At 47.8% G+C, this 286,970-nt stretch overlaps 6 protein-coding genes, 1 long non-coding RNA gene, 1 other non-coding gene and 1 pseudogene across 17 annotated transcripts; 5 read left to right on the forward strand and 4 right to left on the reverse strand.

Moving 5' to 3' along the window:
* Nucleotides 1-8,341: 8,341 nt before the first annotated feature.
* LOC144176092 (U5 spliceosomal RNA) lies at nt 8,342-8,461 on the reverse strand (annotated as a pseudogene).
* Nucleotides 8,462-11,126: 2,665 nt separating this feature from the next.
* LOC144175097 (MFS-type transporter SLC18B1-like) lies at nt 11,127-34,047 on the forward strand. 3 transcript variants are annotated; one of them, XM_077704163.1, is made up of 15 exons: nt 11,127-11,239; nt 12,174-12,462; nt 17,046-17,161; nt 18,437-18,532; nt 19,106-19,179; nt 20,921-21,068; nt 21,937-22,005; nt 23,154-23,241; nt 24,366-24,511; nt 26,970-27,068; nt 27,786-27,877; nt 29,590-29,685; nt 30,256-30,330; nt 31,545-31,638; nt 33,826-34,047. In XM_077704163.1, exons 2-15 carry the CDS (start codon nt 12,204-12,206, stop codon nt 33,904-33,906), a joined length of 1,533 nt encoding a protein of 510 aa, XP_077560289.1. In that variant the 5' UTR covers nt 11,127-11,239; nt 12,174-12,203; the 3' UTR covers nt 33,907-34,047. The 3 variants fall into 3 exon arrangements, with proteins under 3 accessions (XP_077560289.1, XP_077560290.1, XP_077560288.1); XM_077704162.1 differs by lacking the exon at nt 11,127-11,239 and adding an exon at nt 11,382-11,445; XM_077704164.1 differs by lacking the exons at nt 11,127-11,239; nt 26,970-27,068 and adding an exon at nt 11,371-11,445.
* Nucleotides 34,048-39,389: 5,342 nt separating this feature from the next.
* On the reverse strand, nt 39,390-39,506 carry Trnal-caa (transfer RNA leucine (anticodon CAA)). The gene is made up of 2 exons: nt 39,469-39,506; nt 39,390-39,435 (listed from the first exon to the last, which is right to left on the reverse strand). It is a non-coding gene; the product is annotated as a tRNA-Leu (tRNA).
* A 31,774-nt stretch (nt 39,507-71,280) lies between these two features.
* LOC144175098 (MFS-type transporter SLC18B1-like) lies at nt 71,281-132,493 on the forward strand. 2 transcript variants are annotated; one of them, XM_077704165.1, is made up of 14 exons: nt 71,281-71,635; nt 92,979-93,094; nt 100,264-100,359; nt 101,107-101,180; nt 104,300-104,447; nt 105,442-105,510; nt 106,828-106,915; nt 109,618-109,763; nt 114,160-114,258; nt 117,676-117,767; nt 120,264-120,359; nt 125,624-125,698; nt 128,237-128,330; nt 132,263-132,493. In XM_077704165.1, exons 1-14 carry the CDS (start codon nt 71,401-71,403, stop codon nt 132,341-132,343), a joined length of 1,509 nt encoding a protein of 502 aa, XP_077560291.1. In that variant the 5' UTR covers nt 71,281-71,400; the 3' UTR covers nt 132,344-132,493. The 2 variants fall into 2 exon arrangements, with proteins under 2 accessions (XP_077560291.1, XP_077560292.1); XM_077704166.1 differs by having other exon boundaries at nt 71,461-71,635; nt 92,979-93,129.
* Nucleotides 132,494-133,374: 881 nt separating this feature from the next.
* LOC144173431 (glutamate receptor 2-like) lies at nt 133,375-148,325 on the reverse strand. Its single transcript, XM_077701860.1, has 7 exons — nt 148,231-148,325; nt 145,900-145,990; nt 143,332-143,493; nt 140,751-140,889; nt 139,069-139,286; nt 135,953-136,239; nt 133,375-134,521 (listed from the first exon to the last, which is right to left on the reverse strand). The coding sequence occupies exons 1-7, from the start codon at nt 148,263-148,265 to the stop codon at nt 134,164-134,166; spliced, it is 1,290 nt and encodes a 429-aa protein (XP_077557986.1). The 5' UTR covers nt 148,266-148,325; the 3' UTR covers nt 133,375-134,163.
* An 8,140-nt stretch (nt 148,326-156,465) lies between these two features.
* On the forward strand, nt 156,466-181,273 carry LOC144175100 (bone morphogenetic protein 7-like). The gene is made up of 6 exons (XM_077704171.1): nt 156,466-156,870; nt 157,989-158,181; nt 158,781-158,932; nt 171,286-171,507; nt 174,070-174,146; nt 174,972-181,273. The coding sequence occupies exons 1-6, from the start codon at nt 156,486-156,488 to the stop codon at nt 175,224-175,226; spliced, it is 1,284 nt and encodes a 427-aa protein (XP_077560297.1). The 5' UTR covers nt 156,466-156,485; the 3' UTR covers nt 175,227-181,273.
* Nucleotides 181,274-181,670: 397 nt separating this feature from the next.
* On the forward strand, nt 181,671-238,444 carry LOC144175099 (pumilio homolog 1-like). 4 transcript variants are annotated; one of them, XM_077704169.1, is made up of 12 exons: nt 181,671-181,858; nt 182,259-182,366; nt 200,583-200,657; nt 205,831-206,583; nt 207,291-207,579; nt 213,506-213,751; nt 214,600-214,740; nt 220,663-220,950; nt 223,350-223,637; nt 225,055-225,184; nt 230,030-230,890; nt 230,988-238,444. In XM_077704169.1, the coding sequence occupies exons 2-12, from the start codon at nt 182,268-182,270 to the stop codon at nt 231,253-231,255; spliced, it is 3,438 nt and encodes a 1,145-aa protein (XP_077560295.1). In that variant the 5' UTR covers nt 181,671-181,858; nt 182,259-182,267; the 3' UTR covers nt 231,256-238,444. The 4 variants fall into 4 exon arrangements, with proteins under 4 accessions (XP_077560295.1, XP_077560293.1, XP_077560296.1 ...); XM_077704167.1 differs by having other exon boundaries at nt 181,676-181,858; nt 182,156-182,366; XM_077704170.1 differs by lacking the exon at nt 220,663-220,950 and having other exon boundaries at nt 181,688-181,858; nt 182,156-182,366.
* A 21,733-nt stretch (nt 238,445-260,177) lies between these two features.
* LOC144175433 (uncharacterized) lies at nt 260,178-261,326 on the forward strand. Its single transcript, XR_013323641.1, has 2 exons — nt 260,178-260,226; nt 261,117-261,326. It is a non-coding gene; the product is annotated as an uncharacterized LOC144175433 (long non-coding RNA).
* A 409-nt stretch (nt 261,327-261,735) lies between these two features.
* LOC144175101 (zinc finger MYM-type protein 1-like) lies at nt 261,736-268,574 on the reverse strand. 4 transcript variants are annotated; one of them, XM_077704176.1, is made up of 5 exons: nt 267,732-268,574; nt 265,182-265,273; nt 265,014-265,076; nt 264,820-264,930; nt 261,736-264,660 (listed from the first exon to the last, which is right to left on the reverse strand). In XM_077704176.1, exons 2-5 carry the CDS (start codon nt 265,261-265,263, stop codon nt 262,397-262,399), a joined length of 2,520 nt encoding a protein of 839 aa, XP_077560302.1. In that variant the 5' UTR covers nt 265,264-265,273; nt 267,732-268,574; the 3' UTR covers nt 261,736-262,396. The 4 variants fall into 4 exon arrangements, with proteins under 4 accessions (XP_077560302.1, XP_077560300.1, XP_077560301.1 ...); XM_077704174.1 differs by having other exon boundaries at nt 265,014-265,273; XM_077704175.1 differs by lacking the exon at nt 267,732-268,574 and having other exon boundaries at nt 265,182-265,426.
* Nucleotides 268,575-286,970: the final 18,396 nt, after the last annotated feature.

Genomic DNA, 286,970 nt, shown 5'->3' on the forward strand with positions numbered 1-286,970 from the left:
AGACGTGGATTGATATCTTTGGGAGGGGCCTCCGTCCTGCATTGGACACAACCAGGCTGCTGCTGCTGATGCTGCTGCTGATGATGATGAAGGCCCACAGGATCACTTTGACTTGGAAGGATCCTAGAAGAAGTGCATTAGTCTCTTAGGGGACTCACGAACAGACAGTGCATTACGAGGCCCTTCAGTCACGCGACTCAGCACCCTCCCCGGCTGCTGGAGATCATACGAAAGACTAATGCAAATACATCCTTCAAGTGCTGTATATGTGATGACCACGTCCTGTTCTTGTCGTGGATAACTTCTAGGACTTTGTAGCTTTCAACATAGGTTATTAAACGCTGTGGCTGCAAGAGGACACTTAGAGAGATCACGCCTGGTGAAGACAATCGCAGCCGTCTTATCAGCGGATATCTCAAGGCCTGCGCTGCCGGAAAGGTTTCAATGGATTTAGTGGCCTTTCGAAGCCTTGAGTGTTACTACCGGAGCACCACAAGCAGCTATCTTCTAGATAAAGAGGAATTTCAAGAGATGGCGGCAAACACTCGACAATTCCAATTGGGCAGACCCTACAGGACACCGCGACTAACACTCTGAAGAGTTGTGTAACCATCATGATGTTGATATATATATATATATATATATATATATATATATATATATATATATATATATATATATATATATATATATATATATATATATATATATATATATATATATATATATATATATATATATATATATATATATATATATATATACATATATATATATATATATATATATATATATATATATATATATATATATATATATATATATATATATATATATATATGGTTATCTGTCGAATAGAGAGTCGTACAGTTGAGTTGCGCATATAGTTGGTCTCCAACGATTGTGGTTTTCGAGGCTATCGGAATGGTTTCGTGCCCCAATGAACCAAATGCTTCTTTATACCAACGTCGCAATGCTGATGTGACATAAAGCGTTGCTACGTTTGAAATGAGGGCCAGATTATTGTCCACGTTGCTCCAGCCTTTCCGCAAACCAGCCAAATCCGGGAGCTATATATGGCTGTTTTTTCTTCAAGTCACAGCTTAGGAGCAAAAGTATGATTTTCTCTATCAGTCTACCAACATTACTCAATAGAGTAATCAACCGATAAGAGTTTATTTCTGTGAGTACCCTGCTAGGTTTCAAGACGAGTTGGTTGACTGTAGGGTTTAACGCGCCGACGCAACGCAGGCGATGAGGCGCGCCGTAGTGGATGGCTCCGGATTAATTTTGACCACCTGCGGATCTTTAACGTGCGCCGAAATCTCGAACACACGGGCGTTTTTGCTTTGCGCCTCCGTCAGAAAAGCGGCTGCTGCGACCGGGAATCGAAACCGCTACCTCATGCTCAGAAGCACAACGCCTTAGCCACTGAGCCACCGCAGCGGGTTTCAAGACGAGTACTACGTGAACAAATTTCCAGCTTGGGTCTAAACGAGCGGGCAATATAAAGCGAATAATACGGTAAGTAGGATTGCCTTTGCCTTTTCGCCAAGGTGGGATAATGCTGCAAAGGTAACGCTGTCGGAACCCAGAGCTGAATCTCTCTTAACAGACACAAACGCAGCTAGCAGTTCGGTCATGGTGAATGGGACGTCTCTGGATTCCATGACATCGCGAGGAGTCAGTGAAACGCGAAACAAGCCTTGAAACGGGAATGGACGCAGAGGGGATTACTTCGCAAAATTTCTGCGCAGCATCTTCAACACAATAATGCGCCGATTGAGGGCTATTAACTAAAAGGGAAGCAGACATTCCGGCTTTGCACGAAGTGTGCGTACCAAGCCCCATATTCTGGAAAGAGGCGTTCCCCGACTCAATTTTGAGCAGCTTTTCTGCCGCTTCCATGTAGCCAATTATAAAACTGTTGCAGAATCCGCTTAGGTACACGGAAGCTGGGTGTTTTCTGGCGACAGCTTTTCTGGGCCCGTCTTTGAGCCTGCGATCAAACGCACGGAGTTTATCATACTCGGCATGCAGGAACTTCGAACATGCTTTAACTCACTTCTGAAGTGTTTGTATGATGTCAGAGAATATTGAGGCTCAATAATGGCGGCAGCATAAGCCCGCCAATAAATAGAACTGGCAGTTCGCTTTCGGTGACTACCGGAGATACCATCGAGATCAATGTATGTTGATACATGATCACTCCCGATGTGTGATTTGATGTCTACTCTGAAGACTTCTGATAATGACTTACCGTCCAAAAGTGTGCATCATTCGTTGGTTTTGTACTTTGTGCCTCCCTAAAAATTTCAAGCGCTTCTCAGCTGCGAATAGCCTGGCGTCTTCTCCACAGAACGAGAAACACCGGGGAAGAGCGTCGTTTAAAGTGAGCGGAATCTAATACATATTCAGCAGCCTAAGTGTCGGCCTGTGGCATAAAAAAGACACAGTGTAATGTCGTCTTTCGAAGCGGCGCGTCGGCCGAGCCTCTTGTGTGCGCTCTCTTACCACTGCTCACGCTGTGACGACAGCTTTCCAGGCAGATACCATCGCTATCTATTGTCCTTTCGTAGTTTAGCGCTCCGTTCGTGCGTACATGCAGATGGAGGCCGTAAAGAAATGATAAGCAAAGAATAAGTGGTTGAATAGCGACGAAGGCCGCATAGATTTATGTGATGATATGGGTTACAATATACTTCCCTGTCTCCTCTATAACGCTCGCGAAGAAAGCTCCTAGAAAACGCTGCGAGCAAACGCTGAGAGAATGTATAAAATTATGGCGTTTGACATCTGTCGAAACTTTCTAGATCCTTTGGGAAGACGCATTGGGCTGGCCATTGCTTTGCCTCACGTCGGCGGCTGTCGCGTTTATCGTTGTGTTGATTTACGTGAAGTCGTGAGTTGCCCTAAAGCTGGGATCTCGAAACACCCTGTCCCCAGAGCGCAAGCAGCCCACCTGACGTTGGCAAGTGTCCCGCGCAGTCAGGATTAACGCAAAAAAAAAAAAACAGTTTACAATCCACCAGAATAAAGTTTATTCTTCTTCTGCCTTACGGAAGCCAACTTGGGAACGTGCACTCTATACACACCAATCACCCTCACTCGTGGTAACCGTAAAGGTGCCGTATTATCGCCTACCCTTGCCTCTCTTATCAGATCATTGTCCGAGTTCCCCAACCTTCAGTCGCTTCTCTACGCCGACGGCATTACACTGCGGTGCACTCATGGGTCTCCGGAGGAGGTGGAGCTAATTTTGCAATCTGGTCATGACCTCATTTTTTTATTCTTTGCCAGCCCCTGCCCCGAACCTTCAATACACCGGACGCCCCAACGCCGACATGGACCTCCCCTTCACCATGACCGAACTCCACGCCATTCTTGCCCGCCTCACCCGCAACACCACCCCGGGCAGAGACCACATCACCTATAGAACTATCCGCAACCTCCCGGGCGACACCCTTGAAGACCTCCTCACCTATTACAACAGCAACTGGGAAGCCGACACGTACCCCTCACAGTGGCGCCACTCAGACATCACCGTTATCCCCAAGCCCAACAAACCTGTCTCCGCCACCACCCTCCGACCCATCGCCCTCACCTCCTGCATCGGCAAGATCTATGAACACCTAGTTCACCAGCGCCTCTCCACCTACCTCGAAGACCGTAACCTGTACCCCCTTACCATGTTCGGTTTCCGACAAAATCTCTCCACCCAGGACGTCCTTATACAAATAAAAGAACAGCTCCTCGACCACCTCAGCCGTGACACACCCAAAGCACTCCTCACCCTCGATGCCAAAGGGGCCTTCGACAACGTTACGCACCAAGCCATCTTCGATAACCTCAATCACACCGGTTGTGGCCACCGCGCCTACAAATTCGTCTCCACGTTCCTGCGGGACCGCACTGCCACCCTCCGGCTCGGCGCTCTCCAATCCCCTACCTTCCACACCCATGCCAAAGGCACACCGCAAGGCTCCGTTATTTCCCCCTTACTCTTTAACATCGCCCTCCTCCACCTCCCCAGTCTCCTAAATGCCATCCCCGGTATCTACCATGCGCTTTATGCCGATGACCTCACTATATGGACTACCAGTGGCTCCAGCGGCGCGCAACAAGACGCCCTCCAGCAAGCCATCGACACCACTGTCGCCTACCTCCACCCCAGAGGCCTAACGGTCGAACCAAGCAAGTCTGCCCTCCTCGTTCTCCGAGCCCGCACCCGCGGCCGCCCCCCACAGCCCACCCCGGACCCACAGGTGACCATCCACGGCTCTCCCATTCCCCAAGTCACCTCCCTTCGGGTACTCGGAGTTCCTTTTCAGTACGACGGCTCCGGCGCAATTCTTCTCCCACAGCTCCACAAAACAATCACCCAACTTACGCACCTCATTCGGCGCATCCGCGGCTCCACCTACGGCCTCAAAGAATCCGACACCTGCAAACTCGTTCAAGCCCTCCTCATCAGTCGCCTTACATACAGCTGCCCTTTCGTCAACCTCAAGACACAGGAAGCTAGCAAGCTGGACGCTCTGATCCGCAAGACCTACAAAGCAGCCTTAGGCCTCCCTACCTACACTTCCAACACACGCCTCCTCCAGATTGGCCTCCACAACACCCTCACAGAAATCTTGGAAGCCCAACGCACTTCCCACCTGCACCGACTCTCCCTCACATTGGCTGGTCGACGGGTACTTCAGGTCATCGGACGCACGGCCCCTGTCACCCCACACGCGCCCCAACGTATTCACCTCTCCATTCGTCAACGCATCCACGTCCCTCCCGTTCCCAAGCATATGCACCCCATTAAACAACCAAGGCCGCCGCAACGCCCGCGTCCGATTCCTCGAAAAACGCTACTGCTCGGATCCCAACACACGCTATACCGACATAGCGCAGTCCTCAACCCGCCACAGCACCACCATCGCAGTCCTTACCAATGAGGGCCGCCTCCTCACCGCGGCCTCCTACCGCCACATCCCCACGCTCACCGCCGAGTCCCTCGCCATTGCCCACGGTGCCATGACCCACTGCCACCAACCCTATCTGACCGTAATAACCGACTCGCAGCAAGCGTGTCGCCTCTACCAAACCGGCCTCGCCCCGCTAGCAGCCATTCACCTCCTTCAACGCCTCCCTGAAGACATTGACCTCTCCATTGTCTGGACCCCCGGCCACTCCGGCCTGGCAGGGAATGGGGCGGCCCGCGCCGCAGCCCGCGCACTCATTACCCGGGCACTTACCTCGCCTCGCCTCGACCAAATAACTCCCCCACCCCCAGACCCAGCAGCCCTGACCCCTCTCGACCCCACGTACAACTCCATCCTCTCCCACCACACAAACTCCCGACGGCGATACCCCCCCCCCCCACCCTTCCCTCACCGCCCAACAGGCCTACATCCTCCGCCGACTACAGACCGAAACATACTTTAACCACATCATTCTATTCCACATTTCCCCTTCTCTCTTTCCACCCGACTGCCCCCATTGCCACATCCCTCTCAACACCTACCACCTCGTCTTCTCCTTCCCCCAACACCCACATCTCCACCCCTTTCCTTCCCTTGAGCAGTGGGAGTCCGAGCTGACCAGCTCCGCACCGGAGCGCCAGGTCGCCCTGGTGCGGCGCGCACTGGAGGCAGCCCGGACAAGAGGCCTCCTGGACTTAGGAGGCTAACCACGCCCTTATACCCCTTCCGTTTAAGCTCAATAAACGTTTTGCCATCCATCCATCCATCCATCCATCCATGCCAGCGCAGGCCTGCAAGCAGCTCCAGAGAAATCTGAGCTGCCCCTGCTTTCCGCCTCTAAATATCAACGATCAGTCAACACAGTCGACCCCGTCCCCTGTGCTTCATCCTGCCGGGTTCTCAGAGTGGTCTTGGAGGAAAAACTTCAGGACCATTCCTTCACCCGCGTCATAAAGTTCACGGTCACCACCTGCCATCGAGTTACTCACTCGGTCCAATGGGTGGTCAAGCGGCATAGGGGCCTCGGTGAACGCGGAGCTGGTCAACTGGTAACAGCCTTCGCCCTGAACAAAATCTTGCACTGCCTCCCATATTGCACATCATCACCACCACCACCACCACCACCACCACCACCACCACCACCACCACCACCACCATCATCATCATCATAATCATCATCATCATCATCACCACTTCACCAGCATATCTACGCCCACTGCAGGGCAAAGGCCTCTCCAATTAATCTCCAATTACCCCGGTCCTGTGCTAACTGCGACCAATTTATCCCCGCAAACTTCTTGATCTCATCTGCCAATCTAACTTTCTGCCGCCCCCTGCAGCGCTTGCCTTCTCTAGGGATCCACTCGGTTACCCTCAATGACCAACGGTTATCTTGCCTTCGCATTACATGCCCTGCCCACGTCCATTTCTTCTTCTTAATTTAACTAATATGTCCTCAACACGCGTTTGTTCCCTGACCCACTCTGCTCTCTTGTCCCTTAATGTTACACCTATCATCTTCCGCTCCATTGCCGGCTGAGTCGTTCTCAATTTAAGTTGAACCCTCTTAGTGAGCCTCCAAGTTTCTGCCCCGTAGGTGAGTACCGTTAAGATGCAGCTGTCATACACTTTCTTCTTCACGGACAATGGTAGGCTGCCATTCATGCCTGCCGTATGCACTCCACCCCATTCTTATCCTTCTATATATCTCTGCCTCATGGTTGGGATCCGGGGTCACAACTTGACCTAAGTAGATATATTCGCTTACCACTTCCACGGCCTCGCCACCTATCTCAAACCGCTGTGCTGTTCCGAGGATATTGATCATTACTTTGGTTTTATGCATATTAATTTTCAGGCCCACGGTTCTACTCTGCTCGTCCAGTGCGGAAAGCTTGCTTTGCAATTCGTCGCCCGAGTTACTTAGCAAGGCAACGTCATCAGCAAATCTGAGGTTACTGAGATATTCTCCATTAACACTTACTCCCACCTGTTCCCAATCCAACGTTCTGAATACTTGTAAAACATGCTGTGAATAACATTGGAGAGATTGTGTCTTATTGTCTGACGCCCTTCCTTATAGGTATTTTACTGCTCTCCTTATGGAGGGTGATGGTAGCTGTGGACCCATTGTAGATATCCTCTAGTATTCTTACATAATGCTCATCTACCCCCTGGTTTCGTAATGCCTGAATGACTGCTGAGGTTTCGACCGAATCAAATGCTTTCTCATAATCTATGAAGGCTTCAGTATACTCAGCGCGCTTCTCTATCACCTGATTGATCGTGTGAATATGGTCCATTGTTGAATAGCCTTTACGGAACCCTGCTTGTTCGTTAAGTTGACTGAAATCGAAGGTGGCAGAAATTCTGTTAGCGATTACCTTGGTAAGTACCTTGTAGACGACTGACAGTAAGCTGATCGGCCTGTAATTTTTCAAGTACTTCATGTCACCTTTCTTACGGATTAGGATGATGTTCGCGTTCTTCCAAGATTCTGGTACATTCGCGGTCATTAGGCATTGCGTATACAGGTTTGCCAGTTTTTAAATGCAGAGCATTTCAGTAACTCACGATGTCACCCGCGTTGACGTCCGTAGTCCGCACCGTCGTTGTCCCTACTATATAAAAAAAATACTATCCGGCGCCCGGTTTCGATCCCTCGACCCTGCGGGCGGAACGCAATGTACATGGTGCTCTACCCACTGCGCCACAAAGCCGACACAGAATGGGACGCTACGAACGCGCCTTATATCGTTGACTCATTCAAATTACTGCTGACGAGCGCTCTCTCGTCAGCAGTTGCCACAAGTGCAACATTAACGTAACGCAAACTACTTAACGTCGTGCGCCCCCGGAAATGCTCTGTATTTGATCGTGCCTCTCGCGAGGGGGATGTTTCACTGCGTCTTCTCTCGGTCGCGGGACCCGTGGCGCCATCTGGCGGAGGCGCGGCACAACTCGTAGCACGTTGAAAAGATGCGGCGCCAGCCAGCTGTGTGTGTGCGTGCCGCACTTGTACAAATGGCGAGTGCATTGGCTGTCCACAGAGCAAAGCATTCGTGCAAGTAAGCCGTTGCAGTCAGTCAGTCAGTTAGTTAGTTAACAACTCCGCAAGCATTTGCGTTTCTTGCTTTGTAAACAAAGCGAAACACGGAAGAATGACGAAATTTACTTTTTTCATGTGCCTAGAGTTAAAATTTTCAGTAACGTATGTGAGGTTGGGTATCCGTACGCGTTGAAGTCCCAATGGAAGTTGCCGTGTGGAACGGACATGAGAGCCCCCTAAGAGGGTACACAACTGTCGCAACCCCGACGATGAGGGTAGAGTAGTGCCATTTCTGATTTTGGATTTCGAGATTAGGCCTCGCCCAAACGGGCAAGGCCTCCCAAAAATTGGCCTATAGGCTCATTGTCCCTCCCCACGGTAATCTTTAGTAAAAGGCGAAAGATTAATGCGTGGATGTGAGGAGAGACCTGAGCGATGCCTGCAAAAACCGTGCTTCACAGGGCGCCCTTCGACGGCATGTACTCAGAAGCGTCGCTGGTGGTGCAAAGTACAGACAAAATTATGAAAATTATAACCAGTAAGCGCGTAGATCGTGTAAATAGTATGACTAAGAATACGTTTGGGCATAATGTTTTAAATAGACTATTGGTATAGCCGCAAAACACAAGTACTTGTATGAATATTTGGTGCACGATGCAGTTATGCTTCGGACATAGGCACACGGTGTTTCGTAGATTTCCTGCGAGCCGGCATACAGACGTGACTGCAGAAAAATTTCAAGTACAATTTCTCCGCCATCCTTCAAGAGGTCTGCTGTTATCTGATCCTCACCAGGTGCTTTGCCACCTTTCATTTCTTTCAAAGCCTTCCTTACTTCTTCTGTCGTTACTGGTGGGGTGTCTATCTCCACTGAACTGTTTTTTCGTTCGGCATTATCCTGGATGTCCCGGCTACTGTACAGATCTCTATAGAACTCCTCGGCTACAATGACTATTTTATTCCTATTTGTGATGGCATTGCCTTCCTTGTCTTTAAGTGCATACACCTGATTTTTCCCCACGCCAAGACGCCTTTTCACTGCTTTCAGGCTGCCACCGTTCTTTTTCAGCATATTCGATCATCTCCATATTATACTTCCGTATGTCAGCTGCCTTACACTTATTGATTAACTTCGAATGCTCCGCTAGTTCCATTCTGTCAGCTGGGGTGGAGATTGTCATGGTTTGCCGTTTCCTAGTTAGATCTTTCACCTCCGGGGAAAGTTTACCAGTATCCTGTCTAGCCATCGTGTCACCGACTTCTACTGCACACTCCGTGATAATGTGTGTAATCCCCGTGTTACAATGGGATCTAAACGCCGAAGAATTGCAAGCTCGGTGGAGGATAAAGCAACGGAAGTATCCACAAATAAATGTGGGCGAAGATGTTGGGTGAGAACATCATACCTTAGCTTAAAACTCTGCTAAATACACTCCCCCACGATACCTAGGCATGTACAGAGGCATGTTCAGGTGCGAAAAATTCCAACATTACGTATTGCACTTCCATCGAAACCTGGGAGAAAACTTTGACCAGCTCGTTACCGCAATATTTGCGCGAGCCGATTGAGAGGGAAAGGGAAGGAGCTGCTGCATCTCTAGCTATGGCCCTAGACTTCAAGGTCCACCTTTGAGCTCTCTAACAAATTTACCCCCTTTTCCAAAACCCCCCTATTTCTTCTGCGTCAAAGATCTTCTCTCTATCTCTCTCTTCGCAGAAAAGCAATAACGTACATTCCGGTACCGACATTAGAGAATAAAAACTCTGAAACACCGACACTGCCACCTTCTCACTCAAACTGACACACATCATGCCGCCCCAACCTTTCGAGCTCATAAGCACAGAGGGATTCAGTCTCTCCTGGGCCGCGGCGGTGCAACACCCTTGCTGCCTAGTCTTTCTTATATCTTCGCGTACCTTCATTGCTCATGAAACACAGATCGTAAATGCAGCAATCACGTCCCAAAACCCTCCCTGGGATTTAAAGTAACGCTATCCCGTCGTGCTTCTTAAGAGCCGAACGTAGATGTCATCTGCAGCTTTTTAGTATGAAACTCTATGCCGCAGGCTGCGGCCAGATCGCTGTTATGTGTCATGCAAGAAGCTGAATTTGCGCATGCGTCAAGGCAGTGAGGTACGGCACGCTACGTCGGATGCAAAGCGTTGAAGTATAAGGCCGGGTTCAGGCTGTTGCCGCAACTGTTGTAATAACTTTAAAGAATGACGTCATTTCACGTCTCAGCCAACCGAACTGCGTGCCATGCCGTTTTTTTGCGTCCATGATCACGATATGGGTTTTGCGTCGGTATTTTGAACATAGCCTTAAGAGCTCGTTTTTTTTTTTTTTTTGCCGATATGACGGGATGAACATGGCGTCGCCGGCCTGGACCCGGCTGCCCCACGATTTCGAAGATATTTTTTTCTTTTTAAGTATGCGAGTAAATCGGGTGAAAACAACAACAACAAAAAAACAAAATCAGGACATGACGAGAATCTTACACTTCAATCTCAGGACATTTTTTTACGCCGCTTGCTTCCGCTTTCGGCCGTATCGGAAGGATCCTTTTGTCATAACACCAAGGGACCACTGCTTAATTCCGGATGGTTTTTTTCAAATGGCGATGAAAAGCGAAAACTTCCGAGTGTCGAAGTTTGAGTACACGATAACTATCCACAGGTGGTCTAAAGTATACTCCGTATTCCCGTCTACTACGACGCGCCTCGTATCCCAGGTGAAGTTTCGGCGCATAAACACCAAAAATCTGAAATTCGAAATGAAACTCGAAAAGTATTCGCCTTCCTTTCGTTTCCGGGTTCGGCTGTGCCACATGAGAAGCAGCGTAAATGACGCCGGCCATTCTTCTTTCAAGTGATGGCGCGAACGAGTCCCTATATTTCATTGCGAAGCCACGCGATTGCAACCCTTTTGTTCGCCTTGTAATGCTAGCCCGGAAAAGCGCCGAAACCTTGACCGACGACAGCGCTTGTGCGCGCGAGGCAATCACATGGTTAACTCTGACAAAGCGGTTTTATCCGCACCCGGCGATCTGATACGGCAGGGACCCAGCGTTTCCTAGCCGTCACCCCTTGACCCGCAGTGCGTCTCGACGGAATGTGTGCAGAAGACAACGCGGCGGGGTTGGTAAGGACATACTGAAGCCCTGCTGCGTTCCACTGGGCGAAGAGCACGCAGAACAGCAAGCCTTTCAAAACGGTGAATCGTTTTGCCGACTGGTATCCTCGCGGGGGTTAAACGAGTGACCGTATGGTTCTAAATATTTCTTCTACCTTAACGCGATAAATATGAGATTTTGATGTTGCTTGTGTGGTTGAAAACACGACCGTTTATCTCTGTTTAGCACTGGCCGTGACGCTGGAGTTGCGTCATCAGGAGGCTGGCCGCCTCGAAAACTGCGATTGGTAAGGATGCCACACTCGCAACGCAGTTGTCACAACTATACCTGGGCTTTTTACGGAACTAAACGCCATTATTCAACCACAGCCTCCTTCATTACCGACTATGTACAGGAGGCTATGATGCAGTCATGTTCAGCCCGTCTCAGGGTGGCAGTTAAAGATAGCACAGTATATTCAAGGGGAGCTTATTTTGTTGTCTATTCCTGTTAACTGCTTCTTTTTTTTGTTTGTGTGTGTGTGTGTGGGGAGGGGGGGGGGGAAATATAGATGGTTTGTCACTTGAACATCGGTTAATCCCAGGAGCCACGAATGTGTAATGAGGGTCTGCCTTTTTGTTCGTGGGCTATGATGTCTATAGGGGTGAGGAGTGAAAAAGAGAGCGAAAGAGAGATACCCTGGAGCTAAAATTTCTTCTTACGTTGTCGCACTTCAGGTGTTTAAACCGGTCAAAGGTTGTTGACTGATGCCGATTCGTCTTGTTTACGGTATAGAACCCCAACTTTACACATTATGGAGCCACGCTAGCTTAAAAAGTTTGCATCGGGCTTTCAATACAAAACAGAACGTGAGGAAGGAAGTAACACTCAAGATGTAGGGCGACAGAAGAGTACGGCATCTTCTTTTTATTTGTCACTCCGTTAGCGTACAGTGAGGATAGCCGCCGCACCAGGCGTTGGCGCTCGTGTTCCTTTGGGGCCATTTTTTCGGTTCCCTTTCCCGCCCCAACTCAGGCTGCCCAGATGCGCGCGCAGTGATCTTGGATGTGCGGCCTCGGCACCGATCCCCCAGCGTCAATCATGGGATCCAGTGAATTTAGGAATGGAGGCGTTGCTGAACAGCGGCTACAGCAGCCTCCGGCGCCCCAGCCAAGAGTGTCGGGGCACGGGAACGGCGTTTGCCACGTCTCTGCGAAGCATCCCACACTGACGGCGGGTCTGGAGCGCTCCACGGGTTACAGCCGCGGCACGGAATGCGGTGGCCCGGACGGCGCCGCCGCATGTGGGACACGACCTGCTAAAGGTGATGAGTGCTGACAATTTCGTTCGTTGGGTCGGGGGAAGTAGAACGTGCAATTTCTCGGTAAATAGTCGCAGCCTGTAGGTGCTCCGAATGAATTCGGAAGTCCCCGCAACACACCCACACAGTCCATGCATAGTGTTCAAGCCCATTTTTGTTAAATTGCTTTTACGACTACCCTGTTACACCGCTGAAGTGCATATTTTCATTGGTCATTGTGCGGCATCAGGTAGGAAAGGGGTGGTTACGCAGTGCTTTGTACGTGCTGGAGCTGTCTTGATTGCATTCTTTCTAGCCGCCCTGAGTATAAAGCAAAACCGCTCATCAGCTTTCTGTTAGGAATATTTTTTTCCGATATATCGTAGCCTTCCAAGTATTATGGTGTCTAGGAGAACACAGGGACAGGTTTACCAGGAAAGAAGGGTAAAAAAATATACTTCCCTGTAAGAGTTCTTACTGTTCGTGCTCGAGGAGTGACTGAATGGGTGGCATCAGCATTTATCTTTTTTTTGTTTCAGTTTCGCTGTACTGCATCACATAACCGATAGTCGAGCCATAAATGCCGTGCGTCGGCGTCTTACCAACAGACGAGAGCAGGGCTGCTGTGATGGCCACGGCAAGTTAACATACTGTGCCACTAAACTGTGTCCCTAAAAGCGGTAAAAAATATCGATGCAAACAAAGATTGCGTAATATTCTTCAGTTCAACGCACGCCTTTCGCTCGCATTTTGGACAATTAGCGTTACTAATTTAAACACAATGAATGAATGAATGAATGAATGAATGAAATGAAATGAAAAATTTAAACACAAGAATGTATTTATTGTTCTCTAGAAAAGGAAGATCCACCAACAGGCGTAAATTGTCTCGCCTAGGGGGCGGACACCGATTTTTCGAGCTTACAGCACACGTTTATGGCAACACTGCAGGTTTTCCTCAATTTCAGAGGCGAATGTATTGAACGAGTTAGTTCACACAAATTCCTTGGCATTGTGTTCAATGAAAATTTAAATTTGTCTCCTCATATTGACAAACTTCGAACGGAGATGTCACGGTGCATTGATATTATTTATAAGATGAAATATTTACTACCAGCTTGGTTAAAAAAACAACTGTACTACAGTCTAATCCATTCTCGCCTTAACTACTGCCTTCTAGTGTGGCGTTCAACAGGAAAAACAAACATAGAAAACCTATACCGGCTCCAAAAAAAGTTTCACGCAAAATTGAAAACACACCCTACATCAGTCACAGTTCTCCATTATTAAAGAAACATCAGGCATTGACAATTACGAACATTCTAATTAAAAAAAAAACTCTCTAACTATTTATCACCAGATAAGGACTGAACCTAATGACTTCTACAGAAAATACACGTCACGAAGACATGAATACGAGTCTATAGGCAGGTAATATACGCAAAACCAAAACATCGCAAAAACTACCAGATTCTCAACTTTTTAAACAGTCACCCCGCAGTTATAACCATGGCACAAGATACTATCTGAACAAGGATTTAAACCTAAATTAGACATGTACTTTTTAGAATTACAATAAAAAACGTGTATTTTAACTTTTTGTTTCTTTCAGAAAACTTGGAGGTAATTTTTTTCGCTCTGTGAAATCTTGTACTGTAATTATTTTTTCTTTATGAAAACTGAGAACTGTTTTTCTTCTTTCTTACTGTGAAATCTTGAATTCTCCTTATTGTTTTCTGAAATCTAAGAGCTAGTGTTTTTTTTTCTAGTGAAATTTTTATTGTAATTATTGTGTCTTTCTGAAAACTGAAAGCTCATTTTCTATGCGTTAAGTGTGTGCATTCTTCTGTTATTTTTTATTGTCACAAAGGACGTGCCATTTCCCGCAGAGTCGTGCCAAAACGGAAGGGTGGGAGGGGGACGTCACTTTGGCAGGCTTTTTTTTTTTTTTTTGTAGCCTTTTTGACCGTCCCCCTAGAACACTGTGTAGCCATTCCAGCACATGTTGTCGCAATAAACTTTCAACTTACTCGATCGCGTTGTAGTATTAATGTTAATTTCAACTAAAACCTTTTTCGGTTTCGTTAGCGTTAATTCCTTCTTTGTTTTATGATACGTGTCTAGTGTTAATTTTCCTTGCACACCATATAGTTACCTGGTTATTTCTGTGAGCTAAACGTGAAAGTCCGAGGCGCATACGTGATCGATCGCTTCTGTCAGACATGGCGATATCCCGAAAATTTTCGAAAGTCGAGAATTGGCCCCCTAAGTCCTGTTAATTTTACGTACCAATTTCTTCATGGCACGTTTTGCATTTGACAACACCAAAGAAATTTCCTATAGATTTGCCGCCGCGTCCCAGTCGAAAATGACAAGAAAAATTCCTGTAGTTTGTCGTATTTTTGCGTGTCGTACTGTCTGTCGTATCCTTTTGTCGTGATTCTGGCAGCTGGCTATGTCACGACAGCATGATGGCTGTCGTACCGACAGGTAGTTCTGTTGTGACTACAAGAATGTTTGTCGCTGAGAAAATTGACTTTGCCTTGACAACGTAAATGTGTCGTAACAGACGGCTTTGTCGTAACAACAGGGCCTCTGTTAGATTTTGTCGTACGACAGGAATTCTTGTTAGGTTTCTGCGGTATTCTTCTTGTCATTTTAGACTAGGGTAAGGTTATAAATGATCAAAATTTCACTATATGTGGTCGGTTTTAAACCTTTGCAACTGGTAAACGCGATCCCGTTTCTTAAGGCAGCGCACGACCACCTGATAAGACGCATGTTCGTGTAGCTGTCAAGGAACTTGTATTCAAAGCAGCTAAGGGAGGTGTCACAGTGCTGGTGCCCTACTCTCAATTTTGTAAATTTTTCCAGGATTTGCCTAGTTGTTTCACGTAATGATCGGCGACGTATGCACATAACGGTCTGCCGCAATTACCTGCAGTCAGCTGACAAAGCTTTAAAGATAAATCTAACAGCTGCTTTAGCTGACAAAGGTCACCTCGTAGCTATCCCGTATTGCGCACGAAAAATATCACTTGACACATAGTTTGAAAAAAAAGGGCACATAACGCTAACGAAGTAAACGTACTTAAGTTAGTTTGCGTTAATACCACAAGGAAATTCAGTAACATTGATCTAAAGGTGAAGGACAGGTGTGTTTTGAACTGAAGAACACCACGATCATTTTGATCCTTACCTATTCATCTATTTTCATTGCTTTTAGCAACGCAATTAAGCTTGGTTTATGTAGCCTCGCAAAAAAAATTGTAATCACTTTCCGCCATCACCGTCACCACGCTGTCGCCTGCTGTTGTGGCACACGCTATTTACCGTATTTGCACGATTCTAACATGCCCCAGATTGTAGCGCGCACGTAAATTTGCCCGAAAAAATTCCAAAAAGAGTATTTTAACGATTCAACCACGCAGATGTCCACCCACCTGACAGAAGACATTATATTTCACACACGCAACTGTGGCAGCAAAAAAATGCCCTTTGCTTCATACTGGAGCGGGGTATACATTGAAAGTGTTGGCAATTTCAAGGGCCTTGACATTCATAATTTTTCCGCCTGGGAGTCAATTTTTTCAAAACATCTTCAAAGTGAGCTGGTCAGAGCCGATGAAGCCTTGCTTGAAAATATGGCCCTGCTTTCTTAACGTTAATCCCGCACTTGTGTCTCCGGCACGCCCAGTGTGCAGGATGCCGCTTATCCCCCGCCGTCGGCAAGTAAAATTAGCTTGCCCTTGATGGACGCAGAACAGTGGAACAACGAGCCCAAATATGCGCAACAGCTGGGTAAGGTATGCTAATTGTGAAATGGGTGCACCAAAATTTACTCACGTTACGTTGACGGATTGTTTTGATTTGAATTGAATTGTGAGGAGTTCGCGCTCATGGCAATGTTGATATATTCGGGTGGAAGTTCAAAAGGGCAATGTATCAGCGCGCCGAAGCGGCGGACCGGGATGTCAACGTGCGCGCCCGTTTTGAATCGAGGTTGCGCTTACTGCGAACACCCAGTTAGTTTTTTTTTCTGTCGTCACTGCAGGAATTTATAAGCAGATTAAGTGTAAGAAATTACGGAACCAACTCGTGTCACATTCAAAATACTAGCAGTGCTGCACTTTTTTGAGTCGCTGGGAACGCGCCGATTGTAACGCGCACCCAAATTTGAAGACTGCCTTTTGCACAAATTTAAAAAAAAATCCCAGGCCATCTCCACTAACGTTAAACGTGGAGGGGCGAAGCATGCAGTGTACAAATGTATTCTTGGCGCCTTGGTGTATTTTTCCCACGGAGATGAAACCGTTGGGAGGAGGGGGGGGAGGTAGAGTTATACAGCTTTGCTGTAAGTCTCGTGTCTTTGAAGCACGAAGCATTCTAGCGCGAGGCGTTGAAAGCGGGTGTCCCGGTGTTTTAGTACCGTGACTACATGACACTTCGACGACATGAGACACCGACAGCCGGAGCCAGGACTAAGGGGCTTCGCCACTAAAAGGTGCGCGTTAGAATCGTGCAACTACGGTATCGTGCAAATACGAGTTAAATCAAAAGGTGGTTTGTTTAACCCGGTGTTCCTCTATTTTTTATTTCCCCACTAGTTTCTGGCAGGGTAGTCGTCTGCACTCGCCAACAAGTTGTTCTCGTGCTGCTGTCGTTGGCCAATTTCCTTCTTGGCGCCAGCGTCTCGCTACAGGCGCCCTTCTTCCCGCACGAGGTAAGGTCGTTCGCACCACTTTTCTCGTGCAGCCTGGAGCAAAACTGAAACGCTAAACTAGTATAAAATAGTGTGCGTGGACTTAATAAACACATTTAAAAACTACGGCACTTGTAAAGTTTATGTATGTATGTGTGTGTGTGTGTGTGTGTGTGTGTGTGTGTGTGTATATATATATATATATATATATATATATATATATATATATATATATATATATATATATATATATATAATGTTTCCTTCTCATGTTATTAATAAAAAAATAAGAATAATGTAACGTCACTAACGGTAAGAAATAGTCTAACCATTCCCCTATGCCTTCTTTGGTGTTGTAGAATGCCGGCATTTCTTTCTATATGTATGTATATATATATATATATATATATATATATATATTCTTCCGGAAGCACATGTATTTTTTACATGTGTAAAAGATATCCGCCGCGGTTGGCCCAGTGGCTACGGCGTTGTGCTGCTGAGCCAAAGGGGGCGGGTTCGATTCCCGGCCGCGGCGGCCACTTTTCTGATGGAGGCGAAAAGCAAGAACGCCCGTGTGTTCGAGATTTCGGCTCAGGTTAAAGATTGCCAGGCGATCAAAATTAACCCGGAGCCCTTAACTACAACGCGCCTCGTCGCCTGTGCAGCGTCGGCGCGTTAAACCTCATAATCAATCAGGCATGTTTGAAAGAGAGAAAGTGGAGAAAAAATGGAGGAAGTTCACAATAATGCGTAATACTTGAAGGTAGCTGCGAGCAGGTGGAACCACAAGGCCCCGGCGCCTCATGTCGCCTTCCTTCACGGTGAGTTCGACGCCCTCAGTGGGCGGACTGTTGACAACAATGTAGACTCCAAAGTGCTGCACGCAGCTTCTGGGATGAACTACAGGCTACCGGAGGGGATCTTTCTGCTTTACGCTCAAATATGCCGACCTCAAGCATCTCCTTTAATATTGTTGTTTGTTTTTGCACCACATCGCTCAGACATCACTATATCTTCCCACGAGTACTCGAGTAGACCTTTACTCCATGGACAAATCTCTACTGCGATCAAAAGGGGCCGAGCACGGGTACTCGGGTCAACTCAGGTCCCTTTTGTTAAGCTACCGCGTCTTCTTCAAAGACCCTGCATCCCCCTCCCTCACTCCCATTACCTGAACTAGCATTTGACCATCCTTATCAGTAAAGGCGTGGCTACTACTGCTCTACCAGGCTACTAAAGACAAACGAAGAGATCCCCTTAACATGGTCGCGCCGGTGCAATAAACTTTTGCAGGCGGAGATTAAGGACGTAACGGCAACGCAATGTGGCCTCGTCTTCAGTGTGTTCGAGTTCACCATCTTCATCATGGCTCCAATATTCGGCAAGATTGTAAGTACTGCGTGCACCACCTGGCCAGGCTCTGCCAGAGCGTGCTTCTTTTGGCTCGTAAAGGCACCCAGTATTTATACTCTAGTCATATCAGAATTACGAGAGTCTCTCGGTCACTCGCGAGTGTTTTTGGTGGGAGGCCTTGCACGCCTTTATGGATGCCCATGACTCATGTGCATGCAGTGTTAGAAGTCCCTGTGCAAAGTTCCGAGGCCACATATAATTAAAGAAAAAAATTTCTCGTGAGCAACCACAAGATTCTTGCTACTTATAACGAATGACGCTATCGTCAACTTTCCCGTGTAAAACATTGTTTATTTTCCATATTTGAGCTTCTGCTAAGAACTATTTGTGGCCTGAAGACTTTCTTGCATACCTGAGGAGTGTACATAACAAACATTTCCTTTTGGGCAGATAGGGTGTGGAGGAGGGGGACGGTAGGAGAGCGGATGACGTTTTTTTTTTTTTTTTGTTACAAAACATGTAGCTCCCGTCCTTTGGTAACAGCGTAAGCCGCCCTGCGGAATGCGACTAAAAAGCGACTAGGCGGAATGTAACCTGCGTTCCTTCCAGGTGCCCATCGTGAAGCCGAAATTCATGCTTCTCTCCGGCCTGTTCTACGTGGGAGGTGCATCTGTTATTTTCGGGTGAGCTGTGTGAAAGCTGTTTAAGCGGGGGCTGAGAGAAAACCACCCTCTGCTTTCGTGACAATCATTGCTTTGGATTGGATCCGGGCTATACGGGCGGGTACAAAACCCGCAGATAACGCTGCTAATTCTCTTACCAATGGAGATTTGGGGCCTACTGCACCCCCTGCATTTGCTCGCGTATCTGTGTAAGCAATATTTGTGTGCCTTTCGGTCAGAGTAAGGCCCGTGCGCTTTCAGTTGTCGACACCTGCGTAAGGCTCGGCTTGCAGAGATGTGGGGTTCCGCCGCAAGGAGGATGGGCGAGATCGTTCGAGACACTTTTATTCTCATGGTTTTAACAGTCAATCAATCAATCAATCAATCAAGCAATCAATCTTTATTTCAACATCTGTGCTGGGGACCGTGAACAAAAATCCACCAAACGGGCTTGACCGGCCCTGTCAAGCGGAACTAACACCTTAAACAGCAGAGCTGTTTAAGGTTTTAGTTCCGCTGTCAAGAGTTACCAGAAAAAAATACCAAGAAAAAATACCGAGTGCACCCGAGCGTGCGCCTCGTGAGGAGCGCCTGCCGTCGTCCAGCTCTACCTTCGAGTACACTCTGCCCAGCGTTCGTGGAGTCATCTCGCATGCTCTTCTACTCGCGAGTTCACGTGCGTTCGCGCGCGAAGTAGGGAGCACAGACGCCGAGTTCGCGAAGCCGGTTGCCGCCGGTTCAAGCGCGTGCTAGCGCGGTCACTCTGGGAGAGACGTGAAAGCCTGCGGACCGTGGAAAACCATCAGGGCTTGCCATCCGTGGAGAAGCTACAGCGGCAAGTTTGGAAATCCGTGTGAGGTACAACAGCCGGGTCTCCGACAAAGGGAGATGGGCCACCAGCTCTGCTGTTTCTCCAGCGTTGCGCCACCAGTGCAAGCTGCGCCAATTTTAAAGACGACAGTCTTTCTTGGGCTCCTTAAACCCAGAAATTTTGGTCTGTCTGTATGTCTGTATGTCTGTCCGTCTGTCTGTCTGTGACTCGATGCAGCCACCCGGCCAAAGCAAAACAATGCCTGCGCATTAGTCTTGTATAGTTACAGCTAAATCTACCCATCTATGTCCGGTGTAAGGTTCATACTTGTCAACATTGTTGAAGAAGAACAAGACATTACGCAAATATGAGACAGCAAATCAATACAGAAGTGATATTTGCAGTGTTCCTTTATAAAAAAATAAAACAGGCTTGCTTTTGCAAATTTAAATAATTCATCAACTGCAGAAAAAGAATTCACTCCGCCGTCGCCTGCTGTCGCCCGCGCCACTATAGCTTCTTGCGCCATTTTAAGAAATCAACCGGTAACAGTTACGCAAGGTTCCACTAGATAGTTTCTAAGTTCTGCTTGCAACGCACGTGGAGTAGGGAAACGCGGTTCTATAAACGTTGAAGTAGGGCGCCTCGATTAACGCGCGTCTTCGCCGTACGGCAGCGTTCGCATGGAGACACCCGGTTTGGAGCAGTGGAACGCGGGAAATTTAAAATGATTTAAGCAAACCTTTGGCGCCTTTACCTTGGGAGGAGCGCGACGCATGAGGAACAACATGACAGGTGAGCGGGAAAGCGAAGGGAGGCATTTACTTCGCAAAAGCCGATAAAGATTATCGTCTTTTGACATTTGCCACGAAAGGAGCAGATACGCGGCCAATTTTTTTTATTTGTTTACTCAAAGGAAATGTTATCACTTTCTCTCCACGTCGCCGCCAGGTTCTTAAAGAAATCTCCGCCTGGTTCCGTGTTCCTTGGCTTGGCCATCGCCACGAGAGCCGTCGAGGGACTCGGCACTGCCTCCTTCATGACGGCGGTCTTCGCAATTGTCGCCGCCGAGTTCCCAAGGTCACTGGGCACCACATACGTAAGTGCAGATAACTAGGGTACGGATGCCTACACGGGTAACTTCGAGCGACCTTGGGTACGGGGAGTGGCGACAGCGCGGACCCCGAAACCTTTTTAGGTTGAGGTAGAAACGTATAACAGCGGAGGTCGGCACGTTCAAGTGGTAACTGATGGAATATCTGTTCGTTTAGTGACCAGGAGCTCCGGGACCTTGCTGAAAATCGGGGGAAATAAACATAGTCGACTCTGTCAGCCTCGCTGACCAAGTCAGCGAGGCTGATAGGGGCGCGAGCAGTAAGTAAATGGCCTTGGCGCGCTTAGTCTACAGGAGTTTCTTGAGAGCTTGATGCAGAGAACATAATGTCATTCGCCCACGTTTTTTTTTTTTCTTTGCGGGGGGGAGGGGAGTTGCGGGAAGGGAGGAGGCAGCGTGCCCCGTTGACCGTCGCCTGCCAAGTTTATACAGCCCGAGAGCAAAGATCAGGTTTCGGAGCGGGGGGGCACACGGTCGTCAGTTGGATGGAAACATATAGGCGCAATGCCGATCCCCAGCAAAGAACCTCCGTGCAGCCCTTCCTCGAGCTGTATAGTTACAAGGCTTTATCATCTGCCCTACATATTCGAAAAAGTCTGGAACTGTGTGTGTATATAGTTTGTCTTTGAAGGAACGTAAGGAGAAGGGATGCCTTGTGAACCACCTAGTTCACCCTGCAGCATTTCTGAAGGAATTCTGAATACTTCGTCCAGTGCTGCACGTAATTCTTTCAATGCCAACGTGAGCTCTTTTAGGCATGCACATTGTCTCGCTCTTCTTGGAGCCCATGTGTGTAACATATTTTAAGACGTACTCATGGCTCATGGCCGGGTTTTTATTGTTTCCGTTTCAGTCAGTCCAGCAAACAGCGTTCGGTGCCGGTCTTGTTGCTGGGCCCACAGTGGGCGGTTTCCTTTATCAGGTCGGTAACAAAATATTCGGCATATAGCGTTTTTAACATTACGAATACGTTAACGTTACTATGTGCGGTGCTACCTTCAAACATTTTGTGTATTAAATAAAAAGTGGCGTTAACCGCAGCATACCCAAGGAGTTTTTCTGCTTCGCCTGAGATGGAGGGCCTAATTTGTGGTCACAAGGACTATTTGGATGGCGACGAAATATAAAAAAGGGGAAAAGTGGAAGGTTATTTCAAAGTGCACCCAAAGCGTCGCTGTTATTGGTGTTATGGAAAATGGTTTAACGTAGTGACGACAAGGCTGGTTACCAGACAAGACGGGCAATGAAGTCATTTCGAAATCAGAAGACATATATAATAAACGTACACACAAGCAGAAATATTGCATACATCTGCCGGGTACAAAAAGCTTATCTAGAAATGCACATTTCTATAGGTGTACATTTCAGAGGGCTCACTCAGAGTTCCGTTTCGTTTTATACAGAAAGCGCTTCACGTGCCGTGACATTCCTGCTTTTCCCCGCAATATTTGTTTGTTTGATTTCCACTTGGGTGCACAACTTAAGTCTTTGCAATGAAACGGCAAATGTGAATTTGTTCTCTCTTATTGACACTACCCTGTTCTGGTATGGGGTCATTCACACATCGTAAACTTTATTACAAGTCACTTGAATACTTCGTAGATGATACCTATACAACACATTCACAAAGGGTTTCGAATGATCTTCGTCTGTAACGAGGAAGTACAGCTATTCTATACATATGTGGAGTAGCCTCCAATGGCCTACTTCCAAGAAAGTCAAGGTTTCTTGTAAAAACGGGTCTCATTTGAGCTGAACTTTATTGTTGGGAGAAAAGGCGGTGTATACAGTGCAAATGTTCTTTTGTCGGATTGTGGCGCGTAATGAAATGTTTTCGCAACAGCTGTGGCATACGCAATCAAGGTTCCTTGATGCTCAGTCCTGGATAAGGCACGAACCACGAGGTCAAGAAATACTGTACGACAATAAAATTTCCACCAAGGTGTAAATGACACCCTGAACAAAATCCAGCAAACGTTGAACACAACACATTTAGCGAGACCAGCGAAAGAGTCTTTCGGGGAAACGCTGTGTTCCAAAGCTGCAGCCGCTGAATATTTCTCCACGCAGGCCGGAGGATTCATCGTCCCCTTTGCCGCAGTTGGGTCTCTTCTCCTTGTTTGCGGCATCTTCGTCTACCTCATGCTGCCAGCCATAGGTGAGAAGTGCTGCGCTGTTGGTAACTCTTGCACTTTACCCCCCATTTCGACTGACGATAAGAAAACATTGGAATTGAAAGGAAAACTTTGTCAAGATGAGGGAGATGAGAGAAACAAAACGTTTGAAAACCGCGCGAGCTCAGTCTCGTCACTCCTATCTCAAAAATTTAAAAATCGATTAGTCAATCCGCGCCCTTGGGATGCTCGTTGTCTGCTTAAATTAGCGACAAAAGCTCCTCGCGTACGGTGGCTCAGAAACTTAACCAAGCGTTAAACCAACATCCTCACAGCTGAAGCCTGTGGTCTCTTTCGTGCAATTATTTATTGCCTGCCATTTCTTGTATAATTGTGTGGGGACCTAAGAGTATACCAAATGTACAGCCATGGACAAATGAAACGCGAACCCGAAAATACGAACCAGGACACGCAAAAAGCGCGATTTCTCTCCATTAAAGTCAAGATGACTTGGTTACAAAAAACACAGCTTGGAAATGTGGCTTTCCAAATATGCCAACTGCGCGCCATTACTGGACCTCAACGAACAGTATTTTTCAGTTTTGCCCATTTCGGTTCGTAATTTTGTGTTCGCATATTTTATTTGTCCACGGCTGTACTAAAACTAAGGTTCAGTTCAATATCCTAACGTTCGGATAAGGGCTCTGAAGGCCAACACGAAACTCACTCGGGTAAGGCACCGGATTTTTTTTGTTATTCAACGTCAAGAAGCGTCATCCGCGTTTGTGCTGTGTGGGCTTGAGTAATGTACACCTAAATAAAGCTTGAAGAATTGCACTGAAAATGTTACTTAAAATGTGAAACAGAAATAACATATCTCCATATTTAATTAGAATACTAAACTAAGATTAGGATTTTTTTAACGAATAGCTGATCCCCAACCGAAGCTCGTTTTTTCGGTCCTCGTTTTAGAGCGTACTTGCTTTCGAATTCTTGAATGCAAGTGCACCCACTCTAATAGCTGTTGTTCCAGAATAGCATACGCAATGAAGCGGCAAAACCTTCCGAATTTCGAAGACTTGCGTAAATGCCTATATCGCACAGTAGTAGCACTAGTCGACGAAATGCGCGATCGTCTTGGAAACTCCTCGCGCCCGTTGCGCTGCAGAGGACGACAACGAGGTCGCCCCGAAAAGCGGCGACATGTTGAAGTTCTGGTGCAACGCGGGCATCCTGTTGGACGCCTACTGCGTCTTCTCCACCTTCCTCATCATCGGCTTCAACGCCGCGTGCCTCGAACCTCACCTCAGACAGGTTTGTGGCGTCCTCCCTCCTGGGTCCCGGCGCGTTAGGGCAATGCTAATAAGTAAAAGCTCGCTAATTCGAACTTCATATATTCGAATTTATGGATAATTCAAACTGTAAGAGTTGGTCCGGCCAAGTCTCCATATAGAAGTCTCCGCCACTGATCATTCGAACTACGCGCCTCAACGACGGCGCCTTGGCGGCTAAAAAAATGCACCACGTGCCTACACACGAGGATGCCTTGAACGGAGAATAAAGCCAACCTAAATCCTGCATGGCGGACGATATGGAAGGCGCATTGTTAGCGAACTCGGTCGATTGATGACGCGAGTACAGTGGTGTTTGGCCATCGTATCAGAGGTCAGAAGCGCAGAGCATGTCGCTGCCAATGACAAGGACGAAGCGTAGGGCTGCCGTCCAGAAGACACTGCCGGATCTAATGCCGCCCGTGTTTTCTTCAGTTCTCAAGAATGCGAAGGTGAGGCTTTGCGCTCCACTCATTTGTCAGAGCAAAAAGAGCTTATTGTCACCTTTAGGGACAAAAGGCAGACCGCAATACGGGCTTTTTCAAGCCTCAAAGTGTTGACATGCCCAGTACTGCTTCCCAGTTCCAGTGTATTGTTGGTATTATTAATTTGAACTGAGATGGCGTCCCCTAGTTCGAATTAACGAGGTTTTACTGTGTCAAAATATTGTCACATAGGATAAAGCGAATCGAGGTTCTCGTAGAAATGGACGTTTATTGGAGCGAACTTGCGCTCCGCTATAAATTTAACGAGAACACAAACTGCGTGCTATAAGTAGCCAACGAAGTGACATGCGCAGACGAGCGTCGGCAAATCGAATGCCGTGGCGTTTACCCTGCGAGAATTTCTCTTCGCGGTATTCTTTCCGGGACCACCAAATTAGATTGAAAACACCAGCAATCAAAGACCATTGTAGCCTAGCGGCCGCAGAGCGAAACTCTCCCTATCAGGTAATATAGCGTGTGCGGCATACAAAAAAATTGGCCCCGTATCTGCTCCTTTTGTTGCAAATGCCGTCAAACGACAATCTTTTGCAAAGTAAATGCCTCCTTTCGCTTTCCCGCTCACCTCTCATGTTGTTCCTCTTTCGTCGCGCTCCTCCCAAGGTAAAGTCGCCAAAGGTTTGCTTAAATCATTTTAAATTTCCCGCGTTCCACTGCTCCAAACCGGGTGTCTCGATGCGAACGCTGCCATACGGCGAAGACGCGCGTTAATCGAGGCGCCCTACTTCAACGTTTATAGAACCGCGTTTCCCTACTCCACGTGCGTTGAGAGCAGAACGTGGAACCTTGCGTAACTGTTGTCTCTTGATTTCTTAAAATGGCGCCAGAAGCTATAGTGGCGCGGACGACAGCAGGCGACGGCGGAGTGAATTCTTTTTCTGCAGTTGAAGTCTTTAATTTCGCAAATTCAAGCATGTTTGCTTTTTTTATAAAGGAAAACTGCAAATATCACTTCTGTATTGATTTGTTGTCTCATATTTGCGTAATGTCTTGTTCTTCTTCAACAATGTTGACAAGTATGAACATTACACCGGACATAGACGGGTAGATTTAGCTGTGACTATATAAGACTATTGCGCAGGCATTGTTTTGCTTTGGCCGGGTGGCTGAATCGAGTCACAGACAGACAGACATACAGACAGACCAAAATTTCTGGGTTTAAGTAGCCCAAGAAAGACTATCGTCTTTAATAAAGGAAAGGAAACACGCGCTTCGCTTCTAACAGAGGCAAGACAGCCAGGCGCGGCGAGATGCTGGCAATAAAACGTAAGTAAAAAAAACAGAAGCCATGGTTCGCGGCGATATACATTAGTTCCGACTCGTCACTGTATTACAGAACGCAGGAGTCTTTAATTGAATGTACCAGAGGAAGTTGGGGATTCTTAATACTATTATAAAATTCTGGAATAATTTTTTGAATAGCCCATTTGTAAGGCAAGGTATATAATCTCAATGAAGAAATTCATAGGAGAGTTGGAAAAAAATCAGCCGTGTACCGCAAACTTGTATCAAACCCACGACCTTCAGATGTAATGTGTTTAGCTGTATTACACTTGTACAGGTTACTTCACAGTTAAAATCTTGATATTCTTAAAAAAATAGTACTGCACATTAAAGGGACAAATTAACTTATCAGTCAAAGTTGCCATAATTGCAGCAGCTCTTGCGTAAACAATTTAATACGGAAGAAGCGTCAAGACACGTATCGCTGCCCTATAGATATTTTTTTGCATGGCAGTTTGTGCCATCAGAAATGGTATACGGGGAACGAATGAGCTTTTTTGGAAGCCTCTAATACGTGTGCCTCGTGGAGGTGCTCCTACAGTCGTGTCTTGCAGGCCTGTGCTATACTGTTGCGAGGAGATCGCGGTGTTCTCCCCGTGCTGTGCGCTGCGCCTTTCCTCCTTATTAACAGACGCGGTGCCCGCATCCTCGCAGTTCAACCTGGAGCCGTACATGGTTGGCCTGGTGTTCGTCTTGAACGGCACTGTGTACGCCGCCACTGCTTGGATATGGGGAAGGGTTGTGGACGTCACGGTGCGTCTTCCGTCGCCACTCAATCCCAGTCGGCGTCTTTGAGTGCTGGTGCCATCTTTCGAGATGAAACGCGTTGTCTTGGTTACAGTTAGGGTAGATATCACCATACGCTCGCGAATATCACCTCCTGTTCCTATGTTCCTATCTCAGTCGCTGTCACGGTTGCCCAGGATTACTTGTTTGGAGTGGGGACGCTCATGAACTCGCACATAAAAATATTAAAAAGACAAAGAAGACAAAACCAAACGATGGTGCGCAACCATCGTTTGCGCACCATCGTTTGGTTTTGTCTTTTCCCCTGTCCTTGTCCCTCGTCAAAATATGCAGCGCACGCTAATATTGAATTCTAGACTATACCAACTAGCCCTTAAACAAGCCTTTGTTAACTTTCTTTCTTATTGTTGTGCCAGATATTCTATAACACTGCTCATAATGGCCGCCTACTAACTCGCGAAGTGTGTCTTCTACTGAGTCATTGCTGCCCCCAGTATCAAACTTCGTGGGTGTCGGTGCTGACGTCGACGCGACCTTTAAGTGTAACGTACGTGCTACAGCTATGTACGTACCCGGTAACCGTGGCGTCACAACTATGGGCGAAAGCTGTGCAAGCAGTGTGTTTTGTTGTCAAATTTTCTATTTGAAGCAGCTATTTTCTGCTGTATCACCAACGATATGCCATGCTTGTAGCATCTCCTGTCGGCACGTTTGCACTTTTAGGGCCGAGCGAAGGAACTTTGCATCCTGGCGGGCCTACTGATGTGCGTGTGTTTGCTACTAGTCGGACCAGCACCTTTTCTTCCATTGTCCACGTACGTATCCACTACACAAGACATACTTACTTGAGGTCGCATCAAGAACTTCAAGCGTGCACAAGTCTGTACGTGGTATGTGCGGTGTGCTTTGGCCCTGGGATTAAATCGTCATATACTTTAGGCAGCGCAAATTACAGTGGGAAATTACTGGGAATGCTCGGCAGGAAACAAAGCTGATCGCAGGCTAGCATGCTCTAAAAACTGACCGGAGTGTCTCGGAGTAACCTAAGTCACCTTTGAAAGACAGTGTGCTAACAAATACTCAGGAGAACTAGTCTTCTACGTTACGGAGTTGCAAGGATTCTTTGTGTACACTTTGAATTTAAGAGGATAGGAGTGGGGACGCGCGTGCACTTATTCCCTTTGTGGACACTATATTTAAGCTCGTCTCCTTCAGAAAACGAAGAAGGGTTTTTGTTGCCGTCTGCAAAGTCGATGGTACAGGGATTGATGTCCTAAGATGGTCTCTACTGTGAATGGGTGATTGTCCAATGTGTTGAGTTCGGCGGCCGACTCTCCTTTTCGCCTGCCCACTTTCATCCCATGAACACTCCTTCCCCAGTGCCGAGTAGCAAACCGGGCTTAACGCCTGCATAAAGCTCTCGGCCTTTGCGCTCATTTTTCTCCTCCTTCTCCTCGTTGATTTGAAGAAAGTTCTCCGACGTGCGGGAAAGAGGCGAGTCGAGTTTGCTCATGAGGACTCGATCGCTATGACAATTAAGCAGCACCGCCCCCACCCCCCCCCCCCCCCACCCCCCCTCACCCTCCGCACACTGTATACCTCCAACTTAAGCGCAACAGTTCATGGTGATACCCCACGTTTAAAGCACTCATCATGGTAACACTAGTACCACTTCTTTTAATGGGGAGGCTGGATATGTAACTATAAAAACACTTCCATTCACTCACTAGTCTTTCCGATAGGGGAAACTTAGGGATTGTGTCATTCGGGCTAAAAATTGGCAGACCATAGTGCCCTCTATGCAAACCACTCGGTGCTACATACAGTACTGTGCTAAAAGGGTTTTTCTTTCTCCCCATCTTGTGCATATGTCTCCGAGTTTAGTATTTAGGAAATCTTTTTAAATGATGGATGACACGTTACCCGGTACTTTACAGGCCCTCTCTGTAATAAAAATGTGGTTTTCTATAAGTCCGTGATACCACAAATTTTCCAATGGACTATTAAAAAACGTGGGGCTGCCCAACAAGGAGCTGAGAATTTGAACGTGAGGATTGATTGATTGATTGATTGATTGATTGATTGATTGATTGATTGATTGATTGATTGATTGATTGATTGATTGATTGATTGATTGATTGATTGATTGATTGATTGATTGATTGATTGATTGATTGATTGATTGATTGATTGACATTTACTTTAATTATTGACCGTTTTACTGAACCTTCACCAATGTTTCTGTGGCTAGGTGCAGTTCTGTGGGTGCTTTTTTTTCTGCGTACATTAACTGACTGGCCCATACATCCCAAACGGCGCAGTTCCAGCACTTGCAGCTTAGGCTGTAAAATAAGTATCCCAGGTTTATTAGTTGGGCTCAAACCAACAAATTTTATCTGAACAAGATAATTACCAAAAAATAAACCCTGTTCTTTAGTGGGTCCCCTAGATAACAGCGCATGCGCCGTGACCAACCACAGATAGGAGTGCACGCGTGATAAGATGTCCACTCACCGTAATGTTCCAGAGCCGTCTGGACTGTGATGCTTGCCCTGGGAATATTCGGATTCGCCTCTGGTGGAACAAATGTCTGCTCGTTCGCTGGATCATTCCGCGACACCCTGTGAGTATATTTGCTGTGGGCATGCTTCGTTATACCGGGCTGAGAACTGACACGAGGGCGTAGTGATTGCTCCGTATCTTTATGCCTACCGTGAGTGACAATCTCCTCTGCGTGGTAGATTCGTATGGAATGCTTGAAATTAGTCCCGCATTAAGTACTATGCTTTTTCTGAATGTGTGGAGAAGGTGTCATGAGTGGGACTTGCCCGAAAAACGCGCTAGGGTCATCTTTTGCACACACAATGCAGATATACAAGAATGTGCAATAATGTGCATTCCTCTGATCTGTTCGTTGAGGTACGGCAACGCAAAGCTGTTTTACCCAGATGAGCTCTTGTTTTCGGGTTATACTTTCTTTGCCACAGGTTAGCACAAAACATTTAATGGTGCACACCCCCCCCCCCCCCGCCCTTTTTTCGTCGTTCTTCAGTTGAGAGAGAGAGAGAGAGAGAGAAATAACAGGCATTTTTTTCTTGTGTGCGTGCTACAAAATACGAAGAAACTTGTTTCTAGCAATTTTCGTTCATAACATCGAATCCTCAATATTTGCCTGATGGTTTTTCTCTTTCAGTAAACGTGGATTTCCAGATGATTTGTCTACATATGGCCTCGTTTCTTCCGTGTTCACGGCATCTCATTCAATGGGGTAAGTTTGGCGAACGTGTGGTTTTCTATTTTTCAATCATTACGCAATTTTTATCTCCAGAAAATAAGTTCCAAAACCTCTTAGTGCACGCTTTATTGTTAGCACGGGGCCTACCGGAAACAGTAACGTGCATTATAGACAGGTCAAGCGGTGACAGTTCCCGGTAGCAACCTTACTCAGAAATGCCCGTGGCGTCTTGTACAAACCTAAATTTGCGCCTTTTCACTCCACTAAATTACCGGGTGCATGGTGGCGGCCGTGCCTTTCAAAACATTTTGTCTGCTCGTGGATCCAGAATGCACTCAAGTTCCTTTCTGCTGCCATGCAAAATTGGTATGATTCCAAGAATAACCGCACTCACGCATGTACGCGCGCGAGAGGGGGTAGAGGGGGAAGGAGAGGGGACTTCTTATTAGGGGCTTTGTTATTAAGAAGAGAGGCTTTTTTTTATTAACACCCACCTTGGGCATTTACCTAAGATCTTTGTAAATACTCGTTCATGGTGTGCTAGTTTGGGCGAGTTCGTAATCCTAGCAAACGTTCGCCGCTCAAAAAAGATGAAAAAACAGAAAGGCGCACTATTCAATAAGCATCGTTCAGAGAAGATGCGGATAGCTTTTCAGAAACGCTTGAAAAAATTGCTCAGAACTGTGGGGAGCTGCGTCGTGAAGTAAGACGTCGCAAAATAAAAAAATAAAATATTGTTTTCCCCATCAGCATTAAGAAGCAGTCGGTTACGGATGGGTAGAGAGCTGGGTTCCGACCCATGTTGCACTTCCCACAAAGTTTTTTTATTACTCCGTTCAGTGATGTTGGTACCCTAGGGACAAAAGAATGTCATTGTAGATATTTATTCTGCGTTGAAAATGTTGCTAAACAAACGATACTTTGCAACTTCGTTTAACAATAGCATGGCCCATAATGATTTGAACCCCAGGGGCTGAATTGTTTAATACGACGGTCGTCATTTTGAAGCGATGTGGTGTTGGCATACAAATGCATGTATTCTTGGGTTGGCGCGTCACTTGGAGCGGGAGGCAACGGTGGAAATGACGCAGGTGCCGCAGCCGGAACAACGCGCAAAGCGACGCCCCAACCCAGAATACACATGCATTCGCATACCAACACCACATCACCTCAAAACAACGGGCCGTGGTTTCGTAGAATGGAGCCCAAGAATAGCAAGGTGACAATGGTATACCCGCGATCTGCAGAGCTTTCGTGGGACCAACGTTGGGTGGCTACCTGCTTGACACAGTCGGCTACCGCATGGCCACCATGGTTCTCCTGGGCAACGAGCTGCTCCTCGTAAGTTTCCTCAATCTGCATTGTACGCAATTTAGCTCTGTTCGTAAGGCGCGCATCCCTAAAATGAGTCCAACTAAGCTCGCATTTACTGAGCTGTCGCGGTTAACTATTGCTCTCTAAGTTGATAACGGTATGCGTGCGCGTCGTGCGTACCCTCGTACAATTTACCATCCCTTCCTCAATAAAGTTCAGAGAAGAGCAAAAGCTAAAAATGCGTCCAACCTTCCCTGAAAGCGCGTCCAATCGATCGCCAAACCTTCAAAGACCGATATCGCAAATGAAGAACGAACCCATGTAACGATTTTTCGCTTGATAAGTAAGCGCATCTACGAACGATCTAAACGTATACCGATGCGTAGTTGATGAGATAAAGACTACTATTGTACTTCATCATGATCGACGCGTGTATTGTCTTATCTAGAACCGTTTCTTTTCCGCGATTTTTCATGTAACCGTTTTGATACAACGGAAGCCAGGCTTCACGCACACGCCATGCGTCCAGAGATCTTATCACAGTCCGTACACCTGGCCCTATGCGCTCTACGCCTGCCAGGATGGCTGAGGATACCTTATCGAGGGGTTTTGTCAGGTCCAAGGCTATAATGGCCGCTGAGTGACGTGAGGGAGGGTCCTTCAGAAAATCCCAGTATAGCCTCAGGTGGACATCTTTTGTCGCAAGCCCTGCCCGGAAGTCATACATGTTGGGCGACAATTCTTTTTCTTCTATTAGCCTATTTATGCGTGCCATAATTATTCGTTCCATTATTTTTCCTATACATGACGTTAGCGATATCCGCCTGAGGAAGAGTGCCCTCTGTCCAATGCTTGTTAAAGAACTTGGTATCGAACCATCGTCGAGGTTTGTGAGCATATTATTCGTGACTCAGTCTTGCCCTGGCAGTTGTAGGGATGACGGCTGCACATAGTGTTCGCGCTACGATCGCGAGATTTGCCTTTAAAGGGTGCTCCATCGCTAGCACACCTATGCTGTGGTGAAGCTTGCAAAACAGAGTTACCGGTGATAGAAGTTATCACACCGTTCACCATGTCATAAGCGTTTTCGTTAGGCGTTCTAAAGCCTCTACTCCAACCAGCCGACGAGTGGGCAGGCTACTGCGCATGCGCACCATGCTCAGCTGGAAGCGCCGGAAGCGATGCGTGTTGAGAAAGCCAAATGGCTGCCTGCAGTGCCGATTACGCTTGGCTGCCCCCTTTTAAAATGAATGTCTATTACATTGCTGACGCGACTAAAATATATAAAAAAGGGAAAAATGACAGTAAACGTGGTTTTGTGTTTTATTAAGTGATAGACACCGACTATCATTTTCTGTGTTGGAGGTAATTGCGTGTTTACACGTACCGAAGGCGCACCTAGTAGGGCACATACTTTTCCGTCACGTTTAGTTAAAAACCACCCCTGCCACCCACCCACCGCTCGCCCGAGTGTGACACCGGCAGTTAAGCGGACCGCCGAAAATGTAAAACGAAAACTGTACGTATACTAATTTACGATAATCTATGCAGGGGGAAGCTTTGGCGTTGTAAAACAGCGCCAAAGCTGAACTGCATTATGATTGCGTGTTCGTATGGGAAAGTTTTGTAATGGTACGGCTCTCATGAGCCGGAATCTGCACCAGAACGACGACACGAAAAAAGTGACACCAGAAGTGCGCCGTAGAGCGCCAAGATTTGCTTGCCGCATGGAAAGCTTTAATACGAACCGTTCAGGTGGCAGCATGGGGCGATTGTGAGGTTGCGGGAATCGCTAATGCGCGACACTGCTGTGAAGGCCACTCTAAAATTAGAGGTAAAGAAGTAGTGGCATGTTGCATTAGGCGCCGGTAACGCCACCTGCATGGCAGGCGCTCGTATTTTTTATCATTGTGCGCAGCATGCGCATTCGGTTCAAGCTCCACGTCAAATGCCTGTTTCCGGGATATTGGGGCGTGATGAACTTGATGTCGCGGTCCTCGGCCGCCACTGGCTGGCACTCGTCCTTCGTCGTACTATAAAATTACCGTACACGGCAAAGTTCACCGCGGCTACGTTATTTATCGTACGGGCTGTACACGACGTTCGGTTTACCGGCAAGTCCTCGGAGTTGTTTAAAACTTGTGTGAACAGCATCTGCACGTTAAACAGTGTGTTTGAAAACGCAACTTCTCTCTCATTGCGCATTGCGTGCAGGTTGCATGGCTGTGCTTCTACGTGTTGGCCCGTCGCCAAACTGCGCCTGACCGTGAACCTCTTCTCAAGGAAGTCATGTGACCTCAGCTCTACTTAGCGTATTTTTCTCTTTTTAGACAAGCCTGAGTGTTGTAATTTAATGTAAGGATGTTACTTTGTGTTTTTAAACGCCTGTGCGTGTCCCGTTGTTTTATCGTGCATTAAAGAAATGTTACCACCGTGTTCCGCGTGCCTTTCGTTTCTTACAGTGCACGGCAAGCGTGCATGGGGTTCATTTTACGACCTACCTGGATAGACATAGGTTGTTCTCGGCGATTAGCGCTGAATGGCTGATGTAAAAGAAGAGAGAACAAGGGCCAAGACGTCCCGGTGAGACGGTGGTGGTTCAATTCACAAGATGGGGGCACCGATAATGATGATCTCATCGGTGAAGCCATGATGATTATCCATGAAGTTTCAACAACTTCCCCGGCCACAAGAAGCCGTGGTCAGTCCGCGTTCAGTAACTGTACATAAAGTCCGTTCTGTCGATCCGGTGAGGCAGTCGGAAGGGAAACTGCTGCATGCGTCGTCTTATGAACCCACGCCGAGAATGTCGACGCAGCCAGTTCGAAATTCGTAGGTCATCGTCACCGCTTTGCACTCTGATGTTAATTCTTCAGATGTATGTACTGGGTCTTGAGAAGTTGCTTCAAGCCTTCCGCTCCTTCCTAAAGCTCTGTCATTTGACTGTCTTTGTCAGTGCCTTCTTGTTCTTTGAAAGGTGCCTGCCTGTGTGCGTGTGTGCCTGTGTGCGCTAGAGTGCGTACAGCTGCAATCTCCCTAGCACATCTTGCAAAAACGTCTAGATACCACTCTTGTTTTCTGGCGTCGCTTGGCTGTCCGTTACAAATATTTCTCTTAATCGGTATACGGAAATTGCGCCAGTGTCGTGGGACTTTATGAGCAGCATATTGTCCTCTGTCATTCGGGGAAACTTTTGAAATGAACCCGAAAGTAACGAATGTTCAGATTGAAGGTCAGGTGTCATCCGGCTTGGGATAAGAAATCTGACGGAGGCGAGGTTTCTGCATGGTGAGATGTCATGTTCCTCAAGGGTCTTCCAATCGCGTGGGAACAATTCGGTCGGGGGGAAAAATTTGCTGAAGTTTGTCGAGGAATGCAATTTTTGTTGATCTGGCTGTTCGATGGGGTCGGATATGCTGTCTTTAAACCGATAGTATATTCGGCACATGACGTGAGCAATTCCGTCTGCGCAATCAAGGTTCGTTGCAAATTCCTCGTCTAAGTGCTTGATGTCAATAAGCGATTCAATTTTCCCGTTCCATGAGTCGTCGAGCGATTACCCGCGTTTTTGCTCTTTTTGTCTCTAGTTCATTAAGACCGACCATAGAGAGGAATACTCTGTTCTTGCTGCGGAGGTAGAGCATCTTCTATTGCGTGATCAGCTGCGAAATTCTCTCACCGTTTAGGGAATCGCTGTCTGGACCCACCGAGGGAAATCGTCGAAGGGGAGGTACGACATGGAGAGGCGGGCGGATATGGCTCCTCTGTCGCGCTGTACGCGCTCCAGGAGAAAAATGATGCGACATGTCTTTAATGATAATGCTAGTGCATGTAAAGGTCTACATCTCGGGAGAATTTCAGAAAAATCGAAGATGTGTTTTTTATATATATATATATATTAGCGGCTGAACTTTGTATATTTTAGTTTATTCCGCGAACTTGCTTGCCCGTTCCATCCTAACCGTATTTTATACAATTATAATATCCCGTGTGTTTATTTAGATATATAAGGAGCACACGTGAGTAAAATTTAAAGGTTGTAACACAAGAACTTTTTTGCAATGCTTAGGCTCAATGTTGGGCAAAAATTGGGCTCTGCGCCTAATTTGACATTTTATTGCGAAAAATATATATTTTGTCAGCATCAAAAACCTCTTTAGAAAAATTTACACGTAAATTGAGCAAGAAATTTCTGCATTGCCTCTCATCAATATTTTCGTAGATAGGCGTCGCTAAAGTTGGCAGAGGCGCACGGGCAGCTAGCAGCTGGGGTCCACTTTGTCGCGTTCCAAAATTTGTAGTTATTCAAAATTTCCCCCGTGCAAAATATTGGTGAATCTGGATATTATATTAATCTGGCAAAACTGTAAAAAGGTTTCAAGTAAACTGAGGAGGTCCAAAAGCCACCCTTTCTTCCATCTTATCTGAAATTACCCATCAAGATCACTGTGTGCGTGTAGAGGGGGGGGGGGGGGGGGGGAGGGTGCGTGTGCGTGTGCGTGTTTGCAGGAATTCATGCTTGCAAAATCTTAAAGGAGTACTGACACGAAATTTCAAAGCTGAGATAACCATGTAAAACGCTTCCTTTTTATCAGGAGATATCTCCCAGCAAGTTTCAACAGCAACCGTTCAGCGAAACATATTTAAAATACATTTTAATCTTCGCCCGCACGAGAAAGCCCAGAGCGGGCCGACGTGACATCATCTGCTACGTGCCCCAAACTGCCGACGTCGGGGCTCCCGTGACGAAGCCGACGCGCTGGCTATGGTTGGCGCGCGCTGCTCGGGCGTGTGTACACGTCATGGTTTTGGGACTGACGTCATGCTGCCCGGGCCTGTGGGGACGGCGAAAACCTCGGCCGGTCTGGGCGCGCGCGTGCGCTCGCTCGCGCGCGCTTCCAGAGAGGCAGCGATACGGCAAGAATGGTGACGTCATGTTATACATGCTGTCATGGCGGCCGTTCGGCGTTTTTCAGTCGAAACCGAAACTGGCACGAATAAACGACGCCGTAAATGAATGTTTACGCTGCGCTCGACCGTCTAATCTGTCATTCTATGATTAGTGGGCTGGTAGGCACGCATAGCAGCGAAAAAAACGTAACATAAAAATTTCGTGTCAGTACTCCTTTAAGGCAAAAATGAAGGAAGCTCACACTAAGCGGTAAGACTTAAAGGAAGCGTTGCTATATGCAACCTTCACGGCCCTCACGGCGGTTCAAGTCCACGATTGCAGCCGATTTGCTTGTCCGCTACTGCCGCAACGACCTTGACTCCATCATTGTTGCTTTTTTGCGTGAGCTTCCTCCATTTTGTTGGAAAGTGATAATCATTAGACATCACCTTAGAAGGGCGTACGCTATGACCTGTCTTTCTCGTTCCGAGCCAGTGTTACCACGATAATGGCGAACGCTAAAGTTTTTTTTTTTTTTTTTTTTTTTTTTTTAAGGGGGGGGGGGGGGCGCAAACTAGGCCAATCTCCTAAGTGAATATGCTTGGCTTGACAAACGTGCACAGGGGACCCTGGGCGGTCGTCGCGAGGCACGCGCAGACGAGCGCTCGGCATTTTTTTGGTTTTGTTAAGTACTGCCGGGCAGTCGCCTCGAGGTCCGCGCTCACATGCGCGTGCTCGGCAATTTCCTGATTTTTTAGGCGCGCGCGCGACTGCGGACACGAAAAATTAAGATTTGCTAAAGAGCTTCACCCTTTAAAAAATCGGTGTTGCTTCTCATTTAATGATGAATTTGGGAAATTCTAGGTTTCCATTCATGAATAACTGTTATGCGATAGCATTATTATATTATACAATATACAAAACATTCAGCACGCAACAAAAAATGTCCCGTATACGATGAGAGTAAACAGTACTTTAAAGTTAGTTCCACACAGTGCGAGGAGAAACTGGCAGAATCCAAAATGGCCGAACGACAACCTCTATCGTCTTCTTCACATTCTCTTGTTAACTGGATTATTTTTTTTTGGGGGGGGGGGGGGGGGAGAGATTGGAAGCGAATGTGTGCCCGGCTACTCCATTTCACCAATAAAGGTTCATAGATCCGGTTATACAAAACAACTGTTCACGACATTCTAGCCCTTTTCGGACTTTGGGTTCTCTGGAAGCTAACCTGCCTGAGATTGACCTGAGATTGAACTGCCAAATTTTAACAGCGGCATTACTAAGACAAACTTCAGTTTTGAAATGCTAATATTAAACATTGAAATCAGGGCAGCAAGGCTTGGGAGTGGGCTAGTTGGTGTTTTAACATCTTGACGTGCAGAGGTGCGCTGCCTGACATGAAAACGTAGAACCTCGTCTGTTTTTGTGTAATTCACCCAGTTCTACGTTTTCGTGTCAGGCAGCGCACCTCTGCACTTAAAAAAAATCAGGGCAGTATTAACTCTATCCTGCTGTTACATCTCCTCATTGAATCTGAATTTTGTAATTGTCAGAGGATTCACACTGACCATTTTCGTTCTTATTTATGATGGTTTTTAACTATTATGATTTTAGCACATTTTGGCAACAAGGCTGTGGAATTGATTGCGATGGCTTTACTATTCTCGTCCGCTGTAATGAAAACTTTTGGAATTGAGCGAAAATTGTAGACGTTCGTTTTACAGAGACCTGCGTTACCGACGAGGCTGTGGGGCGTTTGAGTACGTAACGACAATGATTTCAGGGAGAACTTACATACCCGTCTCGAACCCTATTCGGCCGTAAGTCTACTAACATTACACACCGGCGATTTCTAAGACTAGTGGGATGCGAGCACAGCGCTTCCGCAAACCTTGCTGTTTCACTGCATTGCTATGTGCTGGCGTCATTGTCACTGCGTCACTGGTCCAGATATGAATGTGGCGCCATTAGGGGCGGTTACATCACATCCGGTTATCACATCACTGAAATCATCACCCCCGGGTGTTACGTCAGTTGATGATATGTCGATGATATTTGCATCACCCCCCGCGCTCATAGGGGATGTTTTTTGAGCTAGTAACCCTGTATCATACGCGTGGCCGCGGCCTTGATATGACCTTGTCATCTGGGCCATTGGGTGCACTGGATTTCATTTCGGGGGAGACCGGGCGCCGAAAAAGGGAGAGATGGACATCATGAGACGGGACGAAAAAGGAAAACAAAAACAGGTGAACGAAAAAAAGCCCAAGCAAGGAATCAATTCAACTCGCGACACTCCGGCCCACCGCGAAAGTAGCGGCATGTGCTGTTGTGTGACTGCTTGAATTTAACTGGATGTATACGATAGACTCCAGGAATTTTTTGCGAGAGGATCCAAATACACCTTCGCTCATGATCACGATGACTAAGCTTCACCGCTTTGAGTCGAAGAGCTGGTGTGAGTCCACCCGCCCGGTGGAAGGCGTCAATTCCGGGTTAACTCGAATCTTGCTGGCCATCCGTGCCCTCTACCCCCGGCGTAGCTGGACTGAGATGATGATGTTGCTTAGTGGCTTCCCCTTTGTAGCGGGGTGGCGTTGCACACCGGCCTTAGTCGCAACGCCACTGTACAATCACCTCGCCAAAAAAATACAAACAAAATAAATAAAAAATAATGTCAAAATAAAGAGGTCGTAGCCAGCAGCTCCAGCTACGGGTCATAGGTAAGGCTGGGGCTCACAAAAAAAAAAAAAAAAAAAAAAAAAACAGCGTCAGTTGTGGGATTTGAACCAGGCACTATCGGTCCGGCTTGCAAGAAGATACCATTTGCCAATAGGAACGGTGTCGGCAGTTTCCTGCAGGAAGCGGGGGAGAAAAAAAAATCTGTCAGAAGTGGGATTCGAACCCACGCCCACATTCGTGGACCAGAAACCTCGAGACCTCCAGCGGAGGCAAGGACGAGCCTTGAGTCTGGCGCCTTAGACCACTCGGCCATCCTGACAGGACAATGCGCACTCGCTTTGCAGTCGAACAAAAGGATGCATTATCTTTATCTGCTCGGTGCGGCGGTTTCCTTTCAAAATTTTGATGGATTCACTACACGACCGTTTGCTCTAAGCGGTATTTAATATAGTATCACCGTACACAGGCATCCAATGCATAGCCGTACGTAATATAAACAAAACTTTCGAGAGAGCCTTATGTGTGTCTCTATGGTTTTGTTACGAGCCAGACGTGATATCCCGCCAAACTCGAAATGGCGTACAACACTCTATCCTTTACGTTTCACTCGCGACGGTATTTCATGGGTGTACTTAAACGGAAAGGTAAAACGCTGACAGGGAACGTGTGGTGTTTCCCAGCGCACACAGATATACATAAATAGAAAGAGAGAAAGACAATGCAACAAGTACGGCACAGCTGTCGGCACAGGTGCGGCTCGAAGGCCGCTCGTGCGGGGGTTTACTCAGGATTCAGTTTTTTTTTTTAACGCAGGTGTTGCCAGCAGCGTTATTGAAGTGCCTAGGAGGGAATTGGAAGGGTGGGGAAAAGGGTGGGGGGAGCTCGTTATAAACAATAACTGCAAGTTAGAAAACAAACACTCGGAAAATCTGCAGGCAAAGACAATATTTTGTCTCAGTGCGCCTCTTTGAGCCACCACATCGGCAGTTTTTCCTGCGTTCCTTGTTGTTGTTTTTGTTTGTTTGTGATAGCACTGGGTACCAAAACTGTTACGTACGTACTACTTTGATCTCAAATATTTAATAAATGTGCGTTCCGACTTCAAAATTCGTTTCCCAGCCTGCAAACCATCGTTATTAACTGAAATGTACCAAGGCCAGCAGCGTTTTACAGGGATAGCTTTCAAATCCATTATATGGTTCCGTTTCTCTCTTCAGTCATCGCATACATACTACAAGCATAGTTAAGCACGTACCTTGTACTTTCAAGCAGACTAGGTGAACGACCCTACTTTATCCGAAGCACAGATGAGTGTTTTGCGTTGACTGCACACGTGAATAGCACTTTGGGCCATTCGGGGCGTTTTGAAGGGCCGAAAACACCCTGCTTTGAACTGAATAATAATAATCATCGTTTGTCTTTATTTCTAATGATGATGATGATGACCTGAAGAAAATGACGCATACCCAATTGAGGGGATCGGCAAAGAAGCATTTTGCTTGATCAAGTACCGAATCGAATTAGACTAGAATAATACAGTACTACGTAAGGAGAGATCAAGTCTTAATGCATAAAGAAAGCGTGAAGGAAAAAAAACTGGCCGCGTATCTGCTCCTTTCGTTGCAAATGTCGACTAAATACGATAGTCTTTGTAGACATTTGCCAAGGAAATGCCCCCTTTGCTTTCCCGCTCACCTCTCATGCTGTTCTTGTTCCGTCACGCTCATCCCAAGGTAAACACACACTAAAGGTTTGCTCAAGACGATTTGAATTTACCGCGTGCCACTGCTACAGGCCGGATTCCTCAATGCCAGCGCTACAGTACGGCGGAGACGCGCGTGAATCGAGGCGGCCGGCTTCAAGGTTTATAGAACCGCGTTGCCGTGCTCAAAGTGCGTTCCAAGCAGAAGAACCTAGCTAGTGGAACCTTTCGTTGCTGTTGGCGCGTGATTTCTCATATGACGCCAGGAGATAGCGCGGGCAACAGCAGGAGGCGGTTTTCTGCTATAGATGTAGAATATCATTTGCTATTGAAGAACCATGCATCCATGATTTTTTAAATAAATGAACACGGCAACTATCCCTTGCGTATTAATTTTCGGTCTTATATTTGGGTAATCTCTTGTTCATGTTCAACAAAGTTGAGAAGTATGAACATATAAACCTGGCTTAGACGTTCACATTTGGCTGTGAGTAATAAGACTATTGCGCAGTATGCATTTTACTTTGGCCAGGTGGCTGAATCGAGTCACAGACAGACAGACGGACAGACAGACAGACATACAGGCAGACCAAGATTTCTGGGTTTAAGTAGCCCAAGAAAGACTATCGTCTTTAAAATAGAAAAATAACGAAAGCTGACCGAAATAGGTGCAGCGCAACACCAGTTTCATCTCCGGTGTTGTTGTTGTGAACTGGCAAAAAGAGGGGGCAAGGCCTGAGGCGCGAGTAGAAGTAGGTATAGTACGGAGCTTTCAGTAAGCCATGAAGTAGGAAGGGGTTCCCTAGTCCGGCGATTGATGCCCTGGGTGCCAGAAGTTGCTGGACGTCCAGGCGGTCGCTCGTAATCAAGTTCTCCCACAGCTCAGGGATGGAGAGGGGGGAAGGAAAGTGCGGGAAGTCTGGGTTAGGTGCGCGCTCTAATAAAGTGTGGGCTAGTGTGAAATGGGTGTACAGCATGGGGAGATAGATCCGAATTCTTGCACCTAGAAGGAGTTGAAGTTTTTGAAGGGAAATCCGTCGCGTAGTAGACCAGGTAGCACTAAATCGCTCGTGCTACTCTGTACCTAAATGTGCCATTTGAATTGAAGTGTGTTATCTTAGTGCGCCAAGGTAAATGGTGGGCGGTGTCAAATTCAATGGATAAGAAAGTTCGGCATTCTGTAAATTTAGGGTGTTGTCAGACGAATTATAATGGAGATGTTCAGGGGCGAGTTGTTTGAAATAGGGGCACTTTTGGACACTTTGGAAACATTTTTGGGGTGTCTTTGGTGCATAGGATGTATTCGAGAATATTTTAAGAGATATTTCTTGCGTTATATTGAGCGAGGACATGTGTGTGACGTAATCGTTTGGGGTGTGCTGTGTGAGGCGAAGTTCCTTCTGCTGATTTCAACGGATACGGACTAGTGGAAGCGGATGGGGGTCATCGTCCAAATTGGTGTACTTCGATGGGCATGTGGGCTGGGGCGAGGGGAGTTGAGGCGAGAACGGGCCCCCTGTGCAGCCGCACTGCCAACCTGTTTGCTCGGCGCGCCATAGTTTCACGTCAACACAAGTCCACTCTGCGCGGACCTTTGTGCCAGACCGATGAGGAGCGATTGTCCAGCTTACGATCTGACGATCGGGTGAATGTGAAGAACATGACTTTTAGAGTAGTCCTTCAGGACACCAATCTTCGGAGTGATGTTAGGAGGGTAGTCATACATGATGAAGTCGAGGGCGTGCGTGATGGCGATGAGTTCAGCTTCCTGGTTTATAGTATTTGAAGGTGAAGCGTGATCATGAAGCTTGGATCAGCATGAAAGAATCAAGCAGTTCCGATGTGGAAGATGTGAGGCTAGCGTCCGTGTAGATGTCGATTTCCACAAGCGGCTTTGCCACCGACAAGTCGTGGGTTCGTTTTTTTTCCTCATGGGTTTCGCAACACGAGGAATGAGATGAGTCGTAGTTTCTGTAATGATGTATCGATGCCACGGTGAAATGGGGATCCTAAACCAGGGAGAGGAGGTTGCCGTCGGCTATCCAGAGCGGGGATCAGCGCTTCTTGGTTAGTGTTGGGGGTGTTTAATATTGTGCTGATCCAATTGTTCTTGAATGATGTTATCGACCTATCAAAGAGGAAAAGCGCCCCACTGACTAGATGGCTGACTGACTGATTGATCAACGCGTGCAGCCGGAACTGCTGCAACTAAAAACTTCTAACATGGAGAAGGGGCTCACAAAAGATGGCGTTTTGGGAATTCATCTTCTAAGAGAGTGAAACGGGGAAATTGGGCTTTCATAAAATCTTGATTATCTCGGTTGCCCGCTTAGTTGTCGAGTTGTCTGTTGGTGATATAGGTGGCCCGTACAAATGCCTAAAATGTCCAGGTCCGCGAAGAATTGTAAACAGAGCACGGGAGCGGTGGCCGAATTACATCGCGGTGAAATGCCAACGGGAAGCAACAAGCGGCGTTCCCATCATAAAGATTCATACTAATAAACACTAGAGGGAAATCTGGCGCCAGTGTCTAGGGGAGCCGCGCTTCGGCGAGCGTTCCGTCATGTACCGGGAAGGCACGTTCCACTTGTCCTTGGCATGGCCCATGAACAAGCTGAAAAATTGGCTCTGGCTGCAAAAAAGTAGCAATATTACTGTAGAAGGTTCATCAAATTAGTTTTTGTTCTAAAATTGAACCTCCAAAAAGATTAATTTGTCAGTGATTATGTAGAAGCATCATGCACGATGAACAAGCAAAAAATGTTACCCGTTTTTTGTTGATTTTGGCTTCGAGACACAAAAGAAGCCATATGGCTAGCTAAGCCAAGTAGGCGAGGAACGTCGCTAGCGGCAATGGCGCCGCCCACGGCGGCCTGCGACTGCAGCGATAGATTTCCCTCTAGTATATATTAGTATGAAACTCTATGGTTCCCATGGATGCGTGCGCACTGCACCCGCCACCTTATCTGATACATTTAATCGCCGCTCCGCTTGCGCTCTGTGGCTTGCGTGTCTTACTGGGACACGGCCGGGCTGGAGGAGCGGCGGGCGCGCACTTTCATACGGCCTGCGCTTCGGGTATAGTTCCCACCTTTGACCGCCGCTAGTTCGTGTCGCTGCGGACCAACCCTCGCCGGTTGACCTACAGCACGCGCGGGGTAGGTAGAGCGGCGGCGCGCGCGCACTTGCCACAGCTCTAGCCCTGCCGTGGCTACACGCGATACCTGTCCGTGAAAATTTACATGTGCGTCATTAAAATAGGCGACTCCTCCCCCTTCTTAATTTTCGGTCTAATTGGGTCAAACAGCCTAACATTATCACTAGGAAGCGCCTAATCAAAAAATTGAAAGAAACATTTTAACTCGGGGCACATGAAGAAAAATATGCGAGGCCTTCATATCTTATCAGCGACTGTATTATATGAAAATGGTGAGACAGGCAAATAAACACGGCACTTTCCGTGACTCAAATATCATTTCTTATTTTTTATTTTTCCTTTCGGATGATGTCTTGGTTTGCACAGGCACAGGGCACGACCAGTGACGCGAATGATTTCCCGTCGAGGGAGATAGGGTTATCGCTTAGCTAAACGTGATTCTGCTATTCACGCTCCGGTCGGGCTGAGCGGCCCGCCGGCAGCGAAGCGCACTGTCAAAAACACACAGCTGCTCGGCCAGAGGCGATGCGTCGACTAACAGAAAGGCGGGTTGGAAGGGCAGAGGGTTGGTTCGAAGCGCCCCCACTGTAAAGAATCTGCTGTATTGGTTCCTTCTTGGGTGCGCAGGCCGTATGAAAGTGCGCGCTCGCCGCTGCTCCAGTCCGGCCGTGACTGGGAGTGGCATTTTTCAAAAGGCAACGCTTGGCTGCACAATGGCGCTGATGACATTGCAGCTCGCAGCCTTCCATGGCGACCGTAACCGGCGCTTATTTTTTGGGTTCGACGAAGTTGCACGCTTGACAGCGTTTCTTATTGCGCGCCATAAACCACAGCCATCGATGTCCTTCCTGCTCGCGGGTCACATAATACTTTATAAGAATAGATAAGATTTATTTAACCCATCAATGTGTTACGATGCCCTGCGGCAGCGATAGTTTCACGTGCTGATTGCGTACAACGTGCAGTTACAGCACGTCAGAGAAAATACCAAACAAGAACACTGGAGAAAGGTTTAGAGGGAATAGAGTTTCAAAAAGCGAAAAAAAGACAACAAACAAAAACAAAGGTGTAACAAAACGAAACATTGCTGAGCACTTGAGCTCAGCCGTCCTCAAATGAAAGTGTGGCCTGTAGTGTGGCCAGCATTTCATTCAAAATTTTCACGGGCATGCGCGTTTACTGTTTAGTATTCATCCGAGCACTCCTAAGCTCAGTATAGTTACAGCCCTTACTTCAGCGCAAACGAGAAAATCCCGAACAATAGAACAATACCTTAAGCGGGAGTCTTTTTAAAAGTGATACATTTCCTAGCTATACCTAACATTGGAATGTGCTGGGTATATTGGGCAACAATATTTTGTTGTCGGTTTATTTGTATATTAAATTTAAAAGGCAGACACTGGGATTCCTGCCCAAGCGCCTCCGCGGAGAGCAGCGCCTTCTGTCGGCGTGTGGCGGCGCGACGCTCCGTAACTGAAGGGAGCGAAAAATGAAAAATCAATAGCTCCTCACCCAAACCAGTGAGCTAATTGCTATCCCGGTTGTATGCAGAACAGCTTTCACTCTCCATTACTGTATATTTTCAATCATGTAACTCGAACGATGCGTGTTACCTGGGCATATAACTTTTTGTCAATGGCGTCTATGGGCAGTCTCTGAAAAATGGACCACTTGGCTCTCCTAAATCGAGCACTGTGTCGCTGCAAGATCAGATATCCAATTGCTCTCCCGGATTTGAGTACTACAGTATGTTAACTTCAAGACGCCATAAAATTCCACGTGATTGGTTCACAGAGAAATGTTACTGGGCACTTTTTGTCTGGAGTCTGATGCCAGGTTAGAGAGTGGGAACGTGTGGTGCCCTCTCTCGTAGTGGCCGGCATCCTCTACAGCCCCCATAGCCTCGGTGCAGGGCGTTTCGGTACAGTGCGTTTCGGTACGGTCGTTCCGGCGCACAGACCTTTCGGGACACGGGCGTTTCGGGACACGGGTGTTTCGGTACAAAGGCGAATTCCGGCATGCGCTGTAGGCTGCGCGCGTTGTTTACGTGGTGGTTGCGAGCACGCAATTCGTACCTAATTATTACAGATGTTCTTGTTCGCAGTTCTGCGTTATTTTAGGCCAGCAGTTGTTATGCGGCCTTGCCAAAAAAAAAAACTTCTGTTTACTTGTTGTAGCTGGGATATTTGTAGCATTTATAAAACCTAATTGTTCATTATTCTTTTTGTAGCGACTTATTAAGTATTTTATATAACAAATCAGTGACAGTATCGCCGTATTTCCTCGGTCGTGTTTTGACGACTTATTATCGCTTTTTTTTTCAAAAATCAGTGAGAGTAACTATTTTATTTTCACACTTTGCGGATCTCCTACGACAAAGGCTGCGGAAATGAGGGCCACTGCGCGGGAAAAGGAACCTGTGCCTTTTTAGACCGCTAAATGATGTAGGGCAATTTCTCGGCATTCCGCATTTGTATGCGTTGGTTTTTTTTTTGATAACGCAAGTGCTTAATAAGGCGTTTTTAGAAATGCATTACGGAAGGCACCTATTATATTCGTCATACCTGTCACCCTCTCCATCTATGCTCTTTCCCACTTGCCCACCCCCACACAAAGTAGCAGGTCAGAGACTATACGATCAGGCCGACCTCTCTGTGTTTTCTTTCCATGCAATAAATTACTCTCTCTCTCTCTCTTTTTATCGCCGCACGCTTCCGCCCCGGCTTCGTTGTTAGCAGGGGCTGCGGCGGGTTTGCAGTGTTTGTTTTATCAGAAGTTGGAAATGCTTTGTAATGTTTTCTGCAGCATACGTACAGATAATTAACTTATCGAGGACTACTCATTTGGAATTTTTCTAAGGAACAATGCAAATATCTGTTATGTATTGGTGTTTTATTTCAAATATGCTTAATGTTTTGTTTCGGCTCAACAATAATCACAAGTATTGACATTGCCCGCGGACTTAATTGTTTAGAACTCTCCTCTGCATTAACTTTGGCCGGGCGGCTGAATCGAAGAACAGAAAGACAGGCTGACAAACAGACCAAGAGAGAGACCAAACTTTCCGCGTTTAATGAGCCCCTCAACCGTCACGAAAAAAATAAAAAGGAAAGAAACCAAAGTGCCTTTTAAATAAATCACGTGTGCATTCGCCTTTCCTGATATTCTCTATCACCCCGTCGTCGTTGCATTCGGTGTATTGAACGACTCTGGTTCTACTCAAAAATAAACAGCTATCGCACTTACAGTGGCGTTGCTAAGGGGATTGACCAGGGAGGGGGGGGGGGGGGGGGTTGTTGCTGGAGAACCAGCCTCCTATGTCGGGGGTGCCATTTGTGCTTTTCCACTGTGCAAAGTGGGCGCCGAAAGCTTATAGACAACTGTTGCAGCTCTCGCCACACCAGCCGATTAAAAGTTCCTTCCTATTATAATGGGAGCAGGCGAGGAGACGTCTGCATCCAACAATGTCGGAAGTATTATACCCAGCTTGAAGCCGTGGAGGCCAACGGGGCGAAAAAGGAGCGATTCCTGGAAAGGGGCGCCATCGGTATGACTAAGGCAGGTATGACGGCGAGGCGCGAAGGGTGCAGGGAGCAAGCCTGTTCCTTGAGATGGGCGACACTGGGGCGAATGAGACTGGTCATTGTGTCCTCGGGGGCTTCTTCGGTGGCTCTTTGTTGTGCAGTAAAGAGATTATGTCAGCTCATAGTGCATGTATAGCTATAGCACTGCCATTCACCCGGCCACAGAATCGACTTCGTCGGGACGGCCATCGTCGAGAACGAAAACTTGGTCGCACAACGTCACAATACCTTAATCGCTACCTTGGGACTCTCACTTTTGTGTATACGCATGGCCTGCGCTAGACAGAGAGGGGCTTTGTGAGATACCTAACGCGTTGAAAGGCTATCGGACGCGGCAGCAGGCTGACCCCAGTCACCCCTGAGAAAGAAAGCTGGTTGTGAAACGTCGGCTTCTCCATTTATTGTACCATTGTTTGCAGTGTAATTATAGCTTTTCATTTGTAGCCTCCCAACCAGACAGGTCGCAGCCAAAAGTTTACCTTCACTGCATGTTGTGTGGGTCCTACAGAGGAACCAATTGGTATAGGGCCGGTCCAATTTCCCATTGATTCCGCTGAATGACGATCATTTGCGACCCCACAAGCACGTGTGCATACGAACTTTTAGAGATATTCGAAGGCACGTCATCCCGCGGCTCACAAAACTTGCACAACATAGGCAGTTTTTTTTTCTTTTTTCGTACCACCGGTGTTGGGAGTCTAAGCTACTTTCTAGTAGTCGACCAAGTGATAGTAAACAAAAACAAAACAAAAGTGATTATGAGCGAGCTCTTTAATAACAAAGTTTTACTCGCAAATAATTGCAAATCGGCACGAACAAACTGGGTGCGAGAGTACAAGCTTTCGCGTTTCAAAGGCCTTGGAGATTTTTAAAGGTCGATAGTCGTGCTCTTTTGTCTCAAACGGCATTTCAATCAAATGGTTTTGAAAAACGTTGTGTGTCAGCTCAAAGGTGGCATTTTAGTCAAATGGGGATCCGGACATTTCAGTGTAGGACATTTCGGCGCAGACATTTCGGTGGACGGACATTTCGGTGCACGGACATTTCGGGGGTCTTGGTCTTTTCGGTACACGGCGTTTCGGTACGGTCTTTTCGGTACACGGACATTTCGGTGCACGGACATTTCGGGGGTCCTGGTCTTTTCGGTACAGGGCGTTTCGGTACGGTCTTTTCGGTACACGGACGTTTCGGTACAGGACATTTCGGTACAGGGAGGTTCGGTACAGGTCGTTTCGGTACGAAAACGAATTCGAGCGAGCGTTTGAGGCAGCAAAAACCGCGCCCGTTGTTAACATGGGAGTTGCAAGCACGCAAATCGAACGTGTTTATTACAACTGTTGTTGCTCGTAATTTTACGTTATTTTAGGCCAGTAAAAAGATAAAAGAAAGGACACCAAACAGGCGCTGAAAGTTTATTGACGAAACCACCATGTATATATAATACATCCGTGGAACGGAAACAAAAGCCCACATATATGACATACTTTCATGATGTCATACCTTTCACTTTTTTTTGGAAGCTCGCAGATACTGCAGATGCTCGTTTTTGGCGAGGACTTGTTTAAAGCGCTAGACACATGAACGACCGGCGCATGCGATTCGCATGCGACTGATCGTTACGACTGATTGTTAGGACGGGTTTTGGCGGATCAGTCGCATGCGAATCGCATGCGCCGGTCGTACATAGCGCCTGTCTTGCGTTTTTCTTCCTGTCCTTGTCGTCTGAGCTGTGGAATCATGACGACGACAATTGAGTGCTGTTGCGGCCGTTTTCTCGATTTCCCTGGGAAGGCCGATATGAGTGCTCTTGTATTAAAACACCAAGGTTCAGGGCCTTTTATTCTTACAATTTTCGCATGCAGGAAAGTCTGGCACATCCGGCACCCCAGACGGACAGAAGGGTTTGCGTGTTGAGTCCACACAGAAAAGCTACACTTTTAAAATGTTTTGAGCGGGTTTCCAAGTTATCCGATGTAAAAGGGTTGAGATTTGGGCGAGTTGGTAATAATGCATCTAAAAAAAAAAAACTGCGCGGAAATTAACGGGGTTCTCTGCTGTCTTCGTGTGTTCTTGTCCCCGTTAATTAGCGCGCAGTTTTTTTTTTTTTTTGAGATTATCCGATGTGCCTGGAGTGGTAATATTACTGCGTAAGAATGTATGTCCGCAGCAACATTAAGTGTCGAATTGGTCACGCTGGAACATGTAAGTGTTATAGTAGATTAAATGTAGGTTGATAGCTCCCAATTTTGTGAGGAATAATCGAAAAGAAAAATCACGAGACATTCCAGGTGAATGTGGATTACCAGCGAAGCTTGTCTTGGTACGTGACACGCAGGTGGCGCCAAATTTACCGGAAAGGTGTAAACAAATTTAATTTCTGTTGAAAGTTGACGATGGGCATCGTCAAGGAAGACATATACATTTATCCACGCACTTTTGTTTTGACTCTAGCGAACAAGCAGACGGTGCATCATATTAACTAGTCTGCTGATGGTGCGGATCGAGTGTTGAGACGCATAAGCTTGAGGTCAAGAACGGCGAGTGACATTGGTGGTGACCGCGTACTGACAATGCCTACACCGGGACATTTTTTTTTCGAACGCCCCACGGTAAAGAACGCCTCACTCTTCAGATACGTAACTTTTTGTTTGCATACATGCAAAATACAAAAAAAACCCTATGTATTCAAATGAGCTTCGCCTAAAAAATGTATTTGTCATGAGGCGACTCGCTGTCGTTGTTTCGGAAGCCGGTTCCGAAAAGAGAGGGTGTGGGTAAAGCGGGGCTTAGGCGTTGCGCTGCTAAGCACAAGGACGCGGGTTCGATTCCCTGCTGCGGCGGCCGCTTTTCTGGTGGAGGGGAAAAGCAAGAACGACCGTGTGTCCGGGATTTCGGCGCACTTTAAAGATCCCCAGGTGTTCAAAATTAATCCGGAGGAATCCACTGTGGTGCGCCTCATAAAACGTGAAGCGGGGATTTCCCCCTTTTGACCTAACGCTATTGCTCGTGACCCCCGCACTTCTTTATGTGTATCCAACATGAATGTTTACCAATTCACTCCAATTCGCGGATTGTATTCGGCCTTGCAACTGGAGCACACATGTTCGGGGTGATTTAAATTCAGAATTTTTCTACAATACGTTTCGGAGTTCATATACAGTGAGCACTCATGTTAGCGCAGTGTCCTTGTTAATCTTATATCGCCTCAAAGGCGTTCTGCTGTGGTAAATGGCGCGTTGGCAACGGGAATTCTTATTTCTAGAAAAACAAGAAAAACGGAAAAGAAAACAGTATATGTGAATACTTTTAAAACGAATAATTCTCGCGAATACCACGGGCTTGGAGGGCGACCGACAACATAAATTAATGAAGCCACCTAAGGTTAGGAGTCTTCATGCGATCGACATCGTTTGCAGGAAATGCAGTAAAATTTAATATTCATCAGACGCGATATCCGTGCAGTGAATTGCAGTTTTTGTCCTGCCATGAGGTGAGATCCTCCTTTATGTGTAGGTTTATATATATATATATATATATATATATATATATATATATATATATATATATATATATATATATATATATATATATATATATATATATATATATGTAGAATATTACTCATATGGAAGCTAAGCCCTTAGTTGAAGCACTAGTTACAAATCTTTATCTCTAGTGGTGTGTCCGTTAGTTCGCATCGTGCGGAAAGGTAATAATGAGCAGTGACAGAGGAATAAACTAATTATTGATACGTCACGATGTCATAAAATGAATCAATTCCAGAACTTCATTGAAGTAGCTAAGGTGACGCACCGGGAACATCGCTCGCAGGTACTGTTTTGAACGCGTTTTGAAATTTCATGCTTTCTGCTCACGTAATTAGATGCGTCCCTGCAATTTGAATTTTCTCAAAAGCCATTCAAGAATACCAAATTTCGGAAGAAAGAAACGGCGGCTGCTGCCGTAGCATTTTTTACTCGAAAAGATCGTTCCGCAGTTGTAGCTGTCCGAAATAAATAATTATTATCCAATGCTTTTTTTTTTCCGGTGGTATGAAATGTGCGATAAACAGGAAAATAGCGTCGTAGATAGACATAAGCCGTATATCTAGTAGTTGTCGTGAATTACTTCGCAGCGGACAACCTTTCCAAGCTCCACCAAAATCCTAACGCAGAGGGCATCCGCTTTCAGAGTAGAGGGCAGCGCAATGAGCGGGACGAAGCGAAGACGAGACAAGCACAAAGCGCTTGTGTGTGTCTCGTCTTCGCTTCGTCCCAACTTTTGCACCAACCGGCTCAAGCTTCAACTATTCTGAGGCATCCGCTTGCCATCCTACAATAGTCGCGGGGGAACTCTATTGAAGTGACTCCCCGCTCACAGACCAACAATTAACTTGAGGAGAAGGAGTTGACCGTGCCGTCGCACTTGACAGTCAAACCGGTCGAACACCGCGACCGCCCCGAGAAGAATGAGGGAAAACAGCCGTGTAGGTACAGTGCCTAGAAGTGTAGGCAAAATTCCGTTCGACGACGGCACGTGGTGGCAGCTTTGAGAACTAGGGGCGCTTGGGCACGGCCTCCGCGATCGGCGTCCGGCGGCGCGCCGATCGCGGAGGCCGTGGCTTGGGCAGGAATCCTGGACTCGTAGGCAAGCAGAAAATACCATGCCACCTGTAAGGATAGCGATTGTTGCGCTATTGCTTGCTTTATTGCTTGCAACGAGGCACGTTTTCAAGCGCACGGATTCCTCGAACTGAAATGCGCTAGATGCGGTCGCCGCTGGCGGTTGCTGCCAGCACTGTAACCAGCGCCATTGTGGAGCCAAGAGTCTCCTTTTGAAAAATGCCACCCCCAGTAAGACACGCAAGCAGATCGACGGTTAAAGCATAAAGTTTCTTAGTCAGTATACTAGAGAGGAAACTGCACCTGAGAATCCATGTCGTCATGGGGAGGGGAGGGGGGGGGGGGGTATGGTAAGACCCCTGCTTTTGGCTTGGGCTTGGCATGACAATTGGATTTTTCATTCAGCGGTTTTTTGTATTTGCTTTCTTCACTATGCATTAGCACGCCTACGAGCGACGAGATCTCCGAAATCCTTCCTGTTCTGTGGTAGCCCTGAGCCGTAACAACTTCGTGTTCGGTGAAAGAGCAGGCAGAGCTTGATCGTACCTAACGTTGGTCATGCCGGAGTCGAAGAAGCGCATGACTGACAGGGTGATATGCCGCCGCGAATGTTGTAGCTGACGAAAAAAAAAAAGAAGAAGCCATGCGTATTCCGACAAAGTCAAGATACGACAAATACAGTGAAACCCGACTATAACGTACCCGGATAGAGCGAATTATGCTATATATCGAACAAAAATAAATCAGTTACGGAAATACACGCGACACACATTCCTTAGAACGAACTTCAAATCTGATATATCGACCTTGACGTGCCTAGAATGGCCGCCAAAATGCATGGTCTCGGAGCGGCGATTGAGATGTTTATTGGCCGCGACCACTGAGCAAAGGCCGGGACTGAGACATTTCGCCTCGTATGGAGTGATATGACACCCGACACTTTCCGAAACTGTTTCCGAAACGCGGAAATCACGACAGAACCGCCCAATCAGTGAGTCCGGAACAAGACGGCAGCTCGCCAACCTTCCCAATGCTGTGCCCAAAGGAGTGTCCTTCGAAGATTTCCTGAGTGTCGACGACGACTTTGCCGTCACTGCAAGGCCCTCGGACGCGGGCACCATCAGCAGCACCGTCATAATGCTGATATGAAGAGCACCGAGGAGGCACACGATGTCGCGAGTGAAAGCCGTCCGACGCTTAATGAAGTGCTTTCGGCAGTCGATGTCCTCCGCCAATATTTCTTCGATATTGAAGGACACGGACACGAACTGGTGCAAACAATGTCTCGTGTAAAGAATGCTGTGTTAGTTGACGCTGCCAAAACGAAAGGTAAAACAAAAATCACCGCTTTTTTTTGGAAGTAAAGTAGCTTTATAATTTGCAATAAATCGATTGTTTTGTGTATGGTAATGAGATACTTTCTTTTGTTCGTTTCTGCATGCGGGGATGGCAAGGGGATTCCCGCGTATTGCGAACTCGTAACAATGAACTTGTTATAGGCGGGTTCGGCTATATCGAAATATTGGGTATATCGAACGAATCCTGGCGCATGCATATTCCAGTTTGCTATAACCGGGTTTGACTGTACGGGCGCCTGCACCTTTCTTATCTAGTCTTCATCCACGACTGTTCAAGTATGAAGCAACTCCTTCAGCAACAAGTTTTGTTAAACTGTAGTTGATTTGATGATTGATTGCGAGGGTTTAACGCGCCGATGCAACGCTGGCGATGAGACGCGCCGTAGTGGAGGGCTCCGGATTAAATTTGACAACGTAGGGATCTTTAACGTGCGCCGAAATCTCGTACACACGAGCGTTTTTTATTTTACCCTCCATCTGAAAAGCGGCCGCCGCGGCCGGGAATCGAACCCGCGACCTCATGCTCAGCCGCACAACGCCTTAGCCACTGATCCACCACGGCGGGTTGTTAAACTGTAGCTGACGGTCGGTGCACCGGTTGCCTACGAAGGCGATATTTTTGTAGGCACGCTTAAAACATTTCCAATCTCTTGAAGCCATTTAGTATTTAAAATAATGGTAAAATAATAGAATAAGAGTCTCTAATGAGTTTTCCCCCAAATTTTAACATGGTTGTTAACCACCAGCTTGGTCTGCAAAATATTAAGCACAACCGTTGCGCAAAAATAGGCCTTACGTCCTTTTTTTCTTAGCTTTAAGACAGCCTGTTGTAATTTTCCAATTATATAATGACACACCGTTCTTTACATTTTTGTGGTACTGCGTTCGAATATACGCCCACTAAAACGTTTCTAAGCCAATGATGAAACTAAGGCGAGCGCATGGTATAATGGAGGCCATGGCGACACAGACGTCCTTGATTTGAGCCGCGTAGGCGCTAGCGCCGGATTCCTCTCTAGTGTATATTGTAAGAAACTATATGCATTAAAGATATCAGATAAGGCGCCGGGTGCAGTGCGTACGCATCCTGGGAACGCCGCTTGTTGCTTCCAGTTGCCGCTTGTTGCTTCCAATTGCTTCCAGTTGCCACAGCTCCCGTGCTCCGTTTACTTCTGCGTGGACCTGTACGTTCATGGCTTCGCCCTAATCAACCCCTATGGTGGGGAATCTGTATTTCCGAGTTAACTGGGCGTTTTTAAAAATTCCTCAATACATTTGCGGCATTTTGATATATCCAATTGGTTTTTGTGAAAATGTTACACAAAAACATTCCCAGAAATAACTTGAAGGATTTAGCCCTAAATTGGCGAAAGAGTTCTCTTGAAATTACAATAACAGAGCCAAAAGTCGTCCCAGGTGATATAAACGCCCAGCCAAACTGCTGGTTCTATAGGCTTGAAATTTTGGAGTACTTCTATCACGCTACAGAAGCTCAATATGTCCGGATTTTTTCAAACCTATGCCCCTGAAAGAGTGAAAAGGAGTAAAATATTCTTTCTGGAAGTCCTTATTTTATCGCAAGCCTTTTTATGATATCTACCAAATGTCTAAAAGCTGTTTCACAAAGTTTCACCCTAACCAACACCCAATAGGGCGAATCAGGAGTTGGGGTAAATTACATGCTTTTACAGGTTCCTAAATATGTGTTCAACCAATTCATATAATATATTGCTTTTTGCTTACAAATGTTACCCATGCAAAATATCCGAAAATCTATTTCAGCCTGTTTTCCCTACAGACCTGTAAAATCGCGACCGAGAGTTTTGCAAGAAAAATAAAACACCCATAAGAAATCTCAACATTGGTACGGCAGGATATACGCTCACAGCCCAAAGTGCTGGACCTATAGTTTTCGAAAGCACATTCCCATTATGACTTAAGAGCTCAATAAGGGTCCATTTGCATTACTCCGTTAAAGTTAGAAAAACTGCTAATTAAATTTACTGTACATTAAGTGTAATTTGCATTCGCGTCCGCAAGAAAGTTGGTTTCGCTGCAAAGCGTACTCTTTCAATTTGCGTTTGCGAACTCCGTACAATTCAGCCATCGCTCACCAGCCATAGAGGGGAAGGGGGGGGGCGGAGTACCGGTTTGCTGCTTTGCTGTAAAAGGCTCTAATGCTCCCCTCAACGAGAGAAAAGAGACCGAGACAAAGAGGGACGTTTTATTGCGTCCCTCTTTGTCCAAGGCCGTAAGGATGCTCCATGGCATCCTTAGGCCAGATGCCATGGAGCTGGCTGGCCATCCTGGTTCCCTCCACAAGTCATGGCTGGAACGAGAACTCGGAGCTTGTCAGCTGCACCAGCCCCTGCCCTTAGGTAGGGTTGATTGATTGACTATGGGGTTTATCGCGCCGAAGCTACACATGCGATGAGGTGGGCAGTTGTGAAGGGCTCCGGATTCATTTTGACCACCTGGGAAGCTTCAACGTGCACCCAGATCTCGAGCACACGCGTGCGTTTTCGCCTCCATCAGAAAAGCGGCCGCCGCGGCCTTAGGCAGTGTTGGGATTAGGCCTCGGGGTAAGATCAGGACCGGGTTCGTTGGCACTACCAAACCAGGGGGTGTAGGGTGCCAGTTACCGGACACAATTAAGTGCAGGTGGGATGTATTGCGTGGGATACACAGCGTGTAGTAGGGTGTTATGGGGATAAGAATTATAAATTATTTATTATGTCGCAGGCCCGCTCATATATCAAATCGGTTTTAATTAATATACATATGTAACACCAATGTCTACAAACTACTTTCACGACTGAATCCAAACGATTAATACGTCATATGCCGTTCCTGGATTTGGGTTAAACTGCGGGATAATTGCAGTGTACTCAATATACGTTATACCCCTGCTACACTAGCGTCCGAATGTCGTTTGAACCAAATGTCATTTGACTCAAATGCCAAGTTGTGCTGCTACACTTTGTTTTGAAATGTCATTCGGCTCAAATGACATTCGCGCCAAATGAGCACACAGAGAGACATTTGGGATTTCAAATGCCATTGCTAGCACTCTCGCACGCAGCGTCTTCGATCGGAAATAAAAAGCACAATACTTCCGTACGTAAAACGAACAAAATATTTTTGTTTGTGGAACTTTGTTCATTGTTCATTTACTGAAAATATGAAATGAACATATTTAATTTTTACGCTCTCAAAACCAGTGGGTCAGTTGCAAAAAAAAAAAAACAACAACTACGCAAACAGCCACAACATTAGAGTCAAAACTGGTGTGTCTTCTAATTTGATATCATTTTACTGCCATAGACTGCTCCTAAATTTGATTGTTGTATTATTGTACGAAAACGGAACGGGGTGACAACAGCGCCCCTGCAGCACGGCGAGCAATTGTGAAAGCTCCTTAATGCCATCGAAATCGGTGTGTAGCACGGCGGATTCTGAATGGCATTCGAAGCACCCGATTTGAGTCAAATGTCATTTTGTTCAAATGACATTTGGACCCTAGTGTAGCCGGGGTATTATACCTGTTGCAATACTGGCACAGCCCGGTACAGCCGGGTACTAGCGCTACTAGGATAATGGCGCAGTATTGCGCAAGACTGGGAGCTTGGTGCGCCGGGCGAGGCAGGAATGGTGCCTATGCGTTGGTTATAAAGGACGGTCATGTTGTCCGTCACAATTAAAGGTATAAAATTGTTCACCATGTACTATACGTCACTGAACGCTACGGAGTTCGCAGATGTTTGAACTAAACAAAAGAGGAAATAGCATTCGCACATCCTCATGGAAGTGGCCCACTCTCTTCCCTGGGAAGACGAAAGCACAGAAACAGACTGTCGCAGTTTTAGGCTTCTCATGGGAGACTCTATGAGTCTTTTTTGTAGCGTACTGAACTGGCGACTCAAGAGAAATAAGGGCTCAAGGCATTGAATTTCGCGGCACAAGCGGCACATCTGGTGGCCCCACCACGGAGGGTCGTCAGATGTGCCAGGTGTGGGATTTAGGGAGGCGACACCGCAACGGAAAGGGGCAAGGAAACTTCACGTGAGCGAGTTTGACAGAAACTTCTTTCCTGGCAAAACCTGGGGACGCGTTACACCCATGATCAGTAGCATTGTAGGCCAACAGGTATTGACGACTCGTATAATCAAGAGGAAGAAGGGTCTCCATAGAAGGCAATAAGGCTAACGTCATTCCAGCCATGCCCTTACTAAAAGATAATCTCCCCTTTCCGGGAATCCAAACAAGGCGTACATCCTGCACATGCGTGTGGACGCGGAAATATGAAGTTTCTAGCACAGGAAGGCGTTCCAGAGAAAGAGCAGCGGCAGTCCTTTAAGAGTCCTTAAAGGAATTGCCAGAGACGGCGCTGTCAGGGTGCGAAACGCTGAAGAGGAGAGCTAAAATACTGCAGTGAATGTGAAAATGTAATCCAGTGAGCGCAACGAAAAAAAAAAAAAAAAAGCAGTGGCTTAGCTCGGCTATGCCAGGAAATACATAGCGTGAGCTAAGGTTCAGCTGGTTATTTTTAGCTTTCCTGGTTGTATGGTGGCTAGAAGAGCCCCCATATGGTTGTCTAAGATTAGCTGATTTTCGTGCTTACTGCTGCTAAAACGATTTTTAATCCAATCCAATCCAATGCAACGCAATGCAATTCAGTCCAATCCAATCCAGTCGCGGCGTCGGTGGCTCCGGCGCGCCAGCTGTGCGCCGTGAAACGGCACTGTCCTCGCGCATGCGCAGCACGGCTATCCAGGAGCCACGCGAAACTGCTCAACCTTGGCCATGTAGCTCACGCTACAAAAGATCACCTCAAATCGGGCGTCTAGATAGCCACTTCTACTATCTATTCTTTCGCGAATCGTCGGTTGCAACACCACGCGGGATGGATATTCGGAATGGTCAGCTACGAGAATGCTATTAATATCTTTGGCGGAAGAACCTGAGCATTTTTCGGGAAAGTTTCGTCGAACGTTATCTCTACAGCTGGGGGTGGAACACTCAAAACAGGAACCTTAATTTTTAAAACAATCCATGTCGTCGTCATCGTATTCGTCAACGCCGAAGATTGGCCAGGAAGCAATGGTAAAACGACGGAGGAAAGAAAAGGTTAGGTAACGCCCCTGACTATTTCCGTGCATAAATGTGGCGGAAGTCGAGAGATTTTTACCGGCCAGGGAAATATGACAAAAATTTGCCGCGTATCTACTTGCTCCGCTGCAAATGACGTCGAAAGGCGATAGCATTTCGGCCGCCCCTGCCCCGTAACTCCCTTTCCTTTCTTCCTTCATCCTACCGCTCACCCTCTTTTCTCCCCCTCTCAATATTCTTGCCACGGCCCATCTCCTCTCCTGCCTTCGCTACCCTTAACTCAATCCTACATTTCCCGTCCCTTTCTCTTCCGTCTCCTCCAACCCTCTGCCTCCACAACCCCTACTCTTCCCTACTATCCTCCAATACCCTCCTGGTACTCTACTCCCGTCCTCTCTCCCTCCTCGCAATTGACTCCTTTCGGTCCCCTCTCCTCTCTACACCCCCAATTTACCCTTTCCCTCAATGTCTATCTTCCACCTTTCCTCCCCTCATGCATTTCTACTCCTCTTCCCTTCTCCTCATTCTACTACCCATCTTCTCTCCCTCCTCGCAATTGACTCCTTTTGGTTCCCTCTCCTCTCCCCTTCACTCCCCCATTCTCCCCTTCACCTCATATTCTCTCTCCCACCTTTCCTCCCCTCATGTATTTCTACTCTCTCCTCTTCCCTTCACCTCCTTCTTCACTCCAATTCCTCTTCCCCTCCTATTTTCTCCATAATCAACTCCCTAGGGAGCCTGCCCTTTCCACTCTCTACGTCCTCCCGCGTCTCATCCCCCTCCTCTCCTCTCCTTACATCCTCGCCCTCTTTCAATTCCCTTAACCACATCCAGCGCTACATAGGTCATCCAGGTTAAAACATGCGATGTCCAAAATGAGGCCATTGTGCAAAGTGTGAGCGTGAACAGCGGTTTCTTCAGGAAAATGTTTTAAGGGCGCTCATTTATTGTAACACCTTGTATGCATGCGCGAGAAACGTTTTATTCATCAGACAGATGCATTATAAAATCGGTAGCAGACAAGCAGGCACGTAACTACATCAACAGAATGCAAAGTGTGTCATTCTCACGGCTTTCCATGTAAAGTCGGCTCCGCTAAAACACTGTTTGAACCTCATCGGAGACCCCTATTATTTACGATGCTGCCGCTGCGTAAAAGACACCGGTTAAAAGCGCTGCGAGCAGGGCTCTTCCAATGAACGAACCTAGCATCAAGGCATCACAACTGCCTGCAACATGAGTCGCTTGCTAAGGTGTGATGGGTCACGCTTTCAGTCCAGTTTCGTTCGAAGCGGCCATTGGTGCTGCCACGATCGACCGGAATTTCTTTCCCCGACAACGCGACGGACACGCAGGTCGCTTCGCAGGTTCACTCCGACGATTCCGGACTCCGGAGGGGGCCGAACGGCCGCTCTGTGGCGGTTCTTGCGCGCTGAACGGAGGGCGGTAAGTGGAAGCGCCGCTCTGGCTCGGGGTTTTCGAAGTCGTGCCTCCGCTCCTCGTACCCATCATCTGTGACCAGCTGTTGGATTGTCCCAGGCGCCGTCGAGTTCGGCGGTGTTGTCTGAGTCGATTGCTCCGGTTCGGTCAATCGGGTCGTCGGTGATGCTTCGGAGATCTCCAGCGGGTACACATCGAGGAAGACCATGAGTAGGAGCACCGCGAAGAGCGCTGCGACCACCATTATCGTGACGATGGCTAAGGGCACGGGATGGAGAAGGTCGGCGCAGCAGCCCGGCGATTCCACGGCCTCCTCTGGGGGTGGAGACTGGGCCGGGGGCACAAGGGGCAGTACAATGGTCGCCGGTTGGGCGTGGATGTTGCCGACGGCGTTGCGGTCGTAATAGGGCGCATTCGCAGCCTTCCACGCTGGAGACGAGCCGGGGGTGGGCAGTTGCCAAGCCACATGAGGTTGCTGTGGCCCGACCGGTGCTGGAGGGAGGCCGGCATTGCCGACAAAAAGACGATAGTTGTTCGGGTCGTCTGGCAACGACGTGACCGGTTGTGGCCTTGTCCAGGCGGCCGCTGCTTGGGTGATCGGCGGCCGTTCGATGCTCGCTGTCGGGACGGTCGGTCCCGGTGTCGAGGCGCCGGAAGACACCATCTGCTGACCGCCTCCTGGTGGCCTGAGTTGGCCCGTCGTCGACGGCAGTATCGGCCGCAAGCTCGCAGCTCCTTGAGCCGTAGGCGAAGCGAGGGCGGGTTGCGTTTGTTGCTTGCTTGCCGGGGACGGCTTTGCAACGGTGGCTGGCGCTGGCGCGACCGCCGCATCCGCAGGTTTCTCCCCTTTGTCGGCGAACCGGATGGACATGCGGCGTTTCGCAGGTTTCCCTTGATGGCCCTTGCCAGACTTGAGGATGCCGCCTGCAATTTGCGCTTCCGGTGGGGTGGACGATTCATTTTCCGTGGCGGCGGTGCCGGTTTCTGTGTCATTCTCTTTGGCTGCCATCCTCTTCTCTTCTACTGCTTTGTCTTCTTTGAACGCTGCCTAAAAGGGTGGCACCCCGAAATGGCACGAGGGAGGATGACACGCTTCTAAAGGGACAAACAGAAATAAAGGAAACGTGTAAACGTAAACTGCAAGTAAACAATTTAACAATGAACAGAAGTAACTTTCACGTAAAATGTTTTTCTATACTGCAAAAGCTAGTGAAAAGTAAGGCATATTCGGAATCATTGGGTATGTGATAATATGGTGAATGCTGACTTCCCATGGGATAAACGAATATAAAGTGCATTCATAGTTAGAACTACGCTCACAAAGGTAGCAGACGAGGTTAATAAGTGTAATGACCAAAATGTTATTTTACGCTTCTTGATCCAGACATTGAATGTGTTTTTGTCTGTTTCTTTTCTTCTTTCTTTGACGGAAACGGAAGCTTTCTGGTACAACGGATGAAGTAATCTCCCTGAAAAAGCCAGGTGCGTGCAGCGACCCACTGACCCTACGAACAGCAAGACAGCGCGAGTTCGCTTGTTGTGCTCTTGTTTTGCTTCAGACGCATAAACCGTTTCAAGATTTACCAACAAATCGCATTTAAAACTACTAGAACACTCTCACAATATAGTCACAAAACAGTAAACTGGAGAACGTCAGAACTGGGAAGCAATTTTGTTGGCCTGTCATATATTGACCCTGACTTTCGAAATATTTTATTTTTACGTCTGTGTTGATCTCTATTTTTCGTTTTCGCTGCCCTTCGCTTTGAATTGTTTTTGTTTTGTTTTTGTTTTTTGGTTTTTCATTTCCTGCCTGTACTTTTAGTTTTCGGGCAATAGCATTACACGAATTAAGCGACGCAGAAAAAGGTACGCCCATCCCTGACACCTCGCGCGCCTAAAAAAAAAAAAGAAATTAGCAGTGGCTTAGCTCGGCTATGCCAGAATATACGCAGCGTGAGCTAGGGTTCAGCTAGTTATTCTTAGCTTTCCTGGTTGTCTAGGATTAGCTTGATTATCATGCTTGCTGCTGCTTCAATGACACACACGGTATACGCATTATAAGTGTCAAGCGGCTCCGGCGCAGCGTCACCAATCGCCCCAGAGCTAAGCTGGTTCCACAGGCGCACGCCGGTGTTGCTGCGACGCACGAGCCATCGGTTCCACAACCGGCCACCCCTCGCATGATCATCAAGTGGACCAGGCCGCCACGTGCGGAACGGAGGTCGGCGAAGACGCTGGGCGCGTGGGGTGTGTGAGAGACGCCGGGAAGCGAGGAATGTTCTGTGTGCCGTGTGACGCCACTGCTCCTCGCGCATGCGCAGCACGGCTCTCCAGGAGCCCCGCGAAACTGCTCAACCTCGGCCAGTGTAGCTCACGCTACAAAAGGATGTCGAGCGCGTTCAGTTTCCTCAAGGATGGAAAACATGCAGCAGTGTTTAACCGCAATTAAACGCGACGATAAGTTGCGTCGGGTGCTTAACGCGTCATAAACGGTAGCAAGTTACGCTAACGGGTACCCCTAAAAGTGCGTTTCAGAGTTGTGCAAGTACATTCTGAGGCGCTCGACCTCAGACCCCGAGGAGGCCCCCAATGACCGAGGACAGCCACACCGACGCCAACGCTGCCCAGAACCAAACAACCCCTTTAACCTTTTTCTTAAGATATCGGCCCAATTCATAGGCGTCCAAGGCATCATAGGTGCACTAGATGTGCATTTGCATCCTCCTTGTAATGACGATGATGGTGACATAAATAATTTATATTCAACCATGTTTTGTTCTCTCAAAACAATGTGCCCGCCCGCGTGTGCAAAGAAGCATTACCCCTCATGTCTCAATTCCCACACTACAGATAATGCATGTCCACCTTAGTTTTAACTTTTCACCTTTCGCACAGGTACGCAAATTGAGGTAATGCGCTCGAAACTCCTCACTCAAGATTGTCTCTTTCACCCACAGAACCAATTCTTCCAATTCTTTTTCCGTGTTCTCCCCTCCAAAAAATATAAAAAAGAATAAACTGGGGAACAACACCCGCTCCAGCAACGCTGTCGCAGGTTTTCAGGCAATTAAAAATAAATGAACAGCTAATAACCCGAACATACGTTTTGCTGAAACAGCCAATTAACGGAATGCAAAAATAAATAGCCACACATACTGGTTCGCTTTCAGCAAGTTCATAGCAGTTCGTGCAGTTCGTATACCCACATGGTTACGCACGTCCACGCGCGTACATAACGCGCACATGAACATGCGCCATACCAAAATAGCGTAGAGCATGCCACCAGAACACGAGAGGGGTCACTGGACATGCTCTCTTGACAGCCCCGTCTACTCCCAAACAGAGCACATATCAATGTTTCACACCTAATCTTTTGAACAACCCCGCCCTCGCACCTTCTCTCTCCTTTCCTAGCCAGATTATGGCGGCAATTACAAATCCTCTCCAGATAGGTTTTCTACCACACCTTCCCCACATTATATATACGTACCCATACATCCCGGCTTGGGGCGCACGAGACACGGCGCCAGGAGCCAAGTGGAAACACCTATTTTTACCCCTCCCTCCCACTGTCTGGCTGGAGGTGACCGCGGAGCTCATCACCCGAGCTACAGCCCCTGACCGGTACAAGGCCCGGGATAACCTGGTCCGCCTGCCCACCTAAGGGACACTCAACATGACTGGTCCTCTGCAGTTTCCCTCTCTCACTCTCCCCTCTCTCTCTCTCTCTCTCTCTCTCTCTCTCTCTCTCTCTCTCTCTCTCTCTCTCTCTCTCTCTCTCTCTCTCTCTCTCTCTCTCTCTCTCTCTCTCCTTTCCCTCCTTCAGGGAACGTATTCATCAAGGTATTTTGGGCAAATTCGTACTCGCTGTGCATGGTGACGTATATATGGGGCGACCCGGATGATACTGGTCGCTGAAAAATTGTTCCAGCATCTTGTCGGGCATTATTCCCGGAGACCTCTTGCCGCGATGCTGTCATTACCTGTTTCTGGTTGACCATTGGGCTGAAGAAAGAAAAAAAAATGTCTGAATATCTAATCGTCTACATATCTAAAAATCTTTATCCAATCTGTGCAGTCCCTTGACGCAGCAATACGTTTGTACAAGGAGGCTTAAAACGGGCCACTTAAAATCGGCTCAATACTCGAACCAATACGCCTTCCGTAGTTGTGGATACAAGTCCCGCCGTTAAAACTAACAAAAGTAGACGAAGGGAAGGATAAACGTGTAAAAATTCTGTGAAGTTGTCCGTAGGTCAGGAAGTCGAGACTTGGGAGCGACCCAACGGCAGCGTTAGCCCCAAAAATGGTTTTCACTGTCACTTGCTCGTAGCTTTCTTTTTGCAACAGTCAAGGAGGCGGGGGGGCTTTGCTTGCCATTTTCAGACGGAATCAATGACCCATATGTGCTCCTTTGTTGTCTCCAAAAAGTTTCGAAATCGCAGCTCGCACTGAGCCGAGTGTTTTCTTTGTGAGTCGTGATTACGGCTTTCTATTATCTCTCATCTGTTAGCAGGGTCGTTTGTCGCCTCGGCGGAATATTTCTTGAAGAAAGGCAAATAGCAAAGTCGCTTGGTCGACGACAGCAGCTGCACACGCGGTTGAACCGTGCTGACTTAAGGACAACAAGTCCACAGGAGACTCGTCTGATTTTATCCGGTGTCGACGAGGGCGATGCGATACCAATTGTTTTGAAAGGCTCGGAACACTAATCTGCTCAGTCAACCCTTTAACCAGCTACGCTCTGAGATAGCTGCTTGTTTGTTTGGTCGGGGCAAGGCAGGCTGGTCGGTAAACAGTTCTTGGAAGACTGCGCGCGAGTGTGGTTGGTGTCCTTGTTCTGCAATAGCGAACGGACTCGCAACCTGAATCGCTGGCCGGCAGTCACGCGGACAGGATTAATTGTTACTAACAGAACGTGGTTGCTTAACAAATGCGGCTCTGGGATTGAATTGAAATTGCTAACACAAACCTCAGTTCACCGACATGCCGTTTAAATGAATGAGTGCAGTTTGCGACCGTAAACACGGGAGTTTAACAATTCAGGAAATATAAGAGTTTGTAAAGATTCCTCCTACTGCTGTTCGAGCAGAGAACAGTCGTTGACCTTGACCTCGCATCTAAGCCATCTTGTAGTGAGACCCTACGGTGGCTGAGGGAGCGGTGTTTCAAATAAAAAATGGTGGGGAACGAAAAATGGAAGAGGCTTGATCGTGCTGCCATATGATAACAAGCACGGAAGGTGCTGTGTTCGACATAAACTCATTTGCCTAAACTTAATTTTCTGGTGATAATCCTTCTGAAGAAATCCGGAAGTTGTAGGATAGCTTCGTGGCCAATCCCTTAAAGAAGACGCGTGTCCTCTCACAGCTGATACGGCTATTGAGGTCGCGCAATTTCTCAACAAGGACTGGTACTGCGGTCAAAGCTCACGTCTGGTATAAATTAACCACCTCTTTCTATTTCGGCTCATCCCCTATGCAACCACTTGTTATTTCCTATATAGAAGAAACCTTTCATAGCTATCCGTGGTACGCCCTTGGGGGACACGTGCATTGTTATAGCAAATGCTGATAGTTCCACTTATGAGGTTGCGATCGCTGATCATTGTCGTCGCCGTAGAGAGAGGTGATAAGGGCCTATTTATAGATTCAAATGTTCAAAGGAGTTTATTGGAAAGCGAGCAATAATAAAGTATGACGGAAGAAAATTAAAAAAAAAACGATTGATAAAACAGTTAGATGACCTTACGGCTTGAGGACACAATCCAATCCGCTCCATGATTCAATCCGGAAGCAGCCAGAAAACCCCGCATAATCACATTTGTCAGTACCGAGCCAGAATGAGCTCAAAAAATTATCACATAAAGAAACCATTACAGAAACAACTCAGGATGTAACTGAGGAGTAACCGCAAAGCTATGCGAATGCCACATTCGAATTAAAATAACAAAGAACAATATACGCCCACCCGCCTATGCTGTCACTAAATTTCGCATGAAAACCGCAGTAAGAAAATAAATACGCCACAAATGCGTTCAGGCTTTTTTTTGTGTGTGTGTGCCGAAACAGCACTGTACCAAATCATCCAGTTCAAGAAGCTTTGTATCAAAGAGACTGATGGAAAGCAGTTGCACGCAAGGCAATTACGCGCCCCTTCGGAGAATGATTTGTAGGTGAAATAGACGTCAAAACGTTCCTTCCACAGTAACAGCTGGCCAGACGTGACCGTCTCCAGGTTCTTGCTTTTTCTTTGTTACGCATGCAGAACACTAACTCGTTATCTGGTTTCGCTTAGTACTTCGGGTATCTGCTGCTTCTTTTGTTATTTTCCAGCTGCGATGAGATGCATGCACGTAGTAACGGGCTTGTACAAACCGCCGCGCCTGACACTGGCGGGAGACACAGAGAGAGAGAGAGAGCGAGAGAGAGAGAAACGTTTTATTCCTGGCCAGGCTTGGTAGGAACGGTAGAGCTGTGGGCCCGAAGTCCTGTCGAGCAGAGCGTACTGGGACTGGGCGTCCGAGCGCGCGGGTGAAGGCAGCCAGGCGTCGTGGGGGTTGAAACACACTCCCTCCCCACTAGAGCCATCCTAGCTCACCCGCATCTCACGTCCCTCGTTCCCACCCCCGCTTCCCCACACTGCGAGGACTAGGAAGATACTCCCCGCTCCAGCTGGCACTGTCATGCCCTACATCCCCTTCCCGTACCCAACCCCCTGACCCTGCCGGCCTCACCCCTGTTCCACGTACCCCCCCGGGCATGTTCTGCTACAGAGGAAATTCTAGGAAACTTCTTCCTGGCCCTTGGTTACCGATAGCTGGGTTCGGATTTCCTGTTCGCATTGCTTATTACAAGCAGAAAACTTGCTAAAGAAGAAACACAAAAGAAGAAACAGTGCGGTGCGTAGCAGAGCGTCTGATAGTAAATGGAAGCATCCCTCAACGTGAATAATTCGGAGGAAGCAGATCTGTGCGCGCATTTCATTAGCGAAAAGCGGGACGATGATGAAGAAGAAGAAGCACGCAGGGCGCACGCTAGACGTCAACTGAAATTCTACTTCGCAACGTGAAATATATAAGATAAAATGAAACAACACCTTTTTTCGCGTCACACCTACTCACCAACCAACACACACCAAGCTATGTATCGCGCATGCGCCCTCATAAAAAGCATAACTCATTTTCTGTGCAGTAATCGAATGCGGGCTCGCACAATTGTCTACTTCCCTGTAGGTATGATAGGACTCGTGAATTCCTGGTGTGGTCGCGTCCACATCCTAACTCATGTGTGTCATCAAACATGGGACGCATCCAGGACACCGCTGACAATGGTCGACCATGTGGCCCGACGAGTCATTTCAGTCAGTTAATAACCAACTAGCTCAACTTTCTACCTTGATATGTGCAATGCCCATACAAGCAGGTTACATAGTTACATACATAGTGGCTCGTTACATTACATACATAGCAGGTTACATACATAGTGGCTCGTTTCTTTTCTTAATTTTTTTTTGCATTGTCTTGCTCCCGCAGGGAAAATTTTCCGTCCTGCCACGAAGTGCATCTATACTGCAGGGGACCCCGAAGGGAACATGCATTGTTTACTTTTGAAGGAAAGCCACAAGGATAGAGATTTCTGACGATTCTGCCAAAGCGCCAGTCAGTCCATTTGGGCACTCCCCGCTCCCACCTATCAGAAAGTGCGGTAGGGGGTGTCCAAATATGCGACAAGTAAAGATGCCTTTGATTCACTCTTCGGGGAGGCACAAAGAATAATAAGGATAAAAATAATAGTCTACATCCACCTTTAAGCTATATTGTTCCCTAATTCTGGGAGGTTTTGTGCAGCGACGCTATATACACGTGGGCTATGAGATGCGCCGTAGTGGAGGGCTCCGGATTAATTCTGACCACTTGCGGATTTTCAACGTCCACCGAAATCTCGAGACACGGGCGTTTTCGCTTTTCGCCTCCATCGGAAAAGAAGCCACTGTGGCCGGGATCGCACCCTCGTCCTTGGGTGCAGCAGCACAACGCCCTATATAGCCACTGAGCCACCGCGGCGGAGGCACCGAACTTGTTCATTGTTAGTACCGTCGGGTTAAGAGTGCCCTATCGTACTCTCGCTCACAGTGTTTGATTATATATCGCTGATTGATGTTCCTGACCAAATCAGAGTCATTTGGAGCACTGTATGAAAAAAAAAATGCTACGTGTGCCATTGTGCCGACCCAGACACTAACGAAAACAGTTTCGGCCAGAGTGACGTCTTGGCGTCTAATTTTATGGCACTGAGCAGATAATTTTGGCTTGAACCATGATGTTACCATGATTGCAGCTATTCTTCGAGCGGACCTCTCATGGCACTTGACGACGTCGGCTGATCCGACACATCAGTGGCCGTTGGCCCTGTGTGGTCCTTGCTTCCACCATGAACGACCTTTCTAATCCAATGAGACAGCCCAAAGGAGAGTTCCGTTTTTGTATGGACGCGGTGCTGGAAAATACAGCAGTTCCTCGTCCATTGTGCGCATGTGCCACGGCCGCATACCGGGGGCTTGCAAGAGAATGGCCCCGTGTAGGAGACATGCCACTGGTCGGTTGTAAATAATCCATGTACGCAGATCGGAGTAGATAGTATTTCATCTTCGTTTTAAACCTCGTGCTCTGAATTTCCTGCGTCAAAACCGTAGAGCACTCAAGTATTAAGAGTTACTTGGCCACAGTAACGAGTAGAACCAAGGTACTACTCGCTGGTTGAGAGCTAATGCATCTGATTTTTTTTAACAGCCGAGCTGTTTAAAGGAGCCATGAAGAGAAAATACAACTTCGTTTAATTTGAAAGAACTAGGATTCAGTATCTCACTCAGCTCCGTTACAGCCACAAAATATGTTTTTTTAACGAAAAAAAAGCAAGAAGTATTTAAAAACTTTCAAATTTTGCGCCACAGTGACGTGTTATGAGCAAGAATGACGTCATACGGGCCAACAATAAAACATAATTTTCAGTGCGTTAACTGCACGTTAGCATTCAAGTGATGCGGTAAAATGGAACTAGAGGCCCCATTACAGACGTCCAGTCATGTGTCGTCGCGACAGGTCAGTTAGGTGGCCGCCAATCGCACAAACAAGGTTCTGTGACGTCATAGAAAAGTTGCGGGAAATTGGCTAGGGGGTCGCGACTGCTTCACACGTTTTCTTTCATATCTCCGTTATTTTTTCGAAGATTGCGATGATATTGGTATCATTGTAATCGGGACTAAGCAGTCTTTCTAATAAACCCAACTTGTATTTTGTCTTCATGGCTCCTTTAAGCTTGCGCTTGGACCGATGGCGTTCGCGAAAAATACCGCGAAGAAATACCGAGCGCATATGAGCATGCGCCTCGTGAGGAGTGCCGGGTGTTGTCCAGACTTGCGCGTGGGCTTGAGCCACGTGAGAAGCTCGCAAAAAATACCAAGAAAAAAGACCGATTGCGCTCGTGAGCGTGCGCCTCGTGAGCAGCGCCCGGCGTCGGCCAGCTCGACCTTCGAGAACACTCTGTCCACCGTTCGCGGCGTGAGCGTGCTGTTCTCCTCTCCAGTTCACGTGCGTTCGCGCCTGAAGTGACGCCGAGACGCCGAGCTCGCATAGACGCCGAGTTCGCGAAGCCCGTTGCCGCGGGTTCTAGTGCGTGCTAACGCGGTTCACTTTGGGATAGATGTGAAAGCCCGCGGACAAAACGATCCAGGCGTTCCAGTCATGGAGAACTTTAAGCGGCAAGTTCGGAAGTCTATGTGAGGTGCAGGTGCAGCAGCCGGGTCACCGACGAAGGGAGAGGGGCCACCAGCTTTGCTGTTTCTCCAGCCTTGCACCACTACTGCAAGGTGCTCCAATTATTTTGCTTGTGTTGTCCGCGCTGCCGTCACGATATTCTACGTCATGAGATGAGATGCCAGATATTGCGAAAGTAATTTTCTTTAAAACATCGTCAACAAAAATAAAATTTTATCAGTACAGCGGATTGATATACCGGTGAACTGTAAGGAATAAAATTCAGAAAGACGTTTATAACTTCTTGGGTGTACCTGTAGGTGACCGCCTTATGTGTTTATTTTTATGAGTTTATAAACATGGCGAAAAAAGAGCGATAAGAACTGTTTACATACATTTCAGACCATTCCGTTTTCTTTTGTGCGCTCCAACGTAATTTCAGAGCTTTCTTTTTTTTTTTTCAAGGAAGCGAGAAAACAGAGATTTGGTTGAGCAACTCCTTTCCTTCACTCACTTCTTTTGTGAACCTCCTGCGTCCGGTAAGGTAATAAGGTAAATAAATGGGCTGAAAAAGGACTGTAGTCCTCTGTAGCAAACAATACGCCAATCAATTGTGTATTAGCGTGCCGAGAAGCACCCAGATGGCCTTTATGCAGCAACGTAGACATTCAAAGAAATAAGACGCATAAAATATATGCGTGAAGGTGCCATGAAAGAAAAGTAAAAGGTTTGCACATTCTAAAGACTGCATCAGCCAATAACAATGATTCCAATTTTCACTGTACGTATAGACTATATGTACAACTGTACGCATTATTCTAAACGCACTTTACATGGACAAATAACCTTGGTTATTTTATTGTTTTATAGTTCTTATTTCTTTTCGCCAGTGGTGCACATTTGCACTGTTGTAATTATTAAATGGCTTAACGTTATGCATTTTTCGCTGATTTTGGTTCGCGGTTGGTTTTTTTCGCGATTTTTCTATTTGTCTTTACGTAGTTCTTCTCGTGCTTCTTAATTATTGTCTCAATTTTGTGGGAGCGGTGCATAGCATGTACATTTCTAACTTGGTTGGTTCATTTTGATTTTCGTTAATTATTTCATATTTTCTAGCTCTTTCTAGATTTATAAAAATTTTCTTCAACCAATTATCTTCATTTACGATGTTATAACGACTAAATGCCTTAGCTACGCCAATTGCGTGCAAATGATGGGAGTTACACTGTTGGGGCTGTGGAGGCACCTCGGCCTAGAATGTTTACGATTAAAATAAGCGACCGCGGTTGGCACTGGGGCGGCAGCTTTGCGAGCAGCCGCCCTGCTCGGCCGGATGCCAAGCGATGGCGCTGGTAGCGCTGGCGACCCAGCGCGCGATTCCCAGTGCTCCGTTCACTTCGCTCTATCGCAGATGACGCGGCTGTGCCTGCGGCGTTTCCAAAGGTCTTTCGGCGTTCGGCCGCTGCTCTCAAACTGTAGTAATCATGGTGTCGAGCAAAGCAAAAAATGGAACGATTTCGGGGGACCTGAAACGTGTGCCGGTAACGATACAATATAAGGCGTCAGGGCCGCCCGACTATGACGCTTCCCTCGAGATCGTGAGAAGAGTGGCTACTTCGGCGTGTGACGGACTTCGCGAAGATTTGCCTCATCGGACGGGCAGAGGCGCCGGAGAGGCTGGATGCGAGGAGCGCTCACCGGAACAGGCAACCACCAAAGGTGATGCGAATGGTAGCAATTGTCGACGCCTCTGTATTGTGAACCGGGGTTCAGTGTGGTTGAACCTACGCTGGCCTACACGAATGCTTTGCAAGAGTGGAGCTGTCGGTTTTTGAGGTGGTTTTTCATTTGATGTAAGCGTATGTATTGCGCGCCGTGCTGTATGCACGAATTTCTATCGTGCGGCAAATCATCAGTGCTCATGTCTTAGAGCACACAAAGATTTGAGACTGGAAAGTCCCCGTTTAAGCAGATAAAACTTTGAATGGGTGTGGGTGGCCCACGGAATATCTAGCAAGCAAAACGTGATGCTCGTGCCAACAAATGTACGCGTAATTACTTACGGCTCGCGTTACTCGAAGGATGCCTTAGTACAAATGCCGAAATAACCAAACTCTCTGGTCGTGAACCACAAAAAAGCGGAGCAGGCTAAAAATTGTACAACGATACCGAGAATTATCTTATAATGTGGAAGCATCCTTACCCCGCTGTGCGCTTTTACAAATAATTCCTGGCCACGGCGGCCGCTTTTCTGATGGAGGCGAAAAGCAAAAACGCCCAGTGCGTACGAGATTTCGGCGCACATTTAAAAATCCCCAGGTGGTCAAAATTAACCCGGAGCCCTCCACTACGGCGCGCCCCATCGCCTGTGTTGCGTCGGCGCGTTAAACCTTACAATCAATCAATCAATCAATCAAGCTTTCACAAACATCGTTTCGCTGGTGGTATTTTGTGTGTTAACTTGTATTATTTTCGTTTTGAAGTTAATCGTATGAGCGCGGTATCTTCGTGGTCTCGCTTTATTATTGTGAGTTTTTTCATAGCCACATTTGGCAAATAGTTGCCCAATTTGGCGAATTGCCGTAGTTTTTAGCCTGCGTTGGGCAAATGGAGCAACGTTTTGTTTGATCTGGTTATACTTTTTTTTTGTTTTCTTGGCTTATTTTGCACGAATGACGTGTATGTTTTCACTATTATACGATCAAATTTCCTAACTTCGGCAACTGAGCATTTTTGTGCAGATAAAAGGCGCTAGACGGTTGGTGCATTGACAATTTCTTTTCTATTTGATTCCTGTTTTGTTTTGTTCTTATCACACGAGGATTAAATTATTTCGTGTAATTTCGTTGGTCCACTCTAGTTGTTTTTAATGGTTGTATTTTTTGTTGCCTTTCTTCAACAAATAATTTACTTTTTAACTATAATAACGCACATATGTCTTAAATTGGCCAGTTATGTATTTTCGGCAAACACAAGGCAGTGCAGGGGTCGGTGCTTTCAAGGTGAAAGCTTCAAAGGCCCCGTTTTGTGAAAGACCACCATTGTTCGGACAAGAAAATGACCGCCAGTGTAAAGAAAAAGAAACAATCAACCCATACCTGATCATATGACATTTGAACAACGGTATCCACAGTGGCAGCATTTAGCTGCCCGGTGCGCTACCATCCACTGGGCCATCTCCGAACATTTTATTATTACATGGGAGCAACTAAGTGGCTCTCGAATGATCCCTGCAAGAGGGAAGTGAACTATCGTCGCATATAAAACGCCACAAACAAAAAAGGCAACATACCGTATTTTCGAGCGTATAACCCGCCTTTGCATATAACCCGCATTCCCACTTTCCGTCGACGAATAAAAAGTATATGTATAACCCCACGTATTGCCCGCATATTTTATACATAAAAGGGTTGACCAAAGCTTCTACTTAAGCAACATTATACATCTGTTTATGCGAAGGGCTTACCTAGCGGATTACGTAACTAGATGACTTGCCACATACATTTTTTCAGGTTGCCATATTGTTGAGCCGTGTGTGCAAAATAAGCACTGTCAATAGGATAACAGTGGCTTAGTCGCTATTACTGCTGTAGGGGCATCACGGCCCAACGCGTATTGCGGAGAAGCTGCACCAAAGAAAATACCTCGCGTGTAATCCGCACCTCTACTTCACCCCTGAAATTTTCACGTTTTGGGTGCGGCTTATACGCGTGAAAATACGGCCCTACAAAAAAGCCCAAGCTACAGCAATAGTCACATCACCTTAAAATTGAAACACTGAAAACAGTACAAAGCACCACTTGTGTGTCCATGGATACTGCGCATTGGGCAAACTCCTCTTGAAACAGGCTTTTCGTTGAGCGCGCAGGCTCAGCATGTTGTTCCTCATGCTAGCTCGCCATATACGCCTCGAGCTTCGCTATCGCTGCGCCGCCTGCCACCGCTTCTCCGCGGCGCGTACGGGATGACCGCTGCGCAGCTGGTAGTGGCTCATGGAGTGTTTTGGTTCTCTTTCGCTTCTTTTTGCCTTTCCGCGCCCTAAACAACTTGTTACGGCCACGTCTCTAAGAAAATAGTACGTTCAGGGCACTTCAAAAACAGCTGCGTCCTGATAGAGTGCTCGAACGTCAACAAGAGCTATGCGGGGACTCGGTACTGCGCGCTTCTTGGCCGCTCTTACGGGCGTCGGCGACGGCAGCAGCATACACCCACTATCACCTACGAATACGTCAGGCGCAAGTGAATTCTATTGTCGCCTCATTTGGACCTGATACTAGAGGTTGGTTTCGTTTTGCAGCGCGGTCAACGAATGCGGCTTTGTTTCGAATATATACGTCGTAGAAAATATGATTCGGGGATGTTATTACCTAATACCTGACAATAACTTGTGCCTGTTACAGAAATAGAGGCCACGCGAACATGCTAAGTATACTCCAAGTCTGTGTGTCTTTAAATACGTGCCCACTCCCGCCTGATAGCATGGACCAAGGAGAGTTAATGAAACCACAGAAAAATGAGTGGTCTGCCAAGTCCGGAAGCAATATAATAGCTCGTACGGGAATGAAAAAAAAATGCGAAATGCAATAATATTTTACAAGACAGAGGGGGCGGGGGGGGGGGGGGCAGAGGGGGCACTTAACTATTGTTGTGTACAAATGCGGAGCGAAATCACGGAATGACCCCTTTAGTTATCACACACACAAGCTGCGCGTTCACTTCTACTTTGTTTTTCGAGTTCAACGAACAGCTGATCACTCGGTGGACATATTTTTTGAAGTATACAGTAAGTTCACAAGCGTTGAAAGGCGTCGTTGGAAGGGTGTGATATCTGATAAGGCCCTCTGATTTCACTTTTGTGCTAGATTCTGCAGTCTCCCTGTATCATATGACGATGTTTCGAGGAAGCGTTTAGCCGCGGACGCGGATATAAGCGGAGGATATATGTAGCAGATTATGAATATTTGCGAGGGCTCATCTCGCGACAAGGCGATCCAGCAGGGAATTCTTTGTGGAGGGTTGACTCCCGCATATAATTTTGCATTATCCATCGTACCTATTGTGTAGAATGTCCGTGAAATTTACGTCACATTGGCTTGTTCAGGGTAGGGATCAATATCTGAGATATGAAGCGCAACTGGCGTGCTGTCAGGTATGAGTGTTCCGCTTAGTCCGCTAGATTATGTAAGCACAGGAAACAGATTTACATCGTAGGGTATAGCCGTACCGCAGTGTTGCGGAATGGGCATCCCCATTCCATTCCAATTCCATTCCGAGGAATTCGAACTTGGTGTGATTCCATTCTTTCAATTCCTTGGAATGACAGAAGTGAGCCCATTCCCACTCCTGGAATGGACGGGAAGTTCAATTCCATTCCTTTAATTCCTCAACGTATAAACTGCCTCAGGTGCTCTATCAAGTTACCGAGAAACGTAACATGCATCTGACGTTATCATACGGGTTGAAAACTGCAAAATTATACAAACTGGGTCAGTTGTCACCGAAGTTGTGAGGTGGTAGCAGATTGGTTACATGTCTCGTGCAGAACAACAACCCCGCCCGCCGCGGTGAATCAGTGGCTATATAGCCACTGAGCAACGCCTTATAGTTATAAGGCGTTGCGCTGCTAAGCACAATGTCGCGGGTTCGATTCCTGGCCGCGGCGGTCGCTTTTCTGATGGAAGGGAAAAGCGAAAACGCCCGTGTGTACGAGATTTTGGCGCGCGTTAAAGATCCCCACGTGGTCAAAATTAATCTGCAGCCCTCCACTCCGGCGCGCCTCATAACCTGCGGTGTGTCGGTGGGTTAAACCCTACAATCAATCAACCAGAACAACCCAATGCTAAAAAATTACCCTCCCGTCCTAACGAAAGTAGAGTGCGCTCAACTTAACCGATCGTCAAACCTTCAAACACCCAAACCGACAGCGACGAACGAACCCATGCGACGATTTTTCGCGCACTAACTAAACGCAACTACGAACTATCTCAATGCACACCGTTACGTGGTTTACGAGATGAAGGTATACTATTGTACTCCTTCTTCATGATCGGCCCGTGTGTTGCCTTTAGAACCGTTCATCTTTTCCGATTTTCAAGTAAGCGTTTTGAGACAATGGAAGCCCAGTTTCAGAGGCTGACAGACAGACAGACAGACAGACAGACAGACAGACAGACAGACAGACAGACAGACAGACAGACAGACAGACAGACAGACAGACAGACAGACAGACAGACAGACAGACAGAGAGAGAGAGAGAGAGAGAGAGAGTTAATTTGCGGTCCCCGTTTTCACGCAGGCGCCGTGTGTTATTTCCTTATCAGAGCTTTTCGGTCGAGCAACCGGTCTAAGTGGACATGTATTAGTTTGCTGACAGAATGCGATCGATCCCACTAAAAAGCTTTCGCTTTAAAAAGGAGCAGTGTCACAATGTCCATTTTGCATAATAAGTAGGGGGATCCCATTACTTATTATAGTATTTGCATGTGAGTATGTTTTAATAGTTTGATCTTGCGCGACTAGAGATGGAGCAGCTATTACTTTGACGTTTACTTTTTCCGTTTTGTTGCAGTCTGTGGCGTGCTATCTTTCTAGCTGCTTTGCGTACCGTCATACCAGCGTAATTAGTATGCTGTGGATAACTCACAGGTATGTCGCGCGGAGCTTGCTCACATGTGCCCGCATTCGAAATGCTTACTAGAACGACTTCTGAATTTACAGCATTTTGCACTTATGCTACGTACCAACGTGAGAGATTGGAAGGCAGCGGTACGGAACACCGTCAACAGTTTTCGCATTCCCCGTAGGAAAGTTGCTACCACTTCCACGTTGACCTCCATTGCGCTTGTTTATTGCCCTGGTATTACCTCAGCCCAATCCGTTCAATACAGGACATTGTTTATGACCACCTCATTTACAGTGACAGAACCATATCTTGACGGGAGCCCTGTCAAAATAACGAAGTATGGTGAGGCATTTTGTTTCCATGAACGCTAACCAATACGCACGAAGACTTGATCAAAATTGTGAAATGAGACCTTCCTACCTGAATAGTGCTCCAACTTTCAAGCCGATGACTAAGGCTTCAATAAAAAGGTACATTTGGGCTCAGGAGCAAAGGCCATGTGCACACAAGCACAGCAACCAAACCACGAACAAGTTTTGCACAACTGGAGGAGATGTCCTCACATTCAGATCGAAGCAAAGCACGGTGTCGCACTGCTGAGAGCTGTCAAAACATAAGCAAACAAGAACGCTCTGGAGCAGGAACTGCTAGAAAAAAACGCCCTTTTGCAGCTGTGTCTTCCGCGTTTTCGTATATAATAGCTAATGTAATCGTATATCCCAGCTGTCCACTACTGTAGCAGAGCGTGGAGGTAGAAAGCTCAGTGACACATCCGAAGCTCGCTTCTTACGCCTATGGCGGGGGCCGGGCACGCAGGGCCCTCACCCACAATTTTATTTTTGCTGCCTTGGCTTTGATTTGCTGGAGCCCTGGGGCCTCACCGCAACACACGCATAGACGGTCGACAGGTTGGCGCCGTATTCCCGCGAGATGCCTACCAGGCCGGCTTACAAGCTACAAGGCTATATTTTGCGTATCGTGTACGTAGGGTGGGAGGAGAACGCCAAGCAGACTTGTTGTTTCATGTTTCATGCGCGAATGCTTTATATTGGTACAAGATTTCGCAGCATCAGCTCGCGGCCAGAAACACCGAGGCTTCGGATGCGCGCTGTTCTTATCCCCCCTCCCCCTTCATGATGCTATTCCCTGCCTGGAGCCTGGCCCCGGCAGGCGCCTGCCGCTGAGAGAGACGCCGGTCTGCCATCGGCTCCACAGACAGTTGTAAGAGAAAGCTATGCCTCTAAAAGCCTGCCGAAGCTCGAAGAGCCGACCTAACGGCTCCAGCGGCCAGGAGCGCTTGCGGCGGTCGAGTTCACTTTCACACGCGCTGTGGCACGCTGCGCTGATTCACTTAATCGAGATGGCGGGTATACGTTCTCCTTTTCGTAGCTGGTGCTCGCTTTCAGATTTACAGACGTAGTCGTCGCCACAGTAGCCGGAAGGCGCCAGCAATGGCGACGCCGGCGTCTAAAAATCACCATTCCACTCCCATTCCATTCCGGGCAAAAGGCGCTTAATTCCATTCCTATTCCATTCCTTCAAGCGTTGTCCTCATTCCATTCCAGTTCCATTCCGGCATCTCGAAAAGGTGGAATGAATCCGGAATCATTCCAATTCCGGAGTGGTAAGTCCGCAACACTGAGCCGTAGCATGAGCATCTGAATGAACGCTGCTTACGGAGGTACTGTTAGCAAATTTGAGGGTAGTGGAATTACAGTCAGCCCTATGCATATGCCGGTTTCGCGACGCCGGCCTGTGACACACACCTGACGCTTATGCGGACCGAATGTACCCCACTAATATCGCGTCCGAAGCATTTACACTGTCGTAAATACACCCCATTTGCGAACAAAGTGACTGCTTCACATAAATACGTCTTTCCAACGCATACAAACGGAAAATATCAGTCGCGAACGTGCCGCAAAAGCAACGGCGACAGTGGTGAGCGGGCCGGAGACTGCCGCGACTGCTTTTGAAACGGGCCGCTAGGGGGATTTCAGTGGTGCCCCTACTAAGGCGTATACTGTAAAGGGCAATTAAAAGGATGAAATCACAGGAAAAACTGCTGTCACTTGATACCGTGAGAAATCAAATGGTAGCAGGGTTAAAGTCCAAATATTTTCTTCGTGTATATACACTGCAACACATAACAGAATAACACAGAATCCCAGCAATCAATGAAGCAGCGATCTATTGTTTCAGGGTGCTTGCATATTCTGCAGTTGTTGTCACGAGGTACGGAGACGCCTTTTTTTTTTCCTGCTTAAACCGGCAATCACTGAAGAATGCAGTTCAGAGAAAAAAAGGACGTTTTGTGGCCGGGGACACACACGCATGCGTTTGAAGGCCCAAAAACCAAAGGAGGCTTTCCTTGAACACTGAGCAATCGATTGGGATACTTGAAGCAAACGTCTATTATACCTCTGATCAGACATTAAAACGAGTCCTCAATATAAACCGCGCGTGCAGGAATAATCGGGAATAATACAGCGTCCACGGCTTTCTTTTGGGATCCACTTAAACGACATTCCTGAAATTAACGAGAAACTGTAAGAAACGGCAGGTGACTTAATAAGCGACGCAGCACTCCTGCGCAAAGGAGCGGGTGAGTAATGTCCTGTAAGCACAGGAAACGGGAGCCCAGTTTAGATATGAACAAATGGATATAAGCAAAAAAAAGAAAAAACGGTGATTTGTGTAGGCGAAGGCATAGAAACACTCTAAACTGTCAAGTGGCCTTCTGTAGTTTCTAGTAGCTAAAATAAGACTTCTAATTAGCTCGGCGATCGTGTTGTGACTTGCTCGCCAAGCGCGCACGCACGTCGTACGGCAATTTTTATGACAGCTCAGGTTCGTCGGTAGGTTTTTTGTGTCCGTATAACCGAAAAAAAAAGGCTGTGCTCTTTTTCTCACGCATTTCTATACAGTAGAAGTCATAGAAGACCCGCCGCGGTGGCTAAGGAGGCTAAGGCCTTGTGCTGCTGAGCTCGAGGACGCGTGTTCGATTCCCGGCCCCGGCGGCCGCTTTTCTGATGGAGGCGAAAAGCAAAAACGCCCGTGTGTACGAGATTTCGGCGCATGCGGTAAAGATCCCCGGGTGTTCAAAATTAATCGGGAGCCCTCCACTACGGCGCGCCTCATATCCTGAGTTGCGTCGGCGCGTTAAACCCTACAGTCAATCAAGAAGTCATAGAAAAAAAAGCAAGATAAATCGGTATTGAAAGTGAGCTTCTAGAAACGATTGGAAACAAATTATTTGGATGGGTGGGGATTATGTCAAGCTGCTTTTTTTTTTGTTTTTTAATAGCACTTTTATGAGAGAGAGAGAGAGAGAGAGAGAGAGAGAGAGAGAGAGAGAGAGAGAGAGAGAGAGAGAGAGAGAGAGAGAGAGAGAGAGAGAGAAAAGACTTTATTCAAAGCGTCCGGCATGGGAGGGAGCAAATCCGGCCACGCAGGGCGCGGTGCTCCCCCGTCTTACACTACGTCTACAGTCCTATAGGCGTGTGTCGGGCCTAGATCCCGAGGCTACCGTGCCCCGGTCCCGCTCGGACTACTCGGGCTCCCTCTAGGGGTTCCCTTTCGCCTCTGCAGGGCCAGAGCTGCCTCGAGCTGCTGGACGGCCCATCTCTGGTCCTTCGGCTCCGCAGAGCCCACACACTGTCTCACACGCGGCGGGTACGCACCGTCCTCAACACTGTCACAGCCCCACATGATGTGGGCCAAGGTAGCCGTCGCCCGCGCACACATGCTGCACACCTCACTCTCGAAGAGTTCCGGGCACACGTGGCGCGCGAGCGCCGGGGTCAACACCGTCTCTGTTTGTAGTTGGCGCAGCCTCACCGCCTCCCACCTGGTTAAGTCCCGGTGTGGGGGCGGGAAGCCGCGTCGCTGTTCGCGGTGCCACTTGAGGATTCCGCCGTAGTCCATCAGGGGATCCTCTTCTGCCGTTACTGTCGCCGCCTCTTCGGAAGCGAGGGCCGCCGCGTCCCGGCACGTGGCGAGACCACGGGCCGCGGCGTCCGCCTCCTCGTTGCGGTTCGGTGCGTCTGGTGTCAGGTCTCGGCCCGCGTGGGCCGGGAACCACTTGAGCGTGACCGGCGTCGTCCCCCGGTCCTCTCTCAGGATCCTCGCTGCAGCCTCGCACACCGCTCCTCTGGCGAAGTTGCGGATTGCAGTCTTGCTGTCGCTCAGGATCGTGTGCACACCCGGGGCGCTCAGGGCCAGGGCGATTGCCACCTCCTCCGCCTGGCTCGCTCCCCGGACGCACACGCTGCACGCGGTCTTCAGCTTCCCCGTGGCGGCTGTCACCGCCACCGCCGCGAAGGTGTTCGGACGGCTCCTGCTCCTGGCGGCGTCCACGTACACCACCCCGTCCTCGTCGCGATACTTGCGTAGCAGCGCCTTTGCCCGCGCCGCTCGCCTCTCCGCGTTGTTGGTGGGGTCCACGTTCTTGGGTAGCGGATACACCATCAGGCGTCTGGTCGTCTCGTCCCGCAGCGGCGTTGACTCGGGGTCCGGCGCTTCTGGGGCGCCCATGCCCACTCGGTCCAGGATGCGGCGCCCGACCGCGGAGCGGCCCAGGCGCGCCAGGTGGGCTGTTCTCTGGGCCTCGCTGATCTCCGAGAGTGTGTTGTGCACCCCCAGAGACAGCAAGGCCGACGTCCTGGTCCCGTTCAGCAGGCCCAGGGCTCCCGAGTACGCCTTGCGGATGGCCGCGTCGATCCACTGCCGCTCCGCTTCCGTCCAGCGGTGGAACGCTCCCGCGTACGCTGCGTGACTGACCACGAAGGTCTGCAGCATACGCAGGAGGCTCGCCTCTCGCATTCCCCTCGAACGGGACGCCACGCGCTTTATCAGGCGCGTCGCAATCTCCATATTCGTCGTTATGTGTCGGGCAGCCGTGCCGTTGGTGCGGTGGGCGTCCACGTACATCCCCAGGATCCGCAGACCCTGGACGTGCGGGACGGGTGCCCCGTCCCCGGCTCGAACTACGATGTTGCGTTCCGCCTCCTCGGCGGCCCGCTTCCTCCAGCGCCCCGGCGGGGGCAGTATCAGTAGCTGGGACTTCTGCTGCGACGAACACCGGAGGCCCGTGCCCTCGAGCGCGGCCTCGACGGCGTCCACCGCTGCCTGCAGTCCGGTCTCGATTTCGTTGTCGCTGCCGCCCGTCGCCCAAATGGTGACGTCGTCCGCGTACAGGCAGTACTTGATCTTCGGTCCCAGCGCTTCGAGGCGGTTCGCCACCTCGATCATGACCAGGTTGAAGAGGAGCGGATTTATGATCGAGCCTTGCGGGGTGCCCACGCTGCCCAGTTCTCTCTCCTCCAGTCGGTCTCCGCCCACCTCCAGCCTGGCCGTGCGATGGGTCAGGAAGGAGCGAATGTAGTCATAGGTTCGCTGTCCCATGTTCAGCTTCGTCACCTGGGCCAGGATCGCCGAGTGCTTCACCTTGTCGAAGGCACTCTGCAGGTCCAGGCCCAGGACGGCTCGGTTGTCCTTCTTCGGTACCCCTCCGGGGGGCTCCAGAACTTCTCTTTGCAGCAGCAACATCGCGTCTTGGGTCCCCAGGCGCGACCGGAAGCCCAGCATGGCGTCCCTGTAGTGGTTGCCATCTTCCAAGTAACGCTGCCACCGGGTGTTGAGGACGTGTTCCAGCACCTTGCCCACGCAAGACGTGAGCGAGATGGGACGCAGGCCCTCTATCCCCGGCGGCTTCTTTGGTTTCGGGAGCAGGATCGTCTTGGCCGTCTTCCACTGCGGAGGGAGCCGGCCACTGTTCCAGCACTTGTTGTAATACCTCGTTAGCGATGAGACGGCCGCGTCGCTGATGGGGCGCAGCGCCTTATTCGCGACTTTATCGGGTCCAGCGGCAGACCGGCAGTTCAGTGCCTGCGTCGCCTGCCTCACCTCCCACTCTTCGATGTCGCGATCGAGGGTCGGGTTGGGAGCGCCCACGTACTCCATGTACACGCTGTCACGAGCATCGTGTAATCGGCTTGTGCATGCGTCATCATCACCAGTCTGCAGCTCTGGTCCACTGCAAAGCGAAGGTTTCTCCCACTGACCTCTAACCACTCCTGCCCTGCGTTGCGTGGTCGAGTCCGCAGTTTACCCCCGAATTTATTTATTTTACCCCTCCGTCGGATTAATCGCCTTCCCCTTCTTCTATCCCCATCTCTTGGTATCCCCCTGTTACCCTAATTGTCCACCCGTTTCCGGGTCGTCTCACTACATGCGTGGATGCGTGGTGCTTCGTAAATTAAGCGATCGACCCGAAAAGATGTCCAAACAGAAGAGAAACATCTAATTTTATTTTTCACATTTTCGGCAGGTAAAGCACAGTAAACTCTGATGGAGTCGAAAAGCAAAAACGCCCGTGTGTACGAGATTTCGGCGCACGTTAAAGATCCCCAGGTGGTCAAAATTAATCCGGAGCCCTCCACTACGGCGCGCCTCATCGCCTGCGTTGCGTCGGCGCGTTAAACCCTACAATCAATCAAAGCACAGTAAACGAACCAAACAAACGAAAACTACAGGCGACTGGACGAGAAACCGTCAAAAAGGCCCTCCGTGGTGGCTCAGTAGGCGTTGGGCTGCCACGTGAGCCCAAGGACGCGGTTTCGCTTCCCGGCCGCGGTTGCTGCTTTTCAGATGGAGGCGAAAAGCGAAAACGGCCGTATGTTCGAGATTTCGGCGGTCGTTAAAGGTCCCCAGGTGGTCAAGTAAACCGGGTGGCCCCACACCACGGCTTACCTTATAGCCCAGGTGCTGCCTCGGCGGGTAAAACCCCCAAAGGGGTGGAGGGAGAGGGCGTAAATTGCATTCGCCTACACGAATCCCAGTTTTCTTGGTTTATATCCATACAATCCCCGCCTGACTTGGCATAAGTCAGACGGAGATGAAGATCATGTTAAGTTCACTCGTTTAAAACATATATGAAACTACAAATGAGAAGCGCGTGGGCTGTCCTTGCGTTGCCATGTCTACAGTGCCTTCGAAAAGCCACTATTCCGCAAAGCGCACAACGGCGCTTTCTTAGCAATGTATCGAGATGCTCACGGACCAAGTACATATCTCTTAGTGTGATATTGGGGCGAAGGCGCCCTCATCGCCAGTCTTGAAATTGTATAGCGAGGGCACACACACAAAACGTGCTCAACGTCTTTGCGAACTGAGAGCTTCGGGCGCGGTGGAGAGGAGGACGCTTGTCTGATTTTACGCAGGAAGTGATTTGTGCAGCCCAATTTTAAACGGATACGACGTGTTACGCCTCCATCTCGACTGCAAAGGCCTCCCGGCATCCGGAACTTGCGGTTGGTGTCAATGGCATCCCGCGGTTGATAAGTCCCGCCTGGGTTGTTTCAGATCGACTGGCATACGCCACGTGCGATATGTGAGTAGCGATGAAATACCTAGCTGTACGTTGGCGTTGAAGGCGCTGTCAGCGCGCCGACCAAACCATGAACGCGATTTCCCACAGGCCACAAACTGCGGGCTGCGAACTTTTCGAATGTATATATGCATGCTTGCACAACTACTACTAATTCATCCTACTCATTCCCTACTTCATTCTAATGGGGCAAAGGCGCCTAAAGCTTAGTGCAGCAAATTTTTAAACTTAAAGGGACCCTGCAACACTTGCCATCGACTACTAGTAATGTGTTTTGGGATAAAGTCTATTGTCCCAGAAATCTCCTCCCGCAAGAATTATGAAAACCCGTTCACAATTAACGAAACTACGCGCGATGAGAAATCGCGCATAATCGTTCCCTCTCAACTCGACCGCGGGAGAGTGAGAGAGAGAGAGAGAGAGAGAGAGAGAGAGAGAGAGAGAGAGAGAGAGAGAGAGAGAGAGAGAGAGAGAGAGAGAGAGAGAGTTGCTTTATTAGAAGAGAAACGAAAGTTGACTCAGCCGATAACTGCCTCTCGGGTTGAGGGCACCTCAATCAAGACTGAGTCGGATAGAAAGGAAAGAGGGCGGACAGAAAAAGGTAGAAAGGGAGAATAAGACAACGGTTCACAAGCCGCGCAGCATGGACAGTACTGACGGCATCATAGCCGGTCCGAGAGTCCCGTGTCTTTTAAAAAGTCCAGCAGGGCTCGGAACGCTTTTTCGCGATTTGATTTATAACAATCCGGGAACAACAGGTTTGATGAGGTGCATGAAGGCAGTCCCAGTCTCGCATACGACTCTCAGCGCTGATCGAGCCTGCGAATGTTGTGGACACTCGCACAGTGCATGCGCGAGTGTCTCTATTGCAGGACAGTGTGGGCAGGCGGGTGAACTGGAGATGCCAAGCCTGTGACTTCTTTCCGCGCTGCGGTGACAGCCGATTCGCAGACGAAGAAGGAGAGCACGGTCAGCTCGGGTCAGTCCCCTCGAAGGAAGCGCGTGCGGTGGCTTGCCAGATGCAACTCGGGGGTCAGGATGCATGGCTTGGAGGTCCCTTCGGATAAGGTACCGCGCGACGTCCGGGGGCCTAATTGCCTCACTCATCGAAGTGGATGGATGATGCGCTTCTTTTGCCAGACGATCAGCCTCCTCATTTCCCTTGATGCCTACGTGAGCAGGTAGCCATTGCAGATGAATGCTAAGGCCTCTGGTGTTGAGGCTGTGCAGTTTGCTGGCAAGACTTTGCACAGCGAGACAGCTGAGGTGGGCCCGGTCGAGCCTCAGGAGAGCAGCCTTCGAATCTGAGAGGATGGCTACTTTCCGGTTGGTGAGGTTCTGCTCGCACTCCTTAATGATGTCCGCAGCCAAGTGAAGGCCTGCGATTTCTGCCGTTGTGGAGCTGCTGGCCACTGGCAGGCGGCATTGCCTGGCTGAAGCGAAGGCAGGCGCGATGGATGCTGCAGCCGCCACCCCCTTGTCTGGAAACACGGACCCATCGGTGAATATCAGCACGTGCCCCTCAAGGTTCTCCAGGCAGGCCGCTGCTTCATGCCTTAATTCACAGAGTGGAGTTATCCTTTTTGAGGTCACGTGCGGTAGAGTTGCACTTATGGTGATCTTACTCGTCACGTGGGGTGGAGGAGGTATGATGTGATCCGTCGGGGGCTGGCCGATCACCGTTTCGAAGGTACGGAAAATCATACCCATTCGAGAATGAGGTCGTTCTCGTAGCCGTGCGAGGAGGGCGCCTCCGTCTGGTGCCCTATGGAGCCACTCGACGTGATTGAGAGCTCGCTGTAGGGCGCGAAGAGCGAGGGGCCAGGCACCGGCTTCAGCAAGAGTTCCCGCGCATTGCTACGATCGGGGCAAACCTAGAGCGGTCCGAAGTGCATTTCTGTGCTCGATCTCGAGTTTCCTCCGCCGCGTTGGCTTGACGGTGACTAGGGGCACAGCGTAGAGGACTGCGGAGCACACCATAGCATCGTAAATTCGTAGTGCCCAAGTGTGTGAGCACCCACGCCCCTTAGCCAAGAGTTGACGGGTGGCTTTCAGGGCACGACTGGACTGGCCGAGCAGCTGTTTGATTGCCGGGCCCCAGGTCAGGCGATGGTCAATAGTAAGTCCGAGATATCTGACCTGGGTCTTCCACCGGAGCTGTGAGCCGTGTACTTCCAATGGGGGAATTCGATACCGTGCTCTGGGGTTGGGGTGGAATATCATAGCTTCTGACTTGGTAGTAGAAAGCCGTAGTCCGATTGCCATGATATACTCCGAAATCGCATCCAGCGCTCTTTGCAGAGATTTCCTGATTTGGCTGCTCTGACGCTTCGGTCCCCGGGTCCACAGTGCAACATCGTCAGCATAAACGGAAATGCATACGCTGTGTTCTAGGTCTGTTGGAATGCTGTCAGGTAGGCCCGACAGCGCGAGGTTGAACAGCAGCGGACTAAGCACTGCACCTTGGGGCACTCCGGCACTGACACCTCTTGGACTGCTGAGGACGTTGCCCACACGAACTTTGAGCTGGCGACCAGACAAGAAAGCCCGTATGTAGTTCCGCAATCTTCCAATGACATGCAAGCACGACATCGAAGAAAAATTGATCGAGCACGTTCTCCTGGAAATTTTCCCTACCTCCAAGAAAGGTGACACGAGCCAACCGTTTACCATAGAACCGTTTACCATAGAATGGACCAACCGTTTACCATAGAAGAGCTCAAGGCGGCCCTACAGGGACTAAAACCGAAGTCATCGCCGGGCCCAGACGGCATCACTAATAAGATGCTGCGCAACCTCGCAGACGAAGAGTGTGAGCTCTTACTCGACTACTTCAACAAGTGCTGGCATGACGCAACACTGCCCAAGCAATGGAAGAAGGCGATAGTACGGCTCATACCTAAGCCCGGGAAGGCACTTTGTGTGGAGAACCTTAGACCGATCTCCCTGACATCCTGCCTCGGAAAGCTCCTCGAACACATGGTTCTCAATAGAATCAACAACCACATGGAAGACAACCAGCTCTACCCAAACTCTATGGTAGGCTTCAGGGCCGGTTTGTCAACCCAAGACGTCATGCTGCAACTACAACACCAGATCGTCAACAACGAAGACAAGGCGGCCACTGACGCCCGCGTGATAGTCACACTTGATTTAACTAAAGCCTTCGACAGACTCAAACATGATGCAATTCTCCGCAGTCTCCAGAAATTACAGATAGGGGAGAAGACCTACAACTATATCAGGGAATTTCTGAACGACAGAACGGCACAGCTTAAGGTGGGACCCCATGATTCGCCTGAAATCTTAACAGGGAGCATTGGAACTCCGCAAGGATCAGTCATTTCTCCATTCCTATTTAACGCCAGCATGATCGACCTCGCCAACAAATTGCAAATCATAGATGAAGTACATCACAGCATTTACGCTGACGATGTCACTTTGTGGACAGCGGGGGGCAGCGATGGAGACATAGAAGATCGCCTTCAATTAGCAGTGGACGCTGTGGAGCAACACGCCAAAACAATCGGCCTTTCCTGTTCTCCGGAAAAGTCCGAACAACTGTCGTACAAGCCCACGCGACGAGGTCGAAAGCCCAAGGATACCCCACAAAATCACAGCATAACGCTGCGAGTAGGTGATACCCCAATCCCCGAAGTGGCCGAGATACGTATCCTCGGCCTCCATCTCCAGGCCAACGGACACAACGGCAAGACAGTGCAAACACTAGAGAAAGCCACCCATCAGATCACGAGACTGATTGCGCGGATAGCCAACAAGAATAGAGGCATGAAGGAGAAAACTCTGCTAAAGCTCGTGTATGCGTTCGTAATTAGCCGAATTACGTACGTAGCCCCTTTCTTACCCCTCAAACAGGCAGAGCGCAATAAAATCAACAGTATCATCAAGAGGGTGCATAAGCAGGCTCTGGGAATCCCGATATGTGCCTCTAATGAGAAATTTGAGGCACTGGGTGTACACAACACCCTCGAAGAGCTCATCGAGGCGCATCGTATTGCACACCTCGAGCGTCTGACCAAGACGGCCACCGGCAGGCAAATCCTCGACCGCCTACGCATCCCGTACGAGAGATCTTTCGGAGAAAAACACACTGTTCCAGCCGAACTACGCAAAGGCATCTACATTCCTCTCCTCCCCAAGAACATGCATCCAGTCTACAACGAAAAGCGAAGAGATATGCGAGCCCTAGCGCTAGGGAGACAGCTTCAAGGGGAACCTCAAGTCGTCTACACGGACACTGCCTCTTACGAACAGCGAAGGGCTATGGTCTCAGTTGTCACCGACCAGGAAGGAAAGGTTCTCACCGCCTGCTCCATCCGAACACGACACCCCGAAGAAGGTGAAGAACTAGCCATAGCGTTAGCCCTAGCCACAACCCGAGCGAGGAAAATTGTCAGCGACTCTCAACCTGCAATCCGCAACTTCACAAAGGGGAGAATCTCCAGTGCGGCACTGCGAGTCCTTGCCCAGCAGGACAAGAACGTAGACACCCGAACCACTTTAATATGGACGCCCGCACACGCGGGCCTGGAGGGCAACGAACGGGCCAACGAGGCTGCTCGAGCATTCACCTACCGAGAGCCCCTGCAATCCGCCCTACACCCTGCCGACAACACCAAGGATCGCCTGTGCACCTACCGGGACGTGCTCGACCAATACAGAGGCGAAAGACGGAAGTACCCTGCAGCCAACCCCTCGCTGACCAAAAAACAAGAAGTTGCATGGAGGCGTCTTCAGACCAATACATATCCCAGCCCAGGCCTCTACAGGCACTTCCACCAAGAAATTCGTGACGGTAAATGTAAGCACTGCCCTCAGCTTGCAAGTTTGGCACACATGCTTTGGGAATGCCCTGCTATACAAAGAAAAGACTTCAGCAATACAGAGGGAACATTTATTATTCACACCAAGGAGCAGTGGGAGACCGTGCTGCTTAGCGAGGACCCTGTCATCCAGCGTTGGGCCGTCCAGAGGGCCGAAGACGCCGCTAGGAGCCAAGGCATCCTGGCCGTCGTCTGAAGCACACCGGCCATAACTAGGCCTTTCCTCTGGACACAATAAAGTTACTTCCTCCTCCTCCTCCAATGACATGAATGCGGTCCAGCGCAGCCTCAATGGTTGAGTGTGGCAGGTGGTCAAAGGCAGACTCAATATCCACCAAAACCAGAAATGCCACTTCGTCCATATGTTGGGCCTCTTCCAGTGCGGATACATCAGCGATGCTGTCGGCAGTGCAGTGGAGTTGACGAAATCCGGTCTGCTGTTCGGCAACAGCTCCAAGGGCTCGGACGATCCACTCTAGGCGAGATAGAATGATCATCTCAAAGAGCTTACCCGCAGCCGGAGTTAAGGACACAGATTTATATGAGCTGGCTGCGGTTGGTGGTTTTTCACGCTTCAGGAGTGGGACAACAAGGGCAAGGAGCCAGAAAATTGGCAGTACCCCCGAGTGCCAGACGATATTGAAGGCGCTTAGAAGGCGTTCTTGCTCCGGGCTGTCCAAGTTCCGCATCATTTGGTAGGTGATGCCATCAGCGCCAGGAGTGCTACGACGCTTAGTCCTCTTCAGGGCATTCCTAAGTTCGTGCATTGAAAGATCTTCGTGGCAGAGCGCTGAAATCTGGGAACCATACGGTCCTAACGGTAGCTTTTCTCTCAGCGCTTGGGGTAGAGGCTGCTGCGAGGATGCTGGGGGTGGTGGAGCGAACCTATCTGCAAGCAGTTCCACGAGTTCCTCTGTAGTAATACCCTCTCGAATGGCAACGGCATGCACTGTCTGTCGTGGAGTCGGCGGCTGTAGTAGTCCATGCAGCAATCTCCAGGCCTCTCTAGGTTGTCGTTGGGTTTCTAACGACTGGCAGATGGACTCCCAACTAGATCGTCGGCGTTGCTTGGAGTGACGACGGCAGGCAGCATCCAGTCTGTTGTACAATGTCCAGTGGGCAGCAGAGTTTGTGCGCATGGCTTGTCGCTGCGCACGTCGACGGGCTGCCCGCAAACGCGACGAAATCTGCGCGCTCTCTCCCGGAGAGGGGGGCGGCTCGCGGCGTGCTCTTCGGCGGCCTTCGATATATCACATGCCGGGTAGTTTTCTCCTTTTCTCCGCAACGCGGAGGGGCCTATTTCCGGTCTGGTGCCACAAAAAAGCAGGCATGGGTGCCTGCTCGCAAGTGCGCGCTCGGTCTGGTAGGGCGTTTTTGAAGCAATAAACGTTTGTAGTCGAGTGGTCCCGTTGAAAGGGAAGTATTGAGCTCATCACTCAAGCTCCGCGCGCACACAAAACACACAAAAAAAACGGCAAAACTGTTCCTACAGGTTCAGGCATAGAGGAGGTTCGTACACAGCGATGACGACGACGGAAATGGGAGAACCTAGCCGCGAAGTTGACCAGTGACACCTGATCGGGCAGCCATGGCCTATGTGACGTCCCTTAGGCCATGCCAGGGGTTGCATAATGAGGACAACTGAAGAGAGAGCGGTTGGTTTTTCCGCGTCTTGCACGTGTAATATTTGGCTCAGGTATACCTGGCAGTGTAATCTAAACGCCGCGCAGGTTTACTTGCACTGCTCAAAGAGTGTTGCAGGGTCCCTTTAAGTTAAACCCTCTTAGTGAGCCTCCAAGTTTCTGCCCCGTAGGTGAGTACCGGTAAGATGCAGTTGTCATACACTTTCTTCTTCAGGTACAATGGTCGGCTACCATTCATTATCTGAGAATGCCTGCCGAATGCACTCCACCCCTTAGAAGGATAAGAATGGGGTGGAGTGCTAGAACGTAATATGTACTAAAAGAAAAGTGTGTAAGGGATAAAACCACTTCAAAATAAACTAACATAATTTAAAGATTTGGCGAGCGCTCCCTGTCCGCTTCAGCAATTGTCAGCAGAAGCAGAAGCTGTTTTTAGAAGGGAATAATTTGTGTCACACTTAAGTAAGTACCCGCCGGCTCTCGACGGTGGCCACTTGGGTGGGTACGGTGGGTGGGCCTGATCGGGTCGGCTGGTCGGTCGAAGCTAGGAAAGGCATACCTGGTGCCGGGGTTTCGTTGATCACCGATGATGAGCCCCAGGGCGAGGTGCGCGGGCATTGCACCGCTCTCGCGTTGACCCCGGCCACTACCCCAAACTGGGGCAGATAGGGCATGCAAATTGCTTAAATCCGGTTCAACGCAAGAGAGGGCGCCACCGCCTCAGCAAGCGCGCGATTGCTCCTCCCACCGGCGCTTCTCCGGCACCCAATCAGCGCGCGTCGTGTGGCAAGAGGGAGTCTTGCAATTTTTTAATACACCTGACACTGCATGCTTCGCCCCTCCCGGGTTTCACGTGAGGGGAGATGACCCGGCTTTTTAGATTTTGGTAGGTGCTAGAAAGAGTAAAATTTCAAGTTGGCGCCAGGAATGCAGGTGATAGACACGTATGCTCGACGTGTCTTTGGTGTTTCCCGGAGAAAAAGTTAGGCCGTGGAGAAATTCACTGCGTGCAACCTCGAGAGGGCTATTCTCACCACGGGCCTTAGTTCCTTTTCACTGCATTGAAGGAAAGATTTGGCTGATGTTTAACACTCGTAACCCGAGTTATCACAAGGGAAAGCAAAGACATGCTTGCGGTGTTCCGTGAAACTTAGTAGAGCTGTTGATTGGGATAGTTGGTTATTCATAGTGGTTAAATGTAGCGCAGCAAAACACACGGGGACGAAAAGTGAGGTTTTCTGCGCTACATTTCACCACTATGACTTCCGTGAAAGTTCCCTTTGCTTGAGCTTTCGCAGCCTGCCGCCTCTAGAGCAAAAAAAAAAAAAAAAAAACAGTTAAAAGAACCGGTTATGTAATGACATCTAAAGTTGCGGCACCGTTCTGTATCAGACGACAATGAATTATGTGTGTGTGTGAGCCCTCACTATCAATCTACACCGAGAAATGTGCCTTTTTTAGATAGGTTTTTCTAATGTGCGCCCTTGCCAGATGCCTGTAAATTTTGTGTTTATACCTCAGGCATAAACACAGTTACTTCCAAAATTGCAGAAGTATACGTGAGTCTGGTGTATACTCCCGCCATTCTGGAAATAAGTCAGTGGCGGTTAACGCCCGTCCCTTCTCGTCCCCGTCCTTGCCTTCTGGGGCTAAACCTACAATTTTAGTCACGAACCGACCCGGCCAACACGTTTTATTAAAGAATAATAATCAGATGGGTTGACAATATTTTCTGGATTTTTCTCAAGCATTCAAACACGGTTCTCCCAACTGACTTTTACCCAAACTAAAACGTCTTAACATTCGCCCTAACATTCTTTCGTGAATAGCAGATTTTCTTTCTTGCAGAACTTAGTTTACATCCGGTAATGACTAGATCGACGTCCTCCTTAATACAAGTGCAGTGTCAGGTTCATCGGCTCCACGTGCTAGGCCTTTTGATTTTTCAATTTTATACTAATGATTTAACTAACGGCTAAACACCGGGGGGGGGGGGGGGGGGGGCTGACAAGAGCAAGCTCCGGCGTTGAACCAGATCGCAAAATAGTCGGGCTGGAAAGCCCAGGAGGCTTGCCAATAACTCAACTTCGCTATTTTTCCTTTTTTACTGAACCGCCGTCTTATTTAAGCAATGCAAGCTAGCATTGTTGCAAAGTTACACGCATCACATCTCACCCACTTTTGTTCGCACAATGCTATAAGGGGGCACAACCGCCTCGACGCATTGCCACTGAAGTAAACCTGACATAATTCAAGATGTGTTAAAAATGGAAGCACCTAACCGTGCACTATTAGAAATATTCTCCTTGTAATTTTGTTTTGTATTTTTCCTTTGTGTTTGCTGTGTTTATATTGTAACAGTCAATATATCTGTTCTGATATATCATTTCTGCGCCCCCCCACCTCTACCATTCCCCTCCCACTGAAGGTCATGTAAATTACTTGAACAAATAAATAGGAAGACTGAATAATGCCTTTACTTCAGCCTAAAATTTGTGTTTTCAGCGACGCCCGCTAAACGGCAGGCCGCTTTAATTCTCCCTCCGTCATGCTCTCCCACTAGATGCTGCGCCTGCGGTGTCACGCACTCGTCGGCTGGTCATCATGGGGCTGTTGTCGTTCGGCAACTTCTGCCTCGGATCCAGCATATCCCTGCAGGCACCGTTTTTCACGCACGAGGTGAGGAGCTGGCCTCGCCCACTGCGCATGCGCAGGTGATTCACATTGCACTCTCTCAGAGCACAGTTCAAGAAGTTATGGAATACGCTTGGTGCAAACAACACTAAGCCAAATCGACGAAAATAGTGTTGTTGAGTCATTTTATAGAGAGGGGGATAAAGATGAGGTTTAGCGTATGGTGGAAGTCGATGCTAGTATTTGCACTGCCATTGTCTCGACGTTAAAGATCCCCATGTGTTCAAAATTAATCCGGAGCCCTCCACTACGGCGTGCCTCATCGCCCGTGTAGCGTTGGCGCGTTAATCAATCAATCAATCAATCAATCAATCAATCAATCAATCAATCAATCAATCAATCAATCAATCAATCAATCAATCAATCAATCAATCAATCAATCAATCAATCAATCAATCAATCAATCAATCAATAAAATCAATCAATAAAATCAATAAAATCATTGCCTGGGGCGTAAATGCTGCAAATATATTTCGGTCCTCAATTGCCAGTGGTTTTTGAAGAGATGCTGGCATCTACCGGCCACCGCAGAATTACGCTTCAGGGGCACATTCTTCCAGCAGAGAATTTTCATCAACGGCGACGTTGCAGCGTCCGTGGCCGCCCCTCTAACATGCTCTTGCGTAGCCGCCACCCCGTGGCTCCGGCACATTCTGCGACACTGACCCTACTGGCCCAGAGGATATATGCGGCGAGTCAGCAATTACAGCCGGCCGGGCCCGGCGTTCATGCCACCCTTTAAAAGCGGAGCTGCTGCTGTTATGTAAATGTAAGCCGTAAGTTCGGTGTCGCACAAAGAAATACCAAGAAAATGCGGGAGCGCTCGTGAGCGCGCGCCTCGCGGCGACCGCCGTGTCCCCGGCTCGCGCTGTGGCTTTAGCAAAAAAAAAAAAAAAAATTCCAACACTGTCGTCAAACGCTACCGCGCATGTAATGCTTGGCATGAGGAACATGACGATATCGATGCACATGACGATGACTATACTACTAGCACAGTGCAAAGGAACGACGGAACGTGTAGATAAACAATTTCAAACTTTTACAAATGCGTGGTGATCTTTTCTTCAGTGCTCACGTAGAAAGAAATCCTCCGCTATGGTTCAAGCTTTGCGCGAGTTAATGCAAGCTTCGCAAGTTGAGCTGGTGGAAGTCTACAATGCTGAGGATGACTTTGGATCCGCCACTCGCCGCAAAGAAGACGACGACCTCTTCGATGCATATGACGACGATGCAAATAAACAATGATACTGAAACTTACGTGCCCGGTAATGCTCACCTACAATAGCTCCGCCATTGAAGTCTTGCGCGTGAGTGCAAGCTTCCCGGAATTTTTTTTTTATCTCAACGGTATGACGACGCAAGTTTGGTTAAAGATTCATGAAGTCAACTTTGCTGGCTGGACGTTTGCAAAGAAACGACGACAGAGCATTCTTGGCACGTCAACACGTCACCAACTTGTCGCGAGAAAAGAGCTTGTCTCTCATGCCCGAACTGCGACCTACTCTTACGTGTTTTACACTCAGGACGTGCTAACTCTTTGTCACAAAGTTTACCGCACGACTGTGAAAAATAACTACTCAACGCACGAACGGGAGAGAAGCACACCGGAATAGCGCTTGTCCTGTGCGCTTATTCCGTTACCGACAAGCCCACATTTACGCTCTGACTTGACCGCTCGATACAAAAGACATGGCAAGTGAAAGATATGTTTGAAGAAAAAATTAGCAGTGGCTTAGCTCGGCTGTGCCAGGATATACGTAGCTTGAGCTAAGGTTCAGCTGGTTATTCTTAGATTTCCTGACTATAAGATTAGCTGATTATCATGCTTACTGCTGCTAAAACGATTTCCAATTCAATCCAATCCAATTCAATCCAGTCGCAGCGGCGGCGGCTCCAGCGAGCCAGCTGTGCGCCGTGAAACGTCACGGCTCCTCGCGCATGCGCAGCACGGCTCTCCAGGAGCCACGCGAAACTGCTCAACCTCGGCCAGTGTAGCTCACGCTACAGCAGCGGATGACGCCTCCACCTTGGTCGTCTTTAAGAGTTGCACAAGTGGGAACGTCGTCAGTGCTGAATGTAGCCGTTCCGAAGAGGCCAAAAGTAGTCGGATTCATAGCACTTTGACCGCCTTTCGATTACAGCAGCGACCTATGGGAAGACCAGCTACGGCGTCCACTCACCATCCCCATCGGAGGCCTTGACCACACTGATCCGTCGAGAGGGGGAGCAATGTAGCCGGCCGCTGGAAAAACATCCGTCGCCTCCTGCCTTCCGTCAGGCGATGGAAAACCGGGGTTTGCGGTCTGCTTGCTCCTTGGGTGAAACCAGCGCGAACTTAAACAAGGACGAAGGAAGTGCAACACAAGGACAGCCGCTGGTCCTTGCTCTGTTGCACTTCTTTCGTCTTTGTTTTTTCGCGCTGGTTTCATCCAAGAATGTCTTTCCAACTAAACTAGTCCAGCTTACAACCCTCCTGTTAGCGCCTTAAATCAGACCCATAACGCCCAGGTACTGTTTGTATCAGCTGCTACGCGCCTGTTTTCGCCTCCCTAGTACGGGAACAACACTTACAGACGATCTCCCGGCCAATCTGCATCGGTCACATCGCGCGCTGCTGCCGACAATGCTGGTCCTGATCTTCTTTCACTCAGTCAAATTACCTCTCCTTAGTGGTTATTTCTCTTCGATTTTCCGCTGTACGAAACTCCAACCTTTCACGTAATTACTCACTGATACGCCACCAATCACCCGCTCCCCTTCGCCACAACGTCGCGAATCCCCGTCATTCCAAGTTCACTCCCCACCATAGAAAACTAGCCAGCGCAGCACTTTCAGGTAAGGCAGCATGGATGAGTCTGACCGCACGCAAATCAACGGCCTACCGGTCACACGTGCTCAGTCTAGAAGGCTATGATTTCCTTGTTAAGACGGTAGTAGGCAAGAGTGCGTACGCATCTGTTGTGAGTGAAAATTTCGTAAGGACGTCAAGAACGTCGTCATTCAGCTGCCCCTCGGCTGGAACGTATCTCGATGATGGAAACACCCTTGCTGCCCTTGGCCTTGGCCTGCGGGCGCTGCTATCGGCCATCCCCGCATTTCCGTTCGGTTCAGTGTGCTGCCCTGGTGCCCCCGTGACCCGATTTCGGCCCGTGACTTTTTATCTGAACATTCGGCCCTAATTGAGTGCCACGGGTTTCATCCGCCTCGAACTTCCGCTCGTGGTGTGTGAATAGAGTAACGGCGCTTCCTTTCGCCTTCGCTCCCCGCACTAGTTGCGTTTGAGTGTTGCCCCAATCTGCAACCTGTGTGTCATTGTCAACCCGCTTCCCGGTTCCGGAAAGAATACGTTCTCGCTTCTATAACGGACATCCTGCTTGCATTCGACGCGTCCTCCCTTACTCCGTTGTACCCGTTATCAGCCAGCATAATTGTTTCCCGATTTTTAACATCAGCGCATCGCCACACAATCTGCCTCGTGGAAAATATCTTGCAACTATTTCGTTTCTACAGCACCGGCAATGCTTAAGTTTGTCCGCGGGTACGCAGTGACCATGACAGCATGTACCCCATGCTTCCGGATCACAAGTCGACGCATTTTAGTATTTCATCGCCCATGGCCTCCCGCAAAGCCATCAAGCGAGCAATTGCCGTTCATATATAAGCGCGTCTACATGCAAACTCTTGGAAATGAGTTTGCATCACTCGGTGGACGAGCTCATTGAGGCACATCTCGCCAATCAGAAGCTAAGGCTGAGCCAGACAAAAGCGGGTAGACGCATCTTGCAGAAAATCGGCTGGAGGGCGACGACATCTGAGTTCAGAGACCAGCTGCCAAATGAATGGCTGGAAGCCATCAAAGCCAAGCCGACCACAAAGAACATGAATTAATCGCACCACGGTTGCAGGCGGGAGGAAAGAGCTGGTGCCCTCAGCAGGCTGCTAGCAAAAGAGGAAGGAGTAATCTACACGGACGCCTCCATGAATGAAGGTACGAACCGGTCAACAGAAACGGTGACAACCACACAAGAGCTGCTGTCATGTGCACCCGTTGACGTTAAGAACGTTGAACAGAAGAGGCAGAGGAATTAGCGATTGCGTTGGCCCTTATATTCTGCAGGGCGAAGCCAAAGGGGTCATGGATTCGCAGCAAACCTACAGAAGCTTCCAGTCTTGCTGGGTGTCCCGGATGGCCCTCCGAGTGCTCAAAGAGAAAAAAAAAACGTTCGAAAAAAACTGCAGAACTTGTGTGGGTACCGGACAATTCAGGGGTGGAGGGTAACTAGTTTGCCCACCAGGAGGCCCGAGCACTGACTTACCGGGCCACGTCCGCGGTAGAGGCGAAACACCAACCATTTCTTACCTACAGGGACATAACTAGTTATTACAGGCATGACAGGCGGAACCTCAAAGCACCACACGCAGAACTCATGGAGGAACAGCAAACTATATACAGGCAAATCCAGACAACACTTTCCGCACCCCCCTCCCCCACCCCCCCTCACCTACCGCATGTTCCCAAACCGATTTGAAGTTTGCCCATTCTGTAAACTGTAAAAAACGGCACTCTCCAGCACATGATAGGAGAGTGTAGGCTTAGCCCAAAGCACCCGCCCTCCTTACCTGAGCCTCGCCCCACCAACCCCACCCTACCCTTTAACGAGAGATGGAGGATCTTGCTCACCATCCCCGCCCTGGAGGATCAGCTATCACCAGGGGCCAGGCGGCGAGAGCAGCATATGGATTCCCATGAAGACGGAACCACCTCCGTCCACTGTGGAGTTCTCAGTGAAGGTCCAGAAAATAAAGTTTATTCTATCTATCTCTCCGGCGTCTTGATAGCGCATCGCAGTTTTTCGATATATGGCGAAGTTTTTGGTTCGATTCATGATGCTGTGCGCGAACCGAAGTCACGTTTTGTTGGTGTGGTGCGTAATGAAAATAAACCGGTAAAATTAAGAGCAATGTTGTGCCTTAAAATTTTGCGCAGCAATTCACGAATCCGCTGGTATTGTTTTTTGATAGTGGCAAAGGCCCTATGTAGAATCTTTACTATCCTGGACCAAAGCGTGCAGGCATTACAAGGCATTCTTTCAGTGTCTAGACAGAGTGGAAGAGAAGACTAATAAGGGCCGTATTCTGAGTCCCTCCTCCACTCCATTTGCTCCCTCCACTCGGCTGAGGGGAGGATTCCGCAGTGCGTATGCATGGGGAAATCGATTTCAAGGATCTCCTCCACTGCTGGCTTGAGTGGAGGAAGTGTTCAGAATACCAGGGTAAGTTTCTGAGGGAGGGCCTTTAAGCTCAGAATCAGCTAGGTGACTGAGAGAATTGTTATAATGCCAAGCAGTCGATTGACGTTTATGCATTCAATTAAAGGCAGACCATTTTACCGCCCATCAGAGTTAAACACACGCTTCTGGCAGCATAAAAGTGTGCGCCACGCGTTGGGCGCACTTTTCGGCTGCACGAAGCAGTTTTCATCAATATTCTTTTCCAGAAACAGGCATTGCTGTGGCTCTATAAGGCCCGTACCGAGGAGATCTCAATCTCTGCGGCTTCCCTTCTTCTTATGCTCTTTTACCACCACCACTCCTTTCCATCCAGGCTCAAATATTAAAGTTGATAGGAGGCTATTTGGTTGCTTTGCGTAACGCCATAACGGCGTAACCGGCGGTCTGAAAACATTGTTGTAAAAGTCCTGCAGCACTGATATCAACAAGAAAAACATGTCTATTAATGTGTAGCATCTCATGGGACCTGTAAGGGGATTATCTTGACCTTGTAAAAAAAAATACCATGACTAAAAGAAGATCAGGCTTATTACGTTAATCTCACGCCGTGTACGTTTCCTTCGTCGTTACGTTAAGTAATGAGGGAGGGAGGGAAAATTTTTATTGGGGCTGTGATTCTTAATGATGAGTCACGATGATCGGGCCCTGTACCCGGTCCCCGAGACATTTCTGGCAGGTTGGAGGCAGTTTGAACAGGGTGGCCTCCCAGTGGGCCGTGGATCCACTGTTCGAGGTTATGCTCTTCATACTGAGTAAACCTCCCGAGTGATCGCAGGGGCGGACATTGCGGCACTTTGCAAATGTCAGGGTTTGTTTGTTTGTTTGCTTGTTTGTTTACTTGTTTGTTTTGTTTGTTTGTTTGTTTGTTTGCTTGCTTGCTTGCTTGCTTGTTTATTTATTTATTTATTTATTTATTTATTTATTTATTTATTTATTTATTTATTTATTTATTTATTTATTTGTTTGTTTGTTTGTTTGTTTGTTTGTTTGTTTGTTTGTTTGTTTGTTTGTTTGTTTGTTTGTTTGTTTGTTTGTTTGTTTGTTTGTTTGTTTGTTTGTTTGTTTGTTTGTTTGTTTGTTTGTTTGTTTGTTTGTTTGTTTGTTTGTTTGTTTGTTTGTTTGTTTGTTTGTTTGTTTGTTTGAGCAGAGTACAAGTACACCACCCAAAATAGTATAATGTTCAATCTTCTGCCGAGGTAAACGGGGCAAAAGGCGTTTGAGCCCATTTGATTGAGCCCGATTGATCGAGCCCGATCGGGCCTCCTGAGGAGGCCCCGTCCCTGATGTAGCACAACGGCAGCAGCACTAGCGAAGCACATTCAACAACCAGTGAATCAAGTTATAAACATAAAACAAACCAAACGGCAACATAGGCAAACTGTATCAACAGAATTGCTGGTTATATAAAACAATGGCAAAGCACAAAAAAGCAGTATAATGATAACATATATACTATGCAAAAGGTAGAGACCGTGACAAGAGTAGAAAAAGTTCGCAAAATGAAGTTTTACCCGAACAATACCAAGACAAAAGGTTTTTTTTTTTTGCACTCAAGGCGGGTACGCAGCATAATTTTAACGGTGTACATAATTTAAAACAATACTCAAGAAAACCTTCTCATGACGGCAGAGAATACATGACTTCACAGAATACCTGTGTGAAGTTGCGGTTCCCCGAAGTGGGTTCGGTCAATTTGTCTTAGTAACACCATTTCCCTTCTTGTGTGAGAGAGGGGGGAGGGGTGATGGTGATCTCCTGCTAAGCCGATGCTCGAGCAGGATCTCTCTTCTGGAGGATGGGGGAGTTCAAAACACGTTTTAATTGTCCCGCCGTGCGTTCCACGCCGCGGCGCGATCTGTGCAGGCACAAATCAAAGGTGTATCGGCCACAGAAAGCGGCTTTGTCTTCAGCGTGTTCGAGCTCACAATCTTTCTCGTCGCTCCAATCTTCGCCAAATTGGTGAGTTGTGGACTAGTGCGAAACCGAGTCGCAATTGACCTCCTGCTTATTTAGGAACCTCTTTAATATTTCAGCTAATATCTAGCTATGTTAGGAATGCTTGAATAATAACATCCTAAATAAGACTTAGTAATGTTTAAATTTTCTGGAACTTCAAATAGCTCTTCGCGTTACCTCCAGGCTTCTGAGTTTATCCCCCTCAGATGCAGAGACATTTCAAAATAGCTATTCTGCTGACGTCATGTCTATAAAAATGCCCCACACGGTGGTTCCTTCCGCAGCAAAAGAGAACATCGCGTGGCAGAACAAAAATTACGCTTGCAACATTTCGATGTGTTTTTTCTGTATCTTTATGGGAAAAATTCAGCTCAGGCTGGCTGGCTGGCTGGCTGGCTGGCTGGCTGGGCTGGGCTGGGCTGGGCTAAACGCAGCCCAGGCCAGCCCAGTGACTCACAGCCAGCGTGGGCTGGCTGTGGGTCATTGGCCCCTTAGCAATTGGTATGTAGCCAGTGACCTACAAACTACGAGTGAGAGGGGTGGAGGAGAAGGAAGAGAGGTAGGGGAAAAAGACAGGGGAAATTGTAGAGAGGGGATTAGGAAGTGGAGTAGAGGGGGAGGAAGAGGGAAGGTTATGAATGGGCAGTTGAGGCGAAAGGGCGTTATATCTGGCTCTTTTTACCACATCGTAATCTAGACACACGTGAGCCACAGTTAAAATTTAATTTAGTGGAAATGTGTATCCTTCAGGTGGCCATTGTGAAGCCGAGGTTTCTGCTGCTCTCTGGCCTGTTTTACGTTGGGATGGCGTCCATACTTTTTGGGTAAGCAACTTTATCATTACTCTCAAAAAGTGTGCAATAACCTCGCAATTTGTTGCATAAGTGGGGTTTTCGGCGCAAGTTAATTCCGGTGCATGGGCGTTTGACACCGTCGCCTCTTTAGGGTTACAGCAGAAAAATGTTTGCGTATTTTAAAATCCCCAATAATTACCAGTCAACCTTTTTTTTTCACACTCTACTATCTATAACGGTAAAGTACTCATGCATTTATTGCGTTTATTCTATCGATGCTCTATGATCAGTAACGTGGGCACCTTTAACATGCTCTTCCACGTTCCGCTGCTCAAAACCGGATTAGCTATCGCTTGAGGGCTCCAAGATTTTTCCAGAACCTTAGTGCTGAATCTAGAACGTTCGACGAAAGTTTTCAAGTTTTAACGACCGATCCCAACTTCATCTCAGCTGAACATGGTGAGTGCTGACCTGGTAGTTATCTGTGTTCGCGCCCTTGCAGCGGGATATTTTTTGCTGAAACGCTTAATGCCTTCTCTGCCTTTGTAAAAGGATGACAAGCGCCAAGTTGGGCTATATATAGTTTGTTCGCCTTTATGATGTAGAAATATCGCAAGGTAAGCAAGGACAAAAGAGTGAGGACCGACGGCACTGTGCTGAATTCGCTACTAAAATTTTATTGGAAGGACACGCAAGAACAACTAACACGTGATCACATATCACAGCGAAAGTAGACTGTCAACTACAAGTGAAAAACAAATTCACAATCTGTTTCACATGTGAGACTCCGTACACGACACGAGAGAGATAGAGAGAGAGAGAGAGAGAGAGAGAGAGAGAGAGAGAGAGAGAGATAGAGAGAGAGAGAGAGAGAGAGAGAGAGAGAGAGAGAGAGAGAGAGAGAGAGAGAGAGAGAGAGAGAGAGAGAGTGGGGGGGGGAACAAAACTTTATTTAAAAAGCCGGGTTAGCGAGGGGGGGTGGCGGAGGACCAGAGGTCAGACGCGACCACCAGAGCTCGGGAGATCACCATCACTTGGCTGGACTCCTCGGAGCTGCCCAGGGCCTGCTCCCAGTGGGATGAGAGTGGGGAGTATGGGTCAGCAAGATACTCGCAAAGAGAGGGATATATAGTATCCAGCTGACCGCACTTGGGGCAGTGGGGTGTGTGGAATTGATGTGGATGCGTACGTATTAGTTGAGTACAATGAGGGAACAAGAGGGAAGCTAAATTTAAGGAAAGGAAAGACAGTGAGATCATCCTGACAAAGTTCCCTGGCCAGCTACTCTGCGTTGGGGGGGGGGGGGGGATTAAACGCTGTTCCACCTAGTGTGAAATCTGCTGAAGCAGCGGAGCCATGGTTCCCGTCTGTCAGCTCGAAGGTCAACGGGTGCGCGCCCTAGAATGGCAGCGTCGTCACCACGCAAATTCTATGGCTCGCGCAAAGGTATGGGCAGCTAAACGTCAGCGGTGGAATTATGGAGGGGAACCCGGCCCTGCAAAACCGCTGCGCCCTCTATCTGTGGATCTGCAAACCTGCTCCAATATTTGCGTGACGCACGACCTCCAGCAGACGGACGAAAAGGCTCGACCTACAACGGCGCCGCTGTTAAAAGCGTTGAGATTTCAGAGGACTATGGTGGAGAACGACACCAATGTCAGATGGGCCCACATTTTCACTCGACTGCTCAGTAGCGATTTCCGACAGAGACCGTTAGTGAATTTCAATACTTACAGAATGAGCTCAAGTTATTACGCTTTGCTACCGGACAAGAGACCAAATTCCTCACCCATTCACCGCACAGATGCATCACTCACACACTTGCCCTTCTTTCTTCTAGTATGAGAAGTTTCACTTATGGCCCAGACGTGCTGTTCAATTGGGTTGACAATTATTGTGGTATCATCAAAGACAGCGAAGCTGCCATACTGCGCTACCAGCACTAAAATATTCAAAGTTATATGAATGCGTAAACGTAGGTGAAAAAAAACATGCACGGAACGTTCTTCGACAACCATAAAAAGTGGTGGCGTCAAAGTGCTTTGCACTGAGGTGTCCGTGCACGCAAGTATCCATGCAGTGAAATGACCGCTAACCAGAATATCCGCACCGAAACGTCCGGATCCGCAGTGTGTGAGTGTGTGGATGCTTTTCTAGATTTTCATATATAGAGTATACGAAATGCTTTAATCCTCAAGACAAAAGAGAAAAGTCGTGGTGCGCGCTTAATTTGGCCCGAAGGCCATCTGAAGGCTAACTTTGTTCCATGAGGGTACCAAGATAACCTACAGGTGCATGGCTAGCGGCTGTACTCAAGGTGTAGACAAGCAGTGAAGATCGATGTCGGCAAACATATTAAGCCATAGTAAAAATTGTCTAGCATGATTAATCGATACACAATATGGCCCATTGTTCTGTCGGGCAAGGCAAAATACAGTTCAAGGTAGTGCCCTTGTAGAGCAGCTGTAATCAGGCAATAATGTGCCCCAAGGAAAGTGTACAAAAGTAAATGAACAGTGCCATCAGAATAAACCAGATATAAAAGCGTACACCGCAGATAAAAAAAACAACTGCGAACAATTAAACAGGGCGGAAACACAACAAGACACAATAGCTCTGTTTGTGTCTTCTTGCGTCCCCGTCCTGTTTAGTTGTACGCTGTTATATTTTATGATGCACCATATCTAACTAGCCCGACTTTCAACCCTTATACACTTGTATCCTCCATTGCCCCTCAAAACCGAGTGCAATGACTCATTTGATACGTGCTCAGGTATCACGTTTTCCCGAAAGTCACGTCACGATGTGCGGCCCACAGAAACTTGTCTTCCTCAAGATAATTTTGGAAAATGCGTTTTCAGGAACCTCCGTCTCTATTTTTTCAAGTGTCCTGAAAAAGTGTCTGAGTTTCCACTGCATATCCCAGTTTTCCCTCATTTTATAACTACATATACCGAGACTTCGCAGTGCTTTCTGCGAGCCACAGGCAAAAAAAACAAACAAAAAAAAACAAAGGAATGCTGCTCAAGGCTAAGCAACATATCCATGCTAACCAATCATATTGTCCGTGCCAAGTTGTACCGTTGCTGCCTCCATCCTGTGAAGGCAATGCTTTCCTCCCTATTCCGGGCCCCCGTCCGCATCCCCAGGTCCCTGAAGATGTCCCCACCCGGTTCAGTCTTCCTGGGCCTCGCCATCGCCGTCAGGGTCTTCGAGGGGCTCGGCACGGCCGCCTTTCAGACAGCAGTGTTTTCCATCGTGGCCGCGGAGTTCCCCAAATCTCTGGCCAGCTCATATGTAAGCACCAATTGATAAGCAAGCGCTGCATGCAGAACGCACGATTGTTAATTCCAACCCTCACGAGGCTTCACATCTGCGGCATTCCGACGGGCATAGCTGCAGACGTCTTCGTCTCAGTATCATCTCTTAACGACGATAGTTTTTTGGGGGGCTACTTTAACGCGAGAATTTGTTTGTCTGTTACCCGAATCAACTGCCTGTCGCCTGATTGCCGCCGATGCAGGACGCATTCAGTGAGCGCAAGCACTCATGGCCCAACATTCACTTTTTGCCAGGTATTTCCGACAGCACCAATCCACCGCATTTCGTTACATTGTTATAAAACTAGCACACACCCCTCTTGCGACCACACTAGGACAAGTACCGTCTTTTTATTTAAATCAGATTGCATGGTTTTTAAGTTGGCGCGAAATAGAAAACAACCTTCGGGGTTTTCTAGCTCCGTCCTCTTACACCGCTGTTTACATCTAATGGTATACAGTGCATAAACCACGACGTAATTCTCAACACAACGGTGCACCTTAATATTCAATATCAATCCGTAGATCCAGATATTTCCTGATCAACGCAAAAACAAATAGCACCCCTCTAATCCTGGCAAGAATGAGTACCTAACTGAACCAACCAGACTATCAAAACAGCCATCTTTAGCTTGGAAAACATTATTTGAAACTCCAGCAAAAACACGTGGGCCATGTAGAGCGAACTTCGCATTCTAAAGCTTAACGCGAATAACGTCATCGTACTTGTAGTGTAGGGACGAGGCGGAGGGCAAAGAGTGTGAGTGGTGGGTGTAAAAAGAAAGGAGAGAGATGTATGTGACAGTGGCGGCCGAAATTTTCAAAAAATTTCTCAATTTCGAAAAGTTCCCGATATTTTGGCAAGCTTTTTCGCTGTGACCAAGAAGTTCCGCAGAAGAGCAAGCAGATACTGCTTCATTACGTCTGCACCTGTGTGTGTGACTGACACCAATATTGCCCTTCTTTCGCAGTCGATGCAACAAACGGCTTTTGGAGTTGGTCTTGTTGCTGGGCCCACAGTCGGCGGTATCCTATATGAAGTCAGTTACAAAGAATCTATGTCTGTCTGTCTGTCTGTTTGTTTGTCTGCCTGTCTGTCTGTCTGTCTGTCTGTCTGTCTGTCTGTCTGTCTGTCTGTCTGTCTGTCTGTCCCTCCGTCTGTCCCTCCGTCTGTCCCTCCGTCTGTCCCTCCGTCTGTCCGTCTGTCTGTCTGTCTGTCTGTCTGTCTGTCTGTCTGTCTGTCTGTACATCGGTCGATCGATCGATCTATCGATTGCTTGCTTTACTGTGTTATTGAATGACATGCTGAAATTTTTGCTTATTCCATTACGGGATAAATTATGGCAGTGAAGCAGTGTCGTGTTGAGCACATCGACCTTGAAGTGGCAGGTACATATGTGCCTTCATCGCATTTATCGCAGCTGCTTTCGGTGTTATCAACACCGAGCTGTAAGTGTAATAATTGTTGGGAATTCGTCATGTTCATTGAATAACTCGCGAAGCATGCACCCGCGCACTGGGATTATTATTTCGTTAGAGTATACTTACGCACTGTAGTTTTTATCTGCGCAATGGGGTGGCCAGTGATCTTAAATTTCTTCCTTTAAACTCATCCTTTTCTTCATTATTTGGCATCTAAGTTTGGCTCAGTGTGCCAAAACCATGCTTGTGACACCGCGCTGCAATGCGCTGCTAACCGGAGGGCGTAAATCTCTCAAATTTTGAGCGCCATAGCTATATTTGCGTGGGCTGTAAGGCTGCGCATTAATGTAAACCACCTGGGGATCTTCAATGTGCACTTAAATATCGACACACGAGCGTTTTTGTTTTTCGCCTCCATAAATAAAATGACCGTCGAGGCCGGAATCGAACTCACACCTCCGGTCTCAGTAGCATGACGCCTTAGCCACTGAGCTATCCCCAAAGGTTAAGGCAGGCCTTTCGACAGGTTGGTGTTAAGGGTTCTACAACTGCAACAAACGGACTAACTAGCCGAATTTAGAAAAGCACTACCACGGCGTCATCGGCAACGTATTTGAGCGAGAGGTTGTTTCTTTAAAACTGGGCGTACAAAGCGTTGCTGGCATAAGGCGGTAATTGAAGTATGGAGTGTACATGCTGGACTAAGTAAAACTGAGCCCAAGGACGCGGGTTCGATCCCGGACGTGGTGGCCGTTTTTCTGATGGAGGTTAAAAGCTAAAAGTTCCCTAGGTTTCGGAACACGTTTAAGATTCCCAGGCGGTCAAAATTAATCCGGAGCCCCATAGCCAAGATGTAGCTTCGGCGCCTTCAAAACCACAATATTAAACCAAATTGACTAAACAAAAGCCTGCTCGTCCCCTTTTCTCATACCCAGGTCGGTGGCTTCATGCTGCCATTTCTCAGCGTAGGCTCACTCCTGCTCGTCTGCTACGTTTTCGCCTACCTGCTTCTGCCTCCAACAGGTGAGCACTGGCCTCTTTCACAAGCCGTTCCTAGCGAAAATATATCCTGCCGTTCTCCACAGCCTGAGACAAGCAGGTCAAACGATGTGGCGGTACCTAAAGAAGGGCGCCTCAAATAACTCTGACCCTCCTACTTAACCTGCTGTGGCGCAAAGAGCGCACACGTCGGATGCAAGGGGTGGTGTTAAATGTGAGAGCATTTCTCAGCGTCGCCCCCCTTGAGGGCTGGTGACTGCTGCTAAAACTCTTTTTCGCAGGTGACTCTCTCACAACCTCATACCGGGCACACAATAAAGTTGTTCTCTCTCTCTCTCGGCAGCCACCCGCGGCTGCCGCACCACCACTTATTTTTCTGTGCCACTTTTATCCATCCCAACGACTGGAACAGATGGAGTACCGCTCACCGTGCGATCCTCCTCAGATTTCCTCCTCCCGCTACCATCGTTCTTTCGCTTACCTCGTGACACTGCCTTCGCTGTCGTCGTATACTTTCATCCCTCGGCGGGCTCTTCACTCGCTCCGGCTGGTTGGTTACGCCAACACCGCTCGGTCCAGGAACAGGTTCCTAAGAACTGTGCTCTAGGAAATTAAGAAGCTGTTGCCGTTTCAGTTAGCGCGCTGCGAGCGCATTGGTATGGTGTATTTGGATCGCCGCTGAGGGAGATCTCACGCAAGTGCGTGATCGGTGCCCTGTCATTGGCCGGGGCATTTGTGCTACGCCATCTAAGCCATGCGCGCACCTCTGAGCATTACAAACGGAGGGATTTTCTCGCGTGGTTAATGGCCTGCTATACCTTCATTTGCCTCTTGCGTTCGGTAAAGACAGTTCAAAAGATACATACGGCAATTCCCAAAGGTTTTCATTTGTGTTCAGGCTTAACCGGCGTAACCCATGCATATATTTTTGTACAAGTGAGCCCGAAATGCTTTTCAAAGCCAGCGTGCCTCGGCGCGTACTTATTGTGCCTTTTCCCCTCTTCTCTTGTTTATAAATGTAATGCTTGATTACAAGCATGCATCTCTGCTCACAATACATGATGCATCACCGTTAAGTTACTTTACACGGTTCAGTACATTAGGGCCAGCCCAACTATACAAATTGGCATAATTTACGCCAGCCGTTGCGATGACCTGGTGACAAGCCAATGGTGATTGCCATTTATTTTCAGTGCCAACTGGACCTTGCAAAATATATACAAATGTGTCAGAAAGTGCGCAGCCCAATGTCATTCATTGGCACCATTGCTCGTTGAATGTTCCGTTGTTCAGTTAAAGGGACCCTGCAACACTTCCTTCAACCTTTTTTCTAAATCCTAAATGTTTTCGGAACGTAGTCAACAAACACAACCCAGAACTTAGAATAGTAGGTCACGAAATACCTCAGCCAAAAATTACTGCTCTATTCCGATCAGATAACTAAGAAACTTGCTCAAGAAAATTTTCTCTCAACTACGTATCTCTCCCATCACTTACCCCTACAACTGCCCCTCTTGCTCCGTCCCGAGCACCACCTACCACTTGGTCTGGGAATGCCCATACTGGCCAAACCCCCTCCCTTCCACATCCCCTGAGTAGTGGGAGCGCGAGCTGGCCAGCTCACGGTGCGAGGACCAGCAACACATCCCATACGTCTCCTTTGGACCCCCGCCCACTCGGGCCTGGAGGGGAACGAGGTGGCTCATGATCTGGCCTGCGAGCTCACCAACCAGGCGTCAGATCATCCGGCTACTACTCTGCTCTCAGAACCCCTCCTTAGTTTTCAAGATGTCCTAACCTACTACAAGGACGCTAGACGCATTTACCCACACCCGCACGCCTCACTCACTCGATACCAAGCGACCACACTACGTCAAATCCCGACGAACACCCTCCCTTCCCCAGCACTGTACAGAATAATACACCCAAGCTTATACAGCCCGTTCTGTCCATCCTGTGGAGTCTGGGCCAACATGCAACACATTTTATGGCAGTGCCCCACTATGCGGACCGACAATTTTATCCACAACGAATCAGACTGGGAGGCCGCGCTGCTCAGCCCCAATACAGACATCCAGACGGCGCTTGTGGCTCTAGCGATCCCTGCTGGAGCTCCAGTGCTTCAACGAGATCCGCCACAGCAATCCCCTCCATGAACGGCCCGGCCACAAAAGGCCGCCGTCGGTCCAAGCTGGGCTCGACCGTTGACCCTAATCCAATTCCAGGTCTTGGCGCTCGTCAAGGGCTTGAATTACGTCATTACAGCGGTGTAACGGCTATTGGCCGACTTTCTTTCACTTGAAACAATAAATGCATTTGATAGTCTCTTTAAAAAAGCCACAAAAGCAAAGCATACACTCTAGCTTATACAGAAGGCGGATCTGCTCCGACGAGCAAATCACGCATGCTCCGTGCTGGCGATAACGACAGCATTCAAAACGCTTCCAGGCGCGAAGGAAAGCGTGAACGCGTTTGTCCGAACTGTTGAGCCCTATAAAGAGGACGGAAAAGTTGTTTAAATAAAACTAAATCAAAGCTGCCAAAACTAACTTTAAATGGTCATGACTATGGTATACACACTTGCACACTAAGCTTGTTGTGGTTGACAAAATTGCGCATAGCTTTGTGGCGTTTTAACAGCAAGCGCTTTACTCGTGCCCTACCCCACCTGGTATCTACTGTCTTTGACCAAGGATCTTTTGCGCATGCACGTTGTGACGTCACAGAGAACCAGGACCAGATATTCCAGGGGAGCGGGAAGATGCTCCGGTTCTGGTGCAACGCGGGAATCCTCTTGGATGCCTACTGCGTCTTCACCACATTCCTCATCATCGGCTTCAACTCTGCCACCCTCGAGCCGCATCTAAGACAGGTGTGTGCGTCAGAGAGACAGAGAACATGGTCGCGGAATGTGTGTCTCCCTTTGTAGCTATAGCCCTTTTGCCTTCCTTATATGACACGCAAATTGGTCTTATCACCGTCGGCAAAAAAGTTGGCGCTGAGCTTGCACTAGAGGTTCAAGGCTCTTGGAGAAACAGCAGAGCTGGTGGCCCCTCTCCTTGGTCGGAGACCCGGCAGTTCAAAGACAACGCTAGGAATAATCTCATAGCCCTTATCTGTGCCCTGTGGCAAAATAAACGCTAAAAAAAATCTAAAGGAAATAATTCTGTTCGCCCAGAATGCGATGATAGCTCAATCTGATGGACGCCGGTTCCATAACGCGAGGGACCCACGTTCGATTCCCACCACGAGGAGCGTTTTTCTTCTTTCCAATTGGAGGCTTGCTGTTCGCGTCGGGCAACTTACGGCCGGGTTAAACAGCACCGCTGTTAAGAGTCCCAGAGGCTACGGTACTACAACGATACAGAACTCATATCAGCGCGATAGGTGGACAAATACGTGGAAGACGACTAGGACAGGACAATGTCCTGTCGTAAGTTTTGTCCAAGCGTTCGTCCATCTTACGCGCTGTTTGTTATGTAACTAATTAACGTGAGAGTTTGGGCGAATTGGTACTCCAGCGAAATAATGCTTACAGCACGAACAATTAGACGAAGGACGAAAGAGAGGGGCTACATGGACAGCGCTTGTCCGTGTAGCCACTCTCTTTCGTCCTTCGTCGATCTGTTTGCGCTGTAAGCATTAGTTTGTTCTGTGTTCTGTTGCTGACCACCAACTTGCCCAACAGCGTATTCTCCAGTACCACAAAGTGCCCCGTAGATTTGCTCACGGTCATTTCTGACTGGCTGAAAGCGCAAGCAGTCGGGTGCAGCGTCAACTGTGCGGAGAGAGGAACGAGTGAGAAGAGAACAAGGGGGCATCCTAATGGCTGAACTCGCGTTGTAGAAACCAAGAGTGTAAGGGGTGCTCAGAATGGACGTGGCTCAAGCAACCTTAACGTGACAGAGCATATCGGGTCACCTTATGTACCGTAGAGGCACATTAACGCCTATGGAAATCCACGCTTGCCGCATAAAACTGGGAAGTCTTAGCTTGTCATACCTTCGGTACCCTGAACGTTTTCGATATAAGCGCTGAGGCGATTCAAATTAAACGTTTAATCCCGCAAATAGTTTGTGCAGGTCAGGAAGTTAAATTTTGATGAATCTCCAAAATTACAACGTCTGAAGAAACAAACAGTAGAAAACATAACTTGGCGTCTTCCTAATGATGAGAGGTCCCAGATTGATTGATTGAACGATTTTTAAATAATCGAGCATCAGGTGCTGATGTTATGGCACCCAATGGAGGGCATCCGTTTGTGTGTGGGATGCCCAAACAGCCGCTGGCTGTTCGGGCCATCTTGACCGGACGTGGTTGGGTCTTATACGCCTCGAGCTTCGCGATCGCTGCGCCGCCTGCCGCCGCTTCTCCGCGGAGTTGACGGGATTTGCGCTGCGTGACTGATAGGGGTCCGTGCAGTGTTTGGGTTCTATTTCGCTTCTTTTCGCCTTTCCGCGGCCTAAAAAAACTTGTTATGGTGACGACTATAGGCAAAGAGTACGTTTAGGTCACTTAAAAAGCAGCTGCGTCTTCGTAGAGTACGCGATCGCCTGCAAGAGCCACCCGGGGACGCGGTTCTGCTGGTTCTGCGCGCTTCGTCGCCGCTCTTCCGGGCGTCGGCGACGGCAGCAACATATCACCCATGTCACCTCTAAAACATCAGGCACAAATGAATTCTACTGACGCCTCGTTTAGACCTGATACTGGCACAATGAGAGGTTGGCTTATTTTGCAGCGTGGACAACGAATGCGGCTTTGTTTAGCATATTTACGCCGCAGAAAAATATGTTTCGGGGATCTGATTACCCAATCCCGGAAAATAACTTATGCCTTTTATAAGAATATAAAACATGCCAAAATGTAGAGTATATTCCAAGCCTGTGCGTCGTTAAATATGTGCCCACACACGCCATATAGCAAGAACCAAGGAAAGGAAACCACATAAAAATAAATGCTGTGTAATGCGGAATTTAGAAACATAATAGCTCTAACGGAAATGAAAAAAAAAAAACTGCAGCTTCTGGCATGCTAAAGACGTTCGTCTAAACTTAAGCAAGGTACCTTTGACTAGACCAACTACAGGCGAAATGCACTGCTATTTCTGGGGGGGGGGGGGGGGGGGGGCAGGGTGGAGGCCGCCGCGTACAAATGCGGAGCGGAATCAAGCAATGAACGTTTTAGTAATCCCACACATAAATCTCGCGTTCACTTTCCTTTTGTTTTTCTACTTAAACGAAGAGCTGATCGTACGGCGGACGCATTTTTGGAAGTATACAAGGTAGGCTGTTCAACAAGCGGTGAAATGTGTCGTTGGAAGAGTGTGGTATGTGATAAGGCCCTCTGATTTCAGTTTCTGGTTTATTCTGCAGGCTCCCTGTGCCATACGACGATATTTCGAAGAAGCATTTAGTCGCGGACGCGGATTATATTGTAAGCCCGTCTCCGCGCTGCTCGCAGAGGATATATGTAGCAAATGACGGTCTGCGGGCGCGCACCTCACGACAAGACGACTCTGTCGTGTGCTGATCCCCGAGTATAATTATGCATTGTCTATCGTACTTTTGTTGAATATTCCAGAAAATAACACAGACTGGCTTGTAAATGGTGGTGATCAATATCTGAGGTATAATACTGGCAAACGTAACTGGTGTGCTGTCATGTATGAGTGCTCCGCTGATTATGTAAGCGCACAAAACCGATTTAAATCGTAATGTATAGCCGTAGCATGAACATCTGAGGAACCGGTGGTTACGGAGACACGGCTAGTAAATTCAGGTCAGTGTAACTACAATCGGCTCCATCATACGCCGGTTCCGCGACGCTGGCCTGTGACACACACCTGGCGCTTATACAGACCGAAAATACCACACTAAGATCACGTCGGAAACATTTACACTCTCGTAAACACACCCCATTTGCGAACAGAGTGACTGCTGCACACAAACACGAATTTAAAACGCCCACAAACGGTAAATCTCAGTCGTGAACGTGCCGCAAAAGCAGCGGCGGCACTGGGGAGCGGGGCGCGGACTCCCGCGCCTGCTTTCGAAACGGGCCGCTAGGGGGATTTCAGTGGCGCCCCTACAGGCCGCGCTCGAGGCGTATAGTCCGGGCTGGTAAGGCTCACTGCTCGTACGAAGGGGCGACCTGGGGAGGGTGGTCGAGTGTTAGCTGGCGCTCCCACATATGATAGTGCTGGGTTCTGTCTGAACAACAAATTGCAGGTGGCGATAATTTAAATCTGGAAAAGGTGGAAATGGAACATTATTTATGCAGGAGATATTGACCTAAAAGAATGCTTGGCTTGCTAAACGTGAATGGCACTGAAAAATTAATGATAAGAAAAAAAAAGAGAAGAGAAGGATTGAACAATGTTGCCAAGCACATCACGAGTTCAACGAAAGATTTATACCGATAACCGCTAATTGTTTATGCAGCGTTAGTGCCTCCTAAGCTCATTTCGAAGACATCTGTCTGCAGCCCTACTTTCACACTCACTGCCGCTTCACTGCGCTGCACCGGCGTCACACAGGGCGCCATCACCAGCAGTCACGTGATCACTTCCGACTACCGCATTTGCGGTTGTATGTTTCGCGGCTGCTGTTGGAGACTTTCAATTAGCATAAACCCCCCGCCCCCACTTCCGGCATCCCATGACGTAAACTTTTCAAGCAACTTATGGGCGCATTCTATGTAATCTCGTAAAGGACAGGTCCCAGTAACTCACAAGCGCATTCACAAAGATGTGTTCTTCACATCTCTATTTGCATGAGCAGTCACTGACGGCCTTATTTTGAGGTTAGCTTTCGTCAGAAAGTTTGCTTTAATTGTCACAATGAGTTTCTGGCATGAACCTCGCGCACAACTAAATTCAACACGGCTTCCCGTGTACCGGTTGCACAGTAAAACCAACGTATCCAACATTCGCCCACGCATACGCCCACACATGCCGACACAAACATCTTCATGTCCAGGCCCATGTGAGTCAAGCAGGCAGGCGCCCAAACCAGGCAGGGGCCCAAAGCAGTTAGGCGCATCAACCAGGCAGGTTGATGCACCTGAGTGGTTAAATTTATTTTTCGTTCCAATCCGGTGTCTACCGGTACGAAACAACACTTTGAACTTTACCATGTTGTGAAAATGTGCAGCAGCTACTGTTGCGGCTTTCCTTCACTCTATTTTGTGTGTGTGTGTGTGTGGAGGGGACGAATGAACCATGTGGCATCCCCTTTCAAATTTCCCGCGCATTGCGCCCATCCTTGCAGTTCCATCTAGAGCCGTCCCTGGTGGGCCTGGTGTTCGTGCTGAACGGCACTGTGTACGCCTGCACAGCGTGGATCTGGGGAAGGATGGCTGACAGGACGGTGCGTAGCGGGTTTCCTTTCCCTCACTCTTGCTTCCCGGCCCCCTCAAATCTTGCCTTACGAGCCGCAGCCGCTGTATCTCGTCTCTACCTCTCAAGTTTTCATTTTAGATTACGATGCATGCCAGACTTCAAGCGAGAAATTTGCCCTCACATGTGTACTTAGGCACTTTCTTTCGTCGGTTGGTTTGTTGTCGTTATCTTAAAAATGCAACAAATTGCAGATATTATTTATGCGAATAAAATTGGCATGGGCGGGTCACATCATGAGCATGAGGGACAACAGGTGGACCATCCGTTTAACGTGGTGGCTGCCAATGGATCGTAAACGCGATATAAGTCGGCCAAGGGCTCGGTGCAGGGATGAATTACGAAAGTTTTGGGGAAGAGGGTGGGCTCAGCTAGTACTCGATAGACGGGGCTGGAAATCTTTCGGAGATGCCTTGTTTTTTTAGTGGGCACAAGCAGGGTGATGATCATGATGATGATAACGATGTTTATGATGATTGAAACGATTATAAGCTATAGGTGTTTGGCATGTTTGGTCAGATATGGGGATTTGACAAAACATGCCTCCCATCTGTGGTTCTTCTATATCATAATCAAGGGGGTCAAAACTTCGAGCTTGACGCATTTGTGAGCGAAATATTCCAAAAGTCACTGTGCTTTGTTAAAGGAGCCATGAAGAGAAAATACAACTTTGTTTAATTTGAAAGAACTAGGATTCGCTATCTCACTCAGCTTCATTAGAGCCACAAAAGATGTTTTTTTAACGAAAAAAAAAGCAAGAATTATTTAAAACTTTCAAATTGTGCGCCACAGTGACGTGTTATGAGCAAGAATGACGTCATACGGGCCAACAATAAAACATAATTTTTAGTGCGTTAACTGCACGTTAGCATTCAAGTGATGCGGTCAAATGGAACTAGAGGCCCCATTACAGACGCCCAGTCATGTGTCGTCACGACAGGTCAGTTAGGCGGCCGCCAATCGCACAAACAAGGTTCCGTGACGTCATAAAAAAGTTGCGAGAAATTGGCTAGGGGATCGCCACGGCTTCACACGTTTTCTTTAATATATCCGTTATTTGTTTGAAGATTGCGATGATATTGGTGTCATTGTTATCGGGACTGAGCAGTCTTTCTAATAAACCCAACTTGTATTTTGTCTTCATGGCTACACCCTGTTCTTGGGTTTGTGCTATTCCGTTTTCGCGCCAAATTCCGCCACTACCCGACATTGCACTATTTTTACTTGTACTATCTTACCTGCTCTTTTTGAATTGCTGGGTTAGCAATAAAACAATACGATTTTTGGATTACTACAACAGTTAAGACCATTTTTTTTTCAATATTAACAATTGTATTACTCCTTACTGGTATGTTAAGATGAAATAAACTGCAGCGCGTTGTTTTTGCTTCGGACGAACTTTGGTCCACGGGTTACGCAAAAGACTTTTTTTTATATAGCGATATGACTCGTAATGTTGAGTTCGTGCCTGCCTGATCTGCTCAGTAGTCGGCCTGCCACTCCTGTAGGCAGTCGCCATGACTTGTAGCGTCATCGAAGGATGACCTCAGTAAAGCTTAATATATGAAACTCAGCGGAAAGTTCCACAGCGCCATTGTCGAAATAGGTGTAGCCTACGTTCTTCTACGCGCGTGCACCACTACGGTATTTTTTTAATTTCACATGCGCGTACATATCTAAATAATGGAAGACATTCCGGTAAGCAGAAATGCCCTGATATCAAATTAGTTTCTATTGCGTAAAACAATTCTCCTGTATATATGGTTCAAGAGTGCCTCATTATTTCCTTTTATGCATATTACGGAAATTATTTATTGAAGAGGCACAGTGGAATTTTCGGTCGTATTAAATAAAGTTGCGTCGCCGTGAATTACCGTGCGTGGACATTGATTGTGCTGCGCCCCAGAATTTTTTTTCGGTGTGTTATCTTATGTATTTGTAAGACAAAGCATTAAAAAAGTGTGGTTGATCCTTCTTTCATAGGAATCGGTAAAACACGAAAGTGAAATGTGCCTTCACAGGAGCGTTTGAATGTTTATTGTGCATCGATATGAACTTGTACATAGCTATTTTATACTTCGTCAGTGTGGCACCGTTAGACGCATCAACATTAGACACTGGATCACACGCGCCAGAGCAATGCGTAAATCCTATTGAAACCCCGGACGCTCGCAAACCGTGCGAACGAAACCAAACGGGTTGTGAACGAATCATTTGGTAAAGTCACAGTACGCTACAGTGAAGGGAGCATGATTTGAAGGTCGGCAGCAATCTTGTGGGTGTTCTTGGCGAGCAACGTCCTGCATGCGGGTCGCTTAGGCAAAGGTGCGACCACATTGGTCCTGCTCCGTGGAGTGTACGCCAGACGCTTGCGTGCGACGAGCTCAGCTTGTGGAACGCGGCGGCGGAGTTCCACAAGCTGAGCGGCGTTCCACATAGGCGGCGGACGGGTAAACACAGCAGCTTCCGCTGCTACACGCTGCCCTATAGAGGCGCCAACTATCGGTGCTCATTAGCGTCATGACGCTACTCATGAGGCAGAACCATCTGAATGGACAAGTTAGAAGGACATAAGGCGCGTTCGTACAGCTACCCGGGCACGACTCGCACCGCCGGAGCAGTGCACCGCGTGACTGCAGATCATCATGAGCCGCGAGCCACGAGACACGAGTCACGCGCCGGCAGTTGGAATTCAAACACTGAGCCAACAACACCGCGCTCGCACTTTGCCAAGCAGTACCACCACCGGCGCCGTGGCTCGCCCGTCTCCGCCGCTGTTCGCCTTCTGCTGATCGCTCGGCACGCCGCAATAAATGAAGGCGGAACGTCTCCTCACGTCCCCTTCAACTTCATGGCTCAGTCGGTAGAGCGTTTCACTCCTCCCGTTGCGGCCAAAGTGATCGTGGACTCGAATCCTAGCGCTGCCGCGCCAATAAAGCTTTCTGGTGATGTCATTTCCGTGATGGATATGACGTCGATGAAAATTGTGTACCCCAGCGTAAATCACTTTCGTGTTAAAATTTGTATGGCAGTATTCCTCCAGGTTTCCAACTTTGACTCCAGCTGTCACCAGGTGTCCTGATTTTTCTCGTAAGTGCTATGCTATTAGGGCACCATTAATGTGTACCAGCTTGTCTTTCAGTCGAGTTTCCAATTTGTGTTTTTTTTTTCTATATCCTTACCAACGTCTTGAAACTTGCGGCACCAGATCATGGCACTGAATCATTATTTCGTGCAATATCTGTGCAAACAAACTGTGCAGTATTATGAAGGGCGTACTGGGCTACCCGTGACCTGGTGTTCTCTTTAACGATTACCCCTTAATTTGTAACATGTTTCCCTACAAGTTCCACGAGTATCTCTCACTTCTGGACATGCTTATTTCCAGACGCGCACCAAGGAACTCTGCATTGTGGCATGCCTGTTGTTCTCTGTGAGCCTCCTGCTGGTCGGACCAGCGCCTTTCATTCCACTGCCCACGTACGTACATATCTCAGGGTGTATGTGATCCCGATTCAGTGACATCTTATATGCCATCCGTTTGAGTGCTCACTTTCATTAATTCTCGCAAATAAGGGAATTTAAGCTGTAATTATGGGTAGAAGGGGGCATGAGAAAATCTTTCTCTAAGTTCGTAAATAACTCATGGAGGAACATGTCTTCCGTAAAAGGAATGAAACGATCACAACGAAGGTGTCAATCTTTTTATACAGGGCGGCGGCGCACTCCGCCGAAAAAAACATTTATATACATTGGGACATTTCAAGACTGGTCATTGCATGTGTGCCACGTTCAGAAAATATCAGCTATTAAGCGTTGTTTGGATGGAAGCTCGTCTGGTCGGGAAAACGCATGACAACAATTGAAAACTGAAACAGACCATGAATGTTTATAAAAACCAAAAAAGACGTTTCAGTTCCCGTAAGGAAGCCTTGTTTCCAATCTGTTAATAAAAACCCAGAAAGATGTTTCGGCTCCCGTACCGGAGCCTCGTTCGCAACCTTTGCTTATAAAAACCAGAAAAGACGTTTCGACTCCGGTATGGGAGCCTCGTTCACAACCTTTGTTTATAAAAACCAGGAAAGACGTTTCGGCTAGCGTACAGGATTCTTGTTCACAACCTTTCTATAAAAAAAACAATAAAGTCGTTCCGGCTCCCGTGGAGCCTTCTTCACAACCTTTGTTTATAAAAACCAGAAAAGACGTTTCGGCTCCCGTACGGGAGCTTTGTTCACAATTCATAAAGGTTTTTATAAACATTCATGTTCGGTGTCAGTTTCTAATTGTTGTCATAACAAGCGTTGTGCAGAGCTCCGAAGTAATTACATCACCGGGTCGCTAAGCTGTGAAGAAAAGCGGCAGCTCGTTGTCCAACCAGCAGCCTTGTTGCAATAGCCGGCAGAACTACGGCGGAATTTCCTTTGAGTGTTATATTTATCAACCGGTAAGTTTACAGCATCAGCATACCTTGAAGAAGAGCTTTGTAAAACACCTAAAAATTGGCCGTTTAGTTAGCGGCCTGTAGAGGTAACGCTTTCCTAACCTGCCAATGAGGTATCGCGCACTTCCCGATATCGGTGATACCGGGAAAGACACAAAAGCTAATGCAAAGCTCCTCTGGCATATCAAAACAAGCTAAACAGGGTTTGCTGAGCAGTGCATGCTTTAGATGAATGACTGCAGGCAACGTGGAAAGATAGGCGAAATTTACGATATTGACCAGCTTAGCTCACTAAAAAATCCTGGTCCATCTCTACTAACGGGATACCTGGGGAGGGGCGTAGCACGCAGTGTGCAAGTGTATTCAAAGATTGCAAGTCTCCCTCTTGCCACATGGCGCGCGCTGATTAGGCGCCGGAGAAGCGCCGGTGAGAGGAGAAATCGCGCGCTTGCTGAGGCGGTGGCGCCCTCTCTTGTGTTGAACCGGATTTAAGCAATTAAATGAGAGACAGACTGGCTGTAAGTTGTCTTCGTGTCACTCGCCGCAGCATGCCAAGAAGTATGCTAGGAAGTGATGCAAGGCATTGGAAAACGAATGTCCGGGTGTGTTCTTTTAGCATGCGGTTTTACCGGGCTCTACACCTGGTTAACCTCCCGGCCTTTCCGTCCTTCCCCTCTCTCTCTCTCTCTCTCTCTCTCTCTCTCTCTCTCTCTCTCTCTCTCTCTCTCTCTCTCTCTCTCTCTCTCTCTCTCTCTCTCTCTCTCTCTCTCTCTCTCTCTCTCTCTCCTCTCTCTCTCTCTCTCTCTCTCTCTCTCTCTCTCTCTCTCCTCTCTCTCTCTCTCTCTCTCTCCGTTTTTGCCCATTGAGTAGTACCGTGATTACACGAGACGAGGACTACAGGAAATACAGGAAACGCCTACAGCCCGAGGCCCTAAGGAGCTTCGCCCCTCAAAGGCTGAAGCAGAACGGATGCTGCACAGACAACGGTCGTAGAAGTAGTATAGAATATCTTCAAATAAGTGTGAGAAGGGCAACTAAAACGGGCTCTAACAGACAGCGAACGTTTATTTTGATACCAGCACCAGCAACTTCATCCGATAACTCGCATGGCCACAGCTCCCATCCAGGCTTTCGAAGTGCATTTCTGTGCAGTACGAGCAAGAAAAGCAACACAGTTTTCAAAGACGACATCCTTGCTTAGGGTTGATAAAAGAAATTTTATTGTCTATCGTTCTGTATGATTGTTTTCCCACTTATAATTACCCAGAGAAGAAATTTCAGCAGTGTCTGGTGTGTACGCGTGTTTCTTTTCACTAGGGCGACAGATCGAAGCTAAATTTGAATTCTTGGATAGGCCGCGAAATACGAATATACAACGGAATTAAGGAATACGTGGTGTTGCCAGGCACAAGCGCTATCGTCTTTCCACGTTATTTGCTGCAAAGCGCGCATATACGTGATCAAATATATTTGCGCGGGGTATGAAACGAGCGTAATTTAAACCCTTCAATATCTCGTATGTTTTGTCATTGCAGAGCCATCTGGACGGTGATGCTGGCCCTAGCAATGTTCGGATTAGGGTCTGGCGGAACCATCGTCTGTTCTTTCGTTGGATCGTTCCGAGACACACTGTGAGTAAAAATGCTTAAAAATTTCAGAAGGGTTTGGGAGTGTTGGTTAATAGTCACGCAGAACATAAGCGCAATAACAAACAGAGGATGAAGCCAGGCCAGGACAAGCGTTTGTCCTGTCCTTGCCTTGTCCTCTGTTTGTTATTGCGTTTATTTTCTGTGCGAAAAGTTTCGTTGCAGTCCTTCACAAAAGGTGTGTCGACTACCATGACTCCCATGGCTCCAATGACTCCAACTTTGCTGGCTAGCTGTGACGAATCGCGATGGTTTGTTAACTTCAGCTCGATGAACCAGAAGAGTACGGGAGAAACAGGCGGCGTATTCTTCTCGCGGCCACTCTTTGTTCTTTCCACCAATTTATTTCAGTTCTCTTGGAGAAGTCAGATAGGGATATACAACTTCACACTCGCAGTTCATGAGGTGGCGGCTTTTATTGGTAAAATGACCGGAACTCCGGTAAAAATTCAAAACAATATCGTTCAAACAGGTTTGTTTATGAAAGTCTAACGCCCATTGTGGAAGAAAGATGGTTGAAACACTTTCTCCGATACAAACGCAAAGTCCACAATGCAATCAGCCACAGTCCAAGTCTACGACAACGCCGAGCTAACCGAATGCGGCGTTATGATTTTCTATCAGTTTGTGAATGTGTCATCTGGATGTGCTGGTTCTGTTAGATCACTGTTTTGTTGGTTTTGGCTTTGACTGATTGTATTGTGGCATTCGCATGTGCATCGGAGAAAGCTGCGCGTTTCATCATAATCATCATCGTCGTCTGTATCATCATCATCATACGCCCTTTGGGAAGATTATGTAAAGTTGCCTTTTCTGCAGTGGGCTTTTACCGCCACCGCCCCAAGTGAGACCTAGAAAGCTTCGCTTTAATATGAAGCGACGCTAATGGCACATTCGTTTGAGAAATTTGTTTCCGCCGAGGTAAATTTCCAAGTTTACGAGCCAAAAGAAATTGCACGGGGCCGAATTCAGAAAATATTTTAGCGAACCCTGCTTACTGTATCACATGATTTGGGCGTGCTCCCACACACCATCCCTCCCCCCTACTCCCTCCCCCAACCATGAGCAGTGGGAAGGCATGCTAGCCAGCCCGGACCCCGGCGATCAGCTTCGGCTGGCTGAAAGGGCCCGCCTGGCAGCGACCGCCCAGGGACTTCTGGACTGAGAAGACCCCCCATTGCCACTACTACAAAAACTAATATTGAAATAAAGTTTATTCCTCCTCCTCCTCCAACCCTGCTTTGTAAATGGTTGTATGTTTTGATGCCAGCGACCAGCCACGCGCAGTTATCTTATCATATTACAATGCTTAAAGCGGGGCCGTACGCCTGAACTTCCCGGTGTCAAGCTGCGTCCGGCTATCTCGTCTGGCAAGTTGTGTAACGCGTTCGTTACTCACCTGTATTGTTCTATAGTTTGGACGACAATCTTGTCCAACTGATTGTGTGTTTCTACAAAAGGACTTCGCCGCGAGATAATGAATGCAGGCCAAACGCGGGGGCATTCCATTCGCGGGCTCTCGACTGGCCACGTAATCCTGTTTGGCTGCTTTCCCGACGTCTGTTGTTTCGGAAGTTTATTGCGGAGCATAAGTTCGCTCCAATAAGTTTTGATGAATTCGAGAACCTTGCGTCATCCTTGCAACTTGTTCGTACAGATGGCAAAAACAGCGCAAATAAACGGCACGGGAGACGAGAAAAAGACAAACACGGGCGCTCTTTCTCGTCTTCCGTGTCCTTTCTTTGCGCTGTTTTTGCCATAAGTATGAACCAACTAGCCCGTCTTCACGCTCTATACAGTTTCTTAGTACAGTTCTGTCATAGCGACAGTTGATTTCTGGACGGTGCATTGTCTTAGAGAAAGAACACTCTTGCGCCAGTTTGAACAGTGCTTTTTTTCCCAACGTTGAAAGGTCTAATGACACTGTGGAAAAATACTCACCTGTTGTTGTTTTGCTAAAAAAACCATTCACTTCACCATTCCGCGACGTGGAATTCGCGTGCGCTTTCGGTCCGAGGTCGACAGTCGGGAGCACCGTCGCGCACACATCCGCATTTGTTCCAGCTGGATTTCATTTCACACTGTTTCCGTTGAGATGCTACGGTACTGTCAAATCCTGTTATTCTGTAGTACTAAAAAACCTGCGAACAATCGCATCATTTTTTCCCATGGTATCCGAAGTGGTGACCTCAACTGGACATTTAGTGCGTGCTACACCTTGAGTTTATGGTCAACAACGTTTACATTCACTCCTCTAAAAATAGCCTTCAGCGCGGGTGCATAGTCCCCGTTAACTGCATCGAATTAAGCTTTTATCTGCGCAGCCATCTGCGCAGCCAAAGCGCGGGCCGGGCCAGTTTGGCCGAAGCGTTTATCGCCGCGCCCGAGCCGGGCTCGGGATCGAAGCCATAGGTGCGGGCCGGGCTCGAGCTTTAATCCTTGGGCCTGGCTGTTAATATTTCCGACGTGAAGTGTAGAAAATGGCATTAAAAGAAATGTTCCGAGTTTATTTCCACTCGCTTCTTGGTGTTCGTTCTCCGCGTTGTTTTAAAAACATATTTTGCTAGTTTTATAGTCACTGAACTGTAATTTAATGGCAATTATGTACTGCAGCAACATTTTATATTTTTGGGTGTGTCATACCAAGATACGACACCAAGGAATGCCGTACAGAGGAGGGGATTAATTTGGACAACCCGGGAGCTCTGCACGTATATCTACGTACACGTGTGTTTTACATGTCGCACCCAGCGAAATGCGGATGCCGTGGCCGGGAATCTAACTCGCGTGCGCGAGAAGAGCACCGCTGAGCAACCACGACAGGTAAAACACTTCAATGCACGTACAGAGGGCAACACACTTGTCTATAACACAGGTTTTGTACTTATAGCCCTATCTTGCCTCGGTCGAAAAACATTTCAAGAGAACTATTGTGTCATTCTGAAGTCTTAACCATATATTTTAACCTCAACGTTTTTTGTGACAAGTTTGAGCCCGCAGTTTTGCAAGGTAACTAGTTGAAGTTGAACTCGGTGTAATAGACAAGGGTGTTGCGCACTGTACATACTCGTGGATTGAAACGCGGCACCAAAAAATTCACCATACCAACTTGTGGCCGCGACAACCACGTGTCGTTGCCAAGAATCTGGTCATCAAAGGTGATGGTGTCCCTGATGTAAAAATACGAGCCATTATTCCGGCGACTTGTCGTAAACTGAAGCTGAATTATACGTGCACGGCTTAACCCTAAATTTTAACAGCGGAGCTGTTGTATCTGGCTGTAATGTGCGGCTCGTAACGCGTAACGGTTTAAAAATACCAAGAAAATGCCGGGCGCTCGTGAGCGCGCTCTTCCCGGCCACCGCCGATCGTCCGCGGCTCGCGCTGTGGCTTTAGCAAAAAAAAAAAAAAAAAAAAGGAAATCTGGCGAAAACACTGAGGGCCGCCTCGCATTGCCAAGCAACCAACCACGCTACAGCTGGCGCAACACCAGCTCCACGGAACCTCGACGCCACGGAACCAGATCAGGCAAAGCAGTCAGCAAAACAGCGCTTTCATCTGCATGCGTCGTTGATTGATTGATTGATTGATTGATTGATTGATTGATTGACGCGCCGACGCAACGCAGGCGATCAGGCGCGCCGTAGTGGAGGGCTCCGGATTAATTTTGACCACCTGGGGATCTTTAACGTTCGCCGAAATCTCGTACATACGGGCGTTTTTGCTTTTCGCCTCCATCAGAAAAGCGGCCACCGCGGCCGGGAATCGAACCCGTGTCCTTGTGCTCAGCTGCATGCGTCGTGTCTTCGTTCCTGCAAAGTCGGTCACAGCAGTATTTTCATATATCAGTCGTTATAAACCCTCGCCTGGTCCCGTGGTTTGCTTGCGATGAATCACACGCACAGAAAGCACGGCAGCCACTAAGTGATAGGGCGCAGGCGAGGCAGCCGTTTCACCCTCACCAAGTCACGTGGTACCGCAGTGGCGAAGTTCCGAGCAAGTGAAGCGATAAGGAAGGAAACGCAGCTTATGCGGCAGCGGCTGAGGGTGATTGACCTTGAAAGATATAGCGTAGTAGGGCTTTCGATTAGTAAAATGTTTTATTCTTTCGAGTAGCTCGCCTCAATCCCGATTTTCTTGACCAGCGCTTGAAAGCTCGCTTCGAAACGTACCTCCCCCCAAAATAATGCCACGATTATCAACGATATCTCCATTGAGCTAGATTGAAGCGCTGATGTGACCACAAACATTGTGACGCTATTAAATTTAATAAACTTATCAAACGAACCTCGAACTTCGGAATTCTCTAACATGTAGACCGTTCGACTCTGGCAGTTGTTCCAAAACTCGTTTCAGCAAGGTCCTGTAAGCCATCTTGAATTTGTCGCAGCGGAAGTTCAGTGTTTTTAATACAGAATTCCAACTGTTCACTAGTTAGCTTACCTACATGCGCCTGTCCACATGTCATGAATTGACATGTACCGGCTCTTGCGTCCGCAACGGGACATGACACCACAGCCTAGGCCTGTTACAACGTCGCTTCGTGTCAGGACTTACCTCCCGGAAATATCAGTAACAGGCGGTAAAGTAAATCAGCGGCAGTTGGTCAACAAATAGATCCTGTAGACGAGAGAGACTGAAGCGAGCAGAAAATTCTCCTAACTGAGAAGCTCTAGGCGAGAAGGCGCTGAGACTGCATGCAAGCTCATGGCGACAGTGAAGCGATATTACCAAACTTCTACCAGGACACAGGTACTTACACGCACGTTCTTCCTGGAACCCGAAGGAAAGAACGTCTACAAAGGAGCAGCATGAGTCGTTTGCGCATGCTTAAATTGTCGCTGAAAAGGTGTCGGTCAGCTGCGTGCCACTGTTGCTAGAGTATATACGCAAAAGATTCATGTTGGCGATTTCTGCGCACCACTTTCTGCTCGAGCACGCCATCGATAGCCTGTCATGACATTCACCCTTTTTTTACAAGCTATTATTCGATTGTCCCCTGGCGGAGTACTTAGCACTTTTGACTAGCGGTCGTGTAGACCTCACTGTGAGTCCCGTAAGCCACGTGGGTATCTTATTTTATCTGTCCTGTTACAAATTAAAGTGGTTGCGCCAAAGCCGGTTGCCAAACTGGGTGACGCTTTTTATCCCCGACATTGGCACTGCTTCCTGATAAATTGTTAAAAATCCATTCCAACATTTCAGTGAAGTGGCGTGTTGAAATACTATCTCGTCTCGTAACTTTCCAGGGAGCGTGGATTCCCGGATGATCTGTCCACCTATGGCCTGGTTTCCTCCGTGTTCACGGTGGCTCACTCCTTGGGGTACGTGCATCCTATGTCCCAATACCGCGTGAGAGAAAGAAATATCCATCGTATCGGACTGGGTAAAGAGGGGAACAAGTCGCAGGAAACAGGAACGAGCTCATCTTATAAGAACCGGTTCCAGTAAAGCGTTATTGAAGCTTCAAGTCGACCAATCAGTCGACCAAGTAACGTGAAGAAAAAAAACCAACGTTGTGTTCCACTGAATGTCTATTTGGTTTACTGAAATTATATTTGCTCAGAGACCTTGCTCACAGAAACCCAGAAATTCCTATCATGCAGTTTTCTTCGAGCGCCAATCATCTCTTTAGCTTAACTCATATATCGGCTGAATAACCATTGTTGAATAACCGTAAAGGTTATTCAACAATGGACCATATTCACACGATCAATCAGGTGATAGAGAAGTGCGCTGAGTATACTGAACCCCTATATATAGCCTTCATAGATTATGAGAAAGCATTTGACTCAGTCGAAACCCTAGCAGTCATTCAGGCATTACGGAACCAGGGGGTAGATGAGCATTATGTAAGAATACTAGAGGATATCTACAATGGGTCTACAACTACCATCATCGTCCATAGGGAGAGCAGTAAAATACCTATAAGGAAGGGTGTCAGACAAGGAGACACAATCTCTCCAATGTTATTCACAGCATGCTCACAAGAAGTATTCAGAACGTTGGATTGGGAACACGTGGGAGTAAGGGCTAATGGAGAATACCTCAGTAACCTCAGATTTGCTGATGACGTTGCCTTGCTAAGTAACTCGGGGGACGAATTGCAAAGCATGCTTTCCGCACTGGGCGAACAGAGTAGAACCGTGGGCCTGAAAATTAATATGCAGAAAACTAAAGTAATAATCAATAACCTCGGGACAGCACAGCAGTTTGACCTAGATGGCGAGGCAGTGTAAGTGGTAAGCGAATATATATACTTAGGGCAAGTTGTGACCCCAGATCCCAACCATCAGGCAGAGATAATTAGAAGGATCAGAATGGGGTGGGGTGCATATGGCAGACATTCTCAGATAATGAATAGCAGCCTACCATTGTCGCTGAAGAAGAAAGTGTATGACAGCTGCATCTTACCGGTACTCACCTACGGGGCAGAAACTTGGAGGCTCACTAAGAGGGTTCAACTTAAATTGAGAACGACTCAGCGGGCAATGGAGCGGAAAATGATAGGTATAACATTAAGGGACAAGAAGAGAGCCGACTGGGTCAGGGAGCAAACTGGTGTTAAAGACATATTAGTAGAAATTAAGAAGAAGAAATGGACGTGAGCAGGGCATGTAATGCGAAGGCGAGATAACCGCTGGTCATTAAGGGTAACAGAGTGCATCCCTAGAGAAGGCAAGCGTTGCAGAGGGCGGCAGAAAGTTAGATGGGCAGATAAGATCAAGAAGTTTGCGGGGATAAATTGGTCACAGTTGGCACAGGACCGAGGTAATTGGAGAATAATGGGAGAGGCCTTTGCCCTGCAGTGGGCGTAGATAGGCTGGTGATGATGATGATGATGATGATGGTGGTGATGATTATGATGATGATATATCGGCATGCTACAGCCCATGATATGTATACACCACATAGTAGTGCTAAAGATCTAACTAGGCGTTGTAATGAACTCCAGAAAAATCACCGCGCATACTAAGCAAGCAGCTGAAACGCCGCCCGCTTTCAACAAATTTTTTGTAAAAACCCGTTTGTAGGTATAGTACGTGTGAGTGACACCGCATAATGAACTTTCACTGCCTTAATTCAGTAGCTCACTTCTACAGTTACTGACAGCCAGTATTGATTCTAAGGCAATGGCTCCAATGGGGTAGGCATTTGGAGAATTGGTGAAGGATGCCAGGTGAATCCCGGTGCCATTTATTGTCCGCTAATTCTTTTTTGGGATTTTTTAAGGCCCGATCGATGTTCCTATCTAATTTACAATGTAGGCCCGCTCTCTTTCAATGCGCCTCGTCTCACAAAAAGCATTCAGCTCGCTTGCAGAAAAAAAAAGAACCACGAATCCTCGGCTGTATTATATAGATGTTCAAGGCCAGAGAGATTTGTTATTGCAAATAATTACTGGACAAAGGCACGCGGGGAGAGTGCTCGTGCTTTTTTTCTGTGTGTTTGATCTCTGCTTGTGATGTAATTAGCTTCGTGTAACGACTTGCAAAGCTTTCCCGTTTTGTAAGCGTGTCTCTTAAGGTTTCCTCCTGTGCGGTATCTTTTCTCGGATTTTATTCGCCAAAGAATGTGGGCGAACTGACTCCAGAGAGGCTCATGCTAAAGTGGAGTTGCTACAGAGAACGGGGAAAGCGTTCAAAGAGCCTCACAACAAAGTTTGATTGTTAAAGGCCATAAACAGTCAGAATTAGGGTGGGAGATCGGGAAGAGTTGTTTACGGCCACCAAAGTGGTACATCTAACAATTAAAAATCAATCCAGAGCAGGTTATAAGATCGTCAGAACGTGTGGAAGTTCTTAGCAGACCACGAGGTTTTGATAGTGCTTTTTTGGTTGTGCTTCCCACGTCGTGTGCAGAGCGTTCGTGGGGCCGACGCTGGGAGGATACCTCCTAGATACCGTGGGGTATCCAATGGGCAGCATGGTCCTTCTCGGCAACGACATCCTCCTGGTAGGTACCTTACCCGACAGTCTCTGTGAGGTTCTCCACAAACATGCTCACCAACTGTCCGCGGGGATTCAAGTGCTGTAGCCCTTGTCAACAGGAATAGCGTTTCTATGCGTACGTACAGTCGGTAAAATGCTTGTCTATAACATGGCTTTGTGTACTTCCGGCCTTCCGTCGGGTTGGTTTGAAATAATTTAGAGAAAATTAGTGCACCATTCTGAATTCTACGTCTACCACTTCGCTCACCAACACTTGTTTCAAGAGTATCCGTCGGCATTTTTCAGATAGTTGGAGCAGAAATCACTGTTACAGACAAGCATTTCCCCGACTATAGTACCAGAGTCCTTCAATGCTTTGAAAGACTCTGGTAGTACCCACGCATAAAAAAATGTGGAGACCAAGGAAAGCATTCACCAAATTGTACCGTACGCTGTTTCAATTGTTGTAATTCTTGTCAAAGAGGAACGGCGTTTCTATCCGTACGTAGCACCTTAAATTGAAAAAGGTAGAAAGTTAGGAAAGCATCGATTGCGCATCATGTAATCATATTTAACACTGAGTATATATGTTCTGTACGCTTGCCTTTGGTTAACATTTAATGCCAATGCATACCGTGTTCAACACAAACGCAGCTGTCAGAAATACTCAAAATCTCGCTCGCTAAAATCCTGCTGCCTGAAAATTTGCTGTACTACCAGCCAGAGTTGCTTAGTAATTAAGGTGCTGCGCTACCCAGCACGAAGTCAAGGGTTCAGTTCCAGGTTACGGTGGCAGTTTTAGTAGAAAAGCGTTAGATGGCCCATATAGCGATAAAGCTGGCGTCGGCGTCGCAAGCCGGTAAACGGCCCCCATATGATTTCAAAACGTTCCATGGCGTGAGCTTCGCGCTAAAAAAAAAAAAAAAAAAAGAAAAACGAGGAAGAGACCGCGCTGCTAGGCGACGTATGGACCTGCTCAGAGCCACGTGAAAGGGGGAGAGGGCAGCTGGGACTGTGAGTGCGTTGTTCGGCGGCAGAGACACGCCATTTTTTGCGCTCTGCGAGGGCAATCTCGGTTTTGCGCTCTGCGAAGAGGGCAATCTTCTATCTTATCCACAGCCGATAATAATCTCTTAGGCGACCTCGGAGAGTTTTTTTTTTTTTTTTAAGACAGTAAATGAATGATTATGAAAATAAAGTCGAGGGCAGTAACAACAAGGACGGTGGACGGACTTGACGGGCGCCCGATCATGAACCAACTTGCCCAACAACACGTCTAGTCGAAAATTCATTTGTTCCGCACATGAAACCTTCGTACTTTCTAACACGACCTGACTCTGACCATAACTTGTGGTTGACTAAAGACGAATACGCCTTTTTATTCAACTGCGAATACCGCTTATTCTCAAAAAAATGAAAGTTTGCCGTTGCTCGGATGCTCGCTCTCTAGCCCTTCTCTGCGTCACAGCTTGTTGTCGAGCCTTGCGTTCTTCGTCCTCGGTTTCTTAGCACGTTGCGTGGGACCTTCGCTTAGCCAGTACTATAATTCCGCAACGCCCCGATGTGTGTCGTCTCCTGCCACGTATTTGGCGCTCTTGAATTCACAGCGCAACGGACAAACACGAGAGGGAGGACGTGCCACACGCAGGCGCTTGGCTCTCAACTGAAGTTTATTGCTGCGGCATCTGGCATATAAGTACAGCAGCAGATATCAAGGCAACAAAACCAGGAAGCAGAAAACATAACAAGTAAAAAAAAAACCAACGGTCTTTCATGACAACACCCTCCCCATATATGCTTACAGACTTTCGATGTAGGATAGGTAGTTTCCTTGGCTGTGAGAGAGAGAGAGAGAGAGAGAGAGAGAGAGAGAGAGAGAGAGAGAGAGAGAGAGAGAGAGAGAGAGAGAGAGAGAGAGAGAGAGAGAGAGAGAGAACGTTTATTTGAGCTTTCTAAAGTGGGAGTGGTTCCCTAGTCCGGGAATCCATCAAGTGAGCAGAGAGCCTTCGCTCTGGATGCCAGGAGCTGCTGGACGTCCAAACGGTCGCTGGTCACCAGGTTCTCCCACAGCTCAGGGGTGGGAAGAGGGGATCGGAGAGGTGGAAGTTTGGGATTGCACACACACTGTATTTTAATATGAGCTAGAGTTCCGGGTTGTGAACAAAATGGCGCTCCAGAAGGAAATCTTACACATTTTTTTTTATTTTTTATTTTTTAATAATCCTCAGCAATGCGTCTTGTGTTGTTGTTGCTTAATCATTATTCAGTATTGAAGTGCGAATTGGTTTGCACCCTCAATCTATGCAATTTATGCTGAGATGTCCGATGATGCCCTCTTCCACATTGTAACTCTGTTCCTTTAACCTGTAATTTACGCATCTTCCAGTCTGTCGTCTGTTTTCTTTGCCGCGTGACAAAGGGAATGTATAAACAACATTGGCTACCCATGGAACTAAACGTCGTTAGGGTTTCGTTGTACAAGCCGAAGCAAAAGATTACTAAATCATTTTGTTGCAGTGAAGGATACAAGTCTAATTCGCTTCACTTGAACTAACTTTTACGAACACTCAATTCGACTGCGTATTGGAAGGCGGACAAATGGCGGGATTTCTTAGACCAGGAGCCCCTGGCAGTGGCGCACAGTCCGGGCCCGGTTACGAATAGGATGAGGCCTGAGTACCTTGTTTTAGCTGCTTTCTAACGTTTGGCCGTTGCATGCATACGCCACGAGAGGGTGTGCATCAGATGATCGCCAAAGTAGTAACGCGATAAGGCCATCCAGAAGGGCTAATGCACGAAGCCATAGCGCATGCGCAGTGTTTTAGCTAACCCGCTTTACCCACAACGATCTTGTTTACACTTACGATTCGTTTATGATCCTTGCTGAAGGGGTCATGAAGCCAAAACACAAGGTTGGCTTATTAAAAAAATTGTTCGGTACCGACAGCATTAATGATTGTAGTTTTATCACGAACTTCAAAACATCCACTTTCCGGCGACTTCTCTATGACGTCACAGAATCTTGTTTGTACTCTTAAAGGAGCCATGAAGAGAAGTTTAATTTTAAAGAACTAGAATTCAGTATCGCACTCAGCTCCATTACAGCCACAAAAGATATTTTTTAACGAAAAAAAAGCAAGAAGTATTTAAAATCCTTCAAATTTTGCGCCACAGTGACGTGTTATGAACAAGAATGACGTCATAAGGGCCAACAATAAAACATAATTTTCAGTGCGTTATCTGCACGTTAGCATTCAGTGATGCGTTCAAATGGAACTAGAGGCCCCATTACAGGCGTCCAGTCATGTGTCGTCGCGACAGGTCAGCTAGGCGGCCGCCAATCGCACAAACAAAGTTCCGTGACGTCATAGAAAAGTTGCGGCAAATTGGCTAGGGGGTCGCGACTGCTTCACACATTTTCTTCAATATCTCCGTTATTTTTTCGAAGATTGCGATGATATTGGCATCATTGTTATCGGGACTAAGCAGTCTTTCTAATAAACCCAACTTGTATTTTGTCTTCATGGCTCCTTTAACGGCCACTAACCTGGGCCACCACCCCGAAACATAACTGGGCGATTGTAGTCAGGCCTGTACATCCGTTTGGTGGTATCAATTGAATGCTGCCGTGCAGTTAACACACTGATAACCATGTTTTTAGTTGTCTCCCGCCCCCATCATGCCCTTATAGCGTGAAATTCGAAGTTTTTAATATTTCTTTCAGTTTTTTCTTTGTTGTTAAAAAACAGCTTTCGGGGCTGAAATGGACCTCAGTGAGTTATGAATCGTATTTTTTTTTTTTCAAGTTGAACAGGGCTTTTGTTAAATTGGTCAACGTCAAGATAGTATTCTTCAGTAAAGTGATCCGTTTTACATTTATTATGGGGAGAGTACTGATAAAGCTGATAGGTTCCGCGTATCCACCAGGCTGCGACGATGTTTCTTTGCACATTGCAGATGGTGGCCATCTGCATTTATGTCTTGACACGGCCCCCGTCTTCATCAGACCGGCAGCATCTCCTTAAAGGAGCCACGTGACCTTCGCCTTTATTTGGGAACTTAGACCAACGTGTTTGTTCAAATTCATTCTTTGGATGTTCTTGTTCCTATTTTAGACCTTTGTCTTACCATTTTAGCTCCCATTGAATAAATGTGAGATGTGCGGGGTGCCGCATGTTTTTTTTTTTTCCTTTTTGTTTTGTTTTTCAATGGTGTGAACTGTTTTGTTTCCTTCTCGAAGTAAGAGCGTATGTACTCATGCATCAACCTTTTTCCTGGCTCTTTTTCACAACGGTGTTATTGGCACTTTAGCACCCCACTTTGCCCAGCACACTCAAGCCTTGATCCGGAGCTGTACACGCCATCGACTGTGCTGCGGCATTCATCGCCTTCAAATACGACCCACCTCTTTCGCCCTCTGTGCACATCCTCACATATACCTACGAAGCCCTCTCAGCTTTAAGGTCTTATTATAATCCGACCCATCCTGTTGTCTCAGAAATACTTCGTCATATTCAACTCCTGCACTGCAACAACACAAACATGCACACCGAGTGGGCACCTGGCCACGAACCCGGCCTCTTCACCGGGCAGCCCATGAGGTCGCACAAAAGAACTTAACACAAAAGAGCTTGACTGATACCTGGAGTAAGGCCATGGCGGTCCCCCTCGCCCTCGCTAGCGATGCGCATTAACCAGCACGAAATGGATCGACGCGCCCGCCAAAAAAAAAAATTGAAGCCGTTACACTCAATGTGAGAGCTTTCGGAAGGGCAAAGCAGCGATTCGCCACAATGGGCTGTGGTGCCGTAATTGCGTTGGACAAACCTCCGTTCCATTCATCAAGAGAGAAGCTTGACAGGGTGGCGAAGAGCGTGATGGGTGGTATCAGTGAGAGGGTAACGGCGCCACAGCCCATTGTGACGACTCGCTGCTCTGCATTTCCGACAGCCTTCACGTTGAGTGGAACGGCTTTAATTTTTTTTTCAGTGGAGCCGGATCTTGCACGATTGACAAAAAAAAAAAAAAAACACTGATAATTTGCACAGCGGTCACTTTCAGTCCCGTGTTTTATTGGAAGAGTGTCAGTACACCGCGGGCACTTGTTACAGAGGGAAAATTGCCCCACAAAACAGTCTCGCATACGTTTCAACTTCGGCGTTCCGCCTTTTGCAAAAAACGCGCTATCAACCCCTGACGTGCCAGTGAACTCCAGTCAAACCAACGCATTTCACAAGCAGTTTTACGGGGCCGTTCACATGTCGTGAGCAACACGACAGTTCCAAGCTCTGCTAGAGGTTCTATTTGTTCAATATTCTGCTTCTTCATTCTTTTGTGGGGCTCTGTGGACGCAGACTGACCTCTTAGGAGAGGGTAAGCGAAAATGGGGAAACAAACCTGGGATAGGTGTTACCTGCACTGAAAGCTTAGTAGTGCTCGTTTTCTGGGCACTCTGGAAAAGGGGCGAGCGACCCCCCTCCCTTAACCCCTAATAAATAACCCAACCACCGTATTCGTGTTTTTGCTTAGATAAGTGTCTGGTATTCTAACAGCGCCTACATTCTTCATACTTCGCCTGGTTTAGAGCCGCATTTTCGTGATATAGCATGACATATGCTGATTCTAGTGCTCGTGCTGACAGACAGCAAACCTTGTGTCTATCCTATTTACTATGTGTGCTAAGAAATGGTTAGCTCCACAGCATAGTTTTCTCGTTATTTGAAAATGAAAAGTACTGTGTGGCTAACCAAAATGCTCATAAACCGAAGTGAGTGAGTGGCACGGTGTTCGGGCATTATGGTAGAACAATGCCCTGACAGAGGGAGGGGCGGCGCATCTCCTTCGTGCTGCGGGCCAAATCAGTGAGGCCGACGCACGACTTCGGCTACCAGCCGGCGCCAGAGCTGGCGTCTCCTCCACGCCGCTGGCAAGGGCGGGCGGCCGGCGGCCGGGTTTCCAGCCCCGCCTTTGCGCCTGTGGCGGCGATCTTCCAGGCCCCTGTGCATGGCGAGCTCGACGAAGAGCACGCAGAGCGCGGCGCAGGCTCCGGCCAGCAGCAGCTGCATAACGGCGGCCACGTCTTGCAGTTTGAGCGGCGACGCCGTGCTCACTGAGGACTGCGCCGAGCCGCCGGCACCGCTGGACGTGCGTCGGCTGCGCTCCACCAGCAGGTTCTTCCAGTGGCTCGCCATGCCGGACTCGACCACCCAGCGGCTCCTGCAGCGCCATGCATGCGGGGAAGGCGTGTACGCGAATGCGTGTCCCTAAACTAACTTTTGCCCTCTACGGCGACATGCGCAGCCGACTGCTTCAACGCACGGGACAGCCAGCAGCGGGTGCTTATTTCGTTTACGTGCACGGCTACACACGCCCAGCCGTCTATCGCCTTAGGCCCCTTAGGGAACAAAGCAAGCGCCAAAGCCAGACCTTAATAGTAAGCATCACATATAAAGAGCCACCTGTGGCCCATAGCGAACAGTGCGCTCCAGGGATGCCTCCTCTCCCCCCACCCATTTCCTCTCTACACAATTTCCTCGCACCCGCCGCGGTGGCTGCAGTGGGCTGCTGAGCACGAGGTCGCGGGTTCGATTCCCGGCCGGGGTGGCCTCTTCTCTGATGGAGGCGAAAAGCAAAAACGCCCGTGTGTACGAGACTTCGGCGCACGTTAAAGATCCCCAGGTGGTCAAAATTAATCCGGAGCCCTCCACTACGGCGCGCCTCATCGCCTGCGTTGCGTCGGTGCGTTAAACCCAACAATCAATCAAATCAAACCATCTCCTCGCGGAAGTCGGAAATGCGAAGGAAGTGCCGTATGCACCGAGAACATGCGCGAGTTTGCGTTTGAAGTTTTCACCAAAACGAACGTTGAGCCTGACAGCGCATGCCGAGACGATGCGTCGCGCTCGGGAGCGATGGCAGACGCAACGGTCGTTTTGGTGCAAACGACTAGGGAGTTTGGTGATCATATATGTCGTAAATTCTGCTCGCTAGCTAGATGGCTGCAATGAGATAAGGTTGGTGGTTCGGTATTACATTTAGCCGAAATGCGCGCGCCCAGGCGTTGCCTGGAAGAATCCGAAGCAAGAGCTATGGAACACGTAGCAGCCAATGAAATTGCCTAACAGCGCAGTCCTTTTCGCGTGTTTCAGTAATGGAAGCCGGGTGGGCCTCGAAACAGGCTCACATTGCTACCCTGGATAAGGCGAATGCCCATAAAGCCCTCAGAGCAATTCAGCAAGCCATCCGGAGGCACCCATAAAAAAATGCATTCTGTAACACTTACATTGCCACTCATTCATCCAGCGGCTTTCCGACGCGAATGCCACTTATGCAAAGCCGACGGAAAATATGTATTGTACGGTTGCCCCGGATATTGTACGGATATACCCACTGCGGTCTGCAGTTGTCTGACCCCGGATATTGTACGGATATACCCACTGCGGTCTGCAGTTGTCTGACCCGGAGCAGTGAAAGGCCGCGACGCTCAGCCCCTTCCCATCCACGGAAGTTCGTGCCGGTAGAAAGCACTGGAGGACGCTGGAAGACATAATCTTGATAGAACCTCCCGCGAAAAATAACGCACTGTCCCTTCTGTCCATCTATCCTCATCCCATTGACCAGGGCGCTTTGGTGTAATGCACCATTCACCTGGTGTGCAGCGCCCGGACGACGTCCGGGTGGACGTTCCTGTTGAGCCACATGCACATGGACGGGTGCAGCACGGCCTCCTTGGCCAGGTAGAACTCCCCGCGAGGCAGCCCCTGGTAGAAGCGGCCCACCCAGTAGTGGAACAGCAGCGTATCCAGGAAGATCACCTTGCGGCCCTCCAGCACGTCGTCGAACATGGGCTTCACGAAGATCTCGCGCCCCGACAGCACAGCGCGACGCTGCAGGGCGCGCCGCCACACCACCTGGTAGTCGCGCCGGTTCGACACCTGCGGGCAAGACGGGTGGTATGGGCGACTCTCCTGCAGGTGGCTGCGGAGACACGCAAGAACCGAGGAAGATACCGTATCGTTAACTGCAACCGTCTTCTACAATCGGAGAGTATCTCTTTGCGGATCCCGTCACGCTTTTAAAGAGGAGCTGTATATGGCCAGACTTCCAACTCCCGAGGCGGCACCTTGGCGTATAGATCCCACAGGGAAGCTATACGATAACGCCACCCTCTATAAGGACGCGGAGAAAACCAGTAAGGGATGTAATTAAACGAGCAATGGTGCGTATCAAAAACTTCAGAGGAACTTCCTCGGCAGCCAATTTGGATTCAGGTGTGCGGTGTGCGACATACTGTGGTTTGAGAATGATTTTATGTGGCTTCGGAACGTTTGAGATTCCGCGAAGCGTAAACGTGCAACGAACCTTTCCTGCAAATGCTGACATGGCAACGTTCAAAGTGTGCGGGACATGCAAAGATACCTTGCGGCACGGTGCTGTGCCGCGGCTCTGTACGACAGACACGTATGCGTGTACCTCCCCCCCTCCCCCACTACAGTTGCTATCACAGCTCTGCTACTGGTCATCCACCTTCCTATAGGGCAGAATGGGCTTAACTCTTCTGTATATAAAAGCTCAGACCGCCCGTTAGGGGTTTGCCTTGTTACGATCGGCGTACGGTGTTACGAAGCTCGTCCTCAATATTATCGGATTCGGCCACCTAGGCCTTCCGTCGTCCGGTCCCCCCCTTAATCGACGGGTAGTTACCCGGCTTTGTGCACAATGACGCGGTGAGGACTGACGCTGCTGCTGGACACAAGCCGCTTTCGGCGAATTCACGGTCACCCAAGCGTCCGCCGGTGAGGGCAGCCACAATGACCGAGAGCGTCGAACGGAGGTGGAAACAAAGGCATCGCGCGGCGCCACCCATTTGGCGGCAGGCTAGGTGTTCCTGTATTATTCGGCGGCGATACGCGCATCATGGGAACCCTTTGCGGCGTGTCCGAAACGCAGCTGTTCAACGAGCGCCCGACGCCGGATTACCGACGTGGCCCAGGCGTCCTCCTGTCGCTTCATTCTCGCGTGGTCCTAAGGGCTTCGACCCTAGGAAGATTGCACCACCGAAGTCCACCTGACGCTGACCTGTGCGAGAGGAAAAGTGCCCTCTCTCTGTGAGTGTGTGGGCGTCAATTTCAGTGCCACAGATATTCGTGATAGGTGCGTTCCTGAAAACAGCGGGAGAAAGGCTGAAAGGGAACGGACCCAACTTGGTTAATTAATCTCGTGCGCAGAGGAGCGCAGAATCCCGTTCACTCAGACAAACGCCATGTAAATTTCTGTACATAAAGTTGCTTTCTTCGCCCTACTCGGCCCCAATGTTTGCCCCAACCAAGGACCAACGGATGCCCACCGGTCACGCTACCAGACTCCGCAACAGCCTATAGCTTGCCTTACTAAAGCGTTGTCCAACAGCATGGGCAGAAATTTGTGCTATGCTCTAACAAAAAAGCATACGCACGCGGCATGGATTATTATACCACTAAAGTGAGCTTAGCAAATTAGGTTTTAGAAAGGCTGAAAGAAAAAAGAAAACCCGGGGCACGCAGATGGTGCTATAGCTTGTTTATTCCGTGCGCCATCGCGGCTCTTAGGCCATGAGCTGTCGTCACAAAAAGACGCGTTGAAAGACGACATTTAACGCAATCAAATGCATGCAAAAAATCTCTTAAAAACTAACGGATCGCATACGAACGTAATGCGATTAGTCACCCGCCTCCTCCAACATAAACGCTCATCATGCAGTTATAATGAATTACCCTTACATGTATCATAAATTTCCCATATAAATTTCTACCAGTGCTGCAATAGTTTCCATCGGTTGGTAAGTCTGCTTTGGCAGCTTCCTCGCCGTGTAGCTTGACCCTGTTATAGACGATCCTTTCAGAGAAGCCTCTTAATTGGTACCGATGATTGTGACGACAGCGGCGCAAACGTGAAGTGCGGAAATGATGAACGTCCGACATCTTCCGCATTTACGGCCGACGCTGAGAGATAATGAGCGCGTGGCGTCACCGTACAGACACAGCTGTGTGAGCCTTTGCCATTCCTGCCGCCTTTTGGGCATTTTACAATCGATTAAACAGAATATCGTCCAAACTACTGCATCCAGTACGGTGGTGATGCGACAACCGGCCGCAACTCGGAGTAACAATTAAAGGAGCCATGAAGACAAAATACAAAAAGGTTTATTAGGAAGACTGCTTAGTCCCGATAACAATGATACCAATATCATCGCAATCTTGGAACAAATAACGGAGATATTAAAGAAAACGTGTGAAGCAGTCGCGACCCCCGAGCCAATTTCCCGCAACTTTTCTATGACGTCACGGAACCTTGTTTGTGCGATTGGCGGCCGCCTAACTGCCCCGTCGCGACGACACACGACTGGACGTCTGTAATGGGGCCTCTAGTTTCATTTGACCGCATCACTTGAACGCTAACGTGCAGTTAACGCACTGAAAATTATGTGTTATTGTTGACCCGTATGACGTCATTCTTGCTCATAACACGTCACTGTGGCGCAAAATTTGAAAGTTTTTAAATACATCTTGGCTTGTTTTCGTTAAAAAAAAACATCTTTTGTGGCTGTAATGGAGCTGAGTGAGATACTGAATCCTAGTTCTTTCAAATTAAACGAAGTTGTATTTTCTCTTCATGGCTCCTTTAAGCTACACGTACGGGCGACGTTTATAGATACTCTTCTATATGCTAAGTATCTAAAAACGATGTGTACGCGTGCACGTTGGACGTGATTCGAACACACGCACCCTAAATATCTCGTCGAAGGTGCTTCCCCGGATGACGACCGGCGTGACGTGTCGGCTGTCGGCGATGTCCCGCAGGGTGTCGAGCCGCGGCAGCTCCTCCTGCACGGTCATGCTGGCCTTCATGTTCCCCGTGAACGTGTTGATCAGCACGATCACCATCATCCACCAGAAGGCCAGCACCGTGCGCATGTGCGGGTCCGAGAACGAGCGCGGAGACGCTGCACGAATTTTATATTTTTTTAGCTATATACGCTTTGCAGCATATTACAATGCTGGATAAAAGAGTTAGGGGAGGAAATGTGTGCATTTCACTCTAATTAACACGACCTCGGTTAGTTACAATTTATCTCTTAGTTCGACTAAATTTAGTGGTCCAATTTTTGGTGTAAAACTGTATTTCGACTTTAATAGGTTAAATTTCTCGCTAAATTCGAAGTTTTAGGTGTCTCGCCAGAAATAGATTTGGCACAGTTGGCTATATCGTGATATATCCGTCGAGGTGTCCTATCGACTTTGGCCCCCTTCAGATGCATTTTATTCGTACAAGACACTATAGTGACTGCAAGCGCAAGCGAAGCACAAAAATATATATCGGCTCCCCGTTCCATTTCTTGGCTGTTTAATTGGGGCTCAAGCAACTTGTTTCATGGCCTGATGAGCCTACAGACTAATCAAAAACACTAGAATATTTTTACGGCCGCTTATATCAACGCGGATGGGTATTACCTCAGTGTTTCCACTGACGATGTTGGTCGATTTCCCTCATTGAGTTCTCAGGCCATATTCAGGACCTTTTATGACATACATGGCTGTACGCCTGAAAACAATTCGGTTTCTGCTTACACACGACAGCGCATCAGTAACCAGTCACTGCGACCAAGGCTTCGCGCAAAGTTATCCAACACCGAGATCCAGCGTATGATTTGACCCGAGAGTTTGTGGTCTGCTCTGTGACCTCAGGCAAGCCTGAAGTTTTGTACAGCGTGAAGTCACGACCCAGAACCCGGCGCTCAGGGGACAGCCCGCAAGGACGTTTGCGGGGACCACGGAGGAGTTCGCAAAAGCGCGAAAGAGACTCCGCCCGCTCTCCGCTAATGTGGCACAGGCATTGCGTTAAGCATGGACGTGACTCGGAAGGACAATGGGAAGACCAATGTTAACACCGGAACCAGCTGCAGCCTGTGTCGGTGTAGATGGGGCCACCCCAAACACCCAGCTGGGCTTGCGTGCGGGGGTGTAGTCTGGCGCCTCGGTGTGTAATCGGGCCTGATAGTGTGCACGGCAACGACAGAAGTGGAGCTAGCTCTGGGACAGTGTGAACGTCGATTGGCGCAAAATTACTTCAGGGCGGCCTGCTACGCACGTGATAATGGACCATGGTTTCTGACAGACCAAGATACTGAGTAGTTGGGTATAGCTTCAAAGAGCTTTGAATGCAGCACCTAGCACAGTTGCACGCTTGGAAATCAAATAACGAAGCACGTGATCGCACCAATCATTGTGTTTCTTTTCGCATACCCTTCGCATACATAGACCATGTAACATGCAGTTCGCAATTCAACCTGGAAGAACTTGGCGCGCTTAAAATACGCTGCCCAAAGTCGGGATATGACGCCGGTGATACACATCTACCCATGCTGATAGAGTAAACCCTGTTTTCGAAATGTCTCGAAACTGAATACCTTCCAGGAGCAGGTTCCCGATGAGCTCGAAGACGTAGACGTAGAACGACTCCCTGAAGTTCTTGAGCTTTTTCCATCGGTCGTAGAGGGAGAACAGCACGCTCAGGAACAGAATGATCACCGCAATGACGATCCATATCTGCAGTACAACAACGTCTGTGATCAGCTACTGCGAACATCGGGCCAGAGAACAACGAAACAGGCTGCGCAAACATCACCTAAAGTATGGGCGTCCTTTGCCCCTTTCATAGCAAATTCTATAGGCGTATTTATGTATACGTTTCTTTTAGTAATAAATGAACTTCGCTTGTGGATCGTGGCGGCTAATGTATTCCCGTCTCGCCTTGTCGTTCTCGCTAAGCTCGCAATACTGGCGCCCATGCTGTGCAGTGCCACTGTGTGCTCAATCGGTTCTTGAGGGAGAAAACCTTGCAGAAAAATTAAGCCCCATGAAAGCATGGGGGAAAGTTCTGCTTGGAGCATAGTCGTAGATGGGACTAGCGCGAACTTTAACGAAGACAACGGAAGATGAACACAACGACAGCCGCTCGTCTAACAACCTAAGTTTAATATAAACAGCCAACACAAAACAAAAATGTCTGCGGCTTAGCTGAGCTAACATTGGATATGGAAAGCAAAACCTTGGCTTAGTCTGGTTGAGTCTTGGTTTCTCTTGGTTAACCTTTGATGTAGCTGTTTTGCCGACCACGGCTCAAAGCTGTTCAGTCCCTTGCAACGCTCACAGAAGGAGGCCCGGCCAACGCGGCGTTCATTCTCGGCGAACGCCAGTTCCTCCTCGCCCCGTGCGAGACGAGTCACGTAGCCCGAGACGACCCAGCGGCGCATGCGTGGGAGGCTGCGGGGGTGGTCGGCTGCCGATCAGCTGATCGGCCGCAACCGCGGCCACGGCCGCCGCTCATGCTGAGCAGAACGACTGAAAACGGGGCCCCGTGTGCAGTGCCGAAAGCGGGCCCGGCGAGTCACGTGATCCGCTTCAAAGGTGTGTCGCCGGGGGTGTGTCTCCGGTGAAAAGGGGAACTTGCGCATTCGCGGCGACACCACTGGGCGAAAGTAGCAAAGCTTTGCTTAAATAAAAAGCAATGAGCAGAAAGAGGAGAGAAGTGTGTTAGCTGAGCAAGTGTCTGTCCCCATCTCAAAGCGATTGCATATCTGCGTGGACGTTGATTGGTGTTTATCTAGTCGCCTCTTCACCTTGGTATTTGTAAACTTATTTAGCTCATGGGCAGTGCTTTTTTTATTTTTTGTGTTTAGTGTTAATATTCACCCTTCTTGATATTAAACTTCAGTTGTTAGAGCAGCGGCCGTCCTTGTGTTCATCTTCCTTTGAGTTCGCGCTGGTTCCATCTATATGTCTCTCCAGCTAGACCAGCTTCCAACGCTTTCGGAGTATAGCACCAGCAATGGTGCAAGTCGAATATTAAAGACAATCGCCTACGCGACAATGCAGCAGTCGGTGTTAACAATCACAAGCCAACTTGCAGTGAGGCTGTTACTGCGACTATACACTCTTCCGACCTCCAGCAAACGGCCCCACTATATCTCCAAGCGCTACCGACAAAGGCAGAATTCTTGCAAGAAATACTCCCGAGACTTAAACTTTGCCTACACATCCCTCCTCCCATTACCTTCAAACATAAGCTCAGTGTTACAATTAATTATTGCGGGACCGCCGGGAAAGCACGCACATAACCTGTTTGAATCTTTGCAGTAGCATTTTTTTAAACTTGTAATTAACCCACGCAACACAAACTTTGACCGCATATCAGCCATATGCATTCCTTGTAAATGTCAACTCTCTGTCGCAATCAGTTCTTGCAAGACAAAAGCAAACATTCTACGCTCTGAGATTGCCTTAATAGGACAAAGACGTAAATATAGTCATCTCCCCTAAAGGTTAATCAACTTGCACATCTCAAACCTTGTAGGCTCGTTACTCTTTACAATCTTTCAATTTCCAATAAATTGGAACACGGTACGCAGGTTAGTTCAGCATAGGACACCGCAAAAAAAACGCGTATTGTTTTTTTAGCAGCTCGATCAGAATTCTTTTCGAAGCCTGTAACTAACACACACTTTTTTTCTGCGAATTTCAACGCTCTGCCACATTCAGTTCCATTTTAAGTAGGAAAAGGGGGGAATTGTCAAATGTTCTGCACGCTTTACACCAACCATCTAAATATGGAAACACCGCGCATTTAGTAATTTTCCCCAAGTGGCCTAGTTAACCTACAGTCTAAAACTTTCACTGAACATTGCCCTTGACGTCCCCAATATTTTCTGGTAAATTCGAACTGGGTACTTCATTTTGTCCTCCCAGGGAACCGGAAACCGTGCGTCTTAAAAGCTCCGCTGTAATCTGCGTGTCACACTTATTTGAATCTTTGACTGGGTGAGAAATGTTCGGCATGCATATGCGTTGTACTTTTTTGTCTTTATCAGTTTGCTGCCTGTCGCCTATAAGAATGCGGAGGACGGTTTTGCATGATCGGCGAGCTCGTCGCGAAGAGTGTCAAGCGTAGACCCGTCCAAGCGAATACGACGACTGTAGGCTGCAGCTGACCAGGATGCCGAAGTCGCCAATGTGTCCGGCTACGTTGGAGACGTGGCTGACGAGCCTTCCGGCCACGTGGCAGGCGACCGTGTCGAAGTAGTTTGGCAGCGCGTGGCCCACCGTGAAGCGCTCCTCGGTCGGCGTGGCCGGCCCGATGGCCAGATCAGCCTCCTGCAAGCAGACGGGGCAGAGGAAACGGCGAACAATTCCAGCGCGTCCAAACAACCGATAGGGAACAACCACGACTAAGGTTGTCATAAGTTATAGTAATACCGTTGCCCTGTTCCGTGTTGAATCCAATTACCATATTTACTAGATTCTAAGCACCCCTTTTTTCTTTTTTTCTACGATCGCGATGCCCAAAAGTGAGGGGGGTGTTAGGCTCAAAAAACCTAATTTACTCCCCCCCCCCCCCGCGCCTCTTTTTTAGCGGCCGTATCTCAACGAGACGGGCGCAAGGAATACTAATGCTTTATTTTGAAAACATTCAAAAGATAAATAGGTACAGACAGTGAATCAAACACTTACGCCTGATCCTCAGCCACCCTCACTGCCATTCGCTTCTGTTGTGCCGATTCGGCCGCTGCTCTCAGTTCCCTCAGCAGGTCGTCTTCTGTTCCGTTTAAGTTATTTGTAATTGAAAACTTGATAAATGACTTGGCCCAAACGTCAACTCGGGCCCCGCTTCCACGTGTCTAAAATCCACCTTGCAATGGTTGCTTAGAAAAGGGGGACCTATAGATTCGCATGCAAACGTTTTTCCCGTTTTTTTTTTTTTTTTTCGAAAGTAGGGGAGGGTGCTTAGAATCGGAGGTTGCTTAGAATCGCGAAAATACGAAATATAGGTTATATTTCGCAACCATGTTTCAGGAATATCTGGGGAGAAAAAGCTGTTAAAATATACACAGAGCAGCAAGTCAAGCATGACGAGAGGACGTACAAAACAATTGTAGGTAGTTTTTTTCTTTTCCTGATGGTGTGCATGGTTAGGGGAATGTAAAGAAGATGAAAGACGGAGCGCAAATCCACAGTACAATTTTTCTACATATTCCCTAGAGCTCATGCCCCATTGGAGCTATATACAGGAACCTTAAGCCTCTGACACATCATCTATGCATGCGCTGATCCTTCCCACGTTTCAGATTATACAACCTGCCAGTAGATCGGATTCCTGCTCGTGAGTGGAGCGACGGTGTACATTTGTTTATTCGCGCCTCTCAACAGCACCATGAGAAATGACAGCGCTGCGCAGCCGAGCAAGATGCAATCCCGCGGGCATAACCTTTCGCGTCTCACAAGGTCCATTCCGCTTGCGGCGATAGTTTGGCCGTCTGGCTCGTTGTTACCGATAAGAGCTTCGCAAACATTCCCCCATCATCTTGCCTTTCTGATCTACGTGCAAAGAAGACTGGAGTGCTAAACAAATAACGAGGCTATATTTGTGCCTTCAGCGCATGAAAAGAGACACGTAAAAGACAAGGATAAGCGCTGTGTGTGGTTCCTCATTCTTGCGACCGAGTTTTTAGTCTACCGGTTGTAGTAGTGGTAGCAGTAGCAAAAACGTTTTATTGAGCTGGTGAAGTTGGAGTGCTTTCCTACTCCAGTAAACCATGATGAGCGGGCAGCCTTCGCTCTGGAGGCCAAAAGTGCCTTCTAACGGTTGCGTCCAGTCGGTACCTGTCTTACGGTTTTCTCGCAGTAGGGTGTGAATTCGACCTTGAAAGTGAATAATGTGGAAGAATAGGCAATTCGACTTTCAAACTGAGAGTGGGTGAGAAGGAGAGAAGGGGGCCAGGAGTTGTTCCTTGGCTTCTTGTTCTGCGCTCATTATTATCTGTAAGCAAACACGGTGCGTCTGTATTTTACCCCTGCCTCAAATGGCTGAAATTCGCTAGCATTGCATGTGGTCAATAGTTCTGTGCACTCACTAACGCTGTGCACTCACTCACTATAATTTTAACCCGAAAGTGTTTTATTCCCGGATACACAAAGATTTCACCGACGTCATATCCGTCACGGAAATGACGCCAGTACAACGAAGCAAGCGGCCTGTAGAGGGTGCACCCCTGCACACAGGGTCATCTTGCGGGGAAGCAACCTTTTAGTACTAAAGAGTACGTTATTCTTAGGGTTGTTTGTTTTCGGGTTTTATATTTTAACACGAAAGTGTTTTATGCCGGGATGCACCAAGATTTCTCTGACGTCATATCCGTCACGGAAATGAAGCCAGTACACCTTTGCCGAAGCGACCCGCCAGCATGACGTTGCTCGCCAAGCCCACTCACAAGACAGTCGCCGTCCCGCAAATGATGCTCAGCTGCAGATTTCGCTGCACATTTCACTTTCGTGTTTTACCGATTCCTATGGCAGAGAAATCAACCAAGGTTTTTTTTTTTTTCTATCTGTGCCCCATCTTGACTGGACGGAGCATAAACCTCACCGGAGGTGTGAGATATTCAATCGAACAGAGTGAGCGTTTAAATTACTGACTACTGACATACATTTAAACGCTCTCGCAGGCGTTCAAGAGGGCATGCATGCTGGAGTGGAGAGTAAGTAGAGATTGCAAGGCCTCACGTTTCGGTAGACCATGCCCAGTTGTCCGGCCCAGACACCCTGGGCGTTGCGACCGGCCCAGACCGTGTCCGGAGGAAGTCGAGGTACGATCCTGCAATTCATGCATGCATGCGTGCATGTTAAAAGCGATGCTGCATAGTCTACAGAAAGCCAATTCTTGGCGATAGAAAAAAATGCGAACGCCCCTGTGAACAACCCGATATGGCGCGCTATATATGTATAAGTCCTATAAGCAGAAAAAAAAATTTAAGGCTATTCCGCCCTGCGGTGGCGCATGAACAATGGAGATAACATCACACGTAGGGAATACAAGTATCCGTTCGTCGTACAGAGCCGCAGGGCTGCACCATGGAGTAAAGAATCCTTCTTCGTCCCTCACACGATTGCCTTCAAATTTTCAATGCCATAATTTGTCCTGAAAAATCTAAGTAAAAAAATTTAGAGATGAACTTCAGCTACTCGTCACGCCGATGCCGGACTCCGATGTCAGGACGTTGTACGGTCACTGGTCACCTTCCAGTTACAAGTATTGGCTTTGGCTTACGACCAATGTAGTATAGTAGGGGCGGGGATAGGGGGGGGGGGGGGTGATCCCTCTTCCACCCTAAATTTTCCGGTAAGGGGGGGGGGGGGGGGTGGAGTCAATGACAATGCCTACCATTAAGTTAACGACTACGACAACATAATGATCGTTCATTTTACAATGCCCCTGAAAAAAATCAGCAAAAATGTGTTACTGTGGCCTTTCCGGGCACCTTGAAAAATCCCGGGCCATCTCCACTAACGTGAAACCTGTGCAGGGGCGAAGCATGCAGCGTATAAGTGTATTCTTGCCGCTCCGGCGTTTTTGCCCACAGAGATGAAACCGTTGGCGGACAGAGGTATACAGCTTTGCTGTTGAAGTCTCGTGTCTTTGAAGCACGAACCGTTTTAGCGTGAGGCGTTGGAAAACGAGTGTCCCGGTGTGTTCCTTTAGTATGCGTTACGTTCCAGCGCGAGGCGTAAACGATTGTCCTGGTGTTTTAGTACCGTCACTGCATCGACGACGACATGAGACGACGACATGAGACGACTAAATAAGGCGCCGACAGCCCGAGCTCCTAAAGGGCTTCTCCCCCTAAAAAGAAAAATTCGCAATACAATCGCAAGGTTCTCAGTATGTACGCCCACTGCATCCCGAAGTTTTGGGCGTCCTTTGTTCCAATTAACTTATTGTTTTTTTTTTTACCATTTCATCCCTATTCTTGTTTGCAGCGTCCGTTTACTGGCTTTGTCCCTGGCTCCTGAAGGCTCGGATAAACCTGGCTCTGATGCTAACGCCCTGGGCTCGATCCCCAGCAATTATAACAACTTTCTGTTCGCTCCCGTGATTTTTTATTCTAGAACGTACTCATCGCACTTCACGCTAATCCCAACCCCCCAGTTATGAGCAGTGGGTGGACCGCAATTGAACAGTTCCGACTTTAAAAGGGACCTTGCCAAACTTTCTAATTTTAAAGAAAATCTTAAATGCTTGCAGAACGTAGTCAACCAACACATCCAGTACTTGAAATAGGGGATCCCAAAGTACATCAGCCAAAAATTACCGCTCCAAGCCCATCAGATAACTTAGAAATTTGGTCAAGGATTTTTTTTTTCTCTCTTTCCGGGTCTTACCGTTCTTCGAGCGCAAGAGCTATAACATTACAGAGATGTAGAGGCTATTGGCCGACTTGCTTACAGCTGCAGCAATCAACGCATTCGATAGCCACTTAAAAAAAAAAACACAAAATCAATGCAGAAACGAAAGACGAGTGAATCACGCTGTGCCGCTCAGTGCTGGTGATAACTATAGCTCTCACAATGCTTCCAGAAGTGAATGAAGGAGTGATAGCGTTTATCGGAAGTGTTGCAGAGTCCCTTTAAGCGCTTGCCGACCCCCTTTCACCAGCCAGACCTTGTGAACAGGGCCCAGACAGCCGTTGACATAGTGTTTTACCCCAAAAGAAATGCATTTTACCACCACCACACGGCTAGGAAGACCCCCAAAAAGCAGGTGTCCTTACGATGAGGTTCCATTGGCCATTTTCATTAATAAATCAATAAATCGATCAGAACAACCTCTTACATCAAGTCTACGCATTATTTTTGTAAAAAATGGTGGTTTGATCTCCTTCAGGCAGGTTAGGGTGCGGGGCAGCCACGGCAGAAGTGCGGGGCTAGTACAATAATGTAACGGAATGTCACCACCACGTATACGTATTTTCACGTGTGCACTGTGGCACTGATAAACTGAGTAAGTGAGATTAAAATGCACACGCCTTCGGGGACACTCAACAAATCTGTGCAAACCTGAATCCCATGGACTGCTGCAGAAGCGAGAGCATGTAGCCGCCCAGGCCGTCGAAGATGACCGAGCCATTCACCGTCCTCGCCCTCGCGAAAGGATACATCTGCGAAGGGAGAAGGCGGCGGGAACCGATGGGCCGAAATGGGAAAAAAAGAGAGGGAGACAGAGAGATTAAATCTTCATTTGTCGAGCAAAGAGGACGATGTTATTATGGGCCTCGCACCGCGGAAGCCATCCGCGACGCCTTGGCTTCGACTGCATGGTTATCTGTCAAGTCCCAAGGTTGGGCTCGGTATCGCGGTTGAAGTCGTCTCTTCTTGAGCAAAAATTAGGTTCCTGAGGTAACGGCGTATTGTGGGATCGTCATTAGCTTGGGACCGAGCCCGTAAAGACAACTCATACATGCACTCTTGTCAGCGTATACACTATTCCCGAGAGTAGCCTTTCCCCTGTGATCGACACGCATGGTAAATGCGTGTCGATCCTCTGCTCCTGCTTCTCTCAGGCCTCAGACTCAACGTACGCCGGCTCTCGAAAGGTGTTCTTGTACGTGTCTACTTTTTTGAACCGTGTGAAAAGCTGTTTGACCGTTGGCGCTCCGGGTTATAAATACGGGGCGACGTCAAAACAGCACGTTCACTCCGAGCGCAGATTATTCAAGCCGCATTATCGGATACTGCTGTTGCTCTGTTCGACTCATGCTGTAAGCTCGCCCGGAAGGGTGCTGTTCCTGTATCAACGCTGTTCATCTCTCGGCATGCAGTGAAACAGTTGAGTTTTGCCCTCGGATCTTTGTCATCGCCAAGGCACCGCTCGCCGCTGGTCCACCACGCTACCACTACATGACGGAGGTGACGGATCCCGGTTCAGGGATGCCTTCGCCAATGTAACACCGCTTTGTAAGGACGAATAAATAATTCTCTTTCCGTTATTTTGTTCACTATGTCGATTGTATCACGCATGAAGGCGTCAATGCGGTTCGAGCCCCCCGCAGAATGTACCGTTGTTATTCCCTACCCAAACGAACAATAACTTTAATTAGTATAATACGTAGGATGTTCGAAGTGAGCGAAGAGCCGCCACCTAAAATATTTCGTGTCTGTTTCAAAATTCTGCTTGAAAGGCTATAGCATAGACCCCTCTGAAAAAACAACCTATACATTTCAGACGCCGGTAAAGAAGGCGCTGTTGTTTCTACAACCACAAAATCATCATCATCACCTTGAAGACACTTCCGAACCCTCTGTGAACAGCGGCACTAGGGAGCGACCGTCCCCAGTGGGTGCCAGCGAAGTACCCAATAATTTGGGATGTTCGGGATACTAGGATACTTTCGGGGCCCAGGCGAGGTTCCTGTATACGCAAAAGTACCTTTGGGTTTATATGTAATGAAGAGGCCAGCCACCCAGGACTAGAAAATATCTATGCCTACTCTTTTGCGAGCGAACGCCATTGATTTGATTGATTGGTTATGAGGTTTAACGCGCCGACGCTACACAGGCGATGAGGCACACCGTAGCGGAGGGCTCCTAATTAATTTTGACCACCTGGGAGTCTTTAACGTGCGCCGAAATCTCCGACACACAGGCGTTTTCGCTTATCGTCTCCAGCAGAAAAGCGGACGCCGCGAACGCCCTTGCGACGCCTTTTTCTGGGGATAGACGAAATCCTTTGGGTGCTATGTACGCAGGATATTTTGCATCCGCTATGTCTAGCTTCAGCTGGGATGCGACATGATTTTGGGGGAGTCTCAAAGCAAGATATTTTCCGCTGGAGGGTTATCCTGACGCCAGCGGGGAGAATTCGCTGACGTGAATGAGCGTGAAACTAGGTAGTAATAGGCTTAAGAAAGCTGTGATGATGATGGTTAAATGTTAATGGCGCAAGGCCAACTGGGGCAAAGAGCGCCTTAAGAAAGCTTTTTGGGGTTATGTTTTAATTACACCATGGTATTCGGCCTTTTGTTGAGCATAAAGAAGAAACCTGGCGTGGGGCGAAGCTCGCAGTGTATAATTGTATTCTTGGCGCCTTGGCGCTTTGGCCCACGGAGATGAAACCGTTGGGGTTAGAGGTATACAGCTTTGCTGTAAAAGTATCTTGTCTTTGAAGCACGAAGCTCTCTAGCGCGAGGCGTAAACGCGTTTTCCGGTGTTTTAGTACCGTGACTACATGAGACGACGATTACGACGACGATAATAGCCCCAGCCCCTAAGGGTCTTCACCCCTAAAAAGTTCTCCCTATTAAAGACAGTTCGAAATCTATGCACATAACCTTCTGCCCAAGGTAAGTCTATAGCAGTATCAAATTCTGGCTTTATGTCTAGGAACACTGCAGTGAAGCACACATGCACGTATCCTAAACCTCGGATACTTATGCCCAATGAGCAAAAAAAAAAATGAACGTAGTGTCAGGGTAAGTACAGCGTATATTAAGCTACGCACTCTAAGTATCCATACGGCGTCTTCACCACAATTCTCCAGAATGACCAATCGAAATGGCCTCGCGTACAATTTTGACTAATGACTCGGCCGAGCATTCAATTTGAATGAAATGCAAAACGCCATTTATGCCTTGGGCGTTGTCCCTGCGCACATACACGTTTTTTTTTTAGTCAAATCATATGTTAACCGGGCTTCGTCATTCGCCGAATTCGCACACTTAGTCACTTCAATCGGTCATTCTAGAGCGCTGTGGTGAAGACGACGTGCGGGGACTTCTTGGAGTATTTTGAAAAATAATGATAAAAGAATTGGGAAATGAAGCAAAGTCGAGTGGCATGGCAATCTAGTACTTACTGTAAGTCCTGTCACTCTGAGCGAAACGTTCGCGAAGCGAGACATGATGCTTGAAGACACGCTCCGTCAGAACTCTGACGAGAGCTCCGACGCACAAGTCCGCGGATGTGCACAGTTTTCCCCCAGGCTGTTATGATTTCTGTTTATCTACATCGTACGTTTTTTTGTTATTTTGGGTATAAGAAAAATGAAAACAAAGAACAGAATTCTTAATAGGCTTTCAGTGAGCCCGTCCCCAAATGGTCCCGTTATCTTTCCTGCAATGGCGTTCGCAAATGAGCAGTGAATAGCCGTAAAGCCAGGAACTGATCATTAGCGCGTCGAAAAATGCTTTTAAAGACGCTGATAGCGTGCTTATCAGCCGGCTCTTCGGAAGAGCGGCTCCCCAGTGCACTGCCATTTCGTTCTTTTTAAAATCTTACCTGTGTCTTTTCCAATGAGTGTGATAACCCGTCCCTCAGCGATAACCAGCTGGCGCGTGGGGGCACGCTCCCGAACAGGTTTAGCGACTCCGATGCTAGGCTACGGTGTGTAATGTACTTACTCCATTATCTTCACCTGGGCCTCGTGGACAGTGGAAATAGAACCGTATGGCAGTAGCACGAGCATGTCCTTGGCGATAGAAAACAGTTAGGCTACAATCAGTTGCGCGAAACTAGGAACGTACTACGCCCCATGGCACAGGGGGGGGGGGGGGGGGGGGGAGGTTGCTTTGGAGAGTCAGGAAAATCAGTTATACAACCATTAAGGGCGCGTGTGTACTGGTTTTGTTATGCACTCTCCCAAAGGGGAACAATCGGATACCCTCGAAAAAATTAAAATAGAATCAAGGTTAATACCTATCTCCAAGGAATAGCAAGAACGCTGAATGTGAACAATCACGCGCGATTTTTGTCGAAATTTTCTTGGCCACGCCAGAAGTTTCTGCACCAGAATTCAAAGTAAAAGCCCAACTATCATGCGTGATCAAATTATTTTTACGATAAAAAAAATAAAGGTGATTTCACGGCCTTTCTGTCATATAACATTTCAGTCTAACCGGAGAGCTAAGCATGTATTTTGAAATCTTCGTGGCCTATCACCTTCTGGCATGGCCTACAAACTATTGACAAAGACTGTATGTTCAGTCCTTACCGGTGACGCCGTTGTATTTGTCGGTGATACGTTGTATTAGATGTTTCATCTGCTTAATTTTTTTCTCTCTGCGTTTTAATCACGCCGATAGTTCCTCTGAAAGGTTAGATGATGCGTCAACATTGCTACCGATTGCAATTTGTTCGTCCTCTAGTGACGGTATATTTGACATTTCGGCCTTCCGATACCGATAGCAATTTGTTCGTCCCCTAGTGACGGTATATTTGACATTTCGGCCTTCCGAACGTGTTTTTCTAGTTTTCAAGGTTCTTCGGTGGTGTTTCTCGCCATTACACTGAACACCACAGCATGTGAATGCGAGCACCAAGAGCAAATGGTCGCACAATTTAGATAGCTCCCAAATAAGTTTGATTTTGCTTTCGCAACGCACTGTTACTGCAGAACTATGATGAGTATTGTTGCGTCATTTTTGCCGCCAGTACAAAGATTTAGTACCCCGACGAATGACTGTATATATGGGAGTTCTGTCTGTCTCTTTGGTATCACCCAAAAGCGTTAAAACTCATTTACATTGTCTGCGGGAGGAAGTTACTTCAAGGGAAAGTCTTAGAGTTTGGCGAAGCGTACAGCCACGTTACCACGACTTACTGTGATTTCAATTCTGTGCCTTCTGTGCTTGTGTCAGTCCTTATAATAATGATAGTTGGACCCATTGATCGTGTTTGTAAGAATATATACGTGCCGCCGGCGTGCCTAAGTTGTTTGCGGGCAACAAATTCTCTGAGTTTTCGTCACAAAACCCACTAAAAAGTCTAATTGGGGCATTTTTAGCACCAAAGTGACACCTCGGCCATGAAGTCCGCTGTAAAGGAGGGCTACGGAATAATTTACACCGTCTGTGGACCTTCAACAGGGGCCGAAATCTTGACACACGGGCGTTTTGGTTTTTCGCCTCTATCCGAACACCCCCCCCCCCCCCCCCTCAGGATGACGCTTTCGAGATGGCGCGGTGCACGAGATTGACAGACTGACCACTTGATGCAACTTGTTGGCGTGCGAAGTGAACTCGCCTCGGGAACTGGAGGTCCGCAGGTCAAAACTGAATAGCATGTCGGAGTTCGAACCCGCATATTTCGATCTTTTGCTCTTATCGAACAGTGCAAAAATTATATTAAAATTTCATGCAAAGAAGACGTAGAACCTACAAGCCGAACTTCGGTCACCCCGACGTCCGATATATCGAACAGCGATTGATCGCACATCTCGAAGGGCGCTGCAGGCACTGCAGGAAAGTGTGACCTCGGCAGCGCGGATTGTAAAAACAGGGGCACTTAGGTGGGGCGAGGGAAAAAGACCTACAGCAGTGATTCATGGGTACAGCAGGTTTTATATCGCTTCTGTGTGAAGTGTAAGTGGTTATCTGGCCGGGGCTGTCAACAAAAGCGGTTTTGTTGGTTTCTGTTAAGTCCGGGCCCCTCAATTCATAATTAAAACCGCCCGGCATCTATAGTTCATATCACAAGCTAGCTGCAGCACTGTGGAGGCTACATTGTTGTCCCCCTCAGGGCGCCTAACTCACCCCGAAGGAAGCGACAAAAGGCGCCGGGGCCGTGCGGTGCCACTTGCCGAGAGGGGAGAAGGGAGTGTCCCTTCAGGACCCCCTTCACGGCGGATTAGGCGCCCTCGGCGGACGCACTAGCCTCCACAGTGCTGCAGCTAGCTTGTGATATCAACTATAGATATCTTCCGTTGGGGTTAGCTTGTTTACCTGTATTGTGTTTGTTTCCCCGCCGGCCGAGCTGAGTTAGGCGCGTGGGGCGTAAGGAGAAACCGCCGCGGAGGCTTCTTTGTTATTCGCCGCGCTTTTGCACCCGACGAGCGGGCCCGGAGACGACGCATACAAACGCGTGGGCCACTCCATAATAACTGAAAGCGATGTCAGCTTTCCAAAGGAGCTGATTTCCTTGCGTTCGTATGAGAAGCCGACAGAGGACCGTTCATATTTTAACTACCGCGATTACCGCCACGAGAATCCCCGAATCGGACGGGAGCTGAAGGTCGGTCAGGGGGTCAAACATTGGTCACCAGCCGTTCAGTCTGTGACAGTTGCACTGCTCAAAGCTACTGGGCGAAGTTGCCATTCGTTACACATCTGAGCCTGGCGACTCGCGGCGGCTGGGATGCGTCAATAGGTATAGGCGACCAGGCTTTGTTAGGCGCTCCACGTGTCTACAACGGAAAGGAATTTCGGCGGCGCGGAGCACAAACATAGGCGTGCATGGTTAGGTCTGCTTTTCCCGGCGCTAGGCCTGCTTTTAGTTGGTTGGCTTTCATTTCTGTTATATTTGTATTTTGTGGAATACCTTTGGATTTCTGTTTGAGAGTGAGGGAGGTGGGTCACGTGACTGTTTTGAACACACCTATAGCTTGGTTTGTCATGATGGCCAATCAGCCTAGTATGGGCTAATCAATCCTCACTCTCAAGTCGTGACGTCCCTTGTTTGGGCGGGGTTTTGTTGGTAAAACCGAGGTGTTCGATGTTTTAGAGGACAGAGATGTTGGACATAGACAGGGGGTGGAGAGCGGCGAGCCCCGCTCGACGCGGGCCTTGCCCGACCTCTTGTATCCGATCACGAGCCATGAGTTGTAAATACGTAGTGTAAATAAAGTGTACATATTGTACATTTTGAGTTTACTTGGAGTAGACCGTCGTCGGCTATGTGCCGTCGGCCAACGAGCCAGCGAGTCGTTCATCGGATCATCTCTTCGATCAGAGGCAATCGACTTCGGCGACCGATCCTATCTTTGAATTGTAACTGTTTCCATAGCTTCTTCTCAAATCTTTTACTTCAGCGTCCGACCTCGACCACAGACATCGACTGCTTGATGGGCCTCCTTGCCCCAGACGGCCCTGATAGGCCCTGCAAATGACATGTTGAGATTGATTGTAGGGTTTAACGCGCCGACGCAAAGCAGCAGCTGCGATGAGGCACGCCGTAGTGGAGGGGTCCGGATTAATTTCGACCACCTGGGGATCTCAAACGTGCGCCGAAATCTCGTACGCACGGGCGTTTTTGCCTCTCGCCTCCATCGGAAAAGCGGCCGCCGCGGCCGGGAATCGAACCCGCGTCCTCGTGCTCAGCAGCACAACGTTTCAGCCACTGATTCACCGCGGCGGGTACATGTTAAGACATCGCCTCCTGACAGGAGGCGATGGTTAAGACTAGAAAACAAATTGTTTTGAAATGAGGAAATATAAGGCGTCTGCAGCCCATATTTTGGCCATGCGTAAGATGGGCGGCCCGGGCAAAACACGAAATAAAAAAAAAATACATTTTTTTACCTGTCCTTAAAGTGGGTAAATTTTCGGTTGGAAAATAAATACTTCAATTGTATTCTTTTTGCATGCCCTTTCTATCGCAGAAACGACAAATAAAGTTGGAACTTCGCTACTCGCTCTAGACGACCGCAAACAGTTCAAGCCTAGGCTTCGGGGCGCTCCCAGAAAAGGAACGTTCTGCGACTCGTGCAAAAACAGACGGAGGGCGCATTCTGCAGGACTACTGCTCTACTTGCATAGAACTATCACAAACTGTTGCGACGCCTGGAATTGCTTTGTCTGAAATTTACTTAAATAGCGTGGGGCCGGCTGGGGCACAGAATGCGAGACTTCGTCGCAGCGGATAAGGCACATATGTGGGAATATATGATTGCATTCATTTATCAACATACTTTCATATAAAGTATACGGTCATGCTGATGGTCATGAATTCATGTGCACGTGGTGACGTGGGCCTTGTTGTTACTTCTGCTCGTAAATCGCGTCTGTCCCTTGCCTGTTGGTAAATAAGCCCACTAACGGTGGTTTTATTCCCAAAAGCAAACATTTTTTTTTTCATTTTTAAAATTTCAGTAAGTGTAGATATATTCGGGCAGAGCTCTCGCAAACGCGCGAGTTCAGGGGAGGGCATGCAGAGACCGGCGAGCACTACGGAAACCATGCAGGAAGAAATGTGGAAAGCCATCTTCCAAGCAATATGAGAGGTACTCATAAAGTTTTATTTGTGTTTGGCATTCTAACGTCCGGTAATGCGCTTTAGCTACAACATCCAGCGTGCAATTCTATTTTTCAATGATCATAAGACGAGGCCTACTAACACTAGAGAATAAAACCACCGAAAAGCGGTTATTTTAGTCTTGTTTCACAGGTGTGGCAATGGAAATGACCCGTGGAGAAAAGAACGCTTACAAAATCGACAAGACAGACCACTTCACCCTGCGCGAGACGATTTGGATCGGTTTTAACGAAGTCGCTCCGCAAGCTGAGCAACACTGGTTCAGTCGGGCGACGCAAAAACGAAACAAAATGCGCCTGTTGCGTTTCAAAAGCCCGATGTCGCTTTGCATACCATTGCTCGCCTTATCAGCACACCTTTGTTCTGCCGCCTATTATGCGGACAATGGCGTGGACCAGACGATCATTTACCGCACGCTTCCCAAGTCGGAGAAGCGGGAAATGCAGCAAGAAATCCTGAACGTGCTCGGCTTCGACCAGAGACCCAAGCCGAAGATACACGAGCGGAGGTTCTCCGCGCCGCGATACCTGCTCGATCTGTACAACTCCTTCAAGGATGAAGACAACGGGGACATACACCTGGACGCCGCGAAAGCGCACAACGAGTTCATCACGAACAACCAGAGCTTGCGGATGATCAACGACTCTGATGTGATCATGAGCTTTCTGAATCATGGTAAGTGCGCGCGTGATGTGCTGTCAACGGAATGCGAACGCGTTTTTGCTCGCGCGTTGTTGCGAGGGGCCTTTTACACCGGCGACCGTTCTTTTCTTTTTTTTTCGGAAGCCGCTGAGTCGTGCCATTTGAGATGTTCGCGTATTTCAGAACTCTTTGTTCCGAGCGTGCAACAACCAATGATTCATACGTGTCAGGTTCGGCGCAGCTTCTTGGAACGCTAAGTGCTCTCTTCCGGTTGTTTGCGTTTGCTTCTTTGCCGCATGTCAGAAGTTTGCACTCGCTCGGTGGAGAAAACGGGTTACATAAATCTAGCAGCGCGCTTCTAGAAGTGCGTGTTTGCGTCGCTGAATTAGTAAACAGTCGGCGCTGTCCCACTCGGAGAAACTTTTAGTGCTTTGGCGCAAAACGCATTTTGTGTTCGTTCCTTGTCGCAGATGTTTGATTTGTCCCATCGGTGCGCGACCACATTAAGGTTCTGTACGGATAACTTTGGCAGTGAAGAGCTCACTTGACTAGCGAAGTTTACGAAATGTTTTTGGTGGAAATTATAAACGCATCGTTTAACCCTGCAAGGATTACAGCACCAAGAAAGGAAATTTGGTTGCACATGAGGGCCAGTAAATGGGCTTTCTGTGGTGCAATAAAAGTAGTTTGAATGTCTTCAAGCAGCGTATTGAGCCCCGCCTCCATCACTAAAGCACGCTTTCTCATAATTTCACTTCTAATGTTTCGAACCGCAATAAATCATCTCAGAAATGTTGAACCAGTAAGTGTAGCACTAGCACGAAATAAATACCTTCACTGATGCCACTTTAGGTACCGTGTTGGGGCACTGCATGCACTGTGGTAGGCTGTGAATTTATCTGTCACTCCTATCTCGAGCATTACTCAGAAAGCTGAGACAGATGCACCAGAAAGGGCAGTGATGTCATCACGTGCAAGACATCAATACAATTCAGTGCATTTGTGCTCTTAGACACTAAAAGCTGCAATCTATTTCTTCCACGTAAAATGTTGCTTCTCTATTTCTCTAGTGTTTGTTTTGCCCACGAAGGAGACAGGTATGGCCGCATTGTTTTGAATTGAGATGACAACAGCTGCGTGCTTATTTTCAGCCCACCATCGTTCGCCTCACTTGCGACACGACAACGAGAAGCGGTTCTGGTTTGACGTCAGCGAGGTGTCCCCACAGGAACGTATCCTCAAGGCAGAGCTGAACATCTACAGGGACCCCTCGGCTTGGAACTTGCCGCAAGACCACACGTGCACACTGGAAATCAGTATGCTCAGGCATGGCATGAAGATCGAGTACGTGTTCAACACTTAATACACACATCTTTTTCATTGGAACTTTTGTACCATTTTTTAAGCCAAGAGCTTTGAGTGCCTCATTCTGTGGAAAACGGTCGTCGTCGTTGTTGTCCAATCAACAAATAGGCTACTGCTGTAAAAAATAATAAAAGAACACGTCTGTCATCAGACGGGATTTGAACTCCCCACAACAGAAGCCCAATCTGCTACCACTGTGCTATCTTTTATTTTATTTATTTATTTATCTGCTATCTCCACACACTGCCAGAAATGGAAATAAAATTGAAGCATTGCGTGCCATGTGACAAGTGAACATGCTGGCCCGTAAGTATAACAGGTGCATTCCAGTCGCGGAGAACCCTGATTCTTGGGAAGCTGTGGCGTCTATTACTAGTTCCCTGTTGTATTTCGCACCAGAAGATTGTGAAATGGTAGCAGAGATTAAGTTGCAAACTCAGCATAGCAGTAAAGAAACTGTTATTAATAAATATTGACAGGCTTTCTCCTTCAAAGCGCGTTGGCAAACTTAAGTTCCCTAAATAATTTTTTAATTTTCCATAAATTTTGCTTGTCAATCGGTTCACTTCCTTGCGCAGGGATGTCGTTCTCCAGCACGTGGACAACTTGACGCTAGATGCCAAGACTCATGGGTGGCTGACATTCAATGTAACCGAGCCATTCCTCACCTGGATAGCATTCCCCACCGAGAACATGGGACTATTCCTGCAAACTCACTGCCGAGAATCAGGTAAGGACTTCACGCAGACAGTTTTTTAGTGTGCTGTGATGTCACGCTCATTGAACCAGACCATGGACCATCATCATCATCAACAACAGCCTATTTAGGTCCACTGCACGACGAAGACCTCTCGCATTGACCTCCACCCGACCCTGTACTGCGCTGCCCTAGGCCATTCTTTGCCTCCGAATATTCTTGTTTTGTCTCTCCATTGAGTTAATGGCCTTCCTCCTCTTCTAGTCCCATCTCTCAGTACCCAGTCTGTAACCCTCGTGCAGGGTGTTGGAACAAAGCTGAAACCGGAACCGAAAAAAAAAAAAAAAAAATTGGCCGAAACGGAAACGTAACGTTATTTATTATTTCATTCAGGAGTAGAAACTGAAAACCTGGAATTTCCACTCGAACTGAAATCCGAAGTGTTCAGTTTGAGTGGCACTTTCAGTTATTTCAGGATTCATTTTTCGATTTCCATGCAGATCATTTTCCGTACGGATTGGTGGAACTAGTTATGGCCATTTTACGGCCGTCCGTGGAGTGCCTCAGGGGTCGGTGATTTCACCCTTCCTCTTTAATGTAGTTATGCTGCCGCTTGCCTGGCATCTTGGCTCTATATCGGACCTACACCTTCTGGTGTACGCGGACGATATTACAGTATGGACTGTCCACCCAGACCTGTCTCGGCAAGCCGCCAGCCTGCAACAAGCTTTAACGGATACACAGAAATGGTGTGAATACGCTGGTCTCTCGCTTTCAGCTGAAAAGACAGCCATTCTGTCCGTGGCCAATGCTTGGGGCCGTCGTAGACTGGAGATGTCACCGATCTCGCTACAACTCTCCGGCCAGCCTGTGCGCACTGCCACCTCTCTTCGTGTGCTGGGATTGGAGATTTCATCATCAGGGTCAGCTGCCTTGTGGCTTCGATCTGCCCGCCAACAAGCAGGTCAAATGGTACACCTTATACGACGCATTTCACGAAAGTCTGGAAGCTCCTGCTTCAAAATGGCCCGACTCTTGGTGCGGTCAATTCTTCAGCCGTGACTTGTCTACCAGGCGCAATTCCAGCATATGACCCAAGCGGAGTGGGCCCGACTTGAAGAAATTAATAGAGCTGCAATGCGGACGATCACCTGCCTCCCTCAAATAACGCCTATACCAGCTCTTCAGGCCGAAGCTCAACTTAACACCCTGGATGAGCTTGTACATCAACGCCGCTCCGCACGCCAGAACAAACTAAATTTTGTTCCGGAGGCAGCGGCGTTGGCGATCTACATGGGCCGTTCTCTACCCGCCTTACCAGCCCGCCCTGTAGCTAGGCCGCCCTGGCTGTACCATCAAGTGACCGACAACCGGCCTCTCATTCGACTCCACAGTCTGTCGATGGGAAACGCAGTCGAGCAATCCGCGGGTGTGCCATTACTAGCGACTGCGAACCTGCCCCAGGTTGTAGAGGCATTTGTGGATGCTGGGGCCCAAGACGGCGTTTTAACTACAGCGATCGTATGCCCCTCTCATCCAGAAGCAAACCAAAACTGTGCATATGAAACACTCAGCACCTGGCCTTCTATGCTGGCGGAGCTTACAGCCATCCGGGACGGACTGCAAGCTCTCCTACCGGCACTTCTTGAAGCTCCTGGAAGTTTTATGGCACAAATTTACACGGACTCAACGGCGGCCATACGGGATTTGCGACGTGTAGCCTCCAACTCGTCTGTCTCAAGAGACATTCATGACCTGCTGGACACGTGGCCCTGCCCTCTCCGACTGTCGTGGATACGGCGTAATACTATCACCGCTCATATTGCGGCGGATAGTTTCTGTCACGTTACGTCGGTTCCACGGCCCCTGCCCTTGCTGACAACTGATCCACATAACCAATTTGTCCAACTAAAGGAAGATCTGCGTCGCGCCACACGTGCTCTCATCCTACCGTGTGGAACAGACCTTCCCAGTGGGCTCGCTCGCTGGGAGGAGGTCCTGCTGCGTAGACTGCGAGTTGGGGTGGCCCTCTCTCCTGCGGTAACCCGGGCGTGGCCACCGCGATACCATGCCCCGTTTTCCACGACCTGCCCCTTCTGTACGGCTCCTGCCGAAGAAGCCGACACCAACCACCTGCTATGGACGTGCCCTTCACTGAGTGCAGCGAGATCCCGGCACCTTCGCGGCACAGGCCTGCATCCGGGGAGACCCCCCGATCTTCAGCGATGGCTGTGGGGGCCCCACCACCGCTGTCTTCTGGACTTCATCCGGGAAACGGGTGCAAACTTGTACCTGTAGGAACTTATGCCAAAGGGCATACTGTCACAATTAAAAAAAAAAAAAATTCCATGCAGCAAGTTGGGAGATTGCTGTCGATTTGCTGTCATAAAATCATCTCGCTAGCGTCCTCTTTCCTTCGGCAAGATTGCTGCCTGCTTCCATACTCTCTCTGTCTGTGTCGATAGGTGCAGTGCCGAGCTCCCTGCATGGTTGCAGTGCGTATCTGGCCGTGGCGCAGACGACGTGGCCTTATTTATTGATTCGTTTCTTCATTCATTTATTTTTTTTAATTTTTATTTACTTTTTAATTTCATTATTAAAATACCCACATGAATAAACATTGGTATTCTGAAACAAGTTGTAAGAATAAGGAAGAAAGAACACAATGTTTGGTGTGAACACCAGCGTATGCGAAAACAGAAGATTGCTGCCCCACACTCGATGAAAACAGCTACAAATCATGATTCACTTGTACACATGTGGTGCCAGAGTGCAGCGGAAAACGTTTCATAAGTGGTGGAGGAAGCAGCAGTGTCGGGCAGGGCATTCCTATCTTTAATAGCTTTTATTGAAAAAAGATGCCTCCGATATGGATGTGTGCCATGAATATTCGCCAGTTTTCTTGCTGCTATCCCTTCGTTTGGATGAATACCTCGGAAGCTGAAGGTACTATCACTGGTCCCTTGCTACCTCCTTTCATACAACCTGTTTTACGATTAAACAGAGGAGTTCTAGAGTTACATGAAACACAGCGTTTTAATCTTGTAAAGATAATATCACAACTATATGAGTTATTGTTCTTAATAACTCATATAGTCATTCTTCGTGTGCAGTTGAGCTGTTTAACCAACATTTTTACAAAAAAATTATGAGCATCACTTAATCTTTTGAAGCATAAATTCGTAATTCTCCAAGTTTTTTCAACATAATTTTATACATCTCAATTTTTCTTGTGCACAAACACGAACCAGTATGAACAGTTACGAACCATTGTTTTTTTTTTTCATTCCTGAGCTCAACTGAACTGGAACTTTTATGTATGGAACAAAACAGAAGCCGGAACAGAAAACATTTCGTTCCGACACCCTGCCCTCGTGGTCCCCCTGTTGTCGGTTGTCTCACTACATGGCCGACCCGAGTCCATTTCCTTTTCTTGGTTTGAACTATAATATTGCCGCAAACGATGCATTGGGTTTGTTTATTTATGTTTTGTTTTTGCCGACCGGCTGCGCCGGGCTGTGTTATCTGTGTTATCCGTAGGCCAAGTGAAGCGCATGTTCCATTCGTTCCGCACGTGTTATCGTCTTTGATAGGGAGAGTGTTTTGAACTAACGTCACCAGCCTAGAATAAGCTTTGATCTACAGCATGGTTTCTCAAACTGGGTTCCGCGGAACCTAAGGGTTCCGCAGGCCCCTCCTCAGGGTTCCGCTAGCCACTGATAAATTTTCCCTGGTTCCGCAGTCGCAAAGTCTTATATGGTGAACTTGAGGTGCGATCGATCTAAGGAACCTCCATTACTCACGCCCGAGTGTCAGTAAGCACATCTCGGCGCATAACAGAAACGCGCGAGCTGCGCAATAAATCTTGCCAGCAGCTTGTAGCCAGCCAGACTCCGAAAACGGGCCACGTGGTTAAACTATTGCACTTGAATCTCGGTCTTATATTGCCCCCATGCGCATTTCTTCTGTTTGGAGATAAGTGCCGCTAGCGTACGCATTCGCGTAAAGTCGATGGGGAAAAAACTATACCCTTGCTTGCTTTTGAATTTATTGCACGTTAATGTAGCATGAACGGAATGAAAAATGGCGGGAAGGGGGGGGTTCCTTGGCCGTTAACGGAACTTAGCAGGGTTCCCTGGGACCAACATGCTTGAGAACCCCTGATCTACAGTATTCTGGATGCAATTTGCCGGTTCGAGATTCACTCGTGCCGACAAATAAATGCCCGCAGGGCATACGCTGTGGTATTCGATTACGCCGACACTCGCCTGCTCACGTCACTTTGTTGACTGCTACTTCGCCGCCTCTGTATTCTTTCAGTTTTTAGGGGAGCTCAAGTTTGGCTTAATAAACTTGTTTTTTCCTTCAAGACAACTGCGTCGTCTTTGGCTTCGTGACAATATCTTCTACTCGAGTTTGCTCCCTCATCTACAATGCTCGTTTCCTGTCCCTAAGTGTTACTCCCATCATTATTCGCTCCATGGCCCGCTGGGCCGGCTTTAGTTTGCTTTTCAGTTGTTTCGTAAGGCGCCAAGTTTCCGCTCCATACGTTGTCACTGGCAGCACACATTAGTTGTATACCATCTTTTTAGTGATAGAGGGAGTTTGGCCCAGTTCAGTCCAATCTAGTCCACTGGACCATCCACTGGACCATCATATTAGGTGTTAATTAGTTAAAGATGACTACCAAGCGAGCATTGTGGAAATAAGGTTATTCAAAGACCCGTTCAAGTTCATTGAAACAAGCACCCATTTAAAGGGACTGTGAGGACAAAATGTGTTTTGTTCATTATAAAGACTGCTTAGTCCCCCACTAACAAGGATATTGTGATGCAAAGTTAATAGGATGATTCTTGATTTTTAGGTATAACGAAAACAGAAGAGGCAGTGGCGACTCTCCAACCACTTTCTCGCTGGGTTCTTGCAATGTTACAGGGATTTGTTTGTTTGTTTGTTTGTTTGGCTGCCAACCAAATCCATCACTGAGAAACATGCGTGTGCAGTTGTGGTGGTGCCTCTAGTTCTGTTTGATCGGATTATTTCAATGATAACACGAAATTAACACGCTGATCACACTGCTTTTCGTGTTGCCTCATTATGTCACTGCTGATGCTGTGTAGCGCAAAAATTTGATGGTTCTGATACTTCTACGCATTTGGTCGAAACAACATCTTTCGGACCTTAGTGGAGTTGAGTGAGCTGTGAAAGGCCACTTCTTACATATCAAACAAGTTTTCTGTATTTTGTCATCATGGTCTCCTCAAACACCTAAATTTGATCAATAAAGTATAGCTAGCCAAGAAGTAATGAGATGCCTGGCCATTGGTGGGGCCTAGAGCCACGTAGCTTATTTAGTGGCTCTAGTGGGCCATTATAACTTTCTTCTCTACTTTGTACAGTTTTAATGCTGCCCAGTCCTTCCATATCTCTTTTTATATCACAGCTGCAGTTGTGATAAAATTTCTAGGCCATTGCATTTATTGTCTTAGGTAGAAAGTTCTTACAAAATGCATTCTTTCCCTCCTTCAGTTCCTTTTTTTTTTTGTGCCCTCGAGGGTAAAGCTTTACAGAGGAGGTGGGTGCAAAAATTTGAATACAAAACCGTGCAGCTATAAATTAGTGTATAAAAGATGCATGTCATGGCTGAAGTAATAGTGTTGTTTAAAGTAGTGCAAAGCAGGCAATGGCCTTCAGTGGGAGCAGTTGGTCCAGGTAGGTTGTTCCTGTCACATGCTGTGCAAGGAATGAAAGCCTGAAAACAAGATTTCGTTTGACAGGAAGTGATTGTAACTTTATGTTGCTGATCAGTGCAGCCAAAAACATATGAGGGCTAGGAAATCAAGATGAAGCAAAAGTAGGAATTGTGATAATGTATTCTATGAAATAAACCAAGACAAAAATACTGACGCGCAATGGGCGAGCTGAGGCAACGCAGTGTATTTTAGTACCTGGATGGCTATTGATGCAGTATTTGAATTTTTACTAACCTTACTGTGCAAGCACTGCATCAGTATCATTTTATTGGTGTTGTTATAGTCAGTAATTTCACCAAAAGCAATTCATTTATTGGCAAGCAGGTTAATATTTGATGGAACACAGTCAGGTAGATCACTAATGTAAATTAAAAAAGAAGGGGCCTAATACCTTGCCTTGAGGCACACCGAAATGAACAGGACTGAGGGAGGGTTCTTGGTCATATGTACTAGGCAGCTAAGAAATTGTTCTGTCCATTAAAAATGTTTGGGTTTATGTTAAGTTGGAGAAGTTTAAAGAGGATTAATTTGTGGCATACTTTATCGAATACCTTCAAGAAGGAAAAGGAATTGCTCATGAGATAAAAGAATGAGTTTGGCCTCGGTCGTCGTGGGGTGCGGACGTGTTTTTCGTTCGCTCCTGCGCGGCCGGGGCGGTATCGCGATTATGCCGGCCACGCGTCGCGAGCCATGGGTGTTTCGTTCGGGTGTCGAGCGCTCTGCTGCGTGGGGCCGTCGAGCGCCTTCTCCCGCTCGCCAGTAACCGCTCTACTACCACGAACATCACCCAGCAAGCTCCCCTCGCTTCGGACCACTGTGCACGACTCATCGCAGCACAGCCTCGCCTCTACGCTCCACCGCTCCCGTCGAGAACTTCTCCCGGACGCAGCATGACGCCAGGACCTGTGTTTGTGATGTGTACTGTGTTCGGTGGCCCCCAGTGACTGTGGCAACGCTTCTTTTCCTCGCGGCGCTAAACTTTTCTCTTTACCTATCTCCTTTTTCTCTACCCTATCCTATTCATCCCCTTCTACATTCCCCATCCCCCGGACTGGGTTGTATGCCGGTGAGCCCCCAGCTGGGCTCAATAATATCCCCAGTCCAATTTCTTTTCCTTTTCCATCAAACCACTACTACTACTACTAGCTAAAAGAATATTAAGTTTATGGGTGAAACAGAGTAACTGCATTTTGCACGAAAAAGTCTTTCTAAAACCGTGTTGATGGGGTGAGAAAAAAGAGAAGAAACGAAGCCTCTAACCACTTATCGCTAATTAATAGGTATTCCTTCAACCTGGAAGGGCTGTCTGGTGAACTTATTTGGCCTGTCAAGCATGGGCAAGATTGTCATATTATGACTGATGCACAGGCAAGAGTCACCAGTAATCATAGCTGTGCTAGTGGGCAGCCATCTTTGAACAACTTTTTCCATGCAGAAATGTTCAAGCATACCTCGGCAAACCTGGGCGCCGCTCACTCACACTCGCACAGAAAAATATATTTTTCTTCACGCACGCACTCACTCACACTCACGCTCACCAGTTGCCCCACCACTCGCATTCACTCGCGCTCACGCTCACTTCGCGCCCTGCAGCAGTCGCACCCACTAGCACTCCTGCTCACCGCTCATTGTCACCACTCGCACTCACTCGCGCTCGCCGTCACCACTCCCACTCACTCAAGCTCACCACTCGCCATCGCCACTCGCACTCACTTACGTTCATGTCACCACTCACACTCACTCGCGCTCACGCTCACCACTTGTTGTCTCCCCTCGCACGTCATCAGTCACGAGACCCTCCATGAGTCATGGAACCGAACAGTGTTAGTGCTTTACGGCGTCAGGAAGCCTTCCAAATTACATTCCTAAATCAACACGCCCCCAGAGAATTAATTCTAGGGTGCCCCATAGCACGAGCTCAGTGACGACATATTTCCGAAGCTAAAAGCAATCCCACCATTAACAACCATCACATCCAGCGGCTCCTGCGACGAATTAGCCAACAGCGAGTTCAAGCACTATAGTGGCGCTCACCGTGGAAGCCCCATAAATGGTGCGAGTAGCGCGAGTGCACTCACAAGTAGGGAGCAGGGCTCACGGCGAGTGGCACTCGCACTCGTGAGTGGTGAGTGGGGCTCGCCACGTGTGCCGTTTGCACTTGCGAGTGGCTAGCGGAACTCAAGGCGAGTTGCTTTCGTACCCGTGAGTGGTGAGTGGGGTTCGCCATGCGTGGCGTTTCGTTTGCCCTCGCAAGTGGTTAGGGGGGCTCACTGTGCGTGGGGCTCGGGCTCACTCACACTCACACTCGCCAGTCCAAAACGATGGCGAAGCTAACTCACCACTCACTCACGAGTGGTGAGTGGGGGATGTGGGAGTGCACTTGAGAGTGAGCCTGCCGACCTATGTGTTCAAAACCTAAATTTGGGTTGTCAGTACCAAATTTATGCCTTGTCAAAGCTTCTAATCTCAAAGGATGAATCTGTTAGCTGGATAGGCTTCCAGTGTGACCATGTTGTGTGTGTGTGTTGTGTTTGTGCTGCAGAAAATTCTTGTGTATTCAACTTTACTTTCTGTGCAATGGCGAATGATGGTAATGAATAGGAGGAGGCATTTGTGTGAAGCACCGACGGCTTGACCTTCAAGTGGCTCATCAGCAGCACTTTCCTTTGGCAGCAGTCTCAGCCTGACTTGGCCACAGGTTGCTTCACTTGGCTCCAGTATGCCAGACAACTTGGCGTGTGGCTGAATGCCGACGGCAGCTTTTCTTAGTACTGCTCCACTGCACTGAGAAATGTCATTCTATATCATTACAAATTCGTCAGAGTTGTGGGGTTGGAGAGCTCTGTGCTGCTGTAGTATGCATGAGCTCAGATTTTGGAACGACGTCAGTTAAAAAAAAAAAGCACAGCAGTACGGCACTCTTGTCTGCGTCACTGCCTCATTGCATGTGGCCAAAGCTTCATTCTGATTGGTATAAAATTTGTAGCTTGATTCACTGTAAGGGGCCTTCCACCCCCTTATTCTAGTCCTCGCTAATGCGAGGGGGAAGGATGAGCTTTTGCTGTCTGTCATGAGAAGCACAATCATAGGGGTCATCACCCAGTAATAATGAGTTCGGAATGTTAGTAAGTGTTCCACCTTTTTTTTCCCGTTTTTGGTCTGCTTCGAATCGTGAGGTGATCTTATTTTGATCTGTTATAGTGCCTCTCGTTTGGCACTAATGAATATGACGACAGCGTTGAAATAGGTTTTTATCTGTATGTTGAATCTGTATGTTGAATAGTACGTACATAATACTGTATCTGCACGAATATAACACAATTTTTTTCCCACGATTTCTGCCTCCAAAATGCCCCTCGCATTATATTCAGGATCGAACATAGCGCGAGATTTTTTCTCGCCTTTCTTCAAATACCTTCGTCCGTGGCACGCGCCTCGTACTATATGCCTAGAACATGAGCCGCAAACCCGCTGCCCTACCGACAACTTTGGTGCCAGCTTCTCCCAATTACGCCATTGGCTACATTGGTGGTGGTCACATGATCAGGGGGTCTGGTCGGAAGGCGAGAGCTAACGTGCGCGCAGCGCGGCATTGGCTCCTCATTGTGCTTTGTTTTAAATACAGAGCATTTCTTTAACTCACAATGTCACCCGGCGTTGGCGTGCCTCGGCGTCCGCAACAGCCGTTCCAGGTGCGCCCTCTCCACCACTCCTCCTCTCCCGCATCACGCTACCCTCCTCGCTCTCAACAACAGGCCCGCACCCCTCCCCCTACACTATATAAAAAAATAATACTTACCGGCGCCTGGTTTCGATCCCACGACCCTGCGGGCGGAACGCAAGGTACATGGTGCTCTACCCACTGCGCCACAAAGCCGACACAGAATGGAAGGCTACGAACGCGCCTTATATCCTTGACTCATTCAAACTACGTCAAGAAGCTGCTGATACAACGCACTCACTACCTGTGGGCGGAACGCGAGGTACATGGTGCTCTTCCCACTGCGCCACAAAACCGACACAGAATGAAAGGCTACGAACGCGCCTTATATCCTTGACTCATTCAAACTACATCAAGAAGCTGCTGATACAACGCATTCACTACCACCAACTCCCCAAACACTAAACGTTAACGCAATACACCCACCCCTTATGCGACGCATTTACTTGAGTCCCCCTCGCGGGGAGATGGGCCCTTTGCTTTTTTGTTCTTACTTGCTTCTGCCTTCTGAGCCGCTGCAATGAACAGGTGAAATCAGTACACCGCTGCATTTATTAACCCTTGAGGGTCAAATTTTTTCGTCAAATGCGACCCCCAAGGGACGATTTTTTTTATTGCTGATTTAAATTCTTCATATGAATCTATTTCGAGAAAAAATTATCGTAATTTTTTAGGGTGACCATAAAGTGACGAAAAAATCGTTTGTGTTGTTACATACATGCGGTTTATTCATGAGTAACACAAGAAAAATTCAAAATAAAAACGAGAGAGTAACAAGCCGGCACCTTTTGAGTGAATCGAAATCAGATAGACATCAGTTTCGCAAGCGCAAAAAGCGGGAAGCGCCCAGAGGACGATACCAAAACCAGCTGCTGCGCCCGCGCGTGCGGCCGGATGCGCGAGCAATAGACGGCGCACCGCTCCTAAAAAATACAAAAAAAGGAGAAAAGAGCCTCATCAGTTTCGCAGGCGCCATTGGTCTGTGGCAGGCGCAAGAAGCGAGAGGCGTCCGGTGGGCGTAAGGGGCCTTAGGCGGGCGATACCCAGCGCGCCCCCTCGTTACCAGACGCGCAAGCGATAGCCGGCGCGCCGCTGAAGTAAGTCATAAAAAAATAAAAAGAAGAGCCATCGGCGCAAGAAAATAATTGACATATTTCCTCAGTGTGGCAGCACATGCCAAGCAAGAGAAGTTGGCGAAAAAGGCGCACTTTTTAAACATACAAGCGATGACGTACATGTACGTTATTGACCATTTTGAAGGTGTTTGCAGAGGACGTACATGTACGTCCGTGACCCTGAAAGGGTTATGAAGCGGGTGACCCTGCTGTCGGAAGAGCAGGGAAATTCAAGTGCGGCGCAGCATCTTGGACTAAGCGAGTCAACCAATCTAGGTTGGAGGAAGTGCGGTGATCGTACCTTTCAAGCCGCACTGACTCGTAAAGAGTGTTCCATGGACCCAAGAATGGCCGCTATCCTAAACTCGAGAATGACCTGGCAGAATCCGTCCGCGAATGTCACGGGCAGTTTTTACCCATCAACGCTGAGCAATGAGCTTGTGCACCTCAAAGCCGAACAGCTTGCATGGGAGGCTGGTGTGCCTCATGAGAGTTACTTCACGTTATAATCGTATTATATATTTTTTCTTTTTCATAAGCACCAAAAATGCCCCCCTCCATTATATTCGAGGTTGCTTTATTTACGGGCAGGTACTCTAACTGCAGCGCTGAACGGTGAAAGAAATAAATGAAACAAGTAAGTTATAAACTGAATCCCACTGCCACTCCATTTGTGCTATGTGGCATCCTTGTCAGAGACGGGTCGTGGCTCAGTGTCTTCCGAGTCTTTGCTACCCACTGTTACAGCAAGCCAACTCCGATAAAATGATGCCCTCTCTCCCAAACACAGAGGAGCTTTTCTTAGCCGTCCGGCCTTTCGTTTTGTTTCCGTCGTTCCCCCTGCTGCTTTTCTGGAACAGATGCGGTGGCGTCTTTGTCGGGAGTGGTAGTCTTTTCCTTCAAACCTCTTGCTGCCCGTGCGGGTGGCCAACTCTTGGAGGCCCTGACGACAGACAGCGTCACCACAGGTGGCACGTTAAAATGTCACTTTGACCGGTATTTTATTACAGTAGCTGGCTGATTTTTCAAACCTAAAGGGAAACGAAAAATAGCCTGAATAAATGAGCAGTCCGAAAAAATCTGCGAGTCACAAAAAAAAAACTTTATTTCATTTAGACAGGACCAAAGAAGTCGCGAATGGTTCCTTATTCCTCCTTCGTGTGAGGAATTGAAGGCAATGACTACCGCAATGGCTACCGATCAAGTAAAAAAAATCAACATGCACGACTCGCGACACAGGACAAACCTGATGATGATGTTGCTTATAAGTCAGCGTCGCCTGCTGTCTAAATCAAAAGTGGTGCCTAGAAAAGAAAAAGAACTGGCCACGTATGACCTGTTTCTGTCTTTCGAGATAGCTTCCGCCGTATACTATGCGCAAAATGTGGCCTCCAAGTTCAAAGTTTGTTACCCCAGCGGAGGTCAAGCCTATTCGGAGCTTGCCAGGTGGCTTAGGGTTCAAAATGGTGCTGTCCTGGAGTCGCACCGTGGCTCAGTCACGGACAGTTTTGTCTGGGAAACCATACTTTTCACTTTATTTTGTCCGAAATATTCGTTGTTCATATACACTACTCCTATGGGACCACTGGTGGTTCCTTGGGAAAGTCCGGAATGTCCAGCAAGTCCGAATTTTTAGAGTCCGGAAAAAAAGTTGGCTACTGTACATGATGATGATGTGTCATGACTTGTGCCTGCGTGTAGACAAAAAAACCTGTGTGCAGCCAAGCATGCGTCACATTCTGTGGCAAAAGTTTCCGGCCGTGCCACTGAACCACGGCCTCCTCCTCATGGGTGCAGGCGGTGAGACGGGGCAGCGCACCCACGAGCTGCACCCGCACGACGTGGGCCTGGTGGGGTCGGGTGGCCGCAGTGACCTGCAGCCCTTCATGGTGGCCTTCCTGCGCGACGCGGGGGGCCCCAGCCACCGGCGACGGCACCGGGTGCCCAGGGCCACCCGCAAGCGCCACAGCGCCGACGTGAGCTACCCCGACCACCGCCCTGACAAGAACCCGTACTTTGGTGAGCACAGTCAACGAGGGGGGAGCAAGGAAGGAAACCTTTGAGTTGGCTGGGAAGACAGAAGTAGCGCTCGGTGTCGGGATAGTTGGTCGAACATCGCTAGAAAGGCGGACTAGAAAGGACACACGCACTTGATGTTTACCGTTTTTAACAGCATGTACTACACTTGAAGTCTGAAACACCACGTACAAACGAGTCAGTCGACCAATAATGTAATGCATGTACAAAACAACTGTGCACAGACCTGGACAATTCGACCTGCCGGGCTTCCAAGATGGCAGGTGCTGCCATGTGTGTCCCCCGGATAGAAAGGCCTTTGCAAAACGTCCCAAGATTGCTTCCCTAAGCAAAACAGAGCCCAACCAATTGTACAACCTCCTGCAATACTTCACTAATTATGGTGGCAGTTGCAGCAGGGAAAATTCTGCCACACTTAATTTGCTGTACGGGACACATCTGTGTGGTAGCACATGTGTCATGACAACACCCTTGTCTGAAAGCTATTTATGAAGGACTTTGCAGAAGGCTTGTGGTTTTCAGGAAGTTTATGAAAGAAGGGGGGCATTATGTTGTTGTGCAAATAGCGGTGTGACTGGGGTTTGCTGAGATCAGGGGCCAGCGCTGCAAATAGAGATGGCTGGGCAGCTTCGGAGCTGGGTTAGAGGTAACTTTTGTGCACAGTATCTACATTAGGTACATGAATAATGAATGTACTCGGTTATTTACAGCCTGTCTAGAAAGAGTGTTTAGGAGGCTTGGTTGGGAGAAGTAACGGTTAGCGGCTTGCTTGAGGATCAGTGACGGTGTTGCTTGTTATAAGCAAGTCTGGGGAAGGCCTGCAAAGAATTGTTCAGAAACTGCATTCATAAAGTTTATTTGTAGGTATCAACACAAATACAAGGTGTTATGGCAATTAATGAGCGTCTTTAGAGTTTTTTTCTGAACAGACCGCTGAATCGTTTGCTATAAAACTGTACGTGTTGTGGTCTGTTGTGTTTAATACCAATAACAGTGACGGCACTTGCCTTCTAATTTTAAGAATGAATAAAACAATTCTTGCCTATGGGAGAGCCAGTGGTGTTTGTGGACTGGATGACCAAACTAGAACTGTGGTGCCACCTGTCATAACCACAACAAAACACCGGTGCCCCTCGAACCAGCATCGTGTGTTGGACGGACTCAATCAGAAGTCCCTTTATCGTCTCTGGAGGTAATCTGTGACCTTTTGTAGCTGTTTTGCAATCAGAGGTGGCCTCACACTGCTTTTATGGGCCTACTAATTGCATCGCATCTGCCTTGTCGTCCAACTGGCGTAGCACTGCAGCATGTAAACTCTGTTGAGCATACAAGGTGCTTGGGGCATTTACGTCTTTGATGTCAGTGTCACTTGCAGAGTCCTCTCTTGAATTTCCTAGCACGATAGGGTCGCAATCACCGATGCAGGAATCGGCGTAGAAAGAGTCCGGCATTGTCAGGATTGGCCCTTTCACTTTCCTGGCATCCCCACACTTCTTCAAGGCTGACCTGATCATTTTCCTTGCCATATCGAAGTGCATGGGCAGTGAACGGAGCCCGTTCATTGGCCTCTGCACTGTCGCGCCTGTTAGGAACACTCCCTGTTTCAGCCACGCCATTCTTGAACTTGGCTTTATGGAAGCAATTTGGTATGGCTTCCTTCACTGTTGCCTCCCACGATACAGGGAACATCTCCAAAGCTTAAAAGAAACACCCACTCTGGTTGAATATTTTAAAGGAGCCGTGAATACTAGTTTCGTTCATTAGTGCAGTTCAGCGGGAAAAAATCCTTGCCGGTATCTCCACTTTTTGTTTGAGTGAAACGGATTTCTTGTAACAATGACTCACGGTGGTGATGCGTGTGGTAAACTAATTAGAAAAGAAGAGCCGATGTGCTCCACACGGTGGAAGCAGCGTATAAACAGCAACTGTGGAAGCCATGGCCACGCTAGCAATGAGAACGGGTTGGCAGATGCGGGCCAGTGACAGCTTGTTCATCATGCATGCTGAAGCTGAAGCATGAGCCTACATATAGCAGGCACAAGAACAGGGAGACTGTTTTAAGTCTAGGCTACAGAAAAGGGGCAAGGCAGAGGCAGCTAGTTTGGTTTCTCTTCCCCCTTTCTCAAACATCATCTCTGCCATCTTCGTTCATATTCAGAATGACTTATAAATGTATAAGAACACATTCCCCCCCCCCAATCCCCCAACCTCCTTAGTCCCGCTCACCACTTAGTTTGCCAGTAAGGTTTTGAACATTTGCCTCACCCAAAATGGATGATCTAACTTGTTGCATAGTGTTCAGTTCGCTTGTAGCAAAAGAAGAAAATGTGAGTGGATGCGTTTAATATTGTGTGACTGCTCCTTTTTCTTTCTATTTGCAAAGCATCGACGACAGTGGTTGAGAGCATGCGTAAAAAAGAGCACTTAAAATGGCACCAAAATGTTTTATTGCTCGAATGCAATGTTGACTGCAGCACTGCTTCCTTTATGAGATAATCTTTATATAAAGAGGGGCCTCCCTCTTCTTGTTTTTCGCTGTTCCAGACACTCGGCCAGTTGGACGAAGGAACAGCTGCCAGAAGAGGAACCTGTTCGTCAGCTTCAAGGATCTTGGCTGGCAGGTGGGAGGCTGCAGTTAATAAGTCCTTTTCTCAGAGGATACCTTTGAGGTGATAAAAAAGCACTGCTGTTTTACAAAGTGCTTGTGCCCAATAAAGAGCACAAGTACAAGAGCACAATAAAGAGCCCAATAAAAGCACAAGTACAGAGTGCTTGTGCACAATAAATCTTTACATCATTTATTGTCTATTGATAGTTGTGAGCAGCTGTTTAGAAAATCTGAAAAGAGTATGTAGGCAGCCAATGCAGTGTGGTTAGGCCCACGTTTATTTAGCTATTCCACAGCACTTGGCAAGACAAGCCTGCTGCACCGGGCAAGTACAAAGCGTGTTCTAATGTGCATGCTGGTTGGCTAGGATTATAATAAAAACAGCGTGGATGGTGATGAAAAGGCCACTACAGGTACAAGTAAGCAAGCTGCGTGAAACTAGAACACAATCATAGTTTAGCATCTCCCATTAGTTTGATCTCGACTGTAGTGGCATCCCGGCCATTTCACCTTTGTGGTGCCAATACGTTCAAGCTCCTGGCTTGCCGCTGATTGCCTGTTAGAGCACTTTTGAACGTGCTCGAAATTTTATGTTGCACATTTTTACGTTGAAGGTTAGCTTTTTCTTTTACATTACTGCACATAAAATCAGTGGAAATGGAGCTTCGGTCACTTGGATATAACACGACACAACACTGCTGATACACAAGCCAACCATTTCCACACCTTTGCTTCTTTTTGGGAGGCATATTGCGCTAATCAGGCTGATTTGCGCTCCGGCTTTATGGCATAGCTTCCCTTTGAGAACAGCAACCCCCCCTCCCCTTCCTCATTTCAGGACTGGATCATAGCGCCGGACGGGTACACAGCCTTCTACTGCGACGGGGAGTGCTCGTTCCCGCTGAACATGAACGCGACCAACCACGCCATTGTGCAGACCCTGGTGCATCTAGTGGACCCTCTGCAGGCGCCCAAGCCCTGCTGCGCCCCCACCCGCCTCTCGGCCATCATGGTGCTCTACTTCGACGACAACTCCAACGTCATCCTCAAGCGCTACAAGAACATGGTCGTCAAGGCCTGCGGGTGCCACTGAGGCCGCTCTGCCCCGCCCACCGGCACACCACCGTTGTTGTTCTTTCTTGCCGCATGGGGTATTCCCAAGGGCTTCACTCTGTCCCCGCTGCTCTTCGTTGTGAGGAGCCCGAGCTCGAGCCTAGCTTTATTGTCGAGGAGGGAGTGTCAGTCACGCCTGGTTGCATTTAAAAGAGAGAGTGGAGACCTTGGTGGGCAGCGATTGTGGAAAGATGGTGCTTGAGAAACTTGGAATGCTGCTTTTACAATGCGACAATTCATAGTACGTATAATTGGTTTATGTGGCTACTTGCTTCATCTAAATTTGTGAAGTTGCATGTACAAGATAATTTCTCCGTGGGAAATGTAAGTTAAGGCATTACTTCTCTCTACTTGAAATGCCATACAGACTTAAGCTTAGCGGACAATATTATCACTGTTTCTGGTCACGTGTTATAGCCATGGTGCAAGAAGTATGGGTGATGGTACTAGTAGTAAGAAGTAGGTACTTATTGCCATCCACTGTCATGAGAGAGAACCATGGTATCGATATCTCCTTTATGCAGTAGCGCATTGTGACGCTCAAGTATTGCATGTTCATCGTTGCATTTGGAGAGCATGGCTACCGCAACGAATGAGGCATGTAACCATTAAAAAAGCTGGCCGGTCAGCTTTGTGCACTCTCATCTGTATGTGTTAACACACAGCTTAATGAACTGCATTGCAAGGAACAACTTTTTGTCACAGTAACCTGTTAAAGCGAAACTTTAGTGTTTTTACTGATGGCGTCTGTAACGCGAAAAAGGATGAAGTGAAAGAAAAAACGCTTCCTGTGGCCGGAATTGAACCTGGGTCCCTCACGTTATGGAGCTGGCATTTATCAGACTGCTCCATTTCGACATGGTCGAAGCGGTTCGGGTTTGGGAAGGGGTGCATGGACGTGTAAAATTAGACAGAAAAATCCTGCACCCCACCGTGCAAAGACGATGATGATCTGTCTGGAGAAAGCTTCGCGTTTACCATCGTCGTCGTTAGACGAAGGGGTGCAGGATATTATGGTGATGTAGCAAAGTGCTCGCACAGAAATAGGTGCATGTTACAATTGGGGAGCGCATTGCCAAGTGCTATTTATACGTGTTTGTCCATTTGTTGAAAAGCTAATCATCCAGTCGAAAATGCTCAAATGCAGAAAAAAAAATGCGTTGAATCACTGTAAAGGCCATTTGTACTTTTAACAGCACCCTGCTACTGACGGTGCATCTGTAACAAAGAATAAGGATGTGATGCATGGAGTGTCATCAGCGTTTAAACAAAAACAATGAATGCGTCAGCAATGTACAGGGGTAGCTGAGATTCAGGAGCATCAGGGGTGTGCCGGTCTCTCAATATATTTACAACTTGGTACACGTGCTGCAGAGCCAGCCATCATTCTTCAATATACAACCCTCGTGCACTGCTTGGGCCAGAGGAAGTTATGTGGGAGTGCAGTGTTATCGCCTAAATACTTTCTAAAAAACTGTGGTTACGTTGTAAAGTGGCATCCCAGGCTTTGAGGATTTTCACTCGTTGCCATTCAAATAGTGGGGGTTGGATTTAAATCAGCGTGTTTAGACTATGTGTACTACTTTCTGTCAAACTCCACATTTCCTTTCAAACGAGTATAATTCCAGTTCACAGTCATTTCAGTAGTTACGGCGAAGGCTCAAGGTGAAGTGTCATCTGAATTTTAAAGCGAAACTTTAGCGTCCTAACTGATGCCGTTGTACGCCAGCACGCCCTGCAGGGAAGCCAACTTTCTATGACGATGACGATGAATGATCGTGGGCGAAGTGGGTCCCTCGCGTCCTGAAGCTAGTGTCTATCCGATGGGTTCATTTTGGCATGGTCAAAGCGAACGCCAAGCAGCAGGTACCAATTCACACCGTACACCCCAAACCCAAACGTTAGGCCTACAGAGGGCACACTTGAGAGTTGCTGTGGGTGTTCTAGAAAAGAGGTGCGCACCTCCAGAGTAGCACATACTCGCGGTGTGGGGTTGGCCAACCAAAGAATCCATCACGAGAAAGCTTTGCGTCCAACCATCATCGTCGTTAGATGGAGGGGGGCATGTTTTTTTTAAGGCACCGTACTAGAAACAAATGTGCTTAGTGATTTCAAAAAATGTACAGTGATAACTGAGCATGTGGAGATGTGCAATAGGAGCTTTTAGCCTAGCTACCTAGCAATATTGGCTTTGGTGGTGCAATTTATTCAGAGTCTGCGCAGAGCTTCAGTGTCAGTCTGTTTCAGGGCTGTCAGGCTCTAATGCGATGGCTGCTGTCTTTCGAGCAGTCAGTTGCGTGGATAGGTCAACCTGAGTTGACGCGCAATAAGCAGCACTAATACTTTCTTACACGGTGGCTTACATAATGACTGCCATGACGACTATTCCCAACTTTATTTTTGGAAATACGTAGCAGGTTTAGAGGCACCTGATAAGGGTCACAAACTTCCCCATTTCCAGACTTATGTGGTGAGGTCATCAATAGTGGATTTCTTTCTTTTTAAGAACCACTCTACATTTAATATTTTTTGGTCATCAGCGGTGAATTGGTTCTTTTTTGAAGGGCCAATTGAATGTAAGGTTCGCGTGTCAAGCCCGCTGCATCATACTGGTTCCGCTTGAACTTGCCTTTGCCAGCCATGGGGACAGCACTCCCAAAGTAACTGTTTGAAGAGTCTGTGTAGTATGTGTAATGTGTTGAAGCCGCAGGCAGTAGTACTCTCAAAGAGCCCAAAGCAGTGCCTTGCGAGCTGACCGGCGGGCGCGTGTGTTGTGCCAGTGCAGTTTGTGACACAAAAGTGCCTTCATAGCATCGACCAAGTGCTTGCAAGTTGATGCACTGGTTTCTGTGCCCTGTTCTCCAAATTTCCTTCTGTAATCTATTTCCCTGTCTGTCTCTTAGTATGAAGCTGTTTGCTGCTGTTATTGTGGCTCTGAGCCACAAAGGATGCGGTGACGTTATACTGTAATGTCGTGCTTCTCCGATAGCTTTTTTGCGGAAGGACACATTTCCATTTGCAGATTAAGCCAACTGTTGTTGAAGCCTCTGCTTCAGAGTGAAATAATGTTGTCGTTGCTACTCAATGGCCTGCAAATGTTCAGGAAAATGTGTTCATGACTTGGTAGTTTTTCCCTCCTTAGCAATGCTCACAGGAGGCACGTGAAATTGTTTCACGTACGTGCATGTTTTGAATGTTACTTCTGAAATGGCATAACAGATGAAACAACGATGCCTCAGTGGCATTGTTTGGGGATGACGATGTGATTGAAATAGAAGTGCCTCAGAACTGAGGGAATTGACCACATTGGTACTGTATGCATGTAATTTACAATAACAGAGGAAGGGTCAGGAAGTGCTCTATTCCACAATATTCCTATCGACAAGTTCACAAGTGGTTTCCTGCTAGTACCAAATGTCTGTTCAAATGCTAGGAATATCTAAGTCCGCATGCATCTCGGGGCTTAGTTGAAAGTAAGTGTCCATCTAAATGCACATCTTCACCATAAGGAATGTGTATTCAAAATAATGTGTTGTCATAAAACTGCAGCACATTCAAACGTAGGGAAAAAAGTGTGTGTTTTGTTTTGCCTTGCTCTTAAGGCTAGTGGAGTATAAGAGTCTGGAAAACATGGTACAGTATAGCCCACTTATAGCAAACCAGGTTTTAACAAAATAGCGGCTATAATATAACGAACAAATCTTCTTTTCCTGACTTGTACACATAGATTTTGTGTCCAGATATAGCGAAAAGTGGATATAACAAAGCGATTTCAGTTTCCCGATTTTTTTGTTTTCGACTATTTTGTTTCAAGGGTACTCGTTCACGCAAAATCTAGGGGCCCCTTAATTTACAAAACGTGATAAGTGAAACCTATTTGTTAGCCCTTTCACATAGACTAGTGCCCAAGTAGCTTGATGGCACATTCCACAGTACAAGTGAGCGAAACTTCATTGCCCTCTTGCGTCTTGTTTATGATGGACAGTATTCACAACATGGCTGGCGGAGTAGGGTCAGTGAAACGTGGTCCGATTCCTAGCTGCTAATGGTTTTCAACCAGTCGAAACTCATTGCAGAATGCGGGCTGTATGTATTGGGAAGGCAACAGTAACTTGAGGGAGGGCATGAGAAACAGAAAGTAACCCTTGGAAACTGGATCATTCCTCCTTGATCTACCTTGGACAGGGCCATGTTGTTCGTAACATCCAGCCAACAAAAACCAGACATGCAAGAATGACGAACTCTTGGTCGCTTGCACTGGGGTGTGCGCTTATTACAGTAAATGCAACGCCGTAAAGCTCCTCGTGCACCAGTCTACATGACGCGGCAAAAATAGGTTTCGTCATGAGGAAACCTGAGAGTTATGGTGTTGCCTAGAGGCTAAACTTCGCAATTTTTATTGGCTATAATTAGCTGACCATCTGCTAGTTGGCTAGAATGACCATTCATTTGACACGCAGGCCAGCATTTTCTTTTTCTTGGTATTGAATCATTGGATTAGTCTGGCCTTGTCCTGCCTGCATGGCACTTTTTGCTGTTCTAAGGATGTGTGCAACAAAATGCTTCTTTTTTTCTCAACAGTTTATTGTCTTTAAAAATGCATTTCAGAATTCTTCAAACAAGGATTTATGAAGTGTGACTGGGAAAAGCGTAGAGCATAATGACTGGCTACAACAATGGCGCACCCATGAACACTTCCTTTTTCATATTATGCACGGACTTGACATTGGTGTAGAGGCCATTCAATTCACCTGCATTGCTTGAACAAGTCAGGGGGCTGTGAAACACAACCATTCGGTTCAGCGGTGGAGCTCACTGCACCTGGACTGTGAAGTTCTGCCCGTCAGTGCAGGCGAGTGCAAATGGTCGCTGGTGGACGGTGGCACCGGCACTGAACTGGTGCAGGCAGTGCAGGCTGAATTGAACGGACCCTTAGCATCAGTGTCAAAGAATTCCTATTCTGCCGTTTCTGTGCCGGTAAATATTACTGCACCAGGTTTCAGTTAGAGCAGCTGGTGAACTGTATATCGGGTTTTGTACACACAAACAGCAGCTTTGTGGGCACTATTTTTTGAAATCAATCTATAGTTAAACTGCCTAGCAAAGAGCTTTTGTAAGCATTTACCAAAAAGCGATCTATGCAAGGAAGTTGTGATGTCAAGCTTAAGCAATTGCTTTGTATGAGCAGCATGGCTTGTAGTTTTCTTTTTTTGTGCCTTGGGTCACAAAGGCTGTGGTGGACGGCGCAGTTAGAGGGGCAGACTAAATAAAAAAAAATCAAGAAATAATCTCAGGATACCCCCTAATATTAGCAACTCTGGCTCAGCCATCACTAGCAGTATGGTTCTTGCTTGTTAAAAGTGAAGGGCTTTTTTTTTGCTGCATGTTATCTTTTCACTGCTACGTTTAATGTTTATTTTATCGTAGTCTCTTTTAGCGAGAATAACGAGAAGGGAACCAAGAGCAAAACATATTGTGTTCAACCATGCATTTCTGTCCTTCGTTTATTCTGCATGTAAGTGTGATTTTATTGCTTTGTTACGTTTTTGCTTGAAATTGCTTGTGCGAATGTTTTCTGTCCCATCCTCGGCGCGCAATGCAAAGTGTTCAAGACAAAAATGCGGTTTTCCGTGTACGTCTAAAGGCACTCAGTTAGTTTTGCCAGCTCTTGAGCCCGAGTCATGTTCCAGAGTGCCAAGTTTTGTGTGCAAGGTCTTTACACCAAGACTGCAGGGTCGCTTTTTTGTACGGCGTTTGGTTTGCCGAGCAACGTGCCATGTACCGTGAGCTGTATTCCTAATTTTGTGCTCTTTTTTTTTGCGTTGCATTTATTTGTATGCATGGTACTATTGTGTTCACCCAAGTCTCATTCAGTATTTTGTACACTGTGCAGCGAAGGTATGAACGTTGTGCTGCAAGTATTCGTTTACTGTTTTTGTTTTGCATATACCTAGCTGTGGTTGCACAGGGCACATTGTATGGATTTAAAAGCTTGTATTTGTCAATAAAGTTGCGTATTCGGATTTAGCCAGTATTATTTTACCTACACACTGACACGCGAGCAAAATTACAACGCTGAGTTAATATTGTAACACAGCTGACTATTTGGTTTCTGTTTGTGAACTTCGCCTAGTAATTAACAATTGCAGACGACGCTTCTTCGAGGGCGCCCGTAACTTGCTTTCGCAACGCCTCAAAAGCAAATGCTTTGTCGAAAGTACAGCTTTCCTCGCTGAGTGAGTCTTGCAGTTTTGTTTGTTTAAAGGCTCATTTGTTCCGGTGTTGGTCGTTCCCGCCTGTAACAACTTCCGGAAGCACCGCGCGAAGTAGCGAACACCTTTCCCTAGGCGACAGAAACGAAAGTCGCAAAGAAGGGTTAAATACCCTCGTCCGTGCGTAGTTTCACGAGTCGTGTATTTCCGCCGCACTGTTACGTACCGAGCAGGACTCTTGTCGTGGGAAATAATTTAAAGGAGCTGCAAAAAAAATGTTTGGGGCTTATCGTGACGTAACAAGACGTCACAATTTACCCATGCTACATTGCAGTTTTAACATGTCGTCCGCCATGTTTTGAGCCAACTACAATCGGTCCCTCAAATCCACTCCATCCAGGTAAATTATTCTATGATACAGCTTTCGTACCCGAAAAATACAGTTTTTACTTTCTTTGCGAAGCGCATGCTTCAGTTCGTTTGCAGTGCAACTTTTTTCACATTACACTAGGGGCACTCCCCGCAGGGCCTCTGCATGTTTTTGTAGTCGCCATGACTGCATTGTCTTATGAAAGAAGTTGCAGTGCGTAAATGTTGCCGTGGAGCGCCGCTTCGTGTAGCAGTTAGTCTGTTATGTTGCCAAGTGCTTTGTGGTGCGGGTATAATAGCGACGGTTTTTAATGGTCCTTGTTTGCAGCGTGAATGAAGTGGTTTGAGCAACAGGACCAGCAGCAATGCTCGCCAACGGCCAAGAAATGAACCCCGTGTCTAATGTCAGGCATGGGGCTACTCGATCGCAGGACGATGCAATGGTCGGATACTTCTTCCAGCGCCCACAAAGTGACCCGGATTTCCAAAACTACAACAAGCAATCTCGGTGGGCATTAGGCGACGACAGCGTACTCGAAGTAAGTGCCTTCGCTACCCGCAACTATCGTGCCAGTGTGTGCGCTTATGTCGGTAAAAACGTAAGCACCGCGTTCATCGTCGCTTTACGATCATTGCGAATCGCGTCTTTTGTTCAGCCTGTAAGGATCGGCCTCCTGTTATTTACAGTTTAGCTTGGAAAACTTGCATTCTTGATCGCCGTGGTAGGCCTACGCACGCACCGCGTTTGTTTATTGTCGGCCGTGACTAAACTGCTGTTAATTTCTTGCCATCGGGCCCATAACGCAGTGCCAACACGTCGTGATGTTGTCAGAAAACATTAGTGACCGTGGTTATCAGCGTCACTATGCAGGCATTACCGCACGATCGGGGTTCCTACTTGGGGGTGAAAAAAAAAAAAAAAAAGCATTCGTCCTTGCGCCGATATTGGTTCAGTCACCTTCCAGACAAGCTAGATACAACGAAAACACGTTCGTGCCCTTCGGGCAAGGGGTTTTTATCGAGCCTTGGGTTTTTGCATCGTTCTCACAGTGTAGCGATACTGTTCCGTGCGGATCACTCGACCATCCGGTGTCGTGTTTCACGGTTTGCCGTGAGGAGGAACAAAACAAAAATAGAAATCGTGGTGTCGGCGCAGAAGCGCGGCGTTGTTAGGTAATAGTGTTTGATCTAGCCGTCGCTGTTGATGCCATCTTTCTTTTAGTTCGAGGCTTTGCATCGGTGTCATTGAGAGCACTGTCACCTGTGAGGCATTGCTACTTGTTTGTTGCCGGTAGGCCTAACATGCATACGCGCTACAGCGCGACGCTGGGTGTAACTTGCCGAGGCCCCGAAAATCGGCTACCGAGATCGCGCAATTTGTGTTTGACAATTTGCTTTGGTGTAGAGGGGATTGGTAGCTAATCGACGTGACTCGGTCGTCGTAGCATTGTTGCTCGTTGGCAAGCCCGTAAGCTCATGGGGCCGGCCCCCCGCTACGAAACACCGGGAAGAACGATCAGCGACCGTGCATTTACTAAGGTATACGTTGCGCCTATTTTCATCTTAAATGTTTGGAATGTCTGCTGATTAGCCTCTCCCTACATTACGCGTATTGGAGCCAGCTCGCAGATGTCAGTACTACACTCTAGGCGATAATGAGAAAATGGCCTACGGCCAAACGCGATGCGTCATGCACCGAAAATAGTTCTGCCTGTAACACAACGTCTGGGTTTCGAAGCTGTGGCCCTTCAAAGAGCGTATGTTCGTTTGTTTTGATTCATTGCACAGCCCACGGAAGTTTCGATGGATTCGGGAAGCTGCGGTGCGTCGCTAGTTATGACGCATTGTGCAATCGACGTTTAAACACTATCCTTCTGCCGTTTCCTCGTTTGCAAGTGTTGCGTCGACTTACTAATGTGGTAGTTGGTGTTTTTGGCGGTACTGGCAGCTCATTCAATCCGCTGTTGCTTACAGGCGCGATTCTGCGATTGGTCATGTGTGTGCAATGAATTTTGCAAACACTGCGATTGTAAGTTGGTGCTTAGAAAAGAAACTTTGCTAGTAATCGACGAATGTTGTGCCAAACGAAACTTCTGGACTGTGTTGTTATAGTTCCAGGAGGCATTGTCTTCGTAAGGATCGAGATAGCAGCTGTGTTTGTGGGACTGGCTACCTTGCCTTGGTCTGTTTTCTGGAATACTCGTAATTAGGAAACATTCGATTTCTTGCTAGATGGTTTTGGCGTTTCATTCATTCCTTTACTTTATGGCAGTATTGATTGGATCAGAATCCATTCATCCCTTCAAACCTTAACGTATGATCCGTAAAGTACAATAGCAGTGGAAATGGTGAATGATGTGCCTCCTATTGCACTGTGCTACAGGGCTTTGTGTTTTGATGGAAGCATTTCCAGAGCTATTCAGGCCTATTCATTCCATGCTACGCAGGCGTTTGAAAGGATATTTGTGTTATTCAGTGACTTTCGAAATTTGGAATATCAAACTAGAAGGAGTTCTGCCGACCTACACGATAATTCTCAAAGGCAGTTGAAAGTTTCTGAATTCACCCGCCATGTTTTGGTGTTGCCACTGCTTCCCAATTTCGTTCTCATAATTTGGCAGAAAAATTTTATTGTCAGGCCAAAAAACACCGTTTTGAGCTATAAAATTGGTCATAACCTACATACACGAACACAAAATGCACATAATAGGCACCTTTTTTTTGCATTACTAGTGTAAAGTACCAAGTTACTTTGTGATTGTGGACTGAGTGATAGCAATCAAAAACAACGGAGAAATGATTAAGAGCATGCTCTTTAAAATCAGGTTTTACTCAAAAACAATCATTTTTGTATATACGGCATGCAGAAACTGTGTGCGAGAGTCCAAACGTTCGTGTTTCAAAGGCCTTTGAGACTCTCAAAGGTTAGTTGTCATTCTCCCGTGACTCAAATGCCATTTCAGCGAAATGCCTTTGAAAAACGTCGCGTCGCAGCTCAAAGGTGTCATTTGAGTCACGCGACATCCGATTCAAAGGCCTTCGAAGTGCTCGTGTAGGGCAGGTGTAAAATTTCTTACTGTGAGAAAAACAAATGAAAGATTTTGGCTAAGTGTCATTGTGCACGGTATAAATGGGAAAAATGTTGCTGGGAAGTTCTGTTATGTATATGAACTACCGGTTGCTCGTATGAACTATGAATGAACCAGCTGAACTATGTATATGAACTACCAGTAAAGGCTGTGGCATATGTCTACCTAAAGCAAAGCTGGCGTGTATGGTTTGTTTCTTGAATTTTGTCTCGTATCGTGTTATTTGTAATCTTAGTTACATAGCCTTGCAACATCGATATGTGAAGCAAGTTTGGGCTGAATCAGTATGCTAATAGTTACTAGTGGGTGCATTCTACAGTAATTCTCCTCTGGTGGTTAGCCATGTAAGCATAGTGTAGTGTGTCGCGTCTCGACTAGATGGCGCCACGGCGACCATCATCATCAGTGGATTCTAGGTGCGCTAATAAAGCGAGCTCCCCGCCGGGGCGGGTTATGTTCCTGCTGGTAGCATCGTGTCTGTACGTGTCTCTCAGGGCTGCGTGCTCTGCTGGGGCTGTCCCTCGGCTACCCGCTCGGCCACCCTCAACATGGTGTCAGAAGTGGCTTTAGTTCTTCGGTTCAACGCTCGTCCGTAGTTCAACGGTTCAACCAGTTCAACCCCGTACGCCCGTCACGAGACAACCGCCGCCGCCCCCGCCATGACTACCCCTGCCATCGCCGCCGCCGCCGCGCCGCAGCTGACTCAGCTACGCCCACCACCGCCCTTCGACTTCGACAACCCCGGCTCTTGGACTACGTGGCTGCTCCAATATGAGGATTACACTTTCGCCACGGGCCACTACACAGCACCGCCGGAGGTTCAGGTGCGTTCTATGCTCTACTGTATGGGTCCGCAAGCCCGCGTCGTACTCGCAACCACGCCGCTGGGTGACTCCGAGCTCAAAGACGTTGCCGCCGTCAAAAAAGCGTTTACCGACCATTTCATTCATCCGCCCAACGAGCTGTACGAAACGGCCCGCTTTCACCGCCGTGCTCAAGAACCGGGCGAAACTGCCGATGCCTTCTACACGGCTCTCCGCTCGATGGTAAAGCGCTGCAACTACGCGTCGCCGGAAGTCGAGGAAAGGCTCGTCCGCGACCGCTTCGTGGTCGGTTTGCTCGACCGTAACCTCTCGGATAAACTGTGCCGAAGTCCGAAGCTCACCTTGCAAGGGGCACTTACGCATGTCCGTCAACACGAAGACGCAGAAAACGAGCGCCGGGCACGCGACTCGGCCGACTCGTCACCGCTTGCCGTCGACGCCGCCGCGCGTGTTCGTAACGCAAAAGGAAAGCCGGGGTCACCAGACAGGCCCAACCAGAGAGGGTGCTTTTTCTGCGGACATTCTTCGCACGAGCGTGCAGACTGTCCGGCTCGACAAGCAACTTGCAATTTCTGCAGCAAGAAAGGGCATTTCGAAACTGTCTGCATGAAGAAAAGAAGATGCAACTCGAAGCGCACTCGGTCTTCAGCAAGCTCCGTTGAGCTTCACGCGGTGGCAGAGAACCGCCCCAACGCCAAGTTCATCGAAGTACTCGTGAATGGCTCCCCACTGTCGTTCAAGGTGGACTCGGGAGCCGAAGTTTCGGTCGTACCAAGCTCATTTTCCGGAGTTCCGCCAAAACTTCAAGTTCCAGAAGGCGAGCTCAAAGGTCCCGGTAATCACACGTTGCCTGTCCTGGGTACATACCAAGCCACACTCACGTGGAAAGGCAAGTCCGTGGAGCAGAAACTGTATGTTCTGGAATCCAAAACAGTTCCCTTGTTAGGCTTCCCTGCAATTCAGGCCCTGGGGGTATGCAAGTTCCTTGACCATGTCTCAGGCTCACAGGAGTCGTCCGGAGAGCTGCTCTTAGACCCTGGCCTTTTCGAGGGACTGGGGACATTGCCTGACGCCTACACAATCCGTTTGAAACCCGGGGCAACGCCCTTCTCACTAAGTGCCCCGAGACGTCTTCCTTTACCTCTCCATGAGCCCATCAAGAAAAAACTGGACAAGATGGAATCGGAAGGAGTGATCCGCCGCGTCGATGCTCCGACAGAGTGGTGTGCTGGACTGGTAGCTGTGCCAAAAGGTGATGGTGATTACAGGATCTGCGTAGATCTCTCTCAGCTTAACAAAGCCGTCCTTCGCGAACGCCACATGCTACCGACGGTGGAACAATGCCTAGGCTTGCTTGGAGAGGCCAAGTTTTTTTCTAAGCTGGATGCTAAGTCAAGTTTTCATCAAGTCATGCTGTCTCCACAGTCACAGCTGTACACAACGTTCATTACCCCGTTTGGTCGCTATTGCTTTCTACGGCTGCCATTCGGCATCACATCGGCACCCGAGTATTTCCAGAAGCAAATGTCTCGGATACTAGAAGGCCAGACCGGCGTAGTGAACATGATTGATGACATCCTTGTCTTTGGCAAGACTCGTAAAGAGCATGACCAGCGCCTCCAGCAGGTCCTCGCACGGCTCTCCAAGGCAGGCATCACGCTCAACCGAGACAAATGTTCCTTCGGCACCAACAGTGTCAAGTTTCTAGGAGTCTGTCATGCGAAGAAATCGCATCGGCAAAAAGAACCAGCACGAGAAGAAAAGACGTAAAAAAAAAAACGACGACAAAAAAAAGAAGACGCAATGCACGTGGCGCTAAGTTCATCGACTTGCGACGACGGCACGAGCTCGCGCCGGCCACCGGCGAATGAGAAGCTGCCAGCGACAGCGGCCGGCGAAGAGGGAGGAAGGAGAAAAGAACTCCGGGGTGTGGAGCGAGACCGGGATGCGCGGCGGTCGGGCGACCGGACCCGTGCCGTGCCCCAAGAGGTCCTCCACAGCCACAACCTCAAAGACATCTCCTCCGCAAACAAGTCACGTGGTCAGACAGCGGTAGAGGAACACGACGCCCAAGAGAGCTGCGTCCGCTACTACACGACGGGTGCTCGGAGCGCGACCTACCCCTGCGGCCTCAACACGCCAGCTGGACCTTTGGAACGCCGAACCATCACGACTGCGCCTCTGGGACGCGAGGTAGGGCAACCCCGTTCCGGCAGCGAACACTTATTGCGGACATTTCATCACCGTGCTTAGTCCTTGTCCTTCATTCTCTGACTTGGGACATTCCCCATTTGCTTGAACTCTTGAACGTGTTCTATACCCGGGTATTTCACTGTTCTTCAGTGTTTATTAGTTCCCCGCTGTTCCTTAGTTTTTCTCTGTTTGTTGTGTGTATTTGTATGGGTTTCGGGTTACATAAACAGAAAGTCTCGTTTCCACAGTTTATTCTATTTCTTATTATTGTCCCCGAACCTGACAATAATTGGCGTCCGCGACAGGACGAGGCTAATTCATTTGTGTATACTCTTAAACACCCGGCATGGAACTTGCAGAGCTAATTGATTTGGGGAAGCGATTGGGATTAAGCGGCGACGAGCTGACAGAGTGGGCACTCGAGGAGCAAAGGCTCTGGCAAGAGGAAATAGCTCTAGATATCGAGGCGGCCAAAAGGGTAGCCGAGATAGAAAAAGAGCGCGCGGAAATTGAAAAGAAAACTTTAAAGCTGCGGCAACGACTCGCGGAGCTTGTGACTACGCCAAGTGAGGCCCGTCAGTCTAAGGATGGCGCGAAAAGCTTTGTTAAAGGGCAACATTTCTCACCACCGACTTCTAATGCAGAGGAGATTCTGCTGCCTTTAAAACGAGCGTTAGAGGTCAAACAGGCATGTGAGCCTGAAGTAACCTCAAAACGTCAGACGGGGCCTCATGCTAATCGAGGCACAACAACCCCTGTAAAAGTGCAGGAAGCGACATCAAATTTTCCTGTTAGCGCGTCTGCTGGGCTCGAGGCTGATGATGTCGTTACAGCTAGTATGGTGGACATTCTGCCACCGGATCGCCGCTCTGTAGCGAAAAAGCGTCCTGTCAAAGACGAGAAGGTCCCACAGCCTCAGATTTCAGTCCGAAAAGACCAGTTAGTGTCTAAAAGAAGGCACCCTTCTCTCAAGTTAACAAGACACTACTCTAGTCGGGCAAAGAGTAGAAGTTCGAAAACCAAGCAAAAGAACCGTTGTACCGGGAAAAGAGCTGTATCACGACTCACGAGTGGCTCGCGAAATGCAAAGGCCATTAGAAGACACATTGTTCAATCTTTTCTACGCGCTGTCAGAAAGTTCGCCTGTGTGAAGGAACCATATGATTTAAATGGAAGGCCCTTGAACTACGCGGCCAGACGTGTGTACATAAGAGGCAGGGAGTGGCACCGTAGCCACTGTCGGAAAAGGGATAAGCTATCTGCCTGATTGCCTATTTGATTGATGTCTGGTCCGAGATTTCACTTGAATGTCGTGTGTAACTATGGTTGGTGTTTTGACTCATGTGCTATGATCAGTGTTTTGTGAACTCGTATTTTCTCTTCTGGAAATTTCGAGTGCATTCGTGATTACTAGATATTCTGTGACTGCTCCCCAAGGACTGTGTGCATGGTGCGTCGGACATGAGTGAGCAGACATTTTTCTGTGAAAAATGCTTAAGTGGGGGGACATGTCATGCGAAGAAATCGCATCGGCAAAAAGAACCAGCACGAGAAGAAAAGACGTAAAAAAAAAAACGACGACAAAAAAAAGAAGACGCAATGCACGTGGCGCTAAGTTCATCGACTTGCGACGACGGCACGAGCTCGCGCCGGCCACCGGCGAATGAGAAGCTGCCAGCGACAGCGGCCGGCGAAGAGGGAGGAAGGAGAAAAGAACTCCGGGGTGTGGAGCGAGACCGGGATGCGCGGCGGTCGGGCGACCGGACCCGTGCCGTGCCCCAAGAGGTCCTCCACAGCCACAACCTCAAAGACATCTCCTCCGCAAACAAGTCACGTGGTCAGACAGCGGTAGAGGAACACGACGCCCAAGAGAGCTGCGTCCGCTACTACACGACGGGTGCTCGGAGCGCGACCTACCCCTGCGGCCTCAACACGCCAGCTGGACCTTTGGAACGCCGAACCATCACGACTGCGCCTCTGGGACGCGAGGTAGGGCAACCCCGTTCCGGCAGCGAACACTTATTGCGGACATTTCATCACCGTGCTTAGTCCTTGTCCTTCATTCTCTGACTTGGGACATTCCCCATTTGCTTGAACTCTTGAACGTGTTCTATACCCGGGTATTTCACTGTTCTTCAGTGTTTATTAGTTCCCCGCTGTTCCTTAGTTTTTCTCTGTTTGTTGTGTGTATTTGTATGGGTTTCGGGTTACATAAACAGAAAGTCTCGTTTCCACAGTTTATTCTATTTCTTATTATTGTCCCCGAACCTGACAGAGTCGTAGTGAGTGCCCACGGTATTTCACCCGACCCTGACAAGGTGGCAGCCATCAAGCGTCTGCCTGCTCCCGAAGACCTCTCTGTCGTTCGTCGTCTACTGGGACTCGTGAATCATGTGGGACGTTTCTTGCCGAATGTTTCGGACGTCACCGCACCTATTCGTGCCCTGCTTCAGAAGAACTCTGAATGGACATGGGGGCCCATCGCAGCAGTCTGCTTTCGGGAAGCTAAAAGAACTGCTGTGCTCTGAACGGTGCGTTGCAACTTAAAACACCCAGTACAAGACAACTGTTTCAGCAGATGTAAGCTCCTTTGGCCTGGGGGCCGTGCTTCTGCAAGAGCAACCATCCGGAGAGCGTCGAGCAGTTGCCTTCGCTTCAAGGTCTCTCACGTCGGCAGAAACAAGATACAGCCAAACCGAAAAAGAAGCATTGGCAGCCAGCTGGGCTGTGCAGAGGTTCGACCAGTATGTCCGTGGTCTGGACTTCATCCTGGAGACCGACCATCAGCCTCTCGTTGCACTTTTAGGCAACATGGAAATCGACCTCTTGCCACCTAGAATCCAGCGCTTCCGTCTGAAGCTCATGAGCTACCAGTACAAGGTACTCTATGTACCCGGCAAACTCTTGGCTACAGCTGATACGCTCTCTCGAGCTCCTGTGGATGCTCCTTCGTCGCAGCAGGCCGACCAGGTCGAACTCTACGTGCAAGAACTCGTCCGCTCCCTTCCAGGTCTTGTCTCCACACGGTGGGACGACCTGCGCCAAGCCCAAGCATCTGACGGCGAGTGTGACCTTCTCGTGGAGTACTGTACTAAGGGTTGGCCCAGACAGTCTCGGTTGCCACTTCATCTGAAAAAGTATTGGCAACACAGGGGAGACCTCACTGTGTGTGATGGTTTGCTCCTGAAGAACACTCGCATTGTCATCCCCACCTCTCTTCAGCGGTACATGCTGGAACTGCTACATGAAGGCCATCAAGGGATCAACCGCTGCAAGGCAGTGGCACGAGAGTCGGTATGGTGGCCTGACATCAACAGCCAAATTGAACACACCGTCTCCAGCTGCCCCAAGTGTGCTGAGACTCGGGTCCAACGTCCAGAACCCATGATGGCTACTGTCACACCAAGTCTTCCGTGGGAGGAGGTGGGCGCCGACCTCTTCCACCTGAACGGCAGGGACTACATTCTTCTGGTTGACTACAGGTCCAGATTCCCCGAGGTCATCAGCCTTGGGTCAACATCAGCAGCAGCAGTAATCACAGCAATCAAGAGCGTTTTCGCCCGCCATGGTATCCCCAAGTTACTGCGCACAGACAATAGTCCTCAGTTTGCGGCCAGGGAATTCGGGGACTTTGCACTGGCCTACGGCTTCCATCACGTCACGAGCAGTCCTCGGTTCCCGCAGTCAAATGGGGAGGTGGAGCGAATGGTCCGCACTGTCAAAGACCTCCTAGGCAAGTCGGAAGACCCGTACCTGGCCCTGCTGGCCTACCGAGACACACCGGGCGTCAATGGACATAGCCCTGCACAGCTGTTAATGGGCAGACGCCTGCAAACTCGCATACCCAAATCGACAAACCAGCTGAAGCCAGGTTGGCCATCTTCGGTACAAGTGGACCAGCGGGATCGCGCTAACAGGCAAAGACAGGCGAAGGACTTCAACAGAAGACACGCTGCTCGTGAACTTCGTCTGCTTCAGCCAGGTGAACATGTTTGGGTCCGAGATATCAAGAGTCCAGCTGTCGTCTTGAGCCCAGCGCAGCGTCCGCGCTCGTATGTGGTAGAGACACCCAAAGGAGTGCTGCAGCGCAACCGCAGTCACCTTGTTCCTACTTCTCCCTCACCAGCGGTGGCCACCAGGAGTGAGCAAGCGTCCCCGTCTGCTTCACAGGTTGCGACACCACCAACTGTGCGGGAGCCCACTGCGCAGGTGTCACGGTTCGGTCGAACCGTTCGCCAGCCAAGGAGGCTGGACTTGTGAGGGCTTCTGAAGCTGGACTTCTGAAGGGGGGATGTAGTGTGTCGCGTCTCGACTAGATGGCGCCACGGCGACCATCATCATCAGTGGATTCTAGGTGCGCTAATAAAGCGAGCTCCCCGCCGGGGCGGGTTATGTTCCTGCTGGTAGCATCGTGTCTGTACGTGTCTCTCAGGGCTGCGTGCTCTGCCGGGGCGGTCCCTCGGCGTACCCACTCGGCCACCCTCGACACATAGGTCATGTATAGCATACTAAAATACGTACAGTATCGTGCCTACAGCACAAGCAGGGGTGAGACAGCTGCGCATATTGCGCAGATTTGATACAAATTTGTTTTCCTGCGCCAGGCTGCTCCAAAAGCTTGAAAATCGCAAAAATTGCGCCAAACTGCTCCAAAACAGTCTGAGAGCCAAGGATTTTAACGCTCACGTCAGTTCCAGTGCGGAAAAATGCTTACTGACGGCATAATTTTCCAGCACTCCCAAGGTGATGCTGTTTGTAAAGGTTTAATTGATTGATCATTCCATGAAAAACCTGCTTAAAACTGTCCCCGGGGTAGTTTTTTTCGAAAGTCACAATGTCGGGTTGCACATGTCATATTCTGTGCGTTTTTTAAATTTTCCCATTGAAAACCATTGCAAAGTCCTGTAGAAAAAATGCTTAGGTGTACGCAGGAGTCAAACCGCTTGTGCAAGTTGATGAAAAAACGGAAATTTTTGGAGTGCCGTATCTCCGGAACGACATTACTGGGCGCGGCCATCTTGGAGCTCATCAAAAACAACATGGCGCCCGCGAATTCGCCGTGTTTCGGCCTTGAGTGTGAGGCCGGTACATGCTTGAAGTGAAATTTCGGACTCATTGCGGTGTTATAAAACACTGAGTTATTGATGCCTTTCCCAGCGGACTTGCGAGCGACGGGAATGGGACGATCGACGCTGCAGAAGTGGCGGCACAGGCTACATCGCTACGAAATGTTCAAGCAGTCTTCGATAGCGGGACGGGCTATTATTGCACGCTAGTAATAATGGTTCATTTATCTGAAGTGAAATTTATTGCCAAAAGAAGGCAGGTGGATAAACATACCAACGTTACTCAGATTACGATCGTAGTGAACATGCACCTTGGGGATTGAAATGGGAGGGCTGGTGGGGTGCGACGACTGTGACCTCGCTTTGGCTGTGGCTCTACACTTGTGCATAAAGACGAGTCTGCATAGGATTACAAAAGTAACAATTTTGGCATTCACATGATAATAAAAATGCCTTACGATCGCTTAGTTAAAAAATTCGATATTATCAATGGAACTCCACGCTATCTATGCATAGAGCCTAAGAATTCAAAAATGGCTAGTAAAAAGGTAGTGCAGTTCGTACCTTGTGATACTCTGGCAGAAAAAAACTTTATTGAAAGGCTGTTTCAGTGTTAAGTACGTTCAAAATCAATTAAAAAGTGCACTTTTCACCCGTGAGTTGCCAAAAATTTGATTTTTTTGGCTCCTAAGGTGACATAATACATGTCGTTCTTCTGCTCCAAATCAAGGTCCTTCTGCTCCAAAATCGATATTTCGCTGCTCCAAAAACTGCTCCCAAATCTGATTCAGCTGTCTCACCCCTGCACAAGTGACTATTCTAACTGTGCCATGGGCATTTTGCTGGTGTGTACTGCCACGAAGGCCTGCTTTTCTGAGCTGCCCACTCCCGAAGAGTTCAGTGAGCCTTTTCGATGCTCAGATTTCATATACCTGGCAGGTTATTTTAGGGATTTGCGTAACTATGCAAACGACTGCCAGGAGCATCGCGGCCAATGTTCAGCAAGCGGGCAACTTATGCTGAGTTAAAATTATTGCGTATGAAGGGAGGGCTCAGGAAGGAAGTGGCAATAAATTCTGCTCACCACTTGCAGCACTTGCAAAGCATTACCTTGTGGACAATCTTATTTTAGTTCATCTGTGTGGAGTCTGGATTTTCTTGTAGTAGAGAGGGGGCATAGACATAGTTTAAAATGTGGCCACTTTGAAACGGTGTATTGTGACTATTCTGGAGTTATGTTAGTAAAGGCACTGTAATTCTGATGAAACGAGCAGTATGTGGTTGGAATTGCTGCAGGGTGCGATACTTCTGTGAAAAAGATGACAAGCATTACTTACATCACGCCTGACAAGCATTACTTACATCAAGCCATAAAGACAACGTTCCCAGGGTTATTACACAAATGTTGGAAGGAGCATTCGGAAGATCGTGTGACTGGGCTGTGCACTCTTTTCTAGACGAGGGAGGCAGAAAGCAAACTAAATAATCTCAAACCGCAATAGTGCAAATTTGGCTGTTTTTTAAATGTGTGTTACGTGTTAGCCTAATGGACTTTTCCTGTAGATTGCCTGTGCCCTCAAACAAATGTTGTTGCCAGGGATGTCAAGATTGAGGAATGTTGAGTGAGTTCTTGCGCAGATTCAAGTGTCATCACAAGAATCCCTGCAAACTTAATTCAACTTAAACAAGTACTTGTATTTTTTGTTAATAAAGCACAAGAAACTGGCACAGAACAGGGAATAACCGAAACTTTCAGTACAAACATGTTGATTCCTCTCTAGGAAAATGCTACAAGGCATATGGCATTGCATTTTTTTTTTCCACCACAAATTCCACCTTCTAAATACCACGCCCCCCCCCCCCCCCTCCTCCAAAGGGCCGGTTTTTTTTGGGGGGGGGGGGGGTGGGGGGGGAGGTGGCAACCCTACATATCACGCAATTGAAATTGGGCATCGTTTTGATGATCTGTACCCTTTGCTAATGGAACTTGCTCAGCAGAGATGTTGCATGTGGTTGTCTCCGTAATGGTTCTAAGCCAAAGTTCTCTAGTGGGAATCGTGGAGGCTTGGAAACTGTGGAAAAGCTGTTTGAACACATTAGCTTTTCTCTTCTTTTTCTTTAGGCAGAGGTAATTCTCTGACTATATCCATTGCAAACTAAGATTTTAGCAGGCATGTTTTGTGGTACCATCTATCTGTACTGCAATCAAAACTGTTGGGGCATTGGGGAGAATCAGGTGGGAAAATATTGTTACGTGACACTGTCACGAGAAGCAGAAGTGGATGGAAGCTGGTGCATATCTCCAGGGCACCCACGCTGACGATGAAGCAGTGGGTGGCATGGCCACGGCTCGAGCTATGGCATGGCCGCTTGTGAATAGATCGCATCGCAACAATATCATAAATACAGCTGTGCAAACTAGACCACACTATAAACACTTTTTCTGCTTGGCAATATCAATTTGGACATGTCTGTTGTCACTTTCTAAAAGTTTTTTTTTTTTTTTTTTAACCACAAAATGGTTATAGCTTGCAAAAATGGCACTGTTGATGTTTCCTTTGGGGGTGTTGCTAGAAAAGGCATGTTGCTCTTGAACACTGCAATGCTTAGCTCATGAAATCAAGGGAGGAACAGCTGCGCCATTCAGTGCCAAACTTGTTTACCTGTGCCATCCTGCGCTGAACCGCCCCTATTGCGCCAAACTTGTTTATCAGCTCCATCCGGCGCCGCAGAGCCTGAATTGAGCAGCGAGATACGACCGCCGTGATGCCTCGTGCCTGAAAATGTGGCTGAAATATCGTGTTTGCTGTTTCATCAAGGCGTTTATGGTTTCTGTTTCATCAAGGCCATGGGCGGCTATGGAAGTTTGCTTTTGCTTAGCAGTAAGGCCGCACGCACTCGCCTTCACTTTGGATTTATTTGTTGTCGCATTTGCACGGTTTTGTTTGCCGGTGAAGGCTGCCGCGCCCCAATCTATGGAAAATGACCGAAAGCGAGCGAAATATTTTTGTGCCACATTGCAAAGAGATTCGCATTAAAAGGTTGCAGTTTATTGGAAGTGAACTTAAATTTAGTCTACAATTTTTGGCGAGCCTAGCTGCACGTATTGAATAAAAATGTATTGGAAGCATTGCCCTCGCCTTTTAATTCGACTCGCCTTTGTTGTGAAATAATTACTCATTTTAGCCTGTGAATTTTTGGGATTAGCTTTGTTTGTGTAGAGGATGGGCCAGCAATAATTATGCATTTTAACAAGTTCTCGTTACGTAATCTATGGTGTACGTTCGTTGACTCGCAACCTTGTGACGGGTGAAAATAAACACGTTCTGCTTCACGTGCACTGAAACCACTGTTCGATGGAAAAAAATGCAAGCAAACGCCTTCTTTTAAGGAATGACGCCGTGAGTTCACTTAACACTGTCATCTACCTGTTATACCCGTCACACGGGCACTTTCAATCGCGATTGAGTCGATCCAGATCGGGCACATGCTACACGGCAGTTTCAATCGCGATCGAGCTTGATCCCGCTCGAACTCAATCCTGGTTTCTCAAGCGCGATCGAGGCTTCCAAGCGCGATTGAACGAAAGTGGCGATACTCTCGTCCCCGCTCAGTAATGACACAGAAGGTGAAAACTTCAACTTACGCTACAAACTGTGTCAAATAAGTTGACCCAAATAAGCGTGAGGTAACATTTACATAGTTACATATACCTACGATCGTGCGAAGTTACCAGACGCCGGCCGCAAGTACAATGTTAGCGCTATCTAGAGTACACGAATGCCACCGGTGCAACTTTTCGATCGAGATTGAAACGGGCCGTGTAGCAGCGGCAGTGCATCCAGCGCGTTCGAAAACTCGATCGCGATTCACTTCAATTGCAATTGAAAGTGCCCGTGTGACAGGGGTATTACACTGCTGGCCTGTTATCTGATCCCCTTCGACTCTGCGCGTGAGGCTTACCCTTTGAACGTTGATGTAACACAGCACACTCGCAGGGGCCGAAGGCATACGATAGCAACACATGTTGTAAATTTCCAGATATAGTACAAGAACTGCGTTCCTGGTTCGAGGTTTGTTCTAGTGCAAGGTAGAATGCCTAATATCGAATATAAATAGATTAAACTTAATTGGCAGGGCGGTAGTAACACAGGGGCCTGTGCCAGCCTCCTGCCAAAAGGCCTTTCTGGCTGCTCCAAGCCTGCTACAAAAGGCAATTGGGCCTGCTCCCAGGACTGCTCCCAAACCCATGTACCTTGTTCTACCCCGGTGAAATACTTCTGGTCTTATATGATTTTCAAAGGCAAGGAATTGGAGTGCCTCATGTGTGTCATTTGTTGTGAAAACGTGCTGTGTGAAGTACAGTCGACGGCTGATTATTCTGACCCTTGAAAATGTCCAAAAACTCAGGCAGTCCGAAAAAGCAAATGTCCCCCTCCCCCCTTGAATGTTTAGTGTCCTTGTGCCGGGAAAAAGTCTGAATAATCAAGCATGTCCAAAAAATGAGACGTCCGAAAAATCGGTCGTCAACTGTACTGCTAGCCACTTTTACTGGGATCACTGATCATTCAAATCTCGAGGCTTTCTTGGTTCATTCTCATTTTGACTTCCATTAGGACGCACATAAAAGCAGCAAATGGAGGTCGGGTGGCATCTTTGGACAGGTTATAGTCGTCTTTAGTTACTGAAACTATCATTGCGTTCTGTAGTTGTAGACCTTTCTGAAGTCCCTCATTATTGTGGTTGGAGAAACTTCAGTTGCTGCTGTTTGTGCGGGAGGCAGGCTCATGAAAAAATGCCTCTGACATCATGATTTTAATACATGTCAAGCTAAAATCGCCTTTATGTGTGTGTGTGTGCGTGCGTGTGTGTGTTCTGTGACAGGAAGCATGAAAAGAACGAAACGACGACGATAATTTTCATTATGAGCACACTGAACAGGTTGAAGGCACACAATGTCCAGCTCCGTGTGCATGTCAGATTGCAGAGATACTGTACAGCGGTGGCAGCGTAACTTGGTTGCTGCCTCCATCCCAGAGCTCTGCGAAACTAAAATCCGAGTCCTTTGAGCAGTGCGTGCCACATAGCACGGGCTGTCAAGCAAAACTCGCACATTTTCATGCTGGGCATTCTCTGTCCGCCGTGGACTTGACAGTTGGCCAACTAGTGAAATTGCGGTGCATTAAGCCAAGGGCGTCTATGTTGTTAGTGAACTTTTTGCGGGAAACAAAACTTTTTGACTGTTATTTTTAATGAACACGAGTAAGAATCACAGGCGAAGTCAAATTCGCTCCAAATCATGCACATTAGTGTGGACAGAGTAAGCTGCACTCATGACACAATGCACATGGAGGAAGCAGCTCTACAATGCACAACGTAGCAGCAGCGTGACCACACTTTGAAGGCCAAGTGCATGAAGGACTAGTGCTCTCTTCCCCCCCCCCCTCCCCCCATTAATGTTCGACAGTGTTCAGTGTTCGTCAAAAAAGAAAATGCTATTCCTTACCCTTACAAAACTGGAATCCGAATTTTTTTTTCCAAGCACTCAAGCATAATTGTTATTTGTTTTTGTTTTTTTTTCCTTTAACTGCATCTTTTCAGTTTAGTTGATGCTGCTGGGCAGTTGGGGAGCAGATGTGTTCTCCAAACTTGTGATATTCATAGTGGATGTAGTTGTGTGCCAGGGGTGCAGCCAGTGGGTGAGATTATGCGAGGCAGAGTTTATTTTTAGCAGGGTGTTATGCAGGGCTGCCCAGTCCCATGAAATGCTGTCTATTGATGCCAGTGAACCAAACAATCTTTAATGAAATGAACGAATCATTTATGGCTGAAAAGAATTTTAACAGGTCTTATTCTGATCACCGGGAGAAATGGTAAAAATGCATGCTTTCTTACAGGGGCCGTGAATGCAAAATACAGGTCTGGTTCGTTAAAAAGACTGCTTGGTCTTGATAGCAATGGCACCAATTTTATTGCAAACTTGGAGCAAAAAAATCTTGACAATAAAGGAAATAGAATGACGCAGTGGCTACTCCTTGGACATTTTTCAGTGATTCCTCTAAGACGTCAGAGAATCTTGTTTATGTGATTGGCTTCCCAGAAATATGACAGGATGAATGTAGTGGGGCCTCTAGTTCCGTTTGACTGTATCACGAATTATAACGGGCATCTGTTTGATTGTATCACGAATGATAGCGGGCATTTATCACCCTGATAACCACGTTCATAGTGATGGCCTATATTGCACCACTGTGGCACAAAATTTGAAAAGTTTTTTTTTTTTTTTTTTTCCTTTTTTTAGGTTTAAAAGTCTTTTGTGGCTGGGATGGGCTGAGTGAGTTAGCTTGCGAAGCAAGTAAGGTTTTGGCAATAGAATACAACCGGCAATGTCTCACGGATGGAGGAGTGTCTTGGTATTGTGCAGAGTTGGTGAAAATAATAAAAAATAAGAAAGATAACAGTGTATTATGTAGGAATGACCTTAGTGCCTGTTAAAGGCCGCAGATTCGTCACAGTTGTTGTCATTGATTGTTTCAGTGACAGGAGTTGAGTGAAAATGATAGATGAAGAGTGTCAGTGAGCAGTTGGCAGAATTCAATTTCTCTTCCTGTGGTGTAACACAAGAACTTTTTTTTCTTCTTCTTTTTTTTTTTTTTTTTTTTTTTCAAGATGAATTTGGCAGGCTGCTGCTTTTGGGGGCATGAAGCGTCTTACTATTTTATCACAAAAAGAAAACAGTGATGCTTCTAGTGCAAACGTGTCATCGTTTAGTTACTAGCCTAGCACAAAAAATGATAACGCTGCTTTTAAAAACGTACCATCGTTTAGTGATGTTGACAGGTCCCGTGACTATTCAAAATAGATATTGTGCTTGAAAGCAAAACTGGGCCCCAAATCGGACATTTATTTAGAAACCAGTGTCAGAAATAGGCAGATGTAGGCTCTATACAAGCAGTACTAAATTCATTGTTACCAAGTACGCACAAGTTTCCTATAGCGGGGTCGTTTGTAGTGTCGTACTGCAGGTCTTTGCTCAGCGCGTTGTTGCCTGTGTGGTGTGAGTGTGTTGCCAAAGGGACTGCTTCGCGGTAGTGAGTTGTGTGACACGAGGGGCAGAGGTACAGCATGGAGGCTGAGCGTTTGTGTCGCAGCCCCCACTCCTGAACTCTGCTAGAGAAAGGCAGCGAGCTGTTTGAGCGACACGTGCCGATGCAGCACGTGCCGTATAGAAAGCTCCAACACGACCAGCTGTGCAATCGCAGTGGACATTTCATTGCACATGGCAATACACTATCTTCTTCTTGACCTTGGCACTTGCAATAGGCAAAATCTTCACCGGTCGAGCTGCAAACTAGTTTTCAGCGTGCCATTGCAAACTGTCTTTTTTTTTATCACTTTTTTTTTTTTAGCAGCATGTAGCTACGAATCATAATACAAAAAGTTGTGGATTTCTTTCTTTGTGTTAGTTCTGGGGGATAATGAAACACCACAGGTAGCGCTGAGAATTGCAAAGAGATCTTGTACGAAACTTGTGCTCGTGGTTGTCCCTGACCGGTGCCATCCCGCTTCTTCTTCCCGTGCAGGCACGTGGCACAGAAGCTCCCGAGCTGGAGACCGACTTCCAGGCCCTGGCCCTAGAAACTAGTCATCAACTAGAGGTATTTGCCTTCTCGTGTGTCTGTTCACTGTGTGCTGTGCATGTGGTACAAAAAGAGGAATTGGCTTGCACCACTGTTGAGCACCAAGTACAAAGATGCAGTCTCCAGTAGTGTTTTGCAACAAGTGCCGAGTATGAAGCGAGCCACAAGCACCATTCCTGATGGTGTGTCTTTTGTTTGTTTCCTTCCGTACTTTCTGCTTGTTGCTACAGTCGATCCCGGATATATCGAACTCCAAGGGGATCGCAGAATAGTTCGATGTATCGATAATTCGATATCTAAAAGATCTTCGTTTGCATAGGATTTCCAAGGGGATGTTTGGACTGTTCGATATACGCAATAATTCGATATAGCCGGGATCGAGTGTAGGAAGGGTTTCATGACGTCGGAAAACTACCCACCGTGGTGGCTCAGTGGCTAAGGCGTTGTGCTGCTGAGCCCAAGGGCGCAGGTTTGATTCCCAGCCGCGGTGGCCTCTTTTCTGATGGAGGCAAAAAGTGAAAACGCCCGTGTGTACAAGATTTCGGCGCACGTTAAAGATCCCCACATGGTCAGAATTAATCTGGAACCCTCCACGACGGCGCGCCTCATCACCTGCATTGCATCGACGTGTTAAACCCCATAATCAATTAATAGACGTGCGCAAACTGTGCTTCACGTTCTTTGGTCTTTTATGCTTTTTTTTTCTTGGTCAAGTTGCTGTTTTTTTTTATGCTTTGGCGACGGTGACAGTGCAGATCTTTTATTATGCATTGTTGGTTGAAATGCAAGTTGTCTGGTGGTATGTCTGGTTGTCTGGAGAATGTAAGTTGTCTGTCAAGTTCTGGTGATACAATGCACTTCTTGCATCGTATCACTTCTGTAGTTGCTTAGTGTTCAAATTGTAAAACAGTTTTGGGTGGGCCAGTGATTATAAGGTTTTTTGGTTTCTCGTTTTTTTTTTTTAACCACGTTTGGAAAGCTGTGTGCAGTCACAGTCATTGAACCTTTATTCTATGGGGATCCTTTCTTAAATTCTGTCACTCGAGCACTCTTGCTGTGATTTGCACATTTTAATCAAGCGGTTTGTTATATGCCAACAGGGAGTCAAATTTAGAAAAATATCGACTTTGAAGTGAATAGCAAAATGGTTCTTTATAATTAATTCCACGCACAGAAGTAGGCCCTGAGATGTCACTCATTAAAGGATAGGCTTACTTATTGGCATTTCTGAGGAGTGCTAAGCTCACGCACCGTGAAAACACATTTTATTTCTGGGAGGAGAAAATAAGTCAGTAATGCTTCGATCTTACTGATTTGCAATTTTGCCGAGGCACTTTAGGTGTGAGGGCTCAGTGCTTTCCATTTCGTCACTGTTGCCTGCATAGTGGCTGTGCTGCATATTGTCTGCCTGCATATTGTCTCCTCGTGTGGGAGATCTTTGTCACCATTTTAAGCCTTCCTCCCGGGTTTCAGCAGTTTTCACCATACAGGGGTGAGACAGCTGCGCATATTGCGCAGATTTGATACAAATTTGTTTTCCTGTGCCAGGCTGCTTCAAAAGCTTGAAAATTGCAAAAATTGCGCCAAACTGCTCCCAAACAGTCTGAGAGCCAAGGAATTTAATACTCCCGTCAGTTTCAGTGGGGAAAAATGCTGACAGCATAATTTTCCAACACCGCCAAGGTGGTGCTGTTTGTAAAGGTTTAATTGATTGATTATTCCATAAAAAACCCGCATAAAATTGTCCCCGAGATAGTTTTTTCGAAAGTCACAATGTCGGGTTCCACATGTTATATTCCGTGCGGTTTTAAAATTTTCCCATCGAAAGCCACTGCAAAGTCCTGTAGAAAAAATACTTTTGAGTACTGAGGCGTCAAACCGCTTGTGCAAGTTGATGAAAAAAAAAATCGGGAATTTTCGGAGCGCCTTATCTCCGGAACGACATTACTGGGCGCCGCCATCTTTGTGTGAAGATGTGAAAACATGGCCGCCGGGCGAAGCGGTTCCTTGTGGTTCAGGCAGAGCGCTCTTCGTTGATTTCTACCTTGGTTTTAGTTATGGGGGCGGCTGGGTTCACATTTAGTCGTTTGATCTGTTGCGGGTACGTTGCGGGACTCGAAATACGATAGTTCATCAAAAACAACATGGCGCCCGCGAATTCGCCGTGCTTCGGCCTTGAGTGTGAGGCCAGTGCGTGCTTAAAGTGAACTTTCGCACTCATTTACGGTGTTATAAAACGCTGAAGTATTGCTGCCTTTCACAGCGAACTTGCGAGCAACGGGAATGGGAGGATCGACGCTGCAGAATTAAGGGGCGGCCCGATAGCAGGATGGGATGTTATTGCACGCTAATAATAATGGTTCATCTATCTGAAGTGAAATTTAATGCCAAGAGGGAGCTGGCTAAACATACCAACGTTACTCAGATTATGATCTTAGTGAACGTGCACCTTGGGGATTGAAATGGGAGGGCTGGTGGGGTGCGACGACAGTCACCTCACTTTGCGCAACTTTTCCCGTGGCTCTACAGTTGTGCGTAAAGATGAGTCTAGGATTACAAAAATAACAATTTCAGCATTCACATGATAATAAAAATGCCTTACGATTGCGTAGTTTGTCAATTAGATATTTTCAACGGAACTCGATGCTGTCATGCATAAAGCCTAAGAATTTAAAAAAATGGATATAATAGTATACTTTTTGAAAAGGTAGTGCAGTTTATAGTAAAAAGGTAGTGCAGTTCGCACCTTGTGAGACTCTGGTAGAAAAAAAACTTCATTGAATGGCTGTTTCAGTGTTATGTAAATTCAAAACCGACTAAAAAGTGCACTTTTCGCCCGTGAGTTGCCAGAAATTTGATTTTTTTTAGGCTCCTAAGGGGACGTAATAAATGTCGTTTTTCTGCTCCAAATCGAGATTTCGCTGCTCCAAAATCAAGATTTCGCTGCTCCAATAACTGCTCCCAAATCTGATTCAGCTGTCTCACCCCTGACCATGGTGTTCTGGTCAGCGAGGTTCAGTACACTTAGAGCCTCACTGTTGGCATTCACGCTATCAACCACCCATCACTCGGGCTGAGATGCCACCCAGCAAAATGGATAGCTCGCGGAGCGGGTTTTCCATGCACGTGTTGTCGGGCTAGGGTTGTGGAGGTTTGAAGGCTTGCCTCGTGGGAATGGGTGGACGTAGCCTCCTGCTTTTGCTCGTTCTGGGTGCCAGTGATAATTAAGGACACTCCAGTGACTCGTTTTTCCCAATTTTGAGCTCTAGTCACGCTTTCTACAAACAAAACGGCCGTGTCGACTCTCCTTACTTTATCGCTGTGACACCGCCTATAAAATGTCGTCTTGCCGGAATGGAAAAATTTTGGGAGAAAACGTTTGCAGGTCTTTGAGAAAGCCTGTGCTGCATCACCTGGCTTCTGACAGCTCTTAAACCTCTGCAGCCACCTTGTGCTGTTGCGCGCGCGCGTTTTCTTTCTATTTATCTGTCTATCTATCTATATCTCTCTCTCTCCATGTAACCCTGCATCCATGGCTTTCTACACTTTCTTGCGAGCAGGAACGATACACCTAGCTTGACTGCTTTTAGCTTGATATCTAATTGTTCTTCTTAAGCAGTGCACTATCTGCCACCATGGTCTCCTCCTCACCTTCCTTGAAATGCTAGGCAACCTTCAGCTTTGTGAACCCTTTCTCGGCCATGGAAAAATGGCCGATTTTGTGTGCCTCCAGAAAACTCCTCCGCCCGCCCCCGCCCCCCCCACTACAGCAGTTTTGTGAAAGGTGTAATTAAGGTAAACGAAAAAAAAATGTGCAAAAAAGTATAGATTTACAAAATGTGTCTAGGAACGTTGCCAAGCTGTGATTCAATATATACACCAACGCTGTACACGAAGTTCTAGATTTTTGTGGACCCACCAACCTAATGGCCCTGACGGCTGTGCCACTTTGCGAAGCCACTTGAGAGTCAGTCGGTTTATCTAAAATTTGCATCCAAGCATGTTTATTTGTGTTTTCACGCTAAATATTTATCACTGCAGTGGTAAAAACCAAGAAGAAATAAATTAGTGCTCTTGAAAAGCAGTGCGCGTCGCTCTGCAGCGCATAGTTTACACAAGCGGTATGCTATCTTGAAGCGGACAACGCAATCGGTGCAGTGCGTTTGGCAAAATATCCCCGTTGCATGTTGTCCAGACCCTACACATGGAACTAATACTGCAGTGCTCCGATATTAGGCATGTTTTGTTTATAAATACAGCATGAAGTCAAAAACGAACCTCCCCTGGTAGCTCCTGTTGAATTCCGAGGCTGTTGATTGATTGGGAGGGTCTTCATAACTAAAGTCTGAAGAATTCACGTCATTGCTGAAGTCATCACTGCTGCTGGGGTAAAAAAAAAATCAGCAGCAACAGTGACCGTAGTCCCTGAAACTGCTGTCCACCTTTGCAGATTGTGCAGTGACGTCATTTTGGCCGCCATTTTCGCCGAATTCGCCGCTACATTGGGTTCAAATTTCACTTGCGACGCCGTCTACCCACGCGAAATGTGAACAAATCACAACGAAACTGAAAAAAGGGGTTTCCAATGAACTTGTCAGGTGGTGTCAGTTGTCCGAATAGCGCCATTTTTAGTTTTTGTGAGGGGTTTGAAAATCATCGTTCACCTGTGAACGATCGCCTATGGCGAGGGCGCGAAAGAGTAAAAGGGCCATTCAACCACACAAGGGAAAAATGGCAGATGAGTAGCAAAAAGAAAAAACAAACAGTGAGAGGAAAGAACAGCACTCAGATGAGATGTGATGTATCGTAATTCAGTCAGACTGTATGCAACTTCTGTCACGGTTGGTGAACCCACGAAGAATCGCTGAGCATTGATATTGCGTCGGGCGGAAGTCAAGCCTTAGCCATGCTCTCTCTCTTTGGCTTTGTAGTTTTATTCCCAGTTTCTCTGCACAGGTCGTCGTATCATCAATCGAGTTGGGCGGTCTTGTCCTTTTTTTCTTCCCCTCTGTGCCTTTGTAATGCAATGGCTGTGTTGCGATTTCAGGCAGGCTTTTGTGCTTTGCAAAGCCAGAATGAGAGATGAGGCTCGGGTCTGTGCTGCTTGAATTTCGCCAATGAAAGGCATGGCGAGCGTGCCGCTGAGAGTCTTGTTTCGAGGTTCGAGGTCGTTTTTCCCGTCGACCCCCAGATCCCGGCATCAACCAAGAAGCTGTGGTCCCTGGAGGAGCCGGGCCCCAAGCCCGAGGACAGCAAGGGCCTGTTCTTGGCGGACCAGTGGCGGGACCCCACCTGGAGCACGGGCCATGGCCACGGCCCGGGCGGGGGGAACAGCTCGTCGGAGCATGCCGTGTCGCAGCCCATCATGGTGCAGCAGCGGCGCAGCGGCTCCTACCCGGGCAGCGGCGACCAGGGAGGCGCCTCGATGCTCTCGCCCCGCTCCTCCGAGACCTCGGGCCTGGGCGTCAAGATGGTGGAGTACGTGCTGGGCAGCTCGCCCACCATCAAGGACCTGGACGTCGGCCGCATGCACCACGTGGGGGGTGGCCGCATGCACCACCACCAGCACCAGGCGAGCAGCGATGCGGACAAGGTCAAGAAGGGCAAGGAGGGCAAGCTCAAGGACGCGGACGGCAGGACTGCCGTGATGCAGGCCAACGGCATCATGCACAACGGGATTGACGACGACAAGGTCTACAACGCGGTGGTGTACCGGGGCGGCAGCAGGCAGGCGTCCCCGAGCGACGACAACAAGGTGGACAAGATGTCCAAGGCCCCTCTGGAGGCCCTGGTCATGGGCCCGGGGGGAGGGGGGGTGGGGGGACCGCCCCTGGAGGCACACTTCGAGCACCACCCCATGGACCCCCTGGGGCCCTTCGACTACCCACCCCACGGCCTGCTGCCCACCTCCATGGAGTCGCCGGGCATGCTCGACTACACTCAGGTAGGTACCCACGGGGGGGAAGGGGGCTTGGAAAGCCACTTGATCAGCGAATGTAGTGGCAGTGGGAGATCAGGTGGATGCAGAGGAATAAAGAGGGGATTCATTTCCATTGGTGCGAGGCAAGTAGCTTTGCGCTTGTCCAATGCATTCTGGCACTGCCTAGCAATGGAGATGAGCCCTCCCCTGTAATGCAGGCTTGCCATTTTTTTTGTTCAGGAAGCCTTGGAATTGCAGCTTTTTGAAGAAAGGGACATGCAGTGCGGTCACACTAAAAGCTGCACTTCCCTTCTCTTATCAATGTGGCTTGGAAAACTTCAGGCTGGCAGCAAATGTCTATGATTGTAGCGTACCCCTGATAACCTTGAGGTTAAGTTTTGGTTTCTTACGTGTCTTCGTTTGATGTGCTAGGGAGAAACTAGTACTTTACTTGCCTAAATGCAAAGCAAATGCCCCCCATCAAATGGTGGAGAAACAAGATGCATTTACACTTTCATTAGCCGTTGTTTCTGCTAAGCACATTTTCACTGCTTGAGGGGAAGACGCTACACAAACAGGCCATATTCTGTTGCCTGCTTCTTCTGTGCAGTTTCATTTACTGCCTTCGAACAGCAAAAATGGTACAAGCCTTTGCAGAAGGAAAGTGTCAGGTGTGCAAGTTGCGGCCGCTGCATACGAGCGCCCCTCTTTTTCCTGTCCCGTCCTTGCAGCTGTACCAGCAACACCAGCAGCAGCAGCAACAGCAGCAGCACCAGTCCCAACACCAACAGCAGCAGCAACAGCAGCAGCACGCCCAGCAGCGCGGCCAGCACGGGGGGCCTGTGACGCTAGTGCCCGGCGCCCAGTACTCCCTGGGCCAGGGGCAGCAGCAGGGGGGCACGCTGGGCGTCCCTCCCCCGGGGGCACCCACCCCCTCGCCTTTCGCACCCCCATCCACCCCGTACCTGCTCAACCAGGACCCCTACGGACCCCCGCCCCACCCGCTGGGCATCGTCACAGGTGGGTGGTGGGAGGCCGAGAGGGGGAACAGGCGCTCGTCTTGTGGTGCTTATGTCCTCGCCTGCAGCAGCGGCTCAGTCGCTAAGTCATGCTGCTGAGCCCAAGGGCATGGGCTCGATCCTGGCTGCGGTGCCTGCTTTTCAGAGGGAGCCGAAAAGTGGAAACGCCTGTGTGTCGATGTTTCAGTGCACGTTCAAGGTCCCCATGCAGTCAGAATTAATCCGGAGCCCTGCACTGCGGAGTGCCTCGAAGCCTAGGCCTATCTTTGGCACGTTAAGGGGGGAGGCAACCCTTGAAGACTGAAGTTTTTTTGTTTCTGGAGATACCTGAATGAAATTTTCAGGGTATTGTTATAGCATCAACATTAGAAAAAGTGCGAAGTTTCATTGCGCTTCGGAAGCTAGTTCTCAAGTTGAGGGTATACCACGGTGGTTTGAATGGGTTTCTTATCCCAGTCCTAGAGAATTAGCCAAGCGTGCTGCGACTATGAAATTCATTATGGTTATTCTTGAATATGTACCTCAGGGCAAGACAGAGCCCTTTTTCTAAATTTCTCTCCAAAAAAATTTTAGCACAGCACTAAAATTAGTGTCGCTGATCAAACATGCAAACATGATTTTGTTTTGATTTTACAAAATCAAGAGACAAAAATTTTCAAAAAATGGGCTTATTTTGCCCTCAGAAATTTAATAAGGAACAGAATGAAGAAAATGGGATGTAAATCTGACAAGTAGTTCTTCAGATATCGCTGGGATAAGCGGTCACAAAGGGGAAAAAGATTATTTTGAGAAAACGGCGTTCAAAGTTTGTGTACATATTTCCGGTTTTAAAAGGACCCCACAGCATAGCTAGAGGTGTCTGCGCACTGTCTTCCTCCTCTGTCGCTTTTCCATCTTCTCCTGCTTTCGTTTGCTGGCCTTGTTCATACGCAGGGCGTCTTTTTCAGCAGCTCTCTGGGGGGCTAGATGGCCTGGTGTGATGAGCCCCACAGACGCGGATATTTCTCGAGTGGCCCTGTAGCAGCCCGCATTGCACCTCAGCACGGCTTCATGCAGTGCTGTCTCAACAGCAATCTACGAAGTATTCTGCTCCATGGGCATCAGGGACCACAGGACTATTTGCATTTGCACTAAGCAAAACTTCCCACCTTCACCCGTAGCAATGGCAGGTACAGGGTCGGGGTCCATGGCTTGGAACTTCCACTGGGTCGCTGTCATAGCACCAAGTTCGTTTTGAACAGCAGCACGTTGTGTGTTTGTTGCCTCGACCTCCTCGCGTGTCAGGAAATGTGTCTCCATGTGAACTGTCGAGGTTGATGCGAGAACGGAGACGGAGGCCGCGGTCGCCGAGGTCAATGCGCTCGAGACGCCGGACACACTCGCAGCATCGAAGTCTTGCATAGGCAGGGCAGGAGATACTTCGTTGCAAGCACCGACACCCTCGTTAGCGATGCCCTGCGCCACCTTCTTGGCCATGCGAACAAGCTTCATGGATAGCTTCCGCGCACCGAACGCGTGTAGCGTCCTGAACTTCATTCCGCGCATCGTGTCCGATCACGTGCGTGATCTGGCAGGCTACTCCGAATTATTGAAGTATGTCAGCGATCGTAAGCACTGCCAAAAACGAAGTAGATTGAGCGGACAAGCGAACGAAAAGGTGGTAAACAGTGAGGCAGAACAATAAAGGAGCGCCAAAAAGCAGATGATGGCGCAGGGAATCTGGTGGATGCGAGCGGTGCAGGCCACCGGCCGGGGAGAAGCGCGCGTCATCATGCGCAGCAGCCAATAGCATTTGCGCGCCAGCTCGCTTTCCCGAGCAGCGCGCGCATGGTCCAATCGTAGCTTCACACACTGGACGCGGGAAACTCGAAAGCGCTGCAAGTCCCCCAATCACAAGCGTATCACGCCTCGGCCACGCCTCGGCCGCCAGCAGTAATGGCGGGGAAAAAAAGCGCAAAAATCTGCAAACAAAATAAGATAAAAATGGCGGCTCTACGGAAAGCGGTATGGCGGCTGCGTTCGCGCAAAATCTGGGTCCGTTTCGCATTTGCTCGCTCTTCGGGAGATGCCGCGGCTGGTTATATATTCGTTTTTTGACATTTTTACGGTGAAATAGGGGCTGATAATTTCAGAAAAGCTAGTTTATGACATATACAACCCAAATACATGGTTTTCCAAAAATCGCTTATTTCTCGGTTTTTTGGTTTTCAAAGGCCGCGTCCCCCCTTAAACCCCACAATCAATCAATCAACAAGGGGTGTTCTTGTCCATTGCCGGGCGGTATGTTAAAGGGACACTGAAGTGATTTATGAACATTGCGGTATTACTAGCACAAATTGTAGTCCGGAGTCCATAGGCCATGATTCGACCACTCTGAGTGGTTTTACGCGAATTTATTTATTGGAAAAATCAATTAAAAAATGTTGTCCTCCCCTCTGCATGCATCCTGAGGCGTTATTGTATGATGTGGGGAAAAATGACTTGGCTTGACTGCAATACTGCACGGCTCGCCATCCTTCTGACAGAGTCAGTCAGCCCAGCGTTTAGTCTGCTGGCCGCCGCCGGGTCGTCGTGATTCGTTCGCTCAGTTGAAACTAAGCCACGACAACATTTGTGAATGTAAGAATGTGCCTTTCTTTAGATTGTTAGTTTGTACACTGTATCAAGCTCTTTAGTCTAGGTCGCTCCGCACAAGCGCACATGCGACGCTTCGCTGACTGGTACGCTAGTAGGAAAATCTTAGGCCAACTGAAGGCGGGAGAAGAGTCAACGAAGTTAATATAGGTACCAGGGGAATAAAATCAACTGAAACTTTTACCGTACAGCGTATAACTAGGGTGCAGGAAGCACTTTTTTGCGCTGGGTGAACACGCACAGCTGTCAACAGCATGAGCACACATCTGTGAGCACTTTTCTGTCTAAGAAATGCAGTTCCTAGACATGAGATATGGTGGAAATTTGGGGGACGCTTACTGCACGAGCTCTATACGCCTCGAGCTTTGCGATCGCTGCGCCGCCTGCCGCCACTTCTCCGCGGAGTTGACGGGATTAGCGCTGCGCGGCCCATAGGGGCTCATGCAGCGTTTTGGTTTTCTTTCGCTTCTTTTTGCCCTTCCAAGCGCTAAAAACCCCTGTTATGGTGACGTCTGTAAGTAAACAGTACGTTTAGGTCACTTCAAAAGCCGCTGCGTCTGGGAAGGGCGCTCAAACACTAACAATTAATAGCTATCCGGGAACGCGGCTCTGCGTCCTTCTCGGCCACTGTTACGGGTGTCGGCGACGGCAGCAGCATACCACCACTGTCACCTCCGATTACGTCCGGCCGGCACAAGTGAATTTTATTGTCGCCTCGTTTAAACCTGATACTGGCACAGTAAGGGGTGTGTTATGTTTTGTAGAGCGGACAACGAATGCGGCCTCATTACGAATATTTGCATCGTAGAAGAATATATTTCGGGGATGCGATTACCCAATACCTGATAATAACTTCTGCCTTTTATATGAATATAAGCCACGCGAAAATGTTAAGTATATTCCAAGGCCCTGCGTCGTGAAATATGTGCACTCGTGTCTTATAGCAAGAACCAAGAAAAGTGAATTAAACCACTGAAAAATTAATAGTTTGCAAGTCCGGAATAAAACAAAATAGCTCGTACAGAAAAGAAAAAAAAAAACTCAGTGAAGCTTTTGAAATGCTAAACACGTTCGTATAAACTTATGCCGGGTAGGACTTGCGAGACCAACTAGTGCGCGAAATGCGCTGCTATTACGCGAGACATGGGGAGGGGGAGAGGGACGCTTGCGTATCTTTTTGTACGATTGCGGAGCGAAATCAAGGAAAGAACGTTTTAGTAATCACACACACAAGGATCGTTCACGTCACTATGGTTTTTAGACTTCAACTAACAACTGATCCCTCAGCGAACGCATTTTTTGAGGTAGACAAGTTCAAAACTGATAAAAGGTGTCCTTAGAAAAGTGGGATATCTGATAAGGCCTTCTGATTTCCGTTTGTGCTAGATTCTGCAGGCTCCCTGTGTCATGTATACTATGCTTTGAAGAAATGTTTAGTCGCGAACGGGCATTACTGTAGAAGCCCTTCTCCGGCCTGCTCGCGGAGGATATATGTAACATGAATGTTTGCGGGCGCTCAGCTCACAACAAGACACCCCAGCAAAAAAATTTTTTTTTTTTTTTTTTTTTTTTTTTGTCGTGTGCTGATCTCGGATGTAATTTTGGATTATTCATAGTACTTATTTTGCAGAATGTTATGAAATTTATTTCCAGGGTAGTGACCAATATCTGAGATATGATATTGGCAAGCATAATGGCGTCCTGTCAGGTATGAGCGCTCCACTAGGTTACATAAGCGCACAAAACTGGTGTATAGCCATGGCATGACCATCTGGGGAAATTGTGCTTACGGAGACACTGTTAGTAAATTTCAGGGCAGTGGAATCACAATCATCTCCAAATGCATATCCCGGTTTCGCGACGCCAACCTGTGACACACACCTGGCGCCTGTACAGACCGAATGTACTAGACTAAGATCGCGTCACACACATTTACACTCTCGTAAACACACCACATTTGCGAACTGAGTGACTGCTCCACATAAATACGTATTTCCAACGCCTACAAACGGTAAATCTCAGTCGTGAACGGCCTCGAAAGCAACGGTGACAGCGGGGAGCGGGCCGGCGACTCCCGCGGCTGCTTTCGAAACGGGCCGCTAGGGGGATTTCAGTTGCGCCCCTACAGGCCGCGCTCGAGGCGTATACAACAAATAGCCATCTAAGCTGCTTCAAATGCTAAAACTAAATAAAAATGTAAACTGGTTATACATTATATGCCTTATTTTTCCACCTGCGGTAGCGCTCGCTCCTGGCTTGAGTGGTCTTGAGTGCTAGGTATTTTATTTTGCTAGTGGCCAGTTTAGATCCCCAAGAGTACGTCAGTTTTTTTTTTTTTTTTTGAAGTTCATTTTTTTGTTTTCGGCGGATGTTTTTCGTACTGAATTCACCATTTTTGGGCTGTAACGTTCATTGCTCCGCGAGCGAGTTCACAGAATGTGCACAGACTGACATTGACGCACTAGCGAGGCTAGTTGGCGTGCTGTTGCCATAAGCACAGACTGCTTGCGGGCAGTGGGCACAGGCCAGAATAAGCAGCCCCTTGGCCTGGTGCGAACACGCTTTTTACGATAGAGACATGAGTGAGGCAAGCTCCAAATATGGGGGAAAAGCGCATGGTATTTGAGCGTCTGCGGTGACGCGGAGGGCGTTCATCCACTGCGTATGCCTCAGTTAGGGATTGCTACGATTCCAAGCCGTCCTGGTAAGCTTATCTGAGGCATTTTACAGCTGACAACGTAGCAGATGCACAATATGCCGATAACTGAGATATCAAGAATGCCCATTCAACAATAACATCGGATGCCAAGCATGTTGTTTCACAGAACTGAAACTTATTTGAATGCTGATAGTGGACATTGTCCAATCATGTAGCACCTTTACCTGACGTCACTGCGGTTACTTGGTGCGGCCGCTGCAAACCACGCATGGTCATTTTTCTTTTTTCAGGCTTAATAAAATAAATACCGCCTTATTGCCTGGATAAGCGATGAAAAGTATGTCTACGCAGTGCAAGCAAAAACGGGAGCTTGACAAATTCACTTCAGTGTCTCTTTAATCTAGAGTCTGCCGTGTCAACAGCTCCTTGGACATGAGGAGCCTACATTGAAATCTCAACCTTCAGAACTGATTGGCTCTTAATGCTGCCCTCCTTCCTAGCTGATCCATCCTTCAGAAGGACAGATCAGTCGGCCCATGAGAGTGTGCCACCAGACCAGCAGCATTGCAGTTTTTCTTGTCTGCCTTTCTGAGATGAGGATAGACGTATCACCCCTCCTTTATCTGTGTTGCAGGCCCGGCCATGATGCCCCAGTACTACGGCATGCCCCCATGGGGCATGTTCCCCACCCCAGCGGCGGGCCTCCTGCAGGGCCAGGGCGGGCAGGGGGGCCCTCCCCAGCAGGTTCCCCAGCAGGTGCAGCAGCAGGTGCAGCAGCAGATGCAGCAGCAGATGCAGCAGCAGATGCTCCGGGGCAGCGGGGCACGCCCCATGACACCGCAGGGCGGGGGGGACACCCTGTCCCAGGCACCACCCACAGGTACAGTGGCTGCGGGGCCTGTGCATGAGGGCTTCACAGTTTTTGCCACCTGGGATTCATCCCGAGGGTTTCGGGGAGTCCAGGCGTGGCGCAGGAATGCATATTGGTTATTCCCCACTTTCTGGCAAAAAGAAAAACAAAAATACTCGGCACATAGGTCGCACTTCTGAATTGACACACCTGGCTGCCTGCGATTATCGGTCTCAGGCTCACCGCGGACTCCCAAAGAAGCAATCCGGCATTTGTTTTTCTTGTACATCCCTGTGGCGTGGGGAATCCTCAAACTACCCGGGGACTATCTGTGGTGAGTCCGAGACCGCAAGTCTAAATGCCCCACTAACCCTTTGTTCAACCTTTCATGTTAGCACCATTGGTCAGAGTTTTCTCCATGTAAAGAAAGAAAAAAGGAGCTACGTCCAAGCACCGCTGTTGTGCAAGGAACGTTGCAGGAAGCATAAAGGAAGGGTCGTAGATGGCCTATCCACCAGTATGCACCAGCTTCTCTTCTCTTCTTTTGTTGTTGTGGTGAGGAGGAGTGGTGGAGTGTCACTTGCATTCTGCCTTCCCCTCCCTCCGTTCACTTCCTTGCCTTGTCCTGTCGCTCTCCCTTTTCTGTTCTCTATCCCAAGTGTTGGCATTCCGTAGGGGAGGCATCTGCATCGAAGGGATGGGGGTGTGGCAAGTAGTGGGTAGCAGAACAAGTTGAGTGGATTCTGTTGCGTTTGCTGGTCAAGCGCCAGGCCACGTAGCCATGTGGATGTGGTGCTTGGCATAGCACTGAACTGTTCTGGCCTGGTGGGCCGAAGGGTGGTGACCTTGCCTTTCCTCCCTCCCCCCAATCTTTCCAGGTGGCCAGTATCAGATGCTGGCCCCTCCGTACTACGACCAGAACGGCTCGATAATGATGGGCAACACACGAGCTGTGCGCCTGATGCCTCCGGTGCTGGTGAATCCGGGGGCACCGGGGACCAGCGCACCGAGCCAACCGGGTGAGCGACCTCTGCAGGCAGCGACCGTGCCCATGTCCCAAATCTCTCCCATAGTTGCTAGCCTTGTGCCAGCATGGTTCGAGCGGGTTCTTAAACAGCTTGTTTTCAAAGCGTGGAATTATTATGGGCCCTTAAAAATCCTCACATTTCTTGAATGATTTTTATTATTAAACAAAAAGATTACCAGGCTCCCTAGGGGCTCAGTGAGTGTTTGTTGCTTGGTTGATCTTTTTTACCGAGTAAAAGTTTTCGCTTTGTGTAGCCTGAAGGTGCTTGTAGGTGTAACCTTAACCAAAAGAAAATTATGAGAAATCATAGAAAAAGAAAGTGTTGCTGGAGGTATTGTTCCAAAAGGAAGACTTGTCTGAAGACGTGTTGGCGTCGGCAGTGTCGACGTTTTGTGAAGATTTCTCACCATTTCAACCTCACCATTTCTCACCCTGAACATCGGCTTTGTTTGAATTCCTTACAGGCACCGAACAGATCGGAACACAGATCCTTGAATGTCTTTGAAAACCCCGTCAGTTTTAACATAAACCAGTATGAACCCTGGTTTATGTTAAGGGGGGACGCGGCTTTCAACTTCGGAAAAATGACCAAAACATCGTTTTTTTGAAACCCACATATTCGGCTTCTATGTTTCCTATTCTATGCGTCTGCAAAGTTTTTAGGCTGAAAAGCGTCGCAAAGTGGCATAAAAAAATACTTTTGTCAGGCGCGGTGACAAACTATCAGCGCAAAAGGGCGATAAAACGGCAATTTTCGGAGCGCTCTATCTCCGCACCGGTGCCACCGGGCGCGGCCATTTTGATATGGTTAGATCGGCCGAGCGATCGTCTTTCCGGTTCTGCTCGCCTCTTTTATCTTCGTTCATTCACAAACGCACAAACGGCAGAAAAGAAACGACGCACAAACGAAGCTAGAAATAGATGCTGAAGCGCTATTGGCGGTGAGCGCGAACACAGGGGGCGCTGCGAAGCGCGCCTCCGTGACGTCAGCTTAGGGATTCTCGCATTTGTCGTCTGCTTCACTCAGGATCGCTCTCCCTGCTGTTCCTTTGCGCTCGGTCAACGTCTGATGCTTGTACGCACCAGAATTGGCGTGTGGGTAACTTTTTATCATAATAATAGGCTTAAAATCGCATACACTAGCTCATGGTGTCAATTAAAGTATAGTTTTGGATACCGCTACGGGAGAAACATTGCCGGCGCCACCCCATTCCTTGCGAAGCCGGTCCTGTGCGGAGCGCGAAGGTCCTAGGCGTCAGCTTCTCATGTAAGCATTCGAACAAAAGGAACATTGAGCTGCTCATAACCGAAAACAGCGAAAATGGAAGACCAAAACAAATTCTAGGCCTTCAGGGCTGTCGGCTTTGGCAGAAGGCATCACGATTCCCGGTAATCATATGTAAGGTAAAACAGTTTTTGCAACCTTGCCGAACGCTCGAACGCGTTTTGTCACATCACTTTACGGTGTCAAGGCATGAAAGTTTGCCGACATGCACTATAGACTGCAAAAACTGTAGGTTGAGTTCCAAATAACCCAGTGTGTATAAACGCGCTTGCCGATTCTATACCAGGCATCTAACCAGTATGGAGGTTTATTGAGCAAAACGAGTCACGTCTTCGTTAAATTTATATTAACACATATATGTTTGTTAAGACCTGGAGGGATATTTCGAAACATTTTGCACAGCCATATCTTCCCGATATTCGGATATGCGTTATAGGAAAACTGCGCTCAAGAGGAGGAGGAGGAGTAAGGGGAGGAGGGGAAAACTTTGTTTAACAAGTAAATCGATATGGTTAGTGGGCCGGGTCCTCAGTCCAGGACAAGAGAGTAAAAGTAATTTTCTTCAAATCATAGAACGCCATCCCGAGTAGAATAGGATTTGTTCTTCGCGCCTGGAAGGGTTGAAAAGCAATAAAGAGCTACTTGGAATTCTTCTTCGGTTTCGATTCTTGTAATGCAGGTATACTATTTATTACGTTAGTTAGCGAGTATATCATGCCTTCAACACCGTAATCATGTCATCATTGTTCGAGTTGAGAGTCAGTTCGTTATGATAACGATATAATACGATAGCAATTCGGAGCACAAAAGCCGCCTTCGAGTACTGTGGACCACGTTGTTTAGGGCGCGATCGCGGTGGCGTAGCACAAACCTTCTCATTGTATTTGCATGTGAATAAACAAAGCACGCTGCGGATATGCACCTTCTTGCACGCAGCCGTAATGAAAGCCAATATGTGAAGAAGGGGATGTATGCCATACAAAATGAAGGAAATATCCACACGACCTTTGTGAGGCTCCCAAACATCCCGAAACCTCCTAATAAGAAGTTGGTGACGGCGCAGAAAAATTAATGCGTTGGGCAGAAAAAAAAGCAAGAAACTTTAATCCGATACAAGACAACAACGAAAGAAACAGAAGAAAGCCGCTTTATTTCCTGCTGTGCGATGAGCGTGTAGAGGCCGCTGCTTGGTACGTAGTATTAGACTGCTGAGTATTCATAGGAGCATCTCAAAAATATTGCAGGGAAGCCTACGCATTTTGAATACTTATCGAGAAGCTCTGATCGCTGATCCTCGCGAATAAGCAAGAAAGGACGGGTTACACACGATCTTCTGACCGATACTCTGAAGAAAGTTGTTCTCTATCACTTCGTGTGTTGCAAACTTCTGGGGGATACAGCTTCAAATTATTCAGATGCGTCAGAAGCTGGCAAAATAACTGAGTCGCTAGAAATACGGTTTTTAACGCACTACAGCAACTAAGCGGGCGGTTTCTAGCCCAGGCACTGTTGCCCCTCACAAGCGGAGTGTAGCAGACGACAGCGGCGCGAATCCCTAAGCCGACGTCAGAGCCAGGGGGCGCCACTCAAAGATCTCACCGCCAATTGGTCCTCGGTCGGGGCGCGGAACACCGACCCTCCTGATTGGATGTCACGGGCGCAATGCAAGATGGCGGCCGCCTGAGCTGCGTAGCGAGCGGGTTGAGTTCATTTTCGCCGCTTCGCTCGGCCGAGTTTCTGTTCAATCTATGGCATTCAACACGGACGTTATCGCGGTGGGAATGCCGGAGATAACGAGCCAGATTACGGGAAGTTGTGTGGCTCGAAAGGAGGAGGTCATCGAACGCTTCGTGGTGCGCGTGACTCTACCGTCGCCAGACCCCGGAGGGTGACGCGGTGTGCGCGCTTGCAATAGCGGTTCGTGAAGTGAACTTTTGGTCGGGTTTGCGATGTTTACACGCTTAGTTATTGCTGTGTTTTGACTGTGGGCTCGCTAGCCTTGAGAAAGAAACGGTCGACGCGTCAAACGCTGCGGCGCGCACGGCATAGCCGACGCGCATTGGGGCAGCACATGACTGGGCAACCGGTTACGATTGAACGCCAGTAGTTGTAATTAATGCCTGCGTCGTTAGATTTAATCTTAAAAGCGACCTGACCAGCCATATCAGCTGTAATCAAAGTTCGATATGTCGGGTAAGCGTGCGCTAAGATGCGCGCGAGCCATATCGCCTTTCTTGCGCAACGTTTCCCGTGCACTTGTAATTTTCATGCAAACAGGTTTGAGTTAGTAATATAGGAATAAACATATGTTCTCTGCATTAAAAATGTACGTTTGTCGCAGCATTTAACAGTGATTTTTTAGTGAAATTATTGATTCCATTGCTCAGGGCATACTGGCTTTGCTGCGAGAAATATTGGATGCCTTGAATGTCAAAAGTAGTAAAAAATATGCTCTTGCATTGAAGTTGGGAGTTATGCAGAATACTCTACCAAGCTTCAAAGTAGCTCATTTTCATCCTTGTGGTATGCAAACTTTTGGCAATGAACACCTGCACGTATGAGTACTAAGTTGCTGTGCCAGGCATGATGATAAAACATAAAAAAAAGCCAAAAATGTTCAAATTTAAGTAAAAAAAATGCTTAACTTGTTGCCATGGTGACAACACTGCAAAAGGAGGCTGTTCAGTGCGATACAGCCAACCAGCTAACCTACTTTGCATTGAAAGCCCATTGAAACCTATCTCCCCCTTCATTTGATCTGCAAAGTGGGGTATGTATTCTTCACAGAGGAGCTGAAAATGATATTTTCTGGAAAGAGAAAGGCTGTGAGAGGCACTCCAATTTCAAGGCAAGGCATTCCAGAAGCCCCATGTTCAAAAGGACATGAAAGGCTACAACCGTGACGACTTTTGATAAGTGAAACCTATGTTGCAACTTTGGAAGCCGTTTTCTCAAAACAGTTTTTTTTGCCACCTGTGTCGCTTGTACCAGGGATTTCTTTGTGACCGCTGGGTCTATTTTGATTCCGTTTCTTGCATTACATTCCTTGATGAACAGTTCTGGTCGTGACACTCTTGGTTTTCCAGATTTGTTTTTTGTGATTTTTTTATTCACATAATCGTTCACAGTCAACATGCCTATTGCACATTAACCTCTAAAAAAATGAAAACTAAAAAACATTGTGTTGTAAAAAAAAATTCTAAAACTGTCACGACCTCGTCCATTCATTTGGGAATGCAAAGCACTTCGAACAAATTTTCTATCATGTTTTATAAGCCGCTCAAGCTCGGTACAAGCGGAACAGAAAGAAAATTTAATACATAAAAAAGTTTTCAGAATATTAGCTTGAAATTTTTATGGTGTTATCACGGAAGCATTTCCAGTTGCTGTGCCAATTTTCATCAAAATCCACAAAGAAATAAAAAAGTTGATTTTGAAAGCCACGTCCCCCCTTAAATGTTATATGCCTTCTCCAGAGGTTCCTCAGGGAAGTGCTCATGTTTCGACAGCGGGGTCGTTTGTAGTATTGTACTGCAGGTCTCTGCTCAGCGCGTTGTTGCCTGTGTGGTGTGAGTGTGCTGCCAAAGGGACTGCTTCCCGGTAGCGAGCTGTGTGACACGAGGGGCAGAGGTACAGCATGGAGGCTGAGCGTTTGTGTCGCAGCCCCCACTCCTGAACTCTGCTAGAGAAAGGCAGCGAGCTGTTTGAGCGACACGTGCCGATGCAGCACGTGCCGTATAGAAAGCTCCAACATGGCCAGCTGTGCAATCGCAGTGGACATTGCGTTGCACATGGCAATACACTATCTTCTTCTTGACCTTGGCACTTGCAATAGGCAAAATCTTCACCGGTCGATCTGCTAACAAACCAGTTTTTAGCATGCCATTTCAAACTTTCTTTTTTTTATCACTTTTTATTTTTTTAGCAGCATGTAGCTGCGAATCATGATTCAAAAAGTTGTGGATGTCTTTCTTTGTGTTAGTTCTGGGGGATGATGATACACCAGATGTAGCACTGAAAATTGCGAAGAGATCTTGTCAGAACAGTTGTGTCGCACCGCGTATGGGGTAACATTTTGAATGACCTATAGAGGGAAATGGTTTGCCATGACTCGCAGGATCCCTGCTCTGAGACGAGTATTGGCTAGGTTTTGTTTGTGGAGATCTGAAAGCAAAGTATGTTCATTTAACACTTGACGTTAGGGCACTAGGTGGTCTCAGTGCATTCCACTATACCCCATGTGTGACATTCGTTAAACCTAAATTTTAATTCTGAAATATTTTGAAAGCCAAAGAACAGGACCGTGAAATCAGTGGCTGTTGGGGATTTTCTTGAATAGGTAGACAAAAACCTTCTGTGGCCATGCAGTCGTGATTGACTAACTGCATGTTACAGGCATTTGTTACAAAGGTAAATCCTTGTCATTGAAACCAGGCCATGCGCATCTATGGGAAGGCCGCATGGGGGCTGTCAAAAGTTGTGTGTGTAACATTACCGTGAGTGTTGTGGCAGGTTTCCGTGGCCCTTGTGTTGGCTGTTGGACACCTTCGATGGTGTGCCCCTCCTGCTCCTCCTGTGATGACCCCCCTTTCTCCACCCTCCCGCCTTTCCCCTGTTGCTGTGGTGCAGGCTCCCTGAACGGGGGCAGCCTGCGCCTGCTGGGCTCGGCGGGCAGCGCGGGGGCCACGGCGGGCAGTGGGCCCCCGCAGGGCCCCCCTCCCCCGCAGGGTTCTGCGGCGGGCCTCTTCTCGGCGGCCACGGGGGGCTCGAGCCACCCGTTTGGGGGCTCGGGGGGCTACAACCCGGGGCCCTCGGCCTCGGCCTTCTCCGGGGGTTTCTCGGGGCTGGGCATGGGCTACGGGGGCTCTTCCTCCCTCGGCCCCATTGGCACCTCGCCCGCGGGACCCGTGGGCATCGGTGAGCGTTGGTTCTAAACAGCCTGCCTTCGGCCCCTCCCCCCTCTTCCTCGTGATTCCTCACAGGGTTCTTCCTTTGGGTGTCTGGCATGCTGACCTCCGCAGTGTCTTTGTGTTTGTGCGGCCATCTTGGGGAAGGAGATTTCCATCGTGGTTAGACTAACCCTTGGTGACAGCTCCTCTGTGTCCAGTGCATGGTTTCCTTGCTCTCTCTTGGGTGACCTGTCCCATCTCCCATTCCTTTCGAACCTTTGACACATGCTGCCTTCTTTGCTGCCTTGCACCATCTCTCATTTTACTTCCCCTCCCACCGGTTGCCTTTCTTCTGCTTTTGTCACCATCCCTCTCCTCCTCCTGCCCATTTCTTGTCTTGCTCGTGAGTAGCATTCACGTCAGCACTGCCTGCAGTTTTCTGCTCTCTCCTTTTTGTGAGGTGCAATTGTGATTGGAGCGTGGAGTGCGAAATATAGTAGGTTTCTTGTTTTTTTTTTCTTTTTCTCTCTCTTTCTCTGGGCAAAACTTCGTACTGCAGTACATGAGGTAGGAGCAAGAAATACCTTCGACGCTCTGGTATATACATTAAGAGGGAAATGTAGGGATCAGTTGGGGAAATTGCAGGAAACATTAAATATTAGAACACCACTGCCTACATTTCCATAGCCTTTACTCTATATCTCCTTTTCGTCAATGTGGATGGCAAAAAAGAATGGCAATGTTAACATTTTATCGTGTCTTGTCCACTGCTGGGCGCAGCCGTATTCATGTTCGATAACTGACCTTTCTACTTGTGGCTGCCGTTTATTGTTGCCTACTTAGAATATTTCATTTCCCAGAAAATGTATGAATGATGGAAAAAATTAGGCACAGGAATCAAGTAATTAACACCTCCGTGACCGTAGAAAAATCGTTTGTTTTGGGGTTTCCCAAGAAATATTTTTCTCTTGCCACAGCAAGTGATTGATGTTGAAGTGTAAGATACAAAATTATAAAGAATAGGGCTTTCTAACAGTACTACTTTCAAAACAATAGATTTATTACACATAATCTAGTGCCTACCAGTTGTTTTTAAGTAGTCCAGGAAACATTTTTTTCTTTCCACAGAAAATGATGGACACTAAAGTGTAAGTTATGAAAAGAGGAAGAATTGGGCTTTTCAGCAGTAAGAATTTCAAACAACAGATGTGTTACAAATTTATCGAAAAATTGTAGAAGCAAAAAAAGTAACAAAAAGAAAAAAAATGATAGCTTCCATGCTACTTTGCACATGCTAGACATATAAACAATTTGAAATATACACTTTGAAACTTAAGACTATTATAGAATGATACTGCAGATATGAGCGGTGTAAGTACAGAAGTTATTTAGATACAAAAATATAGACATAAACAGCCGTGTGCCGCTCCAGAACGCTACGCCAAGGTCAACTCTGGGCCGTCTTTTTGGAGAAAACTCTACACTTTGTGCAGCGGTGCCAAACAACATGCACCCACTATACAGCGATCGGAGAAGAAAGCAAGACTTCGCTGCCTGTACTAAAGTCTGAGGAATCGAAGTCGTCTTCCGTGTCTGTGCTGCTACCATCATGCACAGATTCAAGCTCAGATACATCGGAATCCCTTCAAATTTACCGTTCTCGCAAAACATCGACAAGCAGCGTCAACGCCGTAACTAAAACCACATGAGCTCATCTCCCCGCCGATGAAGGACATTAAAAATCCCCCCCCCCCCCCCCCCCCCCCCCCTCCCGCGGCAGAAAAAACTCGAAAGCGAAGCTGATAAAATGCTTCCTCCTTTACCATTTGGATGGCGTTAGCAGTTCAGAAGCGCTCGGAGAGCGCCAAATTTGAATTTGTATTCATCGATGGCACTCTATCGATGGAAATAGGCACGGTCACGGAAGTGTCAATGGGACTGTAACCCCTATTGGCTCTGCAAAGTGGCTCAGTATAAAAATACTGCACAGATTGCAGCTAAGGCCGGTTGGCCTTCACGGCACAATTTGGGTTTGGTTTAAATGCCACCCTGCTAATGAGACGTTTTTACGCGGTCTCCGTTGTAGCGGGAGCAGTATGCACTTGTCCAAACTGGTAAAATGCTAACCTTGGGAAGGGCAGCCTATCCATCTGACTCGCATCAGCGGGGGACATTGCAGCTACGGCCCTTCCAGAGTGCAGAGAAACAGCTGGTGCAGCACCGCATCTCATTGCTGCCACCTTTCCTGAGCTCTGCCAGAGAAATGTCGAGTCGTTTGAGCGACACGTGGCCAACCGTGGCACGCGTCGTATAGGAGACTCGCACACAGCCTCGTTCTAGGGTCGTGATTCCTGTTGAGGTCTTCGATTTGTTCAAAGCTGTCCATCGCTTGGAGTGAGATGGTTCCTCCTCCCGTTCCTCCTCTAGGGCTGGGCAGCAGCACGGAGTCGCCCCGGAGGGACTCGCTGGAGCGGCGCGACGGGGGAGCGGCAGCCATGCTCGGCGGTGGGGGCAGGGGTGGGGGCGGGGGGCCCTTTGCAGCCCTGGAGTCTGCCTACTCGACGTCTGCGGGGGCTGCCCTGGGGGCCAAGGGGAGCCAGTTCTACGGGGCCCTGGGCACGGTGGCCGCCTCCCCGGGGCCCGTGGGCATGCTCCCCCAGAGCCTGACACCCCCGCCTCCCTCGCTCAACGGATCCTCACCCAACCTCGGGCTGGGTGAGTGCTGCCCTCTCCTTTTCGGGGGGAGCCATTGTAAGAGGGCCTTGAGGACAGAATGCATTTTTATTCGATTTGAGAGAACGGGCCTTTGGCAACTCGCTCAGCTCCATTCCTCCCACGAAAGACCTTTTTTTAATTGAAAAAAAAAAAAGTGCAGGAAATATTGAATACCTTTCAGATTTGAGCATTCAAATGGTACGACCAAACATAGAGGCCCCTCTACAGTGGCCCAGTAACATTTCTTGGCCGTGGCTTAGGTTAGCAACTGCCACATCATAGAGAATTTGCTGGTGAGGGGCTGGAGAATCACCACTGCATATTACGTTTTGTTTAATATTTCCATTATTTGTTTGAGTATATTTCCATTATTTGTTTGAGTTTTGCAATGAAATTGGTATCGTTGTTATCAGGGCAACGTAGTCTTTTTAAGAAGCCCAACTTGTATTTTGTCTTCATCGCCCCTCTAATGACCAGGAAGATAAGGGCAAACTGGCTTCACCAGTATGTGCAAAATGAAGAATTCGCAGTCAGCTAGCTGCTGGGTGGGTGGTTGTTCACTCGGAGCTCTTGTTGCACCCTCGTGGCACACCTGTGTGCTTTTGCGTGATATTGAAAGAACGAAGGAAGGAGCAACGGGGGGCTCCGTTTGAGTTACTGTTGCTGCAGAGATACAGCGGGGGCAGCGTATTTTTGTTGCTGCTACCACTCCTGAGCTCTGCTAGAAAAGCGTGGAGTCGTTTGAACGCTGTGCGCAGCTCTAGCGCACATCGTATAGGAGGCTCCTACACTGGGCACGCCCAGCATTGTTCTGCGATAAATCTCAATATGCTCCCGCCTTCGGTAGCAGTGTCTGAAACCAGCTGGCTGCTCGACCCTGAAATGGAGAGCCCCGTCATAAGACTGATACACCTTGCTAGTAAAAAAAGGGTTAAACGAGCATTGAAAGCTGCAGGATCTGTTTGCTTGAGCTAGAAGGTTTCCCCTCCTGGCTAGTAAGTGCTTTTTGCGCATGATTGGTTTCAAAAGCTGCTTTGGTTGCCTGTAAGTTGCCAGTCAATAAACTGAATCATTCTTTCGTCGTTTCATAACGTTTTGAATGGCTCAAATAGCCAAACCAAAATTGAGTCAGGCAACATCACCTCCTACTCCTTTCCGTGCTAGGCCGGTAGAATGTCGGCCCGTAGAATGTAGAATTGACACATTCAGACCGTGCTAAGCCTTTTAAAAAGACAGTTTGCGCCATCTTTGACTGCTCACACAGCTGTATACTTGTGCCATGTTCTCTCTAGCTAATTGGCAGTTGCAGCGTTATAATGAACTTGCTCGAGCTTATGTTGTGCAGTAAGGCCGCCAAGCATCCACTGAAGCCTGTGCTGTGTTGTCACTGCTCCCCTCCCCTCCCTTGCCAATGCAGGGTCGTTTGGTAGCCGGATGATGTCGGCTGCCCCGGGGGCTGAGGCCAAGTACCTGGTGCGAAACGGGCCGCTCAGCAACGTCCTGGGTTCCTCCAGCACACTGGTGCCCGGCCGCACCCTCCAGAGGAAGTGCGTACTCCATGGAGTGGGCGCCCTTTGCCGCTCCCCCTTGCTGTGTGGGCCCAAAGCCGTGCCTCTCGTCTCTCCTGTCGCTCCTCCTCTCACTCTGTTTCCCCGTTTCTTTCCTTTCCACCCTGCTAGCAGACAGCATGCCAGCCAAGCCTCCAGGATCACTCGTACCGTGTACGGATTGCCACCCTTCTGTTTCTTCTCGTTCGGTTGGTAGGGGAATGCTTGGGAGGGCCGAGCGTGGCTGACTGTCCTCTTGTTATATGAAAGTGAGAAAGCCTAGTGGTCTGGCCGTTAACGTCGGGTCGGTCGGACAAACCGTTAAGGTGCCTGCCACACAGGATTTTCTTCTGCCGTAAATTTATGCTCCCGAGTCTCGGCACCAATGTTTGTGTTGTATAGTGCCGTTAGCAGAGAAAGGGGGGAGTCTTAGGGCAGAAGTTGTGCACTAACGATCACTCTGCAGTGTGGATTGAGAAGGCCTTCGCCTTCAATGCCCTGGATGTGATGAAATGCAGGCACTTTACACTTGCATACCGGTAGTAGTTGGCAGTAAGGAAGCGCTGTTGAAACACTCGCTGTCGCCTGTCCCCAGTGTTTAACGCACCTTCTGTGGTTGGGACCGAAACAAGTACTGCGCTAAGTGAGCGCTCGGTTTCTTACACGGGCCAACCACTTCTTGCGCGACTTGCCTTTTTTGCAGGCGCTTCCGGCTGGACCACCTACGTTGGATGGGAAGGTAACTGAGACGGTTGGGCAGGCACCGTTTATGCGTAGGCCTCAGAAAGTGCCGTTGAGAAAGCGCGCGTGTAGATAGGTTGCCTGCAGATTACGACTGCGCAGCTTGTTGTAGCCATCCTGATGTCGTCGTACAAAATCACCTTAGTCTCCTTAGTACAGGCAGGTCAATTGCTTTAGTATAGTTAGCCTTGGTGTTGGGCAGTTTTGAAGTTGGCCTTTCCAAGTACCAGAGTTTCTTTTTTTATTTTTTCCCTCTCCCTCCCCAAAACAAATTGCGAAATCAAGGCTGCTGTTTTAGTTTTGCATGAAGCTTTGCTGTGTCTTCCTTTTCCCCTTTCTCTCTAATTTTCCCCCTCCCTTCTTTCACCCTGTCTCGCACATTTCACTGCTGAGAACTCTCGAGTTCCTTCTGAGCTGTGCAGTGTGTGTGCACGTTTAGGTGCTGCTTTGTGTTCATTATCCGCAGTCATGTTTGTGCACTCCTCTAATGGGTTGAATAACTAAACTGGAGTGGTGACACCTATAGTTTAATTTCAGAAGCTGCGAGCAGAGCTGTAGAGGCTACATTGCTGTCAACAATCCACCCACTGAGCATGCCCAACTCACCGTGAAGAGGGCCTGGCAAGGACATTTCCGTCTCCCCTCTTGGAAGGGGGAGTTGGGTGCCCTCAGTAAGCAGGCTGTTGACAACAATGTAGCCTCCACGGTGCCGCACGCAGCTTTTGAAAGGAGCTTTAGTGTGGCATTGGTGTTTTCTTGCTGTGCAAAAAAATAAAAAGAAAGGAGGACGGTATCTTAGTCTTCAAGTGTCCAAAAAGGTTGGTTTACACATCCTTTGGCCTCTGCAAGGGCATTTTGTGTCTGCAAGGTTTTTGATACCGTCTCCCTAACGTTACTTGCCCAAAGGCTTATACTCGAAGTGTCCAAAGCCACTTGAGCTGTTGATTTTTGCTTTCGAAGCAAATGCGAAGCAAAATAGAAATTTTGTGTGAATATTTTTGTATTGAAGTGAATATTTTCCGATTTCCCCTAAACTAAAATTTGAAATGTCTCTAGCATGCTTCATTCAGTAAATGGCCTGTAGGAAAATAAACGGCTTGTTTAAAAGGGTTTGCAAAACTTTTCTTTGACATAAAACGAACATATGGCAGCGATCATGTTGCTTAAAACTAGGGGTGTGCGAATATCAATTTTTTAATTTCGAAGCGAATTCGAATAATAAAAACGGAGTTCGAATCTAATCGAATATTTTTCGAATACGAATACTTATTGTTTTTTGTAAAATTAAAGTTTTCACCATCTAGAGACACAAAAACTGCAACTTTATTGCACAGCAAATCATACAAAGTAAAATTAGAAATTACACAATACCATTTCACTCAACAGGTTAAGGTCTGCACTCACTTAAATGTTAACATGGAGAAAGGTTAACTGCTCGACATGTTCGGGGAGCAGTGACAACCTCCTGCTCGTCACGACTCCACCAGATACCGAAAGCAGCCGCTCACTTGAGACACTAGTGGCTGGCATGCCCGAGCCCGTGCACATTGCCGCGCGCTGATACAGTAAAATCTCGATGATACTAATCTTGTGGGACCGCGAAAAATATTCGCATCATCCGAAATTCGCATGAACCTCAGACCAAAAAATTGAGTGCTGAAAAAAGTTTTCGTTTATTTCTTCTCTTACTTTCGCGTGAAGAAATTCGTTATTTTTTCTGCTTTTTTTAACCCCCATGTCGCAAAGCGCTCCTTTCTGGAGCACGTAAAGCTTCGCGCTCGTCTCCTCACTCGCTGTGCCCAAGCTCACTACACGCCGCAACAGTCAAGCGTGAACCGCATGGTGCGTTTTTGCACGCGATTCGCTCGCCTCGGCTCTGCAAGCGCTGTATTTTCACGCCCGCATTGACGATTTTGCGCCCGCGGTAGCGCCTACCTCGGTCAGAAAATGACGCACGACGCGCGCGGCAGAATGGAGGAGCCCGACTACTTGCGATGAGATGGGAGACAGCCGGCTTGGCTCCGCCGGAGATGGTTAGGCTTAGCACCCCGGCAAATATTTTACGGACGCTTTCTAGCGGCGCGGATGATGTTTTATAGTACCGTTTTCGCATGCATTATCAGCTCCTTTACCGCACAAGCAGCTTTGTGTCTCCCTTGAGCCGCCTTTTAAAGAGCTGTTAGGTACGGTCACTCGAGCGCCCGCGCCACTTTGCGGCTGGAGCCGACGCCATGTTGATGCCGCCGGCCGCGCCGCGCGGAGCGCGGGGGTGGTATTCTGGCGGTGTCAGCGCGCGTTGGGCGTGCGCAGAGCGTTTTCGCGAGCAGAAAACAATAACACCGATACAGTCTGCAAAAGCACGTACCGTTCGCCGTGTATATGCTTCGCGACTTTGCTGCTAAGACACGCTCCGTTTTTTTTTTTTTTTTTTTTTTTTTTTTTTTTTTTTTTTTTTTTTTTAAGTTTTGGGTGGTTCGAATATTTCGAACCATAAAAGTGTCGTTCGAATCGAATCGAATACCAAAAAATTCGAATCGAATATTCGAAGTTTCGAATATTCGCACACCCCTACTTAACCCTTTCGGCCCTGGCGTCGTCATTTGACGACACAACACATAATATCCTCTAGCGCCTAACCAACGAAGCCAAAACTGCTGGTTTTCAGGCTGAGGGTTGCTCAAGTATGCCTCTTGCGATAGACACCACCATTGTTGAGATTTCGCGAGGCTGGACGATATGAAAAAGAGGAAGCTTCAGTGGTCACAGGATATGACGACCGTGCGGGTAAGGAGACGGAAATTCCGGTTCGTCAAAATGTTTATAAATCCGTAAATACTTGGATTACCAGCTTGATATTTTTTCTGTAAGATCAGGGTGTCATGGTGTTTCCGTCAAAAAGAAAAAAAACTTTTTTTACAAAAAAGAAAAATTTTAATTGCCTAATGACCTAATTAATTACGTGCCTGCAAATTGATAAATACTTGCACTATTGGCGTAATTTTTTATTTCTGTGCTTCTGATGTCCAAAGCTGTAAGGAAAAATGCGTAAAAACAATTTGCGCTTGAAATAAAAAATCCAGGGCTGAAAGGGTTAAAACACTTGTGCCGTGAATGGCCTCCATGCACGAGAGTCATAAATATGCATTCTGCGAGGGAATTTCACGTCCAGTGTAAATGTACAAAGAGAGCTGAGACCAAAATTGGTGCCAGTGCAAGATGGTAAACATGCACGGTCGGTAAACTAGCCTTGCCCAGTGCTTCGGTGTGAACACTTTGTCAAGCAAGCTTTATCTCGGTACCCGAAGCTTCACAAGTTCTCAGTTTTTAAAGCGGAAGCTTTCTTAGTGGGGTTGATGGAGTCCTGTCAAAAAAACTAATGCATTTTTCCATAGACTGTCTGGGCGACAGAAAATCTCTAATAACATCGCTGGACATGCAGTGCACGTGTTATGTGAAACTGGGCTCTCATTATACCAAAACGGTTACTTGAAAATCGCAAGAGAGGAATGATTCTAGATAAAACAATAAATGCATCAGTCATGAAGGAGTACAAAAGTATACCTTTACCTCATGATCCACGTATCGGTATACATTGAGATTGTTCGTAGACGCGTTTACTCAGTGCTGGAAAAATCATTGCGTGGGTTCGTTCTTCGTTTGCGACTTGGGTCTTCGAAGGTGTGACGATCGATTGGATGCATTTTTAGCGAAGGTTTTTATGCGAAAAAGCTGCCGCGCTTCCCTCAACTTTGTTTAGCAAGGGAGGATAAATTTTTCTATTGTTCTTTGTGAGAAACGAAAGGAGCATCGCAGGGTAAAAAGAGTGATCAGCTTTGGGCGTCATATGAACTCAAAACTGGGTGGTCCCATAGGCTGCCTTATCTAGAGAGCGTTTACAGTAGCAGCTTGAGTGGGACCATGTTATGCAGGTGAGAAAAAGGGAAGAGCACAGTGGTGCAGTCGATCCAAAGCTGTGGAGATACGATGCGCTCTGAAGCACCTTCTTTTAGTTGCCCTCTTGTCGCTGCGTGGTGCTTGTGCAGTGAGGGTTCGTAGGCGAGCCGTTTAGCCTAATGGTCTTTTGCCACTATTCCCCACCCCCAGCTCGAGCCTGGAGAAGCCCCCCGGGCGGAGCCGGCTGCTAGAGGACTTCCGCAACAACCGCTACCCGAACCTGCAGCTGCGGGACTTGGCCAACCACATGGTGGAGTTCTCACAGGACCAGCACGGCTCGCGCTTCATCCAGCAGAAGCTGGAGCGCGCCACCTTGGCCGAGAAGCAGCTCGTGTTCGCCGAGATCCTGGGGGCCGCCTACTCGCTCATGACGGACGTGTTCGGCAACTATGTCATCCAAAAGTTCTTTGAGTTTGGCAGCGGCGAGCAGAAGCAGGCGCTGGCGCTCAAGGTGCAGGGCCACGTGCTGCCCCTGGCACTGCAGATGTACGGCTGCCGCGTCATCCAGAAGGCCCTCGAGTCCATCTCGCCTGAGCAGCAGAAGGAGCTGGTGCGCGAGCTGGACGGCCACGTGCTCAAGTGCGTCAAGGACCAGAACGGCAACCACGTGGTGCAGAAGTGCATCGAGTGCGTGGACCCCGGCGCCCTGCACTTCGTCATCGCCGCCTTCCAGGGCCAGGTGTTTGGGCTGTCGACGCACCCGTACGGCTGCCGCGTGATCCAGCGCATCCTGGAGCACTGCACGGCCGAGCAGACGGGCCCCGTGCTGGAGGAGCTGCACCAGCACACAGAGCAGCTGGTGCAGGACCAGTACGGCAACTACGTGGTGCAGCACGTGCTGGAGCACGGCCGCCCCGAGGACAAGGGCCGCATCGTGGCGGCCGTGCGCGGCCGCGTCCTGCCCCTCTCGCAGCACAAGTTTGCCAGCAACGTGGTCGAGAAGTGCGTCACGCACGCCTCGCGCTCGGAGCGCGCCCTGCTCATCGAGGAGGTGTGCGCCTACGTCGACGGGTGAGTGCCCTGCTCTCAAGGGGAGGGGGGAGTAGGGGAGTACTGGGGTTCGACACCCACCTGACCTTCCCTTCCCTTCCCTTCCCGTCTCTTGCAGGCCCCACAGTGCCTTATACACAATGATGAAAGACCAGTACGCCAACTACGTGGTCCAGAAGATGATCGAGGTGGCCGAGCCGCCGCAGCGCAAGCTGCTGCTGCACAAGATCCGTCCGCACGTGCCCTCGCTGCGAAAGTACACCTACGGCAAGCACATCCTGGCCAAGCTGGAGAAGCACCTGCTCAAGAGCGGCGACCAGATCCTTTCCTCCTCCGCCTCTGCCTCCTCCTCCTCGCAGGGGGGGCCCTCCAACGGGGCCCTGTGATGATGACCGCCGCTGCCGCCGGGAGGAGGAGGCTCTCCCCCTCTCCTGCTGCTGAACCCCTCCCCCCCTGCGCTTGTCATCAGCCTCTGGGGGTGCCATCTTTGAAGCAGCGCTGCCCCTGCGTCAGCCTCCTCCCACGCTCTCCCCTGCTTTGTGTGGCCCGGCTGTTAAGCACCTGGCGAGAAGTTCCACTGTTTCGTGGCTCTTTTTTTTTTTTCCCTCTCCCTTCGCGCCTCTATCCATGCTTTCACCCTGCATTCGTTGTTGCCAATCTGTACATTTCACCCATCTGCAGTGCACACCACCACCGTCGAGCATGCGTGACCAGTGGGTGGGAGTTGCGCGTCGTGTACAGACTTTTTCTACTCTGCCCGCCTTCCCTTCCGTCTCTCATTACTGCCTCTTGTTTTTGACTCCACGCCAGTAGTGTTTGTGCCTGCTCCCCTTCTCCCCCATGGCATGAATTTTTAACGACAAGGCAGCTGGCAAGAGTTTTGCAAATTTGATTCGTGCCTCTTACACCTCCCCTCACCCGATGGTGTTTTCCCACAATCAATGCTCGCTTTTAAATCTCTTCGCAGTGTTGCCTTCTCCTTTTTTTCTCCCTTGCCTGGGGAGATTCTCTTTACTTGGTGCTGAGAAGGTGTGCAGTTCACTCTCTCCCTCTCTCTCTCCCCCCTCCCCCCCCCTTTTTTTTTTAGCACCTACTGCTGGGCTTCCTTGCTTGCCCAGAGCTTGTTGCTTCATTTCCTAGCTCTGTAGTTTTGTACAGCCATCCTCGGACAGTTTGTATGTACAGAGACGCTGTCTGCGCTTTTTTGTTACGTCCACCTTCTTCATCCCGCTCTTCTCCAGACTGTTGGCTTGCCGAGACTCTTCATTGGAAGGCAGCGGTGGCCTTTGTGCCGCGTTTCCCCACCCCTTACGGCTTTCCCCGTTGCGGGCTAGCAGCAGTTGTGGTTTTGCGTGTGTGTTGTGTATAGTTTGGAAATTTGGAGCTCTGAAGCGCACACATTGTTGTCTCTGCCGCAGGCACTTCAAAAAAAAAAAAAAAAAGAGGCGGGCACCCACGTTGTAAATTTTGTCATTGCTGTGGCGAGAATCGCACAGCGGAGGGGAGTGGTGTGCCTATACTCGCTCAGTAGGCACGGTGCCCGCTCGTTAAACTTTTGGGGAGCGAGCGCGGTGATTGTGAGCCCCTCCCCCTCTCTCTCTCCCCCTCTGTAGGGAGAGGGGGAAACGAAAGTTGTCACACTCATTCTTCCTCCCACAAGTCGACTGTTTTTAGGACACTGTAAAGTGTAAAAAGCGAATCGTGACAAGGCGTTTCCGCCTGCAGAAAGAAAAAAAAAAAACTTGTCCATTATGTACATTGCTGTAAATTACACGAGGAAAACTAACAATGTTACGATACTTGCGGTCTTGTCTGTCTGCCTGGAGGCAACCACCCCTCGCTATCGATCGTGTGTGCTGTCTTGAACTGACTGTTTTTATTGCCTTCCTTCTGGGGTTGTAGATAGCAGCTGTGTAAACGTAGTGGTGTCAGTTTTTTTTTTTTCTCTAGATACTTGGGATCGCTTATTGTGTGAGGGAGTGATGGGTATTATTTTTACCCCTCAACCCTTCCCCCACCTTTTTTTTTTTACTTCTTTTTTGTCAGCCGGTAAATTGTGGTAACGCTATCCGAGTGGAATCAGGTCTATTATTTTTTGCTTCGGGGATTGTATTTAAAGGTTTTTTCACTTTAGTTGCGATCTCAGTGGTGAGAAGCTTATTTATTTCCTCCTGCTTGTTGTGTAAAGAGTGTTGTTTAACTGAACATATGTATATTCCCCCGCACTTCTTTTTTTTTTTATTATAATTACAAACGTGTGCATAGCCAAATGTTAGTAGAAGCACCACAGCGATTTATTGCGCTGTCCCTACTACTCCACTTCAGGTCGGCTAGACTTGCAAACTCAATTTGGTGAACATCCTGTATGAATTTGCATGTGGTTTTTGTGTACACACTTAGTGGGTTTTTCTTTTTCTATAAATAGTTTATAGTTGGAACATTTGTTGTTGCTTTGCATGAACGTCCCCCTGTGTGACTACAGAGACTGTCTTCAGGCCCTTTTTTAAGCAATACATATTTATCTGGATGCTCGAAGATGGTTGCACATTTGAAGCACGTCTGAATAAATGGCGCTGACACCGCGAAGCTATTTCTGAAGCCTGGCAGGGTGACCGTTTCTTGGGCACTTGCTGTCTGCTGTAAAAGTCAACCGTGCTCCACCCAGCCAATGCACTAAAGCACAATTGTGCTGCTTCGAGCAGTCTCCAAAAGCCAGGCGGACGCATTTCCTGACAGCCGCTAGTTGTTTTAGCCTTTTGCGCATCGTGCTCATTCCTCCATAGCTGTTGTGCTGCTTACTACAGTCGAGCATTCAAGTCATTGCGCATTGCTTAATTTAATACCGGAGACGTTGTGCTAGTTTACGTCTTGTTGTAGAGTGCCTGCATGTTCTGTGGTGTACGCTGCTTTTTTTTTTTTTTTTTTCCCGAATTGTATGGATTGTTGAAATCGAAAGATAAGTGGTAGAACAGTCTATACCTGGAAGAAAGGTGATAATTTTGAAGGAAATATGGCGAAAGCATTTGGGCTTGAGCGCACCGCATTGTCTATTGTGCCATGGATCGAATCAATAGGAGCGTACCGCAAGAGGTAGCAGTGAAAACCTGAGGCAGCCACAAAACGATTCGAGTGTTACCGTGCCTCCAGTGAGTTTTGGGGCCGCTTGGAAAGAAAAGCTTTTGAGGTGAACTTTGTCCAGATTTTTTTTTTTAATATCATTATTGACCTTCTCTGGGCACCTGCATCACCTTGTGTCACCTAACATTCACTTTTCGCAAGGGTGATAGCGCATTGCCCACTCCTTGCGCATGTGGTCGCACTTTTTTTTTATGTTTAATGGTTTTTGGGGGGACTGGGAGGGTTGTTGGCTTTCTGTCGCGGCTACGAACGCGGCGGCTTTGGTTTGTGCTTGAACCGTTGTTTACCCGCCGTGGGTTTTCCCCCCCCCCCCCCCAGCGGTCCCCTTGCATAGCCATATGTATATGTGTGTATGTATGTATTATCTATGTAATAATTCCCTTGAACGTGTGCATGCGCTCTTGCGAGGCGTTGTGTGTTCTTTGGCCATACCTTTATGCCCTCCCTCCGTCAGGTAGTCGCTCTCGCACTATATACATATATCTGTATAAATATATACAGCGCGTAACGCATGCCCCCACTTTTCCTTAACGAGCCACGTGTAAAGTTAAGAATGGCCACCTCTGCTTTTTTTTTTTTTTTTTCTGTGTGCCTGTTGTTTTGAAGAAAGCGAGGCTTAGTCAGGCTTGGTGTGTGGTAATTGTAATTACAGTGTACAGTGTTCAGTTGCCCTTAATTATATATATTTTTTTCTTTTTTCCATCTACGGTGGCGGGGAAATTGGAATTTAGCACCGTAAGGACTTCCTTTTTTTTTTTTTTTTTTTTTTTTTGTTTCTGCGCAATTTTTCTTTGGCACTTTTTGTAAAATGCGGGGAAGCAGCAGCGAGAGGCTATAGTTTAAAAGCTGTAGACACTCACTATTACCACTTCTAGATTGTGTGTGTAAGCCACATTCAACACTGTGTATCATATATATATACATATATATATATATATAAATATTTACATACGTTTCAGCAGCAGCAGCAACAACCACCACCACAGCAGACAGATGTGTCCCCAGTATTTCTTTTTCTACACCATTCTTTTAGCAAATTGTACAAATGTAAATTGTATAATTTTTATCGCCAATGCTTCCACCGCAGAGCAAACTATTGTAGGAGCCGTCGCCTACAGTGATCACTGACTGCGTCTCCCCAGGGGGGGCGCTGCGTATAGAACGGAAATTTCGAAGGCGGCTTGCAGTGCGTTGAGGGAGGCTTTGGAGTTGCGGCATGCACTGGGTACTGCTGTTTGAGAATACCATACGCGAGATCGGGGCGTTTCCGAGGAAGGGATCGAGTAGCATTTTGTAAATATCGTATGGACAAACTTAGCGCTGCTTTACACAGCCTGTAGAGGTCCACGGAAAGGACAAACTAATTTTTTATTATTTTTTGATGGTTTACGCAGCCTTCTGCTGCGTACACCGAGAGTTGCGTCTCTGCTTTCACTGCACCACTAGATCACTTGAATTTTGCGTGAGAACTGTTAAGCCTGAATGACATCGATCACGCCTAATGGCATTGCAAATTTCTTCTTTTTGCTGCAAATGAAATAAGGTACTGATGTCAAAGTTGATGTCGTTGGACACTAAATTCTAACTCAACTTCAAATAAAATAGCTGCTTCTGTCGGTTTTTTTTTTTTTTAATGCCTTTGTCTTGGTAGCAAAATTTTTATTCAAGCCCATTCTAATTTAATAAGCCCTGTTGTTCAGCTTGTAAAGAGAGTGTAAAGGATAATTTTAGACATTCGGGGGGGGGGGGGGGGGGGGGGGGTTGAGTCTGGTATATCAACTGGCATCCAGTACAGACCACTCCTGCAAAACCTCTCTGAACGCTCTCGCAGCCAGCCAGCATGACGACCTAGGACCCGTGCTTACCTATTTTCTCACGGCCCTTTCTCGAACCTCTTTCCATCTCTTCTTTTCTACCTCTTTTTTTCTCGCGCGTATTTTAAAAGGGGGGGAAAGAGTTTTCACCGCAGATTGACGACGGCAGTTGTCCTCCAGTGTCTCATGTGGCCTGTAAAGTTTGCACGTGACCACCACCACCCAGGGAAAAGGCGAGATGCTGACGAGCTTAACCTGTTGTATCATAGAAACAAAAACCTATTTATGAATGACGAGGTACACCAACCCTTTGTAAATGTTTGTACAGAGCTTGCTTGGGCGCTCGTCGTCTCGGGCATCTCACGGAACCCTTGGTTTCTCTTGGCTTGGCGCCCCCTTCTTCTTCTCGTCGCTAGGTTGCCCAGTTTCTCTTTTTGTTTTCGCTGCTCCACCCGTCTTATTTTTTTTCTTTTTTCAAAAGCCCTGGGAGCAAACTGTAGATAGATAGGCATTTAAGAACTGGGTGCAGAGGAAGGCTTTTGTTAGTGTATATACATAAAGGAGGAAAGGTTAATAAAGGGTGTAGATTTCTTGGGGTAACTTCTATTGGCTTTTTCGCAAGGCTGCCAGAGGGCCCAATGAAGGCCGCTGTGCTGGTTCTGCACAGCTCCTTGCCTCCCCTCCTTCTCTCTGTTTCTTTTTGGCTTTGCATTGGGAAGATTGTCTGTGGAAGGTGTCTTCTTCTGCAAACACTTGTCGTGGCAGCAATGCAATTGCGGGAACATGGTTGTACGGGCAACTTGTACCGGGGCATTGTTACATCACGATTGGTTTTGCCGTTGAGCCTTGCCTGACCTCTTGCCCAGCCTGTTTTTGTTGGTGTACAGTTTTGGTGCATTTACGCGATGCCTTGGCTGATTACCTTGGTCCTTTTAAAAATGAGAAGGGGGCTGTCTGTGAACATAGCGCGAGAATAATAAATTTAACGAGCGTGTAAGATAGGATGTTAACGGCAGTGGCGAGTGAACGTGCGGTTTTTTGATACGTCGAGTTTTTTCAAATTGGATCTTGGATATATCCATTGTAAATGGCCATTAAATCACCTGTCCATAGGAAGCAGTGTACCATTCACAGGCCCAGACGTGTCAATTTTTGTCACAAAGCTTCACACAATGCTGTAACAGTGAGGAACACTGCTCTTTTTATTGTTATTGACAACTGTTTTTATTTATCTGTCTTCTTTTTAGGACTTTGCTGGGAGCTAAGAGGGTGGTGCCCTGCGTGGATTGATAACTGCAGGGTGGAGTGCGAGTTCTTGAATTTTGTCCGCGTGGGGTGTTCGACACCTGCTCCATGCGTAAGTTGCAGTAATGAAATTGGTGCTGTGCGATATGCTATTTTTGAAGTATTTGCCTAAACTTTTACTCTGCACAAATCTTGTTTGTAAGGAAGTGACGTCTGGCAGAGCTTAAGCCCACTCCATTCTACCCTGCAGTGATCAGTTTGCGAAGGGCAAACTACTTGTTGTTCTCAGTTTTTCTGCTCTTTAACTCTTCTTCTCGCGTGCGTGATTTAACTTATACACCTTGAGATGCCTCTGTTTTGAACAAAGTACTTTTCTTGCCATATTTCCACCGCCCTTTCCTTCTTCACCGTTTGTCTCGCTTCAGCTCCCAGTACTGTATCCCGATCACTAGTTGGGTATACAATGTCCAGGAGAGAAGAGAAAAAAATGTTAGGCCTCTGATTGTTTTGAACAAATCTTGCGAACCATGCGTGTCCCTCGCGTTGCAATCGTCCAGACACCCCTGACCAGTGCTGTGTGTGCTTTTCTGAGGTGACCCTGTTTTAAAGCCTCGGGGCTGTTTCTTGCTAGGGGGACGTGTTTTGTTTGAAGTTGTCGGGAAACTGGTGTGGGGCAACTTATTTTAGTGTGCTCTAAGACTGCGTGAACAGAGAAGTGAGAAATTAGCTACCTCGTGCCTAGTTCACATCGGATTGTTAGTTTCTAAATAGTCTGCTTGCTTTTACATTGCGGTCGCAGTCGTTTCGTGGCTGCTGTTTATACCGTTTCATTTTAACGAAGGTTGAGCCAAGTGGAAGACCAAGTTGCTACAGTTGCCAGTGTTGAATTATTCCTCCGAGGAAGCTAAGCTATCATTAAGAACGGCAAGACTTATTCTGAACTTAGGGACAGTACAAACGAGGCTCTCTTTTAAGGGCGTCGACTGGAGATAACTACAAAATATTGCTCCACAACTCGACGTGCGAGTTAAACGGTACTTGTTACTTTTTTACGGACGGTCTGCTGTGAAAAGCGCACACGGGTCAACCTGGTAGAAAGGGGGTGGTTGGCGGGGTTGCGCCGAGGGAGACGCTGTGCCTTGTCATTTTTGCTGCTGGGGCAGTCACAACAACCGCGCGGGAACAGCGGTGGCCGTAGTGGTCCGGTGGTTCTTCACATTACAGTCTTCTTTCTCTCGTCATCTGGGGCTTGTGTTGTATAATCCATTTCGCGTCTGATGTTAGCATATTGTGGACGTCGTTGTACTATACTGATCTTGTAAACGTTTGTGTTTGGATACTGTAGAAAAAATAAATGCCTTTGGAGTAAAAAGAAAAACTCAGCGGGCTCTTGTTGCTATTGTTTGACTTCCAAAGCACCTTGTGGTGGCAGCGACGCTTGTGCAACATATTGTGGGGAATGTTTATCCTGGCCAAGTCCATCATACTGTGTGGCTTGGATGAACCAGGTGTGTTAGGCTGCAGTATAAAAATCCTGGATTTGTTATTGGCCATAAAAACAGGACTTTTGAAGTTTGAGTACACCTGCATTTTTGTTCTTCCCCGCAAACAAAATTGCCGTTAGAAACTGGTCCCTATTCCCTCCATTCAAGAACATGAAGGATGCCGCCCAGTTCAAGAATGGTGCCGCAGTAGCTTGCCACGATTCTGAGAGACACGACTGTAGTTCAACGGCTCACCGAGGAACACACGGTCACCAATCTTGAGTTCATCGCCATACGCCTTGCCATTACTCGAATATGTAGTGGAAAGGCGGGATCCGTCATCTCGCACCTATTGTATTTACACCGACTCGCAAGCAGCGTACACCACCTGCCGTGCAGGGGGAGCGGACTGCTCTGTTCCTAACACAATTCGGAAAGAAGCCCGTCGCCTACGGGATGAAGGCTACAACATAGTCGTGAAATGGATTCCTACGCATGAGGGAATTACGCGGAACGAAAAGGCACACCAGCTCTTTCCGCACCTTTGCCTGCATGCGCTGTCGTTTCCACTTCTTCGGCCATTGCCAATGTTGCGCACCTACCGTCGCCTCTAATGGATAAGGCCGAGACATGGCATCGTGCTCAATGTTATCGACACAGCATTCTCCGGCACTTGGCAAACCCCGAGGAAAAATATCGGCGACCACCCAGCACTCTTCGAAGGATAGAGGCGGTAATTCTTCGCCGAGCCCAGACTGGCCAACTGCTGTCCCCAGCGCGGCTACACCTCATCACCCGCGCTCACACGTGACTCCACAGTGCCCGTTATGCCCCGCAAGAGGCACGATTGAACATCATCTGTGGCAATGCCCTGCCTTTACCGCGGTTCGGGAGACTGCACTTCAGTCTCTCGGCGTGCGCCGACCTGACCTGGCACCCTCCAGGAGTGGATCAATCCACCATCGCATGTTGGACCATCGGACGCACTCCGGCTCTGGCGGGCTTTTCTTCAATATTTTAAGGACGAGACAGGACCAGGCCGTTTCTTTGCAGAGCCGACCTCGGGACCACCCCACCTCGAAGACATGGACGGCGGCCCCCCTCACACTCCGCCACAAATTCTCCCATTTCTGTCGCAAGGTTATAACCTGCACAAAGCAGAAATAAAGACGTTGTTTCAGGCTGTAATGATACAATTACCAGCTTCCTCACATAGGTAACCTTGTTTCTCATGTTGTTGCAGCAAGATTTGGTTTCTTTGTACTTTGAAAGTAATTTGGCGGGTCTTGGAATTTGATAAAGCTATGTGTGGCACGGTGCAGGTGTTAACGAGGTAGAATATTGTTGCTCGCAGAGAAGCTGACATTCCAACAGGTTGGTTCTGCTACTTCCAGTACCACCATCATGGGAGCTTGCCTTTGCAAATCCCTCCACAGCGATTACACTTGTACTGCAGCAAGGATAGTCAAAGGGTTGTAAGCAAAATAAACTGCAAGGGTGAAAAGCTTGACTGCATTTGTCTAATTATCTTCCCACAGTTTTTTGTTCAGCCACTTTCCACTACATGTAGTATATGGGATGTTAAAGTGGGGAGATTTCATGGTTTACTGACGAATTTCTCAGTGGAGCAATGTCTATGGGGAACCTAAAAACTTCATCGCTGAGCTTGTAGGATGTCTTGGAGATACCGAAGGCATATAATTGCATGCGGACACTTGTCAAGACAACAGGTCACTGTATTTGCGTTGGTGCGAGGAATACGATCCACTTCGTGTAACTTTTTGTACTGTGCCGGTGTCTTGTGACTGCGTAGCGAAACCTTGGGGGAAATGCCATAAAGAGCTTTTGCGTAAAAGGAGAAAAAACTAAAGCGACTCGTGTGGTAAATTCCCTGCAGGGATCCAAATTATTCATTGGCGTATTTCTGGCACGCAAACAGGAATGCCACCAGGCATTTATGGTGCTTGTTTGGCATGTTTTTGCTGCCTGGACCCCGTGGGAGGGCATGTACTATCTGCGTCAAATGAAACGCGAACACGAAAATATGTCTTGCAAAAATACTGCACTAAATTGAAACTACGAAGACGAGGACGGCGGAACACACGATGCAGACTTACGAAAGCGCAACTATCAACTCAGAAGCAAGCCCAGAAGCAAGCTCTCATTGACGAAAATATGAACCACAACGTGCAAAATTAAAAAATACTGTTTGTAGAGTTCATATAATGGCATGCTATTGGTATGCTTGGAAATCCACTTCTCCCTACTTTACAAAAATACTTTGTTTGTGCAACTAATCCACGTGTCATGTTGGCTTGCATGGAAAGAAACCGCGCTATTTGTGTGTTCAGGTTCATATTTTCGTTTTCACGTTTCATTTGACGCCGATAGTACATAAACGACAACGTCCAGCCTGTTGAATGCTACGTGATAACGTTCTAACCTGTAAAATTTACACTAGTAAACTAAAGTTCAAAACTGCATGGGAATCGTAAAGGTTGACGAAGGAGGGAAACTGTTCCTGGTGTCTTAGCGGCCTAAGTCATCCAACCAGCCTCTTTTAGCTCTTGGCTCAATCGCGCATGTAGGTGCATATTGCTGCGGAGAGTGAAGTCAAATTGGCACAGGAAGCTAGTAACTTTTGCACCTGGGTTCTTCATCGGTACGTTGCGCTGAAGGGAGAGCCGCCGCTTGTAGCTTTCAGCTCGTTCTTGTGGGCATTGCTGTGGAGAGCATGATCATTGGCAGTTGCGTCGAGGGCAAGCAGAGGAGCTGCTTAACGCTCCGTGACTCCTTTAGGGCCGGGTGCATTGCTGTGTAGGTGGAAGTCAAGTTAACAATGCTCTTGCAAGGACCAGAAAAGCATGCAGCTGCATGCTTGTCCTGATCTGCTCCGCGACTACGTGAAAGCGGGAGTCGAGAGCTCACCGTAAGATCCGGGAGGGTGAACGAATGCTTCATCTGGGCTTTTTGACAGCTGTGCAGCCCACTCGTGAAATTGGAGTATGTATGCCTACAAAAGGAGTCTTTTTTTTTACCCCTCCAGAGACAGCCGAGGCCACAGTTCAATCCCGGTGCTGCCTTCAATTCTGTGCTCAAGTATCCACGACACACTCGCACTCGTACCAAAATTTCAAGCTCGTTTGCTTGTTGCGTGAGGTATTTCACGCCTAATAAAGAATTCCTAAAAAAACATGTTCTTCGCGTACTTGGAGAAGATGATTACACCGTAATGACTTTTTTAAAGTGTGAAGGGGGTGTTATGGTGGTGAAAGGTGCGTACACCCACTATCTTGCCCGCACCTTAATTTTACTTTTACGCCCATAGAGTGCTAACGCGCAATTTTGAATGCGGGGCATTACTTGGCCCATTGTGCGAGAAAAAGCTGTGGCAGGCAAACGGCATGTCAATTTGGGCGCGATGGGTTATGTGTCTTCATTGGGCGCTGCGTAGCGTGGTCGGAGGCGACACTGCAACGAAACGTGCGAAGCCACCTGCTACAACGAGGGAAAAAAAAAAAGCGCCCTAGCACTCTGTACAGATGGTTAACCGGCGAAGCCCTTAATCCGGAGCCCTTCACTACGGCGCGCCTCATCGCCTGCGTTGCGTCGGCGCGTGAAACCGTACAATAATCAATCAAATACGCCGCCCGGCAGTTAAAAAAAAAAAAACAAGAAAATGCCGAGCGCTCGTCTGCACGTGCCTCGTAACGACCGCCCAGCGTCCCCTGCGCATGTTTGTCAAGCCAAGCATACCCGCTGAGGGAGATTGGACTAAAGGATACATTTTTAATGAGTAATTCGGGCTTAAATCATAAGGAACTTCCATTTCACGTGCTTCCTCTTTCTGGAAATAAATTAGTATTCTAAAGTTCTATCAAAATTACAATCAGAAATAGTATAACCCCGCCTACGCCATATACAGTCAAACCCGAATACAACGAACCCGGATAGAGCGAATTATGGTATATATCGAACAAAAATAAATCAGTTACGAAAACACACGTGAAACACATTCCTTATAACAAACTTCACATCTGATATATCGAACTCAGCGTGCCTATAGAATGGCCGCCAAAATGCATGGTCTCAGAGCGGAGATTGAGATTTTGAACGGTCGCGACTTCTGAGCAAAGGCCGCGACTGAGACATTCCGCCTCGTATGGAATGACATGACGCCCGACACTTTCCGTAACTGTTTCCGACGCGCGGAACTCATGACGGAACCCGCCCAGTCAGTGAGTCCGGACCAAGGCGGCAGCTCGCCAACTTTCCCGATGCTGTGACGAAAGGAGTGTCTTTCGAAGATTTCCTGAGTGTCGACGACGACGTTTCCGTCACTGTGAGCCCCTCGGACGCGGGCACCGTCAGCAGCACCGTCGTAATGCTGATGAAAAGCACCGAGGAGGCAGAGGAAGTCGCGAGTGAAAGCCGTCCGACGCTTACTAAAGTGCTTTCGGCAGTCGATGTCCTCCGCCAATGTTTCTTTGATATTGACGGGCACGGACTCGAACAGGAGCAAACAATGTCTCGTGTAAAGAATGTTGTGCTAGTTGACGCTGCCAAAACGAAAGAGAAAACAAAAATCACCGCTTTTTTTTGGGAACTAGGCAGTAAAGGCGTTAAGGCGGAAAGTAGCCTTATTATGTGCAATAAATTGATTGTTTTGTGTATGGTAATGACATACTTTATTTTGTTCGTTTCTGCATGCGGGGATGGCAAGGGGATTCCCGCGTATTGCGAACTCGTAACAATAAATTCTTTATAGGAGGGTTCGGCTATATCGAACTATTGGATATATCGAACTAATCGTGGCGCATATTGCAGTTCGCTATAACCGGGTTTGACTGTATGTGGGCTGCAAACGAAGTATATAGCGCAGATGGGAATCTAATAAACATAACCGCCGCCTTCGACACAAACTAGCGGAACTTGAACAAGCAATCGAAACACATGCCGCAGAGCTAGCTCAAGCTCGATGACGACAACTATGTGACGAAATAAATGGGAATCTGAGTATGCGCCACACATGGTCCTTACTGAGATACCTGCTGGACCCCGGACAATCCAAACCGGTGCAGAAAACTCGCCGTACTCAAATAATCCAGAGCTTCCCGGGAACGAAGCAAAACGCTTTATATAGCGAATGGTTGGAGTCACTCTACCTCTTTATCAGGGCAAAGAAAAGACAGAATTAGACAGAGATATAACAGAGCTGAGGTTCGAGCGGCACTTCTTCGCCTCCACAAGGGTCGGCCCGCGGTATGGATGACATAACCAACAAAATGCTTCGCAAACTATATGGCCTATCTATTTACACTATCACTTAGTAATTCAGCTATTATTGGACTAATGGGGTCTTACCCCATCGTGGAAGTACGCGAAACTTTCTTTAATTCCCAAACCGGGCAATCCTCTTGATTAAATACTGGTCAGCCTAAATTTAACTGAGGACGCAGTGCCTGCATTAGGGGTGGAGCAGATGTTCCGATTGTCACACAGAACATTCTCGACAACTGCTGAACTCTGTGCCATTGTGGAGGCTGTGAAGTTTATTGCCACAAGGCAGCAAAGTTCTAGGTGGGTTGTCTGCTCAGACTCTAAGCCAGCACTTCTGCTCCTATCAAATGTTCAGGCCAGAAACGGGTACCGAATAAAGACCCTTACGATTGCTGAACATCTTCAAACAGCCCGCGATAAAGGGCATGTCGTAGACTTCCAATGGGTACCCAGCCACAGCTAGTGGACTAAAATGCAACGAGACAGCCGACGGACTCACCAAACAGGGGCACGACGACGGTGACTAGCTCACCGTTCCTCTCCTCGCTGATGATATAAGGAGCATCACGTATAAGCTAAGTGAGCAACGGTCTGCAGAGGCGTGGATTGATGAAGACACGAAGCGGTCATTGCTGTACGCAATAGACCCAGCCTTACAGTTCCGTTTGAATGTGGAGCTGTCACGAAATGTAGAAACTCTGCTTCACCGTATGCGACTCGGGGTGGCCTATACAAAGTCGTTTCTGTTCCGAATTCACTGTGCAAACTCACCATCCTGCGCATGCGGAGCGCCCGAGGAAGATGTTTCCCACGTGATGTTAAACTGCCCATTATATTCACGGCAAAAGCGTGAACTTTTCAACAAACTCCCATTAGATAACCGTCGTGTGGTGTGTTTAGTATCTTTACTAGGACCATATGGCCTGATGCGGGGATTTAAAATAAGGTGTTCGTGCCCTGAGTGTCTTTTTTACCTCAACAGGAATAGCGACAAAGTATTAGTTGACATATTAGATTTTTATCGTGACTCAGTGTCCACCAACCCAGGAGGATATTTTACAGACAACTTTTAGTACTCACGAAATTGTGCACAGTGGACTAGTATAGCCGGGTGTATGGCCCTGTATTGGTGATATGGAGTATCCGGGAGCACATTCGCTTCCAACCTCTCCACTCAATAAACGAGTTAAACCACCACTAGGACGCAGAAAAAGACGAGAGACGAAGCACAAGCGCTTGTGCTTCGTCTCGTCTTTGTCTGCGTCCTCAGTTAAATTTCGGCTGACCAGTATTTAATCAATTATGATCCAACTAGCTCGGATTCTGCCTATTTCAATCCTCTTACTCTGGCCCATTCTCTTACTGCCATCTCCGGCCCATTTCCCTTAGCTCGTGCATGGACAAAGTATTGGAGCATGTCATCCATGCACGATTGGTCAAGTACCTGGCCCAGAAGGGCGCCCTCCCCCATACCATGATAGGTTTCTGGGCGGGACTATCTACCGAAGATGTTCACCTGCAGTTACTTCATGATAATATGACACCATCTTCAAAGGTGGACGCGGCAGTCCTTCTTACACTAGACCTTACGAAGGAATTCGATAGAGTGCCCCATACGACCAGGCTAAATTGCTTGAAATCCATAGCTCCCGGCCAACGTACATATAACTACGTTAGAAGCTTAACGTCCCGTACGGCCGTACTTCAGATAAGTGACATTACGTCGGAGCTAGGCCATTGAACTACCTTGAATTACAGCACTAACCCAGGGAGCCGTACTTTCCCCGCGGCTATTTAATATCTCACGCAAATTGGATCAGGTCCAAAACCTGCGATGCAGCCCCTACGCCGATGACATAGCCCTTTGGACGTCGAGGGGCAGCGACCCTAAAATAGAAAGCACCCTCAAAAAGGAGCCCAAATTGTCATCGAGGAGACCAGAATGCTCCCCAACTAAATCCGACCTTCTCGTGCTTCCTGCCAAGCGAGCCTCCCAGCCACCCTCAAACATAACCATTCGTGTTGGCGAAACGATTGTACCGAAAGCACCCAGCATAAAGATACTGGGATTAATTATTAAAAGCAATCGAACCAACACTCGCTTCATGGTGCAACTAACGACTCGAGTGATCCAAACAATTGGACTAATACGGCTTGTAGCAGCCCGGCATAAACGACTTAACGACGCCGGAAGAATCCGACTAAACCACGCATTTACAATTAGCTGTATCACATACTTCCTACCGTACCTTAACCCATCCCAGATAGAACTGAACAAGGTAAATTATCGTATTCGTAAAGTCTACAAGACAGCCCAACAAATACCCCACAACACTTCCACTGCCAGATTGGAACACTTGGGCGTCTGCAATTCAGTAGAGGAACTAATAGAGGCCCGCTAGGTCAACCAGCTACTGCGACTGTCGGCATCCCCTGCCGGCCAACAAATCATGCGCAGACTGAATCTGCGAGCCCTGCTTATTACTGTCATCAGAGTGTTCATCCCCAATGAAATTTACGTTCAACTTGTCATTAGCCCTGGCCCGTGAAACATGCACCCGGTACACAATCAAAAGCGCGGGGAACAACGAACCCAAACTCTAACCGAGAAGTATCCAATCAACCCAATCACGGTATACGTGGACGCGGCTGACTATAAGCATCACGGCGCGTATGTTGTGACGGTGCTATATAACCGAACATTCCACCCATCCATTCCCTTACTGTACGCATCCGCAATACGGCAACGGAAGATGAGGCGGCAATTGCGTTGGCACTAGCTCACCGGCCGACCCCTGCAATCATAATTTCAGATTCTAAAACGGCAATCAAAAACCTTGCCAAAGCGACTGTTTTCCTCCAGGCACTCAAAAGTCCCGTCCAACTTAAAGGAAGCGAACGATATCGATGCTCGCTTTCGGATTGAGCTCGTGCGAGGCAAGAACATCGACGGCCCATCATGATCATCATGGTCGTCGTCGTCGTCGTCACATCATCATCATCATGATGGTCGAGCGTTGCATACATGGAGGAAAGAATACTCAGGAGAGGCCCCTAGCATCCCAATGCATTGCGAAAAGTGTGGAGGAAGTTACGTCATTTTTCTTGAGCCCATGGACAATGTTGCTTACTTGTTTACAACTGCGGCGGCCAAATTTGGGCGAATAGAACGGACAAATTTTTAAGGCGCTTGGTATGTGGCTGCTTCGCTACGCTTGCAAACCAGCGCCGTCGGTACGACAAACGTTTTTAGATTAGGCCAGTTTGAAAACTCTGCCGTCGGAGGCGTCTGCGTTCGCCATCGCGCGAGCCTGTTGCTATGACGACGACAAACGCTACTTTGTCAGGCTTAAGAGCTGAAAAATCGTCCTTCTATCTCAAAAACGAAGGCCGTTTTTCGATTGAACCTTTGGGTGAGGGTTAGAATGGGCAAATTGAAGGCGAAATCAACAGCTTAGAAGATGACATCGTACCGAGGAATTAGCGACGAAGCTGTTTTCGTTGCGAAGCGGGAGGGCAGGGCGACGCCATGTTAGTCAAATCAAACCGGATATAGCAAAGGATGATGGGATAGAGTGCTGGGCTCAGTGGGCTCAAGTCATGGCGGCACTCGGCTTCACAAATGTGACGTCAGGGCCTCTCCTAACCTTTTCTTTCCTCCATGGTTGCATATTATCTCTATGAGCGTTGCCGGTTGCGCATACCTATCTACTGTGCACATTGCGGCCGGTATCCGTTTTGTTTTGTATTCGGGCACATTTTTCTGGTAACCAAATTTGCTCCCGAAGTATCTCGGAGCAACAACACTTGATGCCCTCTACATTTGCAGTCGCCAAAATCTCAGACGTGCCTCTATGGGTTGTACCTGATCTACAGGTGCGGTTATGAATTCCTGGAATCGGTAAAAAATCCCACATGCCGACGTCGGCCTTAAGACAGCTTTTACTATCTTACATCAGTGAAATGTACGGGGAGGCGTGCAATGTTTTCGTTGACGGCTCGATCACGGCGTATTCGTCTGCAGCGGCAGTGGTTATGCCTGGAAAGAAACTGATACAACGTTTCGAGATTGCTCACAGGACGTCGTCTACCACAGCAGAAGTGGTCGGTTTACGCGAAGTGCTCCACACCATTTTTTGTGAAAGGCCGCAGCAGTGGACTATCTTTTGTGACTGCAAACCGGCGCTGTAGGTACTAAGGTACCCAATCAAGTGCTATCCTATTCAAACAGTTGTGTAAACAGGGCCACATGGTAGTTCAGTGAAAAGCAAGTCACTGTGGCATCGCTGGAAATGAGTTGGGGGATGCAGAAGCACAGCAGGCACATCACAATGGAACTCTCTTGGCTATACTCATTACAAGGCAAGATGCTAACCCAATACTCTACCGAGCACGTTAACAAGCTGTAGCCTTGCATTCGTCTGACCCGCAGAATCGACACGAACGGCTTCACAGGCTCCATCCAAAGCAAAAGCTCTGGCTCACTCATGCCCCTCGACTTCGCAGAAGTCATGAGACCTTGCTACACAGGCTGCGACTTGGAGTAGCGTCGACCCAAAAGTGTCTAGAGACTATCGAACATTTGCTTAGCGTTTCCCCTAGGTACACTGGTGAGCGGAAATTGCAAGGCAGCATTACTACGAAGCTTGTGCACTCGCCCTCTGTCCGAACAAAAGGTTTTGGGCACGTGGGCTGACAACAGAGGCAAAGCCTAGCCGTTGAAGCCCTGCTTATATCCCTTAGTGACCCCTCTGTGGATTCTCGGCTGTAGGTTGCGAAAGGAATTTGTCAGACTGTGGAATAGCGTCCAATACTTTTTCAAATGAACGATGATCATGGGCTGAAAATTGGACTGCGGTAATCTGATTCAGGGCCCCGTTGTATGTGGGACGCTTATTGGGCTTATTGCATATACATAGTTTATTTTTCCATTTCACTGTCTTCGCGCTCTTTGCTCCAGCTGGCCTTGCGCCATTAACATCCAACCATCATCCTCATTTCACTGCCCTTCCTTTGTCTTTTATCTGCCGTACTCTTACCCCAGTGGGAAGTAACAGGCCGAAGATTTGTTTCTCAGGACGACCTCTTCCCCTTTTCAATAAATATTTACTCTCTCTCGTATGATGCACCAGCTGTTCCTGTATGTCCGTAACAATTTGTACACGGCCTTCGCTAGAAGAATAAAAATGAGCGCTCCCGCAAAGATGAAGAAATTGTGGTGTACCTAAGAACAATGGCAATAAGAAAAAGAAAATCGCGGTGACCTGAACGATAAGTGTGTACCCCGGTAAAATAAAAAAATGGTGGTGCACCTGGACGTTGACACCAGTGTAAGGTCAACATAGGGTCAACCCTGGCGCCCAGGCCATCAGGCGCTTTTGGACCCTTTCGAGGTTGCCCCTTAGTTTCCTAAGATAGCTCGTAATCATGCCTAAATTCGTCGCATACTGGGCAGGTCGCCTTCAAAGGAATGCTCCTTATCGATGCCCTCCACAGAGCTTGTCCCTCTACTCGAGCAGGCTGCCCGTCCAGCGCGTGCTCGAGTGGTTGGCACCGTTCACTGCTGCGCGAGATGATACGCAAAGCTCCGCGTTCGTCGCGGTCTGCAGGTAGTGGGTTTCAGGACCCTTTTATAGATGCCACAAAAGGTGGGGAGAGGGACCCCACTCGGCAAAATCATCATCATTGAGAGCCCACTTCATCATCATCATGATCATGATGGGGTTGGACGCGCCGAAACAAAACTACACAGGTTATGAGGCGCGCCGTAGTGGAGGACTCCGAATTAATTTTGATCACTTGTCCACTTGTCCCTGAAGGACGAAGGCTTCCAGGTGCCAAGTTGAACCACACGTGTCACGTGTGAAAACACCGTGGTAATTCTCCCCTCTGAAGAAGTAGAAAAGAGTTAGCACAGCATGTGGCGAAAGCTGCTTTCAGAAAAAGTTCCTTAGGGCGCCCCTCCGGCTACGTCACAGGGCCGCGGGAGTAGCCGAGCTCGTGATCTCCAACAGCTGCCGGACGGGTTGTCGTGCGGAATGCAGACGGGATTCCTGACGGGTCAATCACATGTGCGGAGAGCGACGCGTTTACGCACTCGTTTTTTCGCTCTCCAAAACTGGTCCTGCAGCCTTCGTGTCTGCGCCTAACCGCCTCCAAACCGGTTGCCGGAAAGGGAAGACACGTCCGGAAACGCGTCGCTCTTCGCACGAGTGTTTGACCATTGACGGCGGTCCCCCAGGCACACTGGCGCATCAATCTAGTTTACTGTCGGCACATCTATCTTTCATGAACAACGCGCTTCCGCCCTCCGTTGCTGCTTGGCCAAAGCAAGTAAAAATCAGGATCAGAATTATATAGCTTATTTGAGCGAAGTTTACGTTAAAAATGGTGTCGGTATGATTCTAACGAAGCAATCTTTTGAATAAACCAAACTTTTGTTTTGTCTTCATGGCTCCTTTAAGGAAGGTTCGTGAGGCGGAATGCGGCCTTTTCTCATTCTGTTCCTTTTCAAACACTTACGAAAGGCTTCGTTATGACATTAGTTAAGTATGCTTTCTGAATATGGGGGTCAATCCATAAATTACATGTACCGTACTTACCCGATTCTAACGCGCACTTTTTTTCCGGAAAAATAAGCTGAAAAATCGCATGCACGTTAGAATCGGATACGAAACCGAAACTGCCGGAGAGGAAATTTCATCCCGCCATCTCAAGATGGCGCCAAAGCTTTTAGCAACGATTATTCCAATTTTTCGGATGCAGGAAGCCTGGGCTAGTACACTCTGCCTAGGCGCCTAGGCTTTGTTCTATCGGCGTTCACACAAATCGTCAAATCATTCCGCTTGCGCGCTTGCTAATAGCAATGGCAGCAGCGGCAACGAAAGTACGCCGCTTCCATGAGTGGCTTACGAGCGGCCCCCCGGCATTCACAATGAGCGGTCGGCTGAACGGTGCACCTCTGGAGACGCTCACGGGATGGACGCACGAGGCGTGGGCCACGATACCATTGACCATGGTTGAACGTTGGTTCAGAAGTGTGGCATCGCGAACGCGCTTGACGGCACCGAGGACGAGATGTTGCAGTCAGCGGAAGACGACAAGAAGCTCTTGAAGAGTGACAAGGAGCGAGATGAGCGAGATTACTTTGAGAAATAAATCGCCTGTTTCTCTCGCATTCGTTTTTATTTATCACAAAGTTCCATGCACGTTCCAATGAGAGGTGCAAGTTTTTTCGTTTTTTTTTTTTTCGCCTGGAAAATAGGGTGAGCATTAGAATCGGGGGCGCGTTAGAATCGGGTAAGTATAGTAGTAGATATCCTTACTGCATCAAGGTGCTCAATTTGCCTCCTTGATAATCCCTTAAAGGGCAACTGCAGTCCACATTTCAACCTCCTGAAACAGTTATTTCCATATAGTCTGCCTTTTTACTGCAAGATACAAAGTATGCAGCTGAAATACACGTATCCACGGTGCAAACGCCCATAAAAAATCGACAATTTTGAAAGCGAAATTGAGGAGAGCGCAGCAATAAGGGCCAGGCTGAAGTGACATTCCAGCCGGTGGGTGAGCGGTGGCACGCGGCCAGCCTGCTGGGGCAAACCTGCGTGCAACGGGCTTGCCCTCACCACAGAGCTCAACTGATTATCCTGGCTGGCTGCAAGAAAATGCGCAGGGCCAGCCGCAATGATCCGCCGGCAGGTGCACTGTCACCTGCGACGGAGCTATTTTAAATGCTTATAACTAATTAACAACGCATTTCATTGGGCTACCAGTCATGTCCCAGTTGGTTTGGTGGTACGTACTGTACGTTTAAAGTAAATTTGGCCGCGGTGAAATCTGAGTGCAGTTGGCCTTCAATTGTTGAGACAAACTGCGCAAACTTTGTGCACCAAACTGTGCAACACACCCCATTCCTACTTGGGCATTCTGGAATTCAAAAACAAGAGTGAAAGGGGGAAGGGGGGGGGGTGCTCACAACAGCGATAACACATGATCCTCCTATCCAGAAAGCAAACTTAACTTGTGCCTTAAAGGTGTTGTGCCACCAAATTTTAAGTCTGTAAAAAGCCTGCTGTAGGCTTCCTCTGCATGCAACGACCCTCAACACGAAGTGCTGGGTACAGCAAGCGCTTAATATATATTTTAATTCGCTTCTAAAAATTACCTAAATGCTCTTCTGGAAATCGGGACCCATCGCTAGCGCCACTAACCATGACGTCAGTGAATTGCCAGCGCAGCAAAGTTTGTGACGTCATACAACGCTAGCGACTCGAGCGACGTGAACGTGAACTCCAGTTACCACAGTTTGTTTGGTCGCTTGGTCGTATCGACACACTATACCGATACGACGGCGACGACGACGCGACGCCGACGAGCCGACGAGTCGTTAAAACATCGGCCAACTGCCGAATTGCCAGACCGCGTCGACCGCGTTGTCACACCACGCCGACGGCGACACAAACACGTAGGCCGATGGAAAGTCGCCGTAGTGTGACTGACTCGCCGACCGAAGACGCCAACAAAACCGGTCGCCTGACTGGTCGCACGACGCGTCGTCAATCGACCGAGAAGCGAAAACTGCGCCCCGACAACATTCGTGCCGCAATGAACGCGGCTCTATTTTGTTAGTTTCTGGAGGGTAATAAACTCAGTAAGTTCCATGAAGCCCATACAACTCAACACTAGCGCTAATGCGATCCGTATTTTGGCGTTCGACGCTTCGGCCGTGCTCTTCGGCGACGCCGCTACCCCGGAATGCGTGTGCGATCGGCTCGCCTGCAGAAAATAGTTTCGTGCAGAAGAAGAGTTACGTAGGGTAATTTGGGTAATAAGAGATCAGTATCGGCAAAGGTTTTTAACGTAAAACGTAAAACCAAAGTACGGCAAGCACTATCCCTTTAGTGCAAAATCGCAGTCGCAGCCGGGCACACTTATTTTTGCGAGCGCTTTCGCAAAATAGCAGAGTTGATGGCGATAAGCTGTTGCGGGGGCTTCGCAAAACCTTGCTGCAGAAGGGCTATTTAAGAAATTTGAGTTTACAAGTCAGGAATTCTGTAAACTAGCTAGTAAACACCGACGTGCGACTCTAATGATGGGCCTCCATCTAGTACACCTGCTATATCGCATTGGCAAGCCGGTTGTCCGGTGGCTCAGTGATTTCGCGCGTCGCGCCCGCCCGGTCAACGTTGCGAGTTCGATTCGCGGGGAGGGTAACTTTTTTTTTTTGCGTTCTTTTTAGCATTTTTATGGTTTGCATATCCATGGTTTTCATTTGTCTTCATCCGAGGATGCAGACAAAGAATCCGTTTCGGAGCTGTCGCGGCTTGACGTGACGAGTCGGCGTGTTTACTTCCGTGGTGAAACACGTATGTGGGGGAGCAGACGCCGCAGTAAAGTCGCAACGTACCGCAGCGCCGCATGGTAGACACGCGTGGCAGAGCGTCCGCGCAACCATAGCCTCCTATATAACCCACTAAAGGAGGCTATGGCGCAACGCTGTGACGTCACTGCTTGAATCGGCGCCCAGAAACCGAAACCGAATCCTGTTCACATGAATCGTGCGATAATAAATTTTTTACTCAGAATATGTGCATGTGAGAGCATGTATCATGCTTTCTAATGAAATATAAAACGTTTGCAACAAAGAATGCACAAGCAACAAATTTGGTGGCACAACACCTTTAACTTGTTCATCATTATTGCTCCAAATCCTATCCAGGTTCTCTCGCGTTCAGTGCGGAGGGAGTCAAACGTACACGCGGATAGTTTCATTGCAAAAGCATTTAACGCCACATTACAAAAAATCTCAGAAATTATGAGAATTGCTTACTAATGCGAAGCATTCTTATGCCGCCTGTGTTGAGTGGGAGTTCTTTACAGCCAAATATGGCTATGAGAAAAGAAAGACGTTGTATTATTTTGTTATTTTCTTCTGTTTCTGTTCTTTTTCACCAATGATGGAAATTTATACCATTAAAACAGCAGAAACTTAATAAGTCCTTGTAAAACGCTCTCCGGGAGCCGTTTTGTTTATTTTATTTACGTTGTACATTAGTTGCACGGCTAAATTGTGCAGCAGAGCATCTCGCAATTCTAGAGAGAGGAAGTTTTGTTTATAGTTGGCGGCAGTGGTTGCTGAGGGTTAGGTGTTGATACATCGATAAGATATAATAAAAACTACATAGTATGTCATATCCTTACCAAGTTCACCCAAAACTACCTGTATTACACCCTACAGGGATTTGAAACCGGCAGTCTGTTTCACTGACACGCGCTTATGCTTGTTGCCCATGGGTGCCGAGCATATATCACGGTTACATCGTTTTTACAAAAATCCGTTTTTGCAGCAAAATGATCAAAATAACCGGTATACGCGATCTGAGGCACAAACACAAACAAAAAAGCTTGTGACGAAGTATTGCAAACATATGTTCAACACGGAGTCGTTTACCCAACGTGGACCTCGCTACCTCGAGGAGAATTTCAGCTCCCCCGCGGCCCAAAAAGCCACCAAGTTAAGCCAGATTGCTTAAATTGGTCCTATGCAACAACTTTCCCGTTTGGAGTGTATAACGAAAGGGGACGTACAATGTGCTACTTTATTAAAACGGGCTCAAGAACTGAAACCCTTCCCGTTCCACCGAGGTATAACGGGTAAATTAAAAAAATTGAAAATGGATGTATGGATTTAAAATAAAAAAAACGTAAAAAGGCAATTAAATAAGATAATTACACAGAAAATGACTTACTGAAGAACAATGGTAAATACAAACGATCTAAAGACTATTATCGCGTTATTTGCCGCTGACTTTGTTTCTGCGTGTGAGTGAAATTGTGAAAAAATATTTGAGGGGTTAGTATTGTTGAATATTGCGTTAACTAGTATTGTCATTTCTTCTAAAATTTTTAATGTTTTTGTATGTTTTATTAGCTCCGGTTTCCTTCTTACCAGATAATTTCTATGAATATAAAGAAGTTGTTCTCTGTGTTTGTTTGTTATTGGGCAGTCCTGTAAATAGTGATCAAAACTGTCTGCTGGTAGGTTACATTTACATATGTTATTATTTTCAATGGCGAACCTATGAAAATAAAACGGAAATCTACCGTGTCCAGTGACAAACTGTGACGTGTAATAATTGGTGGGAAAGTGGTCCGGAATTTTGTAAATATTCTTTATCCATTGGAATGTGTAGCTTTCATTTCCTTCTTGTTGACACTCAACATTGCAATGTTTTCTTACGTTAATATTGAGCTGTTTTTTGATAAATTGTAGTGAAATAGGCCAGTCAATTTTTTTGCCATATTTTGCGGCTTTTTTAGCCATTTCGTCAGCTATTTCGTTACCGACATTGCCACTGTGACCTTTAATGTAAGTTAACGTTATTTTCACCTGTTTTGCTATTTTGCTTCGCATTTCTTTAATTCTAAATATATTTGGGTTCCGATTATTAGGATTGCTAATTGCTTTTAGGGTTGATAGGCTATCAGTATACAACTGTAAGTTACCTTTGAAGCTAGTTTGGAGGTATTCAAGTGCCTTTAAAATCGCGATTCCTTCTGCCTCAAAGTTATTGCTGTACTCCGGAAGTTTGTATTGTTTGGTTTCTACTATTTTGCCGGATTTGTCTAGAATTATAAAAGCTGCTCCTATGTCGGTTTTATCTTGCGAGCCGTCTGTAAATACTACAAAATCTGTTTGCGAAATTGGTTGAGTAAGATAGGTAAAAGATATCTTATCTGCTGGATGCAGCTGACATGTATCTACTTTGCTACTTATTTGGTCTCCCGTAAAAGCGCGGTTTTTCCAGATGAACATTTTTCCGGCGAAAAGTATGTTAAATGTTTCGATTTCTTTTTCGATCGTCAGATGAATTGGTGGGACATTAGCTATGATGTTTAAGGCCGGATTGGATACTGTTTTAAATGCTTTGGTAACTTTAAGGAGGCTTGTTCTTTGAATACTTCTTAGTTTTTTTCTTATTAGTACCTGTTTTTTATACCAAATTGGAGTGGCATAAACTATGATTCTTTCTATAGCTCTGATATAAATTTGTTGTAGGTGTTTGCTGGTAAGCCCCAGTTGTATGCTGTAAATTTTCCTAGGCTGTTTATTATTTGGTTTACTTTTTCCTTTACATAGGTAATATGAGGGATAAAACTGAGCTTGTTGTCTACATAGACGCCTAATATTTTAATTTCTTTACAAAATTTAAGATTTTTGTTTCCTAGTTTGATAATGGGAGGTCTTTTAATGTACTTGTCCCCTATTACAGTGAATTTTGATTTTGTTGTGTTAAATGTAAGTTCTTGGTCTATTCCCCAGTTTTCTACTATTTTGAGCGCTTCGGTTGCCTTTTGCTCGATATTCTTTCTTGAATTGCCTCTTATTACTAAGGTTATGTCGTCGGCGAAAGCCTGAATATATACATCGCTAGGAAATTTGCTGTTTAGGAGATCTAAAATTGTTATGTTCCAGAGTAATAGACTTAAAGGTGACCCCTGGGGAGAGCCTGACTTAAGATAGAGTTGAATTCTTGATTTCTCCATGTTATAGATAATTTTTCTATTCTTAAAAAAGTTATGAGTCGAAATGATCAGATTTTTCGGGCACCCTGATTTTTTTAGAAAGTTTACAATGACAGATGATTTGATACAGCTAAATGCGTTCTTTATGTCTAAAGAAATGACAACACATACCGCTTTATCTAATCTTGCTTGATCAATTTTCTTTTTTAACTCGTTTAATTAAGGCGATGGTTGCAGACGTGTTATGGGTAAATCCGAACTGTTTTGTACTATGGAGTTTTTTCTTGGTTAAGAAGTAATATATTCTGTCTTTAATTATTTTTTCAAGTGTTTTTCCTAGTATAGAGTTGACCGCTATGGGTCTATGAAAACTTCGTAGAGACGCAGCTGGCGCCCATACGCCACGGAGCAAATGCTTAAGCCAGCGAACTGGCCGGCTACCAGAGGGCGCTGCGCACGCAAGACGGCGGAAAAGAGCGGAGGAAAAGGTCCCCAAAAATACCTCGGTAGGCACGGATGGAATACCGATGGAGTTGATTAACCAATTAGGACCGAATAGCAAGGTAACTTCTCTATCTTCTCTCTATCTTCTCTATCTCTGACTTCTCTATCACACGATCAATAAGGTGATAGAGAAGTGCGCTGAGTATACTGGACCCCTATATATAGCCTTCATAGATTATGAGAAAGCATTTGACTCGGTCGAAACCCTAGCAGTCATTCAGGCATTACGGAACCAGGGGGTAGATGAGCATTATGTAAGAATACTAGAGGATATCTACAATGGGTCTACAGCTACCATCATCCCCCATAGGGAGAGCAGTAAAATTGTCAGACAAGGAGACACAATCTCTCCAATGTTATTCACAGCATGTTTACAAGAAGTATTCAGAACGTTGGATTGGGAACAGGTGGGAGTAAGGGTTAATGGAGAATAGTTCAGTAACCTCAGATTTGCTGATGACGTTGCCTTGCTAAGTAACTCGGGGGACGAATTGCAAATCATGCTTTCCGCATTGGACGAACAGAGTAGAACCGTGGGCCTGAAAATTAATATGCAGAAAACTAAAGTAATGATCAATAACCTCGGGACAGCACAGCGGTTTGAGATAGGTGGCGAGGCAGTGGAAGTGCTAAGCGAATATATCTACTTAGGCCAAGCTGTGACCCTAGATCCCAACCATGAGGCAGAGATAATTAGAAGGATCAGAACGGGGTGGGGTGCATATGGCAGACATTTTCAGATAATGAATAGCAGCCTACCATTGTCGCTGAAGAAGAAAGTGTATGACAGCTGCATCTTACCGGTACTCACCTACAGGGCAGAAACTTGGAGGCTCACTAAGAGGGTTCAACTTAAATTGAGGACAACTCAGCGGGCAATGGAGCGTAAAATGATAGGTGTAACATTAAGGGACAAGAAGAGAGCGGAGTGGGTCAGGGAACAAACACGTGTTAAGGACATATTAGTAGAGATTAAGAAGAAGAAATGGACGTGGGCAGGGCATGTAATGCGAAGGCAAGATAACCGCTGGTCATTAAGGGTTATAGAGTGGATCCCTAGAGAAGGCAAGCGTTGCAGGGGGCGGCAGAAAGTTAGATGGACAAATGAGATTAAGAAGTTTGCGGGGATAAATTGGTCACAGTTGGCACAGGACCGAGGTAATTGGAGAATAATGGGAGAGGCCTTTGCCCTTCAGTGGGCGTAGATAGGCTGATGATGATGATGAGCAAGGGAAAGCTACTGCAAGCCATCATAACAAGGATAGAGGAAAAGGCAATACCGGCAACGTGGCAAATGAGCAGGATGAACTTAGTGTACAAGGGCAAAGGAGACAGGACTAACCCGAGAGAGAGAGAGAGAGAGAGAGAGAGAGAGAGAGAGAGAGAGAGAGAGAGAGAGAGAGAGAGAGAGAGAGAGAGAGAGAGAGAGAGAGAGAGAGAGAGAGAAATCACGTTATTTTCCAAGCAAGTTGGCTAGGAACGCGTGGTGGCTGCCGGCCGAAGGATGGCGGCGACGGTGGCGGCTCGGTCAACCCGAAGTAGCTGCACCCCCGGTTGCGAGCTACCCAGCGCGTCCTCCCACTGCCCGACGCTGGAGTTGGGGGGGGGGGGGGAATGAGTTAAGAGGACAGGTCCACATGGCGTCGAATAGTGTGTCCAGGGAGTCACAGAAGGGACAGGTGGGTGAAGGGAACTCAGACGGATAGAACTTGTGGAGGAGGGAACGATTGGCGAGGGAGTTTGTCTGAAGGAGTCGTCATAGGCGCTCCTGATCGTTGGTGAGGGATGTTTGGGATTCTCTCTTTCCAGCGACGTTAGTGACGCCGCGCGGAATTTGTCCGAAACCATTGCAAAGTCCTGTAGAAAAAATACTTATGTGTACTGAGGCGGCAAGGTGATGAAAAAACGGCAATTTCAGGAGCGCCGTATCTCCGGAACATGGGCGCCGCCATCTTGATGCGGTGAAGATTGGAAAACATGGCCGCCGGGCGAAGCAGTTGCTCGTGTTCAGGCAGAGTGCTCTTCGCCGACTTCTACCATGGTTTTGGTTATGGGGGTGGCTGGGTTCACATTTAGTCATTTTATCTTTTGCGGGGGGTTGCGAGACTAGAAAGACGTGGGGGGTTCATCAAAAGCAACGTGATGCCTGTGAATTTGCCGTGTTTCGGCCTTGGGTGTGAGGCGCGGTGCCCGCTTGAAGTGAAATTTCGGAGTCACTGTGGTCTTATAAAACGCCGAGTTATTGCTGCTGTGGGGTGCGACCATGTCGAGTGCTTTTGCTCCGTGGGTGCGACAACTGTCACATCGTTTTGCGCAACTTGCCGTGGCGAGTCTACACTTGTGCGTAAAGGCGATTCCGGGACTACAAAAATAATTTCGGCAATCACATGATAATAAAAGTGCCTTACGGTTGCTTAGTTTTTCAATTCGAAATTTACAATGCCCCCCTCCCCCCTCCACTCTATGCCTAGATGCTAAGAATTTAGCAGTGGTTTGTAAAAAGGTAGTGCAGTTCGTACCTCGTGATACTGTGGTAGAAAAAACTATTGAAAGGCTGTTTCAGTGTATATGCGTTCAAAACCGATTAAAAGTGCACCCCCCCCCCCCCCCCGAGTGGCCAAAATTTTTTTAGGCTCCTAAGGTGACATAATAAATGTCATTCTAGCTGTCTCACCCCTGCACTTAGTGACATTCTTCCTCGTCATGTTTTGTCTGTTTCTTTGTGAACCTGGAACCATGTGAACCTGGAGCCAGCTGCCATGGCAAGAAAAATACCTGCATTATATGCGGTTTCGCACTGCAAACGGTTACGTCGTAAATGGTCTCCACTGCGCGCAATATCCCGTGGTATGATTGGAAATTGAGTGCAAACTGGTGTACAATATCCCGTAGTATGATTGGAAAGTGAGTGCAAACTGGTGTGAAATATCCCGTAATACGATTGGAAAGTGAGTGCAAACTGGTGTGCAATATCTCGTATACGATTGCAAAGTGAGTTAATACTGGTGTTAACTTGTATTCCCTTGTTTCCTGTCCTCCTTTGCAGGTAGTGTTCGGAGTTCGAGGTCCACTTCACCAACAAAGTTGTGAGTGTCATTTCAAATAGTTTTTGCCCTTCTAAACAGAGAGCCCTTGGTAATTTAGAAATATTTTGAAATAACTTATTTAAAAGGAAATTGGCTCTTTCAAGTTCTGGTCTACGAAGATGCAGATTTCTGTAAGAAGAAATATTTTGCATGCTTTCCTCATTCTTTTATTAAATGAAATTGGAATTGAGAGTGAAATCAGAGCAACGCTCTTCTTTTGCAGGTCCACATCTGACGCAATGTGGCAGAGTACAACAGCGACCTTTTCCGAGAACAAGGTGAGCGCTTGTCACACGCTGTTTCAAAGCTTGGGTTTTTTTTGTACACTTGCAATGTACAGGGCACTGTTAGCACTTAATGGGCGATCAACATGAATGCTGTTGCTCCATGGAAGCCCCAGAATTGTATCCTACAGGGTGGGAGAACTTCCAGTCATTAGAAAGGCTTGTGTTGTCACGCATTGGGTTAAATCTGGGGGAACATGTGCAGTGTCCGTGGTTCTTAGATGGGCTAAAATGACCAGATGCAAGCACTCCATTCTGCACCTACTCAGTACAAGGCTTCAGGCATGGCCATCGGTTATTTTGTCAATATTTTTTTAACGTGAAAGTGTTTTATTCCGGGATACACCAAGATTTCACTGACGTCATATCCGTCACGGAAGTGACGCCAGCACAACGGAGCAAGCCGCCTGCAAAGGGTGCACCCCTGCACACAGGGTCTTCTTGCGGGGAAGCAACCGTTAGTACTAAGATTACGTTATAGTTCGGGTTCGTTTTCGGGTTTTATATTGCACCAAGATTTCGCTGACGTCATATCCGTCACGGAAACGACGCCAGTACATCTCTGCCGAAGTGACCCACCAGCAGGACATATCTCGCCAAGCACACCCACAAGACAGCTGCCGATCCGCAAATCATGCTCAGCTGTAGATTTCGCTGCACATTTCACTTTCGTGGTTTACCGATTCGTATGAAAGAGGAATCAAGCACAGTTTTGTTTTTAAGAGACAGTGTGCGTGTAGTAACTGCCCTTCTCTTTGGTAATCTGTAAAACTTGGAAACAATATGTGCGAGCTGTGTTGAGGGTGCATGAAGCTCTATTCTTGGTCTTGGTAATAAAGTGAGGCACGTCTAAAATGCCCGTTGTCGTCATCTTGTGCTTGCAGGCCCGACGGAAAACGGCCACCCCCCACGAACTTCTGTATGCGGCCGTTGCGCCCATGGACGCCTCTCTTCCGTTCCTCTCCAAGGCCATTGCTGACGACGCCAGCAGCGACATGGCGTCCTCGGTCTTTGGCAGCGACATACCGGACACCATGATAATTTCAGACCGTGAAGGGGCCTGTTCTAACCTTGGCTTGGATGGAAACCTTTAGCGAGTGCTCAGTGCCCGAGGATCGCTCAAGTGAGTCTTTCTTTCTCTTTGCTCCTTTGCCAGAATGGGGTTTCCTTGCTGGTGCTTTGGTCTACTTACCTGTGCAGTGACGCCGGAACTATATTTTCAGTGGGGGGGCTGAAGCAATTTTTTTATTTTTTTATGTACTTCGAAATTTTTACGCGATTAAAATCAGAGTTTAGCTAGAAAGAAAAAAAATCGACTTCTTTTCTATTAACCACGTGCAAAAATCTTTTTTTACCCACTGGTTATTCTTAACTTTAAATTGTGCTTATTATACGTTCATTGAATAAAAAATAAACGGGATGGGGAAGGGGGAAGAAAGAGAATGTGTTGCGAGTGGCCATCTTAGTCAAGATAGGCCGCGTACTATTAAGCAGAAAATAGAGTGAATTTTCAGTGACCACATATTTATTCGCATTTGACATATTATTTAAGCAACAGAATGTTTGGTACGTTTATACAATGGCGCAGAAAACAAGCGTAATACAAATACAAAAATTGCAATACCACAGTACAAACAGCCACGCTATAATACATACATACAATTGGAAATATTGCACACAAGCATCACACTTATCAGTCAGTGGTGTTATTGCTATAGGGGCTTAGGTGGAACCAAAGGTTGCTGCTATCTCCAAAGTTCTTTGATGCCATCCTGTAAAGTTAGGTCTGTTTCTATTTGTATATTGACGCATATAAAAACATGACATAAAAATAATGGAAATGCAACAATACGAACAAGCACGCTATAATACATGTATGTATAGTCACGGACAAATGAAACGCGACCAGGATAATATAAACCAGAACACATAAATAGCGCGATTTCTCTCCATGCAAGTCACATTGATGTGTGGCCTAATAACAATAACAAAGATGGAAAATGTGGCTTTCAAAATATACCAACAGTGCGCCATTTTTGGACCTCCAAGAACAGCATTTTTCAATTTTGCGTGTTCTTGTTCATAATTTTGTGTTCGCACTTCATGTGACCATGACTGTACATGAATGTCAAAAATGCACAAAAGCAGCAGGCATTTCGGACAGCTAGACGGGACCAAAGGTTGCTACTCGCTCCGCTGTTCTGCTCACAAATTCTTTGATGATGTCCTCTAACCTGAGGGCCGCCGTTCTTTCCTTATGAATGTTCAAAATCAGAAGATACGACAACCTCTTCTGGGTCATTCGGTTGCGCAAATAAGTTTTTACTCGGCGCAGAGCACTAAAAGAGCGCTCCCCAGAAGCGACCGATGCAGGTATGGACAGCAAAAGCTGAACATACCGCACGACCTGGTCCATTAGCTCGCGAATGTTTTCCGGTTTGCTTTGCAGCATCTTCAAAATGCCCAGGGATGTGGTGGAATCGGCATCGTGTAGAAGAGTTGGTAGAAGCAGAAACTGCGCCGAGAGTCTGCACAGGTCAAAATCTACTGCATGCACTCCCAAAGACGCCTTTAGCCCATCAGCTGTGAACTGAGTTCCCCTTGCAGCGCTGGCTAAAATGCCTTCCAGTTTTACGAGCTGTAACATGCCCGGCTGCTCAAAACGCCGTTGCGTTTCATTCATAATCCGATCGGCAGCAGCGAAATACTCCTTGCGCAGTGCTGCTTTAATGTCGAGTGTAACTGGCTGAACAGGCCTGTCAGTCGCCTCGTACCGCCTAGGCGGTTTTGCCGGCCTGGACACTCGAGGCTCTTTCAGGCATAGGCGTGCTGCAGTTGTGCTCGTGTGCTGCCACAGCTCCTCAAACGCGGCATCAGAGCGCAGCCGAGAGATCGCCTCGCGGAGAGCCTCTGCAGCCTCTTTTGCACCCGCCGCTCGACATGTTGAGCTCTGGAAAGCCCTTGCCAATTCTTCACAAGGGCCGAAAAAAGCTATGGAAATGTTGATCCCTAACAACGTTTCAAATTTCTGCAAAAGGGTGTAGTAACCCCTGAAAATGGCCTTGCTGCCATCTGTCACTGAACCTGGTGTCTCCAAAAGCTCCTTGAGCGTCTCCTGTACCCTAGCGTAGTTGTCAAGAAACCTTTGCATGGACTTAACTCTAACGGTCCATCGCGTAGGGCAAAGCGGCAGTAAATTGTTTGGCCTGGAACCGTTCTCCAAATCTACTTCGCCCCCTGTAGAAACTACTATGTTGGCGTAAGCTCTTTTGCGCTTTTTGGAGTCGAGGATTACGTTGGAAATATCTTTAACAGTGCTAAGAGCGTCTCCAATTATGTCGCAGCTCCTGCTAGCCTCCTGCAGTACAAGATCTAAACAGTGATTACTGCAGTGGACATACAAAGAACGCGGTTCGCAATCGCTAATTCTTTTTTGTACACCCGAAAAACGACCGGACATATTTGCCGCCCCATCAAAGCAGTGGCCACGGACGCAGTGAAAGTCTAGGCCCAGGCGCAAAAGCATGTCCTTGATGGCAGAGTATAGAGTTTCAGCTCTGCTGTCGGGCGCGTTGTACATGCCAATATACTCTTCCCGAAGCTCAAGGGTCTTGCTCTGCACCCACCGCACGCAAAAGGTGAACTGCTCGTCACCATTCACATCCGTTGTTCCATCAGCGATGATACCGTAGAACGGGCTGGATTTCACGTCCTCCACAATCTCTCGCTGTACGGTATGCGCCATAATTTCTATAAGCTCATTCTGCACGTCCCCGCTCACCCATTTGTCCCTCTTAGCCATCCACGTCTTAAGGACCGGGACATCCTCTGATCTCTCATGAAGCAAATCGAGAAAATTTCCATCCAGTTTACCTTGTCCTCTAAGAGCTTGCCCTGTGCGGCAGAGATAGCGCACAGAGCTAACTATGACGCGAAGTACTGCCCTGGCATCCTCCTGATGTTTGTTGCATTGCTGCGAAAGGAGACTCAAAACAGGAATGCCTCTCTGGTATGACAAGTTTAGGCTCACGGAGTCAACGTGAAATTGGCTCTTTTCGTGCGATTTGAACCTTTCGATAGCCTTTTTCCAGTTGTTAAAACCAGTCTTAACAAAAGCTCGCTCCACATTTCTAGTGTTGTCCCCTTTTTTCTTGAAATGTCGACGGCACTCTTGACAAAAGACTAAGTCGCTCTTGCTTTGGTAGGACAGCCAAGAAAATCGCTCAAACCAGCCACGTTGACATGATCTACCTCCTTGGTTTTTTGGGAACCTGTAGTTTTTTGCCGGAAGTGACGGATGGTCGTTCAGCGCTGACTCGTCCTCGCTTGAACTCTCTCTCGAATTCTTGAAGGCGAGCGATTGCAGATTGCTCATTTCGTCCGAGCTGGTTGCTTCTTCCGTCCGGCTAGCAGGCCGCGATGTTTGGGCTTGTACAAATGAAATAAAAGGCATTCATTGCTTCTTTTGTTCCTATTCGGTTTTTAAATCAAGTTTACACTATTTTCCCTAGCCTATGTCTAACAAAAAAGTATTATTGGCATAACCGATAGGCATGACCTTAATTTGGATATACTGAAACTACTTACCCGCTGAGCAATCAGTCGACAGTGGTGACAGGTCCGGAGGACGGGCGCTGTCGTCAGGTAATGGTTGTGCAACAACGGCGTTCGTGTTGTCGGTACGGGATGGACCAATTTCTGCAAAATTCGCACCGTCCTTAACTGTCTCAAAATGCCACTTTTAAAATGCAAAAATGTATCAATGAAATATCAATTATTACCATCATGGCCTGTGCCTTGCTCTGCGCGATGACACTGTAGGCCGGGTCTTTCAGAAGAAATATCTGGTAGCGACAGAGAAAAGCGTAGAAGCAAAGAGAATTGTTGAACGGAGGCATTCACACAAACAGAACTCGTGATTATATACAAAAATCTGTGCATTATTATACCTTGACAATCTCTGCTTCCAAGGCATGCACGCTTTGGAGCTGGTAGAAAGAAACCACTGATCTTTCTTTGGGAGCCGGGCATTGCGTGAGGGCTGGGATCAAATAAAAGAGCCGTTAGTTGACGCTGCCCACACCTAACACACGTCGGCATGATCAATGCCCCAGTTCGTTTGGTTTTGTTGCACTAACAGTGCAACATGGATCGAGCTGAACAAAACTCAGCGTTGATAGACCTCTGTCCTGTTTCTTTTTTTGTTTTGAACAGTTTGTGACCAGTACGAAAGAAAATATAGAGGCCAAATATTTTATTGTATAGAAAAGCGGTGATCCGTAATCCGAGGGCTATATCAATTTGAATAATGGGAACTTAAATTGCATTTGTATTAGGAAATGTCGAGCAGCATGTGGCTGTTATAATATGAGAGCTAGGAAGTATTTTTAATTCGGTAATTCGGGTTCGGGATATTTTATGGCCTATTTAAAAAAATCTGAAAGACAGCCCAAAGGCCCCGAGACCCCCCAAGTGGTGGCTGTCATAGACGTCGACATAGAAACGTTATTTAATGTTTGCAAATAGAAACATTCGTAGCTTGACATTGCTCCCCTCCCCCCGCCCGATTACGAGGTCAGCAGCTTCATAGTTGTAATACCACATGAGAAAACGTATTAAAAACATTAACATAAAAACACATATGTGAGAAAATCACGGGATGCTTCGGTGACAAACCAAACTGTTAAAGTTCTCCCACTCGGAGAAAAGAAAATGGCGTACAACAGTGAAATCATAAATAATTCAAGCAAAGCTATTCACATCAGAGAAAAACCAAAATTTGCATGCTACAAACACCTATACAACACTTGCATGGGAGATGTACAACTCGCAAACAATGGAAACGGAAAAAAATAAGAAAGGTGGTAAAGTTAAAAACAAACGCTACATTAGCGACAATGGCGCTCAAACACTACGCTATACATACAAATCAAGCCCATCTTTGAATGTAAGTCGGTTTCCACTGCTCATCCAAAGTTTCGGGACAATGTTTTGCATCAAGTGGTCGTCATAATTTGTTCTAGTGGGACGGAGAGTCTAATAATCAGGTCGTCTCGTGTTGTAGGAATGCTCTTTAACGGTTAGGTTGGACATAGTACAAATAGAAAACGTTTCCCTTATTCTTTCAGCAACCCACGCCTTCCATAAACGGTAATTATAGTAATTGTTCGTGTTGACTAAACCAAACTATTTGAACAAAGATCTAGTTGGCTTGTCTGCTGCAACGTTGGGTATAAATCGAACAGCTTTATTTTGCACCTAGATATTGTAGGAATATTTGTAACCGTTGTTGGGCCCCAAACAAGAAAACAACAGTTTAAGTACGACAGGAACAGCCAATAATAAATGAGTAGCTTTGTATTCGTCCGCAATAGGTCACTATTTTTGTAAAGCAATCTCGTTACTCTCGACAGTTTGTTGACAACTTGGTCAACGTGCAATTCCCAAAGCATGTGTTCCCAAACTACTCCTAAGATTTTTAAAGCTGGCTACAATCTCTACAGGACACGCATTTAAAACTAAATATTGGTTTTTATTGACATATTCACCTTTTGCACCAAAAATAACTGCCTTAGATTTTTCAGTGTTATTCTTGAACCCACTGCAACAAGCCCATACGGCTAATTTTTCAACGACCTCATTACCTCGTTGGAGTAATCTCTCGCTAGCCTCTTCTGCGATAAACAAACTCGTGTCGTCGGCGTAAATTACGAACTTCACTGACGGGTCTATCTGCACAATGTCATTAATATAAATATGAAATAAGAGCAGTCCTAGAATACTGCCCTGGGGAACACCAGAACATGTTTCCTGAATATCCGACTTGCAATTGTATTATTGTCACAAACTGGGAACGATGACTAAATTATAATGTAATAAGGCTGAAAGCCATACCTCGAATAGCATAGAATTCCAGTTCATGTGCAAGAAGATTACGATCAAGATTTACGATCAAAAGGAAACAGTCTTCTTTTTCTACATCAAGCGTAAATATCAAATCGTCAAAAGAAATAAAAACAAACATCAAGTAAAATTCATGACCTAGCTAAATAACGTTCGACTTTCTTACCGGGTACCAGCAATGCTCTTTAATGAGAACTTTATATCATAACTTCTTTTCGTTCTCCGTTCACGTCCATCAAGGTATTAGCGCGGATGCATCTTGCTTCTAAAAGCCTACAGTATCTCACCGATCTTTATGTAGTAAACTCGGTCTAAAAGTACTGCCAAAGCCGTTACATGCTGATTGGAGGAAGTAGAACATAAGATCAGAACAGGCTGTCGCGTCTCAAGAATTAAGGGCAACATGTGGATAAATTCGTAAGAACGTCCTTTCCAACGCCTAAATGGAAAATGACGACTATTTTGCTCACAAACTGCGCCAACGGGCCTAGTGAATTTGTAGCGTAGCGTGTATAAGTGACTGATTGTCTATGTCCAAAAAAGGAAGACTAAACAGGCCTACCGAACTGATAATAATTGTAAAGGACGGTACATACCGTAGCGAGCGCAGTCTGCCGGTCCGGTAGTAGGGCCGGTCGCCGTCGTGCCTCCTGTGCGAAGGACTAGTGCAGCTTCGCACAAGCTGAACTTGCTTATTTAAACACCTTGTGACCCGCCGCAGGGCCTTTTAATCTGCCCATCGTTTCGTGGTTTCCAACGTCAGAAAGTCTCCGCAAACAATGCTGTCCCATCGGAAAAGTGACAGGTCCCCTCTCTGCTGCACCACCCTCAAAAGAGGGACACGCCTTGGGCGCACTGCAAGACTGCATACCCACAACAAACTTACGCTCAATGCCCTTGCCGGTTAGAAAAAAAACGCAGGAAATAGGTGAGGAAGGGGGGGACACACTGCAGCACCTTACAGGATGTTCAACGCCGCCGCGGCATCGTTCGCGCTATTTTCGCGCTATTCTTTAGAGCTAAAGGACCTGGCCCACGTGCGAGCCCTTCCGCCGCCACAATACGCATGCCGCTGGATGCGTTGAGCTAAAGTGCCGCCATACGCGTTTTACATAGAAACACTCCGTTCCTCCCCATTTCAGAGAGCTAACACGCCGTGCACGAACGTGAGGACTGCACACCTATAATGTACACAGAACGCTCCTGCGGTTTCGACAAAGACGTGGAATAGAGGGGAGAAACGGGTGGCACAGAACAACTGTTGTTGGCGCTTCTGCACGGCGGCGCGGCATCGTTTGGCGGCTTATCTTGCCGCCAAACCACCACACATGCCGGTGGGTGCGTTAACCTAAGGTCTTCCACGTGGCTTTTACGATGACGCGCCGAATTCTCCGTACTTTCGAGAGCTATGGTCATCCATCGCAAGAATGGTCGTCTGTCTGCCGGCCGCCTCGGCTTCTGGTGCATGCATGGTAACATTGTCCGCTCCGTCGCCCCTTCCGGTGCAACACAAATACGAAATCCTGCTCGCCGGTTTCTCTTCAGTTTCACCCATCAAAAGCTGGTGTACCTCGCTTGCCGCCGTCACTTACTGACAAGCATTACTGATAAGACAGAAAAAGCTCGGCGTCGCCTTTCAGCCTCGGTAGCACTCCTCAAGGATCAATAGCAGTCGTTTCTAGTTTGTCTCCTCCACTCACTCTCAAGCCTTGCTTCCCCCGCCACGGCGTGACGAGTCAATCCCCTTTTCCGACCAGACTGACTTGGAGCTGCGCGCCCCTCTGCCGCTTTCTCGCGCGGGGAGAATGACCCCACCAGGCAATTATCGTCTCTTTGCTGCCGCCTCCTGTGTCTGCGCTACCGTAACCTCGCCACTGGCAGTTAAAGTAAGACACCATTAGCTATTGTATTTCATGCGTTTCCCGCAACACGCCGATGGGGAACGGTGAGTGCTTCTTCGTGGAAAAATACAGAGAAAGAGCCCGGATGGATTTAAATACCCGATTAAAACAGAAAAGCCGCCAGAAGAAGGGGTCAGTTCGCGACCCAAAGGTTCAAACGGCTCGTCTCGTCTCTGCTGCCGCCGCCTGTGTCTGCGCTACCGTAGCCTCGCCACTGGCAGGTAAAGTAAGACACAATTAGCCATTGTACTTCATGTTTTCCCTCGACACGCCGTTGGGGAACGGGAGGGCGCTTTTTCGTGGAAAAATACGGAGAAAGAGCGTGGATGGATTTGAATACCGGATTAAAACAGAAAAGCCGCCAGAAGAAGGGGTCAGTTCGCATAGTTATAACCCGACCCGAAGGTTCAATGCACTCGTCTCTTTGCTGCCGCCGCCTCCCTACAAGCAGGTAATGTAAAGCACCATTAGCAGTGGCGCAGCGCACCTACGGGGGGGGGTCTTATCCACAAGAAGGGAGATCAGCCTCCTCTCGGTGGTGTGTTGGTTGTTTACCAAGGTAATAGTTAACCGCATAAGCGACAGCCTAGATTTCCAACAACCGAGGGAACAAGCCGGCTTTAGAAAAGGACGACAGATCACATCCATGTCATCAATGAAGCAATTGAAAAATCAGCGGAGTATAATAAACCCCTTCACATGGCATTCATAGACTATGAAAAAGCGTTCGATTCGCTAGACACCGCAGCAGTGCTGGAAGCATTAAAAGACCAGGGAATCGAGGAGACTTACATAAGACTCCTAGACGACATTTATAAGGGGTGTACGGGCAGGAAAATCCTCCACACGAAAAGCGAAAAGTTTACGATCAGAAAGGGAGCACCAAAATTGTTCACAGCATGTCTGGAAAATATATTTAGGAAGCTTAACTGGGAAGAGGTGGGATTACGGGCAAACGGAGAATTCTTGAGCCATTTGAGGTTTGCGGACGACATAGTCTTGTTCAGTGAGACTGCAGAACACCTGTAAAAAATGCTTCAAGACCTAGTCAGAAAGCTGGGCCATCGGAGTAAAGATAAACATGAATACGTCTAAAGTAATGCTAAATAAACATGCTGGAAGCACTCTCTTCCGCCTAGGTACCGAAATACTAGAAGAAGTAGAAGATTATATCCATCTTGGACAGGTTGTCAGTGCTGACCCTAACCACGAGAAAGAAATCTGGCCCAGATAGGAATGGGACGGGGTGCATTCGGCAAGCACCCCCAAATATTCAAAATTAAGCTACCTCTATCACTAAAAAGAATAGTATACAACCAATGCGTACTACCGGTGTTGACATATGGGGCGGAAACTTGGCGCCTTACTAAACAATTGGAAAGAAAACTTAGGTCGGCTCAACGAGCCATGGAACGAATAATGATAGGAGTAACACTTAGGGACAGGAAACGAAGCCTCCTGGATCAGGGAACACGCTCGAGTAGAAGATATCATAATTCAAAATAAGAAGAAATGGACTTGGGCAGGCCATGTAATGAGACGAAATGACAACCGGTGGACCACCAGGGTAACTGAGTGGCTACCGAGAGACGGGACCAGAAGGAGGGGAAGGCCGGTAACTCGATGGAGGGACGAAATACGAAAGTTCGGAAGCAAAGAATGGACTCGAACAGCGCAGGACAGGAGCGGATGGAAGTCAATGGGAGAAGCCTTCGTCCTGCAGTGGACTTAAATAGGCCGATGATGATGATGATGATGTTGTTGGTAGTGGTGGTGGTGGCAATTATTCCACGTCGCGATGCTGAGTCAGTACAATACCTATTGTAACCCCGCACAAGAAACGTCTGAGACTGCAGGCCTAGGGAGACGAGAAAACAGCTCCCGCTTTTTTTTACCTCAGCGCAAGTTGCAGCCACGCAGACCAGTGTCAGCGTGTCGGTTCGGTAATCCGTGGCTGCAGCTGTCACGTTTTGCGAGTATTATCAACGCAAAATTGGCTACTCTCACGTCAGTGATGGAGCCAAATTTATAGAAACTTGGAGACCGTAAGTTGCGCAAAAAAATGTCAATGAGGCAGGAAGTAGGGGGGGCCGAGCCCTGACATAAAAATGCTTGGGGGGGGCTCTGGCCCCCCTTGCCCCCCCGGTTCCGGCGTCCCTGTACCTGTGCTTTTGCTTTCTGGCTGTGGGCCTTGCTAATGGCTTTGCCGTTGCAAGTAGTGGCTTCGCCACCTTCACCCTGGGTTTGGTGATTACGCCTTGCCCTCTGAAAGGTTTTTGCACTTCGCTTTGGTGCTGGTACTTTTGGCTATGTGGCGCTAGTGCTGGCAGGTACACGCCGTGTCACGTGCTTACACGGTGCCAAAAATTTTGGCATTTCACAGTTACCAATTTCGTAGTTAAAGTGGAGGTAGTGGAAGGGTATAAGTCCTGTCTTTGTTTTCTTAATATCATACACTTTGGAGATTATCACTTTTGGCTAGTGCCGTAAAACGCTCGAAAAGAAAGCACTTGTCAGTGTAAATAAAAAAATTACTTTATTTAACTAAAATATTGCATCCATGACGAGTCAAAAAAAGAAAAAAGGGTCCAGTGACATTATAAATTGCAAAACTTTGCAGCCGTGCAATGTAGAAAGAAGCAGATTACATATTTATTCTTATTTGGAGTACTCAAATTACGTTGGCAAACTAACTGGGAGAAGCCCGAACGATAACGTACAACTTTGCTTTAGTCAAGAGGTTGTACAGCTTGTACCTTGCTGCAGTTTTTATGGGAAACGTTGCCAGCATTGCAGGGGAGGAAGTGTTTGCAGGGGTAAATTTCAAGTAGCCCGCTTACTGTGCCATTACGTCCCGTCAAAAGCCCCATGACTTATTTGGAGTAGTGACAAACATTGCAGTGTGCTTCGGAAAGCTTGGCTAATAAAGCCCATACCACAGAACAGCATAGCCGTACATGTTGCACTGTTGCACTGCAGCCTTTCGAATCTAGCAAAGTGTATGTTGCCTTCACAATCCCTTTAAGGGGGGACATGGCTCTTAAAACAGCTTCCTTTAATTGTCACAAACTCTGGGAAACTTGTCGGTCTTGCTGCTTTTTTCCCACTGATTTCGAATAAGCCATTATTTTTTTACTAAGTAAATTAGTTGCCAAGATAATTGGAGACAATTAGCCATTTTTGGAGGAACAATAGACAAAACAGTGTTGGCCATAAAACTGTAATCTTTATATTTTCCAATATTATGAACCCTGGTGAGTGCAATAAGAAAATAGGTTTGTTGGTGCACCTCTTGGAACTAATTTTACAGCTACCGTACTTACCCGATTCTAACGCACACTTTTTTTCCGAAAAAATAGGCGGAAAAGTCGCATGCGCGTTATAATCGGATACGAAACCGAAACTGACGAAACAGCGGACATTTTGTCCTACCCATCGTCATCGCTATCTCAAGATGGCGCCAAAGCTTTTAGCATAGAGATGCTGTTAGGCACTTTAAGCAACGACTTTCGGACCACCCATATGTTTCGGACGCAAGAAACCTAGGCTTTTCTATTGGCGTTCACACAAATCGTCAAATTGTTCCACTTGCGCGCTTGATGCAGCAATGGCAGCAGCAGCAACGAAGGTGCGCCGCTTCCCCGAGTGGCTTGCGAGCGGCTCCCATGCGTTTAAAACGAGCGGTCGGCTGAGGCGTGCCCCTCTGTAGAAGCTCGCGGGATGGGCGTGCGAGGTGTGGGCCACGATCCCATCGACCATGGTTGAAAGTTTGTTCAGTAGTGTGGCATCGCGAACGCACTTGGCGGCACAAAGGACGGGATGTACTCAGCGGAAAGCGACAAAAAATAAGATAAGAGGTTACTTCGGGAAATAAATCGACCGTTTCTCTCGCATTCGTTTTTGTGGGTCACAAAGTTCCGAGTGCGTTAGAATCGGAGGTGTAAGTTTTTCAGGTTTTTTTTTTTTTGCCAGGAAAATCAAGTGCGTGTTTGAATCTGGGGCGTATTAGAATCGGGTAAATACAGTGATTAAACTTTGGTGTTTCAAATGGGCATTGGAAATGGTTCCCACTAGTGCCACCCAAGTTCAATGAGCTGTAAAATTAGTTCCAAGCGGTGTATCAAAAAACTGATTCGCTTACTGCACTCACCAGGGTCCATAGTCTTGCATAATATAAAGATTAGTTTTATGGCTAACACTCCTTTGTCAATTTTGTGATGAAAAATGGCTAATTATCTCTAATTATTTTGGTAACTAATTGACTTGCTCAAAAAATGTCATATTTGAATTCAGTGGGAAAACAGCAGCAAGACTGACAAGTTTAGCACAGTTTACTTTAAAATTACTGTTTTAAATGCAGGCCCTGATCTTTAAAGATCAGGGCATTCTCTCAAAAATGGGCGCTTGGGTGAAATATTCTGCAGCTTTTAAGGCAGTGACTCCAGCTGAAGTTCCTGTGCGCTTGGGCAGCCTTGTAAAATAAATCTGGTAAGATCAAGAATGGAGTTGCTAATTTAGCAACAGGTGTAGTTAAGGCTACTAGGTCAACAACACGGTGGAGTTCGTCGTTTGCACCTTACTGATTTGAAGGTTCTAATTGTTAGTTCCCAGAGCTTGTTTTCGCTCCAGGCCGATTTAGTGTGTGTATGAAATTCCTACTAGTCGTTAGCTTTTTCCGAGGCTGAATTGGTGCTGAAGAAAATTGAATTCGTAAGTTAGTCTGGCCTTGTACTGCTCTGTTAGACTGTTAGCATTATTCTCTTACGGCTCCTCGATTGATGCATCAAGCTAACGTGAAATAAAGGTTCACTTTTGGGAAAGACCTGCTAAATTTTAAATGCAGAGCATTTCAGTAACTCACGATGTCACCCGCGTTGACGTCCGTAGTCGTAGTCCGCACCCCTCCCCCTACACTATATAAAAAAATACTATCCGGCGCCTGGTTTCGATCCTTCGACCCTGCGGGCGGAACGCAATGTACATGGTGCTCTACCCACTGCGCCACAAAGCCGACACAGAATGGGAGGCTACGAACGCGCCTTATATCCTTGACTCATTCAAACTACGTCAAGAAGCTGCTGATACAACGCATTCACTACCACCAACTCCCCAAACACTAAACGTTAACGCAAAAACCCACCCCCTATGCGACGCATTTACTCGAGTCCCCTCGCAGGGAGATGGGCCCAATTGTTGTATTAAAAATTTAACGTAGGTTATCGCAGTGCAATTTGACATTTAAAGGGACACTGAAGTGTATTTGTCAAGCTATTGTTTTTGCTTGCACTGCATAGACTGGCTCAAATAAACACGCGTTTCATTGTTTATCGAATCGATAAGGCGGGATTTATTTTGTAAATCCCGAAAGGAGACCTACCATGCGCGGCCTGCGGCAGCCGGACCAACTACAGCAGTGACGCCCATACGAGATGCTACGCAATTGGACGATGTCCAAGATTAGAATTCAAACCAGTTTCAGTTTCGGTTCTGTGACACAACGTGCTTGGCATCCGAAGTTAGCGTTAGCTGGGCATTCTCGATATTTCAGTAATTGGCATACCGCATTTGTGCCTTGTTGTCGGCTGTAAAATGTGTCAGATAAGCCAAACAGCACGACTTTGAAACGTAACAATCACTAGCCAAGGCGTACGCAGTGGATGAGCGCCCCCTGCGTCATCGCAGATGCTCAAATGCAATGCGCTTTTCCCCCTCCTTTTCCCCCCCCCCTCATTTCCCCCTCCTTTGGAGATTGCCTGGCTCATGCTTTTACCGTAAGAGGCGTGTTCGCACCAGGCCAAGGATCGGCTGATTCTGAACTGTGACTGCTAGCAGACCAACACCTCACCAACGAGAACTCGCCAGCGCGTTAGTGTTGCAAGCGTTCTGCATTCCTTAGGCGGAAAAGTGTTCGCAGATGTGCGGTCGTGCTGCTGAGCGCTGCGGTAGTTCACCCAGCGCAAAAAGTGGTTCCCACACCTTGGTATTATGCTGCTTCGCTGACTCTTCTTCTGTCTTCAATTGGCCTTAGATTTTTCTGCTAGCGTACCAGCCAGCGAAGTGTCGCATGTGCGCTAGTGTGGAGCGACTTGGACTTGGCGCTTGATTCAGTCTACAAACTAACTATAAAAGGCACATTCTTTGAGGCACAACGTGGCGTGGCTTAGTTTCAACTGAGCGAATGAATTGCGACGACCCGCCTGCGACCGGCCGACTAAACGCTGGGCCGACTGATTCTGTTGGAGGGTCTGCGAGACGTGCCAGTTGAGCAGTCAAGCGAAGCCATCTTGTTTTGACGTCATAGGAAACGTCACGGGAAATCTGCAAGGAGGATGCAGAGAGCAGGACAGCATTTTCGAATGGATTTTTCTGCTGAATAAAGTGCGTAAACTCGGCGATAGTGGTCGAAACGTGGGATAGAGACTCCAGACAACAATTTGCGCTATACTCGGTTAAAACTCAAGAACGGCACCACCTCGTGTAGTGTATCACTCCGCCAAAGCGCCGGACCCGTGACGTCAGTGCGCGCGCGTTTTGAAAGGGGTTTGCTATGAATGCGTGATATCGTCTGCCTTGTCTCGCGCAGTTTGTTTGTCGTCACTGGAGTCGTTTATAAGCATATTAAGTTAATGAAATCACGGGAACGGCTCACGCCATGTTCAAAATATTCCCAGTAACGCCCTACTTGCGCCGCGCGGAGAAACATCCGGCTACGGTGATAAGGCACAGTTCCGGTGCCGTTCTAAGTTGTCACCGAGATATTCTAGGCACTATACACCGAGTATAGTAAATCCCGCAGTGTTTACAGATCACTTCAGTGCCCCTTTAAATGCTAGTGCACTAGAGCTTGGCTTCGCAATCGGCGACATCAGTGTCCCTGAAAGTATTCCCACTTGTCTTATTGCTTTGCTTGCGAAGGGATTTTAGTAAATAGAAATTGGACCCACTTCAGACAGTCTGCCAAGTGCCGCAGTAGTGAGTGTCGCGTAGAATAGACGGTGGGGTGGAGGGGGGCGTCCGTGACGTGGTTCTTGTGGCACCTGCGGCCTTCTTTGAATGCAGAGAAGTGGGCGATGATGATTCCCTGATGCCGCCTCCGGGGCGTCCGCCGGGCCTGCGCCACAAGCCTGCCGCCGCCGCCAAGCGCAACCACCCCCTTGTGTCCTCACCCCTGCTTAGGAGGATAATGTCGAACACTAACCAGCTCCGAAAGTAGGTGGCGCCTACGGCACACGTGATCTGCGGGCCGAACTCTCCTCTTGCGCAACCCCCTGGCATGACTGTGCATGGCGCCGCAAGTGTGCGTGGCGTGCGGAATACCGCGCGTCTTGCGGAAGACATTTGCCTTTATTAATTCGACAACCTCCCGTTTTGCGAGGGAAGTGTTTTTAAAATGCGACTTGCCCATTCTTTTTTGCCCATGCATTTTTTATCGATTGCTTATTTTTTCTGTTGACAATTTTTAGGGTTGACGATGTTTTGTTGTTCCATGTGATGCACAACGTTGAAATGTTGTGCATGCGTGCTAGCTGCACAGTTATTGTAAAATATTAATATCTGTACCATGCATTTGTTACGCCATAATTTGGTTTATTTATTTGGAGTGAATACCGTATTTATTCGAATCTAAGCCGATAGTTTTTTTTGAAATACTAATATATCAAACTCCAGGGTCGGCTTGGATTCGAGGATTTTGAAACACCCGCCACCGGTCGGCTAAGAATCGGGGCCAGCCTAGATTCGAATAAATACAGTAATGCAAATAGCCTTTGCCTGCACAGTTGGGGCAGTAACATTTTTCAGCTCTTTTGTGTGCACCTATTACATGCTTGAAACAGTGGCACACACGTATTGACCTTTGAGAAAACTGAAGAGGTGGGGATTCGATTATTCATCTGTCTTGCCATAGAGAGTCCATGGGTAGTTCAAGAATGCTCATAGGAAGGCTTGTGTACAAGGGTTACTGGATTGAGTCTGACCGTCCGTGCGAAGTCTTGTATTGATATTCGAAGAGCCTCAATGTAAAACATCAGCATTTAAAATTTGGTGGAAGGTGCTCTTTTGGATCCACCACTGATTTAAAAGGCATGTTTAACAAACAGTGTTTCGGTGTGGAGTTATGCAGGATAGGGGGTGCTAATTAACAATTTTGGAGCGTTTGTGTGTTCTTGCTGCAGTGCCAATCCCAGTCCCAAACTTACCATGTCTTTCTTGGGTGTGCCAGTCTCTGCTTACGGTTTCCAAGTCTGTTGTGGCAGTTCGTGGGCTGCCTTTTTCTTCAGCAAAAAAAGTCGGCCTTTGTTTTTTATACCTTGTTTATACACATAGATTATATATTACCGGCTTTTACTTGGTGCTAGTCACGTTTCCTTGTTTTACTTGTATTTTAGATCGTTTCATATTAAAGAAAATAATTTAAGATTGTGTAGTGCATGCAATTCATCTTGTCTAGTTCCTGTGTCAAGTTGTCATGGATATTTGAATTAAATGGCATGTTGGTTTACATTTTCTATCGTGTAGCATTTTTTCCCCGCTAACCGCTGCTTATTTGAGTATATCTCAATGTGAGCCTTATTGCGTATTGGTCATTATTTCTGCGCAAAATTGTGTGTATTGCACTATTTAGATGTGCTTGTTTCAAGCCATGAACGCATCTCCAGTGAAGAATCTACGGTAGTCTCAAAACTTTCTAGCACCACTTTTATCGGCACTGCTTTGCCCAAGACACGTGTTTTGCGTACCTCGAAGCATTCTGCTGGTGCGCACAAGACTCCAAAATTTATCGTGCTGAGAAACAGTGTGTCTACCATTAGCGAAGGATATCTGTCAACTCTGACCCGCTTGTTCAAGACAGCCGGTTCGGGAAGCTACGTCGAGGAGTGTGTGAACCTTTCTGCCGGCCCACGCAAGGAGGACAAGGTTGGATTGTGAATGGGTGAGCCGGCTAACTGCCTCGCTGCAATAGCTCCACTGGTGCGATCCAGCTTGCCCACCGTTTTCACAATTTCCCTCGGGGATGCCGGCATCGACGCCACGCCGCCTTCGTCGCCTCCCGTTGGCCGCAAAGTGCGCGAGAACAACGTATTCTCCAGGCTGACCAGCACCTCCGTGGCTCCCCTGGTCAAACCGGACAGGTATGGACTTCTCGCCTCACGAACCTTCAAGTCCTGTGGGCGTCTGAGCAAGTTAGCAGGTTCGATCCACGGCCTTGTCAAATGTTCAGCGTAAAGGAACTAGGACGATGCTCATGTCTAGAACAGTGCTATAACTTAAAGGGATACAGGTAAATCTGTCGGGTTCAATTTTATAATGCAGCCGAAGATAACAGATCAAGTAATTTGCTAATAAAGCCTTTATCTATTGGCCAAGCTCTGGAGGAAATGCCGGGTGCCATGAACAAGTGAAACCATTTTGAGTCGTTTTATGATAGTTTGATGCAATTTTAGGGTTAATTTAAATTTTCATCTGCTTTTTAGTTGGGTGTATTTAGAATTTATCAGCCGAAGTTTATACATAATTCAACCTTGAGCCAGTGCTATAGAATACTGCTTTTTTTGTTTAATATGTTCCTTAAAGGAGCCATGAAGAGAAAACAAAAGTTTGTTTTATTCGAAAGATTAGCTGTTTAATAGTACCCCAAGCGCTTTCCCGGAAGCAAATGATGCTTTATTCACTGAGAAATAAGGCAATTTAAGCCAAAATTTTAAATCACCCGCTAAAATTGAACATTCCGTGACGTGTACAATGGCGTCATAGCGCCGGTCCATGAAACAGATACTTAGTATGTCGACTCCATATAGCACCCACACGCGGGAGTCGATCGAGACGGCGGCCATTTTAAAAATACTAGTAAAACCTAGTGCACCCGCAGCCCTAGTCATGGAATCGCCTGATCCGGAGAACAAAACTCTCGCCGAGGAGCTCGGGCTTGCATTTAACAACCTCACACCACTAAAACGCTCAATGCTTCCAAGTGCACGAGCGGCAAGAGTTGTGGGATACGCGGTGGACGGGAAAGCGACCATTCCGCGATAGCCACAACAGACGAACGCCCAGCCGTCGGCACCGCTGCCTCGTCAGCCCCGTCGCGACGGACGAATATAGACTGGTACGTATGTGCCGTATTTTGATTACGGTTAATAATAGTTCAATTTCAGTAGCAGTATCACTTATGCCAGTTGGCCGGTGTCGTGTATGGAAAGCCGTTCGCGCGAGCTCTCTGCTTCAACCAGAAAGATACGAGCGTCAATGCGCGGTGTTTACGGCATTTGTTTCCCCAAGGGCAGAGCGATTTGACGAAGTCGGCGACGAGCGCCAGCATGTCCCAGGAGTGAGCTAACGTAAGGGTCTCTGCCGTAATCACTTCATCGGAAATGAAGCGAGCACACTCGTACTTCCTTTAGCTCTCTTTCTCCTCCGTTTGCAAAGTTCACAAAACGTAGCCACTTGCTTCGCCTAGGTTCGTCTATGGTCCCTAGGGACCATAGTTCGTCGTTGGGCAGCACATGAAAGGAGATCTCCTCACCGGCGGGGATGTCGCACTCCCTTGACGATTTGCCCGTACTACATGGGCATTTCAAAACGCAGCAACGAAATTTCATTGTAAAGTACTCGAACAAACTGAAGTTTTCAGTGGTTGTAAACTGGAAACGAGCTCGAAACGACAGCAGCAAGCCAACACAATTCGAAACTTACGTGACGACTGGCACTATCTTGCTGTTCCTTACTCCCCTCGTTTCTATTTTTTTTTTACCTTCGCTGGTTGGCGATATGACGGCCAACCTCCTGTGAAGGGATTACGATACGAAGCAAGGTCGCGGCTGTGCGTGCTGGAACGGTTCGTTGGCCCCGAAGAGCCTCGAACCCGAAAATTCGTCTGCGCGACGGCGAGATGTCGAGCTCGGCCGGCGCCTAGTTTCGTACGCATTGGCGCACACGCTTGCGTGTTCGTTCGAACCTTCAACCGTTTACTCCATCGTTCTTTGTCATAAAAAGAATGTGCAGTATGTTTCACGGGCATTTAGCTCGCTATGCAAACTGTAAGCCCTGCCTAACATGCGTTTGCTTTTGCCAGCCTCCGCCAATCGCAGAGCATTCTCGGGTGACATCATAGGTTCTGTTGCGGAAAATGAGCTGGTGGGTCGCATGGTCATTTCCTTTTTTCCTAATTATGTAGCTTATTTGAGCGAAGTTTGCGTTATAAGTGGTGTCGTTATGGTTCTAACGAGGCAATCTTTCGAATGAACCAAACTTGTGTTTTCTCTTCATGGCCTTAAAACTTAAAACTAAGGGTCTTAAAGGGTCTTAAGGGTCTTAAAGGGTCTTAAGGGTTTTAAAACTAATTTTTTTTATTTATGGGTAGAAACTTATGAAAATTTGCACACAGATGTATTTTTCTCTGTAGATTTCAAATATGCAATTGTATTTGAGCTGCTGCTGTTAGTTTGAAAGTTGTCATGCAAAGTCTAAACCACAATTATCCAATTTCTTACGCAGCTTTAATGAACTTTCGCACTGCATTTTGTAGCTTTTATTACATGAATAGATAGCCAGAGAGTTCCCATACCCGATGACATTCTTCGTTTTTCTCTAAAGTCATGGCATCCCAAAAAATACCAAGTATAAAACATGGCAGTATTCGATATATTGGCTCATCAAAATAACTGCAAGTCATTATTTATGCACGGCCTAAATAGAAACGAAGAATGTCATCGGGTACCTCAGGTTGTACTGAAAAAAACTGTACCAAGATTAACCTTATGAAGCAAAAAGGTCCCTAAAAAATGCATAAGGCTGACGTAAATGACCAAAAATATGAAACAGAACTGCATTTGAAGTTTGGCCATGTTCGACAAACACTCGCGCCGTTCGACAAACACTCGCGACAAACACTTGCGCGTTTCTCGCGCAAGCACGACCATTGCCCAGGTCAGGTTAGTTTTTCCAGACTGCTCTCACACTACTGAAGTTCACGTAAATCCATATCGCGGCCTCTCAACGCCGAAAGTACACAACAAACGTCTTCGAATCGAGCCCGCATTAACAAAAAAAAAGTAAAAGCATTGCACGCACGTCGTTGGACTCGCCGGCCAATAAGATGGCTCTAGCGGCGCCGGAGTGCTTATAAATAGCGACCTTCGCACGCGCCCTTCTCCTAGGGGGCTACGCGGTCCTGTTTTTCCGCCCTGTACATTGTAGGGTTTGAACAATTTATTCGGCTTTGTTGACATTAACAGAGCGATGACAATGCTGACAACCTGGCAGTTGTCATTAGGATCACGCCGCAGAGGCGGTGCGTTCGGAGAGCTATTTTTCTGCCCTACACTGAAGGTGCGGTGAGTTTCTTTGTGCAGCTGAGCCACCCAGGCTTGGACCACATGATGGAGCGTGTTTATGCTGCTGACTACTGCTACGGACGACGGGTCGTCTGCAGCTGGCGAGCCTGCTGAAGCGGCGTGGTGCAGCATGCCGCCGCCAGCCTGGCCGAGGGAGTCGGCAGTCTCTGCCACGGGCCATCACGGATGCACCGCCACCTGAGCAACGCTTGCTTGGGCTGGCTGGTGCGATTCTTCACGGATCTACCTGCCTGCAGACATCATCGGGTGATGACCGCGCCTGCTAGAACACTACCGGCGGAGGCATTGGACAAGTGGAAGCCGGCGTAGGCAACGCTATGCAGTGACTAACGATTTAATCGACGAACGAACTTTCCGTCGCCTCTAGTCGTGTAGTCGGCTCTCGCCGGCGTACGCAAGAAATTTAGGAGGGAGGGATGTGGGGATCGCGACTTTCACGCGAACCCCTTTCTGGCTAGCTTCCCATTGCGGCTGGCGTTGCACAATGCGCCTCGCTCCCGCGACGGGAACCATACGGGAGGGCGCCAGTGACCGGAGTATTCGTTGTCGCCAGGGTGGAGGCGTTGACCGTTTTCCCCTCTGCCTTACCCGAGAACCAGTTCTTCCTCGGCACTAGCGCCACCAAATGGCGAGGTCTGGTGGGTTGTCGCATGACGAGAGGACGCTCTCTTGTCTTGGGGATGCGGTGGCGCGCGGACGTTTCGGCGCGCCAGTCCGGACCTGGGAAACGCGCCACAATGGGACGTGTCCGGGCGAGCTGGGAGACTGCAACCGCGCTCGCACGCGCAGCGCTCCGCTGCTCCGGTATGCCATCGGTGAGTCGAACCATCTCGATCTCTAGCGTTGTTTAATGCCTCGCTCCCAGTGTTACCATTATGGCTTACGAGTAGCCTGTATGTAGTATATTTGATTTGCACTTTGCAATAAATGCTGCCATTGGTGTTTTGCGCTCTCCGCCTCCTGCCTTTGTCTGCCTCCGCAAACAACGGACCCGTCCGCAGCAGGCGCTCGCAAGGCATGTTTGCTGAGCGCGGATAGCTGCGAGGTGGGAAATAACTAGTGTGTAAAATGTATATATATATATATATATATATATATATATATATATATATATATATATATATATATATATATATATATATATATATATATATATATATATATATATACCGTATTTACCCGATTATAACGCGCACGTTTTTTTCCGAAAAAATAGGCCGAAAGCGCGTTAGAATCGGATACAAAACCGAAACTGCCGAAACAGCGGAAATTTCGTCCCACCCATCGCCATCGCCATCTCCATCTCAACATGGCGCCAAAGCTTTTAGCAACGATTTTTCGGACGCAGCAAGTATTCTATAGCAGTAAGCCAAGGCGCCTAGGTTTTTCTATCGGCGTTCACACAAATCGTCAAATCGTTTCACTTGCGCGCTTGATAACAGAAATGGCAGCAGCGGCTCCCACGCGTTCAAAACGAGCGGTTGGCTGAAGCGTGTACCTCTGGAGAAGCTCTCGGGATGGGCGTGCGAGTCGTGGGCCATGATCCCATCGACCATGGTTGAACGTTCGCTCAGAAGTGTGGCATCGCGAACGCGCTTGAAAGCACCGAGGCCTAGATGTTGTGGTCAGCGGAGAGCGACGAGGAGTGAGATGAGTGAGATTACTTCGGGAAATAAATCGCCCGTTTCTCTCGCATTCGTTTGTCTGGGTCACAAAGTCCCGTGCGCGTTACAATCGGGTAAATACGGTATATATATATATATGTGTGTGTGTGTGTGTATATATATGTATATATATAGGTGTGTATATATATGTATATATATATTGAGAGGCAATGCCAGGAGACTTGGCGGACGACGTTTATTCGGTGAGTGGTAGCCTGGCCAGAACAGGATCAATCACGATGGGGATGATGGTGCGTCCCAGAAAGACGACGAGCGATGAGATGATGGACGCACACAATGCAGCGACGACGACGAAACACGAAGGCGGTAGTGGCCAGTCATAATACTGAGATATGGCCTGATGACGGCACATTTAAGATTCGCGCTTACAATATGTATATATATAGATATGTATATGTGTGTGTATGTATATACATATATAACAACACCACATCAGATTCTCAAGACGCCATGTTTGTTCTCCCCCAGGACGCGATCCCCGCTTCTTCCTTCGCTTCCACTTGGCGGCCGTCCTCCTCGGTTTGGTAGTGGATTGGCCGGTGACCTTGGTCCCAGCTTTTTTTTTTTTAAGAAAGCTTTTGCTTGATGTTTCACGTCTCTACACTCTGCCACACTGCAAAGAGGTGCACCACCGAGCTGTTTGCGTGTGCCCCTGGCTCTGTCTCGACAGCTGACCCACGAACGGCTGAAGAGTCCGTCGCAGGTCTCTTCCCGTTGGTTATGTCTCGTGGTTCGGTTCTCTTTCTTTCTGGCTAGTGCTAGAGCAAAGCTTGTTTCCATTGACGAGGAATTCTTCACTGCGTATTCCAGAAAGATCCTCTCCGGCGTTTCTAAGCGGCGCGTTCTGCTGTCAATGCAGTCCGTTTGTTTGAAGGTATTCCTCCCTCTCATGGTCATTTGGTTCTCGTTTTCATTCATGCGCAAGTCCGTCTTTTCCCACGTGCTTGCCTTCAAGATTTTTGTTGTCGGTATCGGTAATTGTCGCATGAGCATCCTTGTCTGTAGCAGGTGTATCCTTATGTTCGTCATGCTTTTCATCTTTCCTTCCGGCGTTTGATGCTACCTCGCCGATGGCTTCGGCCTCATCATTTATAGCCGAAACGATGTCCTCATCATCAATGGATTCTTCATAAACGTTTGCGGATGAGTTTCCCAAGATGTTGTTCTCGGTCGTCTTTTTGCCTTCTGGTCGGCACAAGATTCTCTTCCTGGGGTAGTTCACGTTACCCGTCGCGGTAAGCGGAATGTGGTCTTTCACCGGCACCTTGGAGTTGTTGCAGGGCTCCATCAGAATTCAAAGGCTCACGTTATCTTGGTTCAAGGATGCGGGCGTCGTGATGTCTGAAAAGTGGTAGGACCCGTCCTAACTTCGTTTTCTGGGCGAGGTAGGTGCGAGTGCCACCACATGTGGCTGCTGCTCCGCCAGTCCTCTGGATTGCGACCGGGAGAGCGAAGAACGGTGAACGGTGCTCCTCACATTCATGTCGACGAGCTGGTGAGCCGTGCCCTGGTGATGCTCTGGAAGGACCTCGTTGCCACCGCAGCTGTTGAACGACGGGGGACGCCGGCATTCCGTGTACGATAACTGCTCAGATCCTGCCCACGTCGAAGGTGATCCTGCCCAGATCGCAACAACAACAAGTTGTGTAACGGCCACTCAACAACAACAACAACAAGTTGGGTAACGGCCACTCAACAACAACAACAAGTTGCGTAACGGCCACTCAACAACAACAACAACAAGTTGCGTAACGGCCACTCAACAACAACAACAACAAATTGGGTAACGGCCACTCAACAACAACAACAACAAGTTGGGTAACGGCCACTCAACAACAACAAGTTGGGTAACGGCCACTCAACAACAACAAGTTGGGTAACGGCCACTCAACAACAACAACAAGTTGGGTAACGGCCACTCAACAACAACAAGTTGGGTAACGGCCACTAAACAACAACAACAAGTTGGGTAACGGCCACTCAACAACAACAATACGGCCACTCAACAACAACAACAACAACAACAAGTTGGGCAACGGCCACTCAACAACAACAACAACCAGTTGGGTAACGGCCACTCAACAACAACAACCAGTTGGGTAACGGCCACTCAACAACAACAACCAGTTGGGTAACGGCCACTCAACAACAACAACCAGTAGGGTAACGGCCACCCAACAACAACAACAACAGTTGGGTAACGGCCACTCAACAACAACAACAAACAGTTGGGTAACGGCCACTCAACAACAACAACAAACAGATGGGTAACGGCCACTCAAAAACAACAACAACAAACAGTTAAGTAACGGCCACTCAACAACAACAACAAACAGTTGGGTAACGGCCACTCAACAATAACAACAACAACAACGACAAACAGTTGGGTAACGGCCACTCAACAACAAGAACAACAACAAACAGTTGGGTAACGGCCACTCAACAACAACAACAAACAGTTGGGTAACGGCCACTCAACAACAACAACAAACAGTTGGGTAACGGCCACTCAACAACAACAACAACAACAAACAGTTTGGTAACGGCCACTCAACAACAACAACAACAACAACAAACAGTTGGGTAACGGCCACTCAACAACAACAACAACAAACAGTGGGTAACGGCCACTCAACAAAAACAACAAACAGTTGGGTAACGGCCACTCAATAACAACGACAAACAGTTGGATAACGGCCACGCAATGACCACAACAACAACAACAACAAACAGTTGGGTAACGGCCACTCAATGACCACAACAACAACAACAACAAACAGTTGGGTAACGGCCACTCAATGACCTCAACAACAACAAACAGTTGGGTAACGGCCACTCAATGACCACAACAACAACAACAACAAACAGTTGAGTAACGGCCACTCAATGACCACAACAACAACAACAACAACAAACAGTTGGGTAACGGCCACTCAATGACCACAGACAGCTGAAGCCCCAGAATGGTGAAAGTTCAACAGTGTATACCAAACAATGGTCCGATTTTTCTGGTGCTCTCAACAAGCATTGACTGTTGCGACCATTTCACCCTTGTTTAAGGTGAAGCGGAAGCTGAGGGACAAAAGCACCGATGGACTTATTTCCGTTTCTCTTACTAATAATATCTGAAGCGTCTGTGAGGAGTTTTGACGATACAGTCTAGCCCACCCTGGGGCGGAGCCACCCTGGTCCGCGGACCAGGGTGGGTCCGCAGGGGGCGGACCCACCCTGGTTATTTAATCTTGTGCGCGCCGGAGCGCAGACCCTGTTCACTCAGTCAAACGCCATGTAAATATCTGTGTATAAAGTTTCTTTCTTCGCCCTACGCGGCCCCAATGTTTGCCCCAACTCAGGATCAACGAACGCCATCACCGGTCACGCTACCAGATCCGCAACACCCTGCAAACTTCTTGATCTCATCTGCCAATCTAACTTTCTGCCGCCCCATGCTACGCTTGCCTTCTCTAGGGATCCACTCTGTTACCCTTAATGACCAACGGTTATCTTGCCTTCGCATTACATGCCCTTCCCACGTCCATTTCTTCTTCTTGATTTCTACTAAGAGGCAGCGGTGGCGTAGAGGTAGAGCATCCGCCTCACGTGCAGAAGGACCGTGGCTCGAATCCCGATGCCGGACAATTCCCATCGGATTAAAAAAAAAAATCCGCGTATTGACGGAATTGCAAAATGGGCCTTGGGGTACGGCGTGACCCCGGCGACCATTTCCGGTAACGCTCTCCCTCACGAGAGCATGACTGGCCACCCTAATGTAGTAACGGCCAAAACCTCCCATGAATACGCCAATCAACTTTTAACATAGCTCTTATCCCCCCAGCTACAGCCCTCCACACTATCCCTCACATCTGCAGCACCCTCTCTGCAGACGACATCAATCT

This window comes from Haemaphysalis longicornis, unplaced genomic scaffold (assembly GCF_048455015.1).
Source record: "Haemaphysalis longicornis isolate Haplotype H1 unplaced genomic scaffold, Haemaphysalis longicornis Haplotype H1 scaffold_3, whole genome shotgun sequence".
Taxonomy (NCBI): Eukaryota; Metazoa; Arthropoda; class Arachnida; order Ixodida; family Ixodidae; genus Haemaphysalis; species Haemaphysalis longicornis.

What these genes read in the sequence shown, in the direction of transcription:
- LOC144175099 (XM_077704167.1), top strand. Translation starts at nt 182,193, where the DNA reads ATGCTCGCCAACGGCCAAGAAATGAACCCCGTGTCTAATGTCAGGCAT. An exon ending in GCATGCTCGACTACACTCAG is followed by an intron (nt 206,584 to 207,290) that starts GTAGGTACCCAC and finishes CCGTCCTTGCAG; the next exon opens with CTGTACCAGCAACACCAGCA. An exon ending in CGCGGGACCCGTGGGCATCG is followed by an intron (nt 220,951 to 223,349) that starts GTGAGCGTTGGT and finishes TTCCTCCTCTAG; the next exon opens with GGCTGGGCAGCAGCACGGAG.
- LOC144175098 (XM_077704165.1), top strand. Translation starts at nt 71,401, where the DNA reads ATGGTGTCGAGCAAAGCAAAAAATGGAACGATTTCGGGGGACCTGAAA. An exon ending in GGAACAGGCAACCACCAAAG is followed by an intron (nt 71,636 to 92,978) that starts GTGATGCGAATG and finishes CTCTCCCACTAG; the next exon opens with ATGCTGCGCCTGCGGTGTCA. An exon ending in GAAGGATGGCTGACAGGACG is followed by an intron (nt 114,259 to 117,675) that starts GTGCGTAGCGGG and finishes GCTTATTTCCAG; the next exon opens with ACGCGCACCAAGGAACTCTG.
- LOC144175101 (XM_077704172.1), bottom strand. Translation starts at nt 265,332, where the DNA reads ATGCCGACGTGTGTTAGGTGTGGGCAGCGTCAACTAACGGCTCTTTTA. An exon ending in GCAAGGCACAGGCCATGATG is followed by an intron (nt 264,931 to 265,013) that starts GTAATAATTGAT and finishes CGAATTTTGCAG; the next exon opens with AAATTGGTCCATCCCGTACC. An exon ending in GTCGACTGATTGCTCAGCGG is followed by an intron (nt 264,661 to 264,819) that starts GTAAGTAGTTTC and finishes CATTTGTACAAG; the next exon opens with CCCAAACATCGCGGCCTGCT.
- LOC144175100 (XM_077704171.1), top strand. Translation starts at nt 156,486, where the DNA reads ATGCGCCTGTTGCGTTTCAAAAGCCCGATGTCGCTTTGCATACCATTG. An exon ending in TGACAAGAACCCGTACTTTG is followed by an intron (nt 171,508 to 174,069) that starts GTGAGCACAGTC and finishes TCGCTGTTCCAG; the next exon opens with ACACTCGGCCAGTTGGACGA. An exon ending in TCAAGGATCTTGGCTGGCAG is followed by an intron (nt 174,147 to 174,971) that starts GTGGGAGGCTGC and finishes TCCTCATTTCAG; the next exon opens with GACTGGATCATAGCGCCGGA.
- LOC144175097 (XM_077704163.1), top strand. Translation starts at nt 12,204, where the DNA reads ATGTGCGGCCTCGGCACCGATCCCCCAGCGTCAATCATGGGATCCAGT. An exon ending in GGTCACTGGGCACCACATAC is followed by an intron (nt 21,069 to 21,936) that starts GTAAGTGCAGAT and finishes TTTCCGTTTCAG; the next exon opens with TCAGTCCAGCAAACAGCGTT. An exon ending in TCGAACCTCACCTCAGACAG is followed by an intron (nt 24,512 to 26,969) that starts GTTTGTGGCGTC and finishes GCATCCTCGCAG; the next exon opens with TTCAACCTGGAGCCGTACAT.
- LOC144173431 (XM_077701860.1), bottom strand. Translation starts at nt 148,265, where the DNA reads ATGCTCTCGCTTCTGCAGCAGTCCATGGGATTCAG. An exon ending in CAGCAGTCCATGGGATTCAG is followed by an intron (nt 145,991 to 148,230) that starts GTTTGCACAGAT and finishes CATGAATTGCAG; the next exon opens with GATCGTACCTCGACTTCCTC. An exon ending in CCTTCGACGAGATATTTAGG is followed by an intron (nt 136,240 to 139,068) that starts GTGCGTGTGTTC and finishes TCTTGCCCGCAG; the next exon opens with GTGTCGAACCGGCGCGACTA.